At 45.1% G+C, this 279,690-nt stretch overlaps 3 protein-coding genes across 10 annotated transcripts; 1 reads left to right on the top strand and 2 right to left on the bottom strand.

Moving 5' to 3' along the window:
* Positions 1-1,917: 1,917 nt before the first annotated feature.
* Positions 1,918-13,241, bottom strand: LOC122926684. Of its 3 annotated transcripts, none has more exons than XM_044278146.1 (5): positions 13,112-13,241; positions 9,395-9,565; positions 5,136-5,297; positions 3,481-3,608; positions 1,918-2,436 (listed from the first exon to the last, which is right to left on the bottom strand). In XM_044278146.1, the coding sequence occupies exons 1-5, from the start codon at positions 13,205-13,207 to the stop codon at positions 2,028-2,030; spliced, it is 966 nt and encodes a 321-aa protein (XP_044134081.1). In that variant the 5' UTR covers positions 13,208-13,241; the 3' UTR covers positions 1,918-2,027. The 3 variants fall into 3 exon arrangements, with proteins under 3 accessions (XP_044134081.1, XP_044134080.1, XP_044134079.1); XM_044278145.1 differs by having other exon boundaries at positions 9,365-9,565; XM_044278144.1 differs by having other exon boundaries at positions 9,356-9,565.
* A 45,223-nt stretch (positions 13,242-58,464) lies between these two features.
* Positions 58,465-154,309, top strand: LOC122928607 (protein kinase C and casein kinase substrate in neurons protein 1-like). 3 transcript variants are annotated; one of them, XM_044281603.1, is made up of 11 exons: positions 58,513-58,565; positions 70,027-70,063; positions 115,357-115,508; positions 117,308-117,464; positions 118,355-118,590; positions 125,228-125,383; positions 128,504-128,679; positions 138,094-138,214; positions 147,216-147,310; positions 150,271-150,365; positions 153,652-154,309. In XM_044281603.1, exons 3-11 carry the CDS (start codon positions 115,449-115,451, stop codon positions 153,765-153,767), a joined length of 1,212 nt encoding a protein of 403 aa, XP_044137538.1. In that variant the 5' UTR covers positions 58,513-58,565; positions 70,027-70,063; positions 115,357-115,448; the 3' UTR covers positions 153,768-154,309. The 3 variants fall into 3 exon arrangements, with proteins under 3 accessions (XP_044137540.1, XP_044137538.1, XP_044137541.1); XM_044281605.1 differs by lacking the exon at positions 70,027-70,063 and having other exon boundaries at positions 58,465-58,565; XM_044281606.1 differs by lacking the exons at positions 58,513-58,565; positions 70,027-70,063 and adding an exon at positions 90,657-90,702.
* Positions 154,310-157,627: 3,318 nt separating this feature from the next.
* On the bottom strand, positions 157,628-208,759 carry MED25 (mediator complex subunit 25). 4 transcript variants are annotated; one of them, XM_044281609.1, is made up of 20 exons: positions 208,594-208,759; positions 205,614-205,760; positions 205,315-205,360; positions 205,107-205,231; positions 202,169-202,267; positions 201,655-201,775; positions 201,343-201,502; positions 195,508-195,623; positions 194,671-194,767; positions 179,913-180,145; positions 178,258-178,395; positions 178,096-178,178; positions 177,323-177,380; positions 176,698-176,805; positions 176,395-176,571; positions 166,553-166,660; positions 166,382-166,465; positions 165,600-165,782; positions 161,238-161,445; positions 157,628-158,211 (listed from the first exon to the last, which is right to left on the bottom strand). In XM_044281609.1, the coding sequence occupies exons 2-20, from the start codon at positions 205,736-205,738 to the stop codon at positions 158,105-158,107; spliced, it is 2,376 nt and encodes a 791-aa protein (XP_044137544.1). In that variant the 5' UTR covers positions 205,739-205,760; positions 208,594-208,759; the 3' UTR covers positions 157,628-158,104. The 4 variants fall into 4 exon arrangements, with proteins under 4 accessions (XP_044137544.1, XP_044137543.1, XP_044137545.1 ...); XM_044281608.1 differs by having other exon boundaries at positions 178,096-178,181; positions 208,550-208,759; XM_044281610.1 differs by having other exon boundaries at positions 166,421-166,465; positions 178,096-178,181; positions 208,594-208,758.
* Between the last annotated feature and the right edge of the window lie 70,931 nt (positions 208,760-279,690).

Below are 279,690 nucleotides of genomic sequence, written 5' to 3' on the forward strand. Positions count from 1 at the left end.
TCGGGTTCAGAACTGAACTCGGACACAACCCAATCTGAACTAATTCACTATGCACAATTCAGTGCAGGGAAAGGGGGAGCATTGGAGCGTAAAATGCTCAGATGCTCCACTCATTCTGTTCTGGGCTGTGGTCACATGATCATGTCCATGCAGCTCTTTTTCATTTCCTATGATCTCATGTCAGTGGGGGTGTCAAAGCAGCAACTGGGGCAGTGATAGGGGAGTGTCTATGTAACTAGCTGGGTGGGAGGAGCTATAAATAAACTGGGTGTTCTTAGGGGCAATGATAGGGGAGTGTCTATGTAACTAGCTGGGTGGGAGGAGGTATAAGGAGCTATGGGTGTTGTTAGGAGCGATGCAGGAGCTTTGGCAGAGAAAGCAGAAGGGCATTGTGGGTGGCTCAGCGGTTAGCACTGGTGCCTTGCAGCACCAGTTGAATTCTTGTGCATTGGTTCAAACCAAGGACAACATCTGCTTGGAGTTTGTGGGTTTCCTCCGGGTACTCCAGCTTTCTCCCACACTCCAAAGACATGCTGATAGAGAACTTGGGCTGTGAGCTCCATTGCCAGCAAGCAATAATAATGTCTGTAAAGTGCTGCGGAATATGTCAGCGCTATATAAGTGAGTAAAATAAATAATCTTGGGTTTGATAGGATATAGCAACAGGAAATGCCACATACAGGATGTTAACCTGAGTCACAGGACAGTAGAGTCAGGGGAGATGTACATGAGATTATCTGTTAACTCTTATAATCCTTGAAACCCCTTTTTAAACTGTGTTTATGTTCTGGGTATATGTCTTACTGTCTGAAACTAAGTGAGGGTCCCCAGCTTGGAAGCCTTTAACGCTTTTAGGACCAGGCGATTTTTCTTTTTCATTTTTGTTTTTTACTCCCAGTCTTCCCAGAGCCCTAACTTTTTTATTTTTTTCCATTCACATAGAGCATGTTTTTTTTCTGGACAAGTTGTACTTTTCAATAGCACCAATTTATGGTTTCATACAATTTAGTCGGAAGCAGTAAAAAAATTCTAATGGGGTGTAATTATAAAAAAATCTACACAATTTTGCCATAGTTTTATAGTTTTTTTTACAGCGTTCAAAGGTGGAAAAAATTACCTGCTAGTTTAATTTTCCGGGTCAGTACGATTACAACAATACCAGAGGCAGGGGCTCCATAGGAACTAATGTATTACAGAGGCCGCCGTACACACACTCTGGCCCCCCAATCCTCGCTAGGGAAGCGCGCACTCAGTTTTTGACCTCCCAGATACCATGATCACATTTGACCATAGCATCTGAGGGTTTAAATATATGCAATCAACTTTATTTTTGATCGCATACATTAGTCCCAGATGCCTGCTGTTTAAAACCGGCCAACGTAATTTTACGGTGGAACACCAGGAAGGAGTTAATATTTGTCAGAGCAGAATTACACTGCATAGAAAAGCTCTCACTTATTTACGTCAGTGGGTGGTGTATAATATTACATTTTCATATGCCAGACGCTTCCCTTTTAACAGCTGATTACTAGGACTTCCAGGATCGGGGCACTTTTTAATTGACTTTCCACCGGGGGAATCTTCCTTAAAGAGGACCAGTCGCCTCTCCTGACGTGGCTGGTTTAGTAAATAACTGTATTCTCCATGTAATAATGATTCTGGAGCATAGTTTCTTATTCTATGTTGTTCTGTTCCTTAGTTATTGCTGCTAGAAGTTCATAATTGAATCCTACCAGTTGTGGGAGGGGGTCCCTCTACAGTCTCACATTGGCAGCGGTGATTGGACAGTGCAGGGACACACGCCCCCACTGGTGACACCAAGTTGCAGATTTATTAACAATCATCAGACATGTCATGAGTGGAGAGGGAAAGCAATCGTGTTTTGCATAAAATACTGTACAAACAAGATAGTTCTTTGTAAGTTACACTTTATTTGTTGGGTTACAATTCTTCTCCTGTAAAACTACAAACTGTTAAATTATTATTTTACTCGTGATGGCAGATCATTTCTTGTCTCCCAGCTGGTGTCACAGTGTAACTGGTCTCTCGCTCCCGTAGGTCTCATATTCTGTTTCATACATTTTAGGAACAGACATGATCTCTGGCAATGGTCCCTGTCTTGGTTTGGTCCAGGGGCATTCCAGAGGGAAGTAAACATCTTGGGACCTCTTGGCATCCAGTGGCCATTGGTAACTCTCCTGTACTAAGGTTTTAAAGCCTCTGTGTGGAACAGATTTTGCACGTGGTGGTATCCTTGGCAATTTAGTGGCAGTGGGGAACTGAAGGGTGTCCCGCATTGGAGGTGGTCGTCGGAGTGTTGGTTGACTCTCCTTTGGTAGGGGGTTTTCTTTCAAGCCATGTCCCCAGGCCTTAGGGTAATCCTCAGCCTGCCAATACGTCAAAATATCTTTTTTTGGATATCCTTCAAGTTCTTTCCTGGGTTGGAAGTAAGAAACCAATATAAATACTACTATAAAGAAGAACTGTACACCGGTTTTGATAAATCTCTCCCATTATGTATACATTAGATTCTGACACATTTACCATAAAAGAGTGAAATAAGAATGTGTTAGTGAATGAACACCCAGTCTGCCTACAGCACAATTTGACTTCTCCTAGGAAAAATGGTCATAGATAGTGAGATGTCTCTATAATACCTGTCCTGAGCCTCCTGCCATGTTGGCACTGCCAATAACACAGTGGGAGACCAATGACTAATGGCTATGTGCATCTCTGGTAACCGATCAAGTGTTTTCGATCGGCTGGAAAGTTTGATGATTGTCTCAGTATGAATGGAACTAGAGCCCAGGTCCGGACCGGCCAGAGACCTTACAGGGAAATTTCCCATGAGCCGATGACCAGGGGGCCGCCTGAACCCTCCTCACTGCCCCTGGCTAGGTAAATAATGACCTGATGATCTCAGCATTTATTAATGTTGGTAGTATCAGGTACTTATGCACTGAACTCAGGACGGTCATACAGTTGAGTACTATGGCGAGGGTGGCAGTATTTTGTGCTGCACTGTGATATTCGGTTCTGCTACAGCGGTATTTTGTGCTGATATCCGCCTGCTTCTGTTATTCCTGCCTATTTGTGTTGCTCCTTCTGTCAGTTTGGATCCGCCTACAACATGGGGCCACTTTTATTTTTATTTTTTTCCAGGGCCACTTTAAGTTCCTGGCTGCCCCTGCTGGAGTGATCACTTTTTGAAATAGGTTGTACATGTATACAATTGGAACAGATTGGGCAAATCATTCACATTGCACCAAAGCTTGTCCCCACCCTCATGATGCGAGGGGGTTTACCATAACTTGCTCAACAAAGAGAAGTCATAGTGAACAGTCCCTTTAAGTTAATATGTACCTGTCAGACTTTTGTTAAAGGACAGGTACCATAGGATATAGGTATCATGTGTAGTAAAATAGAAGTGTAGATAAGAAAACCCTGGTTTTTAGTACCAATTATGCTTGTTTTACTTACGCTGTAAACGCTCGGAAATCCCGAGCTGTAGTGGACGCATATATATCATTCAAGCTCAAGACCCCCTTGTCTCTTATGTAGAAAGGTTCTCCGGCTAGCGTCCTGTTTTCTGTAGTTGCTACTATAGCCTAAAAGGAGACACATCGACATCAGAAATAGTTTTTAGAAATACAGTATATTCAGATACTAGATACAAATAGGAGCTGAAGAAAATGTAGTGGAGGCAGCTCAGGGAGGGTTTCATACTCAATAGACAGATGGAGATCAGTGTCAATTTATTATTGGTATTAATCTTCTCAATTTTTAGAACTGATCATTCTTGTACATAATGTACAGTAGTGATTAGACGGTGTGGCTTTTTAGCCCTTAGAATTTCATTACGATTTTACTTACTGATGAGCTTGAGATTTTCAGGGGGTTGTCCACTCCATTACAAGTGATGAGTCCATCCTCAGGATAGGCATCACTGTCTGATTGATGGGAATCTAACACCTTGCACTCCTACAGAGGACATGTAACGCCCCAGAGGTGCATTACCACTTCTGCACCTTGCTACTATCTCATATGGTTAACCGCGTGTCATCCCATGTATTAATTTCCAGGTCCTGCATAATGTGCATTTCCTGTTTTGCAATTGTTTGTGTTTACGTGCAATATGCCTGGTTCACCAGCAGGTGGCAGCATACACGGCAGAGCTATCTCACAGAGAATGGAGCTTTCTTTTCCATTCTATCCCCCCTCTCCTCCTGTGGTATGGTGGGCGTGTCGCAGAGAGGGAGGAGTGTAGTTAGAGTCAGTTCAGCTTACCTCCGTCTAGGGGAAGATCTAGAGTACTCCATGCTAGGGGAAGGCAGCAGGAGGATGTCCCTCCCTGTTGGACGAGCCCTGTCTGAAACAGCTGGGGCACCTTAAGGTCAGCTGGACATGGAGGCAGAAGCCTGAAGCCTCAGAAACCAGGAGTAAACTTTTCCCTGGACAAAGCTAGAGACAGACCAGATTACAAAGTGAAGTACAGCATACAAAAGAAGCTGAGTTCTATAGCCAGCCTGTTAGCACAGCAGAGCCAGAGAGGAACAGATGTAGCAGAGAGGAGTTTGCCTGCCACAGTTAATGCCAAAGCCTGCTGGAAACCAAGACAAAACCTGTAAAAGTAAAGCTGTTATCAACTTCATCACAAGGTCTGGACTCTATTTATTTCTTCATTCCCTACTACTACTACCCCTTTTTCTGATTCGGACGACAACGCCTGGGTTCCAGCGTATCCAGGTAGGAGCACCGTGACACGTGTACCAACATTAAGGGACATTTAGGCCACCCTACACCACTCTGGCATTCCTACACCTGGGTACCAACTACCATATAACTAAAAGGGGCCCTTTGCCCTTGTTGCGTCATTGGCGTCACGAAAAACATTTGCTTTAAGGGACCCATGGCCGTTGACTTGTGCGGCGCAGACAGAGCTGTGTAGTTCCAGCTGATCAGCACGGGTGTGAGTTGTTGGACTGCTGCTAATTGAGGATAGGGCATTCGCTTGTAAAGGTGTGGACAACCCCTTTAACGGAAACCTGTACTTTCACATCTATCTACAGTACAACTCACTATATACAATATATACTGTACATGAAGAATGTTGTATATACAGTAGTAATACTAACCTGGGATGGCCCTCTATTTATGTGATTTTCCAAGGAGAAGGGTTGCAGACCTGCATGGAAGTTGGTGGTGGTGGGCTGAGCTGGACGTCCCTTGAATTCTGCTTTCATCTCACTGCTCTGGTTTCCTGGATCTAGTGGAGTCCTCCATGCTCTTAGTTTCAACTGTAAAGGATATTGTAAATGTAATATCTTTGATATCAATATGATATATTGGAGGAACAAGAGTATAGAGCAAGCCCTTTACAGTCATACACTACAGAGCTCAACCCAAAAAGCCTCCTAAACCATGGTCCACAGAAACCAAACCTTGGTGCCCACATGTCTAGATTGACCTTTTAGCCTATTTCAGACACATATATGCTTTCTTCCAGCAAAAAAAATCATAGACTTCCTCAAACCTCATCTATCCAAGCTGCTCTAGTTGCTTTTTGTAGAACTAGTGTAGAATACAGTCAGGTCCATAAATATTGGGACATCGACACAATTGTAACATTTTTGGCTCTATACACCACCACAATGGATTTGAAATTAAATGAACATGATGTGCTTTAATTGCAGACTGTCAGCTTTAATTTTAGCGTATTTACATCCAAATCAGGTGAACGGTGTAGGAATTACAACAGTTTGCATATGTGCCTCCCACTTGTTAAGGGACCAAAAGTAGTGGGACATAATAATCATAAATCAAACTTTCACTTTTCAATACTTGGTTGCAAATCCTTTGCAGTCAATTACAGCCTGAAGTCTGGAACGCATAGACATCAACAGACGCTGGGTTTCATCCCTGGGGATGCTCTGCCAGGCCTCTACTGCAACTGTCTTCAGTTCCTGCTTGTTCTTGGGGCATAATCCCTTCAGTTTTGTCTTCAGCAAGTGAAATGCATGCTCAATCGGATTCAGGTCAGGTGATTGACTTGGCTATTGCATAACATCCCACTTCTTTCCCTTAAAAAACTCTTTGGTTGCTTTTTCAGTATCCTTTGGGTCATTGTCCATCTGCACTGTGAAGCGCCGTCCAATGAGTTCTGAAGCATTTGACTGAATATGAGCAGATAATATTACCTGAAACACTTCAGAATTCATCCTGCTGCTTTTGTCAGCAGTCACATCATCAATAAATACAATACCAGTTCCATTGGCAGCCATACATGCCCACGCCATGACACTACCACCACCATGCTTCACTGATGAGGTGGTATGCTTAGGATCATGAGCAGCTCCTTTCCTTCTCCATACTCTTCTCTTCCCATCACTCTGGTACAAGTTGATCTTGGTCTCATCTGTCCATAGGATGTTGTTCCTTTTTTAGATGTCGTTTGACAAACTCTAATCTAGCCTTCCTGTTTTTGAGACTCACCACTGGTTTACATCTTGTGGTGAACCCTCTGTATTCACTCTGGTGAAGTCTTCTCTTGATTGTTGACTTTGACACACTAACACCTACCTACTGGAGAGTGTTCTTGATCTAGCCAACTTTTGTGAAGAGCGTTTTCTTCACCAGGGGAAGAATTCTTCGGTCATCCACCACAGTTGTTTTCCGTGGGCTTCCGGGTCTTTTGGTGTTGCTGAGCTCACCGGTGTGTTCCTTCTTTTTAAGAATGTTCCAAACAGTTGTTTTGGCCACGCCTAATGTTTTTGCTATCTCTCTGATGGGTTTGTTTTGTTTTTTCAGCCTAATGATGGTTTGCTTCACTGATAGTGACAGCTCTTTGGATCTCATCTTGAGAGTTGACAGCAACAGATTCCAAGTGCAAATAGCACACTTGAAATGAACTCTGGACCTTTTTATCTGCTCATTGTAATTGGGATAATGTAAAGGGGGAATATTAATCACCAATATTATGCGAATATCAATAATTAATATTCCTAAATAGGAGGAATCGTCTAGTGAAGACTCCGCCTATTTATGCCTTTATATAATAATAACACAATATCTTCGCTATGCTTTACACTAATCACTATACTAGCTGCATGCGCCTTACTAACTCGCTACCGCTAACAAGTACACGCTACACAAAGGGTACAAATATAACGGTATTTATTAAAACCTAATACACTAAGCACGCAATGCTGACAACACAACACTAAATATACAGTACTCAACTACACTACACGTTCCCAAATTCCACCCACAAACTAACTATACAATACACACATACAAGTAATATTAACAATAACCCACCCGTCTGCACTGTCCCTACGGGGTACACCGAGGGTTAACAGTGGTCTTACAGGGGTGTAAGCCGACCACAAACACAAAGGATTAACAATGCGGTGGTGATATCAGAACTGTACAGCAATGCAGGGGATAAATAGCCTGCAAGTGTACAGTGAGGGGGGGGGGGGGGTGGCAGGGTTTAAGCAGGGGTTACCACCAGGGGTTAATGGATTAGGGACATCAGGGGCACAGAATCAGGGCCACCAGGGTCCTGGCAGGGAAGGGGTTAAACAGTAGGGTTAATCAGGGGTAACAAGGGGCAGCATGGGGTCTGGGATACAAAGGGTTAGGATAGTGGTAGGGAAATAAGGGGGGTGAATATGGTTGGCACTGCAAGGGAGGTACAATGCCATGCCAGCGTATACTCAGCCATCTCCAGGGCCAAATGGGCCTCTCTTCCTTCAGGCAGCAGTCCTCATGTGTCTCTGGTTCTAGTCTGGTTGCAAGAGACCTGTTCCTTTGTCCTGGACTGATATATAAGTCACTCTCACCCCCCCCCCCCCCTTTCTCCCATCCAAGGTGTAGGGAAATGACATCATCTTGTGCGTGTAACGGAATGCATGCACTCAGATTGCAGCAGACAACTGGCTGGCCCCCTGAGGCTCACAGCACCACACGCCCAGCCATGTCACAAACACAAGGTGGGGCCGCATAGTAAATAGGCTGATAAACCTCAAATCAATTGATCCTTTCAAGTCACCAGCCACCTGGAGACATATCCACCCCCTGCAGAAACTCGCTGAACGCTGGGGAAATTTAAGTATATATATATATATATATATATATATATGTATATAGATACTTGGGGCGCATCTATATACATATATATACTCATTAGAAACCTGGGGGCATACATGGGCAGTTATAGGCCCATATATATATATATATATATATATATACACACACACCTGGGGGAGAGCCATGGCAGATACACATATATGTCCTCCTGATAATATATATACACATATACAAGGGGATATATATATGTTATAAGGGGCCACAGCCATATATATATTATAAGGGGCACGGTCTAAAGGAGGCACATATTTCCCACAGGGGCCACCATGGGCAGACGTGCGCAGATGCTGGGCACATCTGCGCACATCGTCCCATGATGCTGTGGTTAATGTATGCACATATATACCATACATGCCCGCACGTGTTTGCAGGCATGCATGGATATATATGCATACGTCTCAACCCTTCCTCAACAGATAATGAGGGAATAACACACACCTGGCCATGGAACAGCTGAGAAGCCAATTGTCCCATTACTTTTGGTCCCTTAACAAGTGGGAGGCACATATGCAAACTGTTGTAATTCCTACACTGTTCACCTGATTTGGATGTAAATACCCTCAAATTAAAGCTGACAGGCTGCAGTTAAAGCACATCTTGTTTGTTTCATTTCAAATGAATTGTGGTGGTGTATAGAGCCAAAAATGTTACAATTGTGTCGATGTCCCAATATTTATGGACCTGACTGTATATTATATTTATGACCTTCCTCATCTTTAAGGGTAGGTTCACACCACTGTTTAACTGATCTGGCAGGCTGTTCTGGCAGAGAACAGCCTACCAGAGTTCACTGGATGCATTTTAGCCAGATACTGCCATTCATCGCTGGACCCCTTTGACTATAATGGGATCCAGCGGGGATCCGGCAGTGAAGGCTGCATCCTCTTCAAAGTTTACCTGCACACCGTCTCGTGTGTAGTGGCAGTCCAATGTAATTATACTTGCTCGTCCCATGCATTATGAGTAATATTAATAAGTAATGAATATTACTTTACTGCACAAGCCCTTTAAGTACAACTCAGCTCCAATTGTTTTCAAGTATCTCTCTCCACAGGTGTCTAAGGGTTGTGTCCAATATTGTTGCTCAGCTCCATTAAAAGGAATGTGATTAACCTGTAATACTACATACAACCTGTGCATGGGTGTGGCACTATTTTTGGATACCTCTTTGGATACAAACGTAGCACATGGTTAAATGACTAACCCTTCTCACTTTATCCCATAAATCCTTATTATAATGAACCTTCCAATGAGGTGGAGGAAGAGGGTGACTGGGCTGTGGTAGGACACCCGCGCAGTATTTCCGGTTATGAGTGCTTCCAGTGGTTGTCTCAAATGTATTTATTAGTTCATCATATGCTGTGGCTTCACTTAGTTCCCTCAGTGTTGCTGGAAGAGGCTCTGAGATGGTAGACTGGAAAGAGATGCAAAAGAAATTTCAGCCATCATAATTAGGGATGAGCGAATCGACCTCGGATGAAACATCCAAAGTCGATTCGCATAAAACTTTGTTCTAATACTTCGTTCTAGCTCCTGCTCCTTACAGTATTAAGGTCCATTCACACGTCCGTAGAACGGGTCCGCATCCATTCCGCAACTTGTGGAACAGGTGCTTACCCATTCATTCTCTCATTCACATCCGCATTTCCGGAGCGTGCCCCCGGAAAAAAAATTGAACATGTCCTATTCTTGTCTCCAATTGCAGACAAGAATAGGCAGTTCCATGGGGGTGCTGGGCCGGGTGTATTGCGGATGCACAATACACTACGGACGTGTGAATGGACCCTTAGAAAAAAGTCTTATGCAAATTGACTTTTGATGTTTCATTCGAAGTCGATTCGCTCATCCCTAATAATAATATATAGAAAAAGACAATGTATGGTTACTGTCAAACTCTGCCTGTACTGGTGGCCCTCAGCTGTGTGAAGGACCCTTCTCTTTTCCTGCTCCCCATAGACATAGCAGCAGCGAGCAGGAAGAGATATGGGACACGGCACGTGCGCACTGTGTGCTCCTTCCCTTCACACAGCTGATCAGTGAGGGTGACGGGTGTCAGACCCCCGCCAATCTGATATTGATGACCTATCATGAGAATAGGTCATCATATTAATAGCCCGGAGAACTCCTTTAACTAATGTGCTGGCAGACTAACATGGCCGCACATTTGACGCAGCAATAATATTGTGCATGCGCCTTAACTGCCGGTATCAGCACATGTCCAAATGACAGGTCTAGTGAAACGAATCAGCGATTGTGGACACACCACTAAAATTCTTTTAGCAGTGCATGCATATTCGTTGATGCCGATTCGTTTAAATATCTTAACGCATGAGCCGATACTCACAGCAATGGTGCGTGCATGAGACTGCGCTAAATGTGTGGCCATATTAACCTGCTGGCAGAGAGTGCGTCCTGAGCTGGGACGGGATACTTCTTAAAATGTAAATTTGTTTGGATGAACTAATCAATTCACTGATTCCTAGTGCAAATCTTTCCCTTAGGCCCCTTTCACACGGGCGAGTTTTCCGTGCGGGTGCGATGCGTGAGTTGAACGCATTGCACCCGCACTGAATCCTGACCCATTCATTTCTATGGGGCTGTGCACACGAGCGGTGATTTTCACGCATCACTTATGCATTGCGTGAAAATCGCAGCATGCTCCTCTTTGTGCGTTTTTCACGTAACGCAGGCCCTATAGAAATGAATGGGGATGCGTGAAAATCGCATGCATCCGCAAGCAAGTGCGGATGCGGTGCGATTTTCACGCATGGGTTCTAGGTGACAGTCTATTCACTGTATTATTTTCCCTTATAACATGGTTATAAGGGAAAATAATAGCATTCTGACTACAGAATGCTTAGGATAATAGTGCTGGAAGGGTTAAAAATAATAAAAAAGTTAACTCACCTTCTCCTCTTGTTCGCGTAGAGGCCGGTCTGTTCTTTAGCTGTGGCTGAAGGACCTTTGATGACGTCAGATCACATGCTCCATCACCATGGTGATGGACCATGTGATTGGAGCATGTGATCTGACATCACCTCAGGTCATTCAGTCCACAGCTAAAGAACAGACCGGGATCTACGCTAACAAGAGGAGAAGGTGAGTTAACTTTTTTATTATTTTAACCCTTCCAGCACTATTATACTAAGCATTCTGTAGTCAGAATGCTATTATTTTCCCTTATAACCATGTTATAAGGGAAAATAATACAATCTTCAGAACATCAATCCCAAGCCCGAACTTCTGTGAAGAAGTTTGGGTCTGGGTACCAAACATGCGTGATTTTTCTCACGCGAGTGCAAAACGCATGACAATGTTTTGCACTCGCGCTGAAAAATCGCGCATTTTCCCGCAACGCACCCGCCTCTTATCCGGGCAAAAAACATGACGCCCGTGTGAAAGGGGCCTTATACCTCTTCTCTGTGTAATTTCCACCTCTGGTTTTGGCTCCCAATCACTGATGGAAATGACTGATCAAACACTGAGGCCTGGTTCACACTTCAGTGTTTGGTCAATGATTTGTGAGCCAAACCCATAGTGAAGCCTCAGAGATAAGGGAAAGATCTGCACCTGTTCTGTGGTTTTGACCCGCACCTGGTTTTGGCTCACAAATCACTGATGGAAATCACTGACCAAACACTGAAGTGTGAACAAGAAATAGAGAAATAGACCAGAAGTGACCCTATTACAGAACAAGGTAGGTACCCACACAAAAATTTGTGACAAAGTAAAGGGCCAGTTAATCAAATGACTCGGTACAAGCTCCCGAGTATATCCAGCAACTAAAGAAAAATGTATAAAAGTATATACATTTTTATTATAACACGATTCAAAAATATATATGCCATTAAAAAGGGGAAGGAAAGTGACAGAAAGAACGCCATCCTGGTGCTGCACGCACTATTACTAAAAAGAGTAATAGACGTATCTCGATAAAGTATAATTGCAGCACATATAAACGGTAATAAATAAAGAGCCTCTGCAATAATAACCACAATGCCTCAAGGATACTGGCAGATGGATATACAAATGCTGGGGTAAGTATTAAAGGGGTTCTGCAGTTTGTTTAAACTGATGATCTATCCTCTAGATAGATCATCAGCATCTGATTGGCGGGGGTCCGACACCCGGTACCCCCGCCGATCAGCTGTTTGAGAAGGCAGTGGCACTCCAGCAGCGCCGCGGCCTTCTCACTGTTTACCGCCGGCCCAGTGATGTCACAATTAGTATCAACTGGCCTGGCCGGGGCTAAGCTTCATTCAAGTGAACAGAGCTTAGCCGCACCCAGGCCAGTTGATACTAGTCGTGACGTCACTGGGCCTGCAGTAAACAGTAAGAAGGCAGAGGCGCTGCTAGAGCGGCTGCCTTCTCAAACAGCTGATTGGCGGGGGGGTCCCGGGTGTCGGACCCCCGCCAATCAGAAGCTGATGATCTATCCAAACTGCAGAACCCCTTTAAATATGAATCGGGTAAAAAAAAAGTGACCTGGAACCAGCAAAGCCAGAAGAGAGACTCACCTAAGGCAGGTAGTGTGCAAAGACAACCAGGATGGCACTACCCTGACGCGCGTTTTCGGTGTGCCTTCGTCCGGGGGTCAAGTGTGAACAAGGCCTGACTGTGAAGCTGTCCTTATGTAAAACTATCCCCTGATCCATCCTCCACTGCAATAAAATTGGGAGCAATGGAAATAATTTTACATGGGGACAATAGGTCCCAGTTTTGGATCTACAATATTATCACTTTGGTGCTCTCTGCAAAATCGGAAGCTTGTCTGATAAAGGCCCTGCGGTTTCAAAACTGGTCACAACACATTCACATTGCTAACAATGTTGCCACATCTATGGTCTGCTCAGCAGGTAAATTACAACCACAGCACATAAATCTCATGGTCAAACACATAAGATACTTCCATCAACCCTTACATAACCCCGGCTTCTTATCTAGGACGTACTCACGTTACCTTGATATTTGCAGGTGGGAATGACACTGGAGGCTTGTAATCATGGCCAACGCCAGTACTTGTGAGATGCCAGTCCTGCCTCCTCTCTACCCCCATTATTGTACAATGTAGCACTAGCTGATGTGCAGCCGGCAGAGCTCCTGTATAGAGCCTGTGGAATGTTGTGTTTCCCTGTTGTCATGGAGACAGAACACACCTCTTTGATGTAAGCACAGAATGTAACAGAGAAACTGGAGACCTGCAGCTAATGACAACGATGGTGATAGTAGTACATTGCACCTGTGACTCTCTTGTATCATTAAAAATTCAGCTCCCATCCTCCTGAATGAGGAGTGGTCTTCAATCAGAGGTTCATGATAGTAGCTGCCCTGAGTAATGAGCAGCCTCATACTAAAGCCTCATTCACACAGCGCCAAAAACATGGAAACTGCCTCCCATGGTTTTCAATGGGGGTTACACTGCCGCTTCATGCAGCCATGGATTATTTCTGTGAACTTTGCTGGACCATGCCAAAAAAAAGACATGTCCATTCCAGCAGACACTACTGGAAACCATGGCGAGTGTTCAAGCACATCAGCCACATTGAATGGGGCTATAGCTGTGGGTGGAGCCGACATATGAAAAATGCACGGCGGAAATCTTGAGTTTCTGCTGCGACTTTTCCTACAATAAGAAAAAGCAATCTGGTTATAGATATGGTAGTGTGCCATGACCTAAATGATCAAATGCTATAGTATGCTTCATCAAAGCAAGCAAATGGCATGGTTTTAGGAGCCAATGTACCATGACATGTCCTGCTCCCTCTGCTTGTGACACGTGACCATGAGGTGCCATTAGGCACTTCTAGCAATATGGTTGTTTTCCGTAACAGATAGACCCAGAGTAAAGGACCATGGTCACATGGCCATTTTGTCAACAGACTATAATGGACCCGCTCCCTTTCCTAGCTTAGAGCTGTACTACACAAGGCGACCAGACGATTGTCAGGAGCGAAGGGTTCCTTCCCGACAATCACCTGTTCGTTAGTGGAAGAGATCACTAAGGCCATCGCTCGTCCCCATACGGAACCATTGTTTGCCGGCAGCAGATCGTGATTAGACAGTATGATCTGCTGCCGGCAAGCAATGATTTTTAAACTTGAAAGATCGCGATCAGGATTGCTCATTCATCGGGTAATTGGAGGCAGTATTACACAGGCAAATCATCGCTAACTAAGAATACTTGTCAGCGATGATCTGCCCGCCAATCGACTGGTATAATGTAGCCTTATTAATACTGGTACCATTATTAGATAGACGTTACTTAAATCATTGACAAGGAAAACAGGAGTACATTCTTAAATGAACTTCACTGTTAAACCAGGCACCATGGGGGGAATTTATCATTTACCCCCCATGTAAGAAAGTCATAAACTTCTTGTTTGCAATTTTTAAAACACCATTGCACCTAAATCTGGGGGAAAGTGGCATTTCTATGCCGCTCGCCACTTTCCCCAAATGGGGGTATGGTAAGTGTTGAGGAAGGGTTGAGACGCATGCATATATATATATATATATATATATATATATATATATATACACATATATGCATGCAAACACGTGCATGCATGTATAATATATATATGCATGCATTAATCTCTTTATAGGAGGATGTGCGCAGATGTGCCCAGCATCTGCGCGCATCTGCCCTTAGTGGCCCACAGGGGCTCATGGTGGCCCATGTGGGATATATGTGTGGTGCCCCTTATAATATATACAGGGCTGTGCCCCCTTATAATATATATGTGCCCCTTTATAATATGAGATCCCCCTTATAATAATAAGATACATGCCCCCATATCCATAGGCCCCAATATCTGCAACCAGGTGCATCAGTGTGAATGTGCCCCAAGCATTCACACTGATACAATCTGGTTGATTGCATGAGAATGACCGGACAAAGGTCCGGTCATCCTGATGACTACAAAGGACTCAGGTTCAACAGAATCTGAGTCCTTTGTTCTAATTATCTCCAGCGCCGTTGGAGATAATTATGCATGATAGAAGAAGGGGAGAAGCCTCCCCTCCTTCTATTATGCGCATTCCGGCAGCAAAATTAACATCTCGCTGTCCCGAATACTAGAGGCTACAGACGGGAGATCAAAGGCATCTCCCGCCTGTTAGCCCATAGCACGTCCCCGGTGTGCGGGCCGGCGCAGTGACGTCATATCACTGCGTCGGCCCACGTGGATGATGGGCGGGCGCGCGCTCGCGCCCCCCTGGTGGGCGGCGTGGGAGTGCGGGCCGCCGGGGATAAATATCCAAGTAGTTAGGGTCAGGGCCCCCACCTTGAGGAGAGCTAGTCCTGCGCTCCGGAAGAAGAGAGTCGGGACCCCTCCCCCACCTTGAAGCAGAGCGCGTCCTGCGCTCCGGACCGGACCCCCCCACCCTGATAGGAGATTAGGAGAGCGCGATCGGCGCTCAGTGCAGCCAGGCCCCCCCTCCAGCGAAGACCCCTACCGGACCCCCCCTCCTGAAGGAGAGCGCTTCCTGCGCTCAGGAGGAAAGAGCTGTGCCGTCCCCCACCTGGAGCCCCTGGAGCGCAACAAAACCTTGAGTATCTCCCCCTGTATACCCTGTTCCCCCTCTGGTCTTCCATACCCGTACTCCCCTGAACCAAACACCTATTCCCCTGGGTAACCCCTGACCCCCCACCACATAACCCTTCTCCTGCACCCCTGATCCCCTGGTTAACCCTTGTGACCCCCTACTGCTATCCCCTTGTTAACCCCTGATGGACCCTGGTCCTTGTGTGTACTTTAAACCACTGTGCACCCTGGCCCCTGATAACCCTTGCTTACCCTTGCCCCTGAAAACATTCTGATTAACCCTGGTCCCTGATTAACCCTTACATTGTGGTATCCCTGATTCCCCTAATACACCCTGGTCCCTGATTAACCCTGTTGTGCTCACCCCTAGATACCTCACCCCTATTACTGTTTGTGGTCTGCTTACACCCCTGTAAGACCACCGTTAACCCTCGTCGTACCCCATAGGGATAGTATAGAACCAGGTGGGTGGGCTGTTAATATACTTGTATGTGTGAATTGTATAGATAGTTTATGGGTGGAATTTGGGAACGTGTAGTGTAGTTTAGGATTGTATATTTGTAGTGCTGTGTATTTACTGTATATTTTGTGCGTCAGGTGTTAATAAATACCGTAATATTTGTACCCTTTGTGTAGCGTGTACTTGTTAGCGGTAGTGAGTCAGTTAGGCGCATGCAGTTAGCGTAGTGATTAGTGTAAAGTATAGCGAAAGTATTGTTATTGTTATATAAAGTTATAAATAGGCGGAGTCATCACTAGACGATGCCTCCTATTTATGAATATTAATTATAAATATCTGCATAAATATTGGTGATTAATATTCCCCCTTTACAGTAAGGAAGGTGGTAGGGCCAGTGAGCCCGGCACATTTATCTTCATTTATGCCAGTTTTTTTGGTGTAAATGAAGACATATCTATAGCAGTTCCGAGCTGCTGTACATTTCTGTTTAGGCCCAAGGACTCCAAGAGGATAACGCTAATTTATGATGAGACCTTACTACCCTAGTCCCAGCCAGGGTCTGAAAGATCACCAAATGGGGCCAGGGCACAGGATCGGAGCGATGGGGAGCAGGCAAGTACGATTCTTTCATTAGGTCAAACTTGCTATAGAGCCTAACTAAAAAACAAGCACATCCTGGAAAACCCTATTAAGTCTACTGTCAACTTAAATTTTATGTTCTGTTTTAACCATTGTTTTCCCAATTATGTGTAATTAACCTTACATTTGTCAGTGTTAATCCTCATCTGCCACTTATCTGCCCAAGCCTCCAATCTATCCAGATCCCTCTGTAGCAGTATACTGTCCTCATCAGTGTTAATTACTTTACACAGTTTAGTGTCATCTGCAAAACCTGATACTTTACTATGCAAGCCTTCTACAAGATCATTAATAAATATATTAAAGAATATAGGGTCCAATACTGACCCCCTAAAACAGTGAACGGTTCTGAGTTTGTAATAATTAGCTATCATGGAGTTTCCTAAAATTCATTTTGGTTTCGATTCTATTCATTAGGCCATCATATTCAATTCGGTCTGAATAAGTTCAAATTAAAAGTGGCTCAATATCCCTGAAAAGTCATGTACGACACGCTGGGGTCTCCTAGGACTGGATTCAAACCCTTCCCAGCTCTTGAACGCCAAGACAGCATTAGTAAGTTCAGAGTGACAGCAGCATATGGCACACTGACTTTCAAGTTATTTTCCTTGACTTAGTGTGAAATGACCTCTCTGACCCTACACGAGCTGTATTCTGTGTTTTAAGATCTATTTCCTCTAATAGACGTGCCTTCAGGTGTACAAACATGGCAGATCCTGGCTTGGATCTTATATCGCGCCTATGGTATGTCCACTAACTTCATGTCCCTCATGATTGGAGTTGAGGCAAGGCATTACGGACAAGCCTGCAGGGACAGGGACATCTGATGCTCGTTCTTCATCTTCTCATCTTCCATGTATTCTGATAAGTAAAATAGTGGATGCCATTTTGATCAATTCGTTGTGAGATGAAACTCAAAAACTTTCGATATGTTGGAAACAGAAGTTGCTAAACTAATTTGATTCCTTTAGAATAGTTTTGTTCATCCCTATTAATAACCACCCCGTTTTCTATCACTGAGCCAGTTACTTACCCACCTGCACACATTTCCCCTAGTCCAGGCATTCTCATTTTATGTACTAACTTTTTATGTACTAAAATCAAGATATATGACATCCAGTGACTCGCACCAGGCCACTCCAGAACTTACTGTCATCTGACCAGTTTCAATGGGAGGTATCTGTTCCTCATAAACCTATGTTCATATGGTGTCAGACACTGTCAGATACTCCATGATAGCATCTCTTTTGACCCATTCTTCAATATTGGTACCACATTTGGTACTATGCAGTTGGTAATTAGAGAGTAATTAAAGTCTATGGACACCTTTAGGGGCATTTCTTATTATTGCATTCCACTTATTTTGGAATAAAATGTATTTTTAAATTTGTCTTTATTAAAAATGTTTGTCTTTTACAGCATCTGCAGCCTGCTGCTTCTCCTTCTCAGTGAAATCCATCTGCAGTCTTTATCTCTGAACTCCTGACAACTTATAAACACTCAGACTAGAGTTAGACAAAAGTGTCAATTCCTGCACCACATTAATCATCCAGTCTGAGCCACTGTGATAAATGTGGTGCAGACATAGACAGCCTGTCTAAGCTCAGGCCATTTATAGGATTAGTAAGTATATTACACATTTGTACAACATTTTATTTATACCTAGGAACCCCCCTGGAAATAGAATGTTGGATCCATTAGAGTCTTGTACTGCATAGAAAAGCACACTAGGTGGCACTATGTCCCATGAGAATGAACGTCAGTGTTGTAATGAAAATATTTTGGCAAAGAATCAAGGCAACGCTTTAATAACCGCTGATCCAAAAACTTCACAATTTGCTAATGTAGACGTGTGTACAGTTAAATTAGGCGTAAACTTCCACCCTGATTCACCTAATTTCTTCTGAAACATGTAAGTTTCTATTGCTGAACATGGTTGTATAAATCAGTTCTAACAGTTTATAAACTTATCTGTGTAGTTTAAAGGGAGTCTGTCATCACAGTTTCACCTTTTTAACCCTTCCCATAGCTTTCTAGCAGCATTACAGTTGATAAAAACGTTACCTTTATAAGCAATCGTGGACTTATAAAACTGGCAAAAATCATCTTAGTAGGATATGCAAATGAGGGCTCGCAAGGCCCAGGGGCGGCGTCAACCTCGTAGGTGCCCAGGCAGCTCTGCCTTATCATCGCTTCCCCCCGCCTAGTCTTTCCCTCTGCCCGCCCATCCTCTTACTTCTACTGTCGCCGAGATCCCGCACCTGCGCGCTGAGTCCGTCGTCCGGCGCATGCGCACTGCGATGTCCATTCCTGGTACGGCATCACAGTAATTAATGCGTTTGCGCCGGCTAACTCTGCCGTTAGCTGGCGCATGCGCATTAAAAACTTTGATGCTTATAAAGGTAATGTTTTTATCAACTGTAATGCTATAAATAAAAAAAATAGAAGCTCTTTGTGTAACATCCCAGAGTGGGGTTACTAAACGCCCGACTTACTGCATTTGCGCACATTTTTGATCAAATGTGTGTCGGGCCACCAGGCGTCAAGGTGGCTTCTGCAGATGGGTCCCTAACACTACCAGAACTGCCTCTCCTGGGCTTGACCTAAGCCTACAATGTTCAGGGCGGTGTAGGAACCAGCTATATTTATACTCTGCTCAGAAGCCCCAGGCAGATAGGCGGGAAGTGCTCCATCTAAAAGCAGCTACCCTCATTATATACTACAAGAAAATTTAGACAAGCCCATTATAGTCGCAGGTGCACATCCATAAAGCTAGCATGCAGGAAGCAAACAAAAAAAAGGTATGAAGCACAACATCTCACATATATGACCTGTTACATGTGCGCTTGGCAGCTGAAGGCATCTGTGTTGGTCTCATGTTCATAAGTGCCTGCATTGCTGAGAAAAATTACGTTTTCTGAAGAGCCGAGAAAAGGAACAGTGCTTAACAGGAGTGGGCTCCTTCTGCCCTCTGCATTTACTATAACTTTCACCAGAAAGTGGCGTAAGTTGTAGTTAAAGTCTTCGCCAGCCTATAACTGGCATAGGCTTCAGTATACGCAGCATGGCAAGGCAGAGATGCGCCTAATTTATTAAGAGCATCTGCCCCTTAATAAATTAGGCACATCTCACCCCAGCGCAGGGAGATCAAGACTGGCGTAAGGGCATGCCAGTTTTGATAAATCTCCACCATTGTCCCCGGTTTAACAGTGAATATCATGGTGATAGATTTCCTTTATGTATAAGCTTATTAGTTTCACTTAATAATTATCACTAAAAGTGAAATGTCCTAAGGCTGCTGCCACACGTTGCGGCTGTGCTGCATTTTGGATGTTACAAAAAAAATCACATCAAGAAACTTGGTGAGTTGTGAGGAAGGAGATACCACAACCCGGAAGTGCGGCCTAAAAGAGACAGATTTGGCAGTAGTATGCTATGTGGAGAGATAGCCTTGGTGATTACTGCAGATACAGCTATCTTCTCTGAGGACACCAGAGACAGAGAGTTGACCGCCAGGAAGTTGAGAGCCATGCAAGCCAGAGGGAAATTGAGATGTTGCCTCTTAGGTTAGGTAGGTTGCGTATTCACTTTTATGGGGCTTAGCAGCACCTAGGCCACGTGACCGATGAAAGTGTTGTCACTGGACCTAGGAAAAGCTGAGAGAAGGCTGCAGGGCTACTGCGAGTGCTGCTGCCTCTTGAACAGCTGATCTGCGGTGATCCCAGGTATCAGACCCCCACCAACCTTCCTGAACATGGCAATCATACAGCATATATGTCCCATACACAACAAACATACCAAAACTTATACATTAATAGAAATAAAAAACATAAAAAATGAGAGTGGAGGTAAACCAATGGCATGGCCTGTTTATTAACTCATAAATAACCAAATAAACATAACATATTTTAGAGCCTAGTCATAAACTCAGACTCAAACCATAATAATAATAATAACTTCAGAGTCCATCCCATAAACAGGATGACCTATGTAAAACCAGCCACCAGGCCCCAGCCACTTCAGCCAAGCCGCAGGGGCCCCACCCTACCAACAGCCATAGCCTGAACGGGTTCAGAATATCACAACCGATATCAGAAAGGTGAGTACCATCGTGAAAATACAGGCCAGCCTCTCCACTCTCTAAATCAACATGACGAAAGGAAAGTGGCGGCATAAAACGAGACATAACCCGATTCATCTGCACTTTCCAACACCACGTAGAGATAATTTCAGAAAAATTAGACGGGTGGTAAGTCGCTTATCGTTCTTTTCATCTTAAAAACGAAGTCCATAGTGCCGCCACACCCGATATCATTTCCTCCTAAATGGATAATAATAATGTTAGGGTTAGGAAAAAACATCATGAAAGTGTAGAACCAGATCAATCAAACATGCCCAACGGAGATCATGATTCGATTAAACACTTTCCTAACACAGCCCTGAACTGAAACTGACAAGGGGGAGAGATCCTCATGAACCAGAAAAAAGGAAACATTACCGTGGGGGCCGGATAGCTAAATAGCGTAAAACTCCCACAACGGGGCAAATAGCCCAATATGAACATAACAACCTATACCACACTGGTCCGTCTTAGACTTCTTAATAAAAATAGATAAAACAAAACCATGCGCGCCAACATGCTGCAGGGCTAGATTAGAAATATAGGGTTTAGAATGTGGTAACAGTTTACCAATACGCAATGCTCCAAAAAATAGTAAAACAAAAGCTGTAGAAAATAATGACGCCTCAAAATAAGAAAAACAAACCAGCTGTGTAACTTTACATAATCTTACCAATAACTCAGGAGATATAGGACAACGCTCATCAGACAAATGACCTATAGATTTGCAACCTTTCTAAAGGTGCCTTATTAACCACCTCAGCCCCCCTAGCTTAAACACCCTTAATGACCAGACCACTTTTTACAATTCTGCACTACACTACTTTCACCGTTTATTGCTCGGTCATGCAACTTACCACCCAAATGAATTTTGCCTCCTTTTCTTCTCACTAATAGAGCTTTCATTTGGTGGTATTTCATTGCTGCTGACATTTTTATATTTTTTGTTATTAATCGAAATGTAACAAAATTTTTGCAAAAAAATGAAATTTTTCACTTTCAGTTGTAAAATCTTTCAAAAAAACGACATCCATATATAAATTTTTCGCTAAATTTATTAATAAGTTTGATAAAAAAAAATGTTTGGGTAAAAAAAAATGGTTTGGGTAAAAGTTATAGCGTTTACAAACTATGGTACAAAAATGTGAATTTCCGCTTTTTGAAGCAGCTCTGACTTTCTGAGCACCTGTCATGTTTCCTGTGGTTCTACAATGCCCAGACAGTAGAAAACCCCCACAAATGACCCCATTTCGGAAAGTAGACACCCTAAGGTATTCGCTGATGGGCATAGTGAGTTCACTATGCCCATCATGAAATACCTTGGGGTGTCTTCTTTCCAAAATGGGGTCACTTGTGGGGTAGTTATACTGCCCTGGCATTTTAGGGGCCCAAATGCGTGCAAAGTAGTTTGAAATCAAAATGTGTAAAAAATGCCCTGTTAAATCCGAAAGGTGCTCTTTGGAATGTGGGCCCCGTTGCCTACCTAGGCTGCAAAAAAGTGTCACACATGTGGTATCGCCATACTCAGAAGAAGTAGGGCAATGTGTTTTGGGGTGTCATTTTACATATACCCATGCTGGGTGAGAGAAACATCTCGGCAAAAGACAACTTTTCCCATTTTTTTTATACAAAGTTGGCATTTGACCAAGATATTTATCTCACCCAGCATGGGTATATGTAAAATGACACCCCAAAACACATTCCCCAACTTCTCCTGAGTACAGCGATACCACATGTGTGACAATTTTTTGCAGCCTAGATGCGCAAAGGGGCCCAAATTCCTTTTAGGAGGGCATTTTTAGACATTTGGATCCCAGACTTCTTCTCAGGCTTTAGGGCCCCTAAAAAGCCAGGGCAGTATAAATACCCCACATGTGACCCCATTTTGAAAAGAAGACACCCCAAGGTATTCAATGAGGGGCATGGCGAGTTCATAGACATTTTTTTTTTTTTGGCACAAGTTAGCGGAAATTGATTTTTTTTGTTTTTTCTCACAAAGTCTCACTTTCCGCTAACTTGAGACCAAAATTTCAATCTTTCATGGACTCAATATGCCCCTCAGCGAATACCTTGGGGTGTCTTCTCTCCAAAATGGGGTCATTTGTGGGGTGTTTGTACTGCCCTGGCATTTGAGGGTCTCCGCAATCATTACATGTATGGCCAGCATTAGGAGTTTCTGCTATTCTCCTTATATTGAGCATACGGGTAATGAGATGTTTTTTTTCCGTTTAGCCTCTGGGCTGAAAGAAAAAATGAACGGCACAGATTTCTTCATTTGCATCGATCAATGTGGATGAGAAAATCTCTGCCCAAAAAAAAAGGAGGGGAAAGGCGTCTGCCAGGACATAGGAGCTCCGCCCAACATCCATACCCACTTAGCTCGTATGCCCTGGCAAACCCGATTTCTCCATTCACATCATTCGATGTGGATGAATAAATCATTGCCGGGATTTTATTTTTTTTTATATACAAAGTGTTTGCCAAAGCATATGAACGCCGCCACCTCCTCAGCTCATATGCCTCGGCAAACGTATCTTTTACTGCAGAGGAGAAATCTCGTCTTGCAGCGCCGCATACACCGACTTTTGTGTAATCTGACAGCAGCGCAATGCTTCTGTCAGAATGCACATCAGTGCTGAAGCTAGTCGATCGGTTGGTCCACCTGGAAGGTAAAAAAAAAAAAGAAAAAACCAGGCCGCAACGCAATAAATTTATTAACTTTATAATAACATTTGAACAGAACATATCAACTTTATTTAACTTTTTGAACAGAACGTTAACTTTTTTGCTTACTGGTGATTTTTATTTTATTTTTTATTTTTTACCTTTATAGGACAAACCTCTCCTTCCCCATGGGACAATGTGCAAAGCGCAAATCGCCCAAAGATGTGGCGAAGTACATTATGCACTTTGTCCCAGGTGAAAGGAGAGGTTTGCAGCAGCTCTGTGTGAATGGGCCCTAATAGCCCTGTGTGCCTGTCCTGTGAGATGTGATCCCTATGCTAAGTGTACCTGTGTGTGGTACTTCCGGAAACACTCCCCTAAGCATAGGGCAGGGTGGTCAGGGCAGTCAGGACAGAAATAGCGGGTGTCACTCCTTATTCAATTAATTCTCCACAGTCCCTTTAGAGATCCTCGGGATATAAATTCAAAATACTTACTTGGTCACTGAGACCAAAAAAAATCCCTTTAGGGGTCCCTATTAGCAGTTAAAATATAACTTTTATTATCAATGGTAAGGACTCACAACATAAATTGAAAAAAGAACAAAGAAATTTAAAACTCTCAGTTGTAAAGAGGTATGAGGTACAGTTGGATAGACCAGGTTGCCTACTTTTTGCAACCTTTTATTACTATGTCTGTTTTATGTAGCTAGATAGAATGATGTCTATTTAATCATAGCATGGAGGCTGTTTATGTGCAGCAAACAGACCTTGAGATGCACTTGGAATTTATTTTATCACTTGTGCTGTGGGCTTGATTTTATTTGTTAATTTTTTTTTTTTTTCGAGTGCCCTGCAGAGAGCCTTTATTTCAGGCCTCCCTGACATAATTGTTGTTGAACTGTAAATGTTCCAGTGTATCCCCTGTTTGCCTAGTTGGTAACAATACTTCTACTGAACGGATAAGCTACAATGTTGCCCCTATTTTTGTCATAAGGGTCAATGTAGCCGTATTCCTGCATTCATTCAGTTCTTTGGCGTTCCTCTCCCTGCTATGCAGGATGTCTGCCACTAGAGGTTGCTTATCACACGTGTCACTACCTCACTAGACCTCGCTATGTTTCCCTAACATCTCGGTATCACTACACTAGATGTCCTCTCAATACAAACTGCCTAAAAACAGGATCGCATTCTCTACACCCCTCCCGACATGTTTCGCCGCTGTTGCGGCTTCGTCAGGGGATGCGGGGTATATGTCCTTATTCCACTCCTGCTACAGACACAACATCTTTTTCAGGGTGACGGTTGGGTTGAGGTACCAGCAACGACATTAGGGAAATGTCGCTCGTGTGGACGGCTCACTACACTGGTGGATGGGGCCACGGAACCAGGAGGTTCTCGATGATCTCTTCCTGAAATTTGAGGAAGGATCCTGTTCTCCCAGCCTTACTGTAGAGAACAAAACTATTGTATGCAGCCAATTGAATTAAATATACAGACACCTTCTTATACCAGCGTCTGGTGCGTCGGGAAACTAAATACGGAGCCAACATCTGGTCATTGAAGTCCACCCTCCCATGAGGAAATTATAGTTGTGGACACAGAGGGGCTTTTCAATGACACTGGTTGCTCGTTCAATTTGTATTGTCATGTCTGCGTGAATGGAGGAGAGCATGTAAACGTCACGCTTGTCTCTCCATTTCACCGCGAGCAGTTCTTCATTACACAAGGCAGCCCTCTCCCCCCTTGCAAGACGGGTGGTAACGAGCCGTTTGGGGAAGCCCCTGCCACTAGGTCACGCGGTGCCACAGCAGCCAATCTGTTCTAGGAACAAATGCCTGAAGATGGGCACACTTGTGTAGAAATTGTCCACATAAAGATGGTACCCCTTTTCAAATAACGATGACACCAAGTCCCAGACTCTCTTCCCACTGCTCCCCAGGTAGTCAGGGCAACCGAGCAGCTCCAGGGTCTGATCTTTACCCTCATAGATCCGAAATTTTTGGGTATAGCCTGCGGTCCTTTCACAGAGCTTATACAATTTGACCCCATACCGGGCGCGCTTGCTTGGGATGTATTGTTTGAAGCCAAGGCGCCCGGTAAAATGTATAAGGGACTCGTCTACGCAGATGTTTTGCTCAGGGGTATACAAATCTGCAAATTTGTTGTTGAAGTGTTCTATGAGGGGCCGAATTTTGTGGAGCTGTTCAAAAGCTGGGTGGCCTCTGGGACGGGAGGTGGTGTTGTCGCTAAAGTGCAGGAAACGCAGGATGGCCTCAAATCGTGCCCTGGACAGGGCAGCAGAGAACATGGGCATGTGATGAATTGGGTTTGTGGACCAATATGACCGCAATTCATGCTTTTTGGTTAGACCCATGTTGAGGAGAAGGCCCAGAAAATGTTTTAATTCGGAAACTTGGACAGGTTTCCACCGGAAAGGCTGGGCATAATAGCTTCCCGGGTTGGCGGCTATAAATTGAGTGGCATACCGATTTGTTTCTGCCACGACTCTGTCCAAGAGCTCCGCAGTCAAGAACAGCTCAAAAAATCCCAGGGCCGAACCGATCTGAGCTGTCTCAACCCGAACTCCAGACTGGGCGGTGAAAGGGGGAACTAATGGTGCGGCTGAAGTTGGGGACTGCCAATCAGGGTTTGCCAGCACCTCAGGGACTCTAGGGGGTCTACGGGCCTGTCTGTGCGGTGGCTGCGACGGGGTAACTAATGCACGTGCCACCGTACCAGCTTCAACTGCCCCTCTGGTGCTCGCCACTTTACCATGTTGTACGGCAGTGCTGGTACTAGGTCCAGGGTGGGCTGCGCTGCTGGTGTATGCCTCACCGCGTAATCCGACAGCGCCAGCCCCACTCTGCTGCCCTTGAAGCGGATCCTGCGCAACCTGTGGTGTAGCAACACGGGGCCGGGTATGCCTGGTGCTATCAGGGACCTCAACCTCCTCGTCCGAACTTTGGGTCAGACTGCCACTGCTTTCTACAGGTTCATATTCTGACCCGCTGGATTCGTCAGATGAGGGTTCCCATTCCTCATCCGACTGGGTCAGAATCCTGTAGGCCTCTTCAGAAGAATACCCCCTGTTTGACATTTGGGCAACTAAATTTAGGGGTATTCCCTGAGACTACCCAAGAAAAAAAGCAAGCCTGTCTTACAAATGGGAGGCTAGCGAAGTACCGGAGGCCGCTGCGATTGATAAAACATTTTTTTATCATCGCAGCGCTTGGAAGGTGATTGTGCAGTGATCAAAAAAATAAAAAATGTTATCACTGCGGCGGGGCGGGCGTGGGTGAACGCACGTGTGGGCGACCGATCAGGCCTGATCGGGCAAACACTGCGTTTTGGGTGGAGGGCGAGCTAAGGTGACACTAATACTATTATAGATCTGACTGTGATCAGTTTTGATCACTTACAGATACTATAAAAGTACAAATGCTGATTAGCGATACGCTAATCAGCGAATCAGTGACTGCGGTGCGGTGGGCTGGACGCTAACTGATCCCTAAACTACCTAACCAAGGGGCCTAAACTATCCTAAAACCTATCAGTCAATACCAGTGGGGAAAAAAAGTGACAGTTTACACTGATCACTTTTTTCCCTTTCACTAGGTGATTGACAGGGGCGATCAAGGGGTTAATTGGGGTGATGGAGGGTGATCTGGGGGCTAAGTGAACTGTTTGGTGTACTCACTGTGAACTGTGCTCCTCTGCGGAGACCAACCGACGAAAAGGACCAGCAGAGGAGCACAGCAGCCATTTAACACCTTATATTTATAAATATAAGGTGTTAAATGGCCTGTGATTTATTTTTTTTTTTAAATCATCAGCCTGCCAGCGATGATCATTGGCTGGCAGGCTGATGATGCAACCCCCCCTCGAACTTTTGCCGGACCACAATGCGCATGCGTGGGCCGGCTGTGAGCGTCATCTCGCGTCTTGCGAGATGACGCATCCCTGCGTGACTCTGCCTGAGACTGCCGCCTCCGGACCGCGATCCTGCGTTAGGCGGTCCGGAGGCGGTTAAGAAGTAATTTTGAAAAAACAAAACACCAGCTAAAATTCTACAAAAAGAACTATATGCCAATTTCTGTCTAAACAGCTCCAAACAGAAAGCCAATGCCTTCGATTTATTAGATACCAAAAAAGAAAATGACAAACCAGAAGCAAAGTGATACCAGCGCAACCAAGCTGATAAATAGCTTTTTCATGTTGCCGTAGCCACTGAGTAACTCAACAAATCCAACGCTAAGACCAAATTAGACCCCAAAGGTGCTCTAGGCAAGGAGTCCCTAAAACATCGGCCGAGGGCACCAAATTCCGAAAGCGATCCATCTGAAAACGTAACAAATAATCATTAATTTTGTTATCAATACCCGGGATGTGCACAGCTTTAAGCCAGATATTTAACTTCAACCAGAGCAAAACTAAAAGAACGTAAAAGCTTCATCCCCAAAGGACATTTAGATGACAAGCAATTAACCTCAAACATTACGCCCTTATTATCCATGTGCAAACAGATACGCTTACCTCTAAAATTTTGACTCCAAAGCACTAATGCTACCACAACTGGAAATAAATCTAACAAAACCAAATTAGACAATACAGCAATCTCAACCCATGATTCATGCAATGAAGCAGCACACCAATGACCTTCCCAAAAAGAGCCAAAACCCGAACTACCTGATGCATTCATGAATAGGTTCAATTGTATCGAGTCAATAAAATGATCCTGCCACAAAGACCTCCCATTAAATTCCTGCAAAATACGTAACTACACTAACAGATCATCCTTGCATAGATACATGTAAACAAGGATTGCGCAATCCCGCAATACCACTAGATAGCTGCCTACAGAAAACTCGCCCCATAGGCATGATTCTGCAACAAAATGCTAACAGACCTAACAACAATTGAACTTCTCTAACAGTAACACTATACCGCAATAAAAATTTCCTAATTAACAAAACTGCTTTTTTTTTTAAATTCTTCCGATGAACGAAACTCATCAACACATGAATCATTAACTATCCCTAAATATTCAACACAACTAGAAGGAAACACCATCTTCTCAGAAGCCAAAGGAACACCAAACTCTGAACAAACACCAGAAAATTCAAAGACAGCAGCTCCTGACAAACACTTGAGTCAGCTGGACCCACAAATAAAAAATAATCCAGATAATGCACAATGCCTCCTTTCATGGAGCGCACTGCAACAGCTCATTCAATAAACGTGGGAAAAGCCTCAAAATAAAAACACGAAATAGAACACCCCATGGGTAAACATTTATCAAAAAAAAAAAAAAAAAAAAAAAAACACCCTCAAAACAAAACCCTAATGAAGTAAAAGCAGATGGGTGAATTGGAAGGAGCCAAAATGCAGACTAAATATTAGCCTTAGCCATTAGGGCCCCTTTACCAAAAGCTTTAATAACAGAAACCGCCATATCAAACGTGGAATAACAGACATGCGACAAGGATTTATCAATCTCATCATTCAGAGATTTCCCAAACGGATAAGACAAATGATATATAATCTGAAAAGAGTTAGCCTCCTTCTTTGGTACTACCCCAAGAGGAGACAAACGAAAATCCTCAAAAGGCGGCACCAAAAAAGGACCAGATATCCTGCCAGCATCAATTTCTTTTTGTATTTTTTAATCGAACCACTTCCGGGAAACTCAGCACAGAAGGTAAATTACTCACCATTGTACAGCCCTGTCCCGAAAATGGAGGCAGAATGAAACCTTCAAAATATCTAGCAGTTAATAAACCAGCTATCTGCTGATTTGGAAACTTGCTTAACCATCCCAGCATTTTCACTAAGTTTACCGGCGCCCAAGCTTTTGGAAAGAAACTCCTTCACCGTCGGTTGAGACAGCAAATTCGGCTTTCTAAAACATCTAGAAAGAGGTTGACTCCCGCTGCAAAATGCACATTCGTGCTTATACTTACAACTCGCAGGCCATTTACACTGCGATTCATTGTAAGCAAAGCAAAGACCACGTTTAACAAACCCCCAAGCAGGGGAAGACTGCTGGGTTACTGCCGGTGATTTCTGGGGAAGCAAAAGATTCAGCCACAGGCCAACATCTTTGTACCCTAATTTAACTGAGAATAAACTGCCAATTTCTGACGAAAATTCTTATCATACTGAAACCATCCAAACCTGCCACAATGTCCACATGCTAAAATAAACCTGAGCATTTCTCAGGATATTTCTCAACAAGAACGCTGGCAAAGATACAAAATGCCTGAAGCCAATTATTAAAAGATTGAGGTACAGGACGGCGCCTATCCTCCTTATGATCTCTCTTCCCTACGATCCAATTTGGAAACAAATTCCTTGGACGCAGGCAAGAGAGATAAAATATCCACATATTCTGAGTTCCATATTTTCTTTTTAACTGATGTATAAATATGAATACCAAGAGGAGAGATAGAACAAGTCAGAACTTCCTTAAAACAACTCTCAGCAAGACCTCTAGACCTGTCAATTACGGGCAAACCTCACGGAACCACTAATGGCTCCACAACGGTGACCGAATCACACCCCCTTACCCCTCAGCTGCAAGCTAAGCAGAAGGCACATCAGTAGTGACAGGGTAACATAATGCAGACTGGGGGGGGATGCCAGAGGAGAAGACATTTCTCCGGAATCTTCTCCCCACTGAACATGGAGCTCAAGGACCAGGGACGCCGCTGCACCTCCGTCTACATGAATCACCGGACCGCCGACATCAAAGCAGGCTCCAGCTCAGACAAGGTGGACGACAACTTGATCCGCAGAAGCCATTCCCGGATCCAGGACAGGGCACCATCTTCAGAAGCACAGCTGGTGAGCTCCTCCATAAGAGCATCCATCTTCTAGGTTGTCACACAGATCCAGGCTCCACAGGTACATCAGTGTCAAATCGCACCATCTGGCACTGTGTTAGCCAAAGTGAAAGATGACCAAGGAGAAAACCATTGTTGGAACCAAATCATAAAAAACAAAGACTAGAATTTGTCAAAATGCATATTGACAAGCCACAAAGATTCTGGGAGAATATCTTTTAGACAGATGAGACTAAGCTGGAGCTTTTTGGAAGTCATATCAGCTCTATCAGCTGATTATGTTTGGCACAGGGTATCTTCAACCTGTGCAGGGTACAATGAATTCTCAAAACTATCAAGGCATTCTGGAGCGAAATGTGCTGCCCAGTGTCAGAAAGTATGGTCTCTGTTGCAGTCATGGGTGCTCTAACGAATAATGACCCAAATCACACAGCTAAAAACATCCAAGAACGGCTAAGAGCAAAGCATTGGACTAATCTGACGTGGTCTTCTATGAGCCCTGATCTACATCCTATTAAACATCTGTGGAAGGAGCTGAAACATGCAGTCTGTAGGAGGCACTCATCTAAGGGTGCATTTACATCACCGTTTAGCTTTCCATTTGAATCCGTCAGAAGAAGAGAGAGAGAAAAAAATGGATGCTGTTGCATCAGTTGTCATCTGTTAGAGCGATTTACGTCTAAGATCCGTTTTTTAGACGGAAACAAAAGTACTGCATGCAGGACTTTTTTTCCCGTCAAAAAAAATGGATCTCAGATGGAAATGGCTCAAACGGATGACAACTGATGCAACAGGATCTGTGAATGCACCCTTACCTGAGGCAGCTGAAGTATTTTGATCACGAGGAGTGGGCCAGAATAACTGTGGACTAGTGCAGAAGTCTTATTGAGATTGCTTGATTGCAGTGGTTGCCTCAAAATGTTGTTCAACAAAATATTAAAGGGGTTGTCTCACTTCAGAAAATTTGCATTTATCATGTAGTGAAATTGAATACAAGCCACTTAATTATGTATTGTTATCATCCATATTGCTTCCTTTGCTGCAGGATTCATTTTTCCATTACATTTTACACTTTGACCACCTTGTTATCCAGCAGCACACTATAGGGAAAAGCGCCAGCCTATGTGCACTCCTGCTTTCTCCTATAGTGTGCAAGCATGACCACCACTGCTGGATTGCAGGGTGGTCATAACCATGGAAAAAAGCAGTGTATCATGTGATGGAAAAAGAATCCAGCTAGCAAAGGAAGCAATATGGATAATACCTATACATTAGTAAGTGGCTTATATTAACTTTCTCTACATGATAAATCCCACTTGCTGAAGTGACACTACCCTTTTAAAGGGTACCATCATTTCTGTCCATACCAGTTTTATAAATGATTCTGCTGAACACCAATTCAACCCCTAAGCTTGTTGCCCGATGTAAAAACCAGTAAGAGTGCTTTGTTTAGCTATGCCTTTTCTTCCGCCATCCTAGGGGCGCCACACATACCAGTTAAGACCAAAATGATCCTTCTGTATGGATTGAGCCTCTCACACATGTCTCATGATCAAGGTTTAATATGTCGGAAAACATAAACCAAGGCATTACGATCTATCTTGGCTTAGGGACCAGGATATTAAAGGCCGACTTGTAGCCGTGATACGCTTGGTTTTGGTCACTAATTTGCATCTGAGTGTAAGGCCTCATGCACACGACCGTAGTTAGTGTCCACATCCGAGCCGCAAAAAACTTCAATGGGGCTGCAAAAGATGTGGACAGCACTCCGTGTGCTGTCCGCATCCGTTGCTCCGTCCCGAGGCCCCGCAAAAAAAATATAACATGTCCTATTCTTGTGCGTTTTGCGGACAAGAATAGGCATGTCTACAATGGGCCGGACCGCATAAAATGGCACGGTCGTGTGCATGTAGCCTTAGGCTACTTTCACACCTTTGTTTAGGTGCGGATCCATCTGGCATCTGCACAGACGGATCTGCACCTATAATGCAAACACTGGTATCCGATCAGAACGGATCCGTTTGCATTACTCTGTAAAAAAAAAAATCTAAGTCTAACTGTAAGTCAAATGGATCCATCCGGACTTACATTGAAAGGCAATGGGGGACGGATCCGTTTACAATTGCACCATATTTTGCCAGTGACAAACTGATCTGTCCCCATTGACTTACATTGTAAGTCAGGATGGGTCCGTTTGGCTCCGCATTGCCAAGCGGACACCAAAACGCTGCAAGCAGCATTTTGGTGTCCGCCTCCAGAGCGGAATGGAGGCGAAACTGAGCCAAACTGATGCATTCTGAGCAGATCCTTATCCATTCAGAATGCATTGGGGGTAAACTGATCCGTTTGGGGCCGCTTGTAAGAGCCTTGAAATGGATCTCACAGGCGGACCCAGAAACGCCAGTGTGAAAGTAGCCTTAGGTGTGTCCAGCTTAGGGCACAACTTCTTTTCAGATATAGTTGCAGTGCAGTCTGATCATTAGGTGGTGCTGATGCACCAAGATGAAGAGACTGCTGCTGCTGTAGAGGAGAGGTGTCAGGATCACCAGCTCAGAAGATTATTCTCTGGCCTATTAGAAAGGTACATGATGTAAATTGTAGTGAAGGTAGTCTTTTGACCAGTGGCTGTATTTGTGTGTTATCCACTCCCTCCTGGTCCTCAGCTGTGGCCTGCGACCAACGACACTCTGACTCTCCAACTGACACACTGACATCGAGGCTTCCAAAGATATGAACAGAGAAACCGACTTCCTGTCCACACATAAATCCTCCACCACCAAATGATCCCACATCATGGGATATATGAAAAGGGTACTGAGAACTTTATTGGGAATGCTCATTTCTACAACATGTGGCTTACCGTTTGGTCTGGGTGTGTTATCTTTGGCCCTACGGTACAAGGTGTGTTTAGGAATAGCATTTATGTCAATTTCAGAGTGTGGTACTATAAAGGTGGCAGGAGTAAGCCTGGCGATGGTGCACAGTCCTGTGACATTCTCGGATAACCATTTGTACACTTTGTGTCCACAAACTAAGTATATGTCTTCTGGAACTGCCACTGCTGTGCTATTGAATAATTGGGTAATTTATTTGGCTAATTGTATCCTTTTCACCAGCTTATATTCTTTTAACTGACCTTTGGTGTTGTTAGCTAATATACCTGTTATAAGGTCCTGTACAGTACGGCAGTTACAGGGTAGGTATTTTCCGTTCACCGCATCTACACCAATACACTGCACGTGGCTGTTTTTGAGTCATTGCAACCTGAGTGTATGTGTGGACTAAATGTCATACCTTTGGTTTGTACTTGGAGACAATAACAGTGTGTCCAGCTAGGAAAACATGTGACATTAGCCCAGTGTCCCTCTTGCAGGGGGTAGAGCTATAATCTATCGAGGGTCCTGATCTGTTTATCATGAGCTATGGGGCATCTGCCCACCCTGCGACAGGCAAGGACACGATTTAACTCGGTATATGCTAATGAGAAAGATAGTAGAGTTTGGTCAATCAGTTCAGAAAGGTCCAGGGGTATTGCAACATAAGGCATACTGGCTGAGCTCACGGATCTGTGGGTACAGATCCAACAATCTCTCAGAGTTTCAGTCTCATTCGACCCCTGGACAAGAATTTTATGGTGCTGTATCAGTGAATTGTCCCATTCATCAACACTGCAGATATGCCTATAGTCTAAGTCATGATAAGTAGGTGGCTTATTGTTCCAGGGTCGTCGAGACAGCCTTTACTCTTTTACAATGTGAGGCGTGGATCCAGGTAGGTCTCCCTTGGAGTTTCACAGAGGTCGGGGTAGTCAGCAACACCTGGTAAGGCCCCTCGTATCGTGGTTCGAGGGTGTTTCTGACGTGTTTCTTGACCACCACCCACTCTCCAGGTTTGAGAGTGTGGCTTCCCTCTAGGGAGTCAGGATCTGGAATGGAAGAGAAAACTTGTGCACGTATGTTAGACCAGTGTTTCCCAACCAGCGTGCCTCCAGCTGTTGCAAAACTACAACTCCCAGCATGCCTGGACAGCCTTTGGCTGTGCAGGCATGCTGGGAGTTGTAGTTTTGCAACAGCTGGAGGCACGCTGGTTGGGAAACACTGTGTTAGACAATTGTTTGCTCAAGGCTATCACATATTTTGCAACAGATTCATAATGCATTTGCAATTGCTGTGGGAAGTACTGCCCCATCCTAGGCCCTGTCCCAAACAAAATTTCGTGTGGAGGCCTAGGGGTGTGTCTAACTGAAAATAGTACTATTGGCAGGCATTGTACCCAACTGAGCCCTGTCTCCCTAGTCATTTTCAGCATCTTGGACTTCAGTACCCCGTTCAGTCTTTCGCCTTTGTCGCTGTAGGGAGTGTGATAGGCTAAGTGTGACCCTACCATCTTCCAGACTTCTTGGGTTAAGCTAGCAGTGAATGCTGGGCCTTGATCACTTTCAATGACCTCAGGTACTCCGAACCTACAGTTTCCTGCATTAGTTTCTTAGCAGTTGTTGTGGCTGTCTGATTTCGGACGGGGTAGGCTTCTGGCCACCCAGAGAACAAGTCTATCAATACTAGCACATATTGAAACCCTTGGCACATTGGCATTTGGATGTGGTCAATTTGAATCCATTGGAACAGGTACTGGGCTTTGGGGAGACATTTGGTTGGTGTAGGCTCAGTTCTTTCCGGGTTGCACTGCGCACAGATGAGGCAAGACTGAATATGGCTCACCAGGACAGGGGTTATCCCTGGGGCCACCCATGTTTTGTCAATTAGTTCTTTCATGATGGTCTTAGATTGGTGGGTGGGCCCATGAGCTATTGAAGCTATCAGAGGATAGAGAGCTTTGGGCAGACATACTCTCTTTTCTTGGGTCCACAGTCCAGATTCTTTCTTTTCTTGGGCTAACTCTTTCAGCCAATCCAATTTTCTTGTGGCGTGGCCTGCTTCTGTAACTAGACTAGCAGGTCCCAGGAGAGCTATTTTGGTTTCTGTGTTGGGTCTGTTGTGGACTCTGTTGCCATCAAGACTTGTTAAGTCCGTTCTTCTTCCTCTTTCACTGCTGCTTGATCAGCTAGGGCATTTCTTCTGGCTTCAGGGGTGTCAGCTTGAGTATGAGCCTCTACCTTAATCACTGACACTTGGGTGGGCAAGAGTACTGCTGCCATTAGAGCCACTACTGCTGAAGCATTCTTGATTGGAGTTCCTGCGGCCGTGATGTAATCCCGGGCCTTCCATATTACTCCAAAGTCATGAACTACTCCAGAGGCATATCTAGAGTCAGTGTAAATGTTGGCAGTCTTTTGCCGTGAGGCTTCAATGAGGGCAATGAGTTCAGCCTCCTGTGCCGACTGGACTGTGCGCAATTGTTTTGGACACAGCACCTCATGCTCACTAGTGACTGCCATGCCTGTATGGAACTTCCCCTTGTCATCAGCGTACCTTGAGCTGTCCACAAAGAGAGTCCAGTGTGGATTCAGTAATGGAGTGTCCTGAATTGATGGTGGCGTTTCTACTTCACCCTAAATTGAGTCAGAGGAACCCCATAGTTCTTGTTCTTGAAGATCCTCTTCAGCCTGTAGATCAATAAAATCTTCAGATTCTCCAGTATACCCCTTGGAAGAGGGAGAAGAGCAGCAGGATTGAGGATGTGACATCTTTGAATAGTGACATTATCAGGTAGGAGCAGACTACCTTGCAACCGTAGGTGACGTTGATTAGTCAGATGCCTAGGTTGTGTTTGTTGGAGAATGGCAGAAATGTCATGTGGTGCTAGGATAGTGAGGGGGTGGCCAAGTACCATATCAGAAGCGGTGTCCAGCAGGGCACTGGCTGCATGTACAGCTCTGACACAGGAAGGGGCTGCCCTGGCTACTGGGTCCAGTCTCTTTGTATGGTAGGACTTTGGGGTCCTTCAGGATCACAGTGACTGGTGGGACATTGAGGCGTTCGATATCCTGGGGTCCTTTGGCCCAGAGAGTATCGGGGATGAGGTGCAAAATGGTTTGCAGCGAATCCCCTTGCTCATATGAATCAGTGCAGAATTTTATTGTCAGACATCTGGCAGCCGTGGGTGTCACATAATTTGAGCGAAAACCACAAAGAACGAGAAGCGAGACAGTTTCTTATCAGAAAGAGGATCTTAAAGTTAGAACAGCAGAAGCTTACATTTCTGAGAAGAGAAAAGGTGGGGATCAACTGATCCCTCACAGCTGCACATAGCTGTCCTGCAATGTGGTGGAATGATCTGCTAATTTTGCTTTTGCCCATTTCTGTAGTTGCTCCATAAAGTATTCCACAGACTCATGATCCCAGGGGTCAAAGTTCTGACCCCTCATCTCAGGGATGGGAATGTGGTCCATTATCAGTGAGGAGTATTCACCGGTCTTATTCTCCACTATACTTTGCAAATCAGACCACGTACATCCATATGCTTGGTGCACTTGAGACAATTTCCTGTAAAATGGCATTGGGTGAGTATCAGGATCAGGCAGCAAGTTCACTATAGTGAACAACTGTTGTGGAGTAAAAGACACATATTTGGGCAGGCCATGGGGATGTGTTAGTGCCAGGGCTTCCCTAAGGGTTTCATAATTGCCCCTCTCTAGATCTTGCAGGTTTCTTTGCAATGCAGTAATCTGAGACTGGAGGGCGGTGTTTGGGTTCTGTGCAGCAGGACTACCCTTGTTCCATGGTGCCAATTGGGGAAGGGTGGGAGTCCTTGTGCCCGACACAGATTCTACCACCTCATCAGACTGCGTTTGATCGGGCTCTTCTCTCTGACCTCCCACCATTATGGGTGTGGGGGTCATGATCTGACAGGGAGTCATAAAAGTGCCATCCGAGTTTATCATCGGGTACAGCGTAGAGATCACCGGGACACTAGGGGTGACCGGGGGATCCGGGCCAAAAGGAGATTAAAAGGTCCAGCCATGGGCGTTGGCTGTGGAAAAGATAGCTCCGTAGCAGGGACTGATGAGACATGCTGGGGAACAACAGAGCTGTGGTTATGTGGGCGTAAAGCACCCCAGGCTAGGCACGTATTACTGGAGGTGGAATTCTGTTGACCGCACACTTTACAAGTCTAGCCTTTTTCCGGTCTGACGGCGCCATTTTATAGGGTGGTGGCTGCTCTCGCCCAGTTAATATATCGGGCTTACAGTAGTATCTCCGGCTTCTTTCATCATAATTTAGTTCTCCCCCCGTATTTTCAAATTCCATACTACAGTCCAACCACACACGGACGGTATCTATTAACTTTTTTTTCAGTCTCCAACTTCCCTCTTTTCTCATTCAACAACGTCTGCCACGTAACAGGGCAGTGTGCCACCTTTTGTTATGCTTAAACATTTAACATGGCGTTTGCCTCTCCGGTCCGCCACGTACTGTTCGGGTGAACAGTAGCCCTTCGGGACACTATCCTCATTTCCCATCTTCTGGATCCTTCACCTTGTTCTGGACGACACAGAAACCCGATATAACACGTTCAGCCTAATGTCCCACACACTCTGGGTAGACACTGGCTGGTCTCCTCCCTTCTGTCGTCTCTCGGTCACAACACCTGGGGTGACCGACTGACACAGGCACTTTAGAAGACCTCTGCGTTTCCGTTACAAAGGGTCGCACATTAAAAACAATAAACCACAATACATCAAGGAAAAACCCTTGCGTACAGTCCCATCGTCTCTCGCACCTCTGTATAGAGTAATCACTGGACGTGAAGACCTTTGAGTCCCGTTCAGCACACTCTGGGCTACCACAGACCGCTCTCCCTCCTTCTGTGATCGTCCCCTTTTTGGAGATTTGAGTCAGGCGCCGGGCTGAACTCCGATACAGGCTAATAGGAGAACTCTGTGTTTCAGTCAGTGATACTTGTGAACAGGGTCTTCACAACTTATAGGTACAATACAGTACATCAAGACTTTAAAAAACATATGTGGTTCCTGTGACGTAACTCAATACCGGAAAACAAAAACGCTAGTGTGAAAGTACCCTTAATCAGCATGATCAATGGTTTAATAGCTTTGATCATGCTGACAGATGCTTTTTAAGCTAAGTGTTTTTGCATTGAGGGACTGTAGCCACCAAAAGCATATTGACTATATAATTTGTTTTATGCAACCGCCACGATTATTGTACCCGAGACTGCATATGTACAGTAAAGTTTTAAGCTGTGCTGCAAAACTGAACCACATGCCTCTGACTGTCAGTTATTTCCACACCAACCCGCAACCTTCAATCTTACATGAGGAGCACTTATCACTGGCACATTGTTTTTTTGCAGGCCCTGTCCATGGAGCTGGACTGACTAACGTTGTCCATATATTTTCAATAGCTGTCGTGCGTATGGGCAGTTATTCTTCCAGACTTCTCCATATACAGACGCGTTTAAGTGTTTTCATTGTGGAGAGGGGAATATGCAGCTTTCAGCCCCTCTTATCTTCTTTACGAACAAATGTTGGGGCATGTTGGGAGAGAATTGGAAGAATTTTCCGCCAATGTGCTTGCCCATTTTAAGGACCCACCGGACATTTTTCTTTTCCATTCATTAAAATATAGCCCAACCATACCCTTCAACACTACCCACAATAAGCCTAATATTGTTAAACAGGAAGTTTATCTGCAAAGTTTGGCTCCCTACACCTTGCTTAGTCTGAAACCTCCTTTAAGAAATCAGACTCTCACCCAACTCCATACATAAATAATCTGTGTGGAGATCCAAAAGTCATCAAAGAGGGTCTATGAGGCAGCCGAGCCTTGTGCTGGGTGGGGCGCAATTTATTCTTAGCTCAACCAGCTGTCGTCTGGAATGCAGTTACTGTAGGAACAAGACTTCGTAAAGCCAGGACCATGCCAGAGTCACACACACAGTATCAACCTGGGCTCCCATCAAGTGCTGTCCCTTAATAACAGCAGTGAACACACAGTGGATATAACTGCAGATTTGCCCTGGATTTCACCTTCTCGATTACAAAGGGTGAAATCTGCAAAATGCAGTGGATTTAAAATCAGGTTCAATTATGTGCATACTCCACTGTGGAAAAAAAATATCTCATCCACTTTGCTGCTGAGAAGATGCTAAGACTGTAAGCTCCACGGTGAAAATTCTGTAGTGTCCACCATATGTGGCTGCACCCTATCTGTTTGCAGTTCTTGTGCTCTTGTGGAGACCAGGCCTGTCACCCACCATTTTTGCAGAACCTCTGGTGACACAAATGGATGATCCACATTTCTCCTAGCAAGATGGTCACCATTTCACAAGAACCTTATAAATGTAAGATAGAAGAGAGGTAAAAACAAAAGCATTGTATCTCATAAATTCCCATTTCTTCGAGTAACATTACTTGGCTACTAAACACTTTCAGAAATGTATAAAGCGGCTGTGGGATTAGTCTACTGACCAAAACCTTACCCCAGGCTATCCAGCTGCCGAAACCCCCAGCAACTAGTTGTAATCTGTGGGGGAACCCAACAGCATGTTTTCAATTTCCCTACAGTGCCACCTCAGGAGAGATCCAGCATTACAAAGCTCCTGTTAAAATCAATGGCTATCTGTGTAGTACAGGTTTCTGGGTCCTCCAGGGTGGGAGACGCTCTTTGTAGCTGCTCTCGAATCTGGTTAATAGACAAAAGTCTTGGTCAGAGAGGCTGAGATCTTTTATTTTTAGAAGGGTCCACTGACAACAAGCTTATCATAAGCTATCCTGCCGCTAAAATCCACAGCAACTAGTTCTAATTTCTGGAGGAACCCAACGGCATTGGTTCAATTTCCCTGCAGTGTCGGGAGAAATTAAGTATTGCAGTGTTCCCACTAAAATTAATGGGCTAGCTATGTAATACACTTGGCGAGTTCTCCGAGGTGGGAGACACTCTTTGTAGCTGCTCTCCGATCTGGATAATAGATGAGGGTCTTGATCGGAGAACTCCTCTATAATAATTCCCTAAGAGGGTAATAGAAAGTGTGTATTCTAAACCAGACTACCACTTTAACGCCACATAAGCTGGCAGCACATGTTGGCATTGTGCTGGCATTCCAGCTGTGCTTCACTCAATACCACAACAGCTGCAGAGAGCGCTGCTCCTGTCAGTGATACAGCACAGTTCTCTCAACTGTTTCTACTTGGAGACTAGTCAGTTACTCATGCGGCTCCACGTGATCCTGCCACAGCAGCAAAGTCATGATGTGCCAGTATCTGGATAATGCTTTGAATAGTTTATAGACCGAGGAGGGGAGCAATGCTGAGTTCCCTGTTCACGCCCTTCTCAGCAACAAATGGTCCCTGGAATGATCAGGTCAGTGCCAACTTTTTTGTATGAGGGATTATGCCACCTACACACTTATTAATGTCATTTTCCTCCCTAAAGGGGGCATGTAGCCTACTATCTGCTAGATACAACCCCCAGCATTCATCAGTGAGTGAGAAGAAGACACAGATGCCTATGCTTGCTGTATATGAGAGGTTTACCAGAACGACTAACAGAGCAAAACCAATACTTGTATTCTGAACAGGTAGCTGTAGCCCCGGGGTTGGAGATGATGTGTAAAGTCTCCTGTCATGTCTGTGTTAGTAAATGTTTGCATTTCCCATGAAATAACAATTCTGGAGCATCGTTTCTTAGAACTCTCTGTTCTGCGATTCTTCTGCTACTCCTCTTGGAAATGTATGAATACATTGGCCATTGCCTTTTTTTTTTTTTTTTTTTGCAAAAAAGGTGTGTACCCCACACTGTCTTAAACATAGGGCCAGAGTCAGTATGGACATGCCCCTCTAAGCGGGAGGAGTGGTAATACCCAATTATTAATTATTCATACATTTCCAGGAGGCATAACAGAGGAGTGGCACTACCATTGTTATTTTAGGGAGAATTAGAGCATTTACTAAAACAGACATGTCAGGAAAGCTCTGTGGCCATCTTGAAAGTTATAGCTCTTAAAAAAAAATTAAAAATGATAGCTTCAAAAGGGAGTATTCAACTGATTTGCAGATGCCATGTACGGTCAGTAGGGTCATACCATCATAGTGCTGTATCTTTACTAGCAATGAAAAGAAATTTGCCTAGAAATATGTGTAGTTAATTGTCTTAATTCATACACTTGTAGGAGACCCAGCACGGGAATTTCATATGGTATCGGGATGGAAAGAAGATTGGACAAGAAAGCATTGACCACTCATTTTATACACTGTACGTTATGTGGCATAGTCTCTGCCAGAACAGCCTGCCCGAGCTCTGGATCCAGAACTGCCGGGTGTTACCGCAATGCCCATCAGCCCAATTGACTCTAATGAGGTCTGGCAGAGATCCGGCCGTTAGCTGGCAAATATGGGGGGATTCAGCCAGACAAAAAACGATGCCATGCTGGATCCAGAGAGCTCCGGCAGGCTGCTCTTTGCCGGAACAGCCTGTCGGAGCTATCCCGCGAGTGTGAAACTAGCCTTAGAGTAAAAGTCCCCAACTTTTTGTATGTTGTGAGCCACATTTAACTTTCAGTGATCCCGGGAGCTATAGGCAATTCAAAAACAGAGGAGGAAATTTGGAATATGGAGAAACAAAACCATGAAATTGTCACTTGGGTAAACTAATGGCAGCCATAGCTGTGAAGGGGTTGCCACTCATCTTTCCTGAGACCTTGAATGGATCTTACACTCCCCCTCTCTTGTTATTTTTTCTGCAGAACAATTAGTCATTATGTACATTTTATCATTGTATTAATGCACCAGAAGGATTAGGATGATTGTTCTATTCAATTACAGATTTACCTTCAAGTAAGAAATGTTTTTTGGGTTTATTTTATAACCGTGCTATGGGAATTGTAATATTACTGCAGCTGCTGCACGTCCACGACCGTCTGTCTCTGGCCTGTACTATAGGATTGCGCACAAGCAGAATGGAGTTAATACTAAGACCTCTGAGAGTTGCTGCTCAGACATTACATAAGCAGTGCTGTTTGTGCACGTAGCTAAGTGGCTGCCCATCGATTTCTAGAACCATTTCTATGTATAATGGCTGCAGTTATATCAAGAGTACAGTAGAAGATAATGACTTTTATAAGCTGACACATGCACCCACAAACACTGATATGTAATTATCACCAATCCCATGGCCATATTCCAAATAGCTTTTCAAGAACAAGCACATAAAAGGTATCAGACTTGGGTCCAGGTTATTTGGATCAGAGAGAATTATCTAGACTGGCTGTAACTGTAGCAAAGAATGTTTCCAGCAAACAGATATATTGAAAAATAGCCATCCAAGTAATACTGGAAATGGCAAAGCTATTGCAAAGCCTGGATAAGTAACAACTACTACCAGCAGCAACACCTGGTGGTACAGGGTGTTGAAAGGGTCATTGATAATATCTGTGGTGGAATGGGTTCATGTTGCCATCCATAGTGGAGTGAAGCTGGCCACTAGGCCTCATGCACACGACCGTTGTTTTTGTCCGCATCCGAGCCGCAGTTTTGGCGGCTCTGATGCGGACCCATTCACATCAATGGGGCCGCAAAAGATGCAGACAGCACTCTGTGTGCTGTCCGCATCCGTTGCTCCGTTCCGTGGCCCCGCAAAAAAAATATAGCATGTCCTATTCTTGTCCGTTTTGCGGACAAGAATAGGCATTTCTACAATGGGCCTTCCGTTCTGCAAATTGCTGAAAGGCACACGGACGGCTTCCGTGTTTTGCGGATCCGCAATTTGCAGACCGCAAAAAACGGAACTGTCATGTGCATGTAGCCTTAGATGAATGTCGGTCGAACCTATCGATATCAGACAGGCTGGTCAACCATGTAATGTGTATGGGACTCTCCAGACTCTCCTACGACTGCCGATGTCAGGAGAAAGAAGAGTTGGTCATGTTGAGTTTCAACATGACAGATCCTTTTTTCCTTGGGTAGATAAGCCAGCACCAGAGGGGTTTGGCAGTGCATTGCCTATCTCTTCCCACAGAGAACACATTCATGCTCAGCCAAGCTGAGCATGCATGTGTGTGAGGAGTCAGGAGACTTTAGAACTGATGACCTATCCACCCAACACCTCCACCGATCAGCTGTTTGAGAAGGCACAGATGCTTGCAGTAGCGCCGCGTTCCCTTTCGTCCTAACCAGCAGCATAAGCGGGGGGGTATTTGCCCCTGTGAAGCTGGTCAGGACAGGCGGAATTTTTAATGAACCAAAAATTTCTGCCTAAGTATCCTAATTAGTAATTAATTAATTAATTAAGCCCCTACCCCATATAACCCGGCCCCTAACTGGACGGGGTTGCTTTTTTTATTGTCCTGTGGACTCCAGGACAGGCTAGACTCCTTACTGGAGTCTCCCATTATTATTTGTAGCGTTATAATATTGTTATATTATAATGTTTTAATTCTGCCTTGTGTCCTGCCCTCTCCTGCCTTGGTGGGAGCGTGCCTCCCGTGGATTACTTCGGGGCCCATCTACGATTCCAGTCACATTGCATGCTTCTTACCTCGCTGTGGCGCATAAGCAGTCGCTTCCGCGCTCCTCCGGCGTCTCGCGAGAACCGGAAGTGCGTAATTGACGTCACTTCCGGTCCCCGGCTCCGTCCTCCAGTGCTGTGTTCAGCGCTTCCTCTGTATAAAGTCTTCTTAGGTCCGTGCCCTCAGGTGGGCTGGGGTACCTAACTGGGGGAAATAGAAAGGTTATATTATTTTATTAAAGTTGCGATTTTAACTTTGGAGATCCACCCCCAGGGTGGGGGAGTGACTATAGCTCCTCCCCCTTGCACTATTTAAGGCACCTGTGTGAGGCAGGTCAGTGTTGCTCTCAGTTTTCTGAGCTCAACTGACTTCTGCTGTTTGGCTACTCCTCCGCTCAGGAAGTTCCTTGAAGTCACCTTGCTTTCTTTCTAAGATGGCATCGCCACCTCATGGTAAGGTACTGCTCTCTTTTTTGTACCATTTTGGGTCCAAATTCTTATCCTGTTGTCTGTTTCTTAGGCAAATCCACTCACAAGCAGAAACATCTCGCTTGCTCCAGCTGCAGCACCCCATTGCTGGATTCGTACGAATTCCACCGATGCCCATGCTGCCGACCCAGACCAACGGACCCAGAACCAACGGTGGTGGAGATGTTTTCCTGGATGAAGCAGTTCATGGATACGTCCATTGCCGAGATTAAGGGAGCAGTCTCTAACAAGAGGCCCAGACAGGCTTCTCCTGGTCCTGTACCCATGTCTGAAGACGTCATCTCCATTGAGGATAATTCTTCCTCTGAGGAAGAGAGTTCGGCCTTCCTCTTTCCGGCCGAAAAAACTCAAAGACTGTTACGCTCCATCAGGTCGAGGGACCATGATGTTGAGCAAGGGGAAGCTCCACAGCCCACCTCTAGGGGGCCAAGGGCCTTTAAAGTGGACGAGTCTTTAAAGAAATGAATGGCAACCGAGTGGAAACACCCGGAGAAGGGTCCAGTATTAACAAAGAGATTTAAACTAATGTTCCCTCTACAGGATGCGGATTCTTTAGTTTGGGTTCCACCTCCAAAGGTGGATATGGCCATATCGAAGCTCTCCAAAAGAACTCTAGTCCCCTCAGACGACGGCAGCAACCTAAAGGACCCCCTAGACAGACGAGCAGAGTGCGCGCTTAGACGCAACTACTCGGCTGCCTCCGCCTCTGCCTCCGCCTCGGTTGCTATAGCGTGCTCTGAAGTGTCAGAGTTTATCCGTGCGCGCACTCTCAGAATCCAATCAGACTTGGATTCTGGGGTTGCCCGGGACGACATCCTGGACCAATTTAAGACTCTCCTACTGGGGATTGATTTCTTATCAGATTCCTCCCAACAACAATTAAAATTAGCTGCCAAATCTATGGCGCTTTCTTCAGCCAGCCGGCGCCCACTCTGGTTAAAACCATGGGCGGCGGACAACACGTCCAAGTTTAACCTTTGCTCCCTTCCCCATGAACCGGGTAGATTGTTCGGTTCTGAATTAGATTCTCTCATGGAGAACTTAGCGGACAAGAAAGGTAAATCCCTCCCCCAGCAGTCCTTTCGGGGTCGAGGAAGAGGTAGAGGAGGAGGAAGATTTCAGGGGGGAGATAGAACCCAGAGGCGTTCTGAAGGTAGTAAGAGAGGTAGGGGTCACGGTCGTGGAAACCGCAGGGCTGATCTATGACTCTCTACAGCCCGTCAATTCCCCTTCCCCACCCCCCGGTGTTCCAGAGGAAGGACCAGTTTTCAGTCCCCCAGTCTGTGGACGTTTGAGTTTATTCAAAAGTTTTTGGATGCAAAAAATTCCAGACCCTTGGGTGCTACAGGTGATAGCATCAGGGTACAAAATAGATTTAATTTCCCTTCCTCGGGACAAGTTCATCCTAACAAGGACTTTAGCACCCGACAAACAATTAATCCTGGAAGACTCGTGTAGCGGACCGTTCAGCACACAACTCCGTTCAGACGATATCCTCCTTTCCATGCACAGGCAGCTACTGCAAGCACCAGTCTGCCGAACTGCAAACTACACGAATCCTGGAAACCGCGGAACAGGAAAAGCATACAATCGGCTTACACTCCTGGCAATCAGCATACAATCCAATTCCCCCAAGAACGAGACGACACTTCGTTTTGAGGTCAAGCAGAGCTCTTTAATGGGTTATTTTCCAGCCTTTTATGCAGGTCTCCTAGCAAGGGACACTCCCCCTGGGGCCCTTGTAAAAGGCTGTGACAGTTTATATTTTAGCCAATCACATGCATTTACAGTATTGAACCTTCCCAGCATTTGTACACAAAACCCCCTTCCCTCTGTCTGTAACACAATCAACAAAATACAATGAGCATTGTCTGTGACGCAATTAACTAACACAGAGACGCAATCCACAAAATACAATTGCCAAACGTAATGGGCTAACTTAATCACTCACAGGCAGAAAACACACATTTTTCCCCCAAACACAGAAAATGCCCCAAAACCCCACATATCCCCATAATTTATACATTCATGGATAGCTCTGATCTGGGTGAACAACATATCCAAAAATCACCCAGATCTGAGCAGGGGTTCCCGAATTCCATGGAAGTCACATTTGGCCGGCCGCAAGCATGGCTTTCCTGCCCAAAACAGTTCCACAGATTTAAGCTGTGCGGCCGGTCTATCTTCTCCTTCAAAGTTAGTGTGGGCCATAATCCTGGGGCAGGAGGCGGGCAAACAGCCCGCTCCAAAACACCGTGGCGAAGTGGCTTTCGCCACATATCTTCCCATTCGGGGGGAGACTAACCAGGTAGCTGACCTTCTGTCGGTCAGTGCCTGAGTTAGTCGAGTCACCCACCCACAGTAAATTACAATCAATAAGGCAGCCCCCCCACAATAATATACAATCTGCAGTGCAGTCCCCCCCCAACACTTGGTTACTGCACCCGGGGAATTTTGTAGCTTGTTTCGGTCCCATGGCTTCAACATGGCTGTGTTGGGCACTGGTCTCTTGGCTTTGTGGGTCGCTGAGTGAGCAGAGACCGGCGGTACTCTGCCCTGGTGCCAGCGCTTCAGCTGGGGGGACCTGCAGGTAGACAAGCCTGGGACAAGGGGACAAAGAAGGGCAGAGGCCAACTGTGCTCTGCCCAGTTGCCAGCACTTCCGCTGGAGCAATCGGGGTATAGTCCTGCCCGGTGACAAAGGGAAAGTTAGGGCAGAGGCCAGCGGCGCTCTGCCCAGATGCCAGCTCTTCTGCTGGGAGGGGGTCAGAGGAAGCTAACGGCTCCTCTACTGACCTCAGTACCTCGGTAGGGGTCAGCTGTGGAGGGTAGGGATGGCTTACCTCCTCCTCCTGGTACTCACACTGCCGCTGGAGATCTGGGCCGACTGCCCAGCATCCCTGTAGGGCTGGTAGAGAGACTTCGGTCCCATCTCCCCTTGCCTGCTGGGAGTCCTCCCAGGACCAGTCTATGAGGTCCGCGACCTCCGGTACTTCTGGTCCCTGTTGGGGGAGAGGACCGACTGTCTCTTCTCCCATGAATACACACTGGCGCTGGGGAGTCAGGACGGCACCTTCAGCTCCCTGGGACTCACTTGGCTGCTGGGGAGAGAGACCAACTATCTCTGCTCCCTGCAGGACACACTGCCGCTGGGGAGGAAGGACGATACCTTCAGCTCCCTGTGGATCACTTGGCTGCTGGGGAGAGAGACCAACTATCTCTGCTCCCTGCAGGACACACTGCCGCTGGGGAGGAAGGACGATACCTTCAGCTCCCTGTGGATCACTTGGCTGCTGGGGAGAGAGACCAACTATCTCTGCTCCCTGCAGGACACACTGCCGCTGGGGAGGAAGGACGATACCTTCAGCTCCCTGTGGATCACTTGGCTGCTGGGGAGAGAGACCAACTATCTCTGCTCCCTGCAGGACACACTGCCGCTGGGGAGGAAGGACGGCACCTTCAGCTCCCTGTGGATCACTTGGCTGCTGGGGAGAGAGACCAACTATCTCTGCTCCCTGCAGGACACACTGCCGCTGGGGAGGAAGGACGGCACCTTCAGCTCCCTGTGGATCACTTGGCTGCTGTGGAGAGGGACCAACTGTCTTCTCTCCTAAGGGTACACACTGCCGCTGGGGAGGAAGGCCAGCACCTTCAGCTCCCTGTGGATCACTTGGCTGCTGTGGAGAGGGACCAACTGTCTTCTCTCCTAAGGGTACACACTGCCGCTGGAGAGAGAGACCGGTTGTCTCTGCTCCCAATACAATACTCGGCTGTTGGGGAGGTAGGACGGCACCTTCATCTCCCTGTAACTCACACTGCCGCTGGGAAGCAAGGACGGCATCTTCAGCTCCCGGGAACTTGCTTGGCTGCTGGGGTATCTCCCCCCTGTCTACCGCTGCCATGGCCTGCAGGTACTCTCTGATCCTCCACTTCACGATCTGCACGAGGCCCTCCGCAGGGTTGGGTCCCAAGAGAGACAGCACCCAATTAACCTCTCTATCAAACTCCTCCTGAGTGTAGCAGGGCTCCATGCTTGCTCTGCTGATTTAGGTTCCTTTGTAGATAGGGGCGCTGTACGGGTACTAGCGTTGCCCTCAGTTTGTAATCCAGGAACTGGTGTTGCCTTGTAGCTGTCCTTCTGGGCCGTGAGAATGATCCCGTTGCTTGCCACCAATTGTAGCGGACCGTTCAGCACACAACTCCGTTCAGACGATATCCTCCTTTCCATGCACAGGCAGCTACTGCAAGCACCAGTCTGCCGAACTGCAAACTACACGAATCCTGGAAACCGCGGAACAGGAAAAGCATACAATCGGCTTACACTCCTGGCAATCAGCATACAATCCAATTCCCCCAAGAACGAGACGACACTTCGTTTTGAGGTCAAGCAGAGCTCTTTAATGGGTTATTTTCCAGCCTTTTATGCAGGTCTCCTAGCAAGGGACACTCCCCCTGGGGCCCTTGTAAAAGGCTGTGACAGTTTATATTTTAGCCAATCACATGCATTTACAGTATTGAACCTTCCCAGCATTTGTACACAAAACCCCCTTCCCTCTGTCTGTAACACAATCAACAAAATACAATGAGCATTGTCTGTGACGCAATTAACTAACACAGAGACGCAATCCACAAAATACAATTGCCAAACGTAATGGGCTAACTTAATCACTCACAGGCAGAAAACACACATTTTTCCCCCAAACACAGAAAATGCCCCAAAACCCCACATATCCCCATAATTTATACATTCATGGATAGCTCTGATCTGGGTGAACAACATATCCAAAAATCACCCAGATCTGAGCAGGGGTTCCCGAATTCCATGGAAGTCACATTTGGCCGGCCGCAAGCATGGCTTTCCTGCCCAAAACAGTTCCACAGATTTAAGCTGTGCGGCCGGTCTATCTTCTCCTTCAAAGTTAGTGTGGGCCATAATCCTGGGGCAGGAGGCGGGCAAACAGCCCGCTCCAAAACACCTGTGGCGAAGTGGCTTTCGCCACAACTCGGTTCTCCAGTATATACGGAAAGGAGCATTAGAGGAGGTTCCTCCTCGCGAATGGCGACAGGGGGTTTATTCTCCCATCTTTCTGGTACCAAAACCATCAGGAGACTGACGGATGATCATCGATTTATGTTACTTAAATCGTTTCATCAGGAAGAAGTGTTTCCGGATGGAAACCATTCGCTCAGTATTAAACATCCTGAACCCAGGAGATATGATGGTAACTATAGACCTGAAGGATGCTTACCTTCATGTTCCCATCTACCCAGCACACAGAAAATATCTCAGAGTTGCTGTGGCCTTGCAGAGGGTAGTGAAGCACTACCAGTTTGCTGTATTGCCCTTCGGCATATCCTCAGCTCCGCACACTTTCACAAAGGTAGTGGCTCCTGTGGTTGCCCATTTAAGACTTCTTGGGCTAGAGGTCGTACCGTACTTGGACGATTGGCTTTTAAAAGCCGAAACGTAGATGTCCTGCAGAGTCAGCTTCATCAAGCTCTCCAGATTCTCCAGGGTTTGGGTTGGCTGATAAATTGGGACAAGTCGCACTTAGTCCCGTCAACCACGAGAACGTTCTTGGGGTTTGTGATCGATTCACAACTCATGACCCTATACCTGTCCCCACAGAGGAGGGACAGAGTAATAAAAGCCGCACATTCTCTTATACCACCCAGACGAGTCTCCATAAGGGTTCTTATGAGGATGTTAGGCCACATGTCAGCATCTGCAAAGGCAGTTCCTTGGGCCTTATGGCACTTACGCCCACTTCAGGAGGAGGTCTTAGCAGCTTGGAGTCGCAAGCCCAAAGACCTAGACAGAATGCACTCCCTGTCGGCAGAAGTCCGTTCTTCGCTCAAGTGGTGGAAGAACCTAAAAGATGGGAGGTCTCTGGTTCACGTTGACCACTGACGCTTCACTGCTGGGCTGGGGTGCCCATCTGGAGGACAACCCAGTACGAGGTACTTGGAATCCCCAGGAAAAAAATCCTCTCATCCAACTGGAGAGAGCTGAGAGCGGTCAAACTAGCCCTCCTTTATTTTGCTCCTCTCATCCGCAGTCAGGCGGTGAGAGTCCGGACAGACAACACAACTGTGGTCGCTTACCTGAACAGACAGGGAGGGACGAAATCCCAAACCCTCCTGAGGGAGGTGGGTTCTATTCTCTCTTGGGCAGAGATCAACCTATCCCACCTAATGGCAGTCCATATCAAAGGGGATCTCAATGTGGTGGCAGATCGCCTGAGTCGGCGCCTACCGGTTCCAGGAGAATGGTCCATGAACAAGAGTATCTTCTCCATGATTGTCCCGCGGTGGGGTACCCCGGAAATCGACCTGATGGCTACCCGATTGAACGCCAAGGTGAGCAAGTTCTGTTCCCTTTACAGGGAGGACAACCCGGTAGCAATAGACGCCCTGTCCATAACTTGGAGGTTCAGGCTGGCATATATCTTCCCTCCAATTTCCATGATACCGAGGGTGTTGATGAAGATCAAGCAAGACCAGACCTCGGTGATTGCCATCATGCCATTCCGGAAGAGGTCTTGGTTCACCCAGCTCATGCAGATGAGTCAGGGCAATTATTGGAGACTTCCCCTAATACAGGACCTTGTGTATCAGGACACAGGTCCCTGTCTAGATCTGAGGAGGCTCAATCTGACAGCCTGGAGATTGACAGGTGTCTTCTAGAAGCTAGAGGGTTATCTGTGGAGGTCCTGAGAACAATTTCTCACTCCAGAGCGGAATCTACAAGCAAAAAGTATTCTAGAATCTACAGAATATTCCTACAATGGTGTAATGACAGAGAGGTAGTTGCCTCAGACCCTCCTCTCTCCGCTATTCTACAATTCCTCCAGGATGGTCTAGACAAGGGTCTAAGCCCATCTACACTCAGAGCTCACGTCTCTGCCTTATCGGCATGCCTTAGCAGACCGATTTCTCAGGACCACCTAATCAAGAGGTTCCTGAAGGGAGCCGAGAGGCTTAAACCCAGAATCCTGAGACCAATCCCGCAGTGGAATTTAACAGTGGTTCTAAAAGGGTTATGTGTTCCCCCTTTTGAGCCTTTGAATGAGGTAGACTTGAGGTTCTTATCTCTAAAGATCACCTTCTTACGGGCTATCACATCAGCTAAGAGAGTTGGGGAACTTCAGGCTATGGGGGCTTCCGAGCCCTATTTAAAATTCCTTCAGGACAAGGTCCTGTTAAGGTTTTTGCCAACCTTTTTGCCAAAGGTTCCTACTTTTTCCAATATCAATCAGACGATATGTCTGCCCACTTTTTTTACCGGCTGCGTCTTCTCCCGAGGAAGAAAAGCTCCGTACATTGGACATCTCAATAGGTGTATTTGGACAGAACAAGCGATTTTGGAAGATCGGAAAACCTCCTTCTGACCTATTCAGGGAAGAACAGGGGTCTGAAGGCCTCCAAACCCACTCTGAGCAGGTGGATTAAAGAAGCAATCCGTCTGGCTTTTCTGTCCCAAGACTTGACGCCTCCTTCCTTTGTCTCCGCCTATTCTACCAGGGCTGTATCCACCTCTTATGCTGAAAAGAAACTGATCCCCTTAGATCAGATTTGTGCAGCCGCTTCTTGGAGTTCTCTGAACACCTTCATCTCACATTATCGTCTAGAGCAGTTATGGCGAACCTTTTACAGACCGAGTGCCCAAACTGCAACCCAAAACACACTTATTTATCTCAAAGTGCCAACACGCACTTTAACCTGAATGCCAATATAGTATATCTTCCATGTACTTTATCATGTAGCTGTAATAGCCTGCCTACATTCAGTGCGCTGCCGGAAAAGTCTAAGGCATACTGGTACACCATACCAGGGAGCGGGTGCCCACAGAGAGGGCTCTGAGTGCCACCTCTGGCACCCGTGCCATAGGTTCGCCACCACTGGTCTAGAGGCTAGACGAGCGGAGGGAATGGCCTTTGGACAATCCGTTTTAAGTGCCGCCCTCTCCTAAGAGGGGAGTAGGGAGCCCTCCCAATTTGGGTGAGGTTTCTTGCTACTTCCCCACCTGTGCTGCTGGTTAGGACGAAAGGGAAGCGTCAATTTTGACGTAAATTTGTTTTCCCTTAGTCCTAACAGCAGCACACAAATTTCCCTCCCCTTGTGCGATTTATTATCAGTTACTTGTTATAAAGCAACCCCGTCCAGTTAGGGGCCGGGTTATATGGGGTAGGGGCTTAATTAATTAATTACTAATTAGGATACTTAGGCAGAAATTTTTGGTTCATTAAAAATTCCGCCTGTCCTGACCCCCGCTTGTGCTGCTGTTAGACTAAGGGAAAACAAATTTACGTCAAAATTGACGCTTCTTCTCTGTGCTTTTCCTAGGCCAGTGACGACACGTTCATTGGTCACATAGCCTAGGCACTGCTCAGCCCCATAGAAGTGAATGATGCTGAGCGAGATACCATGCACAGCCGCTATACTATGTACAGTGCTGTGCTTGGTAAGCACAAAGAAGGCTGCGGCGCTCACACAGTTGATCTGTGGGGGTCCTGAGTGTCAAACCCCCACCGATCAGATACTGGTGACCTATACTGTGCATACGTAATCAGTTCTAAAATCTTGCGAAACCCTTTTAAGGCAACGAAGGGTTACTTTTACCATCACGTCATCACTTTTGTTGTAGGATAGTAAAGAGGCTAATATGAGCATCCCTGGTGGTCTAGGGCCCTGAAAGGGTTAATGCTGCATAACTGGTATCCAGTGGGTTTCTCAGCTTTCCTTGTTCCTCCACTGACCCTTGACAAGAAGTTTCTTCTTCCTTTTCTGCACTGATCATAAAGATCATGGCAGGAAAGGGTTAGGGAGGACTGTGCTGCAGCGACTTTCTCTTTGATGAAGAAGTGCATCCAATGAACATTATGGTGGCCATATACATTTAAAGGGGCTCTCCAGTGTGAGCAATGGGTATCACGTAAACAAGAATATCCCCCTTCACTGATAGTTTACCACAATGTATCAGTGCGCATCAAGGTATCAGTCTCAGATCCAGGTTATTTGGATCCCAGAGAATTATCAAGACTGGATACAGTTGTGGCAAAGAATGCTTCCATTCACTGACAGCAAACAGATATTGAAAAGAGGAATTGAAACATAAAAACATAAAGTATTAGAAAGTTGCAGAACTTTCAACAGATGATGATTATAGTGTATGGACATAAAAATACTAACCCCTTTGAAGGGTAATATCAAGCCTTATGTAATCTGTCTCCTGGCAGTTGCATCCTTGTGACCCTATTCACAGAGGTAGAAAGGCACAGCTCAAGGGTATGGTCAGAATATGCTAAACAAAGTCTGAAAAGTGAAAAAAGTTACTTGGAAGAATTCTCTTTTTGGATTCATGTAACATTAAAACTAAAGCTGCCAACTGCACACAGAGAGCGAGATGTACACGTCAAAGGGAGTGCCTGGAAGAGAGAGCGTCCAGCGGAGCGGCTGCGAGCAGTGCTCAGCACAATTCTTCAGGCTCAGGTTTTAGAATATCCCCATTATTTACTATTATTTAGTACATATTTAGTATGGGCTCAGTTTTACTTTGTGTTCTTGATACATTTTAATTCACCCAGTGAAAACCAGAGGTACTACTTGGGGTGGGAGGTTCAAGCTGTTCTAGAATAGGATGATCTACCCCTTATGAGAGGGATGTCAGTAAGGCCTCTTGCACATGACCGTATATGTATTTTGCGGTCCGTCAAAAAATCGATCTGCAAAAAAATACAGATGACATCCGTGTGCATTCCGTATTTTGCGGAACAGAACAGCTGGCCCCTTAGGCCTCTTGCAAACGAACATATTTTCTTTCCGTGTCCGTTCTGTTTTTTTTGCGGCCCATATGAAGAACCATTCACCTCAATGGGTCCGCAGAAAAAACAGAAGTTACTGCGTGTGTATTCCGTTTCCATATGTCCGTTCTTCAAAAATATCAAACATGTTCTATTATTGTCTGCATTCTGGACATAGATAGAACTATGTTCTATTAGAGCCAGCTGTTCCGTTTTCATCAGTATTTTTTCAATACCGTTTTCATCAGTATTTTTTGCGGACCGCAAAATACATACGGTCGTGCGCAAGAGGCATAATAGAACACTCCTATCCTCGTCCGTAATGCGGACAATAATAGCACATGTTGTATTTTTTGGCGGAACGGAAATACGGACATACGGAAACGGAATACACACGGAGTACCTTCTGTTTTTTTGGCGAACCCATTAAAATAATTGGTTCCGTATACGGTCTGCAAAAAAAACAAGCAAGAGGCCTAAAAGGTAAGGCTACTTTCACACTAGCGTTGTTTTAATCCGGCGTTCAATTCCGACACCGGAACTGCCCGCCGGATCCGGAAAAACGTGTGAAAACTGATTACATTTGAATCCTGATCAGGCTTTCGATCACAATGAAAAAATGCATTGGAAAAAACGGATCCGCCATTTATGGACTTTGACTTTTTTTTCACATTTTTCGGGTTTAACATGCAAAAGCCGGATCCGTTTTGACTGAACACACGGCGCCGGATCCGGCGTTAATGCAAGTCAATGGGAAAAAAGACTGATCAGGCGTTCAGTCAAAGTGTTCAGGCTTTTTGGCCGGAGGTAAAAATACTGCATGCTACGTTTTTCTGAAAAGACTGAACTGAAGACATCCTGATGCATCCTGAAGGACTGACTCTCCATTCAGAATGCATTAGGATAAAACTGATCAGTTCTTTTCCGGATTTGAGCCCCTAGGACGGAACTCAGCGCCGGAAAAGAAAAACGCTAGTGTGAAAGTACCCTAAGTCTTCAGTCACCCTCCAATTGATCATCAATTTTTTTATATTTTTTTTTACTATTAGTGGTTGTATTTTATAACCATTCTGTACAGTAATCGAGATGAGACATCCATTCACTGGCTTGGCGAGCTTGTACCTATACTCAACAGCCACAGCGAACAACAGGAGTTGCAGTGTAAGGCCACATGCACACAAACATATTTTGTTTCCGTGTCTGTTTCGTTTTTTTTGCGGACAGGATGCGGACCCATTCATTTCACACCGTGTGCTGTCTGCATCAGTATGTCCGTTATGTTGCCCCGCAAAATAAAATATAGAATCTGTCCTATTCTTGTCCATTTTGCGTACAAGGATAGGCATTGTTACAATGGATTGGCAAAAAAAAATTGATGACCACAAAACACATACATTCGTGTGCATGTAGCCTAAAGCATAGGGGAGGGACGCAACAGGAACTTGAGCTTCTAGGAGCAAGCTCCATAAACAACCAACACTGAATGGCAGGTTAACCTCACCCAAAGACATTGGACGGATCCTCTGACAATGAGCGTCCCTCTGTAGAATCTCCCAGCTGAACTCTATGATGGAACCCTGCAGCAAGTGCTCAGTTTCCCTATAGCGCCACCACAGGGGAAAAGACACATTACACGGTTGTAAGTGAAATGAAATGAAAGGAAACCTGTCACCTGTACTAGGCTACTCTCACTGAGAGCAGCAAAGTGTAGTGAAAGGCCCACTGATGTCAGCAGTCTGTCATTAGTACTGACCTGCTGAGCCCCGCAGCGAGATGAATCTGATGAGGGTTGCTGTCCCCACACTGCTCCACCTCCAGAGGATAACTGACAGGTTTATTTCCAGTTGTGCATAGGAAAGAAACCTGTCAGTCACTATCCAGTGGGGACAGCTGACATCACTGGGCTCGTCTCCCTCTCAGCGCTGGTTCGCACTGCGGGGCTCAGAAGGTCAGCACTGGCACACCGCTCAATGCTAAGCTGTGACAGAGTAAAACCTCATAGTAGTTTACCACTTGGAACCGAACCCGAGTTCGAGAAATGTTTTTTTACAGTGTAAATCAATTTCTGAAGTTATTATGCGAAGTCTCGCATAATAACTTCGGCTCATCTGAGCCAATACATTCTAATACTGTACGGACCGCTCGCTACGTATAGTATTGAAACAAAGTTTTATGCAAATCGACTTTGGATGTTTCATCCGAAGTCGATTCGCTCATCCATAGTGGCAACTCCCTAGTGGCAACAAATGCCACAAGGGGGCCCACTGAGATTTATCGCCCAGCTAGTTACATAGACACTCCCCTATCACTGTCCTGCCCATAGACAGAAGATTACGGGAAATAAGAGCCGCATGGACATGGTCATGTGACCGTAGCCCAGAATGCAAGATAGGAGCAATAAAGATAAAAGGAATAAATTACAAAATTACAGCTACCTTCATAAACAGTTATTTTAAAGGATGTTGATGCAAACTGGAAAACCCCTTTAGGCCTCTTTCACATGAGTGTGTCTGGATAAGGTCCGGATGCGTTGCGGCAAACTCGCACGAGTAGGTACGCAATTGCAGTCAGTTTTGACTGCGATTGCGTTCCGTTGTTTAGTTTTTATCGCGCGGGGGCAATGCGTTTTGCACGCGCGTGATAAAAAACTGACTGTGGTACCCAGACCCAAACTTTTTCACTGAAGTTCAGGTTTGGGTTCAAGGTTGTGTAGATTGTATTATTTTCCCTTATAACATGGTTATAAGGGAAAATAATAGCATTCTGAATACAGAATGTTAAGTAAAATAGCGCTAGAGGGGTTAAGAAATAAAAAATAATTTAACTCACCTTAATCCACTTGTTCGCGCAGCCGGCATCTCTTCTGTCTTCATCTGTGAGGAATAGGAACTTTGAGGACGTCACTGCGTTCATCACATGGTCCATCACATGATCCATCACTTTAAGGCCCCTTTCACACGGGCGAATTTTCCGCGCGGGTGCAATGCGTGAAGTGAACGCATTGCACCCGCACTGAATCTGGACCCATTCATTTCTATAGGGCTGTGCACATGAGCGGTGATTTTCATGCATCACTTGTGCATTGTGTGAAAATCGCAGCATGTTCTATATTGTGCGTTTTTCACGCAACGCAGGCCCCATAGAAGTGAATGGGGCTGCATGAAAATCGCAAGCAAGTGCGGATGCGGTGCGATTTTCACGCACGGTTGCTAGGATACGTTCGGGATGGAGACCCGATCATTATTATTTTCCCTTATAACATGGTTATAAGTACAATAGCGCTGGAGGGGTTAAAAAAATAGAAAAATAATTTAACTCACCTTAATCCACTTAATCACCACTCATGTGCACAGCCCCGGCTTCTCTTCTGTCTACTTTTTTGCTGTGTAGAGGAAAAGGACTTTTGATGACGTCACTGCGATCATCACATGGTTCGTCACATGATCCATCACCATGGTAAAAGATCATGTGATGGACCATGTGATGAGCGCTGTGACGTCATCAAAGGTCCTATTCCTCAAAGAACAAGACAGAAGAGATGACGGCTGAGCGAACAAGTGGATTAAGGTGAGTTAAATTATTTTTACATTTTTTTTTAACCCCTCCAGCCCTATTGTACTATACAGTCTATATTAAGAATGCTATTTTTTCCCTTATAGCCATGTTATAAGGGGAAATAATACAATCTACACAACCTTGAACCCAAACCTGAACTTCTGTGAAGAAGTTCGGGTCTGGCTACCACATTCAGTTTTTTATCACGCGCGAGCAAAACGCATTGCACCCGCGCGATAAAAACTGTACAACGGAACGCAATCGCAGTCAAACCTGACTGCAATTAGGTACCTACTCGCGTGGGTTTGCCGCAACGCATCCGAACCTTATCCGGACCTAATCCGGACACGCTCGTGTGAAAGAGGCCTAAGGGTACAATACTAGAGCAGCATACACAGTAGTGGCAAATGGATCTCATTCACATACTTCGAAAAATCCCCTTGTCAATATATGTTATAGATTTCATCTTCAGATTAACCCCTTTCAATGCAAAGGGTGTAATCCACTGCAAAGTTTTCACACCAAAATATGTCCCATGTGGACGTTCAATTACTATTACAGTACCACCAGGAAAGGTCCATCATGACAACATTATTCATTAACAAAAAGCAGCGCTCGTTACCCCTTGTACCCAGTCTCCTATCACATCCCAGTCAGCAAGAAGAATCAGAAGAGCTGGTTTACTGCACGTTCCAGCGTCTTCTGAAATTCTGCCCCCCCCCCCCCTTCTGACACTGTCTAAGGTTACCCCTCCTACTCCCATCCAAGCCTCCTCCTCTCCTGGCCATCTCTAGCCCTAGCGAGCTGGCAGGGAACAAGTCATCATCTGCAAGGGAAAGTCAGGGAGCAGGACTGCAGGCAGACACTCCTCTGGTAAGTCCGCTCTCCTCACTTCTATTCTATACCTCCCATTATGTGGAGATGAGCCCTCGTTACAGTTTACACTCATGTCGGGGGCAGACCACTTAGTGAATTCTCATTAGGTCCTGGGCAACTCGAAGATATGGAAATAATCTGGGAAGAGCACAAAAGCAGAAGTGGGGAAGTGCACTGGAAGAATTATAGCAGCACAAGCTGTATGGGGGCGGTGAACTGTCCCTGTCTGCACCCAGAAATAGCATATAGGAGGTTGTGGTCTTACAGGTTTGCTCATTTATAGTGGCGACCTATTCCAAGGCGCAGTACACCGAATGTGATCACAACAATAGCTGTCAGTGGAGCTTACGCTCTAGTATAGCACAGATGTGAACCCACACGATCTAGGGGTAAGGCTACATGCACACGAACGTTGTTAGTTTCTGTGTCCGTTCCGTTTTTCTTTGCGGATAGGATGCAGACCAATTCATTTCAATGGGACCTCAAAAAATGCGGACAGCACACTGTGTGCTGTCCGCATCAGTATGTCCGTTCTGTAGCCCAGCAAACAAAATAGAACATGTCCTATTCTTGTGCGTTTTAGGCATTGTTACAATGAATCCACAAAAAAAACGGATGACATGCGGATGTCACCTGTTTTTTTTTGCGGATCCGCAATTTGCGGACCGCAAAACACATTCAGTCGTGTGCATGTAGCCTAAATCTGAGTATGGGTAGGATACATTAGTAACTATTGATAGACAAACCCAATATCCCAGGTACCTTGTCACCCACAAGTAATGGATAGTATTATAGTCAACACATTTCTAATCTGGAGATTCAATTCCTTTTCATTTTCAGTATCACTGCTTTATGTCATGTATATACTTAAAGGAAATTACACAATACCCAACCAGCCAGCAGCTTATATATACGGAAGTGGGCAAAAATCCAATAGAACTAATAAATTATTCATTTATATTCCTGCTCACTCTGGGCTTAGGAGTCCAGTGGGCGGGTCCACTGACTGAATGACAGCTATCTCTGCATGCACACTTATACAGGACAGACTGTCAATCATCCAGTAGGACCGCCCAGAATGAACGGGAATATCAATGAATAGTTTATAAGTTCTGCTGGATCTCTTCCCAGAAAGCCATATATCAATCGCTCTATAACATGAGGCTGAGCAGATCAGACGCCTTGTACAATAGCTCTTATAGATTGTAAGCTCTTGCGGGCAGGGTCCTCTACCCCTCTGTACCAGACTGTTAATAGTTTCTTATTTATTGTATTTTTATATTTGTGTAACCCCATCTGGATGTAAAGCGCTATGGAATAATGGTGCTTTAAAATTAATACTAATCATAATAATAGCTCAGTTTCCCTTTAAAAAGCAAAACACCTATAAACTATGGGTAGGAGATCTAATTTTCTGCAGCATGTTGTTAGCCACTCTGCAGAAGACTGGCTGCTGTTTATGGCAGCCTGTTCTGTCTGAACTGGGGTCTATGGCCCAGGCTATAGTAAAACACTGACAGTAAGGTGGACGGAATCAGTGATGGCCAGTTCGCAGTGTTCCCCGACGAACCCATGCGATCTGCCATCTTCACTCTTCATCGGGCTGTTCTCGGAACTGCCTGCTCCCGGTGACCGCATGTGTTTCAGAGCGGCTCGCGGCGCAGGCACAGGTAAAGACTTACCTCTGCATCGCCGGACTTGGGAGTAAAGATGGCAGATCACACGTGTTCGTCGGCGAACACTGCGAACTGGCCATCACTGGAGGGAATGTTTGCTATAGGAGTACACCTTATATAGTTATACTAGCAGAAGGACCTGGCTTCGCACAGGTATATTTAATCTATTTCACTTAATGTTTGTGTGTGTCGTTAAAAGATATTGACAGCATCCCCCTTAACAGTGACCTCCATAGTGACCGCCCCTTTAACAGTGACCTCCACAGTGCCCGCCTTACAGTGACCTTCAAAGTGCCCGCCCCTTTAACAGTAACCTCCACAGTGCCCTCCCCCTTACCAGTAACCTGCACAGTGAACACCCCCTTAACAGTGACCTCCACAGTGACCGCCCCTTTAACAGTGACCTCCACAGTGACCACCCCTTTAACAGTGACCTCCACATTGCCCGCCCCTTTAACAGTGACCCTCCACAGTGCCTGTCCCTTTAACAGTGACCTCCACAGCAGCTTCCCCTTCAATAGTGGCCCTTGCCCTTTTAACAGTGAACTCCACAGTGCCCTCCCCTTTAGCAGTGACCTCCACAGCGGCCTGCCTCTTTAATAGTGGACCCTGCCCCATTAACAGTGACCTCCACAGCAGCTGCACCTTTAATTGTGGCCCCTGACAACTTAACAGTGACCTCCACAGCGCCCTGCCCCTTTAAGACTAGGGCTACATGAGGACATGTGTCACGTGACATTTTGTCGTACCAATGTCATGCAACAATTTTTATAATGATAGGCTATGGTGTCGCACGGCTACATGCAGTGACTGCGACACGACAGTCGCAAACAATCCATCCAAGATGGATGCATGTAGCAGTGAAGTTGTGCCCTATGTGTCGTGTGACTTATTGTCGTCCTGTAGCCCTAGCCTAAAGCCGACCTACAATAGTGAAGAAAAATGGCTGGGTTGTTATGCAAACCTGTAGTGAAACTGTGTGTATGTGGAGACTAAGGGCCTGCGAGCTTCTGTTGGCTGATAAGGGACATGTGACCGTGTGTATGGCAGTTGGCATATAAATAGAAAGACTTGCATGCTTGTATTGGCTAGTGGAGGTCATTTTTTGAGAATATCTCAGGAACGGTACGTCCTAGATAGCTGAGACTCCCACAAGATTTCTTTCCAGGTAGCAAGGGATGTGTATACCAAGTTTCGTTGAAATCGATGGTTGCGTTTTTGAGTGATCACGGAACATACACACATACGTCCTTCTTTACATACATATATATATATATATATATATATATAAAACTTGCTTCATTCAGATCATTGTAAAGAAGATGGCTTATATTCACCATCTTCTGAATCTCTGTGGATGACGTTACACAATGGCAATTTGAGACCACGTCCACAGAGGGCAAAAAGGCTGCGGATTTTGTCTGAATTTGCGAATGGAAAATCTGCAGCCGAATAAGTATCAAATCTCATCCACACACTGGAAATTTACCAAGTAGAAATCGGTGCAAATTCTTAAATCCAAAGTATGTCCTGCATATGTTGCCCACTTCAGTGTAGAGGGGTGACATCTGCTGCAGAACCACGATAGGGTGGTGTCACAGCTTTTTGTGGCAATTTTTAATGGCATTTTTCTGAATTGAAGGCTATGGAGGCTTTTTTTTTTATTGTATTTTACTCATTTTGCAAAAAAAAAAAATTCAACTGGGCTACAGATCAAGCCAACAGAGTAAGGCCCCTTTTACACGAGCGAGTTTTCCAAGCGGGTGCAATGTGTGACGTGAAGACATAGCACCCGCACTGAATCCTGACCCATTCATTTCAATGGGTCTGTGTACATAAGCGTTTTTTTCATGCATCAGTTCTGCATTGCGTGAAAAACACAGCATGTTCTATAGGCCTCATGCACACTACCGTGGTGTGTTTTGCAGTCCGCAAATTGCGGATCCGCAAAACACGGATGGTGTCCGGCACGGACAGCCATTGATATAACTGCCTACTCTTGTCCGCAAAACTGGACAAGAATAGGACAGGTGATATTTTTTTTCGGGGCCACGGAGTGCTGTCTGCATCTGCGGACCCATTAAAGTGAAGGGGTCCGTATCCAAGCCGCAAAAACTGTGGCTCGGATGCGGACCAAAACAACAGTTATGTGCATGAGGCCCTATTCTGTATTTTTCACGCAGCCCTGGCCCCATAGAAGTGAATGGGGCTTCAGTGAAAAGCGCATTGCATCCGGAAGCAAGTGCGGGTGCGATGCGTTTTTCACTGATGGTTGCTAAGAGATGTTGTTTGTAAACCTTCTGTTTTTTATCAAGCGCGTGAAAAACGCATCAAAACACATTGCACTTGTGTGGAAAAAACTGAACGCAATTGCAGACAAAACTGACTGAACTTGCTTGCAAAGTGGTGCGAGTTTTCCTGAACACACCCCGAACGCATCCGGACCTAATCCGTCACGCTCGTGTGAAAGAGGACTAAGGGGTGCTGGGTATACATCAGTGTAAGGCCTCATGCACACGACCGTTTTTTTTTAAGGTCCGCAAAAACGGGGTCCGTAGGTCCGTGATCCGTGACCGTTTTTTTGTCCGTGGGTCTTCCTTGTTTTTTGGAGGATCCACGGACATGAAAAATGAAAAAAAAATCTAAGTCAAGTTTGCCATTGAAATGATAGGAAAAAACGGACACGGATGACAATCTTGTGTGCATCTGTGATTTTTCACGGACCCATTGACTTGAAGGGGTCCGTGAACCGTTGGCCGTGAAAAAAATAGGACAGGTCATATTTTTTTTGCCAGGAAACACGGATCACGGATGCGGCTGCCAAATGGTGCTTTTTCTGATTTTTCCACGGACCCATTGAAAGTCAATAGGTCCGCGAAAAAAAACGGAAAACGGCACAACGGCCACGGATGCACACAATGGTCGTGTGCATGAGGCCTTATATAAAGAGGACGAAGGGCCCATTCACACCAACGTATTTTCAGTCTGCATCCGTTCTGCAAATTTTGCGGTTCAAATGCAGCCCATTCATTTCAATGGGGCCTCAAAAGATGCTGACCGCGCACCACATGTTGTCTGCATCCGTATGTCCATTCTGCGGCCCTGCAAAAATGATAGAACTTGTCCGATTCTTGAAGAAAAGAATAGGCATTTCTAACATAGGAAGGAATATGCAGGACTGAAAAATGTAGAACGCACACGCCATAAAAAGCTATGTGTGTAACACCACCCGTAGGGCTCATGTACACAACCGCACCGTGTTTTTTACGGTCAGCAAAACACGGATGCTGCCCGTGTGCGAACAGAACGGATCACCCATAATAGAAATGCCTATTCTTGTCCGCAAAACCGACAAGAATAAGAGATGTTCTTTTTTTGGCAGCCCCACGGAATGGAGCTAGAGATGCGGACACGTGGGGGGGGGAGGGTTGCCGTCCTGTTTTTTTTGTTTGTTTTTTCACTGTAGTGTAAGGTGTTATATACTGTAGTTGTAAATTAAATTGATATGTTTGATGAACCATTCATGAGGCAGCCTAATATGATTGAGATTTGTACATTTACCACCAATCCTCTTTTCTACCATTTGTGCATTTTTTTTATTATACTCGTGGCCCTGTGTTGTTGGTCATAGCAACCAATTTAATTTCCAAATTATGGAGAAAAAATGTGAGCAAAAATCTCATTGGTTGTCATAGGCTACACAAGGGTCTTCTTTTATCAAAGCTGTCTAGAGTACGGGCTCATTCAGATGGCCGTAGGTGTTTTGCGGTCCGCAAATTGCGGCTCTGCAAAACACCTATACCGGTCAAGTGCATTCTGCAGGGCCACCACAATATGTATATTCTTTTCCTTGATTGTGGGGCACTGAAATGGATCTACGGACGTGGACAGCACACAGTGTGCTTTCAGCATCTTTTGTGGCCCTATTGAAATGAATGGGTCACAAAGTTGCGGAACGGATGCGGACCTATGGCTGTCTGAATGAGCCCTAAGGCTGTCTTTGTTGCCCAGAGCAACCAATCAGAATTCAGCTTTCATGTTTCCAGAGCTGTTTAAGAACTGAAAGCTGAGTTCTGATTGGTTGCTATGATAAACGAGGGCATTTCTTTCTATCTACAATCCTCCTGGTGTTTCTCATAGTCCGACACCTCGTGATATGAAGTCATCACAAGTGTCACACATATGTGAGTGGCAGCAGGTATCAAAACTTTTAGATTAGGAGAGTCTGCTCATTTTTTGCCCTGTTGATAGTGAAGGGTTAAGCTGTTTTCACCCACTGGAAACTAGGCCTTTCATGCCCGTGGGCTCTTGGCAGATATGGGAATTCCATGTGCAGTAGTTGTCCTGTCACACAGTTAGCATTTTAGTCGGTGTACAGTAAGTCAGACAAAGGGCTGTATTCTCCTGAGTCCAAATATGAAAAAAAAGTGTCTGTGAACAGTTAATAAAAGACATAAACAGGGCGCGACGCTTCATTTTGAAAAAACCCTCCAAGTAAATTAATGGAGTTAGAAGGCTAAACTTTACCAGAATCCCCTGAAGAGCTTACTGTATGGGAATTGCCGGATCTTCGGATATTCCAGGGCCAGTTTGTGCCTAAGCAAGTGAATGGAGGCAATGTCTGGGTACACGCCAAAAAGGGATTTTCTCGTTTTATGTAAATGAAACATAACCACTGTATAAATGAAAAGTTCTGATATTCACTTTGGCCCGGATTGACTAGACAGGGGGTCTTTCAATGCACCAAAATGATCACAGTTTCTTTCCTGTCTAACGACGTAAGCCAACTTTTAGCTGTCTGAATTCTCTTCAGATACAGACGTGGACAAAATTGTTGGTACCCTTTGGTCAATGAAAGAAAAAGTCACAATGGTCACAGAAATAACTTTAATCTGACAAAAGTAATAATAAATTAAAATTCTATAAATGTTAACCAATGAAAGTCAGACATTGTTTTTCAACCATGCTTCAACAGAATTATGTAAAAAAATAAACTCATGAAACAGGCATGGACAAAAATGATGGTACCCCTAACTTAATATTTTGTTGCGCAACCTTTTGAGGCAATCACTGCAATCAAACGCTTCCTGTAACTGTCAATGAGACATCTGCACCTCTCAGCAGGTATTTTGGCCCACTCCTCATGAGCAAACTGCTCCAGTTGTGTCCAGTTTGAAGGGTGCCTTTTCCAGACTGCATGTTTCAGCTCCTTCCAAAGATGCTCAATAGGATTGAGGTCAGGGCTCATAGAAGGCCACTTTAGAATAGTCCAATTTTTTCCTCTTAGCCATTCTTGGGTGTTTTTAGCGGTGTGTTTTGGGTCATTGTCCTGTTGCAAGACCCATGACCTGCGACTGAGACCAAGCTTTCTGACACTGGCTAGTACATTTCTCTCTAGAATTCCTTGATAGTCTTGAGATTTCATTGTACCCTGCACAGATTCAAGACACCCTGTGCCAGACGCAGCAAAGCAGCCCCAGAACATAACAGAGCCTCCTCCATGTTTCACAGTAGGGACAGTGTTCTTTTCTTGATATGCTTCATTTTTTCGTCTGTGAACATACAGCTGATGTGCCTTGGCAAAAACTTCGATTTTTGTCTCATCTGTCCACAGGACATTCTCCCAGAAGCTTTGTGGCTTGTCAACATGTAGTTTGGCATATTCCAGTCTTGCTTTTTTATGATTCGTTTTCAACAATGGTGTCCTCCTTGGTCGTCTCCCATGTAGTCCACTTTGGCTCAAACAACGACGGATGGTGCGATCTGACACTGATGTTCCTTGAGCATGAAGTTCACCTTGAATCTCTTTAGAAGTCTTTCTAGGCTCTTTTGTTACCATTCGGATTATCCGTCTCTTAGATTTGTCATCAATTTTCCTCCTGCGGCCACGTCCAGGGAGGTTGGCTACAGTCCCATGGATCTTAAACTTATGAATAATATGTGCAACTGTACTCACAGGAACATCTAGTTGCTTGGAGATGGTCTTATAGCCTTTACCTTTAACATGCTTGTCTATAATTTTCTTTCTGATCTCTTGAGACAGCTCTTTCCTTTGCTTCCTCTGGTCCATGTCGAGTGTGGTACACACCATATCACCAAACAACACAGTGATTACCTGGAGCCATATATATAGGCCCAATGGCTGATTACAAGGTTGTAGACACCTGTGATGCTAATTAGTGGACACACCTTGAATTAACATGTCCCTTTGGTCACATTATGTTCTGTGTTTTCTAGGGGTACCATCATTTTTGTCCATGCCTGTTTCATGAGTTTATTTTTTTACATAATTCTGTTGAAGCATGGTTGAAAAACAATGTCTGACTTTCATTGGTTAACATTTATAGAATTTTAATTTATTATTACTTTTGTCAGATTAAAGTTATTTCTGTGACCATTGTGACTTTTTCTTTCATTGACCAAAGGGTACCAACAATTTTGTCCACGTCTGTATATGCCAGAAATTCTGGTCTCTTGCACACATATTTTTTGCCACTTTTTGAAATTTAGTTGGAAATGCGGACATGGTTAGCTATGTTAGGCTACTTTCACACTAGCGTTTTTACTGGATCCAGCAGGGTTCAGCAAAAACGCTTCCGTTACTGATAATACAACCATCTGCATCCGTTATGACCAGATCCGGTTGTATTATCTGTAACATAGCCAAGACGGATCCGTCATAAACTCCATTGAAAGTCAATGGGGGATGGATCGGTTTTCTATTGTGTCAGATTGTGTCAGAGAAAACAGATCCGTCCCCATTGACTTGCATTGTGGGTCATGAAGGATCCACTTTCTGCTATGAGAATGAAACAGAATGCATTTTGGAGCATTCCGTTCTGTTCAGTTACGTTTTGTCCCCATTGACAATGAATGGGGACAAAACGTTTTTTTTCCCCAGTATTGGGAACCTATGAAGGATCTCAATTCCGGAAAATATTAACGTTAGTGTGAAAGTATCCTTAATTAGGCCGAATGCACACGGCTGTGTTCTGCGGCCGAGAGCGGACCGTGGAAACCCGGCCGGGATTCCTCCTGACAGCTTGAGCGCACGGCGTCATTGGTTGCTATGACGCCGTGCGCTCCCTGCTGCCGCCGCAATACAGTAATATACTGGTATGATCTATATGGTATGATCTATACCAGTGTATTACTGTACTGTGGCGGCAGCAGGGAGCGCACGGCGTCATAGCAACCAATGACACCGTGCGCTCATGTTGTCAGGAGGAATCCCGACCGGGTTTCCACGGTCCGCTCTCGGCCGCGGAACACGGCCGTGTACATGAGGCCTTAGACTCACTTCAGATTTATGACTGGGAGTTGTTTTTTTTAAAAATCACCCTAAAAAAGCTCCAAAGTCACTTCAGTAGGGAGGGGGTGCAGAAAACTGGAGTAGCATTTCTAGACAAAAGTGTTAGGTTTAGACCCCATGACACAACCATATTCTTTTGCAGCCCACAAATTGCAGATCCGCAAAATACAAATGCGGTCCGTGTGCTGTTCACATTTTATGTGCAGGCCTATTGAGGCACGTTTGCCTGGTGTTTGAGACTTCGGTCTTAATAAAGGCCCATAGCTGGTGGAGGATCTGCCGAAGTTGTGAAGAGCCACTGGCTTCTCCATAACTTCAGTGCATCCACCACTGCTTAGAAATGCAAGACCGCTTCCGAGTGTAGAAAATGGTGAATGAGACAAGCCTGCCCGCCCGTCCCCTTCCCCACCCACTTCACACGCACCAGGGGCGTAACTAGAAGTGCCTGGGCCCCACAGTCCCCTGCCAAATTTTTTATATACTATTTTTACCCCCACCTGTCCTTTTTATTTTTGTTAAAAATCTTTTTAATTTATATGCAAATTATCTTCCTAACATGCCCAAAGGGCTGTCCCTCCGGCCATTTGTGCCCAGCTGCGTCCATTATCGCCAAGCCCAGCGCCATCCCGCTATTAATTATTCACTGCTGTCCTCGTCTTTTTTTTTCCCTAAGTGTGCCTGTAGTCTCGCGCATGCACCGATGTTACTCACGTGCGGGCCCGTGCGGTGTCCTGGCAGCAGCCTCAAGTAATCACGCATGCGCCAGAAAGCGGAGAAAGCCGCATGGGCCCGGACGTGAGTAACATCAGCGCATGCACGAGACTACGGCGCACTTAGAAGAAAAAAAAGACGAGGACAGCAATGAATAATTAACAGCGGGGCGGTGGTGGGCTTGGCGATAATGGGCGCGGCTGGGCACAAACGGCCAGAGGGACAACCTCTTGGTCACGTTAGGAAGGTAATTTGTATATAAATAAAAAAGATTAAACTTGACTGTCAGGCGCCGGGCCCCTTGTCAGCCCGGGCCCTGAAGCAGCCGCTTCCCCTGCTTCCCTGGCAGTTACGCCACTGACACGCACAAAATACACCTAAAAAAAAGTGCATTACAACTATCTAATCTTCTTTGCTGAGAAGTGGATATAATTAAATCCAGTCTAGATATTTCTCTCTAAGGCCTCTTGCACACGAACTTGTGTCCCCCGTGGCAGTATTGTAGCCCGCATACGGCGGGTCTGCAATACACGGGACACCGGCCGTGTGCATGCCGCATCACGGATGCGGACCCATACACTTGAATGAGTGCTCAAATCCGGAGATGCGGTGCAGAACGGAAGCACTATGGAGTGCTTTTGTGGGGTTCCGTTCCGTGCTTCCATTCCGCAAAAAGATAGAACTTGTCCTATCTTTTTGCGAAACGGATGGATCGCGAACCTCATTCCAGTGAATGGGGTCGCGATCCGCATGCGGCTGGCCCACGGTCAGTGTCAATGCGTTGCGGACCACAATTTTCTGTCTACAGCACGGGTAGCACATGTTTGTGTGCAAGAGGCCTTAGGCTCATGCACACCGGATGCTGTCTGTATCCATATGTCCGTCCGTTCCGCAGCCCAGCAAAAAAGATAGAACATGTCCTATACCTGTCCATTTTGCATACAAGAATAGACATTGTTAAAAGGGGTCCCCCCAAAAAACGAATGCAACATGTCCGTCACATGGACATCATCCGTATTTTTTGCCGATCCACGTCTTGTGGACTGCAAAATTACATATGGTCATGTGAATGCACCCTGAGCTAAACAGACTGGCCTCCAGACTGATACATTGTAACAAACCACCAGTGAGATTTGTGCAGCTGCTAATATGTTTTGCTCACATAGCAGGGGTGTAGCTGTAGGTGAAGCAGCTGTTTTGGGGCCCATACTCAGAAGGTGCCCACCCAGAAGGGCCCCATCAACAATATTATATACAGAGACACTGGAGGACATGGACGGAGCAGCTGCCAGGCCTCATCTAAGAGAGCGAATTTTTAGTTACGCCACTGTCACACAGCATTGTCTATACTGGACAGAACTGTAGTCTTTTCAGCCTTTGGATGTACAAAAAGTGTTATTCACTGACAGCAAACTAATATCGTAAAAATGATGAGCAAGTGAAACGTACACACACAGTTACAACATATTTGTGCCAGCTAGCATAAAGTGTGCTAAATATTGTTACAAATCATTGCATACAACAAAATTGCACAATGTTTTAAATTTTTTATGCTACGCTTACCATAATGTGGAAAAGCAGGAGTGGTCATGATGGAGAGGTTGGTGTTTCTTTTTATGAAAACACACGGTGTCAGGAGGGGGGGCAGCCAATGGCAGGCGGGGACGAGCCTCCCTTGTACCGCTTGGGAGGCTCATCCCCAGCACCGCCTGCCATTGGCTGCTCCCCCCTAACACCGGATATTTTCATCTGTGTACAGGCAGAAGCAGCAGCTGTGGTCGGGGACCAGGAGCGGCGTAAGTACATTCCCTCTGAGGGGGGGGGGGGGGGGGGGGTTGTTGTAGATACTGGATAACCCCTTTAAGTAGTAAACACAGAAAATTGTGCACCTTTTGGTGCCAATTTACTCCCAAATGCCCCAACTACATTAAGAGGTGCGCACCTTTTCATAAATTTGGCTACATCCACTGTAACAATCTTTTTTTAAGACTGGAACCTAAAATTGCCATTCATAGTATATTAGAAAGGGGCCACAATATATTAGAAAGCTGCAGAATTCATTATTAAAGGTAATGTGTCGTCAGAAAATTATTACAATTATTATTTAAATTAGGTTTTATTTTAAACATATTTTTTAAGAATTTTGGGTAATTATTTTAAAATTTCCGTGTCACTAACTACTTAAAAAAACTGCAAAATAAAAATAAAATTAAAAATTCTGCAGTTTTTGTACTGGCCAATAAGCACAACTTCTTGGTCTGTACAGATCACTTTACTGTAGTTTTCTGCTTATCCTTACAGGCAGGATTACAATGACAGATAATATATACATATATATATATATATATATATATATATATATATATACAGTACAGACCAAAAGTTTGGACACATCTTCTCATTCAAAGAGTTCTCTTTATTTTCATGACTATGAAAATTGTAGATTCACACTGAAGGCATCAAAACTATGAATTAACACATGTGGAATTATATACGTACATAACAAAAAAGTGAAACAACTGAAAATATGTCATATTCTAGGTTCTTCAAAGTAGTCACCTTTTGCTTTGATTACTGCTTTGCACACTCTTGGCATTCTCTTTGAGCTTCAAGAGGTAGTCACCTGAAATGGTCTTCCAACAGTCCTGAAGGAGTTCCCAGAGATGCTTAGCACTTGTTGGCCCTTTTGCCTTCACTCTGCGGTCCAGCTCACCCCAAACCATCTCGATTGGGTTCAGGTCCGGTGACTGTGGAGGCCAGGTCATCTGGCGCAGCACCCCATCACTCTCCTTCATGGTCAAATAGCCCTTACACAGCCTGGAGGTGTGTTTGTGGTCATTGTCCTGTTGAAAAATAAATGATGGTCCAACTAAACGCAAACCGGATGGAATAGCATGCCGCTGCAAGATGCTGTGGTAGCCATGCTGGTTCAGTATGGCTTCAATTTTGAATAAATCCCCAACAGTGTCACCAGCAAAACACCCCCACACCATCACACCTCCTCCTCCATGCTTCACGGTGGGAACCAGGCATGCAGAGTCCATCCGTTCACCTTTTCTGCATCGCACAAAGACACGGTGGTTGGAACCAAAGATCTCAAATTTGGACTCATCAGACCAAAGCACAGATTTCCACTGGTCTAATGTCCATTCCTTGTGTTTTTTAGCCCAATCAAGTCTCTTCTGCTTGTTGCCTGTCCTTAGCAGTGGTTTCCTAGCAGATATTCTACCATGAAGGCCTGATTCACACAGTCTCCTCTTAACAGTTGTTCTAGAGATGTGTCTGCTGCTATAACTCTGTGTGGCATTGACCTGGTCTCTAATCTGAGCTGCTGTTAACCTGCGATTTCTGAGGCTGGTGACTCGGATGAACTTATTCTCCGCAGCAGAGGTGACTCTTGGTCTTCCTTTCCTGGGGCGGTCCGCATGTGAGCCAGTTTCTTTGTAGCGCTTGATGGTTTTTGTGACTGCACTTGGGAACACTTTCAAAGTTTTCCCAATTTTTCGGACTGACTGACCTTCCTTTCTTAAAGTAATGATGGCCACTGGTTTTTCTTTACTTAGCTGCTTTTTTCTTGCCATAATACAAATTCTAACAGTCTATTCAGTAGGACTATCAGCTGTGTATCCACCTGACTTCTCCACAACGCAATTTATAAGGCAAGAAATCCCACTTATTAAACCTGACAGGGCACACCTGTGAAGTGAAAACCATTTCAGGTGACTACATCTTGAAGCTCATCAAGAGAATGCCAAGAGTGTGCAAAGCAGTAATCAAAGCAAAAGGTGGCTACATTGAAGAACCTAGAATATGACATATTTTCAGTTGTTTCACTTTTTTGTTATGTACGTATATAATTCCACATGTGTTAATTCATAGTTTTGATGCCTTCAGTGTGAATCTACAATTTTCATAGTCATGAAAATAAAGAGAACTCTTTGAATGAGAAGGTGTGTCCAAACTTTTGGTCTGTACTGTATATATATATATATATATATATATATCTATAACACAGGACCCACTATTCACAATAGGTGATATCACAGCTTATCTACTCCCTCCTGACCTTTGCACAGGTCACAGACCATGCCTACAAAACTCTCCCAAAGAAGTCAATGATGTCCTCTCCTGTGTGTTGTGTCCATGATAGCTGCTGTAATTCATACCATAACAGCTCAGGCAAGAGGACACCCCCAATAATCATTTTCAAGAAAAAGATAATTAAAAATCTGCAATTGAAAAATAAAGACAGATTAGAAAAAAGGATATGTGTTGCTATCTGGTTTTAACTGGCAGAAAAAAATTATTTTTAAACCAGACAACCCCTTTAAGGGGTCACCTGTAGCTGGGGCACTTATGGATGCCACTGAGGATGGTGTACACTTTTTTGGGAGCATTTGTGCTTACTGGGAAATTGGCAGCCAAAATGCAGTCTTCTTGTCAAGATTGTGTTTACTCTCATTTTATAGTCGCCACTAGGCGGCACCATACACACAGGGGAGAAGGGGGCTACTTGCCATCATCCATGGGCCCTATATAGTCTGGCAATGGTAGTCAATACAATGTGTTCCAGACAGCCAGTGATGAGAAAACTGCTACAATATGCAGTCTAGTGGAGAGGCCACTGCTTGGATATGGCTCCAGGCAACGTAGCCTAAGGCATGTCATTATAAAGATATCACGAGGAGAGCTCTCTGACTCTATTTGAATAGCTCTGATGAAGTGTCTCAGAGATACAGTACCCAGTGCACGGACGTAACCCTGCGCGTGTTCTGTCTATATTATAACCAGGAAAACAATGTGATTTCTGTACAGTCAATACAAGATAACTTGTCTGGATTCTTTTCAAAAGACCTTCAGCTCATTTCGAGCCCCCCCCCCCCCCCCTCCTAAAGCATATTAAAAACCAGGAACCCTTAGGCTAGACTCCTGGCTTTGTGTAGAGGAAAAAGTCGATTTTATTGGGAAAAGCCATTCTTTTCACACCTCCTCGGCTGCTGGGCTGCAGTGGGTTTCAGGAGATGTGGCAGAATTTTGATTCTCCATCTACCTCTCTACTCGGCTCCTCTCACTTTGTGACCCCAAGAACACACGAAAAGATAGAGCCGAAGACCTATTATAGTCATAAAACGTGCTGGTTGATTTTTCGGTATTTCTGCACAGCTGTGAGAATAAATGGGATGATGGATGAAGTGCTGGAGGTGGGGTTAATGGAAAAAATAGGCTTGGGAAAAGTTAGCAAATTATGACAAAGAGCAGTTAACATCATGAAAAGGAAAATCTGAAAAAGCTACTTAGACACTTACATTATGTTCTGATATCTGGAAAGTATCCTTCAAGATTTCAGCCTTAGGTTCTAAGCACTACACGCAACTGCAACAACAGCGGTCCGCAAGAGGTCGATTTAAGATTAGATAAGTGTTTTGTGACGCTAGTTGCAATGAAGCAACAACGGGACGGAGTCCCTTTAACCACTTCATATCCGCCTATAGGATATAAACGTTCTATGGGTGGATGTTTATCTCTGAATGGACGTTCTGGAACATCAGTGACAGCAGGCCACCCCAGAGACAAGGCAGGGATCATTCCTGGGTGTCCCTGGCTTCTAAATCGCTGCATACACAGCGCTCACCAATTAAGTAATTTAAATAAATAAATAAAACAGACATATTTGGTATTGCCGCATCCGTAACGACTGGCTCTATAAATATATCACATGATCCACCCTGTCCGATAAACACCATAAAAAAAATAAAAAAAAGTGTAAAAAAAAAGCCATTTTTACCATTGTTACCTTAAATCACAAAAAGTGTAACTCCAAGTGATCAAAAAGGCGTATGTCCCACAAAATGGTACTAATAAAACCGTCACGTCATCCCGAAAAAAATGAGCCCCTACATAAGAAAGTCGCTAAAAAAAACCAAAAAAAAACTATAGCTCTCAGAACATGGAGACATTAAAACATCATTTTTTGGTTTCAAAAATGCTATTATTGTGTTAAAGTGAAATAAATAAAAAAAGTATACATATTAGGTATCGCCGCATCCATAACAACCAGCTCTATAAAAATATCACATGAACTAACCCCTCAGGTGAAAACCGTAAAAAATAGAAAAATAAAAACAGTGCCAAAAAAAGCAATTTTTTGTCACCTTATATCACAAAAATTGCAAAATCAAGCGATCAAAAAGGCGTATGCCCCTAAATCATACCAATCAAACAGTCACCTTATCCTGCAAAAAATTAGACCTAAGACAATTGGTAAAAAAAAATAAAAAAATATGACTCAGACAATGGAGACACTAAAATATGTTTTTGTTTTCTTCAAAACTGCTATTATTGTGTTAAAGTAAAATAAATAAAAAAGTAGACATATTAGGTATCGCTGCATCCGTAAAAACCAGCTCTATAAAAATATTACATGACCTAACCCTTCAGGTGAAAACCATTAAAAAAAAAAACGGTGGCAAATTTTTTTTTTGTCACCTATCATCACATAAAGTGCAACATCAAGTGATCAAAAATAGTGTATGCCCCCCCAAATAGTAGAAATCGAACCGTCACCTCATCCTGCAAAAAATAAGACCCTAATTAGGACAATCAGTCAAAAAATTAAAAAGCTATGGATCTCAAACTATGGAGACACTAAGGCTCCTTGCAGATGAGTGTGTCCAAAAATCGTGCGAGTAGGTACGCAATTACAGTCAGTTTTGACTGCGATTGCGTTCCGATGTTCAGTTTTTATCGCGCGGGTGCAATATGTTTTGCACACGCGTGATAAAGATCTGACTGTGGTACCCAGACCCGAACCCGGACTTCTTCACTATAGTTTGGGTTTGGGATCGATGTTCTGTATATTTTATTATTTTCCATTATAACATGGTTATAATGGAAAATAATAGCATTCTTTAATTCAGAATGCTAAGTAAAAGGTCCATTGTGGGGTTAAAAATAAAAAAAATGTGCGCAGCCAGGCTTGTCTTCTTTCTTCTTCTTGCAGGACCTGGCTGGAAAAGGACCTTCGGTGATGTCATCGCACTCACCACGTGGTAAGGGCAGTGACGTCAATGTCCTTTTCCAGCCAGGTCCTGCAAGAAGAAGAAAGAAGACTAGCCTGGCTGCGCGATCAAGTGGATGAGGTGAGTAACTTTTTTTATTTTTAACCCCACAATGGACCCTTTACTTAGCATTCTGAATTAAAGAATGCAATTTTTTTCCATTATAACCATGTTATAATGGAAAATAATAAAGTAAATGGGGTCCCGGGTAAGGCCTCTTTCACACTACCGTTTTTTTTTTCGGTTTTGCGGTCCGTTTTTTGCGTTCCGTATACGGTCCGTATACGGAACCATTCATTTCAATGGTTCCGCAAAAAAAACTGAATGTGTTCCGTATGCATTCCGTTTCCGTATTTCCGTTCCATTGAAAGATAGAACATGTCCTATTATTGCCCGCAAATTACGGTCCGCGGCTCCATTCAAGTCAATGGGTCCGCAAAAAAAACGGAACACATACGGAAATGCATCCGTATGTCTTCCGTTTCCGTTCCGTTTTTTCTGAACCATCTATTGAAAATGTTATGCCCAGCCCAATTTTTTCTATGTAATTACTGTATACTGTATATGCCATACGGAAAAACGGAACGGAACAACGGAACGGAAACAGAACCACAATGTGAACAACGGACCGCAAAACACTAAAATGGACATACTGTAGTGTGAAAGAGGCCTCACTCATCCCTCGTCTCCTTAGCAACCATGCGTGAAAATCGCATTGCATCCGCACTTGCTTGCGGATGCTTGCGATTTTCACGCATCCTTATTCATTTCTATGGGGCCTGCGTTGTGTGAAAAATGCAGAATATAGAACATGCTGCGATTTTCACACAACGCACAAGTGATGCGTGAAAATCACCGCTCATCTGAACAACCCCATTGAAGTGAATGGGTCCGGATTCAGTGCGGGTGCAATGCGTTCACCTCACGCGTTGCACCCGCACGGAATTCTTGCCCGTGTGAAATGGACCTAAAACATAATTATTATTTTTTTATGCTATTATTGTGCAAAACTTAAATAAATAAGAAAAAGTATACATATTAGGTATTGCCACATCCGTAACGATCTGCTCTATAAAAATCTCACATGACCTAACCCCTCAGGTGAACGCTGTAAAAATAAACAAATAAAAACTGTGCTAAAACAACCAATTTTTTGGTCACCTTGCCCCATAAAGTGAAATAATGAATGATCAAAAAATCATATGTACCCATAAATGGTACCAATAAAAACGTCAACACTTCCGGCAAAAAACGAGCCCCTGCACCAGACGATCAGCAGAAGTACTTAACTACTTGGTCTATAAAATAGCACATGATCTACCCCGTCAGATGAATGTTGTAAAAAATAAAAACAGTGCCAACCTTTCCTCACGAAAAATGTAATATAGAGCAATTAAAAATTATATGTATGCCAAAATAGTACCAATAAAACTGGCACCTTATCCCCTAGTTTCCAAAATGGGGTCACTTTTTGGGAGTTTCTACTTCAAGGGTGCATCAGGGGGGCTTCAAATGGGACATGGCATCTAAAAACCAGTTCAGGTAAATCTGCCTTCCAAAAACATATGGCGCTCCTTTTCTTCTGCGTCCTGCCATGTGCCCTTACATCAGTTTACGTCCACATGTGTGGTGTTTCTGTAAACCGCAGAATCAGGGTAATAAATGTTGAGTTTTGTTTGGCTGTTAACCCTCGATGTGTTAAAGAAAAAAATGGATTAAAATGGAAAATCTGCCAAAAAATTAGTTTGTTGTCATTTATAGGTGGTTTCTATTATGTAAGTCCAACAAATTGATTTCAGACCTGAACTGGTCCTTAAAAAGTGGGTTTTGGAAATTATCTTAATTTTAGGAATTGCTTCTACAATTCTAAGCCTTCTAACGTCCTAAAAAAAACTAAATAACATTTCCAAAATTATGCCAAGATAAAGTAGACATATGGGGAATGTTAAGTAATAAATATTTTATGAGGTATCACTTTCTGTTTTAAAAGCAGAGAAATTGAAATTTAGAAAATTGCAAATTTTTTACAATTTTTGCTAAATTTGGGATTATTTTAAAAAGAAAGGGGAAATATATTGACTCAAATTTTCCACTGTCATGAAATACAATCACGAGAAAACTATCTCAGAATGGCTTGGATAAGTAAAAGTGTTCAAGTTATTACCACATAACTTGACACATGTCAGATTTGCAAAATTAAGCTCTGTTAGGAAGGGGGAAATGGCCTGGATGTGAAGTGGTTAAGAAATGGTGTTGGTACCCAGGTGTAGGAATGGCAGAGTGATACAGGGTGGCCTATAATGTCCCTTAATGTTTTGTGCACGTGTCATGGTGCTCCTACCTGGATACGCTGGAACCCCAGGCGTTGGCTCTAAAGCAGACAAATACGGTGAAAAATTGAGGTATTTGAAAAAAATATTTGAGTCCAGACTTTGTGATGAAGTTCAATGGCAGCTTTAATTTGCATAAGCGTGACTTCAAACGGTTTACAGACTTTATCTTGGTTACAGAAGAAATCCTAGCAGTCGTGTCTTGTATAATCGTGATGTTTTATTACAGCAAATAAAAAATGTCCTATAGCCAGGACGCGTTTCGGCATACATGCCTTTATCAACAAGTAAAGGTATACTCAAATAAACAGGTATATATAGAGAGATAATACCGCCCATCATGACGTCACCCACCCGGAAAAGGGGTGGGAGGGGGGGCCAAAGTATCACAAAATTAACCAATGTTAAATAATATATCAGAAGCAAACAGAGTACATGTCTCAAAATATATTTCAAAATATCTCCATTAAACATAGCAGACCATATTTTCAGGTGTGTGTGATCCCTCAATGGATAATAGATGTCTGAAAAAAATAATAAAATATATGAATAAATCACATGTCAAATACGCATGATCTCATAATCCCTGTTGAGGCCCCTCGGATGCAGAGTGTCCAAAATATGAATCCAATACGCCTCTCTACGTAATAACAGTTTCTTCATGTCTCCACCTCTCCTCGGTCTTTTAACCTGTTCCAATACCTGGATCCTAAGCTGGGCTATGCCATGTTTGCACTTATTATAATGGAACGGAATGGGTAATATTACCTTTTCCGTTCCATTTTGATCAGTGCAAACATGGCATAGCCCAGCTTACTCTGTTTGTTTGCTTCTGATATATTATTTAACATTGGTTAATTTTGTGATACTTTGGCCCCCCCTCCCACCCCTTTTCCGGGTGGGTGACGTCATGATGGGCGGTATTATCTCTCTATATATACCTGTTTATTTGAGTATACCTTTACTTGTTGATAAAGGCATGTATGCCGAAACGCGTCCTGGCTATAGGACGTTTTTGATTTGATGTAATAAAACATCACGATTATACAAGACACGACTGCTAGGATTTTTTCTGGATTTTAAGTGGGGATTGCTTCCTATCCCGTGTGGCGTGCACTGAGTGAGTGCCGGCTGATTCCTTTTATCTTGGTTCCAGCAAGCTTTAGCATTAACTCTGGCAGGCAAACAATCTCAACCCTGCTACATCGGTTTCTCTTTGGCTCTGCTGTACTAACAGACTTAAATGGAATCTCTGCTTCTGCAGGATGCTGCAACTTTTCTCTGTAGTCTGACTCTGGATTATGCCAGGGAATAGGTTAGAATCCTGGCAGCTCCAACATGGAGTCTCAACCAGAAAACACCAGAACTCCCTACCTCCTTCTGGTAGCAAACAGGACTGGCCCACTTCTGACCAAGAAAGGTGGGGAGAATGGAATGGTGAGTTCCATTATCTCTAAGTGTAGCTCTGCCATAGTTGCTGCCCCCTGCTGGAGAACCAGGCACATTACATGAACAATTACATAACATTATTATAAGTGCACAGTGTCTAAGGACCTGGAAATAAATGCATAAGATAACATTATATTAGCATTCACAGATAGAAGCAGGGCGTAGGAGTGGTAATGCCACTCGGGGGTGTTACACAACCATCCAAAATGGTTTGAGAGATGCATATTGTTAAGACATCTTGTGCTATATCCCTGCTTTTAGTGCATCAGTATTGAGGTCAAATCTCTTGAGTTACTGGTTTCTCTAGAACAGAGATATAGGCAGGAATGTCTTCAAACTGCACCACCCAGATGGCCAGTTCAGTGAGTAGGCTGAAGGACTCCCTAGTTGTTCACATCTCATTGTACTAAATGTTCGGCATATGCACCAGAAAAGCTCCAGATGTACAAACTGAATGTGCCCATATGCCCCCACGTATCCAGCATATTCCAAAAGAGAATCTTTTGGGTATACCTTTGTCTGGTATACATCTGCTGTGCTTTCCTATACAGAGAGACGCTGTAAAAAACATACATCACACGTTTACTTTTACAATCAAGGCCAGAGTCATGGGTCGGCCTATACAGTGGCATACCTGAAATCCAACCCAAAGTGATCTTGTCATAAGGAGGCCTCCATATACTGTAGAGCAGGCATGCTCAACCTGCGGCCCTCCAGCTGTTGTAAAACGACAACTCCCACAATGCCCTGCTGTAGGCTGATAGCTGTAGGCTGTTCGGGCATGCTGGGAGTTGTAGTCTTGCAACAGCTGGAGGGCCGCAGGTTGAGCATACCTGCTGTAGAGTGTCAGTAGACCCCAATAATAAAAAAATTCAGCAGATCATTGGATTCTAACAATATTAGTACTTTAATGGGGTTGTCCAGTGGGGCGGAAGTTTTTGTAAAGTGCCCAGAATGGTGTGACAAAATCAAAGAGTCAATATTCAAAAGATCACTTTGGGTTGGATTTCCCAATGAAAGTGCATTTGCCTTTAATTTATATAAAGCCTCATTCACACAGTCAGTGTTTGGTCAGTGATTGTGAACCAAAACCAGATGCGGGTCAAAAATACAGAACAGGAACAAATCTGTCCATTATACCTTATCTATGTGGAGGCTCCACTCCTGGTTTTGTCTCAAAATCACTAATAGAAATTATTGACCAAATCCTGACAATGTAAATCAGGCATAAAGCATGTATTACGACTGGCAGATTGTTCGTAGTAACGCTCGTTAGCGATGATCTGGCAGTGTAATACTGCCCCTGATTAGCCGATGAACGAGCAAGCGCTCGTTCATCGGGCAATCCAAGTCCTTCAACAGGTTTAAAAATCATTGTTTCCCTGCGGCAGATCGTTGTGTGTAATCATGATCTGCTGCCGGCAAACAGTGATTCAGTATGGGGACAAGCGATGGCATAACTATCGCTCCTCTCTATACCGAGGAGATCGCCGCATGTAATAGCTCTAACGTGTATGTGTATTTAACAGGGAGAGGGGGGAAAGCTGCTACCAGACACTTCTGGTGATGGCTTACCTCCACGAACATGTCACCCAAACCTTCTCTCCCCTGACATCATCTATCGGGGGACAGGCAGGAGCTCCCTACGCACATTAGCTGAGAACGGCAGGTGCAAGCGATGACACAGTAATGTGTATGGGGCTTTAAAGTAGCACTCCCACAAAAAAGCCTGATAAAAAATTCTGTTCACATATGTGAAAAAAGGAAGACGGCTAAAAACGCCATGAAAACATGTGACATGAAAATACATGCGTTTTTATTGGTCTTTTTTTATCAGCAAAAAATGGAAAACCAAATTCATGTGTGAAGGAGCCCTAACACAGTTTTACACTATCCTCAATATCCTTCTCATCCTATAGATCACACATAGGGCTCATTCAAACTGCTATGTACTAAGTTAACAAAGTGGAATTCAATCAAAATTTCAGAAAAATGATTCACCACGAATGAAATAAATCAATCTTTCCTGAAATGGCGGTAAAAAAAAACAACAAAAAAAAACATACTCATCTTATCCATTTAATTGCGGAGAGACCATCTTGATTGAAGAAAACTCGCCAATTCTCTGGCGTGCTAACATGTAACCTCGCCACCCATTTTCTTTAATCAAGATGGTCGCAGCGGTTTCTCCCCAATCAAATGGATGAGGTAAGTGTATAACTTACCTCGCTTAACCCCCTGATAGGCTGTATGTTACTCTCAGATTCTGCGATCAGCATTGAACACGGCATCTGAGGGGTTAAATGACGTTCCCCGCCATTGCGCCCGCTCCATACAATGGAATGTGATTCGTTATGAAGCAATTCGTAATGAATTAAATTTCTTGTAGAGGTTTGGCGAAGCAGCCGAATCGAATTTTTGGAAACTTCGCTCCTCATCACTATTCAGGATCATAAGCCATGATTTATCAGTCCGTGAGAAGTGGTGCATATTTTTGGATGTTTTTTTTTTATCAATCTCCTACTGCACGCTCACTAAGGGCCCATGCACATAGTTGTATGATGGCTCTGTATTGTGCAGGGCTTTCATAGATGACTACTGTACCTCCCTATCTGACCAATTTCCATACATTTGGACCCTGATGGGGCCTGCGTGGCAGAGATATGTAGCAGTGTGGAGACATACATAAATAGGTCAACTGCCCTTTGTGGCAAGCTTGATGGTGCAGTTGTTATGGGCAGGTCATCTGAGGCTAGCAAGTAATAAAGACATGCCATTCCATATGTGATGTAATATAGATTTACTGTACTCTGCCCTTCTCTCCAGGGCTTGGGGTTTTCATGCTGAATTTCATATTTAACCAGAGATCTCCCTCTAGTAATTCTAGGCCACATAAAAGTTTTGATTTCATAATTTGCCATAATTGCTTTTAATTGCACGATACGCCAAATAAACTCAATCAAAATGTGCAGCAATCCAATGCCCTAATGACCTACTAGTGCAAGAATCCTGACATTTTCTTCACAACCACAATAACTTAAATATTTTTGAATGGCCAAGGGGTTGTTAGAGATGGTTCCAGAAACAGTCACTTTTCTTCAGGAACTGCATCTGGTAGCACACCTCCGATATTTGCATACATTTCAAGGTTGAATAACAGAGGAATTGCACAATGCAGAATTATAAGAATTGTAGTTGGTAACTATTAACCCATCCATACAGGGAGACAGGTCCACTTTAACCATAGATGGCTTAGTGATCGGCTACAAGATAATCGATCTTACAATACTTTATGTTTTTTGTGACTCTTTTGAGTGTTTTATTTTAAGCTAAAACTAGTATAGGAGCTTCTTCTTTTAGCATCTATTCCCTACTATAGCTAAGAAAAAGGGAGCGGGATGAAGGTCCAAGATAAAAAAAGATGACTGCTTTGTTAGGCCTCATGCACATGACCGTATGTATTTTGCGGTCAGTAAAAAATGTATCTGCAAAAAATACGGATGACGTCCGTGTGCATTCCGTATTTTGCGGAACAGAACAGCTGGCCCCCAATAGAACAGTACTATCCTTGTCCGTAATGTGGACAATAATAGGACATGTTCTATTTTTTATGGAATGGAAATACGGATGTACGGAAACGGAATGCATGCGCAATACCTTAATTTTTTTTTGCGGACCCATTGAAATGAATGGTCCCGCAAAAAAACGGAACAGACTTGGAAAGAAAATACGTTCGTGTACATGAGCCCTTACAGAAGCAGAGACACACCCCTTTAAAAGTGGCACTATACTTTAAATAAGCTTTTGATATGTTACAGGTCTGATCTCTAGAACGAGGGGAGAGAAGCATGAGCTTAGCACGCTCTCTCTCCTTGCTGTGCGAGACGGGCCCCATAGACTTTCTGTAGAGCCTGTCTCGCTTCCCGTCCAGCAGTGAGAGAGAATGCGCTCTCCCCTCATTCTAGAGATCGTGGGGGTCACAAAGCTAAGACCCCCACCAACATAAACTATAGGGGTCTTTTATCGAATTGGTGTAAGGTGGGACCTTTCATTTTTGACAGCTCCTTTGGAAAATGAAGGGTGGAATCTGATTGGTTGCTATAGGCAACTAAGCCAGTTCTACTTTACACCAACTTGATAAATCTCCCCCTATGCGCCAATAAAATATAAAACGTTTAATGAAAGTACAGTGCTACTGCGTCAACCCAGCCACAGGGGTGTAGTGGTTGAGTGAGTGAGCGTACTAGTGATGAGGTGCCGAGTATAGTAGTAGTACTCACAGTTCAGTTGTCCCCTGGGGCCGGTGTGAAGTGGATGGGAAGACAGCACGAAATCCTCCCGGGCATTCTCTATTGCAGGGAACACCAGCCAGATGGTGGTTGAGGTGCCCTTGATCGTAATGGGTGTTTAAGGTGCTTTGGTGGCTGGGCCCCTGTGTTCGTGACGCCAGCATCGTAAGGTGCAATCAAGAGATGGAGCAGAAGAATGAGGAACTTTACTTGTCAGATGCAGTAAAGCATCCAATATCATCACTTTGTCTTGCATACAGATGACATAAAGTGCAAAGTGCAAAGCTGCAAATCCAAATTAGCAGGCTCCTTATGGTGAATTGTAGGGGTTAACTCCAGTTCACTTTAGTAAAGGTGATGTTCTTACTTGTACTTACTTCCTGATCTTGCTTTTATCTCTCAACCTTTCAGTAGTAGTTCAGATCCTCTGTAAATAAGTATTCTGACAGATGGCCTTTCTGTCCTTGGTTATGGTGGGGCAGATTGAAGCTTATAATCTCTCCACCTGATGCAAAGGTGACTAAAAACCTGATAAACGGCAATTATCTTCCTTCGCCTATATTCTTTAGTTCAATGATCCAACAACCCCAGGGCAATCTCCCTCCATTTGATATCCCGGAAGGGTAATCTACAGTGTAGGACAGACATCCTCAAACTGCGGCCCTCCAGCTGTTGTAAAACTACAACTCCCACAATGCCCTGCTGTAGGCTGATACCTGAAGGCTGTTCGGGCATGCTGGGCGTTGTAGTTTTGCAACAGCTGGAGGGCTGCAGTTTGAGGATGCCTGGTGTAGGATCATACAGTCCCAATCTTGGACTCAATGGTTGAGGCAAATTAGTTCCCCTGTCTCCTCTCCTTCCTTCTAACTCCTCCACTCAACTACACTCCTTATCTCTATCTCGCTTCCTGTGTCTGCACTATATAAGTGGTGTGATAGAGACCTCTAGTGGTGAAAGTATGTAGTGCATGATACCAGCCTGTAATATGGATTCAGCAGCATAGAAAAAGAAATAGTGCAAAATAACATCATAATACACACCAATTAGGAGTGGACTATACACACATATGGGGACACTACACTACTTTAAGGTTGCGGTCCAGACAGATGCCACACTTTGGTTCTCCTGGCCGGGCACTCCAGTTCTCCCAGTTGGGCTCCCAGCTGCAGCAGTGACATCACATTGACAACATGCTGCAGTCACTTACTGGACTCTTAGGTGAACCAGAGAGGCAATGTAGGATCTGTCAAGAAATGATTTAGTCTATATTCCAGGTGGATCGCATGTGTTGTCCAGTTTTTTCCTGAAACTAGACAACCACCTTAAGCTTCTGGGCCCCTATCTAAATGCTCTAGATAAAAGTCCAGTAACCTACACCTTGTATAGTGAAGCCGCTCCACCTGTCACTAGCAGAACATGTGTAGGCAGTCAATGGTATTCACTCAGTAACATGTGTTCTGCTCCATGTATTAATAGATATTTCTAGTCTACTCAGGATTGTATGCTTGGTCTGACTACATACCAGGGCCCCGCTTTATCCTCCTGTGCAGTAGGATATACATAGCATGCTACTATGTGGTTTTCACTGCGCCTCTCAGTTTACACTACAACCACCAGTACATGAATAGAACTGAGAGAGATGGAGTAAGGAGTGAAAGAGAAGAAGGCTAGGGTAAAGAGAGCGAAGGAGGGTGCCAGTGAAAATGTCTTCAAATACTAATTGCCTAAAGTGGAAATCCAATAAGGTATATAAACTTTTGCAACTCCAGACCACCAAAAGAGAAAAGTGAAGTAACTTTGAAAATAGCCTTGACTATACAAACCTAAGCATTTTGGTGACTACAGCTCCGAGGCAGATTTATGTGATTATATAGCAACATACTACAAACAATCCATGTGTAGTCTGTTACTACTCTACTACTGAAAATACGGGTGGACAGCACTCCTTGGTAATACTGTTTCGGGTGCTCGTCTCCAGGAGGGGAGGTAAAAAGCCCCTAGTAAAGCAACTCATAGGTATCAAGAAAATAAAAAAATGGAGACAGCACGTCCAAAAGGTGCAAAAGGTGGAATTTATTCAAGATGCAACGTTTCGGCTGTGTGTTAGCCTTTTTCAAGCATGCATATACATGTATATGCATGCTTGAAAAAGGCTAACACTCAGCCGAAACGTTGCATCTGGAATAAATTCCACCTTTTGCACCTTTTGGACATGCTGTCTCCATTTTATTTTTATTTTTCTTGATACCTATGAACTACTCTACTACTGTCTGTAGGTTGGCCGTCATCTCCTGTGTTACCCAATGATTTCAATGCCCTTTCTTGAGGGCCAGAAAGCATTTTTACAGAACATTTACTAATACTGCCTTAAAATAAGACTTAAAATTTTGGTTGATTTTTTGGCACATTTACCCCATGCCCCTTTTCTGTTAAATTACAACCTTTCCATCAAACTCCACCCCCTTCTTGACGAATTGCTAAAAGGTTAGAAAAGTACCCAAAACATCTTAATAAATGTGGTACACAGTGTGTTGAGCACTGGCATATGCAGGACCTCGTCATTGGGAAATTCTCTTACATTTCAATTTTTGCACAAAAAGTTAATTATGGAATAAAAAAAATGGTGGCCCAGGTATATACATAAAAATCAGAGTGCATCCCCAGACATAACTGGAATCTCCTAGACCCCAGTGAAAACTCTGTAATAGGGCCCTCCACCTACTATGTGCCATTTATAATAATGTGGACTCCTCCAGGTCTATGGCCCAGGTGTGACCACTGCACCACTTGGTGTACTAGGCCCCCTGCACACAATCAGGATTGCGTGCGGATTTTCCGCGCGGATTTGCGTGCGGAAAATCCGCACCATAGGTCATGTACATTGTATTCTATGAGAATTTGAAATTCTCAATGCACACGATGCAGATTTTTTCCGCGCGGATTTTAAAATCCGCGACATGTCAATAATTTTTTTTTTTCCTGACCGGATTTTCTTCATTCACTTAGTGAAATCCGCATGCGGAAAATCCGCACCGAATCCGCACCAAATCTGCACGCAAATACGCAAATTGACCGCACAGATTTGCCTGCGAACACCTGCGGATTTCAGTGCGGATTCTCCGCACATGAATCCTGAACGTGTGCATGTAGCCCTACAATGAAAATGAAACTCTGTTCTGCCATTTGTAACCCTTCACACTGTTTTCTTTGGGGAAGTTCCTCCTTTCATGTTTGCTAATGTTGCAACTTGACTTTAACCAACTTGAACTTAACCCTTTTCCACAAGTGACTTGTAACAACCACATGGGCTTCCATTATGGTTTCCAAACCTTTGCTTAGGTGGTTAAGACAAAGCATAACTTTCTATATAATTTAGTTCTGTCTTCAATAATAATATAAGCAAAGGGTTGATATGTTTAACCCTTCTTCAGTAATGATGAAAAGGGAAGAAGTCTGATGACTGCAGGTTGTCAGGGCATGATGGGAGTTATAGTTTTGCAACAGCTGGAGAGCCACAGGTTGGTATAGATAGGTCTACTGTATTGTAAGAATCACTGTAGTAAAATAAAAGTAAAATAAAAGCTGTGATTGGCTGATATTGGCAACAAGTAGTTTGTCTTTTAGACAGCACATGCACAGAGATAAGAGGCTCAGGGGAGTTGTATAATCCTACAGACTCCATACAAACGGGCACTCCCTAAACAGGTTCACATTGAATAGCTGTTGGCCAAACGATCAGCTTCTTCCCGGGTCCCCCATACACGATCAGCACGGCAAAATGTGTATGAGGAGAAACCTCTGGCAGAGACTTCTGGTGGTGGCTTATCTCCCAGGAGAACAAAAGGATTAGGCGAAAATATTAATTTCATCTGATTCTTCTCTCCCCCAACATCATCTGTCAGGGAAGAGCCGGGAGCTTCCCATACACATTAATCTGTTGCCCGAAACTGCAGAGAATGGTAGATGTGGCTATGAGTACAGTACAGTGCAGTACAGTGGAAACCCCAAGAAATAGCCACATTTTTGAAATTACACCTTCAAGAAATTCAGCTTGGGGTGGGGTGATGGTTTTAATCCCGTGGGCGTTTTATAGAATTTATTAGTATTGGACCATGAAAATGAAAAAATGTTTTTTATTCTAATAGTACTTTGCTTCAGCCCCAATTTTGTTTTTATTTTTGAAGGGTTAAAAAGGAGAAAAAGCATCAAACAATTTCTCCTGAGTACAGAAATACCCTATATGTGGTCATGTAGGGAAACGCAGCACTCAGAAGGGAAGCAGCCGCATCTCAATTGTGTAATTTTGTGCAAATGGAATTTGCTAAAATATTTTTGGTGTGAGGGGTTGTTTTTTGCAGTTTTTATTGGTACCAATTTTTGGTACCTTAGACTTTTTGATTACTTTTTATATAAAAATTTGGGAGGTGAGCAAAAAAATGATGTTCTGTGAGTGTTTTATTTTATTTTATGGTGCTACTCATGTAGTATATATGATAATTCTTCCGGTTGATACGGATATGGCGGTACCAAATTTTTATAGGTTTATTTCATGTTTTACTACTTTTTCAGCATAAAATTGTTTTTTATTAAAAATACATTTTTACTTTGCATCGCCATATCTAAGACTCATAACTTTTCACTTTAATGTAGCTCTATTAAGGGGCTTTTTTTTTTTTTTTTTTTTTTTTTTTTTTTTTTTTTATACAGGATGGCCTGTAGTTTTTATTGGTACCATTTTAGGACACGTGACTTTTTGATTGCTTTTTATCAAATTTTTTGGGTGAGGGAAGGTGACAAAAACAGCAATTCCTTAAGTGTTTATGTTTGTTAATGGCGTTCACCTTGCTGGAGAAGTAATATGATCCTTTTATAGATCAGATTGTTTTGGATACTGTGGTAACAATTATGACAACATCTGTTGCAGTGTATTGTACAGTCAGTGTTACACTGACATTTGACCTGATCAAACCCTGCCTCATGCAGGGCCTGGCAGGCTTCCGTATATATCAGGCCTTGAGGCTTTTTTAAGTCCTCCGGCTCCCATGTTAACTGTCAGGACCCTGCGATCGCAAGGAGAGACGAGATTGCTTTCTCTCTAAACCCCCTAGATGAAGCAGTCGCTAAAGACCACAGCATCTAAGGAGGTTAAATCGCACTAGCACCTATTTCGGCCATTGTAGCACAGTATCCTCTGTATGTTATTATTTATCTATGTCCGTGATCGCTAACATGTGCCTCTCCAGCTGTTGCAACACTGTCTTGCAGCACGACCTAAAACCCAGGGCATGATGAAAACTACCCTTTTGTAACAGCTGGAAAACAACATATTGGAGATCACTGGCATATATAACATCCTTATCATATTATGGAGATATAATACAAATACATTCATTCAGTACTGAGAAAGCTGGAAGACAACCCGTGATGGAGTTGTGAAGGCATTTTGGGTGCTATCCAGCTTTCTTTGAAACAAAAAGAGAATTTTGGTTGCCCATTGAGTCTAAGAAATCAGAATATTGCACACACAATGCACTGGAAGAACTTCTTTCCTCTAGGATACACATGTGTAACAGATTTCTGTGGTCATAGTTTAGGCAGGATGGTGGCAGTATTAGAACAGAACAGTGGAGGATTGCGGTAGTACTTGGCCCCCTTCCATAGTTACTGAAAGCTCCCACCCATGGGATATCACACGAACTGGAGAAGTGTCAGAACAGCTAAAACAGCTCTATCTATACTTTTCAGAAGTTTCCATGATCATCTGCCAGCTTGCCCTGCTCCCTTTAACTCTATTCATCCTTTTCTCTGTGTGCTATACTGATCTGTAAGGGACCTGCATAAATAACAATTCCTTTATGTCTTCTTATTGTAACAATGCCTAGGTAGAAGAGTAAGGGGGGCTGCAGTAAATGTATATCTGCTTGATGCTTCCCTGTCAGCTATTGCTCTATTTGCAGAATACAGGCTTTTATGCAGACAGTAGGCCTAACTTGTACCTTAAAGGGATTCTGTCACCTCCCCTAAGCCAAAAAACGATTTTAAAGCAGCCATGAAGCACAGCTTACCTGGATTAGGCTGTGCTCTTTTATCTTGCAATCCGTCCAGTAGTTTCTGTAAAAAATGTATGGATCCCGAAATTATATAGAGGGATCCGCATGGGATTATAATCATCCCATTAGCTTGTATTAGTTTGTGGCGGGAAAATTTCCCGCCTAAAAGTGTGTTAGGTGAGCTAAAAATAGCTGGTTACTGGGGGTCTGGGGCAGATGTCAATCATTGGGTCAGTAAGTGACCTATGAAGTAGTGTTGCTGGGCAGAGTGGCCTGAGATGCCCAGCAACAGTGGGTCATTGGTGGGACAGTTTCAAGGCCCCCCATAGTTAGGGCTATATAGTTGCGGTAGCGGTCAGTGTTAGGCTGTCATTTCATCAGCATCTGGAGGAGGTGCTGCCCCCGCCCGCCCTTCCCTGTTGAAAGTTTGTTTTCATTGTCACGGCTGCTTTATTAGAAGGAGGGTGTAAAGTCGCTCACTGTAATGGTGAGCGGACGAGTTAAGTCTGAAGTTTAGGCCGAGCTTATGGCTGGTCTAATTATTGTTTATGAAGTTATTGGTATATATTGATACAGTTTAATTTTGGATTAAGCTAATCTTTAATAAAGCTGGCCGTGGCCTAATTTATTCCACCAAAAATATTTGTGTCCACGTGTTTTATTACTTATTTATAGAGTTGAAGATGTGTAAGTAATGTTATGGTACATTCATATGATTTATAATCCCATGACTTTTATTCATATGCAAATGTGTCCTGAAGGTGCCCAGAGTGGCGTTTTGTTCTTCTTAGAGAGCCCAGTACCGCCCCTCTTACAGTGCCCAGCCCGCCTTCCTTGCACTGTCTAACCGCCCCCAGCCTGCCACAGCCTCTCCTCCCTCTCCTCCCCCTCCCTCACGCCGAACGAACCTTCGCACAGGCGCAGTACCCACTGAGGGCTGCGCCTGTGCGATCAGCAGGAGACTGAGGGCAGGAGCTTCATCCTCGTCACTGGGCATGCGCCGAGCCCAGTGACGTCCGATGCTCACTCTTCCCTCAGTCAGCAGGGAAGAGCAAGCATCGGACGTCACTGGGCTCTGCGAAAATTAGAAAATACAAGGAAGGCGGGCTGGGCACTGTAAGAGGGGCGGTACTGGGCTCTCTAAGATGAACAAAACGCCCCTCTGGGCACCTTCAGGACTCATTTACATATCAATAAAAGTCGTTTTTTGCAGTAACTGCTGGACGGATTGCAAGATCAAAGAGCACAGCCTAATCCAGGTAAGCTGTGCTGCATGGCTGCTTTAAAATCGTTTTTTGGCTTAGGGGAGGTGACAGAATCCCTTTAATGCCATGATTCTGCAGCGAAATGAGCATTTGCCCTAGATTTCACCCTATGCATTGCAAAGGGTAAATTCCACAATGAAAATGCTGAAGATTTCAAAATTCACCTCACACGTCAATTGACAAGTGGAAAATTTCTGCAACGTGTAGATGAGATTTTTAGGGTCTCACCTACTTAGCTGTTCATACTATATATTATATGGTAGATTTTCCAAATACAAATCCATGCAGAAAGTCTGCCTAAAGATGTGTTTTAACCTAGTGTTGCGCAGCAACTCACAGGGGGAGGTATAAGGGTGGAGAGAATGGGAATGATATCTGCGGCAATGAGGGTGGTTGTAGTTCTCGCGGTTGATAATTCCTGCTCCATAACATGATAGCATTAACCCTTTAGCAGTGAACCATAGCATCATAGCATGAACCCTTTAGAACAGGCATGCTCAACCTGCGGCCCTCCAGCTGTTGCAGAACTGCAACTCCCATCATTCCCGGACAGCCTACAGCTATCAGCCTACTGAAGGGCATGGTGGGAGTTGCAGTTTTACAACAGCTGGAGGGCCACAGGTTGAGCATCCCTGCTTTAGAAGAACTAGATTGTGGTAACCTACCAGTTACCTGAGGACTTCCATGCTAAAGTGCTCAGGAGTTCCACCTTCAGCCTACCTCTTCGAACACCTGTGGTGCCATGACCTGCTCCTTCCTTTGCAAAAATAGATGACCTCTCTGATACATATTATCTACAATACATGCATTTGGGCTTTGGTGCCAGAAAATACAAAATCACCTGTTGTTAACGAGAACCTGCCACCCTTTTTTCAGAATCTTTTCCCACAAAACCATGAATCAATCTGTTCAGCTCTTTTTGCCGGTTGACAACCAATATTGCCTTTGTTACAGCTCAACCTGGGCACCATTTCTGTTCTGACTCCGTTTACCAGCCACTTTTTAGAGACTGTCACCATGCAGTGAGACATTCTGACTCCATATTGTAGAATAACAAGGTGGATGTGGCATTCAGGTCTCTAGGAAAGCCTGGAGACAATCCCTGAAGGAGCTGACTATAACTGTATACCTAAACTACAGAGCAATGCCGCCTGCAGAAACGAGCACAATCTATAGGGAGTAAAAGATCATTTACATAGAGTAGTGTTGGAACTTCTAACATTTACATAGGAGGTAAACATATTGTTAGGGCTGGAATTGTTTGTGTGAGTGAAGGCTGAAGCCCAGGATAGGCTCCAAAACATCACAAGATGTCTGCAGAATGTCAAATATGACAGCGGTAATACAGGAGGAGTACATCTTGCCTCATAGGGAAGCCCTTGAAGTAATATACCAGGAAATTGCTTAAAGGGGTTTTCTGGACCTGGACCTAATAGTCTCTGTGAGCATAAGGCAATTTCAGCAGTACTTACCTTTCTGATACTCTCCCAGACAGGATCACAGACCACCCATGGGATCACATGTCTGCCAAATGTCTGAGGCCTTTCCTCTGAGGTTGCAACCGGATGTGATCCTCTTTCTTCCTGTTCAGATACATATGGCTGACAGTAACATAAAAATAAAAAAGTAAGCCATGCTCGCCATCAGCAATCCCTCACCACTGCCATGCTGAACCTCTCACTGTATGATTCAGCAGTGGGAAGTGGCCAGGGGCGGACTGGGAACTTAAAATGGCCCTGGAGAAAATATTAAAATTGGCCCGGTTTTGTAGTCGGTCCAAATTGATGGAAGGCAGGGCCAGCAATACCATATTGTGGCACATTATACTGTACCAGCCCAACAGGGCCAAATACCACAGTCCATCACAAGATGCTGCACAAAATACATCCCCAAAAACTTCCACTGGCCGGCCGTGAGGAGGCCCACCGGGGAATTTCCCTTTAAGGTCTATGGCCAATCTGCCCCTTGAAGTGGCATTGGAGAGAAGAAGGGGACAAAGCAGCAGTGGAGGGGCAGTGGTGGAGGATCAGTGGGGGTAAATAGTGCTTATTTTTTATTTTTAAACCACAGAGAGCCATGTATAAAGGTAAAAACAGCTAGATAATCCATTTAAATAATATGATATTGAGGGTTTGCGAAAACCTTTAAATAGACTATATGTTACATCATAAAGAAATTTATTTCCCTGTAGAAAAAATATTTTTTATTTGCATGGCGCCAAAACTGTTATCATTTTGTAGGGAAAGATGACATTTTCCTGTAAATGTGACTTCTCTGTGTATGAATCCTTAGTTAAATATTTGCTTTATGTCTTTCTGTAAAGGCAACAACTTCATCCCAAGGGCAACACATAGGAAAAATGGGTGTACACATCACCATCCTATAAAAACTTCATACATTGTGTTACATACATAGTAATACATGTATTGTGATACATACGTAGTAATACGTGTACTGTGAATGATACATACATAGTGATACATACATTGTGTTACATACATAGTAATACACGTACTTCGAAATATACGCAGTGTCATGTATGCACCATACTAGCACATGACATGAGTACGACTACAAGGGGTTGATCACTTGCTCTATCTCCACTCAGTCTTTCACTCACCTTCCACTTCAGGCTACAAACTGAGCATAAATTACAACCCAAACACAGTCCACACACCCCAAACACAGTCCACACACCCCAAACACACGCTGCCTCTACCCATTGTTAGGGTTACTGAGATGGTGACCCATTAGCACACAAGTACACACGGACACACAGTTTTCAGTAAAACAATATATTGATTTCCTCTCTAGGGTTAATAAGTGCAGACATATATTCATTTTTATATTTATGTCAATTAGCGAGTGAAGTATGAAGTTCAGGAAAGGCTTAAAAACAAATCACGATTAACATCACAGAATGTCTGCAGAATGTCAGATATGACAGCTCTAATAGAGGAAGAGTACATCTTGCCTCATAGTGAAGCTCTAGATTTGGATCCCCTTAAAGTAATATACCAGAGAATTGCTTGATTAGTTATTTGGGGCACCAGGGGCTGGCCATAGTGCTAGGAGAACTGCTAGCGGAATGTTCCCTGTGCTGTCTGTACTGCCCCCTCCCCATGTATCTTGTTCAGCCCTATGTTCTCGCAGCAGCACTGACGGCTCAGTGACTCGGTGCTTGCGTTGTGAATCTGATGAGCGCTGCTCCCTAAACTCACCAGATTAACTGCGCAAGCGCTGAGTCACTGAGCCTCTGCATTGCGGCGAGAACACAAGGCTGGAGGACATGTCCCGTCCTGTCACTCAAAGGGGAGGGGGGGAGTTCAGAGAGTGCAGGGGGCGTTACACTAGTGGTGCTCCTAGCGCTATAGCCAGCACCCTGGTGCTTCAAATACCTATATTACGTAAATGTAAAAATGAATATACATTATGTCTGCACTTATTAACCCTAGCGAGAAAATAAATATATTGTTTTACTCAGCATGATCAACCCTATCAGGCGTGATGCCTGGTTTAATAGAGCTGATCATGCTGATGGAGGCTCTTTAAAGTTTTAATACAGTACTTACAAAAATATAAAAAGAGACAAAATGACATTCAACTGTAAAAACAGTGGAGACCCAGCACTTACAAGTTTTTTGCACTTTGAGGGTAGGCTAAACGAATGGATTCGAGCTAAGTGTTGTCTACCCTCAGAAAATGTTGTATGAATGCCGATTTGTGGTTTCAAACATTTGATAACTTCATTCTTTGGTTGAGGTTTCAAAATCTTCCAGTAATTTATTAGTCAAAAGTGTGGGTTTTTAGTGGACAATAGGTAATGGGGGGGTCTGAGATATTAAAGGGGTTTTCCGGGATGTTGACCCCCACTGATCTCATATTGATGACCTATCAACACACACATATACTCACTGACAAACATACACATACTCACTGACAAACACACAGACACTTACTGACCGACAGACATCCTCCCTCACTGACATACACACACAGACACTCAATGACAGACACATACTCACTGACAAACACACAGACACTTACTGACCGACAGACATCCTCCCTCACTGACATACACACACATATACTCACTGACTAACATACACATACTCACTGACAAACACACAGACACTTACTGACCGACAGACATCCTCCCTCACTGACATACACACACAGACACTCAATGACAGACACATACTCACTGACAAACACACAGACACTTACTGACCGACAGACATCCTCCCTCACTGACATACACACACATATACTCACTGACTAACATACACATACTCACTGACAAACACACAGACACTTACTGACCGACAGACATCCTCCCTCACTGACATACACACACAGACACTCAATGACAGACACACATACATTTACTGACAGAAAGACAGACATACACTCACTCATAAATACACAGGCAGACACTCAGTCAAACACTTAAACACTCACCTCCCTGGGGTCCAGTGTGGTGCAGCTTCTCAGTCCTCCAGCGCGCCGTTTAGTATGCCGGGGCCGGAATGACGTCATATTCCGGCATCACAGAGGGCGCACGAAGGAGGAGTGGGGAAGTGGGGAGCTGCTAGCACCTGCCATCAGGGTAAGCAGATGCCTGCTCTGCCATATTTAAGAAGGACCTCCACCTCTTGGCCCCCCTGTAACGGCGCTGGGGGCGGCTCAAGAGACGCTCGCCCAGGGCTGCAACCCCAGTCAGGGGGAGCCCACCAGGGCGCCCCCAGCAGGCCAGCACCCTAGGCGAACGCCTAGTTCACCTATATGGTTGCACCGGCCCTGCTTCCACAGTGAAGGGACCAGCGTCTCCCTGAGACCTAGCAGCAACACACGCACAAAAGAGAAAACAGGTGGACTTGGCTTGACACGAGTGGGAAGTAAAAGTGACTTACTAGTCATAGGTAATGTATTTGTTCTAAAATCCCTCTTTGGGATACAAAAATATTTGGTGAGCTGGAACTTGTGACATCAATGAGGCATAAGGCAGATATTTCCTAGTTTTTACCTATATTGATGGTCTGGCATTGATTTTTATTAGTCATGTGTTTTTGCAGAGGGCACCTCCACCCAGGGCCCTTTAAGAGGAAAAAAGTACTTGTTTTCGTGATGCCAGTTGCAGTGAAGCAACAAGAGCACAGGGCCACTTTTACTGATACTATGGAGGATACCCAGGTGTAGGAATGCCAGAGTGGTTTTGGGTGGCATAAATGTCCCTTAACCACCTCCGGACCGCCTAACGCAGATGTGCGGTCTGGAGGTGGCGGCCCTGCGCAGAGTCACGCATATATGCGTCATCTCGCGAGGGCCGGGATTTCCTGTGAACGCGCGCACGCTCACAGGAACGGAAGGTAAGCGAGTGGATCTCCAGCCTGCCAGCGGCGATCGCTCGCTGGCAGGCTGGAGATCTGAATTTTTTAACCCCTAACAGGTATATTAGACGCTGTTTTCATAACAGCGTCTAATATACCTCCTACCTGGTCCTCTGGTGGTCCCTTTTGTTAGGATCGACCACCAGAGGACTCAGGTAGGTCAGTACAGTGGCACCAAACACCACACTACACTACACCCCCCCCCCCCGTCACTTAAACCCCTGATCACCCATGATCACCCCATATAAACTCCCTGATCACCCCCCGTCATTGATCACCGCCCTGTCATTGATCACCCCCCTGTCAGGCTCCGTTCAGACGTCCGTATGATTTTTACGGATCCACGGATACATGGATCGGATCCGCAAAACGCATACGGACGTCTAAATGGAGCCTTACAGGGGGGTGATCAAAGACAGGCGGGTGATCACCCATATACACTCCCTGATCACCCCCTGTCATTGATCACCCCCCTGTCATTGATCACCCCCCTGTAAGGCTCCATTCAGATGCCCGCATGATTTTTACGGATCCATGGATACATGGATCGGATCCGCAAAACACATGCGGACGTCTGAATGGAGCCTTACAGGGGGTGATCAATGACAGGCGGGTGATCACCCATATACACTCCCTGATCACCCCCCTGTCATTGATCACCCCCCTGTAAGGCTCCATTCAGACGTCCGCATGTGTTTTGTGGATCCGATCCATGTATCCATGGATCCGTAAAAAATCATGCGGATGTCTGAATGGAGCCTTACAGGGGGGGTGATCAGTGACAGGGGGGTGATCACCCTGATCACCCCCTGTCATTGATAACCCCCCTGTAAGGCTCCATTCAGACGTCCGCATGTGTTTTGTGGATCCGATCCATGTATCCATGGATCCGTAAAAAATCATGCGGATGTCTGAATGGAGCCTTACAGGGGGGGTGATCAGTGACAGGGGGGTGTTCACCCTGATCACCCCCTGTCATTGATAACCCCCCTGTAAGGCTCCATTCAGATGTCCGCATGTGTTTTGTGGGTCCGATCCATGTATCCATGTATCCGTAAAAAATCATGCGGATGTCTGAATGGAGCCTTACAGGGGGGGTGATCAGTGACAGGGGGGTGATCACCCTGATCACCCCCTGTCATTGATAACCCCCCTGTAAGGCTCCATTCAGACGTCCGCATGTGTTTTGTGGATCCGATCCATGTATCCATGGATCCGTAAAAAATCATGCGGATGTCTGAATGGAGCCTTACAGGGGGGGTGATCAGTGACAGGGGGGTGATCACCCTGATCACCCCCTGTCATTGATAACCCCCCTGTAAGGCTCCATTCAGACGTCCGCATGTGTTTTGTGGATCCGATCCATGTATCCATGGATACGTAAAAAATCATGCGGATGTCTGAATGGAGCCTTACAGGGGGGGTGATCAGTGACAGGGGGGTGATCACCCTGATCACCCTGATCACCCCCTGTCATTGATAACCCCCCTGTAAGGCTCCATTCAGACGTCCGCATGTGTTTTGTGGATCCGATCCATGTATCCATGGATCCGTAAAAAATCATGCGGATGTCTGAATGGAGCCTTACAGGGGGGGTGATCAGTGACAGGGGGGTGATCACCCTGATCACCCCCTGTCATTGATATCCCCCCTGTAAGGCTCCATTCAGACGTCCGCATGTGTTTTGTGGATCCGATCCATGTATCCATGGATCCGTAAAAAATCATGCGGATGTCTGAATGGAGCCTTACAGGGGGGGTGATCAGTGACAGGGGGGTGATCACCCTGATCACCCCCTGTCATTGATAACCCCCCTGTAAGGCTCCATTCAGACGTCCGCATGTGTTTTGCGGATCCGATCCATGGATCCGTAAAAATTATACGGACGTCTAAATGGAGCCTTACCAGGGGGGTGATCAATGACAGGGGGGTGATCCGGGAGTCTATATGGGTGATTACCCCCCTGTCATTGATCACCCCCCTGTCATTGATCACCCCCCTGTCATTGATCACCCCCCCTGTAAGGCTCCATTCAGACATTTTTTTTGGCACAAGTTAGCGGAAATTTTTTGTTTGTTTTTGTTTTTTCTTACTAAGTCTCATATTCTACTAACTTGTGTCAAAAAATAAAATCTCACATGAACTCACCATACCCCTCACGGAATCCAAATGCGTAAACATTTTTAGACATTTATATTCCAGACTTCTTCTCACGCTTTAGGGCCCCTAAAAAGCCAGGGCAGTATAAATACCCCACATGTGACCCCATTTCGGAAAGAAGACACCCCAAGGTATTCGCTCAGGGGCATATTGAGTCCATGAAAGATTGAAATTTTTGTCCTAAGTTAGCGGAAAGTGAGACTTTGTGAGAAAAAAACCCCAAAAATCAATTTCCGCTAACTTATGCAAAAAATAAAAAAATTCTAGGAACTCGCCAGGCCCCTCATTCAATACATTGGGGTGTCTTCTTTCCAAAGTGGGGTCACATGTGGGGTATTTATACTGCCCTGGCTTTTTAGGGGCCCGAAAGTGTGAGAAGAAGTCTGGGATCCAAATGTCAAAAAATGCCCTCCTAAAAGGAATTTGGGCCCCTTTGCGCATCTAGGCTGCAAAAAAGTGTCACACATCTGGTATCGCCGTACTCAGGAGAAGTTAGGGAATGTGTTTTGGGGTGTCATTTTACATATACCCATGCTGGGTGAGAAAAATATCTTGGTCAAATGCCAACTTTGTATAAAAAAATGGGAAAAGTTGTCTTTTGCCAAGATATTTCTCTCATCCAGCATGGGTATATGTAAAATTACACCCCAAAACACATTCCCCAACTTCTCCTGAGTACGGCGATACCAGATGTGTCACACTTTTTTGCTGCCAAGGTGGGCAAAGGGGCACATATTCCAAAGTGCACCTTTCGGATTTCACAGGCCATTTTTTACAGATTTTGATTGCAAGGTACTTCTTACACATTTGGGCCCCTAAATTGCCAGGGCAGTATAACTACGCCACAAGTGACCCCATTTTGGAAAGAAGACACCCCAAGGTATTCCGTGAGGGGCATGGCGAGTTCCTAGAATTTTTTATTTTTTGTCACAAGTTAGCGGAAAATGATGATTTTTCATTTTTTTTCTTTTTTCCTTACAAAGTCTCATATTCCACTAACTTGCGACAAAAAATAAAAGATTCTAGGAACTCGCCATGCCCCTCACGTAATACCTTGGGGTGTCTTCTTTCCAAAATGGGGTCACTTGTGGCGTAGTTATACTGCCCTGGCAATTTAGGGGCCCAAATGTGTGAGAAGAACTTTGCAATCAAAATGTGTAAAAAATGACCGGTGAAATCCAAAAGGTGCACTTTGGAATATGTGCCCCTTTGCCCACCTTGGCAGCAAAAAAGTGTCACACATCTGGTATCGCCGTACTCAGGAGAAGTTGGGGAATGTGTTTTGGGGTGTCATTTTACATATACCCATGCTGGGTGAGAAAAATATCTTGGTCAAATGCCAACTTTGTATAAAAAAATGGGAAAAGTTGTCTTTTGCCAAGATATTTCTCTCACCCAGCATGGGTATATGTAAAATGACACCCCAAAACACATTCCCCAACTTCTCCTGAGTACGACGATACCAGATGTGTCACACTTTTTTGCTGCCAAGGTGGGCAAAGGGGCACATATTCCAAAGTGCACCTTTCAGATTTTGCAGGCCATTTTTTACACATTTTGATTGCAAGGTACTTCTCACACATTTGGGCCCCTAAATTGCCAGGGCAGTATAACTACGCCACAAGTGATCCCATTTTGGAAAGAAGACACCCCAAGGTATTCCGTGAGGGGCATGGCGAGTTCCTAGAATTTTTTATTTTTTGTCGCAAGTTAGTGGAATATGAGACTTTGTAAGGAAAAAAGAGAAAAAAAAAAATCATCATTTTCCGCTAACTTGTGACAAAAAATAAAAAATTCTAGGAACTCGCCATGCCCCTCACGGAATACCTTGGGGTGTCTTCTTTCCAAAATGGGGTCACTTGTGGCGTAGTTATACTGCCCTGGCAATTTAGGGGCCCAAATGTGTGAGAAGAACTTTGCAATCAAAATGTGTAAAAAATGACCAGTGAAATCCAAAAGGTGCACTTTGGAATATGTGCCCCTTTGCCCACCTTGGCAGCAAAAAAGTGTGACACATCTGGTATCGTCGTACTCAGGAGAAGTTGGGGAATGTGTTTTGGGGTGTCATTTTACATATACCCATGCTGGATGAGAGAAATATCTTGGCAAAAGACAACTTTTCCCATTTTTTTATACAAAGTTGGCATTTGACCAAGATATTTTTCTCACCCAGCATGGGTATATGTAAAATGACACCCCAAAACACATTCCCCAACTTCTCCTGAGTACGGCGATACCAGATGTGTGACACTTTTTTGCTGCAAAGGTGGGCAAAGGGGCACATATTCCAAAGTGCACCTTTTGGATTTCACCGGTCATTTTTTACACATTTTGATTGCAAAGTTCTTCTCACACATTTGGGCCCCTAAATTGCCAGGGCAGTATAACTACGCCACAAGTGACCCCATTTTGGAAAGAAGACACCCCATGGTATTCCGTGAGGGGCATGGCGAGTTCCTAGAATTTTTTATTTTTTGTCGCAAGTTAGTGGAATATGAGACTTTGTAAGAAAAAAATAAAAATAAAAATCATCATCATTTTCCGCTAACTTGTGACAAAAAATAAAAAGTTCGATGAACTCACTATGCCCATCAGCGAATACCTTAGGGTGTCTACTTTCCGAAATGGGGTCATTTGTGGGGGTTTTCTACTGTTTGGGCATTGTAGAACCTCAGGAAACATGACAGGTGCTCAGAAAGTCAGAGCTGTTTCAAAAAGCGGAAATTCACATTTTTGTACCATAGTTTGTAAATGCTATAACTTTTACCCAAACCATTTTTTTTTTTGCCCAAACATTTTTTTTTTATCAAAGACATGTAGAACAATAAATTTGGCGAAAAATTTATATATGGATGTCGTTTTTTTTTTGCAAAATTTTACAGCTGAAAGTGAAAAATGTCATTTTTTTGCAAAAAAATCGTTACATTTTGATTAATAACAAAAAAAGTAAAAATGTCAGCATCAATAAAATACCACCAAATGAAAGCTCCATTAGTGAGAAGAAAAGGAGGTAAAATTCATTTGGGTGGTAAGTTGCATGACCGAGCGATAAACGGTGAAAGGAGTGTAGTGCCGAAGTGTAAAAAGTGCTCTGGTCATGAAGGGGGTTTCACCTAGCGGGGCTGAAGTGGTTAATGTTGGTGCACGTGTCACGGTGCTCCTACCTGGATACGCTGGAACCCAAAGCGTTGGCTCCAAAGCAATGAAAAGGGGGTTGTTAATGAAGGGGATGGAGAAATAAATTGAGTCCAGACCTTGTAATGAAGTTGACAGCTTTACTTTGCATAAAAGTTTCTCCAAACAGACTCAGGCTTTGTCTTAGTTCCAAACTGTGGCAGGCAAACTCCTCTCTGCTACATCTGTTGCTCTCTGGCTCTGCTGTGCTGACAAGCTGGCTATATAACTCAGCTTTAGCTGTAGGATGCAACTTCTTTCTGTAGTCTGACTCTAAACTGGTTACATTTTCATCAAACAGGAGCATTAAATAATCTGCATCATTGCCTAAAAAACACTTCATTACATAACAATTAATACCACAGACTCTGTGCCTTCACTTAATTGGCAATTTCCAAATATGACATCATCTCACTAAATGTTTTTGTAGCACTAATACATTTCCCTTTAAAGGGCTCCTTATTACCCTAACATTAAATTGACCACCAGGTGTTCCACTGCTGGGCCCCACTAGCAGTCAGCAAATAATATGTGCTCAAACCTGGCAGTGTTGATGCTCTTTATAGCCTTCTTCTTTCTGGCTTATAGATAAGGAGGAATGTCACACGTACATCACAGCTATTGCATGGATCACCATGAGTCTGCCATTGATTGACACTTCTGATCGCAGCCATCTAACACCTTAGATGCCATGTTCAGTAGAGACCACGACAACTAAGGTGTTTGACAGGAGTGGGCTTCATAACATAATTGTGGGGAACCAATGCATTGGTATGGCACCCAGGGGCATAACAAAGGCCAGTGACGTACCTTCATAGAGGCAGATGACGTGACTGCTATGGGACCCAGGGGGTAAGGGGGCCTAGCACAGAACTTCTCTTCCTGGCTTGAAAACACAGCATTTTAACGTAGCTGCCACTAGGGGGAGCTCAATGAATTATGATTATTACAGCTTCCATTGTAGTTGTATTAATTCCTATTCACTGAGCTCCCTCTTGTGGTGGCTGCAAGCAGCCATGTAGCTTTGTACTAGAATAGAAGCAGCAGATTTATCAATGTATTTATGACAGTTTTCTGGTGTAAATACATTGAGAGATATGGTGCTCAGAATGTGTGCCATATATTTAAAGCATTATTCCACTTTTTCCTACATAAAAATCTGATAAAGTGGCTGTGTACAGATGGGAGAAACTTCAAGAAGGCAAACCATCACTATCCAATACCATCATCATCTGTCCAACACCATCCCTACAGTGAATCATTGTGGTGGCAGCATCATGATCTGGGGGTGTTTTTCAGTGGCGGGGACAGGTTGACTGGGAGTCAGGGTTGAAAGAAAACTGAATAGAGCAAGGTACAGAGATATCCCTAATAAAAACCTGGTTCAGAGTGCTCTGGACCTAAGACTGGGCCGAAGGTTTACCTTCCAACAAGACAATGACCCTAAGCACACATAAAACACATGAGTGGCTTAGGGACAACTCTGTGAATGTCCTCAGGTGGCCAAGCCAGACTCATGACTTAAACCCAATGGAACATCTCTGGGGAGAACTGAAAATGGTTGTCCACCGATGGTCACCATCCAAAAATCTGAGTTTGCGAGCGTCTGCAGAGAAGAACGGCATAAAATCCACAAATCCAAGTGTGCAAACCTTGTGGCATCATACAGAAGAAGACTGGAGGCTATAATCTCTGCCAAAGGTGTTTCAACTAAGTCCTGTGTAAAGGATCTGAATACTTATGCCGATGCAAGGTTTTAGTATTTCCTTTTCAATAATTAAAAAAAAAATTCTAACAATTTGTTTTCACTTTCTCATTATGGAGTACTGAGTGCAGAATGATAGCGGACGAACTTTATTTTATTTTAGCACGTCTGCAGCAGCATAACAAAATGTGAAAAAAGTGGAAGGGTCTGAAGACTTTCCAAATGCATCTTATATACATGGGGCTTTTCATTTACAAAAAATCTATTTAGTTTACCATTTCTGGCCAACTCAGCATAATGGTTCCAGACTGACGGAGTTTTGGGTCTTGTTTTTACATTGTTCACTGTTCTCCAAAAATGACATAACCTTATTCTGCTGTTCAGTAGACACTTTGTTTATATAGTTTTTTCATTGTTTTACTACATTTAAAAAAATAGAAACCTTTGGAAAAAATATCTTTGTGTCACCAGTTCAGCCATTTTTTTTTCCCATTACATCATTTATTGTATGAGATAAATACTTTTATAATTTGAGTTTAGACATTTTTGCACTTTGCAATACCAATTATGGTTATTATTTTGCCTATTTACTTTTATATGTAAAATTGGAAAAGGGAGGTGATTAGAATTTTTTTATCTTTGTGTTTTTTAAATTTTAAAAACATATTCTTTTACTTTACTTTTTTGCCCCCTTAGGGAACTTGAGCCTGTGATGATCACTTATAACATAGACAGCAATAGTATACTATTATAATCTATCAGAATTTTCTGCACTAATCATGGGAATGGCAGTGAGGTGCGCCCCAATAAATGGATTGGCAGGTCAAGTATGCACACTGCAATATAATTCAGCTGCTGGAGATAGCCAAGTACAGCTGGCAGTTTCATAGAGAATGTCTGAAGTGTCAAGGTCCGCCTATGGGATCCAGTGGACAGGGAATAAGTGGATTTCATGGCACAAGCCCTTTAACCTCATTGGTCAGTGTGATTCAAACAAGCAAGACTGGTTCTATTCTGTTCAGGATGCATCAGTTCAGTCTCTCTTACATTTTTTGGCCGGAGAAAATACCACAGCATGCTGCAGTTTTCTCTCCGGCCAAAAATCCGGCATTCATTTCCATTGAAATGCATAATGCAAGTGTTCCGGCAAAATGGATCTGATTTCGCGGTCTGCGCATGCGCAGACCTTTAAAAATGAGAAAGAACTAAATACCGGATCTGTTTTTTCAGATGAAACCGGAAAGACGGATTTAGTATTGCAATGCATTTGTGAGACCGATCCGGATCCATCTCACAAATGCGTCCGGATTGCCGGATCTGGCAGGCAGTTTCGGCGACGGAACTGCCTGCCGGAATCCTCTGCCTCAAGTGTGAAAGTACCCTAAGTGATGTGTTTTATCGCAGAGCAGATGTGAGAGGAATGTGTTGTCCTGTGGATGACTATGCCTCTGACCAACTCCAGTCTTCTTTATGCCTCGGTGCACATTGTACAGATATTTCAGAGCAGCCACTGTAAAAGAATATGCCGTACACTCGACATTGTGCACACCAGAGTAGCATTCCATGAATTCTCTCCGAGTAAAGATTAACTTAGTTATAGATGAACACATTCCTGTACAGCTCAGTTTTCTTCCGGACAGCAGTCTTTCCTCTGTAATCATTCAATTAAATGTGTAGTGTCAATGCGCAGACGCAGACTCACGTGGGCAACCGCTTCAGAAAACATTACCCTGCATCTGTGTCAGTCACGGGATCAGGAGCGCTTGCGCATTGACTAGCTGAAGCCAAGAACACTACATCGGGGATCTTGGGCGGATTGGCCATAGACCCTACAGGAAAATTTCCTGGTGGGTTGATGCTAAGGGGGCCACTTAATCCCTCCTCTTGGCCGTCAGCAAGGTACAGAAAAACCTAATGCCCTCTGCATTAACTAATGTAGGAGCATCAGGCACTTATGTGCCAATGGCTGCAGGTGCCCTCTCGAACTCAATGATATTACCATCCTCAGGACGATGATACAGCTTCGAACTGTGGGGCAGGTGGCAGTGTTTTGTCCTGCATTGTGGTATTTGGTTTCCCAGAGGAGGAATTTTGTGCTGCACTATGGTATTTGGTTCTGCTGATGCAGTATTAAGTGCCGCACTGTGCCATTTGTTTCTGCTGGGGCGGTATTTTGTCCTGCACTACGGTATTGCAGGCCCCATCTACTTATGTTGTCCCGCCTTATATGCATTTGACCTGCCGACAACATGAGGCCACTTTTCGTTTTTTCCCAGGGCCACCTTAAGTTCCGTGTCCACCTCTGATGGGGATCATTGCGCAGGTACGGGAAACAACGGCGCATGCACAAAATCTCAGGGTGGAATCGCACCTGAAAAAATCCAAAAGGCCATCAATCTAATGCGAAGGGACAGAAAGGGGCCACGGTGAGCTTGGACTTCAAGCGTGAAAGCCACTGCCAACTTGACTTCAAGAACCTAATACATATTTACTGCAAAGGCAGGGGCGTCGTTAGGTCATAAAATTCGGGGCTTGAGCCCCGGATGTTTTGTCCAGTGCCCTGAATGTTATGCTGGCCTGGTAGCAGTTTTTATTTATTTATTTGGCTATTCCAGGGCCCTTTAATATTGATTGGACCTGGGCAACCCACCACAGATCATCCCCCACCCTCCTTGTACTTGTTCCTCTGATCCGCTACTTGCGGGCTGCGCGGGCATGAGTTCAGTAACTTTGTTGCGCAATCCCGTCCTGCGGCACGTAATCCTGCAAGACCCGCCGTAGGAGTTCACGGGTCTCGCGGGATCACGCGCTGCAGGACGGGATTGCGCACCAAAGTGACTGAACTCATGCCCACGCAGCCTGCAAGTAGTGGATCAGCAGAACAATACAAGGGGACTGGGGGGGATGATCTGTGGGGTTGCCCAAGGTCCACTCCCATCTATATTAAAGGGCCCAAGCAAAGATTTCTGCAGTGGTGAGGAAATGAAACATAACAGATATTGGAAAGTTAGGCTCCTTTCACACCTGCGTTCAGGTGTCCGCTCGTGAGCTCCGTTTGAAGGGGCTCACGAGCGGACCTGAACGTAGCCATCTGGCCCTAATGCATTCTCAGTGGAGGCGGATCCACTGAGAATGCATCCGCCTGCCAGCGCTCAGCCTCCGCTCCGCTCAGTGAGCGGACACCTGAACGCTGCAAGCAGCGTTCGGGTGTCCGCCTGGCCGTGCGGAGGCGAGAGGATCCGTTCCGACTTATAATGGAAGTCAATGGGGACGGATCCGCTTGAAGATGACACCATATGGCTCAATCTTCAAGCGGATCCGTCCCCCATTGACTTTCAATGTAAAAGTCTGAACGAATCCGCTCAGGCTACTTTCACACTTAGAAAAATTTTCTAAGTTCTAATGCAGACGGATCCGTTCTGAACGGAGCCACCGTCTGCATTAATATGAGCGGATCTGTTCAGAACGGATCCGATAGAACGCAGGTGTGAAAGTAGCCTTACCGAATGATGTATTATATAATGTCTGCAGTACTGTACTTCATTTGCGTAAACCAGAACATCCCCTTTAAGCATGCCTTTAATGTTCAATTTCAACACAGTGGGCTTGTGCCCCGGATGTTTTCAGACCCCAGCAACGCCCCTGTGCAGGGGAATAAAAGTTATTTTACTGTGATCATGCGCCTCGGACATCTTACAAAAGAACATAATTAGAAACCTGATATCAACACCTTTAAGGTACTGATGGCGGTTTATGGTCCATTTTGGTGCTGACAGTTTCCCTTTAAATGTCTTTATAGTAATTCTGGGGCGTATATATTTGGGGTGTAGATTTAGCAGTTGCACCCATGTGCAACCCATCGATGGATACCCATTACAGAATACAAGTGGCAATCTAATGATTGCTTATTATCGTCACCTAGGGTGACTTAAAAAAAATTAAATTAAAAATATAAAAAGATGACTCTATACCCAATAGAGATGGGTGTGTCTGAAATAGCCGAACCCACCAAGGAGTGTACTCGTACCATGTAGTGTACATGAACAGCTTACACAGATTTTACTGTAGAGGCCCAACAACAGATACTAAGTATGTGGAATCCTGCAGAACAGGTCATAGGGAAAACATCTGCCAAGGCAATTAGTTGCAGACCACAGGCTTTATGACTATTATTTTTGTGTGGAAAATAAGTAAGCAGCCAACGTTCTACCTGCCAACATAAAGCAAATTGTTAAAGTGACACGGTTGGGTGTGCTGTATTGGCAGGTTGGGAATTCTGCATACAGCCAGGAGATTTTCTGTTCCAGGAATCTGCCACTTGATGCTGGAAATTATCCCAGATCCAGGATTCATGAGCCTCTTGTTACCAATCAAAAGCATAGCCTGGATATGCAGCTTCCCAGAAGTTCACAGACCTTAGATGCGGAATCAAAGATACCGGTAAAAGTGGCTGTCACCTGTCCATAGACCAAAGGATCTTCTCTGCGATCTTCACATCAAACACCAAAACATGCCACATCAGGCCTCGTGCACACGAGAGCATTTTTGGTCCACATCCGATCTGCATTTTTTGTGGATCAGATGTGGACATGTTCATTTCAATGGGGCCACAAAAAAAAAGACACAGTGTGCTGTCCGCATCCATTTGTCCGTTCTGCCACCCCGCAAAAAAGATTGTCCATTTTGCGGAAAATAATAGGCATTTTTAAAATAGGGCAGGATGCGGAGAATGTGAAAATGCAGAACACACACAGTTAGTATCTGTGTTTTGCAGATCCACAATTTGCAGACCGCAAAATGGATAAAGTAGTTTGCTTGAGGCCTAAAGGGGTTCTGCAGTTTGTTTTAACTGATGGTCTATCCTCTGGAGCTAGATTGGTGTCCGCCTGGCCGTGCGGAGCCATACGGATCCGTCCTGACTTACAATGCAAGTCAATGGGGACGGATCCATTTGACGTTGACACAATATGGTGCAATTGCAAACGGATTTGTCCCCCATTGACTTTCAATGTAAAGTCAGGAGTCCCTATTAATATACCATTGGATCGGAGTTTTCTCCAATCCGATGGTATATTTTAACTTGAAGCATCCTCATCACCATGGGAACGCCTCTATGTTAGAATATACCATCGGATTTGAGTTAGATCGTGAAAACTCAGATCCGACAGTATATTCTAACACAGAGGCGTTCCCATGGTGATGAGGACGCTTCAAGTTAGAATATACTAAGAACTGTTCACATGACTGCCCCCTTCTGCCTGGCAGCACCCGATCTCTTACAGGGGGCTGTGATCAGCACAATTAACCCCTCAGGTGCTGCATGTTTTTCTCGGCCTCCGTTACGTTTCTTTTTTTGCGGATAGGATGGGGACCCATTCATTTCAATGGATCAGCAAAAAAATGCTGATAGTTTATCCGTTTGTGTTCCGCGTCCGCTGTCCGTGTTTCCCTTCAGCAAAAAAAAAATAGTGCATGTCCTACTTTTTTCACAATTGCGGATAAGGATAGGCATTTATTACAAGGGATCTGTGAAAAAAAACGGATCCTCCCCAAAAAACGGATGCCGCATCCATTTTTTTTAGTGGACGCACAATTTGCGGACGCAAAAAACAACTGTCGTGTGCATGAGGCCTAAGGCTACATGCACACGACCGTATGTTTTTTGCGGTCCACAAATTGCGGATCTGCAAAAAAAAAACTGATGACATCCGTATGCCATCCTTTTTTTTGCGGATCCATTGTAACAAATAAAATGCCTAAAATGGACAAGAATAGGACAAGTTATATATTTTTTTGCGGGGCTACAGAACTCCGCATTTTTTGTGGAACCATTGAAATTAATGGGTCTGCTTCGTATCTGCAAAAAAAAAAAAACTGAACGGACACGGAAACAAAATACGTTTGTGTGCATGAGGCCTAAATCAATTGTGCATGATAAAAACAATAAAAAATCTCTTTGTAGTCCATAGGCAACCAGAAGCTGGAGAACCACGAGATCTAGCTCGGCGTCAGAAAACATGGTACTCACGCGAGATACGGGATTACTAAGGAAAAGTTTAGAAACCACAGTAAAGTGCAGGCCAGAAGCAGGGCTGCAAGGCTGGATGGAGGCCTGGCATGACTGGGGCTTGGAGGGAGAGGATTCGGGGTTACAAAGGGTTAAGGAGGAAGGATAGTGACGTAAGGGATGGAGGTGTGGCTAAGGGGTTAAAAGGGTTAGCAGGGGCGGGAAAAGGGGCCATTTTGTGAGGACAGCAGTGTGGCAGCAGCCCCCTCCCACCCACCCAATTTTTGTTGTTATTTTTGGCTGCTATTTGCCTGGGATTAGGTTGGGGTCCTCGAGTGTCGCTTAGTGTTGGGGTTAGGCCGGGGAGTTGCGAGTGGATTACAGATGGTCCGGCAGTGATTGGAGGGTAAGCTTTGTCATAGCGGCCTGGGGCGGTGGGGGGTCCTTGGAGTTGGTGGTTATGGTGGCTCTGGCGTGGTGGGGAGGGAGCCAAAGGAGGCTCTGGACTCCCCAGGTACTGGTTTAAGGTGTGATATGGCGGGTAGCGGCCCCTTGGTTACCGGTTCCTGCCTCTGAGCTGGCGTTCATCGGCTAGAGGTAATTTAACTGAGGGCGAGGCCAGTTATCCGTCATTTATGGGGCTTCAAGGACCCTCCCCGTGTTGGCATTCATGGGTTCTTGGTAAGGTTTTAGGGCGGGGCCTTCAGGTGGGAAGGCCAAGGGTTAAGTTATGTATTTATGATATTTATTTGTATTTATGTTATTAATAAAAGGCTGCTGTGGCCATATAATTCACTTGCTGAGTCTGTCATTATTGGGAGGGGGAGTGGAGTTTAAGAGGTAAGCGACTCGACAATACGCCGGTCAAGATGGCCACCGTCTATTAAATATTAAGAGCGCATGCGTCTGCCCATAGAGTTCTTGAGCTGTGATTCCATGTGGTGTATTTGCTACAATGTCCTTGCCACCTACTATATGTGAGTGAAACAACCTGGGACTTAAAAACCCGAAACTGTAATCATGTTTTATTTGTTTTTGTTTTTTATAATCATGCTCTTATGTTACACGTGAGTGACGCTAGTATTTATGTATCCTGTATGGCACATGTTATCACAGCTTGATAACGGCTCCATTGAGTAGAGCTGAAACGTTGCTGCTAGATGGGTTAAAGGGAGTCTGTCAGCAGATTTACCCCTTTTTAACAGTTGCCATTATGCTGTAGCCGCAAAACAGATGATTAACACGGTACCTTGATACGCTTTGGTGGACTTTTAAATCTGCCAAAAACGAACTTTGATGAGGGCTCGCAAGTGCCCAGGGCGGAGTCCACCGTGTTGGAGCCCAGGCAGCTCTGCCTCTTCGGCTCTTATCCCCGCCCAGCCTCCTCCTCTGCTCGCCTATCTGTTGTCTCTCCCCCTCAGCGAGATCCCGCGCCGATGCGATAACTTCCTTGGCCGGGGCATGCGCACTGCAATGCCCATTGCTGACACGGCATCGCAGTAGCTTATGCGCATGCCCCGACCAAGGAAGTCATCGCGTCGGCGCGGGATCTCGCTGAGGGGGAGAGACAACAGATAGGCGAGCAGAGGAGGAGGCTGGGCGGGGATAAGAGCCGAAGAGGCAGAGCTGCCTGGGCTCCAACACGGTGGACTCCGCCCTGGGCACTTGCGAGCCCTCATCAAAGTTCGTTTTTGGCAGATTTAAAAGTCCACCAAAGCGTATCAAGGTACTGTGTTAATCGTCTGTTTTGCGGCTACAGCATAATGGCAACTGTTAAAAAGGGGTAAATCTGCTGACAGACTCCCTTTAATAAACCATCCACTTTTTTTCACGTTACGCTGGAGTGCTGCCTTTTTTCTACTACTAGATATTAGATAGACAGACAGATAGACAGACATGTAATAATTAGCTGTATTTGGCGGTAGAATTCCACCCGGCTTTGATGGCTTCATTGATTCATGCTTGGATCCGGACAGCAGATGTGCACAGAAATACAGAGGGAACATATGTATTTGTTTTAGGCTTTCATCTGCATAGTCTAATATGTATCTGGCTGGTCAGCCTCGGGATGTGACACTGCCATCATGTGCTTCACTAGAAGCATGTCTGCTGCATGTGTACAATCTCCCCTCTGTTCCGCCAGCCATTCTCTCCCATCATCTGCACATTTCCTGAACTTAGAACAAGAGGTCACTTTTTTGGTTGTCCTCTTGTGTGAGTCCTAGTATCCGGCCTTCAGAAGACAAACACTAAGGGCTCATTCACAGGGCAGATTTTCTGATTCCTGTATAGATTTCCGAACAGTGTCAAGAAGGAACATGTCCCTTCTAGTCACGGGTTCCAATGCAAAAAACACCGGAAACTTTGGTAGGTTAAAACTGCGGGTAAATGCAAAATGGTGGCAGAAACCCAAGGGTCAGCCTTGGATTTCTCTCACGGATTCCCCTGCAGAATAGTCTAGAGGACAAATCTGCCATGTGGACATAAGATCCCCTATAACAGCGCTGATGTAGGCCAACTTGGCCAAGACTCTCGCTTTCTGTAGCGGTCTTGATATCCCCTGCACTGCTGGAGGATGCACCAGATTTATGACGAGGCATAGGCCTCCTCATAAATTAGGCACATCTACCCACAGTCCATGCACCTGAACAGAAATCTATGACCGCTCGCAGCTGCCGTAGGTTTCTGGCTTCATATGCATCAGAAAACTGCTGTACATGAAGATAAATTGGTCTCACCTGTTGGCCACGCCCCTTTATAATCCCTTTAAAAAAGTGGAGAGGGCGGTGCAAAAGAGGCACTTGCGACTTTTTTCTTCTTCAAAAAGTCGCATTTAAAAAAATCGCAAACACACAGCTTGTGACTTTCTAAAGTCACTTTTCTGGTGCAAGGGAGATGAAAAATCTTGCATCTATACTGAGATTAGTTGCTATGGAGGGCCAGCAATCAGTGTATCCCTGGCAACCAGTCTGCCTCAAGCTCCTCTAGTTGAAAGCATTGAGACACTGGGGGGGGGGGGCACTTATCAAAACTGGTGTAAAGGAAAGCTCTCTTAGTTGCCCTTAACAGCCAATCAGCTTCCACATTTTTTTTCCAGAGCTCCTTTGAAAATTAAAGGTGGAATCTGATTGGTTGCTATGGACAACTAAACCAGCTTTCCATTACACCAGTTTGGATGAATCTCCCCGTATATCTATACAGGGCTAGGTGGTAAAGGACGTCTGCTGCTTTTGTAATGTGGTGTACGGCATTTAAAAATGTCTAACCAAATACAGTCCAGGGTTTTATTGAATATAATCCGGAGAGTGAAATTCCGGAGAAAAAATATTTGTCTTTAATAAATTTAGGAAATCCATCCAACGGCTTCTACTGTGACACAGGAATTTGGGGCGTTTTTTTTTTTTAAATGGATACTTGGAAGATCAACTTTCCACAAACTGTGATATATAACAGACTTAGAAAACCACTTGAGAAGAAGCAGCTTGGATAGGCCAGGCAGGATATTTCTGCTTAGCTGGGCTTAGACCAGGCTTGTTGGAAGGGCGGGTGATATACAATAAGGGTCCATTCACACGATTCATTTCTATGGGGCCACACTATGTGCTGTCCGGATCCGCATTTCTAGATCCGCACTTCCGGGTCCGCAATTCTGTTCCCGAAAAAAAAAATAGAACATGTCCTATTCCTGCCCGCAATTGTGGACAAGATTAGGCGTTTTCTATTATAGTGGCGGCGATGTGCGGTCCGCAAAATGCGGAACGCACATTGCCGGTGTCCGTGTTTTGCGGATCCTCGGATCCGCAAAACACATACGGATGTGTGAATGGACCCTAAAGGGGTTGTCTCAGGGTAGACATTGACAACATAATGCATTGATTCACTATCAATATCTTATTGGTGGAGGTCTGAACGCCTTGATCCCCCGCTCATTTCCTCAGTGAAGTTGGTTCTTCTGTTGGCTCTGTTTAGCTTTTTCCATTGGCCACATTGCTGGCCTTTGATATTAATGGTCCAACCATGCAGGCTCCTTCAAAAACTTGCGAAGAGCAAACCGGAGACAAAGTGTCACTACCATTTGTTCTATCAGTCAGAAGGGAAAGGCAGTCAAACCTCCACCAATTGGACATTGGTGGTATAAGCTGGAGAAGCAGCACTGATGTCTCTACTGAGTCTTCACATATAAATCCTGGGAATCTAAAGGGGTTTGCATGATTTTTATATTGCTAGCCTATCCTCAGTACAGGCCATCAATATCTGATTGTCGGGAGTCCCACACCCGGCACCCCCACCTATCAGCTGTTTCCGAGTAGCTCTAGTGGTGGAAATAGGTTCCAAATGTGGTTATTGCAGCACTGCTCCCAGTCCAGTGAATGATATCACTAGAAAAATCCTGGAAAACCCCTTTAAGTAATTATGTAGTCCTCTTCTATTAACATTCTGTTCAGCCATTTCTGAGCCATAGTCTGTATGGGTATGAAATGTTTGGTGATGAGCACCCATATATTCTGCGAACCAGCTTATATTGAAATGTAAATCTATACTCTTATGCTGATATATGATCCATTTTCCTGCTTGCTCTCATGTGTGTCAGTTTTCACTGTAGTTCCATAATTCTAGTCAAAATGTACAGCACTGAGATCCCAGAAGGCTGGTAGAGTTGTGCCCCTAGGGAGTTAATGATTTTCCATAACTACAGACAAAAACAAAGAATGGCTGTCAATATTGAGATGAAAAACAAAGACTGAAAATTTACAATGCAGGAATTGTGGGACCTCGATTCCTTAGCAGTGGTTGGTACTCCATCTTTGAGATCTAGAGCTACAAATCCCATCTATAGACAGGAATAAAATGATACAATTCTGACTGCTACAGCCACCACTAGAGGGAGCTCAGTAGCTCATAAAACATTATTATATTGATATAATACAGCAGTGTGCAGTAAGAACCTACTAGTGACCACTATTTCAAGGGGTTTAATTCAAAATGTATTGACTGCCGGAATGTGTTTACAATAAAGAAAACAAGACACTCAAGCAGCTCCGTTCCATCACCAATGGTCCTATTCCCGCAGCTCTAGGTACCGAGTGGATTAGAAGTGTGACATCCCATTGACTGGCTTCAGCGGTGTATTCTGCCACAGATGTACGTTAGAGAAGTCTCTGACTGGTTGTGCGTGGTAATCTCTGTACAAGCAATGGTAGACAGCTGAACTCACTAATATCCCTAGGTCGTGGTACCAGTTGCATGTGAAGCTCCAGTGAGGAGGATACAATGGAAATGCTTTGGTAATTTATTGAGTTTACCTTGAGCAAAGAGATATAAAGGACATTAGAGGATATTAGAGGTCAAAACGAAATGCTCTCACCAGCTCTGAGTCTGCTGCAGGAAAGAAAGACACAGGACCAGAACAAACAGGATATGATGTCACCGAAAGGGAGGAGTAGACAGAGAGCAAAGGCAATGGGATTTACATAATACATTCAGGAAACCTATAACAAGAAAGAACACAGGGTGGCAGCATTACATAACACGGTAATGATATGATAACACAAATACAGTAATTTATCTTAAATGGAAGAAATGATTGGTGGGATAGCACAGCGGTGTGTCCCATAATGCACATTCTAACAGATTGCAGAACAGGAAGCAGAAAAATAGTTCCTTTCTTCCAGATAACTAATACAGAAAAAGCAAGTCTTTACATATAAAAGCCAAAAAGAGCTACTGGAAGCTGTGCATCACTATCTATGGTGAGGACAGGAGCCTCTTCAGGTTCTTGTACAGTACATACATTACATAGTGAAGCTGTGAGATATAATTGAACTGTCTTCAACTTGTGCTTAAATGAGCAGCTCATTCTGGCACAACTAGAGGGCAGTACGGAAGTAGAACCACACTGTATTGTACTGTAGAGAAGCTCCACTAGACAGCCAATCAATGAATGCACTTCAGTTAATACAGGTGTTATGATGGTGAAATGTCCATGCTCATTGGCTGGATCTTCTAGCCAGTCATTAATGTTGCAGATCTGGATCGTCTGTGGCATTGTATGTTGAATTTTATTTCAAGTTATAATGATTGAACAATGTAATTTGGAATTGTAATTTGGAGGACTACTGCCTGGTCCTGTTCCTCAGAAACCTGATGTTTGGAGGTCTTCAGAGGCTTATGTAACTTTTGTTGAGGACTTATCTTAAAATTATTTTTTAAAGGCTGAAAACAAATTATATCCCCTCTGAAGTGAAGTGATGCACCTTTCCTGAAGGTTCTCCAGTGAAGCTACAGCTAAGAAGAGAACACAATCATGTCAGTGATATACAGTGAAGTTGCAGTTGATGAACCAACCAATGATAGCTTCTGGATGGTAAGTGTAAATTCTTTCATCACCAGCCTTCCCTCTGTGTTTTTTTATACTTTTCAACAAGACTTTTTTTAAATAAAAATAAAACTATTCATCAAAGCATTTGAAAGTAAAATCCTCATGAAATATTTATATGTCAGCATGTACAAGTACCTTTCATTACCTAAAGCAGTGTTCCTCAACTCCAGTCCTCAGGGCCCACCAACCGGTCATGTTTTGAGGATTTCCTTAGTATTCAGCAGGTGATATAATTTGTGTCAATGCATCAGGATTTACCACAGGTATTCATTCTGTGGGGTATTCTCAAAACATGACCAGAAGGTGAGCCCTGAGGACTAGAGTTGAGGAACACTGACCTAAAGGCTTTGTGAATTTCTGTAACCATTTTACAAAAAGTCTTTGCAATATTCTACCCTTTTGTGTCTACTGGTGCTACACAGATCTATCTCCAAGGTTACAAACTAAAGACAAATCTTGTGTCGTCTCATCCTGCCACCTCAGACTACAAAGGGTATATTTGTAGTCTGTAACCACAGAAACACTTAGCGCTGCATAGCCACTTTCCAGTTACGAGTTAGTCACTCATAAATGACAGGTTTGGAATAAAGTCCCTTTACAAGGGTCGATGCATAGGCATTTATAGGGAACAAACTGAATGTTACTGATACTTGCCTGACCGTCTGTGGAGATGAGAATAGCATTCAGCAATTATCTCCTCAGTATGAGGACAATCGAGTACTACTGCTATTAGTTATCTCTATACACATTCATTGTTTCTGATCAGCAGATCACTGTTTACACAGTACAATCTTCTCCTCAGAAATTAAGATTTTTTTTTGTGCCGTATCAATGATGATTTCCCATAAGGAACCATTATTTGCTTGTTCATAGGGTGATCGGTGGTACATTTACACTGGGCAATGTAAAAGGGCCTTTATTGATGCAGGGCACCAGATAAATTTGACTCCTACCAGTGTCCACTGGGTTAGGTTGAGCGCATGGTATTCATAAATAAACATGTTATACGGTTGTCAAGCTGTAGGTTGGCGATAGGGGCTAACTGTGACGGTGCTGCACAAAGGCCAACATACAAATGGAGCCAGCCCTCAGTGATGGAATAGATATTCACCTGTATGTTCAGGCAATGTTTAAAGGCTATGTACACCTTTGGGGGCATTTTTTAATTTTTTATTATTGCATTGTCTTCATTTAGAACTAAAAATATATTTTTAATTGGTTATTATTAAAAATATAGCATCATTTTTTCTGTAAAGAGCTGACATGCTCTAGTCGCACCCTGTGGATTTTCTGTCGTTTCCGTCAGACCAGGAGCAGACAGGCTCCTTATCTCTGCTCTCTGACCTTATAAACACTCATTATAGCTCAGTTCTTATCTTATTGATAAGAATGTGGCTTAAATAAGTATTTATAACCTCTTAGTAGTTTAGAGATAAGGTTTATTAGATGACGGCACAAAGTGAAAGAACAAGTCACACGGCTAAAAAAAAACAGCTCAATATTTTTAATAAAGGCCAATTAAAAAAAAAGATTTTTAGCCAAAAATTAGTAACATACAATAAAAAATTGCCTCTACGTAGCCATTAAAATTAATTGAAGATTTTCCCCTCAATGTTCACATGATCTGATTGCCAAGTGACAATATTTTACATCATGAATCAGAAAACTGAAACAGTCAATCAGCCTTTTTACCTTTCAGTTTACAAATATAATAAAATACAATATTTTTTAAGTAATTACTCACAAAATCAAAATAACACTTTCACTGATTCTATGTATCAAAGCCAAACAATTACAGCAGCACCGTAAAGCGGATGGAAGATGGGTATCGGCTGTGTGATGATATTATAGCATGTTTCCAAGACAGAGCCAAGATAGAGAAGCAGTATTCACTACAGATGGAAGAATGGGTACGCAAATGGAAACCAATAGTGGACACCAGTGAGTATTATAAATGTTACAGTCACTGAATTCAAGTATATAATTTTTTTTGTTAGATGCAAAGAACATGAGCTAATGAGACTGAAAGAATCCCCAGCAGGAGAAACCCTTACAGAATAGAATAATGACAGGAGTTACTGCTAACCATACGTAAACTAAAACCCCAGCACTAACAACGAGTCTTTCATCCTGTCGTTATAGCACCCGCTTTTAGTGATATTGAGATGACTAAATTGATAACATTCAACCTGCACAGCACTGCTGAAAAGAGATGCCAATATAGAGATATTCATCTGACAGGGTTCCCTCTAGTGGCCAATATGAAAACTAATATTTCATATTTTTGTTATTCAGCAAATGCACAAGTTACTTTTTTAGGCTGTAGCAAGAAATCTAACTTCTCACATGAAATCCAAACAAAGGGAGAACATGTTGTCACTTAAAGGGGTTGTCTCACTTCAGCCAATGGCATTTATCATGTAGAGAAAGTTAGTACAATAATGTATTGTGACTGTCCATATTGCCTCCTTTGCTGGCTTGATTCATTTTTCCATTACATTATACACTTCTCATTACCATAGTTATGACCACCCTGCAATATAACAGTGGTGGCCGTGCTGTACACTGTAAGAAAAGGAGCCGACCTCTCTGGTGCACTTAATTGCACATAGGCTGGCAATTTTTCCTATGGTATGCAAGCATGACCACCACTGCTGGATTGGAGGGTGGTCGTGTCCATGAGAAGTATAATGTGATGGAAAAATGAATCAAGCCAGCAAAGGAGACAATATGGACAATCACAATACATTAGTAAGTGCCTTGTATTAACGTTCTCTACATGATAAATACCATTTGCTGAAATGAGACAACCCCTTTAAATTTAACCATAGGTCCCATGTATGGCTCCCTCTTACGTGCCTGGCAGTCCTTCATGACAGCTACTGAGCGGCTCAGCGAGTTACATGTACAGATCCAGAAGACCCTGATGACAGATGACACTGATAAAATCCGCAACTGGCAAAAGGAGACGTATCACCGCAAGATCTTTGGTGGATTCAAGGAATCCTGTGAGATTGAAAATGGTTTTTACAAAGCGCAAAAGCCATGGGCTAAAAAATTCAAAAAGGTAATTGAATATGAACTATTGTTATTTATCATATATGGAATGAAAACTCAGGGACACCTCACAATTCTTACAATCTCCATGTCTGGACTTGTCCAGAGATTCCTCCAATGGAGTCCAATCCTGGATCAAAACTGAGGCCCACAACAGGGCCTATGAAGTTCTGCAGCAGACAACCACATTTGATGCCAATAGGTGAAACACACTACTAACCCTATCAATGATATGACCTCGGTGTAATGGTAACCAGAGAGTTTATGGCATAACTAAAGGCAGTCATGTACTGCATCCTTCAAAAGTGGTCCCACATGACACTTTAATGGAAATATTTGGCAATAATGATAGGGGCGATGCCGTAAATTTGGCATTTGCCCCTCATGGTGTCACTGAGATATGTTTTTTTGTGCTGGCTTGTGTTCTCCCCCCCTTCCTTGTTCTTTTCTCTACAGGTCTCCTCAGGTAAAGTTGGCCGGTAACAGGACAGCATTTGATTGGTTAAAGGTGTTGCTGACCAGTTGCTGGCATTGAGCTATTTTTAACAGTGGAAGTAGATTGGAGGAAGGTCATTTTCAGTGGGAATTTCAAGTATTTATGGAGGTCACTCACCGGCTGAAGAGCTGTCAGCGCTTGAAGAATCAAGGAGAAGAAAATGCCATCCTCTGCGTGTCAAGCAGCGGTTCCAGCGGTGGCACCGGAGTGAGAGAAGGGCCCCAGCGGTGTAGAAGTGGCCGGTGAAAGAAGAAGCGGCGGAGAATTCCTACTGGAAGAAGGAAGACATCGCTGGCGTTAGAAGGTGGCAGCGGGATAGAGCGGCGTCCTGGTCCCCGAACGGCAGAGCTTCAGCAGCGAGGAGAAGAGGAGGCCATGGAAGAGCTGCTCAGCCAGCTTCTCAAAAGAGCTGATACCTGCGGTGGGGAGGAGTGACTGCGCAGATGCCTGGCTGAAGCAGCGCCGGAGAGGGAAGAGGCGGGGCCTGCAGCTCAAGTCGCGGTGGAGGAAGAGGCAAGCAGCGGCATCCTGGAAGAAGAGCAGCGCAGAGGGTGGAGTGCAGCACAGGAAGCGTCTGCAGCGGTGAGCCGAAAGTGAGGGTTTAAGGCGGGCCACGTCATCAAGTGGTGATGGTGCGCATTTCTGGAAGAAAGAAGACACCTAGGATGGCTTACTCTCCGTCAAGGGACCAGAGCTGTGGAGTAAGTGGGCGCCGATGGTCCCCTCCCAGGCAGGTGGTCTCGCAGCCTGTTATTGAGGGGATAGCCAGGCTGCCTACTCAAGACTTGACAGATCAGGAGCTGGGTGAGAATTCATGTAGGCAAGCATTTCTGCCTACGAACATTAGTGCTTCTTTTTTTGCAAGGTTTGGCAAAGTTTTTTTCTTTTTCTTTTCAAGTATCTTTTTATTAATTTTGACATCATGAGAAACAAACAATAATACATTGTTCAAATAAAGTGTTTAACATTAAATACAGCTATTCATCACACTTCCAAGGTAACATGGTATAGATCACAACTTGAAGGCCTAGCTAAGAAGATGCAATTGTCTGGCTAGTCTATGAGACCTGTATGATGGACTTAGTGGAAATACAACATTGAGATTTGGTAAAAAAACAAACCTAGTTAAACAAAGGTGTGAATAAAGTAAATCAATGAACACGGAATGAGGGGGGGGGGGGGGGAGGACATAGGGGAAAGAGTACAACTTCTGATATGGTAGTATGTGAGATGTTGTAGGTATCAAGTGTTATGGGTTCTTTCGGTAGGAGATCCAATCTTCCCAGATCTTGGAAAAAGTTTTTTCTGACCTAATCAAAGGTGCTGCCTCTGGTTCTGGTTCACCATCTGCAGTTTGGGCTGACCGATACTCATCGACGGCTGATGGGGGTTTAGCCTGTTTCAGTATGATAAAACATTTTGGCAAAAATTAGTGGTGCATCCTTCATTAATATGGGGTAGTAAGGATGTGGGCTTATGGTTAAGTTTAATGCTCCCTCAGAGATCTGGCGGAGTGATTAAACAGCAAAGCAGTCAGTCTCAAAATATTATGAAGAAGGGGTTATGTTTTGCTTTTAATGAGTCAGCATGTAAGTGGTTAAATTCTTGTAAATGTAAACATGAGTGTTCCGTTTGCTCTGGTCCGCACCCTATGTTTCCCTGTTTCAAAAGGGTGTCTAGACCCCAGTGATGTTGGAAAACATGGCTCCTTGGTTAGACATTTACCCAAATTGGGAGAAAGTAGATCTAATTCTTAATGGTTTTAAACTTGGTTTCTTTGTCCCTAAATTAAAAGGTCCTGGGTGTGTTTGGATTGAGAATTTGAGTTCAGTTAAATTCAATGAGTTGTTCGGGTTAAAATCGAGAAAGCGGTATTAGCGGGCAGAGTGGCTAGCCCCTTTCGTCATCTGTCATTTCAGGATTTCTGATTATCACCTTTGGGATTAGTGCCCCCACAAAAAAGCACTTAATGAATTTAGGTTAATTCATCATTTATCGTTCCCTGAAAAACAGTCGCTGAATGATAAATTGAATTGAAAGAACTTTGTTCAGTTTCTTATAGTTCCTTTGATGATGCAATTAGTTTGCTTAATTATTTTGGTCAGGGTTGTTTAGTTGCCAAGGCAGATATTAAAGCGGCTTTTCGTTTGTTGCTGGTCTGTCCAGACCGTTTTAATTAATTGGGATTTCAGTTTGATGGAATTGTTTGCCAATGGGGTTTTTCTTTATCTTGTTCTTATTTTGAGTCGTTTTCATCTTTTGTTCATTGGGTTACTATGTTTTCAGTTGAAGTTGGTGGTTTGTTACTTTATTTAGATGATTTCCTGAATCAGATATTTGTTTATCATTGTTGAATTGATTTGTTGAAGTCTGTAAGTTTTTTGGTATCCCTTTGGCGGAAGAGAAGACGGTTTTTCCATGTTGTGTAATTGAATTTTTAGGGATAACCATTGATACTATGTCAATAGAATTTTGGCTTCCAGTAGAGAAAGTGCAGAAGATGTTGGAGCTTATCAGAAATGTTGTCAGTCAAGAAAACTACGTTGAGGGAATTGCAGAGTTTATTAGGTTTATTTGTTTTTGCTTCTAAAGTAATTCCCATTGGTAGAGTTTTTTTTAGAAGACTTTATATGGCGACCAGGGGAGTTAAATCTCCAGGTGCTTATATTAGGCTCGCTAAATCATAAAAGGATGATTTAAGGGTTTCTGAAGCATTTTTAATTCATTTTAATGGAGCTAGTATTTGGCAGCGAGAGTTTGTGGATTCTGGGGCATTGGGTCTTGTGACCTATGCTTCGGGTTCATGGGGATATGGTGTGTTCTTTCAAGGTCAGTGGTCTGCTGAGCCGTGGCATGAATCTTGGAGGTTAGCTCGCATTACTAAAAATGTAGTTCTGCTTGAGTTATTTCCGTTGGTTGTATTATTGGTAGTATGGGGTCAGGTGCTTGCAAATAAGATAGTTTTAGTGCATACGGATAATAAAGGTGTGTTATTTGCTGTTAACTGCTTATCGTCCAATAATAATGAGGTGCAGATGTTACTTCGTTTTTTGGTTCGTTGCTGTTTGCTTAAGAATATATCGCTTAAAGTGAACCTATCACCAGTTTTATGGTGTCCTAACTGAGGGCAACATAAATAAGTGACTGATTCTTTTAGCAAGTTGCTGGGTCACTTTCTTTAATTGACCCAGTCAATCTGCCAACATCTTGTATTGAAAAGCTCCAGCTGATAATTATGAGTCATGAATATTCATGAGCTCTTGACTCCCCCCGCCCACCTGCTGCTGAATGACAGTTTGTTTCCATATGAATCAGCAGCAGGTGGGCAGGGGAGTGGCTATAGCTCTGTATTAAATATACGCTGGACTCAATGACATCACGCTGGACTCAATTGTGTGTATATTATGAGGTAACCATCTGTCACACCAGTAAGTGAATACATCTAAGGTACTTTTTAGTAGTTAATTATTGTATATAATTCGTTAGATTATAATCAAATATCCACAGGTTCCCTTTAAGGCTACATATATCCTAAGTAGAGCTAACTCAATAGCTGATGCATTTTCTCGCTCACAGTGGGAGAAATTCTATGCCTTGGTTCCAAATGCGGAAAAAGAAGGAATCCTGTGTCCACCCTACCTGTGGAGTCTAATTTGGCATTAATGTGTGAGCAGATCCAAAATTCTTTGGCACCTAATTTACTTAGAGCGGGTATACAGTTTCTTGGAATAAATGGTCTTCATTTTGCAGATCTAATAATGTTAATGTTTTTGATGGTAATTTGGGTTTGATTATTGATTTTATTTGTAGCTTAGTAAGAGCAGGTTTGGGGTGTGCTGTAGTTCAAAAGACTTTAGCAGGGGTTTGGTTCTTTTTTAATTTAGCTGGCATTCCTCCTGTCAATAAGTAATTTGTAGTTAAACTATTTTTTAAAGGTTTTAGGAGGGCTAGTGTTGCTCCGGATGTTCATAGGCCGTTACTGTAGAGCTATTATCTAGGTTGGTATGTGCTTTGCATCATTGTTCTTCTTCCCTTTATGAGTTTAATTTGTTTAGTTCTGCATTTATTGTTGCATTTTCTGGGGTGTTAAGGGTTAGTGAGCTTGTTGCTCCCAATGTTCGTTCATGTTCATCTTTGTTGTTGTCGGATATTCAGTTATTGCCTTCTGGTGTTATAGTTTCCATTAGAAAGTCTAAGACAGATCAGTTAAGGAAGGGTTCAGTTATTACACTGTATCAGCTTATCGGTTAAGATATTTGCCCAGTTTTGGCTGTCAAGGAATTGGCCGCCAGTTTCAGTTTTTTTTTATTTTTTTTAATTCATGCTGATGGCTCTTCGCTGTCCAGATTTCAGTTCAATGCTGTTTTAAAAAAATGTTTATCCTTTCTGGGCCTGGAGGGTGAACCTTATTCTTCTCATTCCTTTCGTATTGGTGCTGCTACTGAAGCGTCTAGGATGGGCTTGTATAAGGCTTTAATCAAGAGATTGTGACAGATACACGTTGTATATCAGGCCTGATTTGGTGTTACTGTAATTTAATTCTCTTTCAGGTTCTGGGCAGATCAATGTTTGGATCTTCGGTCATTCCTTTGTTTTTTGGGCAGATAAGAGAGCGTCAGTCCGTAATTATGCTCGCCAATTGTTTTTTTATATTCCCTCTGTTTCTGTTTATTGGTTAGGGTTTAGGGGATTGCGTTGGAATCAAGTGGTTCTTATTCTCAAGGGTGAATTTCAGTCTCGTATTCCTCCCCAAGTAGTTATCTTTCACGTGGGAGGTAATGATTTGGGGAAGGTAAATACTTTAGATTTATTAGCAGACATAAAAAAGTATCTGGCCCACATTACTAAATTGTTGCCAGGAGTTATTTTGGTTTTCTCCAAAATTATTCCTTGTTTCGTTTGGAATAGCCCACATTTGCAGTTTCTAGACAGAATTAGGAAACGGATCAACAGGGTATTGGAAAAGGTTTTGCCGTCATTGATTGGGTGGTCGTTTAGGCATTTGGAGCTGGATGGTTCTGTGTTGATCCTTTATCGGGATGATTTGGTATATTTATCTGAAATTGGGTTAGATATTTTTAATCTGAGCTTGCTTTCAGTTGTTGAAAGGGCAGCAGTTTTGTTGGGGGGTGCCAAGTGCGGCTAATGCCACACTTGGCTGTTGGGGGTTAGTTGCCCGGCCTTCTCAATGAACTCATGAGTAATTCTTAATGGACGTTTAATTAATTTATGAGAATTTTTAATGAATTAATATTTAATGGATTGGTTTTAATTTGGTTACCCCCTTTAATAAAGACTGCGGCCATTTTAAATCGATATATGTGTATATGTTTTATTTATTAACTGGTTATATGTATGTTTATGTTAAGTTGTGGAATGTGGCACCAGGATAGGGGCGACGCCAGAAATTTGGCGTTTGTCCCTCATGGTGTCACTGAGACACTTTTGTTTGTGCTGGCTTGTGTTCTCCCCCCCCCCCCTTCCTTTCTTGTTCTTTTCCGTACATGTCTCCTCAGGTAAAGTTGGCCGGTAATAGGACAGCGTTTGATTGGTCAAAGGTGTTGCGGACCAGTTGCTGGGCATTGAGCTATTTTTAACCGTGGAAGTGGATTGGAGGAAGGTCATTTTCTACGGGAATTTCAAGTATTTATAGAGGTCACTCACCAGCTGAAGCACTGTCAGCGCTTGAAGAATCAAGGAGAAGAAAGTGCTCTGCCCGCCCTCCCTGGTTTTTAGTCGTGGTCTTGTTAAATGGGGGGGGGGGGGGTTAGTCGCCTAGCCTTCCTGGGTGAATTCATGAGTAATTCTTAATGGACATTTAATTAATTTATGGGAATTTTTTATGAATTAATAATTAATGGATTGGTTTTAACTTGGTTACCCCCGTTTAATAAAAAATGCGGTCATTTTAATCCATATATGTGTATGTGTTTTATTTATTAACTGGTTATATGTATGTTTATGGTTAAGTTGTCGAATGTGGCACCATGACTAGTTCCTGAGAGTTATTTAATGAATACACATATTCTCTTCAATTAGTTGGATGTGGACATTCTATCACCAGACAAGCATCAGTAATCACCACAACCATTTCTCCAAACTGTTGATGCCCTCATGGAGACCACTTCAGTCTTTGTAACTCTCTTCACAGCTTGAGAAAGCTAAATCAGCTTATCACAAAGCCTGCAAGAAGGAACATTTAGCAAGTGTCAGAGAAAACAATGGAAAGATCAATCCAGAACTCTCTTTAGAAAAGCAGAAGAAACTCACAGAAGATCGTGAAAAATTTAACCAGGATAAAGCAAAGGTGAGGTGAACCTAGACATAGGGAACCCAAGCACTATGGGCCAGATTTATCATTACACTTACATCTTACTCCACTTTTACATATGTCCAAAGTCACTTTTGGCTAATTCAGATTTATTAATGGTCCTTTAATACTGTGATAAATGTGGTTTAACTGTAGCAGTTTATACTTCAGTCAGCAGCTTTACAAAAGTCGCACATATTTACGAAAAAGTCGCATGTTCTATAAAAAAAGTCGCATAAGATAAGCATGGTCCTCACTGGAGTGAAATTGCGCAATTTTTTGCAACTTTTTAAATTGTCGCAATAGTAAATCTGTCTAGAGATTCATTTACATAAGAAAGCACGCCCACTTTCAGAAAACTTACGAGCATAGTGCAGAGCCAATACAAGTTGCAAATTTTTGTGCAGTTTTAGCGATTGCACAAAAATTTGCGACTTTTTCACTCCATTATTTTGACTTGAGCTAATGATAAATCTGGCCCTATATGTACAAGCAGCGCTTCAACTTTAACTGGAATAATTAGGTCTTCCCTTCATAAAGGATTTATAAATAAATTGAATTTGTAGACTCTGGGGGAGATTTATCAAACTGGTGTAAAATAAAACTGGCTTAGTTGCCAATAGCAACCAATCAGATTCCTCCTTACATTTTTCAGAGCTCCTCTAATAAATAAAAGGTAGAATCTGATTGGTTGCTATGGGCAACTAAGCCAGTTTTATTTTACACCCGTTTTGATAAATCTTGTATGTCTTTTGGAATCTATAATTTGTCAGGCAAGATCATACAATTATAAAACTGGAGGCCATGATCTGCATATATATTAGTTCTAGTTACCTAAAAACCATTTGTGTTCATTTCTGAGTGATGGCCAATTCAATATTTGTACAAAGAAGTAGATATGGAAGGTCAGTTTTGCTGTACAAGAGACTTTCTTTCGATCCAACACAGACATTAAATGTTCTTTACTCAAAGACAATCCCTTTCACAGTTTTGAGCCGCCATTGTGCTCAGTGGATGGTTGCAGGTAAGACTCCTGGCATCCCTAGCGAACATCTGATTTTCTTCGGGGAAGCCATGGCTAGCTAGGTATTTCCTCTGCAGTGGCTTTAGGGTAAGTGTTATATTACATGGCAGCCATTCAGATAGATAGCTGTCCATGTGATACATAAATGGCTCAAATCAGCTAGAGATGGTGTTCTGGTTCACAGATGGGAGATCTGACCAGGGGACCCCGGGCTATGATGTACATATGCTCTAATAGGGCACCACGAGAGAATAACTTTCAGAAATTAAGCCAACAATGGGAAAGATCTCATTCATCATTTTAGGTAGATTATCCTTCTCCGGGGACAAAGAAATCAGTGGTACTACTAGCGTGCTGTATACAGGGATGACAGCCAGAGAATGAAGCTTTCCTTCCAGAGAGTGTCTTCACATCCTTGTCATTTGCCACCTCTGAGTCTAGGAAAGCCATCCAGAAAAGGGTCTCCACAAGAGCAGTCCACTGCTCTGTCTAGATCTAGGAAAGTTCAGACAGAGAGGGCCTGCACACCCCATGTAGAAAAGGTCAATGAGTAGTCCTTGCTGACCAGGGGATAGGAGTCATAACAGGCTGGGGATTGTGCATCCTGAAAGAAAGAGGTTTTATTGGGTCAGAGGATGAAAGCAGTGCTACTGTCTGTGATCACTGGAATTGTGATGGTCTTTAGATTCCGATTACTGCAGTAGACTGCAATAGTACCAAATCAGTCTGTTGTCATAGCCATGTATCTAATCTCCTAGCCAAAGCATAATGCAGGGGTGGACAACCAGCGGCTCCTCGCACCTTCACTTGCAGCTCTCAGAGGAGCGCACTCTCCTCTACATATACTGCTCGCAAAGGAGCGGGCCAGGGATGTCGCAGGTATCAAAATATTAGCAGCACACTGCCACCAATGAGAATGCAGAGGGGAAGAGGAGGGGAGGGGCTGTGGCCACTGCCACCAATGAAGGTAACTCATTCATTTATTAAAATACAGGAGGCGGGTTCTGGCTGCAGAATAATATAGCCCGCACCCGACCTCTCATCCGCTAAGATCCGCGGCAGTTAACCCCTTAGGTGCCGCACCTGAGGGGTTAACTGCGGGGATCGCAGCGCAGTCATAGAGGCCAGGTGTCGGCTATGTGATTCTGCCGGCACCCGCCTCCTGTATCTGTATTAAAGGTTAATTGTCAATAGGAGTGCGCAGTGCACCCCCCCCCCCCCCCCCTTAATACGTGGAGGCCCGTGCTCTGACCTGACGCTGTGCACGTCAGGTCACTGTGGAGATGGCGACACAGTCCTCAGAGCAACGGCAGCAGAGGTAGGATAAGCCTCCTACACAGTTTTATTTTATTAAAGTACTGATCATGGGGGTCTTATCTGACATGGGGGTAGTATGAGCTCAGATAAGACCACCAAATCCTCATCAGACCCACAAAATAAGCCTCCCCAGTGCTCACATAAGACACTAAAAATCAGACACCCCATGCTCACATCTCCCCTATGTCAAATCACCCCCTACACATGATCTCAGAATGGGGGGGTCATCTGAGCATGGGGCGGTGATCTGAGCATAGGGCATGGGGTGTCATCTGAGCAATCTTGAAACACATTGTGAAAAACAAAGATTGCCAGAAGTCTCACTAAAGCTGTCTACATTACAGGTAGGAAAGGTGGTTTAAATGCACTTTTAAATGTTTGATAACTCAATTGCAGTAATACTGTTGTGTGCACACATATTTGTGTAAACGTATAGCTTGTGGCTCCTGGCATTCATACGTTTTTTTTTTCTGGCTCTTTGTGTCTGAAAGGTTGGCCACCCCTGGCATAATGGCTTATTGGCATTCCTCTTGCACACACTCACGCAGGGCACCTGTCCCACCAGAACTTACTTAACTATATCCCTCAGTCTGACCCAGGACTACTAGGGAATCTGTATATAGCTTTTGCATCAGGTAATTCATTTCCTCACACAGAAATAATTACACCATGTGACAAAAAACAAAGACTGGGAAACTTCATAGGCTATATAAATTACAGTAGAAGTTGTGCATTAGGAGCACCATGCAATAAGCCATTTCATGTATCAATTGCAGGTAAAGCAAAAATATGAGAAATCCTTACAAGAACTCAATAAATATAATCCCAAATACATGGAAGAAATGGAAACAGTGTTCGACCAAAGCCAGCAACAGGAACAGAAGAAAATTCTCTTTGTCAAACAGGCCCTTCACGCTATACACAAACACCTTGATATCACCAATAATGAGAGGTAAGTGACCCGGAAGATCTCTGCCTAAACTAGGGTTGCCACTATTCTTGCCAGGATACACTGGCTGCATAATATGGGGTGTGACCTTGGGGGGCATGCCTTTGTATTAAGACCATGTAATTATCTAATTATATAGTTAAAGAGTTAATATCAGCTTCCTTGGTGTCAGAAAGTGGAGGGGTTATTGCATCCATGATGTCTTAGGAAAGAAAAGGGGTTAATGTTCAACGGTCCGATTCAGTGTCTGGGGTGACCCATTGCCCCTTGGGAGGTTTCTACGAAATCTGTTCCTCTTATAGAGCAAGTAACTGTGACGCCAGCTGCGGTTAAGCAGCGGAAGCACAATGCTCCCTTTGTAGATGGTAATGTTGGTACCCAGAGTGGTGCAGGGTGGCCTACAATCTCTGTAGATGTTATGTAAATATGTCATGGTGTTCCTACGTGATGTGGTCCGAAGCAGTGCAAAAAGGGTAGTTGAACTTGGTGATGAGTAAGTAGAAGAAATGGAGTCCAGACTTTATAGTAACATTGAACAGTTGCTTTTACTTAGCATAAATTGGCAATCCAAACAGCTTCTAAACAATATATTGGTCTTCAGCAGGTATTGGCTTAACTTTGGCAGGCAAAAACTTATCTAAAACAATCTCAGCCCTCCTATGCGGTAGCTCTCTCAGCTCTACTATGCTTGGCTGGATAAATAGGAAACTCTTCCTCTTCTGCTGGAACTTAAGTTAGCTGTAGTCTGTAGTCTGTCTCTTACTTATAATCCTAGGAACTTCTTGTCCTGGAAGTGAGTACCTCAAGCTTTGGCTCAGCTTGGCTGACGGCAATGGAAGCCCAGGAGGGGACAAGCAACCATGTAGACTTCAGTGCTCTGCTAGCCAGCACACAACCTCTCCCTAAGGAAGGTGGACTAGACATGACCTGTCCCCAAGGAGGGGAAGGCTAAACTGCCACTAACTTCTCCCTAACACAGAACTTCTCCCTCGCTAGAGAGGGCTGGAAGGAACCAGAAGGTTCCTCTCCAGAGAAACCATCTCTGCCAATTGCTGCCGCCATTTGCTGGTGGTCCAGGTAATTGCATGAACACAACAGTTTTAGGAATAAATATGCACATTATTAGGCAATACATTAGATGTTATACATTAGCACATAGGAAACGGTAGCAAGATGCCAAAAAGAAGTGGTAATGGCACTTTGGGACATTACAAATGCCAAAATCCCCAGAGCAATGAAAGGTTTAATTATGCATCCCTGATGATCTAGGCCAGTAAGGGATAAATTATTTTGCTGGCACCAACTTCATAGCATCAGTTAGCGGGCAGTGTGGTCAATTACTGTCTCAGTGGCGACCTCAACCTTAAAGGGGTTGTCTCACTTCGGCAAATAGCATTTATTATGTAGAGAAAGTTAATACAAGCCACTTAATAATGTATTGTGATTATCCATATTGCTTCCTTTGCTTGCTGGATTCATTTCCATTATATACTGCTCATTTCCATGGTTATGACCACCGTGCCAGTATGTACCTTGTATTAACTTTCTCTACATAATAAATGCCATTAGCTTAAGTGAGACAACCCCTTTAACAATAGGTTTAAAAAATCTGATTAATAGTGCAAGATGTAATGAGAATGTCGAGACACAACTAATGTCAAGCTGCTTTTCCTGATTTAGTCATTTATGATCTAAACTACAGTTTTAGATATAGAAACATAGAATGTGTCGGCAGATAAGAACCATTTGGCCCATCTAGTCTGTCCAATATACTGAATACTATGAATAGCCCCTGGCCCTATCTTATATGAAGGATGGCCTTATGCCTATCCCATGCATGCTTAAACTCCTCCACTGTATTTGCAGCTACCACTTCTGCAGGAAGGCTATTCCATGCATCCACTACTCTCTCAGTAAAGTAATACTTCCTGATATTACTTTTAAACCTTTGCCCCCCTAATTTAAAACTATGTCCTCTTGTAGCAGTTTTTCTTCTTATAAATATTCTCTCCTCTTTTACCTTGTTGATTCCCTTTATGTATTTAAAAGTTTCTATCATATCCCCTCTGTCTCGTCTTTCTTCCAAGCTATACATGTTGAGGTCCTTTAATCTTTCCCGGTAAGTTTTATCCTGCAATCCATGTACTAGTTTAGTAGCTCTTCTCTGAACTCTCTCCAAAGTATCAATATCCTTCTGGAGATATGGTCTCCAGTACTGAGCACAATACTCCAAATGAGGTCTCACTAGTGCTCTGTAGAGCGGCATGAGCGCCTCCCTTTTTCTACTGGTAATGCCTCTCCCTATACACCCAAGCATTCTGCTAGCATTTCCTGCTGCTCTATGACATTGTCTGCCTACCTCTAAGTCTTCTGAAATAATGACCCCTAAATCCCTTTCCTCAGATACTGAGGTTAGGACTTGACCGGCATATATTGTCGAGTCGCGTCGCTTACCTCTTAAACTCCACTCTCCCTCCCAATAATGACAGACTCAGCAAGTGGATTATATGGCCACAGCAGCCTTTTATTAATAACATAAATACAAATAAATACATAACTTAACCCTTGGCCTTCCCACCTGAAGGCCCCGCCCTAAAACCTTACCAAGAACCCATGAATGCCAACACGGGGAGGTTCCTTGGAGCCCCATAAATGACGGATAACTGGCCTCGCCCTCAGTTAAATTACCTCTAGCCGATAAACGCCAGCTCAGAGGCAGGAACTGGTAACCAAGGGCAACCAACTTGGGCCGCTACCTGCCATATCACACCTTAAACCAGTACCTGGGGAGTCCAGAGCCTCCTTTGGCTCCCTCGCCACCACGCCAGAGCCACCATAACCACCAACTCCAAGGACCTCCCACCGCCCACGACTCAAGAAGGTGAACACCTCACCTACTTGTGTCCCGCCACACCCGCAGCGCTAATTCAATGCCGTCCTGCAAATCGGAACACCAGAGATCAATCCCCACCCCGTTCAAGTGCACCCCATCGCTCCTCCAAAACGCCCCCCACACCGGACTCCAGCTCCCTATGCCGAACAACAATGCCACCGTTACATGCCACAAACCTACCAACTGCCCTGTTAACCTTGATTCGCGCCTTATTCAGCCACTCCACAGACCTCGCCTCTCTCCAATGCTGACGCGGCACCATATCCGACCAAACCATCACCAGTCGCGGATATTGGGCCCACAAACGTAGCAAGTCAAACTTAATGTCCCCCGCTAACTCCCTGAAGGGGCGCACCCCCAAATCATTCCCCCCGACATGTAACACCAAAACACCAGGAGGCCTATCCAACTGTGCAAATCTGTAAAACTCAGGAAAAACCCGACTCCACAGCATCCCTCGCATCCCAATCCAACGAATCACCGCCACCTCTCTCGAAATTGACAACGGCCTCCCGTCCGGCCTGACTGCTGCTCGCACCGCTCCCCAGAACACGTAGGAGTGCCCCATAATCCAAACCAAGCACGGTGGAACACCTATAAGAGACAAAGAAAATGTCAACCAAACACTGCCATCTGCCCCCAGCCCCCCCTTCCCTGCAAGTTCCTCATAACCATGCGGGCCTCACATATGACCGAAATCGAATAGACTCCCAACGGCCAATACGCCGAATAACATCATCGCGCAACCCCGTCCTGGCAACCTCCATGGCTGCCCCGATCCGAAAAGAATGTCCCCCATACAAAGAGGGATCCTTACCCAAGCCCAACAAGCATGATCGCAGAACTGCTATAAACTGGAAACGATAAAGATAAGACCCATCTCCATGAACTAATAAAGGGCCCGCTCCCCCTGTCCCACCCCGTCCCCAAAACTCCCTGAGGCATCGAACCGGGCACGTGACCGAACCCTCTACTTGGAACAACACCACCCGACAACCCCGACCCAGCTGGACCGTTTTTGACCGTCTAATGCAGAATTCCAATCGGTCATCAAATAATTCCATATCCTGCCCACAAAGGCCCCCAGCCCGCCCCTTACTTGGACTAACCAACTCCCCGATCCTCAAGGACCCAAAAAAGGCAAGTGAAAAAGCCAACTTAAACAGCCCAACCTCCCCTTCTGAAATACAAACCCCTTCCAACTGACCCAACAGATCCACCAACAAAGTAAAAGAAATCGGACGGCGACTATCCACCTTGGATGCACGCCTCCTCCAAACCCGTAAAGCTTGCGCAACCCAAAAAGACTTCGACACATCAACCACCCCCCGGCTCCGACAACCAAAGGCCACACCCGCCATAAACTTAACCACCCTGGAATACGACCACCTCTCCTCCCTACAGTGCCCCACCCAAAGCAACATCAACGCGCTATCCTCCAACCCACAACCCTGCAACCGCCGCCTCCAGGCCTCCCACAGGGCCCACGCCCGTTCATACGCCACCCAGGTTCCTGCCGCCAAAGAACCCCTCACCAGATCCTCAACCGACCTAATGGCAGATTCCACATTTCCGGAGGAAAGCTGGTCCCCTCCGTCTCCGCCTCCGGTGCCAATGCGTGAAAACGATCCCACTGGAAACGAGACAAAGCATCCGCAATTGAGCTACTAACCCCCGGTACATGAGACGCCACCACCCACGCGTTTAAGGATAGGCAACCCAACGTTAAATACTGAAGCAACCGCACAACCGGTGGCGACGAAGCTGAATTGCGATTAATGGTCTCAACCACCCCCATATTATAGCAATGAAAACATACCTTCCGATCCCGAAAGATTCCACCCCAAATGGACACCGCCACCACAATGGGGAAAAGTTCCAGTAACACCAAGTTTGTCAACAAGCCCTCCTCCTTCCATACTTCCGGCCATTCCCCCACACACCAATGGCCCCCCAGATATGCCCCAAAACCCCGGCTCCCAGCCACATCCGTAAACAAATCCAAATCCGCTGCCGACACTCCGTCCACCATCCACAAGGACCGCCCATTGTACGTCTCCAAAAAAGACGCCCACACCGTCAAGTCATCCTGCAACTCACGGGTAACAAAATGGTGGGGAGACCGCACTCCCGCCGTTGCCCTAGCCAATTTTCTACAAAAAATTCGCCCCATGGGCATTATGCAACACGCAAAATTGAGCTTGCCCAATAGGGACTGCAACTCGCGGAGCCGCATTTTCTGTTTTCCGCAAGCCACAGACACCTCCCGCCGCAAATCCAGGCAACCTGCATTCCATAGCCACCGTGTCAATGACTATCCCCAAAAAACTCAAGCGCGTTGTCGGGCCCTCCGTCTTTTCAGATGCCAAAGGAACACCGAAAAGGCGAGACATGGCTTCAAAAGAATGCAACATCACCGAGCAGCCATTAGAACATGGCGGCCCGATAAACAAAAAATCATCCAAATAATGAATGATAGAACCCCAACCTGACCGCTCGCGTACCACCCACTCCAAAAAAGTACTGAACTTTTCAAAATAAGCGCACGAAACCGAACAACCCATCGTCAAACACTGGTGAACAAAATACCCCCCATCCCAGAAACACCCCAACAAGTGCTGACACTCCGGGTGCACCGGCAAAAGACAAAATGCCGCCTCAATATCAACCTTGGCCAACAGCGCCCCCTGCTCATACAACCAGATCCAACAAACCGCCTCATCAAACGACGTATATACAACCGAACACAATTCTGGCGCGATCCCATCGTTAACCGAGTTCCCTTTTGGGAAAGAAAGGTGATGTATAAGGCGGAATTTATTCTGCTCCCTCTTAGATACGACCCCCAACGGAGACACCCGCAAATCCTGCATCGGCAATTCCCGAAAGGGCCCTGCCATGCGACCTAACTCCACCTCTTTCCGCAGTTGCTCAGTCACCACTCCGAAGTTTAGTCGCAGAACGCAATTTTTTTTCCCCCCGACCCCTTCAACATACGGAATCCGAAAACCCTCCTGAAAACCAGCAAGCAAAAATTCTGCCGCCTCCACATCAGGGTATTCATTTAGAAAACGCTCCATCTCGGTTACCCGTATTGGCGTCCGCCCCTTTTCCAGCCGCATCACCCCCACTCTTACCCCTGCACCCCCGCTGCGATCCGTGGTTTCCCCCGCAAAAGGAACACTCGTGCTTGAACTTGCACTTGTCCCCGTACTTGCATCCCCCCTCATTGAACGAAAAACAGAGTCCCTTAACTGAGGCCGCCGAGCGCTCCGATTGCCCCAAACCCCCGGCGCCCCCCGGAAAGGGCTGCCCAGCCCTGGCCGGAGTCATGACCCGCATCCACAGGCCAATGTCTTTATGGTCCCAGCGCATACTAGGCCGGACCGCCTTCCACTGCCTGAACTGCTCGTCATACCTCAACCACCCCAAACCCCGATATACTCGGTATGCCTCGCCTATTGCATCCAGATAACAGAAAAGTGCTGAACAATTGTCTGGCGCTTTCTCCTCGATAACACTGGCCAAGATCACAAAAGCCTGTAACCAGTTTGAAAAGGTCAGCGGAATCAAACGAGAATGCCGCTTATCCTCTTCCTCCTTTTTCCTATCATCCCGCCTATCCCGGTCCGAATTAAATCGCTCCAGTGGAAGCAGCGAAAATATATCCACGTATATCCACCCTTTCCAAATTCTTTCCCTAACCTCATGCTTCAAGTGCGCCCCCAGCGGCCCCTCAAAGCACACATAAACCTCCCCTTTCGCTGCGTCATCTAAACGCGGCCCCTCACCATCCTTCTCCTTTGCCCCGTCCCTTCCTTTATCGCCCTCCTTATCCGCCACTCGCTGGTGCGCCGCTCCAACCCCACCTCCAACTCCTGAACTGACCTCCCCAGCACCTGCCCCACCAAGACCCCCAGTCGCACTCGCACCCAGCAATCCTGGACGTTGCACCCCCCATGCCGTCAAAGGGGACCCCGCCACCATCCCCGTACCTACCAACCCCGTCACCAAATCACGCAACCCCAACAACAACTCCCCCAACCCACTGGCAACGGACACTCCGGAGACTCCCACCACCCCCGAGGCTCCCCCACTATTAGCAACCACTAAAGAGGAATCCCCGCTTATCTCACTTGCGCGGACGCTGTGACTCCACCAGCCGGAACGTGAGGCACCGAAACTTGACTGGCGACGAACTCCCGTCCAGACGCCCACATCTGTTCTGTAACATCTCCTCTGGAATCTGCAGACCCTGCAGCCTGCAATCCTGCAGCTGCGCCACTAGATGTCTCCCTTACAGCACTTGTAGATCCCAAGGCCTGCAGTACCTCAGCCTCGCCACCACATGTCACCCTTGTCCTGCTTGGAGCTCCAAGAGCCTGCAGATCAGCAGCTCTGCCACCAGATGTCGCCCTTCCTTCATCATCGAGAGTCGACCTGAAGCCAGCGCTGCACTGCTCCGGTAAGGAAACCAGCTCAGGGCCACACACAGGACCCCGCCAACCAGCAGATGCAGTCCGCCTTCCTCTCACACGCCGGGCAGAGAGACCGGGGCCCGATCCCCCTGCCGAACCAGCTCCGGATCCCACGCTGCCTGCATCAGAGGAGAGGGGGAGGTCCCGCACCCCCCTCCTAGGGTCCCGCCGTACCACAGGATTCCTCCCAGCACGCGACTGCCTGGAAGAACTGGTACTCACCGCAGCGCGTGCTGGAGGGGCCACAGAGGGGCTCCTTAACCGGCGCCGGACCCTCTCTTCTGGACTTAGGCGTGCCGGAGGCCTTGTCCTCCGCGGCTGGCTGGAAGGGAGAGCTGAAGCAGCAGCCTCCCCAGACCCCGGGAGCAGACCTTGAACGGTAGCCTGCAGCCATCCAGATCCCCTGCCGCACGGAGCTGTGCCAGGAGCGCTTCCACCTCGGACACCGTGGGACAGGAACCACCAAAAGAGGTACTGCAGCAGCTCAGACATGGGCTGCTGCCACACTGCCATCCTCACAAAATGGCCCCTTTTCCCACCCCTGCTAACCCTTTTAACCCCTCCATCCCTTCCGTCACTATCCTTCCTCCTTAACCCTTTGTAACCCCGAATCCTCTCCCTCCAAGCCCCAGTCATGCCAGGCCTCCATCCAGCCTTGCAGCCCTGATTCCAGCCTGCACTGTATCACTGTTTTTATTTTCTGCTCTTGGGTTTTTACGCCCCAGGTGCTTTATCTTGTACTTATCAACATTACATTTTAGTTGCCAGATTTTTGACCATTCCTCTAGTTTTCCTAAATCCTTTTCCATTTGGTGTATCCCTCCAGGAACATCAACCCTGTTACAAATCTTTGTGTCATCAGCAAAAAGACGCACCTTACTATCGAGGCCTTCTGCAATTTCACTGATAAATATATTAAACAATATGGGTCCCAGAACAGATCCCTGAGGTACCCCCCTGGTAACAAGACCATAGTCTGAATATACTCCATTGACTACAACCCTCTGTTGCCTGTCCCTCAGCCACTGCCTAATCAATTCAACAATATGGGAGTCCAAGCTCAAAGACTGCAATTTATTGATAAGCCTTCTATGTGGGACAGTATCAAAAGCCTTACTAAAGTCTAGATAAGCGATGTCTACTGCACCTCCACCATTTATCATTTTAGTCACCCAATCAAAAAAATCTATAAGATTAGTTTGACATGATCTCCCTGAAGTAAACCCATGCTGTTTTTCATCTGTCAATCCATGGGATTTTAGATGTTCCACAATCCTCTCAAGTATGGTTTCCATTAATTTCCCCACTATTGATGTCAGTCTTACTGGCCTATAGTTGCCCGCTTCCTCCCTACTAACTTTCTTGTGAATGGGCACAACATTTTCTAATTTCCAATCTTTTGGGACGACTCCTATTACCAGTGATTGGTTAAATAAATCTTTTAATCTGTTATGGATACAGCATTTCACTTGGGTTGTCAGCTTGGACATGCCTAGCAACCAGTCTGCTTCAGGTCTTCTGATTGAAGCTGAAATGGCAATGAGCTGATGGCATAAAAGGGGTACAGAGTTTTTAATCAGGGGTGCTTGTTTTTTAATTAGAGGGATCACTTGAAGCTCCTTGGCCCCAGTGTAACATCTGTTACAGCCTCCCATCTATGATGTTCCATTTATACTTGTGTGGCCTTTAAGTCACCTGAAGCACCAAGGTCCAGATGTGACTGCTATATCTGTATATCTTACAGCTACACCTCTGTCTATCATATTAGATAATTGGGCAACATTTGGAATTACTAACCATTATAAGAACATACTCACCAGTCACCAATATTGAAAGTACCACATTTGGGTAAAAAAGCCTGCTGCCAGGAACGTCCGGGAATATCCCCAATATCACTATGCCAACTTTTGGGCAGACTTTGCATTAAGCTTTTCCTTTTTGTGATCTAGTTGGGTCTGACTGCAAGTATTTTAGAAAACTCTTGACACAGATTGTACATGTGGAGATTGCATTAATAACCTTTTTCTTTTTTTGCTATATATGTAGTATAATGATAGTATATGGCGACCTAAACCAGGCCATTTTGAATGTCAGTGACCAGGATGATTTGAAGTGGTGGAGGAATAAACATGGCCCTGGGATGTTCATGAATTGGCCCCAACTGGAGGTGAGATGGAATTTGAGTTCATATTTGTTTTTAAGTGTAAAAATTTAACCAGGGTCACTGAAAATGTAGTCTTATCTGAGGGCAGAATGTCACAGGGCAGGAGAAGCTGAGAAGATTGATATATACGGTAGTTATAGTGGGAAAAGATTCAGTATAAATTCCTGATCACTCAGTCCAGTGGGCGGTCCTATTCAGCATGAAGAGTCACTCAGGGAAGGCCGTCAATCATTGAATAGGACTGCCCACAGTTAACAAGTATTTACACCAATAGATTACAAGCAGTGTTCAGTGGATTGAAGTCCACAATGTGGACTTCGATATGAATTTCAGGATACATTCGATACAAAACCGAATTTCCTTGTGCTTCGTGATAGCGAATTGATTTTACCTGAAATAGTGTAAAAAAAAAAACATACTTACCTCGTCCATTTGCTCACGACGGGCCAGCCGCCTCTATCTTGCTTGAAGACCTGACATGAAATCCCAAGAGCGTAGATGTATGACATCACCACTCCGGCAGGTACAAGATTTTGCGCCAGATCTTCAAGCAAGATGGTGGCGGACGGCGCGAGCAAATGTATGAGATAATAGTAATGGAGGTAAGTATGATTTTTTTATAAATTTTTTATTCAATTTTACACTGTTATTTATATCAGATGCCGCAATTGTGTATGAACTCGGCATCTGAGGGGTACAATGAGGGGGGCCGTGCAATTACCACTCCCTGTCATTGCACCCACTACTTCTAAAGACATGCGCTTCGTGACAAAGTAATTTGTCGCAAAGCTAATTTTTTTGTAAAATTCGGCAAAGAAGCTGAATCAAGTTTTTGAATAATTTGCCCATCTCTAAAACAAGTTTTACAGATTCTTTTTGAATCTTTTTTCCAAAAAACTACAGTATACAGTACAGACCAAAACTTTGGACACACCTTCTCATTCAAAGAGTTTTTTTTATTTTCATGACTATGAAAATTGTAGATTCACACTGAAGGCATCAAAACTATGAATTAACACATGTGGAATTATATACATAACAAAAAAGTGTGAAACAAGTGAAAATATGTCATATTCTAGGTTCTTCACAGAAGCCAGCTTTTGCTTTGATTACTGCTTTGCACACTCTTGGCATTCTCTTGATGAGCTTCAAGAGGTAGTCACCTGAAATGGTCTTCCAACAGTCTTGAAGGAGTTCCCAGAGATGCTTAGCACTTGTTGGCCCTTTTGCCTTCACTCTGCGGTCCAACTCACCCCAAACCATCTCAATTGGGTTCAGATCCAGTGACTGTGGAGGCCAGGTCATCTGGCGCAGCACCCCATCACTCTCCTTCATGGTCAAATAGCCCTTACACAGCCTGGAGGTGTGTTTGGGGTCATTGTCCTATTGAAAAATAAATGATGGTCCAACTAAACGCAAACTGGATGGAATAGCATGCCGCTGCAAGATGCTGTGGTAGCCATGCTGGTTCAGTATGCCTTCAATTTTGAATAAATCCCCAACAGTTTCACCAGCAAAGCACCCCCACACCATTACACCTCCTCCTCCATGGTTCACGGTGGGAACCAGGCATGTAGAGTCCATCCGTTCACCTTTTCTGCGTTGCACAAAGACACGGTGGTTGGAACCAAAGATCTAAAATTTGGACTCATCAGACCAAAGCACAGATTTCCACTGGTCTAATGTCCATTCCTTGTGTTCTTTAGCCCAAACAAGTCTCTTCTGCTTGTTGCCTGTCCTTAGCAGTGATTTCCTAGCAGATATTCTACCATGAAGGCCTGATTCACACAGTCTCCTCTTAACAGTTGTTCTAGAGATGTGTCTGCTGCTAGAACTCTGTGTGGCATTGACCTGGTCTCTAATCTGAGCTGCTGTTAACCTGCGATTTCTGAGGCTGGTGACTCAGATGAACTTATCCTCCGCAGCAGAGGTGACTCTTGGTCTTCCTTTCCTAGGGCGGTCCACATGTGAGCCAGTTTCTTTGTAGCGCTTGATGGGTTTTGTGACTGCACTTGGGGACACTTTCAAAGTTTTCCCAATTTTTCGGATTGACTGACCTTCATTTCTTAAAGTAATGATGGCCACTCGTTTTTCTTTACTTAGCTGCTTTTTTCTTTCCATAATACAAATTCTAACAGTCTATTCAGTAGGACTATCAGCTGTGTATCCACCTGACTTCTCCACAACACAACTGATGGTCCCAACCCCATTTATAAGGCAAGAAATCCCACTTATTAAACCTGACAGGGCACACCTGTGAAGTGAAAACCATTTCAGGTGACTATCTCTTGAAGCTTATCAAGAGAATGCCAAGAGTGTGCAAAGCAGTAATCAAAGCAAAAGGTGGCTACTTTGAAGAACCTAGAATATGACATATTTTCAGTTGTTTCACACTTTTTTGTTATGTATATAATTCCACATGTGTTAATTCATAGTTTTGATGCATTCAGTGTGAATCTACAATTTTCATAGTCATGAAAATAAAGAAAACTCTTTGAATGAGAAGGTGTGTCCAAACTTTTGGTCTGTACTGTATATCAATCTGCTCAGCTCCTCCTGCCCTATCACATGCTGCTGACTGATTCTTAATCAAAAGTACAGGATCAAATAATCACTGCTAACACAGCAAGGTTCTGAGATAAGTGCTAACATACAGTATATGGTAATCAATTAGTTTAGCAATTTGTGCATGCCGTACCAAAGAAGCAGTTGTACAGTCCTCCGCTGTCTGTAAAACAATGTAATATATCCATGAATTCCGGAAGGAGATTATATAGGTTATCATTGTAATTTTCCTCATTTAATATTTGCCATCAGATGCTGCCAATATGCTCATATCTGAATTCTAGCTGTAGACAGATACCACTTGATCTTTATCATCCATTATGGTTTTCCAGTGTGTCTGTAAAAAATATTATCTGTCCATGATTTTTGATAAGTTGTCCAAATGAAAAAAAAAAATCTGGTTGACAGCCTTGGTTTAAGGAGCATTTCCTTGCACTAACACCTAAAAAAAACAGTAGCAAAAGTGCTATAAAACAATATGTATTTACAATGCAGTTTTACTGCTGTTTTTGCTGACGTGGCAATGGTGCTACTTCTTGGTAGACTATCACCTCTACGTCTTTCCTGTGGTAACAAGGTTTCTTTGTTTTAAACCGTCTGAAAATTAAGAAGAGTTCAATGATGATATCATAAAGACAGGAAGTAGCTAGCTAGACAGAACTGCAAGAAAGGTAACAAAAGATTTGGCAGTTTTGTTGAACCCCTCACAGACATGCACACCTATGGAAAACCACTTTGAAGAAAGTGACAATATTTTGTGTGACCCATAGCAGTTACCACCTCCTGTTCACTCTACAACAGGAAAGTAAATGAACCTTCAGCAAAGTATGTTGTTTTTGTTAGAGCAGGGGTCGTTCGGGGGGCCATACAAAATTCTCAACTTAAAAATTTGAGTGCTATATTTGGTCAAACTTATAATTGACTTAGGGGTAAGTTACAGAAATTGCGCTTTAATAAAAAAAAATCCAGAGCACTGTATTCTTGCAGCACAAATTGGCACTATGTATATTACATATAGTAGAGGCGCCATTTTGGCCAAATACAGCAGTCTAATTTTTAAGTTGAGAATGTTATATACAGACGTGGACAAAATTGTTGGTACCCTTTGGTCAATGAAAGAAAAAGTCACAATGGTCACAGAAATAACTTTAATCTGACAAAAGTAATAATAAATTAAAATTCTATAAATGTTAACCAATGAAAGTCAGACATTGTTTTTCAACCATGCTTCAACAGAATTATGTAAAAAAATAAACTCATGAAACAGGCATGGACAAAAATGATGGTACCCCTAACTTAATATTTTGTTGCGCAACCTTTTGAGGCAATCACTGCAATCAAACGCTTCCTGTAACTGTCAATGAGACATCTGCACCTCTCAGCAGGTATTTTGGCCCACTCCTCATGAGCAAACTGCTCCAGTTGTGTCCGGTTTGAAGGGTGCCTTTTCCAGACTGCATGTTTCAGCTCCTTCCAAAGATGCTCAATAGGATTGAGGTCAGGGCTCATAGAAGGCCACTTTAGAATAGTCCAATTTTTTCCTCTTAGCCATTCTTGGGTGTTTTTAGCGGTGTGTTTTGGGTCATTGTCCTGTTGCAAGACCCATGACCTGCGACTGAGACCAAGCTTTCTGACACTGGCTAGTACATTTCTCTCTAGAATTCCTTGATAGTCTTGAGATTTCATTGTACCCTGCACAGATTCAAGACACCCTGTGCCAGACGCAGCAAAGCAGCCCCAGAACATAACAGAGCCTCCTCCATGTTTCACAGTAGGGACAGTGTTCTTTTCTTGATATGCTTCATTTTTTCGTCTGTGAACATACAGCTGATGTGCCTTGGCAAAAACTTCGATTTTTGTCTCATCTGTCCACAGGACATTCTCCCAGAAGCTTTGTGGCTTGTCAACATGTAGTTTGGCATATTCCAGTCTTGCTTTTTTATGATTCGTTTTCAACAATGGTGTCCTCCTTGGTCGTCTCCCATGTAGTCCACTTTGGCTCAAACAACGACGGATGGTGCGATCTGACACTGATGTTCCTTGAGCATGAAGTTCACCTTGAATCTCTTTAGAAGTCTTTCTAGGCTCTTTTGTTACCATTCGGATTATCCGTCTCTTAGATTTGTCATCAATTTTCCTCCTGCGGCCACGTCCAGGGAGGTTGGCTACAGTCCCATGGATCTTAAACTTATGAATAATATGTGCAACTGTACTCACAGGAACATCTAGTTGCTTGGAGATGGTCTTATAGCCTTTACCTTTAACATGCTTGTCTATAATTTTCTTTCTGATCTCTTGAGACAGCTCTTTCCTTTGCTTCCTCTGGTCCATGTCGAGTGTGGTACACACCATATCACCAAACAACACAGTGATTACCTGGAGCCATATATATAGGCCCAATGGCTGATTACAAGGTTGTAGACACCTGTGATGCTAATTAGTGGACACACCTTGAATTAACATGTCCCTTTGGTCACATTATGTTCTGTGTTTTCTAGGGGTACCATCATTTTTGTCCATGCCTGTTTCATGAGTTTATTTTTTTACATAATTCTGTTGAAGCATGGTTGAAAAACAATGTCTGACTTTCATTGGTTAACATTTATAGAATTTTAATTTATTATTACTTTTGTCAGATTAAAGTTATTTCTGTGACCATTGTGACTTTTTCTTTCATTGACCAAAGGGTACCAACAATTTTGTCCACGTCTGTATTTAGTTCTTTATTTGGCATTAATGGCAGCCAAGCTCATCCCAGGGGGGTTCAGAGAGAGGTTCACCCAGCTTCCACTCTCCATGCCTCTGCCTTCGCAAATACATAAGCCTCAGGTCACACCCCCATCAGACCCCTCCAGCCTCAGATCAGACCCTTTCTATCCTCCATTAGCCTCAGATCATCCCCCATCAGCCTCAGATCAGACCCCCATCAGACCCTCCCCAGCCTTTATTAGCCTCAGATCAGCCTCCCATCAGACTCCCCAGCCTACATCAGCCTCAGATCAGACCCCCCAGCCTCCGATAAGACCCCCATCCAGGGACGTCTTTACCAAGGGGCAAAAGGGGCAGCTGCCCCGGGCCCAGTTGCTCCTGGGGGGCCCAAGGCAGCTGCCTCTTGAGCCCTGCTAGCCACTGCCCTGGGTGTCAGGCTGTCAGCTACACAGGGGGTGTTGCCATGCCTGCCGGCACTGAATTCAGGCATTGTACTGTGTTAGAGCTGTGATCTAGGACCTTAGATGACATCATCACCATGTGACCAGTAACCTAGCAATATTACTGGTCACATGGCTATGAGGTCACCACAGGTCCTACCAGGAGTGTTGCAGGAGAAGTTTTCCTTAACTGTGGAGCCTTTTTTTGTGAAGATTACATCAGAAAAAGGTGACAGGGGCTGTTATGCTAATATACTGTAAACTACTGCATAGTGGGGTGCTGTATACTGTGGGGGGCTGTATACTGTGGGGGGGCTGTATACTGTGGGGGGGCTGTATACTGTGGGGGGGCTGTATACTGTGGGGGGCCTGTATACTGTGTGGGACTGTATACTGTGGGGCGCCTGTATACTGTGGGGGGTTGTATACTGTGGGGGCCTGTATACTGGGGGGGGCCTGTATAGTGTGGGGGCGCTGTATACTATGTGGGGGGCTGTATAGTTGGGGGGGCTGTATAGTGTGGGGGGGCTGTATACTGTATGGGGGGCTGTATACTGTATGGGGGGCTGTATACTGTATGGGGGGCTGTATACTGTGGGGGCCTGTATACTGTGGGGGGGCTGTTGTGACAACCACCCGCCAATCCAGTCGTACTAAGCCACAGTTGCCATACAGGTCTCCACTAGAGACTTCTGGAGGCAAATCCACTGTGAGCACAGAAGACGTTTAAGATTGGTTGGTGGGCCCAGACAGGATGCAATCACGATTGTATGTACAATCGGTAAAAATAAAATTACTAATTTCACGCTGGAAATCAAATTAATTTGCTGCCACCACTCTTCGTATTGAATCGGGGCAAAGAGACCCCGGCTAGCTAATCCTAAAGGGACGAAACGGTTATTTGCAACCTAGCTAGTAAATTAACAATTTATAAAAATAAAACAATTTGGTAGTATGTCTTCTGAGGACAGAGTTCTTAGCATAGATCAGGTCATCAAGTAACAAGGGCAAAACTGGAACGATGAAATCGTTAGTTTTTATTCTAAAACTATACACAAAAATATATATATTAAAGCTGCCAGTTGAACAGATTGGTTGAATAGAATTAGGTAAGAGGTGGAAGGGAATAGAATGTCTGTAAGTTCAGAATTACCATGGTAGTGTCCAGTAATAGGCAAAGTCTTTGAAAGGAATAAGCCAAGATGGCGGGGTGCGCCCGTGTCCAGCGGGCGGTCGTGATGTTAGTCAACGTCAGATGGTAGAAGAAGGACGCAGGACCTGAGTGTGTCACTGTTTTTACCCCCTCTGAAGCGGGGAGTGGTTATGACACGTTCACGTCCAGCCTTGGGTAATTGGAACAGGGGCAGTCCTTTGCCCCATAAGGAGAAAATCTGGCAGAATCTTTGCTTTGCCCATTTCTCCATATCCCGTAAGTCCAATCAAGAAATATAGTTGATATTAATAATCAGTACAATTTTACGCATCATCTGATAACAAATACGACTAAAAGATAATACAGGGTGCCTGAGAACCTTTATATCTCAGAGCGGGAATCTCTGATTTGCCCGCGGGTTTCCTAGAAGGTGGGTTAGAAGAACCAAAACCATCTCTGAAAAGATGGTTCCTTTCACATTTCCATAACCCATGAAATATTAGGAAAATATGGGAAAAATATGAAGCTTATGGATTGAAGGGGACTTTCAGGTAATCTTCCTTCCTGTACCAACCAGCTGTGTGATAAGGATCTGTCCTTTTCTTCTGAAGTTCGCTGCCCAGGCTAAAGGTGTGAGACCCCTGCTGGTATTGGAGACACTATGGCTGCAGAAAGACCAGGTTTATGAGGTTCTGTCATAAGAGAACTAGATTGATGGCTACTCAACTTGGCATGGACAGGAAAGGTTTGTCACAAGGTGGTGATAATGGCACCTCTGCTCTGTGAATTACTCCTTTAGTCAAAAGAGAAGATTCTTAGTGAAGGCTCTTTTGTCTTTGTGATTGCGAAATAAGATAGGATAGGGGCTATCCATAGTATTTAGTATATTGGGCAGACTAGATGGACCAAATGGTTCTTATCTGCCGACACATTCTATGTTTCTATATTTCTATGTTGATATGGCGCATTTGCGATTTCCTAGTATCGCTGTGGATCGCAAAGCGTCACAGCTGTATACTGTGGGAGGCCTGTATACTGTGGGGGGGGGGCCCTTATAGTGTGGGGGGCCTGTATAGTGTGGGGGGTCTGTATACTGTGGGTGCTGTATAGTGTGGAGTGCTATACTGCTGTACTGTATAGTGTGGGGGGCTGTATCGGGTATAGTTTGGGGTGCTGTATACGGTGAGGTGCTAAACTTCTCTACTGTATACTGTGGGGTGCCGTATACTGTGGGCTGCTATACTGCTCTACTATATACTGTGGGGTACTGTATAGTGTGTGGTGCTATACTGCTTACTGTGTGGTGCTGTATACTATAGGGTGCTATACTGCATACTGTGGGGTGCTGGGGTGCACTGTAACACTAGGGTGAGCCGAGCCCCGGTCTCCTTCCTGCAGAGCGATGCCCACTTCCAGTCTGAGCCCAGAGCACTGATCCTGAGCCGCTGGAGTCTTCAGAACTGGAAGTATTTACAGTCAATCACTGTACTCTACCAGATGTGTGGATTTTTTGTGTGTGTGTTGTGGTGGATGGCGTGATTGCCTGCTAAGGTGTGGGAAGGCGGGATCCAGGGGGCCCAAGTAAATTTTTGCTCAGGGTCCAATCAATATTAAAGACGACCCTGCCCCCATCAGCTCCCCCCAGCCTCTATAAGCCTCAATAAGCCCCACCCCGAGCCTCTAATCAGACCCCCCAGCCTGCACTATCTTCAGATTAGACCCCAGTGAGACCTCAGACCAGACGTTTAAAAAAATAAACTTAACACTCCAGCTCCAGAAGGCACTGCCACTTGGCAGAATCACTCCCCCTCCCCGGTCTTCTTCCCTCCGTGCTGTACTGTGACCTAACAGCGCACGGTGTCAGATCATAGTGCGCACCTACGTGCACTACGTCCTGTCGCTGTACATGTCAGGACACAGATTGGGAAGAAGACCAGGGAAGTTGAGTGCAGCCAGCGTAGCATTGTTCTCACCTTCCCGTCCCTTCCATAATGGAAGTGGTCATTAGCATTTGCACTATATGCTCTGGCAGTGGGGCAGGGATTCGGGGTCCACATGAAATGATCCCACGGGCAGGAGGTTCCCCACCCCTGCTTTAGAGGAATGTGTTGATTTCACTTTCAATCTTCATCTGCAGGAGTGGAATCCGGATACTGAACAACAGATAGTAAAAAAGAAGAAAGTGAAAGAGGAAAAAGTGAAGTTATATAGTGTGACGCCCACCGAAAGCAGGTGAGATTATATACGCTGCAAAAAATGAATCCTGAAATATTATATTTGTCTGAACATGCCACTGTGCTCTATACACACTACCAAATATTCATAAAACACAGCTATTTAAAAACGGATTTTCTATAAATAGGGGCTAATAAGTTAACATCCACCACAATTTCCTAATATATCTTTGAAGGATGGAACTGAGAATGTATGTCAACCTCAGTGAGCTGGAGAAAATATTTAGAAAAAGAGCAAACAGCAGAAGGCGCTATACAGATAGATTTCAGTAAATAAAAGCGGCTATGCAACATTTTTAATTGCGTCCAATTCAGATCCAGATGTTGCATTGAAAAATGTTGAATATTTTTCCTGCGAAAACCCCTTTAATATGAAAGTTTATTTATGAACATGCACAAAAATATAAATTAGTCTCTGGACATTGGATAACCTAAGTCTGGAGGAAGGCACCATTCACGAATCTATAGACACATATTTATGAATCTATAGCAGTCAGTCACTGACTGAGCCAATGCTCCGGACTCATAAACCCACAGTGGGCAGAGAGTAAAAAAAATACATATCAAACTATACAGTATCTTTTCCCTGAAAACTATATATTGCTCTGTGCAGCATCTTCTGCATTATTACATACTGACCACTGTTCAAAGGGACAAAAGGAACAAATTACATTGCCTCATTTAAGCTTGGGATCCAATGGGACATTAAACGCGATACACGTTGCATGTCGCATTGAGACTCGCCAGTTGCCACAACCACTGTCAGAGGTGGCAACTGGTAAGTTGTTACACTCTGTTCACTTCCATTGTGCAGTGATTACATTAGGCTAGTATCGCAACGCTACGATCTTTGGCTGTGTGACGTGTGTCATGGGCAAAGTACCTTTGTAGTTGTCGCGGGTACAAAGCAAAAGGCTTTATATGAAAGACATTTCAAAGGCAGTTGATCCTCGAGGTGGACATGTATAACACCTCAAAAAGAGTTTGATCGGTTATTTAATTATATTGTGCAATCAGTAAAACAAGGTACAAGCATCTATGCAAAAATAAATTATTTATTATACAATAATTTATATACAATCAATAACAACAAATATAAAACCAATGATAGTTAGTAAAAATGTCGTACCCAAAATCAGCCATTAGATGGTGCTAACACAAATCTACCAGCCCTCTATCTGACAACATGGGAATTTATGCAATTTTGCTTACAATTATGAGAAATATACCATCAATTGATTATGCATACAAATTCAATAAAGAAAATGACAGACACGAGCCCTTGCTCTGCCAAAACTATGACTAATCTTGATAGTATTGCAATAAAGCTTATAAATTATCATCTTGATATCAGACTAGGGAATATAAAGATTCCCAACAGAGAAGTTTTCTTGTGGTATCAGTATTAGATCTTTTATTAAGTTATATGCATCGTAACTGAACAGCGCCAACATTAATGTAGCACCTAAACACTATATCCACACAATGGGGATTTTGGCTAGATATCATGCGAATCAATTTATCAACACTATGCAACATAAAATCATACATTAGCCGAGAAGGTAGGTAATAGGCAGAGTCTAGGGGAAGTCAGCTCTCAAGAGTTTTTCTGATAATTGGGATTTTCTTCCCGGCCTCTTTTCTTTGTTCCTTTGGGATCCTTTTTTTTCTACCTCCTCTGTGTGGGTTATTATCCACAGACTTATCAGTTAGACACACCTTCCTCCTAGTTTGGAACTTCCCAATCACTGTCGAATAGGCGTGTACATGTGATAAGGGTGTTGATGTCACTACATCACCCAGAATGCACTTCTGCTCCTGTTGTAATGTCACCTACTCATACTTAGCTGGTACTGTTGTATAAGCTATTAGCATCATACTATAAAGAGTTAACTACGCAAGTCTGACTTCATCTTGCATTCTATATATTTGACATCTAGAACCTAAATCAAAGCTAGAGGTATTCATTCTGACACTTCTTACCAATTAAGGACAGACTTCTAATTGCCCCTTTGAATGTTTCTCACACTCCTAAATTTATGTCATAGATAATACAATGATGAGCTTGTTCTCTCACAGAGATATCTGTGCCTCCTCTGCTATACCAATGGTTAATTGATTGTGAGTAAAAACACCACATATTTACAGATACTCATTAACAAAGTCCATACCCAAACTGTCCTTATCATATAATAGGAATATATGCGCTCCTAAGAATATATATACGATAGCAAATACATATATGTCCTTAATAAGTCGTAACAATATAAAACAATACATACGTCTTATTGAATAAATGGAGAGGAAAAATATGAAAAAGAGGGCGTCACTCACCACTGCTGAAATGAAATGTAGTTCTTTATTTTTCATGAATAAAAACGACAGTCCGGAGCATATCAGCAAGATGCACGGACATAAAATTGGCGACGGCCAGTTCGCGTGAATTCACGCTTCGTCTGGCCTCTGACCTCACTGCGCTGGTGCCACCCTACTCTTTTCTATCCTTATGTCATCAACATATGTCTTATTGATTTTCTTATACAAAACTAAGGTTGATTATAAGCGTATATAGAGATCACAGATTTTCTGCCTCATTAATAAATACCAAACTGTAGAGGTAATTAGCACCAGCTGCGTCTAGAGAGCACCCTTATCTCCTGTAATAAATCCATAAGGAGACAAGAGGGACTCTTTTCAGACTGGTACATTCCTGAGAAGAAATCTTTTTAACAGTGACCTTTCCATGAACCTCTCTTGGCCATCTTTAAAATACATACATATACAATATGGCCTCCTATAGGTATATATAATCAAATCCACTATAACTAGGATATTTAGATAAATGTTTTATACACTTATGAAAAATTACAACATAGCACAAAAGGCGAGCACCTTTTCCTGGAGGACCCATCACGTCCAGAGAGGCTTCCTTTTTAAGTCCTTTTATCTGTTTTACAGTATGAATAAACCACCAGTAAATGTCCCTGGAGTGCGGGTACGAGCCGTCTATGATTATTCTGGACAGGAGTCTGATGAGCTCAGTTTTAAAGCAGGTAAGGACTTTTCACCTTATAACTTAAAGGGGTTGGTCACTTTCTGGGTACTTGTGACCAATGTGTTTGTAAGATAACTATATAACACTTACTAATATAGTATTCGTTGATATTCTGTGCCATTTGATATATTTCATAAGCCATGTCCCCATGTTGGGAAAATCATCTGTGCCACCCACAATGAGGTTCTGTCCATAAGATGGTCGCTGATGGCGGGTCATGTGACCAGACACATCGGTCAGCCTTCTCCATTCTCATACATTGCACCTGCACTAAACTCCCAACAGCAGATGGCAGGTGCGATGTATCTGAATGGAGGAGGCAGTGTGTTGTGTCTAGAGTTATTTTTGCCTGGTCCCATGACCCTCAAACAGCAGCCATTTTATGGACAAGACCGCCTTGTGGACAGCACAAAAAACTTGGCCAAATAGGGGACATACCTTATGAAATATAGAAAATAGCATAGAATATCAACAAAGAGTATATTTGAAAGCGCCATATAGTAATCTTACAAACACACTGGTTTATTGTGGCCAACCCCTTTAAAATGATATCCATACTGTATTGTCTTAACCACTTCCTATAAAAGCATCTGAATCCCCATCTGCCAGACACTTAAAGCCCCGACCCTGATCTGCCCAGGAGCACCCACCAAACTGAAAAATGCCCAATCTTAGAGTCACCATGTGGAACTATTTTTATAGGCAATCCGGCTAAAAGCTGGACGGTTGGGAGGTGTGAAAGTAAAAGATTGGGTCACAGTGGGCTAGATACTAATGTATCTGAGGTCTGGTGTCCTGTCCGTATTTTATTTAGCTAAAAACCCAAAAAGGTAAAGAGGTAAAAAGAATGGACTATTGACCTTGATATGGTCATATAAGCAAGTCCTACAGGACAAGGATACACGCAACATTTGTAATAGGTAGATATTTACAATTCCTAGATGACTTCTAATTTCTTGTTATATTTCATTAACACAGAAAAGGATAACATTATTTACTATTTTGGCTGCTCCTAATTTTTGGTGTAAATTGTTTTTCCACATTTTTGGAGCAACTTCAGACATGTTTATGAAGCAAGAAATCCAAAAAGAATCTTCCAGTGTGGCTCGCCAACAAAAGAGGTGTAGCTTTGTAAGGGAATCAGTCATCAGTTTTATGGTCTCCTAACGAAGGGCAACATAAACTAGTGATCCCCTTAACAAAATGCTGGGTCACGTTAATTGACCCAGCCATTTTTCTAAAATCTTGTGTTAAACAGCTCCAGCGCATGCCAAAAGAGTCCTCATATTCATGAGCTCACGACTCCTCGCCCACCTGCCTCTGATTGACAGTTTTTTTTTCCATATTAATCAACAGCATGTGGAAGGGGAGAGCCAGGAGCTCATGCATATAGGGACTCGTTAGGCATGCACTGGAGCTGATTTTAGCAAAATGGCTGGTTCAATTAAGGCTAGCTTCACATGTGCACACTTCACATCTTCCGAGAACAGCCTGCCGGAATGAACCGGATCTGGCGCTGCCGGATGCGAATGGGATGTGTGTCGGCCCTATTAAAGTATAATGGGGTCCGGCGGACATTCTGTTCGCATCCGTCTGACAGTCGGAGAAACCGCCAGACACAAACCGCTGCGTCCTGTGGTTTGTGTCGGGACGATCCTCCACTTGCCTGCCAGAACAGGCTACCGAAACACTACTACCGCGGATGTGAAAGTAGCCTAAACAAACAAAGTGACCCATTTTGCTAAGAGGACCTGTCACTAGTTAATGTTGCCCTTAGTTAGGACACCATAAAACTGGTGAGTGATGCCCTTTAAGAAGCAACTGTCACAAAATTCTATCTCAAAGAAAGCCAACCAATAGTCGGTATGAAGTTAGACAACAGTGTCTAGTCATGTCCACATTGATCATCCTCTCTGAGCCACTGTGATAAATATCTCTAGGCTGCTTGTCTACGTTTACATGATCTACATTTTAGACAGGATTTCTCCCACTTCTTGTCACTCATCTAGTACTAGCCAGTCCATATGCGGTCTGAGAGGAGTACTTGTTGTAGTACCTGCAGGTCTAGTGTCCTGCTGGAATTAGAGTCAACTATGATTCACCTATTGGTCACCTTGTAGTCCAAGAGGGACCACACTGAGTGAACAGATCCTTAACATTTATATAAAATCTTGGACGCAATTTACGGTGGTTAGACACAGCTGCTTATCCCAGAAAGGGAAAAAGGCACAAAACGTACTAAAATGGTAAATACATGCAGTAATTTATTGATGATTTATTGGTGATCTGAACATACTAAAAAACCTAGACTATTTTATATCAGTGTGCCTGGATTTCTAATTTGATGATGTCCCTTTGGGTTTTTAAGTGCAACAAAGTGGCTTAAAAACATAAAAGAAGTGATACTCGCCTCCACCCTCTACTTCTAGCTTGACAAACAGAAAACGCTTTGAAATGTCCTCTCAACTAATCACTGGCCGCACCATTGCCCCACGTCTGCAAGTGATCAACTGGGCAATTTAAGGCATTTACCTGCATGTTGAGACAGGAGCCAGACCTGAGCAGCTTTAGCAACAATAGCGTGGGAACGATGGAGGTATTGCTTAGTTTACATTTTTAAAGAGCCACTGTACTTTCCCATAATGTCATTTTAAATAGAGAATGGTGTAATTAGCAAATTTCTAAATCTCTAAAAGGGAATCTGTCACCCCAATTTTGGCTCATTATCTACAGTAATACATGAGTAGTAGTGCAAATAAGGAGTCCAGATCAAATTTTTTTATTTTCCTACTTACTCCCGTTCCCTCACTATCAGCGCTCAGAGCTGTGTTAAAATACAAGTCCTCTCCATTATGTTACAACAGCAATCTGGACTGTGTTTAAGTGCAGCTTTGAGAGCTGACAGAAGGGGAACCAGAGGGTGATATATCCCTCCTTATCTGTGAGCTCCAGCGCTAAAAAAACAAAAAAAAAACAGTGGGAAGTAAGAGAAAGGACGTCACAACAGTACAGTGCTAGCACAATGCCATAGAAGGGAGACACGCCCCCTTGCTTCTGAGTGAAATGCATCAAGCTGTGCAGCTGAAACAGAATAATATGACTTCAAAAAAACATTAGGGAAACCTAAAAATAACTGTTTCTTCAGTTATGATTGTACAAAGACACACAGCCCTTATGCAAACTTATTTTGAAAACTCAGGTATGCTTTAAACCACCCTAACCCAGCTACCAGTTTAAACTTGCACAATTAAGTACAACACATCTAACTAAACTGTCATAACCAGGTGACGAACTGACAAAGATTGAAGATGAGGACGAACAAGGCTGGTGTAAAGGAGTGACTGATCATGGTCAAGTGGGCCTCTATCCTGCCAACTATGTTGAAGTTATTACCGGATAGTGGCTGAAAAGAATCAGGAATTCAGTATTTGGTATATGACAATCAGCTCTACAGGAATTGTACTTATTTGTTCCGATCCTGGGCTGAGGTTAGCAAGTGACTGGAGCGTGAAAGTTTTTGGGCTATTACTGATTAAAGAAGACAAGTTTGGATAATTATAAAGTTTCCTTAAAATGCTGTTACCCAAAATTTGTCCTTCCTAGGGGATTACCACTGCCTGGGTATTATTAGCACCAGTCTGTCAAGCATTTGTCTGTTTCTTTTATATCAGCAATATGATGTCTGAACTGTAAAACTGCACACAGATTTCAGGAAATGTCCTGTTTGGACCATCATCATACCCAGTGTGATTCACAGTCCCATGGATGCTGCAGTGTAATGTTGTGTGTTGCCTTTTGAAGCATAAGTCTTTATGGAGAAATTAGGCTGTATGCCTTATGCCCCCCCCCCCCCCTTCCTCCTCCTGAAGGAATGTTATGTTTTTATTTTGTTTTTTAAATAAACGCTAATGCAATGGAAAAACAATAAACCACACCGAATTGAACAAATTGTCTGTGTTTACATCAACAAGTATGATCTGTAACTTACAGAAATATTCAAACATGTTAAAAAAAAAAAATAGCCCACCAAAATACATAAGGGAGATTTATCAAAAGAAGTGTGAAAGAAAATGGGCTTCCACCAGATTCCACCTTTAATTTATCAGAGCTCCTTTGGAAAATGAAAGGTGAAATCTGATTGGTTGCTATGGGCAACTAAGCCAGTTTTCCTTTACGCCAGTTTTCATAAATCTCCCCCATAATTCTCACATGTAGATCAAACTTGAGGTTTACAATCCCAATCAAAATCCAAAGGCAAGACATGCAGATTTTGTGGCAAATTTGTTCATGGTGTAAAATGTGTTCTTAAAGGGAACCTGTCACCAGGATTTTGTGTATAGAGCTGAGGACATGGGTTGCTAGATGGTCGCTAGCACATCCACAATACCCAGTCCCCATAGCTCTGGGTGCTTTTATTGTGTAAAAAAAACTATTTGATACATATGCAAATTAACCTGAGATGAGTCCTGTCCCTGACATCTCACATACAGGACTCATCTCAGGTTAATTTGCATATGTACCAAATCTGTTTTTTTACACAATAAAAGCACACAGAGCTATGGAGACTGGGTATTGCGGATGTGCTAGCGACCATCTAGCAACCCATGTCCTCAGCTCTATACACAAAATCCCGGTGACAGGTTCCCTTTAAGGACAGATTTTTTAAAAAAAATATTGATTTGAAATCCGTGCAAGTCTCATCTTCCGGTGCGGTTTCTGCACAACTGATCAGCCACACTGAGTTGTGTGTTAAAGAGGACCTTTCATCAGTTTAGCCAGAGTCCAATTCTGGTCTTACCTTATAGGACGGCCCCTACTGATGCCATGCCCGCTCTTGGCCCTGTTGATTTCAGCGCCTTATATTATAATGAGCCGAATCTGTTATATTAGGTGGAGACTCACAGTGGGGGCGGTTCTCTTCTCCCTGGCTGTGAGCGCATCCAATCAGAGTGCACCGCATCCAATCAGAGTGCACCACTCTTAGCCAGGGAGGAGCTCATTCTCCCTGGCTAAGAGCGGTGCGCTCTGAATGGATGCGCTCACAGCCAGGGAGAACCGCCCCCCAGCTAAACTGCGAGTCTCCGCCTAGTATAACAGAGATGGCTCATTATAATATAAGGCGCCAAAATCAACAGTGCCAAGAGCAGACGAACAGGGGGAGGTGGGGGGGACTTTGGAAAAAATAAAATAAAAAAGTGCCATGGCATCAGTGGGGGCCGCCCTATGAGGTAAGACTATAATTAGACTATGGCTAAACTGATGAAAGGTCCTCTTTAAGCAAAACTTCCATTAAAGGGGTTGTCCCATCACAGACAATGGGGGGCATATCGCTAGGATATGCCCCCATTGTCTGATAGGGACCCGCACCTATGCCTAGAACGGAGCGGGGAAAATGGTGGCTGGAGGACCCCGAGTTTCCCACCGCCAAGCACTCTCCCCATACAAATGAATGGGAGCATTCCGTTCTCTGTGTAAATGTGGGTCCCGCTCCTATCAGACAAGGGCGCATATCCTAGCGACATGCCCCCATTTGTCTGTGATAGGACAACTTCTTTAAAGTCAATGGAGGGAAAGTCGAGCATGACTTGCAATACAAAATTCGTCATGTCTGGATGTTTGCAACTGGCGCAGTTGCTGTGTGTTGCATTGCAACACCACTGGGAGAAAATACATGAAATGTTGCCGTGTACGGGTTGTCCAAGTTAATAAAAAATTGGGACGGTCCCTGTAAATGGTTGAAAATAGCAAAATAAGTGATACTCACCTTTTTTTCTCAATACTCACCATCTGCATCTTTCTGCTCTGTGCTCTGCTGCTGTTTGTTTTTCCTGGCTGCAGTAGTGACGTTCCACGCGCACAAGTCACCGCTGCAGCCAATTGCTGGTCTCAGTAGTGACACTGTGTATACTGCTGAGGCCAGTGATGCAACTTTGTGCACAAAACATCACTGCTGCAGCCTAGAACAGTGTTTCCCAACCAGTGTGCCTCCAGCTGTTGCAAAACTACAACTCCCAGCATGCCTGGACAGCCTTTGGCAGTCCAGGCATGCTGGGAATTGTAGTTTTGCAACAGCTGGAGGCACACTGGTTGGGAAACACTGGCCTAGAAGATGATGGCAGCTGCAGAAGGAATGAAGCGCAGCACTGGAAGAAGGGGGGAAAAAAGCGGAGTATAGATTTGTTTATGTTAGACCATTTACAGGGGCTGCCCGGGTTCGTATTTAACTCAGATAACCCCTTTAATGAACCAAATTATTGACATTGTTTGTTCAGTGGGGGTGCAACCCCTGCCGATCTTCAAAACAAAGGACCATGGAGCCACCCTTGTTCCAGGTAGTGTTTTGTAGAGGTGCAGCTGTGTCTGGTACTGCAGTTCAGAATCATTTACTGGGGCTTGTACCCCCCCACCATCAAGGTTTAAAACCTGGATATGTTGTTTTGAGTATTCATTTATTATACTGCTGCTTAAAATATGTTTGGACTGATGGCTGCTACTGGAAACAGCGGCAGGACATCTCCATTAATCTGTCCTAGACTTTAGATAGCTAACAGTGTGCATGATTCTGTATATACAGAAGAGGGGAAAGCTGCCAGACACCGGGGGCCACGTTAATTAATCTACAGTATAAGAAAGAATGTCCGATCTTTGTTGTCCATGACAGACATTGGGGGAGCGACCGCCATATCTAGATTGTAACTGTGTAATTTATATGGCCTGCCTGACTGTAACCTAAAAAACATTATAAAAACAAAAGAACACACAAACCATATATATTCTAAAATAATTATTTAATTACTTTACTATCAAGCCCATGATTGTGTCTAATGACATGAGGAAACCAAAAATACTACTTGTTATGAGATGTTTTTATTCACAGAGTTATAAAAATGGGTTAAATAACCTTCATCTGCAAAAAACTGCATATTGCATGTACATCCATGGCAAAATGGAATTGTAATAGGACAAAAATAGAACCTGGCTGAGTGCTGCCCCACAGTGGAGGGAGATGGGAGTGCACACAGAATCTGTACAGGAGAATCCTAAGTGTTAGGCCTCATGCACACAAACGTATTTTGTTTCAGTTAGTTTTTTTTTTTTTTTGCGGATAGGATGCAGATCCATTCATTTCAATGGGTCCGCAAAAAATGCGGACAGCACACCGTGTGCTATCCGCATGCCTGTTCCGTAGCCCCGCAAAAAAAATATAACATGTCCTATTCTTGTCCGTTTTAGGCATTGTTACAATGGATCCGCAAAAAAAAAAAACACAAAAAAAAAACACAAAAAAAAAAACGGATGGCATAACATCATACTTTTTTTTTTTTGCGGACTGCAAAACACATACGGTCGTGTGCCTGTAGCCTCCTGCCGGAGGAATCAGCCAGATTGTGGAAGTGATGTAGTAGAAGAATGCCAAAGTTTCTCTAGTAGTATTAAAGGTAAGTTCACATGTGTTCCGAAATCCGGCAGCCTGATCCGTCTGCCGTATAATGTCGTTCACTGCCAGACTCCGTTAACTATAATGAAATCTGGAGGTAATCCGGCCACTTTATGGCATAAATATCAGGTTTCGGCCCAAGAATTGCCGTTACAGGCAGCAGCTTTTGTCTGGCGGACAGCCGGCATTTGTGCAGGAATGCTGCCAGATCTCCTAACGCTAGTGGGAACATAGCATGATTGAAGTTGACCGAGGGAGTGATTCATAGTTCAAAACAGATGTAATCCCAACTTCTATTTTCAGATAAGGTCCATTAAAATATCCTCTTCCATGACACTTTGCGCCTGCACTTGTTGTAATCCTGGTTGAGGGACGGGTCCCCGAGGCCCTGCATTCATCATGACACCTGCAATTGCAAATCAGAAACATTAACAGAAGGAATATCATGTTAAAGGGGTTATCTGGCAAATTATATGGATGACCTATGCTCAGGATAGGCCATCAATATCAGATCGGGGGGGTTCGACACCCGGGACCCCTGCCGGTCAGCTGTTAGAAGACCCTGGCGCTGCGGCCTCTTCCTAGCCTATGTGACGTCACATGGCCCAGCTACATAGAAATGAATAGGGCTGAGCTGCAATACCCAGCATAGCCGCCATACTATGTACGGGTGATGTGCTTGATAAGTTGCTTGGAATCCGCGGCGCTCACCAGAGGCTCCCGAAAGCAGCTGAACGCAGGGGATGCCGGGACTGGGACCCTTGCTGTTGTGATAATGATAACCTAATCTGTGGATAGGTTATCTTTATCTTTTCCTGGATAACCCCTTTTAAAGTAAAATTTCAACATGTGGCCTATAATCTATATAATGTCATCTGTAAACCACAGATTAGAATGGATTAGGCCATGCTCACGTAGAGTGAAATCTCTTTGAGACAACCATCCAAAATTGCACATAAAATGTTTTATGGGGGTTGTTCTCACAAGCAAAAATTAATGCAGAACAGTGTTAAATGTGTTTACTTGTGTAGTTACGTGCTGACTGACGTGTGCCCTTAAAGGGTTATTCCTATCTGGGCATTTGTGGCAATATCCAAGGACTGGAGAGGTGCCCGCATATGCATGTCTCTCTCAATTCACTACTGTTGGAGTTCTGAAAGCAGCTGAGTTATTTTTTCGGAACTCCCACAGCAATGAAGAGAGACAGCAAGGCTTGCCTATGCACCTCTCCCAATCTCTGGGGTCTGCACCTATTGGAGATTTATGGCATATACTGTGGATAGGCCCTTCATGTCCAGATGACAATACTCCTTTAACAAACGCTGTGTATTTCTAAGCATTATAGAAGACAGTGCTGTTTCAAGCCCTCAAGGGGGACTTCATTACCGGAGTGTTTACCCTCCCTTACTAGGCCTATTTTTCAGTTTTAGCAATGGGCCTATCTAACTCTAAATAATTACTTAATTTCTGAGCCAACTTACATGCATTTGATATTATTTTTCACAGAACACATTAGACGGTTACAAAAGATTTCAAGACAAAAGCTTTCTAAAACAATTACCGTATGTTTGCTCTGTGAAAATGTACGCTATTCGTTTAATTTATCTACTAGCTTGGCTGACCACAAGACTAGAGTGCATTTTGGCAGTCCATTTTTCCATACTGCCAGTACAGATGTTGTACAGTGTCAAAATATTAGAAACTCCCTCAAAGTGACTTTTTTATGTTAACCCCCAAGGTATTCATTTCAGCTTTTAGTTAGTAGTAGTCTGCTATACTATTGCTAAAGCAAGTAACTATAGAAATAACTTTTTAAATTTTTTTCATTTCATTTTACTTAAAAAAAATTTTTTTTTTACTTTTTTCATTTTTTTTATTTAATGGAAAAACATGGAACACAGGAGGTAACAAGAGCTGGTATGCACCAGTATCTAACCAATAGAACAAGGCGGCGGCAAACAATGTATCCCTGGACCACGTGTGTGTAAAAAAAGCTGAATACACAACACCGTTTTCCCCTTCCCCGATTTGAGAGGGGACTATGAGAAAACGGTGACAGCTGTGTCCACACTAATTCAAGGAATGTGGAGCACCAGGGGTAACAGTAAGGAGTGTATACTGGTACCCAAACCGCACAACAAAATAAGGTATCAGCAATGGTATTATACTGGCACCTTATATACTGATAGCAAACATATAATGCAAACAGTTATTTCAGAGCATAAACAAAAAGCACAACGACACACAAAAAAACAACAAAGAACATATAATGATATGGGTGTAAAAAAAAAAAAACTCTGTAACAGAGCATACACAGTTACACCCAAATCAAAAGGTGCACGGCGGCACCACTGGAAAACCAGGTGTCCTACCCTACAGGTGGTGGATACCCCGGACACCTCCGTTTTGATGTTTCTGATCAGGGTGGTCCACTTCGACGGTTGAGAGTGAGCACAATGTAGAGGGATCACAGGAAGATGTTCCTTGCTATCCCTAGTTGACCCTCAGGACCCTACGATAACCCTTTGGTCTAACCACGGGGTATCCCACTAGTTGGGACCCCGTCCGGAACCTAACCCTGGAATTGCGATCCCTGTTTGGCCCTGAGAAGATCCCAACATGCACGTTTTTGAGGCAAAGAATAACAATCCTCTCATCAGGGGAGTATATATAAAATGGGACAGAAGATGTAATTTGCTTGCTGGAGATTATATAAATCACCAGCAAATGCAGAAGCCACCAGGTGCGGTAATTCCCAGGTGGAGTAGAGTGCACAGATAGGTGCACATCATACAGGGAAAAGGAAAGGGGAGCAGATGGAAGAGCCCCTCCCTTCTTACGGTACGCAGGTTGGGGCCGTAGGCATTGATGTTTCCTGTTACCTTATACTGGTGGCATATCTTTAGGATATACCACCAATGTCATATATTGTAGGTGCGGGTCCCACCTATTTCTAGAACAGGGACCCCAAAGTGAGAGAGTGTGGAGTGGAAGTTAAAAAAATTAAAAAGTTATGGCCCTCAGCATTTGGTCATACAAAAATGAATGTTGTTATCAATAAAACATGTTTTGTGCAAAAATGGTGCCTTGCTCCTGTGCTGCATTAAATTAGGGGTGCGGCAGTGCTCCTAGGAAGAAGCGATGGAAATGGTAAGCTTGGCAGTTTGCTCTGGCTCCAGCCTGCTTTGCTCCCCTGTGCTACATTCAATCAGAGATGGATCACCAGTGGAAATTAGGAAGAAAAAAGAAATTAAAAGCTTGGCAGCTGCCTCCCCTCCTCCAGTCGACCCTGCTGTGACATGCGACTTTTCATTTTATATGGGACAGGAGTAGGAAACAAAAAGAACAAAAAAAAAAAAGTGCATGTGGTCTTTACAAAGAGGGTCCTTGTAAAGAAACTCTGCTGGCTTTACAGGTTTTGTTTCGACATACCTGGCATGGGTGCCCGTTGTGCCATTTGACTGCCCCACTGCTGTGCTGGGGCCTGATGCATAAGAGACTGCCCTGAGATCTGCAACTGTGGCTGGCCAGGGGCCTGGTGTGGCATCTGTTGCCCCAGTGCTTGGTGAGGAAGCATGCCTTGCGTTGCCTGCTGCAAGTGATGCAAGGGCTGCTGTGCTTGAGGAACTGTAGACTGCGGCTGTAGGAAAATATAAAACATTTGTTAACATCTTGGACCTGACACTACAAATTTGATCCAAAGATATTCCGTTATAGCTATACCTTTAAGGATTAAAACAAACATTGCAGCCCTGTAGCTATTGTGGTGCCAAATCAGAGCTCGAGGAATCGAATCAGGCGCAAAGTGGATTACAAAGTTGGGTACATTCAGTACTCTGTTAAAAAAGACATCACTTGGTCCACGAGAATCCCTTTTTAGTTCATGAGCAGAGATGTGTGATGTCAAACTTGGAGAAGGCTCCCCTCTCCTGAGAAGGTCAGGCTAGCGCAGGTTATGCTGAGCCGCCATCTGGCACACAAGGTGTCTGACGCCCTCTGGTGACATCACTCACATCTGGTCTCCATCAGCCACATGCACTCATTTAGTTATTGGAATAGAAATCATTTCCACTCTGACGCTACAGTTTTTAAGAAAGGATTAGCTTCAGATTGACAAGTGACGATAAGCATTGGCAGAAGTGGCAGCGTAGGCCTGAGAGCGGCCACTCGAAAATCTAATGCATGTATCAGATACTTTATACAGCCCTCCCTGGCAATTAGAGTTTCTGCAGTTCTCTGTTAATAAAGCTTAAAGGGAGTGTGTCATCGGAAAATGACCCATTGTTTAAAATCAAGTTTTTAAGTTAAACATATTCTTTTCAAATGTTTTGGTAATTTTTTTTTATTTTTTACATTTCCCATCTCTATCTAAAAAGCCCTAAAATCATGCCGTTTTCACAAGGCCTAAAACGCCAAGACTTCCTGTTCTTTGACAAAAGCCACACGTTCTTTAGACATAATAAACTGGAGACTTTGTACGTTCAGACCGGCTGTCTCTAGACCTGCCCCAGATCCATCACAGTGGCTCAGGCGTGATAATAAATGTGGTGCAGGGACAGACGCTTTTTCTGATTCTATACAAACTATTGGTTGGCTTACTTGGAGATAGAATTTTACGTCAGAGTAGTAGTGCAAAATGGTGCATCTTAGCCCTTGCCTGTTTGCCCGAAAGCCCACCCCCTTGTCAAGCATGTTAGAAAAAAGTGTAGAAATCCTACATGCGCCAAACTGCGCCACATCTTTTGGTAGGTTTTAGGCGCAGACTCATTAGTAAATCTGGGCCATTGACTTCTATGCAAGATTTTCCTATGCATGCTCAGTGTGACCTGTAAGCAGATCAGGAGGGAGTAGATAAGCTATTGTGAATGGTGGATCCTGTGTTATCTATTCAGAGGCGATCGCTCTCATTCTAATCCTGCCTATGATAATGAGAGGACTACTGAAGAGTTACTAAGTCGTCACATATTATTAGGTCAATGCGAAAAGTGCATGATACAAGTATTTTAAAAATATTAAATAGAAAAATCACCAGTCTTAATAAATGACCTCAAAAGTCTCCAATCAAAGGAATTCTCTATAATCTAAACAGCCTGGACTTGGAGACAAACGAAAGTGTGACATCATCAGAAAAGAACACAACCAAGGAATAAGGAGCTCAGCAAAGGAATAAGGACAAACTACTGCAACATCCCCTGAATACAGAGTACAGCCGAGGAATAAGACAACTACTACTGCAACATCCTAATAGGACACAGCATAGGAATAAAGACAAACACTGGTGATGTCATAATAGGACACAGCATAGGAATAAAAACAAACACTGGTGATGTCATTATGATCGGACACAGCATAAGGCCTCATGCACACGACAGTGTGCAGTCCGCAAAATACAGATACTGTCCGTGTTGCATCTGCATTTTTTGCAGACCTATTGACTTCATTGGGTACATGATTTGCATTTTGCGGTACAGGGCATGTTCTATCTTCTTGCAAAACAGACATATGGATGCGGAAAGCACACAGATCAGCCATGTCCATTGCGCAAAAAAGGCAGAATATGTCCACAAAATGAGGATCATGTACCAACTGAAGTCAATAGGTCCATAAAAAAAATGCAGACGGTACACAGACTCCTCCATATTTTGTAGATCTTCGATTTGCAAACCTCAAAACAGATGCGGTCGCGTTCCTGAGGCATTAGGACTCTATTGTTAACCAGGGTTTCTTTGTAGTGATGTCACAGTAAACCACAGGAGAAAATGTATCAAAACTGGTGTAAATGAAATCTGGCTAAAATGCACACAACAACCAATCAGATTCCACCTTTCATTTTTCGGAGCTCTTTTGGAAAATGAAAGATGGGATCCGGTTGCTATGGGCAACTAAGCCAGTTTTCCGTTACACCAGTTTTGATAAATCTGAAAAACAGTTTTGATATTATTGTGACACCATCATAATGGAACGCAGTCACCAAGTTTTAGCTGGGTCCTAATTTGGCACTGGTCGGCCATAACTAAAGTCTGCTTTATTTGCTGTTTGAATGATCAGGACTATGACTGTTCACCTCTATACACTTTACATTATATTGGTGGGGCATATCCGGTAGTTGTGCTGCTGACCGGCAAACGTTTTTTTTGTGCGCCTAAGAAATCCGCTGACAAACGAGCATTCCTACAAATGTCTGTTTCTAATCATCAGCCTGTGTAAGAGGCTCCTTAAGGAGTGAAGACATTCCCCATATAATAACAATTCTGGAGCATCTATTCTTATGGCTCTATGATGTGCCATTCCTTTATTATTTCTACTAGAAGTTATGTATGAATTGCCATTAGCCTTCAGTAAGGGTGCAGAGGGGAGGTAACCAGTGGGGGGGGGGGGGGGGGGGGGGTGTACCTGCACAGACTCGCTCTATCCAATCAGTGCTGACATTGTCAGTCTGTGCAGGGATACACCCCCCCTTCCCTCTGTACCCTTACTGCAGACTGCTAGCAATTCAGTCATAACGTCTAGTAGAAATAATAAAGGAACAGCACAACATAGAGCCATAAGAATAGATGTTCCAGAATTGTTATTACATGGAGAATGCATGAAGCTATTGAAACAGGAATGTTAGGAGAGGGGACAGGTCCTCTTTAAGTGTGTCCGAGATGTCCAACAAAGGAACTAAAATGCTTTACATGACAACACAACACTTAAAAGGGGCTGTTTCACTTTCGCAAGTGCCAATACAAGGCAGTTACTAATGTATTATGAGTGTCCATATTGCATCCTTTGCTGGCTTGATTCATTTTTCCATCACATTATACCCTGCTCGTTTCCATAGTTCCGACCACCCTGTAATCCAGCAGTGGTGGTCGTGCTTGCACACTATAGGAAAAGTGCCGGCCTGTCTTGTGGCTGGGACCGTGGGAGCTCACATAGGCAGGTGCTTTTTAGTATAGTATTTAATGCACGTCTCGGCGGCCATAGGCCCCCATCTGTGCACGCTATCAGCATCATCTCTACCTCCAGCGGCACATTGCCTGACGAAGGCCAGATACGGCACAATTGCACAATTTTTGCCGCAATCCATTGCAAATACAATCAATGAAAGAAACCTTCTGCTGTGATTTATTTTAATTCAAGCACGACCACCACTGCTGATGGATTGCAGGGTGGTTGTAACCATGCAAACTCTCTGTTTAATGTGATGGAAAAATGACTCTACATGATGAAGGCCACTTGCTGAAGTGAGACAACCCCTTTAAGCTTACAGACCAGTGGTGTCCCCAATCTCATGGATCCAGCTCCCCCAATAAGTCTTGGGATGTCACTTTTAGATGATGTGAAGTTCACTTAAAGGTGTTATGAACTTTGTTTTAACTGATGATCTATCCTCTGGATAGATCATCAGCATCTGATCGGCGGAGGTCTGATACACGGGAACCCCGCCGACCAGCTGTTTGAGAAGGCTGGAGCCCCGCTGCCTTCTAAACTGTTTCCCGCTGGCCCAGTGACGTCACGACTAGTATCAACTAGCGTGGCTAAGCTCTGTTCACTTGAATGGAGCTTAGCCCCGCCCACGCTAGTTGATACTAGTCGTGACATCACTGGGCCAGCGTTAAACAGCGAGAAGGCTGCGGCGCTGCTGGAGCGCCGCTGCCTTCTCAAACAGCTGATCGGCGGGGGTCCCGGTTGTCGGTCCCCCACCGATCAGATGCTGATGATCTATCCAGAGGATAAATCATCAGTTAAAACAAAGTGCAGAGCCCCTTTAAGTTAAAAGCAACAAACCAGATGACATAGGATACTTACAGGCTGCTGACTGAGCAGTAGGTTTCGGAGTTGGGGGTTGGCACCAGGGTTTTGAGGTCTCAGCATGGTTCCTGCCTGGGGGTTCTGAGGTTGACCAGGGGCTTGCACCGTAGCTTGTGTTGCCTGCTGAGGCGCCTGGTTGGGACCCTGTGGTGCCTGTTGTTGCTGCATTCTGATTTGTAACTGTAAGGGATGATTGAAGGTCAGTGAAGTCTCACTTCTAGTAAAGTGTAAGAATTGTGCAAGGACAGTGAATAGCACCTAAAGAGATGGTCCAGGTTTGTGGCATGTTAAAATAGCTGCTTGCTGTAATGGTATTCGGCACTCAATACACTGACTTTTTGAGGGGCTTGTGGTCGGCTGGTGCCTATGGACAGTAGCCAACTAAATAAGCAGAGATGTAGTGCAAAGAACTTGTAGCAAACAGGACGGTGAGCATATTACATAGGTTTTTGCCCTCACCCCACTATACCTTGGTCCAGTAAAGCTCCAGTAATGTTTCCTTCATAGTGACTGGTCCAGTTGAATGAAGTTACACCACTACAGATAAAATGTCATTACAGCCTACCCAAAACACTGGACGAACTTAGAGGGAATTTTAGACACTAGATTTTTCAATAGGTTCCCCTGAGTTGTTTTAAATTGCTGGGCAGACCCTTTACATTCTCTACCATTGCTGTGCATATGTCACCAGACAGAATGTAAGCTGTACGACTGTGGCTAAATACATATGCAGGTTAATACACATGGACGTGGTGTGTGAGATTACTGTGGAAGCTCACCAGATTCTGGGATCTCTGCTGTTCATCCATCATAGTTACCTGGTTCACTGATGTCATGCCTTGTGTTACCTGCTGCCCGGACATCTACAAGATGGTGCAGATAACATTAATTGTTATTCATAAGAAATAAAGTAGCACACACACAATAAGAGGCTCTAGTGAATGATTTACTTGCTGTGGGACGGTCTGTGTCACCGGCAGAGATCCGGGTTTATTGGACAAGAAGGCCTGAGGGTTGGGCTGGACAGACCCAGCGCCCATAGACTGACCTGCCCCCATCTAAAAGAGCAAAAAGTGAAATAAATCAGCAGGTTACATAGCGAATACTCAGACAAGATGCTGTTTGAGAATAGGTTGTGATCAGATCGACTTGGTTTATTAAAGGGGTTGTCCGGGTTCAGAACTGAACCCGGACATACCCTTATTTTCACCCCGGCAGTCCCCCTGAGCCTAGCATCGGAGCATCTCATGCTCCGATGCGCTCCCGTGCCCTGCGCTAAACCGCGCAGGGCACGGGCTCTTTTGTTTTCAATAACACACTGCCGGGCGGTAACTTCCGCCTGGCAGTGTGTTCAGTGACGTCACTGGCTCTGAGGGGTGGGCTTTAGCTCTGCCCTAGCCGTTTTACTGGCTAGGGCAGAGCTAATTCCCGCCGATCAGTGCCGGTGACGTCACCGGGGTTCCTGTCAGCCCCATGGAGAGCCCCGGGTACGTCACCGGAACTCCTAAAAATGCCTTTGCCCTGCGCTAATTTGCTCCGATGCTCCTGTCAGGGGGGCTGCCAGGGTGAAAAACGAGATTTTTGTATAACTTACCAGTAAAATCTCTTTCTCGCTCTTCCTTGGGGGACACAGGAACTCTTGGGTATAGCTTATCTCCATAGGAGGCGTGACACTAAGTAAAAGACTGTTAAGCCCCTCCTCCAGCAGCTATACCCTCAGCCTGGAGAGAGAGATTTCCAGTTATGTGCCCAAGTAGTGCAAGACAAAGGCAAGGAGTAACCAAACCAATACCAACAAGTCAGAAAAAAACACCCGAAGGCCAACAAAAAAAACAATGGGCGGGCGCTGTGTCCCCCAAGGAAGAGCGAGAAAGAGATTTTACTGGTAAGTTATACAAAAATCTCGTTTTCTCGCCCAATTCCTTGGGGGACACAGGAACTCTTGGGACGTTCAAAAGCAGTCCACAAACAGGGAGGGACCACAATCAAAAGCGAACCAGGCACCGTAAACATTAAGGCACCGCCGCCTGCAAGACCAAGCGGCCCAAAGCAGCATCCGCCGAGGCATAAGTGTTCACCCTGTAAAACTTGGTGAACGTGTGCAAAGAAGACCAGGTGGCCGCCTTGCACAGTTGTTCAGCCGAGGCACGATTACGCTGAGCCCAGGAAGCCCCGACCGCTCTGGTAGAATGAGCGGTAACACCAAAGGGCGGATCCCTGCCCCGAGCACGGTAAGCCTCAACGATAGCCATCTTGAGGAAGCGGGCAACAACCACCTTAGACGCCGCCAGCCCCCTGCGCGGACCCTCCGGAATCACAAACAGAGAATCCGAGCGTCGAAAGGGTCTGGTCACATCCAGGTAGATCCTGAGAGCCCGAACAACATCCAGACGGTGAAGCTCCCGCTCCCGGGGATGCGACGGGGACGGACACAGAGAAGGAAGGACAATATCCTCATTCAGGTGAAAGGCGGACACCACCTTCGGAAGAAATTCCGGAACAGGGCGGAGAACCACCTTGTCCTGGTGAAAAACCAAGAAGGGCTCCACGCAAGAAAGAGCCGCCAACTCAGACACACGCCGAAGAGACGTGATGGCGACGAGAAAGAAAACTTTGCAAGACAACAAGCGAGGGGAAACCTTGCGCAGAGGCTCGAAAGGGGAAGATTGGAGAGCCGCCAACACAACGTTAAGATCCCAAGCAGGAACAGGAGGGCGATAGGGGGGAGCACAGTGAGCAACCCCCTGAAGAAAGGTCCTAACCGGACCGAGCGGAGCCAGTGGACGCTGAAAAAGGACCGAAAGAGCCGAAATCTGACCCTTCAGGGTACTGAGACCCAAGCCCAGAACCAGACCAGATTGCAAAAAGGATAAAACCGTAGGAAGGGAAAACCTCAGAGGGGGAGTCCCCAAGGCCTCACAGAAAGCCAAATAGGCCCGCCAGGTACGATAATAAATCCTGGCCGAGGCCGGTTTTCGTGCACGAATCATGGTACGGACCACGTCAGCCGAAAACCCCCGCCGCGTCAGGACCGCGGTTTCAATAGCCACGCCGTCAAACGTAGCGACCCTAAATGCTGGTGGAAGATCGGCCCCTGAGAGAGGAGGTCTTCTCTGAGAGGCAGAGGCAAGGGAGCGTCTGCCAGAAGCAACATAAGGTCGGCGTACCACGGACGACGCGGCCAGTCCGGGGCGATTAGGATTGCTGGCGTGCCCTCCGCCGCAATCTTCCGAAGGACACGCGGAAGAAGAGGCAGGGGCGGAAACACGTAGAGGAGCGAAAACTCCGTCCAGGGGAGGACGAGCGCGTCCGCGCCGTAAGCGTCCGGATCTTTGGCCCTGGCCACGTAGATGGGAAGTTTGTAGTTGAATCTGGAGGCCATGAGATCCACGTCCGGACGACCCCAACGGAGACAAAGAGACTCGAAGACGTCGGGGTGCAGAGACCACTCCCCCGGGTCGATAGTCGTCCGACTGAGGAAATCCGCCGCCCAATTGTCCACCCCCGGAATGTAAATGGCCGAAAGGGCCGGAACATGAACCTCCGCCCAGCGAAGGATCAGAGACACCTCCCTCATCGCCGCCGCGCTGCGAGTGCCCCCCTGGTGATTTATGTACGCCACAGCCGTGGCATTGTCCGACTGGACCCGAACAGGGCGACCCCGAAGCAACGAAGTCCAGTGTCGGAGCGAGAAGAGGATGGCCCTCAGCTCCAGAACATTGATCGGCAGTCTGGACTCAGACGGAGACCAAGTGCCCTGGACGGACCGAGGAGGAAACACTCCCCCCCCAACCCCGCAGACTGGCATCGGTGGTAATCACCAGCCAAGTCATTGGCAGGAAAGACTTCCCCTGAAGAGGGGTCCGCAGCCACCAGAGGAGAGAGGAACGAACCTGGGGGGAAAGGGGAAAATGCCGATCCAGACTCTCCTGGGACTTGTCCCAAGCGGATAGAATGGCCGTCTGAAAGGTGCGGGAGTGGTACTGTGCGTAAGGAATCGCCTCGAAGCAGGACACCATCTGACCCAGGACCCGCATGCTGAACCGGAAAGAAGGACGGCGGTGGGACAGAAGGCTCTGAACCGACCGATGGAGGAGCAGACGCTTTTCCAACGGAAGTCGAACCACCGCTGAATCGGTATCCAGCAGCATCCCCAGAAAGACCAATTGCCGGGAAGGAACAAGAGAGGATTTGGGTAGGTTGATAACCCAACCGAACCGGCGCAAGGTCTGCAGCGAGAGATCCACGCTGGCTGAAGTCAGTGACAGAGAAGGCGCCTTGATTAGGAGGTCGTCTAGATATGGAAGCAGAAAAACTCCCCTGGAACGAAGTAAGGCGAGTACCGGGGCCAGGACCTTCGTGAAAACACGAGGGGCCGTCGCCAGCCCGAAGGGAAGGGCAACGAACTGGTAGTGTTCGGACCCCACTGCAAAACGCAGAAGGCACTGATGACACCGTGCGATTGGAATGTGAAGGTAGGCGTCTTGGATGTCGATGGAGGCCAGGAACTCCCCCTGTTCCAGAGAGGCCACCACCGACCTGAGAGACTCCATCCGGAAACGCTGAAGACGAAGGAAGCGGTTCAGCCGTTTTAGATCCAGAATGGGTCGCACCGAACCCTCCTTCTTGGGGACCACAAAAAGGTTCGAATAGAACCCCTCGAACCTGTCTCCCATAGGAACCGGGGTGATGACTCCTTTTGTCTAGAAGAGTCTGAACGGCAGCAAAGAAATCGGCCGCCCCTCGGGAATCCCGGGGAACCCGAGAGCGAAAGAACCGAACTGGGGGAAGGGACGCAAGCTCGAGTTTGTACCCGGAAGACACAACCTCGAGAGCCCAGGCGTCGGAGACGTGCGCCTGCCAGAAGTCCCTGAACAGGAGGAGACGTCCCCCCACCCGGGTGGGTGGGGGCGCACCTTCAGGCGGGGGCCTGCTTGGTCGCGGGAGCGCGAGCAGGTTGAGATTTGCGCCAGGAGGGCTGGGTCCGAAAAAAGGGTTCCTTACGCCTGTCCTGGACAGGGTTAGCGGACGGACCAGAGGCGGAGCGAGGAGCGGAAGCCCTACGAGAAGACCTGAAACGGGAGAAGGTGGGACGACCACGAGTGGAGCTCCTAGCCTTGGATTGGGGAAGATGGGTACTCTTCCCCCCCGTGGCTTCAGAGATGATTTCATCCAAACGGGTTCCGAACAAACGAGCACCAGAGAAAGGAAGGCTAGTAAGAGATCGCTTTGACGCGGCGTCCGCCGACCAAACCTTTAACCAAAGCTCCCTCCTAGCCGACACGGCCAGAGCAGACGAACGGGCAATAAGAGCCCCTGCATCCAGGGATGCTTCACATACAAATTTTCCAGCCTGAACGATAAGTTGAGCCAGGGCACGGAGGTCTTGAATAGGGACGTCGGATTCAAGCTCCAGATCCAGCTGAGACGCCCATTCTGAAACCGCTTTACCCGCCCAAGCGGAGGCAAAGACTGGCCTAAGCGCGGATCCGGAGGCCGAAAAGATACCCTTTGTAAGGGCCTCTATACGGCGATCTTCAGTGGATTGTAAGGAAGAACCATCTGCGACGGGAATAGCCGTGCTCTTGGACAAACGGGCCACAGGGGGGTCGACCTTAGGAGGAGACGCCCAGTTTGTGATGCAATCCGCCGGAAACGGATAACAAACATCTAACTTTTTTGGCGGGGTAAACCGTGCATCAGGACGGGCCCAGGCCTTAGAAACCACTGACGAAAAGTCAGCATGGAGGGGAAAAACCGCAGAAGCCTGCTTCTGGCGAAAAAAGGAAACACTGGTTTTCTCAGGATCAGGAGGATCATCGCGAATTTTAAAGGTATCACGGATACTGTTTATAAGGTGGCCCACAGCGGAAGCCAGCTTTGAAGGCAGCGCCGAATCCATATCCCAATCGGAATCAACCAGCTCCCCTTCAGAGGGCAAATCCTGCAAGGAGGAAGGGCCCGACTGAGAACGCACCCTTGGGGGGGATACCGAAGCATCCGAGGATGACCGGTGATCCGCCCTAGACCGCTTCTGGGATTGGCGGGCTCTGGAGGAATCGCCTGCAGAGAGAGACTCAGACGGGTCGGCCAGGACAGCGGACCCGGAGGGCCCAGCAGGGGAATCATCCGGCTGCGACAAGGGCAACACATCTGCAAGTCGGCCCACAACGCTAGTGAGACTAACCACAGCCTGGGAGAGGGATCTAGCCCAGTCAGGGGGATCCAAGAGGCCAGGGGGTGACACAACAGATGGCGGACCCTGCGATGAGTCTTTGCAAAGCGAGCAATGCGGGTCAGACTGCCCTTGAGGAAAGGGCGCCTTACATGCGGTGCAGGTATGATACCAAGGTCCCACCGGCACTAAGGGGTCAGACATGTTGGTAGGAGCAATAGAAAAAAGGCCAGGGGGCTACAGTGAGGAAGGGTCAACAGTCCTACCAGGTCACAGAGGAAGCTGAACGGCAGCGGCAGCAGCAGAAGAACGGTGGTGGCAACCAGAGCAACGGTCCGTCCTGCAGTGAGCTCCCAGAAGCACGCAGGCACGAGAGTGGGCGGGACTAAAGAGGCGCGGGAGAAAGGCGTCCGGCCCCTGAATGAAGACCAAGCCAGACGCTGGGCCGGTCCGAAACTCCGCCCCCCACCGAAAACATTATCGCGCGCGCGATTCAAATCCCGCGCCTAACCATTACAGGTCTCCCCAAAGGCCCCCGCCGCAGCGGAAGCGAGGTAGGAAGCCGAAAGAGGAGGACCGGGTGTCGGCGTCCTGCAATGCAACGGCACAGCGGTCGCATACCCGGCCGCCCTCAAACAAGCCTCCCCCATGAGCGCCGCTCAGCTCTCCTGGGACTTGTCCCAGACGGTACAAACAGGGCGCCAGGCCGCCGCCGAATCGCGCCAACACAACGTTACGCAACGAGGCCATCAGTAAAGGGGAGCCTTGAACCGGAGAGGAGAGGGAGGAGAGGGAAGGGAGGGAGGGGGAGCGGAACGGCTGCACTAGCCACCTCACCTGCGACGTCTTCACCCTCTAGTCCATCCAGCTGGGACGCCCCTTCAGCCACTGGCACAAGAGTGACAGTAGCTGGAGAGGGGCTTGCAGGTGGGCGACCCAGTGCTGGCGGGATGCAGGGGAGCATGAGCTGCCCTGGTCCTCCTTTTCTTCTGTGGGGGAGGCAGCAGGGCGGATAACCGGCCCTGGTGCAGCTCAACCCCGGGAAAACAGAGAAGTCTACTGCGACTCTGTTGTCCCTGTGAAAAAATCCAAGTGAAAAAAGTAAAATAAAAAATTAAAAACTCTAAAATCTTCACAAGACAACTCTGCAGTGCAGAGAGTGTCTTGCCTCCTTGACACTAAGCAAAAAACTGGAAGTCTCTCTCTCCAGGCTGAGGGTATAGCTGCTGGAGGAGAGGCTTAACAGTCTTTTACTTAGTGTCACGCCTCCTATGGAGATAAGCTATACCCAAGAGTTCCTGTGTCCCCCAAGGAATTGGGCGAGAAATGGAGGGATGTCCGGGTTCAGCTCTGAACCCGGACAACCCCTTTAAGTGATATCATTATTTAGCGCACCTTACTCAGTGGCCAGCCAATAGGTAAGAGGAGAAACTTTAAAGGGAACATGTCACCTGGATTTTGTGTATATAGCTGAGGCCATGGGTTGCTAGATGACAGCTAGCACATCCGCAATACCCAGTCCCCATTGCTCTGTGTGCTTTTATTGAGTAAAAAAAACAAGTTGATACAGATGCAAATTAACCTGAGATGAGTCCTGTCCCTGACTCATCTCACATACAGGACACATCTCAGGTTAATTTGCATATGTATCAAATCGTTTTTTTTGGGGACTGGGTATTGCGGATGTGCTAGCGGCCATCTTGCAACCCATGTCCTCTGCTCTATACACAAAATCCCGGTGACAGGTTCCCTTTAAGGCACGTTTGAATATCCAACAGGCTATTCCGGTTGCCTGTTCTGGAACAAATTCCAGCTGTTAGCTGCACAAAAACTGTTGCATGCAACGTTTTTTGTCCAGCCGAAACCTGGTATTTATGCCAGAACATGCCACCGGATTACCACTGGACCCCATTATAGTCAATGGGGATCAGGCGGTGAACTGTAGAATCTTAAAATGACAGATCTGGCAAAATATAGCAGGCTAATCTCTGCTGGAACAGCCTGCCGGATCCGCTGCCGCAGATGGGACGTGCTCTAAATCTGAGCACAGGATTGCAAGATAATTAGAATTTCACAGGGTTAGAAGCAGAAGACTGAAGTTTATCAGCTTATAGTCGATATTTTGCATAACTTGTCAAAGAAAATTGGCCCAGTTGCCCATAACAACCAACAAGAGTCCACCTTTTATTTTCAAAATTTTCAGAAAACTTTAAGGTGGAATCTAAGGGTTGCAAAGGGCAAATAAGACATATTTCCTTTGCATTAGGCTACATGCACATGACCGTATGCGTTTTGTGGTCCGCAAAAAATAAATAAAAAAAAACAACGGATGACATCCGTTTTTTTTTTTTTGCGGATCCCTTGTAACAACGCCTAAAACGGACAAGAATAAGACACGTTCTATTTTTTATTTTTTTGCGGGGCTACGGAACGGACATACTGATGCGGACAGCACATGGTGTGCTGTTAAAAAAAAATTGCGGACCCATTAAAATGAATAGGTCTGCATCCTAACTGCAAAGAAAACGGAACGGAGACGGAAACAAACAACGTTCGTGTGCACGTAGCTTTAGTTTTCATGCACTACCCCCAATATGTTGACATTTTGGAGGTTCTCAACCCCTGCAGGTACATTTTATAAACCTACATATGTCCAATAATCCATAATATTTGATAACCTGTCAGACAAAGAAATAAATTAAAAAAAGATCTTCAAATGAATCATTTTGTTCCAGCATACAGGGAGTGCAGAATTATTAGGCAAATGAGTATTTTGACCACATCATCCTCTTTATGCATGTTGTCTTACTCCAAGCTGTATAGGCTCGAAAGCCTACTACCAATTAAGCATATTAGGTGATGTGCAGCTCTGTAATGAGAAGGGGTGTGGTCTAATGACATCAACACCCTATATCAGGTGTGCATAATTATTAGGCAACTTCCTTTCCTTTGGCAAAATGGGTCAAAAGAAGGACTTGACATGCTCAGAAAAGTCAAAAATAGTGAGATATCTTGCAGAGGGATGCAGCACTCTTAAAATTGCAAAGCTTCTGAAGCGTGATCATCGAACAATCAAGCGTTTCATTCAAAATAGTCAACAGGGTCGCAAGAAGCGTGTGGAAAAACCAAGGCGCAAAATAACTGCCCATGAACTGAGAAAAGTCAAGCGTGCAGCTGCCAAGATGCCACTTGCCACCAGTTTGGCCATATTTCAGAGCTGCAACATCACTGGAGTGCCCAAAAGCACAAGGTGTGCAATACTCAGAGACATGGCCAAGGTAAGAAAGGCTGAATGACGACCACCACTGAACAAGACACACAAGCTGAAACGTCAAGACTGGGTCAAGAAATATCTCAAGACTGATTTTTCTAAGGTTCTATGGACTGATGAAATGAGAGTGAGTCTTGATGGGCCAGATGGATGGGCCCGTGGCTGGATTGGTAAAGGGCAGAGAGCTCCAGTCCGACTCAGACGCCAGCAAGGTGGAGGTGGAGTACTGGTTTGGGCTGGTATCATCAAAGATGAGCTTGTGGGGCCTTTTCGGGTGGAGGATGGAGTCAAGCTCAATTCCCAGTCCTACTGCCAGTTTCTGGAAGACACCTTCTTCAAGCAGTGGTACAGTAAGAAGTCTGCATCCTTCAAGAAAAACATGATTTTCATGCAGGACAATGCTCCATCACACGCGTCCAAGTACTCCACAGCGTGGCTGGCAAGAAAGGGTATAAAAGAAGAAAATCTAATGACATGGCCTCCTTGTTCACCTGATCTGAACCCCATTGAGAACCTGTGGTCCATCATCAAATGTGAGATTTACAAGGAGGGAAAACAGTACACCTCTCTGAACAGTGTCTGGGAGGCTGTGGTTGCTGCTGCACGCAATGTTGATGGTGAACAGATCAAAACACTGACAGAATCCATGGATGGCAGGCTTTTGAGTGTCCTTGCAAAGAAAGGTGGCTATATTGGTCACTGATTTGTTTTTGAATGTCAGAAACGTATATTTGTGAATGTTGAGATGTTATATTGGTTTCACTGGTAAAAATAAATAATTGAAATGGGTATATATTTGTTTTTTGTTAAGTTGCCTAATAATTATGCACAGTAATAGTCACCTGCACACACAGATATCCCCCTAAAATAGCTAAAACTAAAAACAAACTAAAAACTACTTCCAAGAATATTCAGCTTTGATATTAATGAGTTTTTTGGGTTCATTGAGAATATGGTTGTTGTTCAATAATAAAATTAATCCTCAAAAATACAACTTTAATAATTCTGCTCTCCCTGTATATATTACCGAATGTTCTCCTGTACAGCAGGGACTTTCAGCCATACTGAAAGGCTTCTATGGGGATCCAAATCAGCTCAGTTGAACAGTGGCAAGTTTGGATATTGCACCCGTATAATGGACACTAAAATGCGTCTGCAACATGGAATCCTGAAGGTGACACAGTCATAAGACTATGGCTCTGTCTGGATAACCCAGAGGATGACTCTACCTTCCTGATACTATACAGCACATTTGAAGCCTGTGCTGGTTACACTTAGTGCAAGTGACAGGGAAAGTAAGGGTCAGAAGGTAACAGGATTCAGATGCAGTAAAAGTCCCTTCTTACATTTCGGTTCTGCAGCTGCACTTGTTTGTGATTGGTGATCACTTGTCGGATACCGTTGACAAAGCCGCTCTGATCGTATGGAATCAAACCCATAAAGATCTTTTTCTTGGAGGAGTACAACAGCATAAGAACCCTGACTTCACATGGGGTGGTGTGAGGAAAATGTACACAACCGGCCTAAAACAGGGACAAAAAGAAGAAATAATGAAACTGCAATGCCAAAGATTACGAGTCTGTGCTTCAAGTTGTTGAGATGAGAAACTCTAAGACACGTATAAGGCTAATAATATGATGTATACTTACAAAACCGTTCCCCATGATACGGTAGAGACCCTTAAGAGATTCCAGGTCCTTGTTGGTGAAGTGGAATTGCACCATGCGAGAGTTCCTGAATAATGGTCCTAATGTTGTCTGCAATAAGATAACTGCAGTTCTTTACTGCTCTCTATACATTAGGTCAAAGCAGCCATAGGTGATGACAAACAGATTATGGCTTCGGATATGACCAGACATTGGGGCTATATAGCCTGGACACCATATATTTCCATTAGGGTTTACTGTCTTAAATGGAATCTCTCAGCCGTTCTGACCCTTTACAACTGCTCGCATTGCTATGTAGGCATAACTGGGGTGACCACTTTTAAATGCCCCCAGTATTGCAATCACTATGGAGGGAGTGCCTACCTGTTCAGGGCCCTCACATCTCAGCAGTGAACATTTCCCCAGGCGATGGCTGTAGGGCTGTAGCACCCAATCTAGAGAGGCCAGAGGGGCCTGGAGGAATGTTCAGTGCAGAGAGCTAGTAGGCTTTTCCAGTCATGGCCATTACAATAGGTATGTTCACACTATATATATCTATACACACATATTATATTATTATTTTTTTCTACATGAATGCGCATAAAATACCTTAGAGAGGATTACATACCAATAACTGTTGAGGGATCAGCTGCATGATTAACTTCTGAGGCCACTGATCAGTTTTCCTGGAATAAAAAAATTATAATTGACTTAATTCTTGATGAATTGCAGTTCACATCTCAATAATGAATACACACATTTGACACAATTACATAAGAATATGTAAATATGCCATGCAACAGAAGTTGTCACTACAACGCCCCCTTCATTGACATCACTTTCTGCTATGCCTCCCTTTGCAAGCACTCTGTACATAAGGGCTCATTCACACAGCCATTGTTCGGTCGTACCCGATTGGAGGCCGCAATTTGCTGTCCCCAATGCACGGGCACCATACGTGCGGCTGCCACAATGGGTCCGTGATCCGTCCACACCATAAAAAAATAGAACATGTTTCTATTTTTTTGCAGTGCGGAGGTACGGACATCAAACCCACGGAAAAACTCCGTAGTGCTTCCGTGGGGCTCTGTGCCTCCGTTCCGCACTGCGGACCCACTCAAGTGATTGGGTCCGCATTCAGGATGCGGGGTACACATGGCTGGTGTCTGCATATTGCTGACCCTCTGTTTGCGGGCCGCAATACGGGCACGGAAGACCAATGGCCATGTGAGTGAGCCCTAAAACTGCTAATACAGATATTTCTCTTCTCGAATTCAGCCACTTCCCCCTGTTAGTCTATGACAAATCTTTATTTCCACCGAGTGAAGGCCGAGAGAGGGACTAGTAGCTGAATGAGCACGAAGCTCCAGCAGGCAGATGTCAGTCCGTTTAGACACTTACAGATTTTCTCCAGGGTTGACATACACTTGGCATGGAAGGGAACGTGTCAGCTTGGCATTTGTGTCCACAGATGGAGGTTTAGGCTTCTATATGAAAAACAGATAATACACTTATACCGAGACCATTCAATACAAAGAAAAGAGGTCACCGGACATAACTCACCTCTTGCCACTCAAGCACACCACTCCAGGCCAGCATTTTGTTGGCGACAGACTGCTGTGTATTGGGCAGCTGTGGTGCCCCAATCTGAGGCGCAGTCGATTGTTGAGCTGGTACACCAGGCGGTGCTCCTGTACCAGGCTGTCAGGACACAAAAATCTGAATTATTTGACCTGATAACATACATTGGTGCCATGTATAAACAGAATACTTTCATCTCTCTCAAACAGTTCAGGCCTTAGAATTACCTCTTATTCTGTCAAATTTTTTATGGAAAGTTTAATAGTTTTATCTTTTTTCTAGAGTGAATAACCAATACGTTACTCATAACAGGGGTTGTCATTGATTTTGTTCTATAGCATTGAAAAAAACACCTGATAGATATGCAGTCATAATAGGGGAACGGGGCACACATGAACACAGAAATCCCACAAGATAAAAAGGTGTACACATTCCTTTTCTCTGACAATAGTAAACCATATGATCACAGCATTTAACCAGGAGTTGTGAGTTAGTCTGGGTCATTAAAGGGGTTGTCTCTCACTTCAGCAAATGGCATTTATCATGTAGAGAAAGTTAATACAAGGCATTTACTAATGTATTTTGACTGTCCATACCGATTTCTTTGCTGGCTTGATTCATTTGTTCACTTCAATATACACTACTTCTTTCCATGGTTATGACCACCCTGCAATCCAGCAGTGGTGGCCGTGTTGCACAGTATAGGAAATGGCGCCAGAGAGGCTATGGCTTTTCCTTTAGTCTGCAAACATGGCCACCGCTGATGAATTGCAGTGTGGTTGTAACCCCTGGATATGAGCAGTGTATAATGTGATGGAAAAAACGAATCCAGCCAGCAAAAGAGGCAATATGGAGAATCACATTGCATTAGTAAGTGGCTTGTATTAACTTTGTCTACTTGATAAATGCCATTTGCTGAAGTGAGACAACCCCTTTAAATCTACAGCCAGCTTAATACTTATTGAAGCCATTAGGGGGAAATGAAGGAAAATTATATTGTCAATCTCCTTAGAGGGTGGCTAACATTTCCATACACTTTATTAAAACTTAAATGTAAATGCCATAAAATGTATTTTTCTAATCTACTTTATTTTTTACCGTTTTCCCCGTGAAACAGGCCTGAAGCTCAGGTGCCAATTGCGCTTTAGAATCCGTACTCCCATACAGCTCTGTGTATGCGAATATGGACTCTCCTGTGGACGCATTAAGCATTGTACAGGCCAGAGCATCGCTGGAATGAGCGAGCACAGGGAAGGAGCTCGCATAAGACATTGCTCCTCTGCTAAATCCGGACATAGCCCATCTATGCCAGGCTTTAGGAGAGCATCACTTGTCCAGGCAGGAACAGCAATGCTCTGGCCTGTGGAGCGTTCAGTATCGCCGCAGGATAGTCTGTACTCCCATACACACATCTGTAAGAAAGTACAGATTCTGAAGCGCAACAGGCACCTGAAGTTCAGGTGCCTATTTCGCTGGGGAAACTTTAAAAATTCTAAAAGATATTTGAAAATTTAATTTTATAGCATTTACAAAAAGTTTAAATAAAGTATATAGAAAGATTTAGACACACTTTAAGATTTTCAGAATGAGCAGTGGAGTCAAGCAAACCGAAAGGTGTCTGAAATGCAGGACAATACCATAGTCTGTGGGACAGGTGGTTGTGGAGCCGTCTGTTGGGTCATCATTCCCTGAGTCGGTCCAGGACCTGTGGTTACAGTGGAAACTAAACTTGGCTGAGGAGAAGACGCTAATAAAGCAGCAGTAGAGGTAACCATCTTGGATGCTTGCCCTTGAGGCATTGTGGGAGCCGGTGGTTGGTTGAATGGTGGGCCAACAGTCGATGCAGACGGCAAGGCTCCAAGTCCAGGAACTGAAAGAAAAAAATGCAATAAAGACACACTGAAAAGAACCAGAACTAAGGAAAAAGTAAACTGGTATTACCAAAATGCATTAAGAAAACGCCCCAGAAACGGAAGTATACCTCCTAACAGTCACGTTGAAATTGGAAAAACCCTCCCAAAAATGTCACATTTTTATTGTAGATATTTAATGTGTGTCTGCAGGAGACACTATTGCATTCTATCCCATTAGTGCCATAATAAATGTTAGCCTTAAGGGCCAATAAAATTTTCCCCCTTTGTGTCCTAGCAGTCATACCTTAAATTTTTTCTTAAATTTTTTTTTTGTAGTTTTTTTTAGGAACCATTTTGGAGGTGTATAGTGTAGTAAAAAATGTTTATTTTTAGGGGGAAAGATTTTTTTTAAAAATAGCAATTTACATTATTTTGTTGAATGTTTTTACGCGTTCACTGTGTGGTAAAAACGTGTTTTTACTTGCACTTTCAGCTGTATTGCCTGCATCCCAATTTCTAACAGCGATATCTTCCCCTGTACTGAACAGATTGCTGTCATTCTAGTATTGTCTGAGAGCGTGAAATGCCCGCTTTAAAAAAATACAACGTACCAAACCAGAGATATGGGCAGTTAAAGCAGCCCCCCCCCCCCCCCCCCTCCCTGTCAGTCTGTAGGAGAATGAGGAAGCAGCTGCAGAGCTGACAGGCTGCAGGAGGGAAGAAAAATAGTATAAATATATAGAAATGTGACATCATCATCATTGTAGTGACCCAGATAATAAAATTATATTATTTTACCTGCGATTATTCCCGACTTGATTTCTAACAGTGATTTCTCCTGTTTGGCTGAGAGTGAGACCAATGCGGTCATTTTGGTCTTGTTTGAAAGCAGGGTGTATTTGATTTAAATCAAAATGATTTAAATCACAATTTAAATCACTAGTAAGTAAAGCTTGATTTAAATCCTAGTTTTCTACATAAAGACTAATTCTTGCTGGTATAACTTATAATATGCAAGTAGATGAAGATTTTTAGAATAACAACTTTTCATATTAGTTTGATTAGGTTGATTCTGCATTCATAGGTTTGTAGAAGTTAGGATTAAGGTATTTTTCTCAACTCTGTTCATGTTATAACATTTTTGCTGTGAAGAAGAGGCATGTGATCTCTGCTGAGTCAAATTCAGTTTTGAGAACTGCAAAAGTAAACCAAGCATCTGTGATAATATCTTGTAGGCATGACATTGTGAATGAATTAATGGAATTTATTTACCCAAAAAATTACACCTAAAGAAATATAGAATGTGTCGGCAGATAATGTCATATATCTCTTATATATGAAAGAATCTTCATATAAAAGAGAGGATAAAAAATAAATATAAAAATTATATTATCCTTCAGGCGGACATAATAAAATGCCTCCAAGTTCTTTTTATCAAGTATCTTAATTTGATTTGTGCAAGCAGTGAGACAAAGGAGCAATTGTATATGCAAAAATATATAATCTTTTATTATAAAAACCAAGAATATAAAACAATACAACTGCAAAACAAATGATGAAGTTACAAAGTAACACCCAAAATGTACCACACGGTGGTGTTGACACACCCCTATCTGATCAGCACAGTATGATTTAATGATTTATGATGACCAGTGTCATACCTTTAACCAGGGGTGGCCAACCTTACAGACACAAAGAGACAAAAAAAAAAAAAAAAGTATGACTACCAGGAGCCACAAGCTATACATTTAAACATGAGTCACCATATTTTTTGCCCTACAAGATGCACCTTGGTCTAAACAAAGAAAAATAAGAGAAAAAAAGATTTTTCATCTGATCTGAGGTCTGATAAAAAAATATTTTTTTCTTATTTTTCATTACCATAGAAAAAAAGAAAATATATATTTTTCATCAGACCTCAGATCAGACTCCTAAATCAGATCCCCAATCCTCATCTGACCTAAAATGAGATCCTTAAACTTCATCAGACCTCCAAATCAGACCCCCAAAATAGGAACCCCAATGCTTGGATCGAACAACACAAATCAGACTCCCAGTGTCAGACCCTCAGTGCTCAGATCTCCCCCAATGCACAGATCCCCCCATGCTTAGATCTCCCCCCTTCTCAGATCTGACCCCCATGCTCAGACCTGACCCCCATGCTCAGATCAGACCCCCCCATGCTCAGATCAGACCCCCCCATGCTCAGATCAGACCCCCCCATGCTCAGATCAGACCCCCCCATGCTCAGATCAGACCCCCCCATGCTCAGATCAGACCCCCCCATGCTCAGATCAGACCCCCCCATGCTCAGATCAGACCCCCCCATGCTCAGATCAGACCCCCCCATGCTCAGATCAGACCCCCCCATGCTCAGATCAGACCCCCCCATGCTCAGATCAGACCCCCCCATGCTCAGATCAGACCCCCCCATGCTCAGATCAGACGCCCCCCATGCTCAGATCAGACCCCCCCATGCTCAGATCAGACCCCCCCATGCTCAGATCAGACCCCCCCATGCTCAGATCAGACCCCCCATGCTCAGATCAGACCCCCCATGCTCAGATCAGACCCCCCATGCTCAGATCAGACCCCCCATGCTCAGATCAGACCCCCCATGCTCAGATCAGACCCCCCATGCTCAGATCAGACCCCCCATGCTCAGATCAGACCCCCATGCTCAAATCAGACCCCCATGCTCAAATCAGACCCCCATTGCTCAGATCAGGACCCCCCATGCTCAAATCAGAACCTCCCATGCTTAGATCTTAGATCTATAATTTAAAAAACTCTCTTCCCTCTCCTGATCAGACACTGGGCTACTGCTCGTGCACCTGCTACTCTGCAGGTCTGAAACGCTCTCCACTGTGACCTGATGAACACAACGTCAGGTCGTAGTGCGTGTCTCCACGTACTACATTCTTACACTATGTGCCTCAGGACATAGTGGAGAGTGAGCTGGACCTGCAAACTATCAACAGTGCCCGATTAGGAAAAGAGATCTGAGCACGGAGTGGAGAGTGAGCTGGCCTGACTGCTTCCCGGCTCCACAGCTAGAGCCGCACTTGAAGAAGCAAAGAGCCGCATGCGGCTCAAGAGCCACAGGTTGGCCACCCCTGCCTTTAACAAACGGACTCATATACCAAGAGAAACTTAGGATCTTCTGTTATCAAACAGGCTACAACAATAAAACACGGATTTACAGGAAAATAACGGTTATCCCTTGACTCTGTTTTCCTATGACCAATAAAAAATATATGATATTAATATGATAAAATATTCAGCTCGGCAATCAGACTAAGGAAAATAACTTTCCATGGGTTTAGTCCTCTTTTAAAATAATGTCAGATCTTCCATTAACAATATGCATGTTTGCTAAGAGAATAATCAGCATTATGGAGGCACCTAAGACTATATATTCCCACAGTATGGGAACTCTTGGCTATATACCGAGATAAATATCTTATTAATATCATGAGTAGTAAACAAAATATACGTTACCGGGTCAAAGGTAGACAGAGTTCAGATGGGACCAGTTCTGAAGAACTTTCCTAGTAATCCAAAAAGATTAATCCAAGTTTCTTCCGATAATGTTTTTCTTTTTGATTGAATGAATGGATCAATGGATATATGGATCTTTTTTCCTCTCTCTCTAGTTCCCCCTTGCTACCCCGCACACGAGTAATTATTCCCCCCCTTATCTAAGAATCATCCCCTTTAGGTTAGGGATTCCCAATCAGGTAAGGTGGGTGTACTTGCATGCTAATAACACCATGATGTCATATCAACTCCTAATATGGTAAAGAACAAATAATGAAATAATATAATATTGTCCATCTGCCTCCAGATGGCACTGCGGTATTGTAAATGAACATCACAACTTTAAGCATTAAAATTAAATATCTAATAATATGTTCTCATGACCTTCTTGACCTATCTATATAAAGCATTGAGGAAGGTCTTTCCCTGACACTTTTAATTTCCTATATCCCGGACTTGTTGGAGTTGACTGTCTTCTCCTATCTTTTTGAAATATAGGTTGACTTGATGAAAATTTTATATAGCGGCTTTGATGCTTGGCATCGGAACTTGTACATTTCACTTATCTACATCCATGAATAACTATTGTTTTGAAATGGCATTTACTCTTCCCAGAAATCCAATTAACATAAACTTACTTGTTTCTATACCTTCTAAATGGTAAATACATAGTATGACATATATATAAATCGATACATTGTTACACATAGATAATACATTATATGAACTATTGATTAACATATGTTGTAAACTAAATATATCATGCAGAGATATATATAATATAATTATGAATATATAAATTGAACTTCATATAGCAGGTGTGCCTCAAGGATATGAGACCTTATCAAGTAACCTTGTTCCCTCCAGACAGATATGTCTTAGGGAGTTGACTTACTCCTTACAGATGGTCCCATATCTTTAGCAATAACTTTTAAACACAATGTCCGTTTATGTTCCCAATTATTTTTTTTTATAAATTGAACTTGCCATGAACTCATGCCATGAACTCATCTTGGCTTCCTCAGCCACATAATAGAACTTTTGGTTCAGGCTGATTTTATTCTTGAAGGCAATGAGATGAGCATACATTTTGATCATAATGTCATTAGATAATATTGTATACGTATGAAAATGCACAACAATAAGAACCATTTGGCCCATCTAGTCTGCCCAATATACTGAATACTATGAATAGCCCCTGGCCCTATCTTATATGAAAGATAGCCTTATGCATATCCCATGCATGCTTAAACTCCTTCACTGTATTTGCAGCTACCACTTCTGCAGGAAGGCTATTCCATGCATCCACTACTCTCTCAGTAAAGTAATACTTCCTGATATTACTTTTAAACCTTTGCCCCTGTAATTTAAAACTATGTCCTCTTGTAGCAGTTTTTCTTCTTTTAAATATTCTTTCCTCTTTTACCTTGTTGATTCCCTTTATGTATTTAAAAGTTTCTATCATATGCCCTCTGTCTTGTCTTTCTTCCAAGCTATACATGTTAAAGGGATTCTGTCACCAGGTTTCACCCCCTCCAGATAAAAATATGGTTATGTTCAGGGAGCTTTAACCATTCCTAATGTGGTCTTATAAATGTAATCTGTAGGCTCATTTTGCTAAAAATACGCTATTACTAACCTGTCAGTCATAAAAATAAAGTGCCCAAGAGGATGTCAATAGCTCCAAGCTGCTGCCCTCACCTGCTGCCGTTCGTGCCCAGCTCCGCCTCATAATCTTCTGTGACGCCTCCAGCTCTTCCTCTGTAACATGCTGTGAAAACCCCCCTCCTCCCTCTGTAACATGGCTTTGAAAGCCTCCTGCTCTCCCTCCCTCCCCCCGCTGCTCTAACATTGCGATGTTACAGAGGAAGGAGGGGGGAGGGAGAGCAGGAGTCTTTCAAAGCGATGTTACAGAGGGAAGAGGGGGGAGGGGGGCTTTCACAGCATGTTACAGAGGAAGAGCTGGAGGCGTCACAGAAGATTATGAGGCGGAGCTGGGCACGAACGGCAGCAGGTGAGGGCAGCAGCTTGGAGCTATTGACATCCTCTTGGGCACTTTATTTTTATGACTGACAGGTTAGTAATAGCGTATTTTTAGCAAAATGAGCCTACAGATTACATTTATAAGACCACATTAGGAATGGTTAAAGCTCCCTGAACATAACCATATTTTAATCTGATGGGGGTGAAACCTGGTGACAGAATCCCTTTAAGGTCCTTTAATCTTTCCTGGTAAGTTTTATCCTGCAATCCATGTACCAGTTTAGTAGCTCTTCTCTGAACTCTCTCCAAAGTATCAATATCCTTCTGGAGATATGGTTCTCCAGTACTGCGCACAATACTCCAAATGAGGTCTCACTAGTGCTCTGTAGAGCAGCATGAGCACCTCCCTCTTTCTAGTGGTAATGCCTCTCCCTATACACCCAAGCAATCTATTTTTTCTTTCTTTAAAATCTTTGTTTATTAAGGCAAGAGTAAGGCAAAATTATACAGGGTAAACATTCAAGTCGGCGTACAATACAGCACATCTATATATCATCTTCCCTGACATTGTTATTTCCCTGTACAACATCTACCTGACATATCTTGAAAGGCAATAATAACCATAAAAGACATACAGACAAACAAACACACAAACATACATAACCTGGATCACATATAGGTGAGTAAAGCAGTGTCACTGCATCTGGTAGGGTGAAGTCAGATGAGCAATGTTACTAAGACAAATAGATTTAAGGCCGGATTATCATTATAAATGGGCTATTAGCTAGAACTATCAAGAGACCATAGCAGTTGAAGAGGTCTAGGACTAGGTGACAGTGCAAAGAAAGCAAGCAAGTAATTTTAAGGCAATTTAAGGTGCGGGAGCCAACCTATTAGAAACACACCAAGCAAACCAGGGAGCCCATTGTTTGAGATACCTATCATGAGTGAAAGTTTCCCAGCTGGATAATTCCTCAAATCTGCATATTTCTCTAACTCTGTCTATCCACTCCCCTCTAGTCAGAGATTCTGTCGAGAGCCATTGACGCGGGACAATAATTTTTGCTGCTGCCATTAGGTGTGGAACCAACGAAAATTTGGAAAGAGGGTAATCTCTAGTTGGTAGGTTCAGGAGAACTATCTTGGGAGATAAGGGAGAGCCTATAGAGCAGATAGATTGTATGTCCTTTGACACAGTTTCCCAGAACTTGATGATTTCTGAGCATGTCCACCATACGTGGTAATTTGTGCCCACATCTCTGTGGCATCTGTAGCAACATGGGGAGGCGGCGGGGTCCATTTTGTGCAAAATAGCGGGGGCCCGGTACCATTGGCTTACTAGCTTATAAAAGAGTTCTCCTGAATTAGGACACATCTAGAATAGCTATGAGAATGACAGAGAATCTTCTCTCTGTCTGATGCCACAAGGGGGACTCCCATATCCTTTTCCCACCAAGAAATAAAAAAGGGTGTGTTCTCAGAGTTAGTCTCCAGGGTTTTGTTGTATATTAATGGAAGTACTTTCTTCGCTGGGGAGCCAGATGTCAAAAGAACATCATACCAGGAGGGGAGATAACTAGGGTGCGTCAGGTCCAAATATCGTTTGCAGAAAAAACTAAAATGGGCATAATGTAGTGTGGACCAGTTATCTAACTGGTATGACACCAGAAGATCACCTTCTTGTGGTACACATCTGTCTTTCAATATGTTACCAGTAGTGTAGTTTCCTAGTCTCGACCACAAGTTGTATGTATTTGAGTATCCATTTAGCAGATAGTATGGTAGGAGTTTAATCAGCATGAAAGGTGAAGGGTGAGATTGGAGATCAAATAGACACGACAACTTCTGCCATGCAGAAAGGACCCCCTTGGTAGAAGGGTGAGGAGTTTGTGAAGACCCAACGATGATACTGAGTGAGTGATGTGGTGGCCGTCTTAACCTTCCATAAGTTAGCTACTTCAGCTGGGGTGAGAACCTGTCGTGCTATTTGACAGTCTAATTTGTGATTATTGGGGTTTAATATTTCTGAGTGTAGCCGAAGAAAGGAAGACAAATAGTATTTAAAATCTGGCATACCGATTCCGCCTTTGTGTTTCTGGCGGATCAGCATATCATGGGATATTCGAGGTTTGGTTCGTTTCCAGATAAAGGAAGAGAGGGTTTTGCGCAGAGCTGTGAAGAAGTGGTCGGGTACATACACCTGAAACGTCTGTATTGTATAAAGGATTTTAGGGAGAATATAAGTCTTAATCATGTGAACCCTGCCCAGCCAGGACATGAAGGGGATACGCAAGTCATCTAATTGTTTTTTAACCTCTTTCAGGATAGGGGTATAGTTGAGGTCACAAAGTTGCGAAGGCTTTGAGGAAAAATGTATTCCCAAGTATCGAATATGTGTAGTAGCCCATTGAAACAGGTAGTTAGCGGCTAAGTTTGAAACAGTACGTTGTGGGAGATTAATGGCCAGAGCATTACATTTAGCAAAGTTTATTTTAAAATTGGACAAGTCCCCGAATGTCTCCAGCAGGCCAAGTAGAGCTGGAAAGGCTTCAGCAGGCTTCGACAGTAGCAGGAGCATGTAGTCTGCAAATGCCGCCACTTTATGTGGTACCGGTCCTACTTGTATTCCTGCCACTGTCTCGTCCTGTCGTATTGCCTGAATCAGTGTCTCCAGGCATAAAATGAAAAGCGAGGGGGATAATGGGCAGCCTTGCAGAGTCCCATTAGTTATAGGGAATGAGGGGGACAATATCCCATTTACACGTACTCTTGCATGGGGGGGAGGAGTACAGGGAGAGCACAGCAGAAATGAAGGTCTGGGGAAAGCCGAACCTTTTCAGGGCGGCCTGCATAAAACCCCAATCCACTCTGTCAAATGCTTTTTCAGCATCCGTACTGAGCAGAGCGAGAGGGATTCAGAGCATAATCGATTGCCTGCAAAACACGGAATGTACTATCCCTGCACTCCCTACCCCCCACAAAGCCTGTTTGCTCCGGAGACACCAACCCAGGCAACAGCGGGGCCACCCTATGAGCCAGGATTTTTGCCCATAACTTCAATTCTGCGTTGAGCAGCGAAATCGGTCTATAGCTCGCTGGAGAATCCGGGTTCTTACCAGGTTTAGGTATGACGACTATATAAGCTTTCAAATTTTGTTTCGCTGGGAGGGCACCTGAAAGCAATGAGTTAAAATACTTAACTAGATAGGGGCCTATGGTGGGGAAGAATTTCTTATAGTAATTTACAGGTAACCTGTCAGGGCCTGGGCAATTGCCCTTGGGGACAGGGGATAAAATTTTGCTAACTTCTTCCAAAGTGATTTGTGCAACTAGGGAGGTTTTGGCTTCCTCAAGCACAACTGTTAAATCAAGGCCATCCAGAAAGGTTTCAATTGATTGGGATCTGAGAGTAAACTCTCCTTCTTGGCATCCTGGTCTAATGTTATAGAGGGATTGGTAGTATCTAGCAAAGATACCTGCAATGCCTGAGGAAGAGGTATGTTTTTTGCCCTCTGCGTCTACCATCTGACTGATTAAGGAGCGTTGAATCTGGTTTTTTTTTTAACCAGAACTGACATGAGCTTGTTGCCCTTATCACCATGGGCGTAGTGTCTGTGCCGGAGGCGTAAGTAGGCTTGTGCTGCTTTCACGTTTAGAACAGATTTTAACTCATCCCTCAACTCAGTCAGCTTGTTGAGAATTTCAGAGGTCAAAGAACGTTTGTGGGTTGCTTCTAATTCCGAAATTTTAGTAAGTAGTGAGGTGACTTGCTCTTGTCGCTTCTTTTTAAGATATGAGCCTAGTGAGATAATTTCGCCTCGTTTTATGTGCCTCCCAAACTGAAGCTGGGGAGACGTCGGGAGTTTCGTTCATCTGAAAATAATTAGATAATTTCTCACTTAAAGTTGTGACCTGTGAAGTGAATTCTAAAATCGTGGGATTCAACCGCCAGGTCCACTCAAACCCCTCCATTTCTGGAATAGTGACAGCACACACCATAGGAGCGTAGTGTGGTCAGAAACCGTGATCCCAAGTATGTCTGATCTACGTAAATTGATAAGTGATCTCCTAGGCAAAAATATATAGTCCAATCTATGATAGGACTTGTGAGGGACCGAATAGAAAGTGTAATCTTTAGTATCTCCATGAGTAGATCTCCACACATCACACATCCCCATATCAAGCAATTGCTTATTTCATTTCCTCAGCAATGAAGATGGAACAGCTGATCTTCCTGCCGAGGAGTCTAGAGCCAGGTTCAGGGTGAGATTAATATTGCCTCCCATTATTAAAAGACCTGATGAGATTAGCGAAATGATGGTAATAAAATATATCTCCCCTCCGGATCCAATATAATAGATGTCATAACAAAAGGTAGATTTTTATGTATACCTATACTGACTCCTCTGGAGGCTTTATCAAAGCAGGCATGATACCAAGCGGAGTATCCTGATTTATTCACACTGGGGATGCGCCCTTTCTTAAAATGAGTCTCCTGAAGTAGCAGGATGTCTGCCGACTCCCTCCTCAAAAACGGCCTAATTTGGCTCCTTTTGACAGGGTGGTTGCAGCCCTTAACATTAAGGGAGGCTATTGTTAAATTCACTGGGGCCATATTAATCTCTCAGTAGGTAGACCGCTTACCAGTGACATGCTCATCTCCAAGGTGATCCAGAACTGAGGCAGATAAACAAAAGAGAAAAAATAAGCCTGATCCGCCCATACTCTCCACATAGAAGCCTGCTTATGTTAGTTATAGGGAGAGTTCTCCTCTATGGTGTGAATATAAAGCGCTTAGATAAGGCACTTAGAACTAATCCAACCTCACTAAGTTAGTCCAGGTCTTATGGGAATATGGGGAATAATGGAGTAGTGGGGAAGAGAGACCTGAATGTTTCCCTACTAGGTGACTAGCCATGGAAAAAAAAAAAAAAAAACATTGAGATGTTAAAGGCTAGGTAACCCATATTGACCTGCTCGATATAAACCTTGTCACGGGTGAACAAGAAAGCTAGTCAAACAGGGTTCAATGACAGTAAGTATATGAAGAGATCTAATATGGACAGTATTACAAGTACATCTGTCCAAGGAAAACCTATACTATGTGGCAGGGAATATTAAGGCTAACAGTACATTAGAAAAACTAAGAGTCCAACCAGGTAAGATAGAATCCTGGAACTTTAGAACTTATAGAGGAAGATGGATGCAAGACACCTCTGTCCACCTCTCAGTCGTTGGAGTCTGGCTGGAAAGAGCGCTGTGTTTTGTGGGACCTTTGCGGGTCGGGTACAAGGGAGACCAGAAGCCACGAAGGAAGCTTTATCGGAGTTAGGCCCAGGGGTTCCCATACTTGTTCCAGATCACTCGGGGTTCGGATGGTATACCTCTTATTCCTTGCGGTGATCAGGAGGCCGAATGGGAACAACCAGCAGTAGTTGATCCCAGCTTCTCTCAGTGCCGCAGTCAAGGGTTTCATCACCCTTCTCTTTTGTAACGTGGTGGGCGAGATGTCCTGAAACACTTGGACTTCTGCGCCTCCAATAAAGATATCAGGTAAGTCCCGCACTTTTTTCAGTAAGACCTCCGTGTCTCTATAACTTAGAAGTCCACAAATGATATCTCTCGGGTTCTCCGAGGGTAAGGGCTTGGACCTGAGGGATCGGTGGACTCGTTCCACTATTATGGAAGTGGCTCGATCAGCTCCCACCAAGAAAGTAAAGAGTTCTTTCATAGCACCGACCAAGTTTTCGGGAGCCTCCGGAAAGCCCCTTATCCGTAACTTTTTCCTACGGCTCCTATTTTCTTGGTCTTCTATCATTGTGATGGAGTCGTTAAGAGCCGTCTGACATGAGGACAAGGATTGTCTGACCGCAGCATTGATAGGGTTTCAACCCTGTCACCAATATGTCAGATGTCAGCTTTAATGTGGGAAAGATCAGCAGCTAACGGGGCTAAGGCCTTGCTCAGGGCTCTATCTAGATAAGCAGCAGTCAGGGGAGATTCAACATTCGCCCCGGTAGAGACAATAGTATATTCGTCATCTACGTCTGAGCCATCTAGTCGGCCTCCGGGTCTCGTGGCTTCGCGCCAGCTTAGGCTACTTTCACACTAGCGTTCATGGGTCCGTTCGTGAGCTCCGTTTGAAGGAGCTCACGAGCGGACCCAAACGCCTCCGTCCAGCCCTGATGCAGTCTGAATGGAGCGGATCCGCTCAGACTGCATCAGTCTGGCGGCGTTCAGCCTCCGCTCCGCTCGCCTCCGCACGGACAGGCGGACAGCTGAACGCTGCTTGCAGCGTACAGCTGTCCGCCTGGCCGTGCGGAGGCGAGCGGATCCGTTCAGACTTACAATGTAAGTCAATGGGAACAGATCCGCTTGAAGATGTCACCCTATGGCTCAATCTTCAAGCGGATCCGTCCCCCATTGACTTTACATTGAAAGTCTGAACGGATCCACTCAGGCTGCTTTCACACTTAGAATTTTTTCTAAGTTATTAATGCAGACGGATCCGTACTGAACGGAGCCTCCGTCTGCATTAATATGATCGGATCCGTTCAGAACGGATCCGATCAAGCGCAAGTGTGAAAGTAGCCTTAGGATGCACTGTATCAGCGCGAGGCCTCGGTTTATTCAGGAATTTTTCCATGGATTTGTCCTGTTTAGCGTTTTTACTCACGCTGGACATCGCCGCTACTAGTTCTTTTGGTTGTATCTTCACCATAGCAGGTAGAACGAGCTGATAACAGGCTTATGGCGAGCTTGGTGACGGGAGCTCTATTCAGATGCAACCGCCATGAAACGAGGTCAGGCTCCGCCCCCCACCCAAGCATTCTGCTAGCATTTCCTGCTGCTCTATGACATTGTCTGCCTACCTTTAAGTTTTCTGAAATAATGACCCCTAAATCCCTTACCTCAGATACTGAGGTTAGGACTGTATCACCGATTTTATATTCTGCTCTTGGGTTTTTACGCCCCAGGTGAATTATCTTGCACTTATCAACATTACATTTTAGTTGCCAGACTTTTGACCATTCCTCTAGTTTTCCTAAATCCTTTTCCATTTGGTGCATCCCTCCAGGAACATCAACCCTGTTACAAATCTTTGTGTCATCAGCAAAAAGACGCACCTTACCATCGAGGCCTTCTGCAATTTCGCTGATAAAGATATTAAACAATATGGGTCCCAGAACAGATCCCTGAGGTACCCCACTGGTAACAAGACCATAGTCTGAATATACTCCATTGACTACAACCCTCTGTTGTCTGTCCCTCAGCCACTGCCTAATCCATTCAACAATATGGGTGTCCACGTACAGCCTTATTCTACATATTAAAAAAACTAATCTTTATTTCATGATGCAATAACCTTTGGATGGTAATATATTTTCCTCAAAAAGTATTTTATATAAAAAAAAAATCGGATTTTAATAAAAATACATTTTTATCCACCCTTGTTTGAAAGCCTGGAATGCCAGCTTTTAAACAAGACCAGTTGCATGTTTCTCCATTCAAGAAATAGCAACATCGAAAGCAGCCCTCCCCGCTCCACTTTCTGCCCGAGCTGGACTCAAGCAAAACAGTGGTGGTTAAATGGGTTTTCCAGGCTTTTAATACTGATGACCTATCCTGAGGATAGGTCATCGATATCAGATCTGCAGGGGTTCGACACCCGGAACCCCCGCCAATCAGCTGTATAACGAGAAGGCATGCGCCATGCCATCTCCTGTCTCTCTTCCTGCTTGCTTCTGCTATGCTTATTACAAGCAGGAAAAGAGACAGGAGTCGGTGAGTGCCTTCTCTTCATTCAGCTGTTCGGCGGGGGTGCCTGGTGCCGGACCCCCACCGATCTGATATTGATAACCTATAGGTCAACAATAATAAAAGCCTAGAAAACCCCTTTAAGATGACACCCCCCCCCCAAAAAAAAAAAATAATAACATTAACTAAAGAATGAACAGAACACTGCAGATTAGCGAAAATTTCGGAGCTTCTCTTCTGCCATCCAAGATGGTCACACCGCTTTCCAGACTACACTGCTTTTCAGACTGGTGAGCAGTGGTGGCCAAGCAGGAAGTGTCATATGGACTACTGATGAACACTGTGCATCAAAAGTAGTCTGAGAAGTGGTGCGGCATCCTGGATGGCAGAAAAGGAGACCAGGAATTGGCAGATCTGCAGCTGAAAATATAAAAAGGAGGTCCTCAGGTAAGTGTTCTGGTCATTACCCAGTTAATGTGAATTTTTTTTCTTGGTCTGGAGGATCACTTTAAATGAGAAATACACTCAAAATGTGTGTCTGAAATGCATTTCAGAAAATCATGAAAAGATGATACTGGTAATATCTGTGATCTTGGATCACCACTGATGAGAGATTAAGACTCTTTGGCACTGCTCATAGATTTCTGTTAAAGGAAACCCGTCACCGGTATTTTGTGTATAGACCTGAAGACATGGGTTGCTAGATGGCTGCTAGCACATCTGCAATACCCAGTCCCCATAGCTCTGTGTGCTTTTATTGTTTAAAAAAAAACGATTTGATACATATGCAAATTAACCTTAGATGAGTCCTGTCCCTGAGATGAGTCCAGCGTGAAGGAGCCCAGCACCGCCCCGCATCCTCCGAATCTCCTCCTTGCCCTTTACACAATAAATACACACAGAGCTATGGGGACTGGGTATTGCGGATGTGCTAGCGGCCATCTAACAACCCATGTCCCCAGCTCTATACACAAAATCCCGGTGACAGGTTCCCTTTAAAGAAAATGTCACAAAACATTCTCAGGAAAGGCTCAAAGTTCCGTAAAGTAAATCAATGTGCAGTGCCAAAGGGGTTTAAGCGATCTGATCTGTCTTTGAGAAGTGTCCTTTTATTCTGGAAATCAGTGATGGGAGATGACCGAAATATTGAAGACACAGACTTCACCAATGAGTTACGTGTATCTATAACACATTAGACAATCATTTTGTAAACTGTACAGTCATGCACGTCAAGGGAAGAAGAGCAGCAAGAAATACTTACACCGATTCTGGTTATTGCTCTTCTGCATCTCGGCAGCTTTAACTGCAGACTGGGCCGCGAGCTGTGCGGGTGTCAGGTTGTTTGTTTGAGAAGGATGCTGAAAAACATAAGATCATCACGTGTGAGAGGCTGAGACACTGGATTAGTAGCAGAGCTGGAGCGTAGCTATCACAATGTACGAGCAGTGTATAATGTGATGGAAAAATTAATCCAGCCAGCAAAGGAAGAAATATGGACAATCACAATACATTAGTAAGAGTTTTTTGGAGAAGGGTTTTGTGGCAGTTTTACGGCAGGTTTTTCAGCCAAAACAAGAAGTGGATCCAGCAGGAAGGAGACATGTTCCCTTCCTTTATATTTCCCATTCCTTTCAAATCCACTTCTGGCTTTGGCTCAAAACCTCCTCTATGTGAATAAGTGGCAGTTGGAATGCACCTCAGAGTTTTTGCCTTCCTCTGAATCAACACTGTAGCATTATAGGTTGGACTTGACGAACCTCTGCCTTTTCCATATAACTAGGTAAGGTAAGAGGTAACTATTTGCTGACAGTCTTGTGAGCTACATCATCAATTCTGGTTTTAGCATAAAAGTTATTCTTTGCATTATAAAAAGCTATATAATTTTCCAATATACTGTCTGTATGAATTCTTCACGTTACAAGAAATATTTTGAACTCTTTCAAGCCTCAATTCTGGAGCAGGGAATATGATCAAACAAGTCAGCCTCTTAAAAAAATGAGGCACATTGCTACAAATTAAACGCATAACAACTAAGAAACATACAAAATATATAAATAAATGATAACATACGCTTACGACACCACATTTATGAGCATACCATGTATGGAGCCTGGACTTGTGGAAGCTGGTGAGGAGGGGCACTGGGAAGCTGGGAGGGCACCACAGGGAACTGTGGCTGGGGAAGAGGCTGTTTTGATGGAATGGCTCCCCCTACTGTAAAGGAAACACAAGATGTAACTACTGTATCATCAGTGCACAGAGACTATGGGAAACATGCAGACATACACACAGCCAGGGTCGGCTCCAGGTTCATGTGGGCCCTTGGGCGATAAATCTCAGTGGGCACCCTTGAGGCATTTTTTTTTACATTTACATGTCCTGCTGTGGCTCCCACACCGTATAATGACCCCAGTGGCCCCCATACAGTATAAAAAGCACTAGTGGCCCTTCACACATTATAATGACCCCCAGTGCCCCATACAGTATAATAAGCACTAGTGGCCCTTCACACATTATAATGACCCCCAGTGCCCCCCCCCCCCCCACAGTATAATTAACACCACAATGGCCAGTCATTCAGAATAATGACCCCCAGTGGCTGCTACACTGGGTGTTATACTGTATGGAGGGGGCACTTGGGGTCATTATATTGAATGGGGGCTCTGGGAATTATACTAAATGGGGGGGCACTGGGGGTCATTATACTGTGTAAGGGGCCGTCAGAGTGTAATGTCCCCCCAGTGGCTTCCTCACATACCTATCATGCTATATGCTGGAGCACAGGGGAGCCGGCGGTCCTGTCATTCACTAACCGCAGCTCCCTGCGCTCCTTCTCTCCTCAGACCCGCTGCAGCAGTGAGACACACGTGAGGATGTCACCCGTGGGCCGGGCCGGGCCTGGAGGAGAGAAGGAGCTGTGCAGTGATGTAGCTAGAACTGACTGGGCCCCAGAGCAAATTTTAGTACGCCCTCCACCCCTTCACCCCCCAGTGGGTTCAAATCACGTTTTTCCTATCGGTTTGATGTATAGAAATGTGCAGCACCCAGTGCAGAGTCCAGTAAAAGATACATGCGTTAACGTATATATATTTTTTTACAATGGAACTATATGGTAAACGGACACCACTGTACGGCATCAGTCTGAGGCATCTGTTAACGCATACATTTTTGGTATACATTAAACTGATGGCAAAAATGTGAGGTGAACCCATCCCTAGTGCCAGAATAAGCACTAGTACACAGCGGAGCAGAGAGGGGAGGCCGCCAGGTACTGACAGAGCGCACAACCTGGGTCTGGTGGTCAGGGGTGAGGACTGTGTTTCCCAAGGATCATTTCTCTATTGGGAAATACAGGGCACAGTATAGTACACTAGAATCTATATACAAGTTTCCCCGAAAATAAGACCTATTTTGCAGCCCTACTCCAAAAATAAGCCCTAGATAAATTTTATATTTATGGATTCAGCAGCTCTCCCAGCTGATCGGAGGCGGGCAGGAGTTACGATACAGCAGCGCAGGCCGACGCAAAATTATGCCAGCAGCCGCCCTTCCATCTACGGTACCATCCGGGTACATCGTGGACGGCTTCTCTACCCTTTACTGCCGCCAGCCCGCATGTTCTAACACCCCTACCGTAGCTGAATGAGGCAGCAGGAGGATGTCCTTCTCCTCTCTGCTGCCTGGACCTGGATGTGCTGATTGGTGGTGAGCGCGTCCTGCTCCCTCCCCCCTCCCCCACCTCCACCAATCAGCACCCTGTCATCTCCTGCGCCGGATCTCCCTGGTAACGTACCGTACACATTGCTGCCTAGGGGTTCAGGTCAGTGTACGTACGGTACCAGAAAGAAGTGTGGCATTGCCTGCCAGAGTACTGTACCGGTATCGTATCATACTGTAGCACTGTGCCACCCACTGTGATTCTACAGTATTTTAATAAATCTAGATTATTTGCTCAAGCATTAATGTGTGATTGTTGTTCATGGAGCCAAAATAAGCCCTACCCCGATAATAAGCCTAACTCTTTTTTAGATGAAAAAAATAATATAAGACCCTGTATTATTTTCAGAGAAACACGGTATAAAAATATTAGCCCTACCCTGAAATAATAATACAATTAGGGGGTCAGTTATAGAAATACACCTATATTAATTAGGCGTATTTCTGATACTGATTGTGGCGCAAAGGTCCTTAGCACTGCAATCTGCAACTTTTCCCCCACTCATGCCAGGTCTAAAAAAGGTAGTGTGGGCAGGGAAGGAGATACAGTTATTGGATACCACCGCCATACAGTCACCGGATAACACCTCTATACAGTGACCGGATAACACCGCCATACAGGGACTGGATAGCACCACCATACAGTACCGGATAAAAGGGTATAATAGGGAATAGTATAGGGAATGACTAGGGGCACGGTATGGTAAGAGGGCACAATGCAGGGTATAGGGGACACACTCACATGACCCTGAGACGTTAGAAGGTCCTTATGGTGAATGCGGTTTAGACACCACCATAATGAGAGGCACGGGAGTGAGACAGGGTCCCAGGGCCCTGGATGGACAACAGGGGTGGACACAGCAAGTAGGTGGAAGGGGCTCTGAGGGGGATTCATACAAGAAGTAGTGGCAAGAGCTCTGTGCATGGCAGCAATACGAGATAGGAGGGTGGAACAGTTGCTCTGGTTACATGAGGGAGGAAAGGAGACAGAAGGGGCTCCATGAGGATGAGAAAGGACAGGATATGGGGGGTACAGGTGTCAAGGAGGCAAACTGCTTAAATGAGGCAGGCATCGAGCAGCAGCTTGAAGAGTTGCCTAACACCCCCCCCCCCCCCCCCCCCTCCTGTCCCACACAAAAGACAGTCACAGTGCAGCAGACTCACTCACAGACTGTCTTCACACTTCTGCTCCAGCCGCTGGGGTCTCTCTCCTCCTCAGACAGCACGTCCTGTGTATAGGGGGGTGTGTCTAAAGCTGGTAAGACAACATGTCTTCTCTGCTGGAGTGAAGAGGGGTTGTGTCTGAAGCTCTGTAGCACAGGAGCTTGTAAGGAGGACAGCAGCAGCCGGCCTCATGTGACTATCAGAGGGCCCACCAGAGGATGCTCCCTTGCTCCAGTCTGAAGCTGCGTAAGTGAAAGTACTGCAGCTCCCTGCGCTCCAGCAATGAGCGCTTTTATCTGTATTGATGGAAGCGCTCATAGCAGCACAGTGGGCCCCCCAGGAGCAGTAGGCCCCGGCACTTGCCCGGGTACTGATGCCGACACTGCACACAGCTATACGGTCCACAACAGTAGATATTCACTGCTTTTCAGAAATGTTCTGAAGACTATCCCCCTTAAAAAGGAGGTTCCACTAAAGCAACTTTAATGGGAGTCTACTAGCAGTCTGACCAAAACTCTCCTGAGATCATGCTGGGGACAGCGGCAAAAACATGCCTTTCTAGCTTTTATTATCAGTAATAGTGTGAATATGAAATGTTATAGTGCCTATAGTGAACAGTGAAGCTCCACCTGCACTTAAAGAACACAATCTGGCAGAATAAAACTTCATATTCAAACTTCCTAAAAATACAAGTTTTACAAAAGGTATGTTTATCCAGCTCTCCCGGACCCAGACCTAGCATTGTGAGGCTAAGTTCACAAGGCAAAATCAGCGGCAGAAAAATCTGTAGTAGATTACTAGCAGAAAACAGGTAGTTTTTCTTAGCAGATTTCTAATTTTGTGGATGTTTTAGATGCGTTTTTAGAAGAGTATTTGGTTGAGGTTTCTCTGCTTCCCCATTGCCTTCTATGAAATACACAATCAAATCTGCTTCCAAGAAGTAATGGGTCAATCAGTGATTGAAAAAAAAATAAACTATAATTTTACATTGTGTGCCCAAGGTGGAGTTTTTAACATTAAAGGGGTTATCCAAAGTCTCCAACAGCCCCCCCATGTGCCGGGCCCCTCACAAGTAATATACTTACCCCGCTTCCGGTCCCCGCACCACCACTGCTGCTGCTTCTCCCTGTACACGGGGGAGCAGCCAATAGCAGGCGGGGACGAGCCTCCCTAGCATCTTGGGTGACGCCTGCCATTGGCTGCTTCCCCCTCCTGACACCGGATGTTTTCATCCGTGTACAGGGAGAAGCAGCAGCGGGGACCATTGTAAGTATATCACCTTTAAAGGCAATGGGAAAACTATTGATCAGAATTGGTTGTGGGTTTAGCAGGTTAAAACGTCACGTTTTCCACTGCTGAATCAGTGGCAAATTTTAGCCATGTGAGTATACCCTCAGCAGTTTTGCATGGTCAAAACTGATGGCAGACTCCTTATCAAAGGAACCTGACACCTTCATAATGCCCCCACCCACCAATATCGCCCACAGTACCTAAAGCTCAAGTCATCCTGTCCCCAATGCTGTTATTTGATCTGATGGCCAAGTTTGCGCAAAAACAACTTTATTGCCCCTGGCCCTACTCGGTGTATGTAAATGAAGCAGCTTGAAGTTGATCTTCAAGTCAAGCTTACCAAGACTCCTTCACTTTTGACAGACAGATTTTCTTCTTTCCTTCGGGAGCGATGCACCCGATATCTCGATTGCGCTCTCCTGTATAATATTCTGCATCTGTGCAGTGTGCCCCACTGTAGTGTATTGGGCTTCTGAGGCTCACTGCGCAGGCGTAGACTCCCTAAAGTGATAGTGGGCTCAGCTTGCATGTCATTTTGAGGGGTTAATCAGGAAAAGGTATTTATGACATCCTCAGGATAGGTCATCAGTATCAGATCTACAGGGGTGTAACACCTGGGACCCCCGCTGATCAGCTGTGAGAAGAGGCCTTGAGCACCGAAGTTTCTTACTAGGCTAGTGTCATCTGTACATCGGTCACATGGTCTAGGTGTGACTAGCCACATTTAAGTCAATGGGGCTAAGCTGCAATACCAAGTGCTGCCACTATACAATGTACGGTGCTCTCTTTGGAAAGTTGTCGGAAGCCTGTGCTGCTCAACAGAACTCCAGTGAGTGCAGCAGCTCCCTGAAAAAGCTGAACGGCGGGGATGTCGGGACTTGGGCCCTCGCTGATCTGGTAATGATGACCTATCACCTACCCCTTTAATGGGGTATACCATTAATTCTTTCACTGCCAAGGAAATAAGCAGCACATCAGGACTTCTCACATGGCCAGCAGTTGGCCACTGAGGCAGTTTTCAGTGGCCAGCGATATCTCACCAATGAGCACTTCCATTGTAGACGCACTCATTAGTGCAGGACAGGATGTCCAGAGTGGGGAATATGGCACTGCCAGCGCTGCGATTACACACTGCACCCTGGTCCTCTTCACCCTGGGCTAGCACTGCCCTATGTCCTGAAAGCATACAGGGTTTTAAAGTCTGATCTAAGGCCTGTATGAGTTTGGGAGCGGATTTGGGGCCCATCTGAGGTGAAGCTCAGGGGCGGTGAGTGTGACACACGTGTATTGTATCATATTTGAAATGCATGTGTCACGTCATTTTAAAGCTCAGTATCTTTCCACTTAAGTAGTGAGAATGCAAATGTTTACTGGTATATGGATCAGTGAGATATTAAGTCTCTTCAGTTCTGGTGAATATGTGAAGATTTGTGCACCCAGACATAGCATAAGTTCCAAACATGAAGTGTGCACATCCTGAAGTTATATCTTTAGAAAGCACTGTGTGTCTTGGGCTCTGCTCAGGTCAGAAATGCACCAGGCCTAAAAGCAAATTCACATGAAGGACCCCATAAGTCAAAAACATGAAAATCCCCATATATCAGAAAAGTGAGCATCTCCTGATCCTCACTGGGCAAGATAAGACCGCCACAGTGGATATACCGCAAATGTCTAAGGTGAGAAAACTGCTTTAATGGCAATTACCTGGTACAATTTTTGGTAGGTACTGTCTCTCTCCACAAAGATGAGCCATACAACTAACCTGGAAGGACCATTCCTCGAATAAGTATCATGTGGCGAGGGTCCTGGCTGTAGTCCTTGGGCTGTGGCTCCATCATACTACCCACTGGCATGGCTTTCTCAAAAAGCGTCCTCAGGGCTGGCAGCTTCCGAGGAGAAATAATGGAGAAATGGATTCCCCTCTGGCAAGATAATCAAACTGCATGAGAAATTTGACTGGCAATATCCTTTAAATAAAGGTTAGCAAATTGACATATTTTTCTAAACGTATAGATCCTTTTTGTAGCTACAGCAATCCAAACATAGAAAATATAAGCTATCAAACAGCATCTACCTCCCCAATCTTCTGGACCAGGTTCTCCGTTGTGTACCCAGAGTAGGTTGTGCTCTCTACAGCAGGAAGCAAGTATGGCGGAGAGTTGCAAATTAGGATGCAAACTTTGTGCGTCTGCCCACTACGAGAGACAAATGACGAGTATTATTACCAAAGCACAAGATCCTTGTCATGTAACAAGCAAGGGAAAAACGGGGACAGGTTTCTATGATCACGCGTGATCTGCTGCTCTGTTCTGTCCCCTGTAGATGACATGTGGCTACTGCCATACAGTAATCCATCTCTCATGCATTTTCACTGCCCTGATGTGTCCTGCCGTAAGAGACCAGTCTGAATTCTGCAAGCAATATGGGAACCAAATGCAGGGCCAGGACATTCAAAGCAGCTTTATCGATGATCCAGCTTCTAATACTACCAGCAATATGAAATGAATAGCTGACCATGTCATCTGTTTATTACCCGAGTAAAGGTTCCAAAACAACTGGTTGACTTTAGTCACTCATAAGGCACTTACATCTGTTCCCTCATCTTCTTGAAGTCGTCGAACAGTTGCAGGGCAGTGCTGAGTCCTTCAGCGATGAGGCTACAGCTCTCCCCTCCACCTCCCATAAACCTGCACAGAATTAATGACAGAAGATTGTAACATTAGGGTCCTTAGATTGGTTTTCACGCCAGCGCCTAACAGCTCCATCAAGGAACAGCCTGCCGGAGCTCTCTGTATCTGGCATTGCCAGAAGCTACCCAAATGCCCGCGGGTCCCATTGACTATAATGGGAACGGCAGAGATCCTGTTGCAACCTGGCAAATACGCTGAGAATCGACTGAACTAAAACGGATACGTGCTAAGGCTCCTTTCACACTAGCGTTCGCTGGTCCGCTCGTGAGCTCCGTTTGAAGGAGCTCACGAGCGGACCCGAACGCTTCCGTCCAGCCCTGATGCAGTCTGAATGGAGCGGATCCGCTCAGACTGCATCAGTCTGGCGGCGTTCAGCCTCCGCTCCGCTCGCCTCCGCACGGACAGGCGGACAGCTGAACGCTGCTTGCAGCGTTCGGGTGTCCGCCTGGCCGTGCGGAGGCGTGCGGATCCGTCCAGACTTACAATGTAAGTCAATGGGGACGGATCCGTTTGAAGATGCCACAATATGGCTCAATCTTCAAGCGGATCCGTCCCCCATTGACTTTACATTGAAAGTCTGGACGGATCCGTCCCAGGCTATTTTCACACTTAGCTTTTTTTAGCTAATATAATGCAGACGGATCCGTTCTGAACGGAGCCTCCGTCTGCATTATTACGATCGGATCCGTTCAGAACGGATCCGATCGAACGCTAGTGTGAAAGTAGCCTAACACTCAAACGCTAGTGTGAAACTAGCCTTAGCATTAAACATGACCAGAGATCCTGCTGTGCTGGGGGATTACAGTGATATCATAAGCAGGCCGATGATTAGCCTACTTTAGGCCCTAATGACCATTTCTTTAAATTTTTTATTGTTGCATTCCAAGAGGCATTTTTTTTTTTTAAATATACAGCACCATTTATTAATTTCCCTTTCCATAACAGTCATTTTGCTATATGGGATGTATGGGTTATAGCTGTTGGGGTGGTGTGTGGTGACATTCTTTCATTAAAACTTTTTTTTTTCCGAGGAACATTTAACTTTACAAGTTTTATTTATTGCTGATTTCTCCTGTAACTGGAGCTGACATAGTAGCCCTAGTTACAGAGGGGAGTACAGCCCCTAGAGAAGTTGTATAGGGCTGTACAACCTCACTGCAGAGCTCATCTGGGCCTGATAAGACCCAACAGCTCATACAGACTCCCACCAATCACATGACCACTGGGACCGGAGCAGGAAGCAGCATCACCACTTCCTGATCTTTATAAACAGTGCTTGCTGGGCGCTGTGTAAAGAGTGATGATGGTGGTGAAAACATGTCCCAGCTTTCTCCATTAACATGCACGTTTTAAAATATCGCTGTAGAGATGAAGGATGACTTGCTGAATGTATATAGTCAACAGGCGGTCAGGAAAGGGTTAAAGCGATACTAGGTTATATAGCTTCTTTATGTTTTACTACTTGCACAATAAAAAGCATTTTACTTTGTGCCACTTTGTAGAATGCATAAAACTTTTTAAGGGCTCTTTCACATCTGCGTTCTTGTCTTCCGGCATAGAGTTCCGTCGTCGGGGCTCTATGCCGGAAGAATACTGATCAGTTTTATCCTAATGCATTCTGAATGGAGTGAAATCCGTTCAGGATGTCTTCAGTTCCGGAACGGAACGTTTTTTGGCCGGAGAAAATACCGCAGCATGCTGCGCTTTTTGCTCCGGCCAAAAATCCTGAAGACTTGCCGCAAGGCAGGATCCGGAATTAATGCCCATTGAAAGGCATTGATCTGGACTTAAGCTAAACGTCGTTTCGGCGCATTGCCGGATCCGACATTTAGCTTTTTCTCAATGGTTACTATGGCTGCCGGGACGCTAAAGTCCTGGCAGCCATGGTAAAGTGTAGCGGGGAGAGGGGGAGCAGCATACTTACCATCCGTGCGGCTCCCGGGGCGCTCCAGAGTGACGTCAGGGTGCCCCAAGCACATGGATCACGTGATCGCATGGCACGTCATCCATGCGCATGGGGCGCTCTGACGTCACTCTGGAGCGCCCCGGCAGCCGCGTGGACTGTAAGTATAGCGCTTCCCGCTCCTACTATGGCAACCAGGACTTTAATAGCGTCCTGGGTGCCATAGTAACACTGAAAGCATTTCGAAGACGTATCCGTCTTCAAATGCTTTCAGTACACTTGCGTTTTTCCGGATCCGGCGTATAATTTCGGCAAGTGGAGTACACGCCGGATCTGGAGAACGCAAGTGTGAAAGAGGCCTAACACATTTTATTCAGTACAAAAAAGCAGCAATTCTGGCACTGCTGTTGTAGTTCTGTTATTTTGGGATTATTATTTTTTTTGCACTGTTCACAATGTGTGATACATAACATGCTCATTTAATAATATAGGTCAGTACAGATGCTGCAATATCAATTACGTGTAGTTTTTTTTCACAACATTTCAATGAACTTATTTTTTTTTTCCTTTCAACAATATTCATTAGTCCTGCAAGGACACTTGAACATGCAATCATTGTATCGCTTACATAATACAGGGTACTACGTATGTTGGCATGGCCTAATAGGGGTATGTCAATGGCAGACATGGGGACCTCTGACTGCCATGGGAATCAAACACCACCTCATGATTGCATTGAAGGGATGCTGATGGGTTACAGAGGGAACTGGCATGGGACACCCATAAAAGGGGGTACTGGTAGCCACTGAAGTGTTAATCTGCTGTATATCGAGAATTTAAAAATAACTATTCATATAAATTCAGAAATAAAATAAAATTAAGAAACAAATACATATATTTAGAAATAAAAATAAATAAATAAAAAACTCTTACACGATGCTGTCCAGCCACTGAACAAATTCATAAGCACTGCTGGTGGGAGCGTGACACTGGACATAGGACTCCGGGGCACAGTCCACAGTGTTGAAGACCACAAGACTATACTGTGTGCCGCCATACTGAAACACAAGACATTACCAGTCAGCATGTGGATATCAGTATAATGACCAGTGACTATTTACAGCTAACATGTGTAACTCACATCTCCTCCAAAGTCAGTTTCTGCTGGAGGGCCACCGTTAAAATATCTGGAGAAAAATAATATAATTAATTATATGGTAATGTTTAGAATATGCTGTTCACCCGACAGAACAGCCTGCCGGAGGTCCGTGCCTCTAGTGTGAAAGTAGCCTAACACAGGGACTTGGGGACCACCATGAAGATTCCATTGATCATGCATTGATCCCCTATCCTGTGGATGGCTGATTGGATGCAGTAACTTTTTGCCTCATGTGAGGTGCTGTAGTAGATTTCCTTTAATACACACAAGACATAACTTACTCTATTGCTGGAAGAAGATAATGTTTCCTCAAAGACTCAAAGTAAGGTCCCAAATTAGCTGTTCCTTCTATGACAAAGACAACGTCAGATACTATGCCTCCATTTCCCTGGGTAGATGCGTCCATTGCTCGAACTGTTCTCTATGATCTGCAGGAGACAAATATCAGGACTGGTTAATGGCTCCATTGTATGCATGCTGCAACATAGCAATAAACTAATGTCTACCCTTCAAGAGGCGGTTTTCTTTCACACAAAAAATAGAGGACCTTGCAGTAAAACGCTGGCAAAAACTTCTGGTAGGTCCCAGCAGCAGAAACACTAATTGTCCCAGCAATAACATCTCCTATTGGCCAAAAACATCCCCAAAAATGTAGGCACTAACAGCAGGGTCTTGGTGTACCGACTACCTGATTTCTGGGATTTGTGCACGGCCATGTTGATGGTCAGGGGGTCTTTGTTCAGGGAATGGGGGGGGGAATAGGGATCGACCGATATTGATTTTTTAGAGCTGATACCGATAATCTGTGAACTTGTAAATCTTTAATTTATACTTAATTTTTATTTACTAACTTTTAGCCCCCTTAGGGACTAGAACCCTTGTCCTATTCACCCTGATAGATCTATATCAGGGTGAATAGGACTTCACACTCTCCCTGCTGCTCTGTGCATACAGCAGCAGGTAGCTAACTATGGCAGCCAGGGCTTCAGTAGCGTCCTGGCTGCCACGGTAACCGATTGGAGCCCAGGGCTTACACTGCTGGGGCTCCGATCAGAACTGCCACTGAGGAGAGGAGAGAGGATCCTGTGGCCACTCCCACCAATAATTAATACTGGAGGGCTCGCAATGCACCATCAATGTTTTTAATACCGGGGGGGTGCACTGCGCCACCAATGAAGATTACTATCTCATTAATTCATATACAGGAGGCGTGAGCTGGCTGCAGAATCACATAGCCGGCTCCCGACCTCTATGACAAGTAGCTGCGATCCGCAGCACTTAACCCCTCAGGTGCGGCACCTGAGGGGTTAATTACCGCAGATCGCAGCTACTTGTCATAGAGGTCGGGAGCCGGCTATGTGATTCTGCAGCCAGCTCACGTCTCCTGTTGAATTTGAATAAATGAGAGTTATCTTCATTGGTGGCGCAGTGGCCACAGCCCCTCCCCTCCTCTTGTCCTCCCTCCTCTCATTGGTGGCAGCAGCACAGGGGGGAGGGAGACACTGCTTCCTTCTCCCTGTGCTGCTGAGGCAACACTGAGAGCAGTGTTCTCGATTCATTATCGGAATATTGACAAAATAGATGCTGATACCGACGGCTTTCAAAATCCTGAATATAGGCCGATAATATTGGTAAAACCGATAATCAGTCGATTCCTAGGAGATGCCACAGGGGAGACGTAGTGTTACATGGCGTATGATCAAATGAAAGGTCAGCAAAGTAAACCGTGGACAGGTCAGGTCCACCAGGGCGACTGTCACTTATCAGCTCGTCACTCTAGCTTACAGAGGGGGCCAAAGCAAGGAACCCCCACCCCTCTTTGGAAGGCTACATTCACACTTGGGTTGTTGTTTTCCTATATTGAGATTTGGCAGAGGATTTCAATACCGGAACAAAAATGTTTCCGTTTAGTCCTCATGCATTCTGAATGGAAATACATCTGTTCAGGATGCATCAGGTTGTCTTCCGTTCTGGCAGCATTCTGTTTTGTGAGCGGGCACACAATCTCTGCAACGCCAAAAAATGGATCCGTCACTGGAAACAATGTAAGTCAATAGTGTCGGATCCGTACTGCGCTGGCGCTCCGCTCCGTCCCCATTATAGTCAATGGGGACGGAGTGGCGGTACGGCGAAATAGCAGAAGGACGGATCCGACAGGGTGGACAGCCTGAAAGTACCCTTAATCAGCTTTAGGCTAGGGCTACACAACGACATGCACAGCTCAGCAGACAGTATCACACAGGATAGTATTAGATACACGGCTCAGCAGACAGTATCACACAGGATAGTATTAGATACACGGCTCAGCAGACAGTATCACACAGGATAGGATTAGATACACGGCTCAGCAGACAGTATCACACAGGATAGGATTAGATACACGGCTCAGCAGACAGTATCACACAGGATAGGATTAGATACACGGCTCAGCAGACAGTATAACACAGGATAGGATTAGATACACGGCTCAGCAGACAGTATAACACAGGATAGGATTAGATACACGGCTCAGCAGACAGTATCACACAGGATAGGATTAGATACACGGCTCAGCAGACAGTATCACACAGGATAGGATTAGATACACGGCTCAGCAGACAGTGGGGCAGGGTACTGTAGATGTCACTGTTATAGTGGATATTGTTGATATCTTTTAACTACACACACACAAACATTAAAGGGGTTCTGCACTTTGTTTTAACTGACGATCTATCTTCTGGATAGATCATCAGCATCTGATCGGCAGGGGTCCCGGGTGTTGGACCCCCGCCGATCAGAAGCTGATGATCTATAGATCATCAGTTAAAACAAAGTGCAGGACCTCTTTAAAATAAAATAGATGTTCAGCTAATATATATATATATATTATATATACATACATACACACACACTGATAGAAAGCGATCAGATCCGCCGGGTGTAGCAAACTGTCAGTACTGCATATGTACATTTTGTCAGTCTTTAAATGTAAAGATGTCAGAGTCACTGACAGCAAACAGAGATTTTGAACTGGATCAAGCTTTACTCATAGAAAATCCTACAGAACACTGTGACCTCCTGGAGCTACAGCAGTGCACCCAGAACACCTTACATATCTGCCCCGAATCACAGCAAGCAATGCAGGCAAATAAAGCCATCCAGTCCTGCTGAATGGGTAAGGCACGCTGGGCACTGTAGTTCTCCAGCAGCCGGCCAGACGTTACAGTTGGTCCTGTACCTTTCTAGAGCACACCCCGTTCCATACACGTCTCCCACAAATACCTCGACTCTGCCAGGAGCTGTTTTCCTGGGCGGAGGGTGTGTGCCCCCTCTACCCGGGCACGAGGTCCAGCAGATGCTGTGCCCCAGTCTTCGTCCCGGAAGCTCCCTCTCTCCACACCAGTTCACTACCAGCGACACGCCGGCGCAGGGCGGCTAGAGGAGCACCGTTTTGTATACAGGATAAGGCTTACACCTCTGGGATGGATTAGTGCTGTCTGGCTCACGGCACTCTGACAGAACTCACACCTTACGAGGCAGTAGGCGCAGCACTGGCTGTATCTTTGGTGCCACCTAGAGGCTTGTAATGACATGACACCAACAATAGAACTTCCATCACTTTCAGTTCTGTATAGCTGGAATATGATCCAAGTTTTTAGATGTATTGCAAGTTATAAAAGTAACGTAAGATTAGCCTAATATATAAAAACAATGCAATGGAGTTTGTGATTCTGTACCATGGGTCTAACAATTGTTAGAATACTCCAGTTCCCCATCTCATACCTCTGAACGTTTGAAAAGAAGGAAGAGAGACACTATTGCACACTGTGCCACATTTTTTCCCAACTAGGCTACGTCTCTAACTCCGCCCAAAGCATAACTAAACACCTAATCCCACCCATTCCCTTAAATGCCCTCACATAGTAATTATTCCCCCTTTATGCCACCACACTGTAGTTATGCCAGCATTGTGCCTCCTTCACAGATTATGCCCAGATATGTGCCCCCTCACAGTAGTTATACCTTGATATGTGCCCCATTCACAGTAGCGATGTCCAGATATGTGCCCTCTCACAGTAGTTACGGACAGTTATGTGACCCCTGACAGTAATATGCCCAGCTGTGCCCCCTCACAGTAATATGCCCAGTGAAGTGCCCCCTGACAGTAATATGCCAGCTGTGCCCCCTGACAGTAATATGCTGCCCAGCTGTGCCCCCTCACAGTAATATACCCAGTGTGCCAGCATGAGGGCCCTTTCACACCTGCGTTATAGTCTTCCGGCATAGAGTTCCGTCGTCGGGGCTCTATGCCGGAAGAATACTGATCAGGATTATCCTAATGCATTCTGAATGGACAGTCCGTCCTTCAGGATGCATCAGGATGTCTTCCGTTCCGGAACGGAACGTTTTTTGGCCGCAGCAAATAGCGCAGCATGCTGCGCTTTTTGCTCCGGCCAAAAATCCGGAACACTTGCCGCAAGGCCGGATCCGGAATGAATGCCCATTGAAAGGCATTGATCCGGATCCGGCCTTAAGCTAAACGTCGTTTCGGCGCATTGCCGGATGCGACGTTTAGCTTTTTCTCAATGGTTACCATGGCTGCCGGGACGCTAAAGTCCTGGCAGCCATGGTAAACTGTAGTGGGGAGCGGGGAGCAGCATACTTACCATCCGTGCGGCTCCCGGGGCGCTCCAGAGTGACGTCAGGGCGCCCCATGCGCATGGATGACGTGATCGCATGGATCACATGATCCATGCGCATGGGGCACTCTGACGTCATTCTGGAGCGCCCCGGGAGCCGCACGGATGGTAAGTATGCTGCTCCCCCGCTCCCCACTACTACTATGGCAACCAGGACTTTAATAGCGTCCTGGGTGCCATAGTAACACTGAAAGCATTTTGAAGACGGATCCGTCTTCAAATGCTTTCAGTACACTTGCGTTTTTCCGGATCCGGCGTGTAATTCTGGCAAGCGGAGTACACGCCGGATCCGGACAACGCAAGTGTGAAAGAGGCCTAAGCCAGGCAAAGCCAGAGTTAACAAACCTGGCCCAGCCCTCTCTGGAGCTCAGGAAGTGGGCTGGCTCCACCCCCCTGGTTCCAGAAGATTCCAGTCAGAGTAACTGTAGAGAAGGAGGAAGAAGAAGCTGTGTCCATGTTGTCCTCTTGCATCTACTCAAGCTCCAACCCCTGATGCCTTGCAGTGGCATCTCTAGCGTTCACATTTATTTATTTTATTTTGGGCGAGGGGGGGGGGGCACACTGGGGGCCAGGACAAAAGTAGGGGGGGGGGCAGCTATAACAACGATACATTTACACAAGTATGCTTAGAAATATTGCGATACTTTACCCAATACCTAAAACCGCAACAGGGAAGAAAAGTCCTGCTGTCTGTGTTTAAAAAACAACAACAATCACTCAGATTTCAACATGTCCTAGCTGCCTGTGGATGACACTTTTATAGGGAGGGGGATCTGTGGATGACATATACCGTATATGGCATCTTATGCTATATGTGTCATCCACAGATCCACCCCATGACAGTGTCATCCCCATTTCCCCCTCCATGACAGTGTCATCCACAGATCCCCCTCCCTATCATAGTGTCATCCACAGATCCCCCTCCCTATAACAGTGTCATCCACAGATCCCCCTCCCTATAACAGTGTCATCCACAGATCCCCCTCCCTATAACAGTGTCATCCACAGATCCCCCTCCCTATAACAGTGTCATCCACAGATCCCCCTCCCTATAACAGTGTCATCCACAGATCCCCCTCCCTATAACAGTGTCATCCACAGATCCCCCTCCCTATAACAGTGTCATCCACAGATCCCCCTCCCTATAACAGTGTCATCCACAGATCCCCCTCCCTATAACAGTGTCATCCACAGATCCCCCTCCCTATAACAGTGTCATCCACAGATCTCCCTCTCTATAACAGTGTCCTCCACAGATCTCCCTCCCCGCCTCTCACAGGAGTGTACATTTGACATTTCTAAAGTGTAATCCATATCCTGCAGTAACTTTAACTTTAAAATCAGGATTAAGCGGCCGCTCATCTCTACTAGTACCTTAACCTTATGCAGTACGCATACCTGCAGGGTATTGCGATAGTGAGGTCACGGTTACTAAGGCAAACAAGGGTTGCTCTTGGTTACTCACAGTTTATGGGAGACCCTGGGCAGGCGTACAGCAGTGATGGAGAGGCTGGCACAGGAGACCTCTGGGGCACTCGCGGTGTATAGGGACCAGGCCTGATGTTGGGTGAGGTGCCCTGGATGTTGCAGGTGTTTAGTGTGCCGGGGCAAGGTCCCTTTAAGATTCGTGACGCCAGTGCCTGTAACGGTGGCACACCGATTTATAGTAGTAATAAGTGAGGAACACGATGTTGTGGTGAACCAAACTTCCTTTACTGGAAACAGTTAACTTTATACAGACTGGGTTCAGTTCCACATGGCAGCAGCAGTTATAAGCAGGCTTACACAATAATGGCAGGTACAATGTTCTTTGCAAGATACTAAAACACTTACAGACCAGGCTGCACTTTTCCTCAGAAATCCTGTGCACTATTCCTCAGAACTCCTGGCTGTCTCAATCCCAATGCCCGTATGCCCTAATGCTGGCTTTATCCTTGGTCACCAAAAACTTCCTCAGGTATATATTTATCCTTGCTTTTACTAAGATCCTTCTGCCCTTCCGCTCCTCTCAGGTTGGCTGGAAAACACTTCTGCTCTGCTCTCAGGTTTCTCAGGAGGCAACTCTTCCCCTGGTGACAATCTTCTGAGCTAACTCTGGCTCAATATCCTCAGGCAGGCTGGACTGCATCCACTAGCCTCCTGGTGGCAACTAGAGGCCTGGGCTGTCTAGCTGCATGTCAGGAGGAGGCCCTCAGCTTGTCTCTGGCTAAGGTGAACTCTCACTTCTGTCTCCACAGACTCCTGACTACACAGACTGACACCTCCCTGTCTGGGCCTGACTATATGTATTAGCGGTTCCATAGCTCCCTCTAGTGTCTGGGAGGATGAACTATACCCTAATAGGCCTGCTACACATATCACAGGGAAAATACACATAAATACATATAAAAATACATTAAAATGGACTGTTAAATACAATGCCACTGTTCCACAGGAGGTGGAGAACCACGTGGCCCAATTGACCCTTGTGTAGTGCCCTCATTTACCCAGTGGGACACTACACTTACACCACTCGGCTAGCTACAGCCTACAGGCACTGTCTGTTAGTTGTTACCCAGCGAGCTCTGATTTCTGCAGGTCAGAGGATACGGATTACAGTTTAGAAGAAATGTACACTCCTGTGAGCGGTCCAGTGGCGGATCCAGAGCCTGGTCTCGGGAGGGGCACTTCCAGATTATTTTCTGTCCGCCGCCACAAAACAATAGTGCTTATAGAACAGACTACACAGTGTAGCAGTATACTGTATATTGTGTGGCACAGCGTGGCGGTATACTGTATATTGTGTGGCACAGTGTAGAGGTATACTGTATATTGTGTGGCACAGCGTGGCGGTATACTGTATATTGTGTGGCACAGTGTAGAGGTATACTGTATATTGTGTGGCACAGTGTAGAGGTATACTGTACATTGTGTGGCACAGTGTAGAGGTATACTGTACATTGTGGGGCACAGTATAGAGGTATACTGTACATTGTGTGGCACAGTGTAGAGGTATACTGTACATTGTGTGGCACAGTGTAGAGGTATACTGTATATTGTGTGGCACAGTGTAGAGGTATACTGTATATTGTGGGGCACAGTGTAGAGGTATACTGTATATTGTGTGGCAGCACAGTGTAGAGGTATACTGTATATTGTGTGGCACAGTGTAGAGGTATACTGTATATTGTGTGGCAGCACAGTGTAGTGGTATACTGTACATTGTGTGGCACAGTGTAGAGGTATACTGTACATTGTGGGGCACAGTATAGAGGTATACTGTACATTGTGTGGCACAGTGTAGAGGTATACTGTACATTGTATGGCACAGTGTAGAGGTATAATGTACATTGTGTGGCACAGTGTAGAGGTATACTGTATATTGTGTGGCAGCACAGTGTAGAGGTATACTGTATATTGTGTGGCAGCACAGTGTAGAGGTATACTGTATATTGTGTGGCAGCACAGTGTAGAGGTATACTGTATATTGTGTGGCACAGCGTGGCGGTATACTGTATATTGTGTGGCACAGTGTAGTGGTATACTGTACATTGTGTGGCACAGTGTAGAGGTATACTGTACATTGTGGGGCACAGTATAGAGGTATACTGTACATTGTGTGGCACAGTGTAGAGGTATACTGTACATTGTATGGCACAGTGTAGAGGTATAATGTACATTGTGTGGCACAGTGTAGAGGTATACTTTATATTGTGTGGCACAGTAGAGAAGTATACTTTATATTGTGTGGCACAGTGTAGTGGTATACTGTACACTGTGTGGCACAGTGTAGCGGTATACTGTATATTGTGTGGCACAGTGTAGCAGGTATACTGTATATTGTGTGGCACAGTGTAGAGGTATTCTGTATATTGTGTGGCACAGTGTAGAGGTATACTGTATATTGTGTGGCACAGTGTAGAGGTATACTGTATATTGTGTGGCACAGTGTATCCTATATGTGTATAACAAACTTATTCCACATGAAAACTTACAATTACCGGTACTTGGCTTGGCCCTTGGGGATCTCGGACACCACTTCAACAATTGGCTGAGGGGCTAGGTGGAGCTGATGTTGTGCTTTATCCTAATGAGAAAGATTTCATAATAAGGATTTGGAGAAGGGGCAGAGGGATAGCAGAGCAGGGAGAGGCTGGTGCTGCTACTAGGGGGTCATACCATGGGGGAGTAATAAAGCCCACCATAATGCCCCCCCCCCCCCCGTAGAAATAATTCAGTATAAAATACCCCTATATAGTGCTCCCAGTAAATGCCCCCATATTGCTCCTCTCCCCCTTCCTCCTAGTGCCCCCCATAATGTACCAGTATAAAATGCCCCATATATCGTGCCCCAGTAGATACCCTCAGTGTCCCCCATAATTTGCAAGTATAAAATACCCCTTAGTGCCCCCGTAGATGACTCCATAGTACTCCTCTCCCCCCTTCCCCATAGTACCCCTCTCCCCCCTTCCCCATAGTACCCACCATAATGTGTCCCAGTATAAAATGCTACTGTACAGAGCCCCCCATATAAAATACCCCTTCTTTGTGGCCTCAGTAGATGCCCCTATAGTGCCCACCAATAATGTGGCAGTAATAAGTGCCCCCAATAATGTGGCAGTAATAAGAGCCCCCAATAACATGCCGGTAACAAGAGCCCCCCATCACGTGCCAGTAACAAGAGCCCCATCACGTGCCAATAATAAGCCCCCATCATGTGCCAGTAATAAGCCCCCTCATCATGTGCCAGTAATAAGACCCCCCCATCATGTGCCAGTAATAAGCCCCCCCATCATGTGCCAGTAATAATCCCCCCCATCATGTGCCAGTGGGGGGCACAGCGTGATGTAGGGGGGGCTGTGGCCCCCTCTGGCCCCCCCTTGGCGACGCCACTGATGCCTTGGCCACCTCTGTCACCTCCACGAGCTCCAGGAGATACAAGCAAACAAGATCTAAAGGAGGATGATTTGCATGGCTACAGAGAGAGAGACAGTGTAAGCTGTGTAACAGGATGGGCTTCCCAGGATACAGCGAAGTCACAAACAAGGAAAACAACAGAATTTTACTTAAACGTGGTAATGAACACAACCACAAATGCTGGGAACATACAATAAATTTACAAACACCCAGCCCGAAGGTTGAGACCCTAGTGCTGCACAGCGTGGCGCCCTCCGATGGATGCAGGAGGAAAGCGTGGTAATTTACCTATTGGCGAGCACAACTAAACTGCCACACCTTACCTGTTTTTACCCTAAAAAAAACAAGAATAACTGTATGGGTGTGTGGTGTGGGCTAGCCTGCGGTGCAGCACAACAGCTTACAATCTTACAAAGCTCTACAGAATTCCCCCTCCGATAACTGGTGTTGTAGCACGTGCCTGAGTATTCCTCCTGAGCAAAACATCAGCCTGGCTTGAATTTGTGAGAAGTTTATCAGCTGTCTCTTTAAGTTATGGAGTTCTTGCAATAGACAGACCCTAAGGCCTCTTTCACACGGGCGTCACGTGGCTCCGGAGGCGTCCCGGGTGCAATGCGGCAAACCCGTGCGAGTAGGTACCCAATTGCAGTCAGTTTTGACTGTGTTTGCGTTCCGTTGTTTAGTTTTTATTGCGCGGGTGCAATGTGTTTTGCACGCATGTAATAAAAAACTGAATGTGGTACCCAGATCCGAACTTCTTCACAGAAGTTCAGGTTTGGGTTCAAGGTTGTGTAGATTGTATTATTTTCCCTTATAACATGGTGCTGGATCATGTGATGGACCATGTGATGAGTGCAGTGACGTCACCACAGGTCCTTTTCCTCACAGATGAAGACAGAAGAGATGCCGGCTGCGCGAACAAGTGGATTAAGGTGAGTTAAATTATTATTATTTTTTTTTTTTTTAACCCCTCCAGCCCTATTGTACTGTGCATTCTGTATTCAGAATGCTGTTATTTTCCCTTATAACCATGTTATAAAGGAAAATAATAATGATCGGGTCCCCATCCCGATCGTCTCCTAGCAACCGTGCGTGAAAATCGCACCGCATCCGCACTTGCTTGCGGATGCTTGCGATTTTCATGCAGCCCCATTCATTTCTATGGGGCCTGCGTTATGTGAAAAACGCACAAATGGGAGCATGCTGCGATTTTCATACAACGCACAAGTGATGCGTGAAAATCACCGCTCATTTGCACAGCCCCATAGAAATGAATGGGTCCGGATTCAGTGCGGGTGCAATGCGTTCACCTCACGTATTGCACCCGCGCGGAAATCTTGCCCGTGTGAAAGGGGCCTAAGGGTATTTTCACACTTGCGGCAGAGGATTCCGGTATGACAAATGCACTGAAATTCCGGATCCGTCTCTCCGGTGTCATCTGGAAAAACAGGTCTGGCATTTATTTTTTTCAGACCGCAATGCCGGATCCGTTTTGCTGGAACACTCGGGGCCAAATTCGGCATTAATGCATGTCAATGGGAAAAAATGCTGGGTCCAGCATTCCGGCATGTGTTCCGGAATTTTGGACGGAGATAAAACCGCAGCATGCTGCTGTATCATCTCCGTCCTGAAAAGTCAAAAAGACTGAACTGAAAACATCCTGATGCATCCTGAACGGATTGCTCTCCATTCAGAATGCATTAGGATAAAACTGTTCTTTCCCGGTATTGAGCCCCTAGGACGGAACTCAGTGCCGGAAAAGAATAACGCTAGTGTGAAAGTACCCTAACTAACTAACTACAGGCCTGGTCTCAGTCTCTAGACGCCAACACTGTAAGGAGGTGTGTGCACGATCTTACCGACCCAGGTCTTCTCTGCATCCGCTAGTGACTCTGAACAGAACAAATGTCTCTCCAACAAGCATGCAGCCCCGCAGTGTATGTTTCCTTGCTCCTCAACTTTCATCAGCGTTCCTGGAAGCAATCCTCCTTCCTCTGCACAGGATCAGGGTCTTGGGCACGATTAGCTTCACTTAGCTGCCGCTCTGGTCACTGAGGTATGATCCCACACCTGGATGCCGTCGGATCCTCTGCTGACAAAGTTCCTCAGTCTCAGCTCCCTCTAAGATGGCTGCTCCCTTTCTCTTCCTTTCAAGGCTCTGTATGTAACTCCATCTCTCATGAATAGGGAAATATGCAGTCTCTAGCTGTGTTTAGAAAACAGCGGCATCTTGTGGCCAAACAGCAAAATGTCAGTCCAGATCATTTAATTTAATCTACACAGTATTCAGACAAGGAGAGCTGTTTCCCCATCTCACAACACCAAAGTAGCCCAACTTGTTTACCTATAATAACAATCTCTGCCCCTCCCCTAGCTCTGCAAAGGGAGTGAATAGAAGTGCTGCCCTGAGTGAAATGTCTGCCTTCTGGGAGACTCAGCAGTATGTTGTATGTGTAGGACTACAAGTCCCACTGCTGATACACACAGGATCTTCCAACCTACCTGTTCTTGTGCAATGCTCTGCAGAACTCCTCTGTCAGCTCCTGTGTCCAGCAATGTCTCCTCACTGTTTGCAGCTACTCAGTAAAGCCTTCAGCCCTGAGTCTGTGCAGTTGAAGGGGTTAAGAATCCAGGGAGAGAGCAGACACTAAAAAGATGGCAGTGCAGGGGGGGGCGTGGCCATTACAGTGACGTCTGGTGTACAGCCTTATATCTGATCTCTCAGGCTTGTGCATGAAACATAATCAGAGCAGGGAGAGAAGCTGGCATCACAGGTCATGTGACCCTCAGTGAAATCTGAGAAAGCAGCAACTGGAGATAAAGTAAGTGAATTGTAAAGCCCTTACATTTGCCTGGTTAGAAACATACAAAGAACAAAAAAATAACTCAGACAACCCCTTTAAGGCTATCCAGACACTGCTGCTGCAGAGGGACAACAAGTTAAGACACCCCAGAATAGTGCACACCACATCCACTGTTGCCAGAGCACAGCTATTAGTCAGTGATCCCTATAGCAGATATTCTAGCCAGAGTAATCTGATGACCAATGCGCTACTCATCTGCTTAGCTTATACTGGGACTTCTAGAAGAACTTTGCATTGTACCACCACTGCTGGATGTACTACAACTTCAATCCTTCATACAGTAAAGAGGGACTCTTGTTAAGTTTAATCTTTCCTGGTCTCTGACTTTCCTAACACACCATTCTGCCATTGCATTTTTATCACATGCCCTGCCTAGCACCAAAATTGACATTAACACCAGGGGCACCCCCGAACCACTATCAGGCAGGGAGCCCACAGCTGAAGGGAGTGCCCTGGGGGAACACAGAAGTGCCCCTCCTTCATTGCAATGGCCTGAGGGAGTACATTGGGACATCATCAGAGCCACTACTACTCCCATCCTTTGCACCGGCTCCTGAGAGGCTAGCTGCACATGCTGGCACTGAGCGCTGAGCTACTGATGTTTTTGGGGGTGGTTGGCCTCATGATGTCATGACCTGACTGTCCCACCCTGTAAAGTCAATGACTAATTCACTTCAGCCGCTACATTCTACATGTCTAAGCCACCGCTAATCGATGATTACAGTTGGAAACTTTGCCCTCTAAAACTGTTGTAAGGGGTTAAAAAACAAAACAGAAACAGCGCCACTCATATCCATGGCTGTGTCTGGTATAGCAGTGAATGTTTAAGGGGGATAAGCTTTATTGCTCTTTTGGTAACGTTCAATCACTGTTCTTATTTCTGTTCTGCTCCATTATAGGAACAGAACCATGAAAATAATAAGCTTTTCCATTCAATGAGAGAAACTTACGGCTCCCAATGGATTTTGACAGAATTTGTGACGAAGTCCCTTAACGGAGCCTTCGATGCAGGTGTGAACATAGCTGTAGGCCGTGTTAACATGGCAAAATACGCATCGGAAGAATCAAATTTGTATTCGCCATTAAATCCGCAGCAGAAATCCAAAGCAGACCCTTGGTTTTCTGCTGCAATTTGTGGTTTGTGAAGTCACGGATCTGACCGTGGATAAGTCCCATTTAATGGGGGTAATTAACATGTGTTCACCTGCTGCAACTTTCACACAGAAACCACACATGTTCCTTCTTGATACAGAACAGACTTCAAATCCATGTGGTAAAAATCGGCAGTCATGTGAACAGAAAAGAAGATTTCCATTGGAAACAGTGGCGGTTTCACATATGGTTGTATCTCCTCTGTGTGCGTTGTGTCTGACACTGAGCAGTAGGTGGCAGCAGAGGACAGCATCAGGAAAAACAGGACAAACGCTGCCGACACTGCATGGCCTCCGCTATATGGTTGGTGTGCTGAGTGTATGCTGCACTGTAAATGATGAGGAGGACACGGTGCTCACTATAGTGTTGAACTCCCACCCATTTAACATTGATGGCTTACTGTACACTACATCATCAATTTTCAGTTTTTCGTCCCTCCAAAAATTAATAAAAAGGTCATATGGTAACAATAAAAGTTACAGTTCAACCCACAAAAAACAAGCTCTCAAATAACTGAAAAAATAAAAAAGTTATAGGTGCCAGAATATGTTCCACCCTTTAACTGCTACCAGCTGCAGCAAAGATGACATGCCCCTGAGCTTAGGACATGCCCCTAAACTGCCAGCTTGAAATAAATCCAGCAGAGCAATTGTAGCAATGAATGAGGAGATCTCTGGACCCATGTGAGGTACAGCGCTGGTTCTAGCTTTGTTAGAAAGAGACTGTCATGTCCTAGATGATGTCGGATTTTCATTTTTTACATTATTTATGGGAGAACCCCTTTAAGGAATGGAAGAGAATATCTGTCAGTTCTGGTCATGTGACCAGACGATATTATAAGGTAATTTTTTATGGCAAGAATAACTCTGCATGTCCATGTCAAAACTAAGAAGATCTTGACAGATCAACGGGATCCACTGGATTCTGTGCAGATCGGTTTTGGGATGGATCTGGTACTGCAATGTGGCTTCTGACCAAATTAAAAAGACCACACTTAAAGAGAAACTTTCCAAATTATTTTTTTTGTTTAAATACCTTTACTTGCGGAATACTGCCACCCTGCCTGATTTTTTTCAAATATCGCTCCTACTCCCTGCTGTACCCACCTGTACATATGTGGGGAGTACCTAGTGGTACTGTGTACCCTGTTGTTATAGGCCCACATCAGTTCAGGTAGGTACTCAGGCCACCAAGCCTTTTGGTTGTCTTCCAGAGTCCGCAGCATCTGGAGCAAGGTGCGGTTGAAGCGCTCGCACTCCCCGTTTCCCTGGGGGTAATATGGGGTGGTGCTGGAACGTTCAATCCCATACAGGTGGTACAACTCATTCATTAGAGTACCCTAAAAACATGCCCCCTGGTCCAAATGTATCCTCTGTGGACACCCGAACACCTGTATAAAGTGTTTGCAGACCGCTTCAGGGGCCGACTCTGCCATCTGGTCTATGTTGGGTACAGCCACCGCATACTTTGTGAAATGATCTGTCATGACTAAACAGTATGAGTGTCCCGAGGTAGAGTACCCAATCTGTACATAATCAATCATAAGGAGCTCTAGGGGCGCTGAGGTCCGGATGGCCCGGATAGGAGCTCGCTGTTGAGTACTCTTATTCAACCCGCAGGGCCGACACTTAAGACATGCCTCGGTCACCATGTCTGGCAGATCTGGACAGTATACCAGTCGTTGGAGCCACTTAAACGTTTTTTCGCTCCCGAAATTGGCACCTCTCTCATGGGCTTCCCGGGCAGCCTCCGGTCCCATTGACATGGGGATGACAATCTGTCGCCGGTACTGCAACTCTGATTGCAAGTATAAGATCCGACACAGGAGGCCCTAGGTAACAGTCAGCTTATCCCACTGCCTCAACAACTTTTGGTCCTCTGTAGTCAGATGGGCCCGCTCTTCTGGCCGAGGCCAGATCTTGGTCCGGACCCATTCTTTCACTTTCCACAGGTCCGGCCAGCTATTCTGGACTCTCTCCCAATCAGTCAATGTCTTTCCCAACACTATGGACATCCTCGGACGCCACCCCACTTGAATGTGCCATTTCCTGGAGTAATCGACCAAGGTCAGAAGTTTCAGTGTCCTCTAGCTCTTCATCTGCACTCTGAGTCGACAACCCTACAGGGACTCGGAAGAGTGCATCGGCGTTGCCGTTCTTCCTACCTGACCGGAACTTGATGCTGTAATGGTACTTAGAAAGGCGAGCCAACCACCTCTGCTCAAGCGAACCGAACTTGGCATTCTCCAGATGTGCTAATGGGTTGTTGTCCGTCATCACGGTCACCTCTGCACCTGTCAGATACTCCGCGAACCTTTCAGTCATGGCTCACACCAGTGCCAGTAGTTTCAGTTTAAAGGAGCTATAGTTGTCAGGGTTGCTCTCTGACTCCCCCAGAGACCGGCTGCCATAGGCAATGACCTATCACGTCCATCCTGGATTTGGGATAACACAGCCCCCAGACCATGTAGACTTCCGTCAGTCTACAACAGGAATGGGGTGTCGAACCGCGCACAAGCCTGAATCGGCGCACTTTCACTACTTCAAAGGCCTCTTGGTCCCCATTTGATGGGACCATTCTTTGGGCCCCCGCAGTGCCCCTTAATAACTTGTTTAAGTTCCCTGATTGGTGCAGCATCACCGGTGGGGATTTCGTGCTCGATTGCGGAAGCACACCCAAAGTCCTCATCATGTCTTCTAGCAACTTCTGTTGCCCTGGAGTCAGGGTCTTGCAGTCCACCCGCATCTGGGCCATGATCACTGAACCGTTCCACTCCACTTTTGGGGTCTCCCTTTGATGGACGTCTACAGTGTAGGTCCAGGCTGATCTCCTATCCGGCTGTAGCTTGAACCCCTTTCATCGAAGGATGTCCCCTTCAGAAACATAAACTTTGAACAGCAAGGTATTCACAGGAAGGGTTAACTCGCAGTCTTCAACATTGAGACAGCGTACGGGCACACATCCATCCTTCACAATAGCGAGGGCCCGGGCTACCAGTGGGCGAGTCTGCGTTTCCTCTTGGTAAGCGGGCTCGATCAGGACCTCCAGTCCATTCAACTGTCATCCAGCCCCCACCGGCAGCATCAATATTTGTTCTTGTTGAGGTGGGATCTTCACCGGGGTCCTCCGTGGCACCTTCGAGTGTCCAATGGGCTGACCGGACATGTTGCTCTTTTTCAGACTACAACTTCTCACCATCTGCTGCAAAACCTTCTGGGTTGGTCGGTGAATGGTGGCCCGTTGCCAATACTTCAGCCCTTCTTTGGCATAGGGTTGATGGTCTAGGTCTCTCAGCACATTTATACCTAGTGTCACACCCATTCCTTTCCGGGACGAATGGTCCACCAGCATGACCGTCTTGCCGATGTCTTGCCCAAACAGTCCAACCCCATCCAGACTATCCCTCGGACGTCCATCTCTCTGTTGTTCGCAGCCGTCAGCCTGATGACTCTTTCGTCTTCTGGCTCCATCATATGTCCAAAGTGTCTTTCGAAGAACTCAAGAGGCATAAGGGTGCACTCTGACCCTGTATCAACTAGGCAGAGTACCTTTTGACCTTCCAACTCAGCTTCCATAACGGGGCTGCTGGCATGCAGATCGTGTTCCTCACGCATAGGGCTTAGTTTCTGGTGTACCACCACAGGACTCCCAGCTACTGCGGCGGTCCGAAGTTTAATGTCGGCTCGGACTTCATCTGTTTGGGGCACTCTCTGGCCACATGGCCGTACTGTCGACAAGCCCAGCAGAGGGGCCCTCTTTTGATGTGTCCCCGCACCTGAGTTATCCTGGGTGGAGTGGCGCGGGGTGCTGGGGTCATTTCCGTAGGTCGGAGAGATTCTGCCTTCATCTGGGACACTTCCAGCCAAAGTTCTCTCAATTATGTCCGCAGGGCCTGGACCACATCCCGACCGGTCCCCTGTAGCATGGGTGCTACTCACTACTCTCGCCGCCACAGGCATGTGCTCTTCCTCTCTCTCCACGGCAGCTAGGTAGACGCTGTAGAATGTCATGTCGGCCAGGTCATTTCTTGCAATTTGTCCTGTAAGAACTTGTTGAATAGCCCCACTATGAACTGGTCTCTTAGTAGCTGCTCCACCTCCCGAAAGGCTCCCATGGCCTCTGGGTCTCGCTGCTGTATTTCATTTAGTGTCTCCTGTAGGGCATTGCAGTACTGCATCAGGGTCTCGCCCTCTCGCTGTAGTCGGTTGAAGAAGTGGCTCCTCAACTGCACTACTTTAGCACGCCCCCCCGGGCTCTCTCCAGCAGGGAGAATATTTTCTCTAGGGCGTCTCTCTCGGATTCAGGTCTTACCATCACTGTCCATCTGACGTCACCCTCTAGAGCTCCCAATGCAACTTCTTCCCACAGCTCGGGGTCACGTTACACATTCTAACCGCACTTCACACCCTTTCAGTCCAGTCATGCAACGTCATGTTTTTACCGTCAAATTTTGGCAGGTGACGCAATAAGGTCCCCACAGGGATGTACACTACTGGGGCGGGTATGGCAGGTGCAAGCTGGCCTTGCACTGGCACACCCTGAGCTGGGTCTTGGACCGGTGCCATTGGCGCCGGAGAAGGTCTCCCGCCGCGTTCCCGTCCATAACAGTCGCTGTATCCTGCCTACTACGCCAAGATTTAAGAATGTACCGGGGTGAGCTCCCCAGCATACAGCGAAGTCACGAACAAGGAAAGCAACTTTGACACGAGCTTTAGAAAAAACTGAATTTTACTAACATGTGATAATACACACAACCACAAATGCTGAGAACATAAAATAAGTTTACGTACACCCAGCCCAAAGGCTGAGACCTCTGTGTTGCATAGCACGCCTGCCCCTGTTGGATGCCAGCGAAAATTTCACGGTAATTTACTTACTGGTGGGCACAACTAAAACTGCCGTACCAATTATTACCCTGAAACAAACACGAACAATTGGTTGGGTGCTTAGTACGGGCTGGCCTGTGGTGAAACACAGCAGTTCACAATCTTACCATGCTCTATATTATTCCCCCTCCCATAACCCCCTCCCATAACTAGTCCGGTAGCATGGGCCTGATTTTTTCTCCTAAGCAAAACGCTGAACTGGATAGAGTTTGTGGGGGTATTTATCAGCTCTCAAATGTGCAATGTCCCTTTTAGTAATGGATTCCTTGTAGTACAGTAGCAACACTTTAGGCCTGACACAAAGCAGAGACCCTAACTAGCTAACTACAAGCCTCGTCTAAGTCTCTAGGCGCCAAACTGCAGTAAGATGCATGCACAATCTTACCGACCCGGGTCTGCTCTTTAGCCACTGATGTCTCTGAACCAAACAACCAGTCTCTCACGCAAACATGAGGTCCCACAGGGTATGCAGCTTGTTCCTTAGCTCTTGTCAGCCTTCCTGGAAACAGTTCTCCTTTCCCTGGACAGGATCTAGATTTTGTACAATGATCAGCTTCACTCAGCTGCAGTCACTGAGGGGGTCCTCTTTCTCCTGGATCCATTAGCTTCTCTGCTCACTAAATGCTGCTCAGCTCTCAGCACCTAAGGTGGCTGCAGATCCTTCTCTATGCACTGAAAACCACACCTCTCATGAATATGGAAATGTATATGCAGTCAGTCAGCTGTGCCTACTGACTGCATCATCTTGTGGCCAAACAGCAGAACGTCAGTCCAGAACATTTAATTTAATCCACACACAGTGTTCAAACAAGCTGTTTCTCAATCTCACACCTGTACCAGATGTGTATTGTGATGTCATCTAACAGCCTATACTATATGTGCATTGTGATGTCATCTAACAGCCTATACTAGATGTGTATTGTGATGTCATCTAACAGCCTATACTAGATGTGTATTGTGATGTCATCCAGCAGCCTACACCAGATATGTGTATTGTGATGTCATCCAGCAGCCTGCACCAAATATGTGTATTGTGATGTCATCCAGCAGCCTACACCAGATATATGCATTGTGATGTTAACCAGCAGCCTGCACCAAATATGTGTATTGTGATGTCATCCAGCAACCTTCATCAGCCATGTATTATCAGTGCTCCAGAAAAAAAAAAAGTTACCTAGGAACTATTGGCTGTTAAACTGAAAAATTTAGGAGCAAAATAAAATTTTTAGTCGCCAAATTTAAATACATACATAATTATGATATAAAAAATTGCCTCATTCACACATCAGTGATTTTGGTCAGTGATTTCCATCAGTGATTGTGAGCCAAAACCAGGATTGGAGCCTCCACAGATAAGATAAGATAAGATAAATATAATGGAACGATCTGCACCTGTTCTGTGTTTAAAGCCGCACCTAGTTTTGGCTCAAAATCACTGATGGAAATCACTGACCAAACATTGACTGTGTGAATGAGCCATTACTGTGTGCAGTGTCCCGCATCTCTCTCCTCCTTCTCATTCCATTTGGTCCTCTTACAGATGAACTTTAAAACTTGAACTTTCATCACTGATGAAAACTATTTACATAGTTCAAAATTTACGATTAATTGGTCCCAATAAACAGTCAAAATAACTGACTGTCAAAATGTCAGCGTCATTTGGCCATCCTGTGTAATGAGGCATCCTCTTTCTTTTAGATCCAAACACCCCCTTATAAGGGCTCAGGATTAAATGGCTCAAGTGAAGGGCCTTCTGAGCTAATTTGGATTAGATCATCCAGTGTAGAAATATGAATTGATTGCATACTTTTGATTTCATTCTGTTTTGGGCAGATAAACCTTCGTTCACATGGGATTGAGTTCTACTTTTCAATAGTACCATCCTGGGGTATATATCATTTATTAATCAACTTTTATTAAAGCAGTTCTATGGGCTTTTAATACTGATGGCCTATCATGCTTGCTGCTGGTATGTCTATGGCAAAGCAGCAGCGCTCATGAAGAGATACGGGAGGTGGCACTTGCACACTGCGCACTCCGTCTCCTCATACAGCTGATCGGCGGGGGTGCCGGGTATCAGACTCCCGCCGATCTGATATTGATGACCTATCCTGAAGATAGGTCATCAATATTAAAAGCCTAGAGAACCCCTTTTAACTCTTTCATTGGGGAATAAAAAACTAAAAACCTTTCCACGCCTACCATAACCTATCTGAACTTCCAGCACCGATGAGGGTCGCATAGCATTATATTGATTTATGATGCTATGTAACCCTTACAGTTCTGGAATGTATTAGATGACACTGACATAATGCTGTCAGTGTTATCCAATACATTCCAGAACTGTAAGGGTTGCATAGCATCATAAATCAATACAATGCTATGCGACCCAGGCAGTGCTGGGAGGTCAGGACAGGTGTTCTCCCTGACACGGGCTACAAGTCCAATACGTGGACCTTGTTCATGTGAAAGGGACCTAAAAGGGAATATATAATGAAGGGAAAGTAACCCATTGTTTATTGTTTCCTTATGTGTCCTCCTGCACTGTGTCCAACCATTTGTCTGTGTAAACAGTGCCTCCTTCTTCTCGTGTCTTTGTCCTTGGTTCAGCCCTTCTGTGTTCCCTGTGGTGCTTTAGTGCTTTATGGTATCTGCTTCACAGCAGCCTGCTGCATGATCTTCGGTGAGGGCCTGTCTCCTGTGATCCTGCCTCCGCGTTGTCTGCATTGAAGGTAGAAATTAGGGATGAGCGAATTGACTTTGGATGAAACATCCAAAGTCAATTTGCATAAAACTTCGTTCTAATACTGTACGGAGCAGGAGATCCGTACAGTATTAGAATGTAGTGGCTCAGATGAGCCGAAATTATTGCTTCGCGAAGTCTCGTGAGACGTTGCGCAATAACTTCATAAATGAATTTGTACTGTAAAAAAAATTTTTCCTGAACTTGGGTTCGGTTCCAAGTGGTAAAAATTAATTTATTAAGTTATTGCGTGAAGTCTTGCGAGACTTCGTGAAGCAATAACTTTGGCTCATCGGAGCCAATACATTCTAATACTGTATGAGCTCCTGCTCCGTACAGTATTAGAATGAAGTTTTATGCGAATCGACTTCGGATGTTTTGTCCAAAGTTGGTTCGCTCATCCCTAATTGTGATGTCACCCAGCTGTGAGCCGTGTACTCCCAGGATACAGCGAAGTCACAAACGAGGAAAGCAACTGAACTGGCACTTAAAACGTGAATTCCTTGTTAAGGGCAGTCAACAACACTTGTGGCCTGACACAAACAGCAACCTAACTGACTACAGGCCTTGTCTCAATCTTAGGTGCCAAAACTTCATGAGATAGGTGCACGATTAGTCTTACCGACCTGGGTCTGCTTTGTGTAAGCTGGTGACTGTAGATGGAACAAGGGTTTCTCCAACAAGCGTGCAGTAGCGCGCTGTCTGTGGCTTTACTCCTCAGCTTCCATCTGAGTTCCTGGCAGCAGTTCCCCTTCCGCTGGACAAGATCAGGGAAATGGACACGATCAGCTCCCCTTGGCTGCAGCTCTGATCCCTAGAAGATGCTCTCACTCTTGGATGTTGATGGATTCTCATCACACACAGCTTCTGGATGCCTCTTCCAAGCTCACCCTAAGATGGCTGCCGCTGCTGCTTTCCTCCCCAGGTTTTGTAACTCCCCACCCCCTGATAGTTTTCAACATCACATGAATATAGAAGTGCAGTCCTTTTAGTTATGCTTAGGAAACAGCAGCCTCTTGTGGCCAAACAGCAGAATGACAGACCAAATCATTTAACTTCATTTACATGAATACAATGTTCACAAAATGAGTGCTGTTTTCCCATCTCACACAGCAGCCTACACCAGATATATGCATTGTGATGTCATCCAGCAGCCTGCACTAGATATGTGTATTGTGATGTCATCCAGTAGCTTGCACCAGGAGTCTCTATTGTGATATCATCCAGCAGTCTACACCAGAAATGTCTATTGTGGTGTCACACAGCAGCTTAGCTTGCACCAGATACGTCTGTTGTGATGTCATCCATCAGTTTGTACCATATACAGTATGTGAACTGTGATGTCATCAAGCAGCCTACACCAGACATGTGCATTGTGATGTCATACAGCAGTCTGTAGCAGATATCTATGTATTGTGATGTCATCCAGCAGCCTGTACCAGATGTGTATTGTGATGTCATCCAGCAGCCTGTACCAGATATGTTTATTGTGATGTCATCCAGCAGCACAGGCGTAACTATAGCCATAGCAGCCATAGCATTTGCTGTGTGGCCCAGAGGTTGAGGGGGCCCAGTCAGGCGCAAAAGCATTATACTTATGTCTCTTTTTTCAGGTACTATGTTACATGATGTAAGTCATATGGGATTTCTTTGAATTCTATAAAACCTCTCTTTTAGCAGTTACATGGTAATAATTTACTGACTGTGTAGCTTATTTTTTTTGGGAGTAGTATTACAGTATGGCCACATCTTATAATTTAACCTTTATATTGTTATCACTAGCGTAATATGCCTATGTTTGTTCCCAACATGATTCCATTACTCCAGCTTTGTGTGTATTTGAACAACTTTGGTTGTAAATTTGCAGATATACAGTACAGACCAACTATAGAGCAAAAAATATATTTATTGCCAATTTTCCATAACATGCACATTGGGGCACATTTGCTAAGGGACTTTCGACTGTTTTAGACGTAAAGGGAGTCGCAAGTCCCCTTTTCTGTCTGGCTGTGCAACAATATTTTGCCGCTTACGGTTTTGTGACGTTTCTGACAGGGGCGTGTCAGGGGCCGTGCCTGGGTTGAACCCCAGCCCCGGCAAATTTACTTCCATTTGCGCCTGGAACTAGGTGCAAATTTTGGTTAATAACTATGCCAGCCAGGGGCTGGCGTAGCTTTTACTCCAGGGTCATGGACTGCCACAGTTGCGCCTAATTTATGATGAGGCGCATGCACTCACATGTAACGGGGCCCGGCGCTGTCACTGTATTTCATGTCGGGCCCCCATCAGAGCACTCATCACAGCAGTGTTCCATCCACTCGGTCCGGCATCTATCAGGCCCCAGCACTGCTCTACTAGTAGTATTCACAAACTAAGCGGGTAGGCGGAGCCTGACTAACATCAGCCAGGCCCCGCCCACCAACGTCATACGTGAATACTACTAGTAGGGCAGCGATGGGGCTTGATAGATGCTGGACCAAGTGGATGGAGCGCTCTGATGGGGCCCAGTATGAAGTACAGTGAACATTACTGGGGGCACTATAGGGATATTATTGGGGATAGTGGAAGGACATTACTCGGGGCACAATAGGGATACTACTGGGGGCACTATAGGGATAATTTTTGGGATAGTGGAATGACATTACTGGGGGCAGTATAGGGACATTACTATGGGCGCTATAGGGACATTACTGGGGGTAGTGGGGGATGAACATTACTGGGGGCACTATAGGGTTTTACCTGGGTGCAATGGAAGGAAATTACTGGCGGCAGTTTAGAGACATTGCAGAGGGTAGTGGGGGGATATTACTGGGGGGCACTATAGCGACATTATTATTTACCAGAGACACAATAGGGGACATTAATATTACTGGAGGCATAATAGGAGATATAATTTCTGGGTGCACTGTGGGAGCATTATTATTATTATTGGGGCACCACAGTGGTTCTTTTTATTACCAGTGTCACTAAGAGTGCATTTTTAATACTTAGTCACTATGGAGCACTATATGGGCATTATTATTATTGGGGAACATAGCAGGCACTATAGCAGCCTTTTACTGGGGAATTTTGGGGGCATTACTATTACTGAAGGCACTGTCAGGGGCATGGGGACTTTGATAGCTGGTGTACATTCTGGGTGGATGCTGATGGATTGCTGGTGTACATGCTGGTGCGTATATTGCTGGACACAGAAGGTGATGGTGATGGACGGTTTGGGAGTGAGTTAGGCTACTTTCACATTAGCGTTTTCAATTCCACTATTGGGATCCATCATAGGAGCTCAATAGCGGAAGAAAACTCTTCAGTTTTGTCCCCATTTATTGTCAATGGGGACAAAACTGAACTGAACGAAACGGAATGCACCAAAATGCATTCCGTTCCATTTGGTTGCGTCCCCATCGGAACAGCGTTTTTCTGTCCGTGATGTGGTGCTGAGCAAGACGGATCCGTCCTGACACACAATGTAAGTCAATGGGGACAGAGAAAACGGATCCGTCCCGCATTGACTTTCAATGGTGTTCATGACGGATCTGTCATGGCTATAGAAGACATAATACAAGCAGATCCGTTAATGATGGATGTATGCGGTTGTATTATTGTAATGGAAGCGTTTTTGCAGCTCTATGACGGATCCGCAATAAAGCTAATGCAATACATCCAGGGTGGGCCCTTTAATTTCCCATCCTGCATAAGCTACCAGCTGACTTGAGCAGCCAATGGCTGTTGGGGTTTTGGAAGGGCAGGGGAGGAGCACTGTGGAGAAGGAGGTGATCCGCCATTATTGTGCCATCAGCACAGTCAGAAGCACAGCCAGCAGGTAAGATCTCGCGGCTGCGCCGTAACGGTATTCAGTCGGCGCAGGCGCACTGAGAGGTGGCCGATCGCTCGGCCGCTCTATCCTCAATGCGCCTGCGCCGATGACGTCACATCTACACCAGGCGCATTAAGGATGGAGCGGCCGAGTGAGCGGCCGCCTCTCAGTGCGCCTGCGCCGATTGAAGACAGGTACGGCGCAGGTGCGAGATTTTGAATGCAAACAGGGCCAGCAGAGAACGATCCCGTTCCCTGGCCCTGTCAATCAACATGAGGAGGGGGCGTCTTTAGGATCGGAGGATGCGGCTGCTACCAGCAAGTAGCCGCCCTACTTGCTGGTAGCAAGGTAATTTGCATATTTTAAAAGCACGTTTTTAACACAATCTACTGGACCAAAATGATTAATTAGATCACAGTATAGGGATTATAAGTAAACAAAAAAAAAAAAAACGGTTTAGTGGGGTGACAGAAGCCCTTTTATGCTCACCCCAGGTCCTGTTCAGCAAAGGAGACAGAAGGAGATGCCGGGCTACGCGAACAAGTAGACTAAGGTGAGTTAAATAATTGTATTTATTTTTTAACCCCTCCAGCCCTATTGTACTATGCATTCTGTATTCAGAATGCTATTATTTTCCCTTATAACCATGTTATAAAGGAAAATAATAATGATCGGGTCTCCATCCCGATCGTCTCCTAGCAACCGTGCGTGAAAATCGCACCGCATCCGCACTTGCTTGCGGATGCTTGCGATTTTCACGCAACCCTATTCATTTCCATGGGGCCTGCGTTACGTGAAAAACGCACAAAATAGAGCATGCTGCGATTTTCACGCAACGCATAAGTGATGCGTGAAAATCACCGCTCATGTGAGCAGCCCCATAGAAATGAATGGGTCTGCATTCAGTGCGGGTGCAATGCGTTGAACTCACGCATCACATCCGCGCGGAATACTCGCCCATTCAAGTCAATAGGTCCGTGAAAAAACCGCGGAGGCACACAAGATTGTCATCCGCGTCCGCACGTCCGTGTCCGTTTTTTTCCTATCATTTGCATGGCAAAATTGACTTAGACTTTTTTTTACTTTCCTTCATGTCTGGTGATCCTCCAAAAATAAAGGAAGACACACGGAAACAAAAACGGAAACGAATCACGGAACAACGGAACCCCATTTTGCGGAACGGAACACAACAACGGTCGTGTGCATGAGGCCTAAGGGCTCATGCCCACGGCCGTAGTTATGGTCCGCATCCGAGCCGCAGTTTTTGCAGCTCAGATGCGGACCCATTCACTTCAATGAGGCCGCAAAAGATGTGGACAGCATCCGTAGCTCCGTTCCGCAGCCCCGTAAAAAAATATAGCATGTCCTATTCTTGTCCGTTTTGCAGGCAAGAATAGGCATGTCTACAATGGGCCGCCTGTTCCGTTCTGCAAATTGCGGAAGGCACACGGGCGGCTTCCGTTTTTTGCGGATCCGCGGTTTGCGGACCGCAAAAAATGGTACGGTCGTGTGCATGTAGCCTAAGGGCTCATTCCCACGGCTGTTGCCCCGCATACGGCGGGCCCACAATACACAGGGCACCGGCCGTGTGCATTCCACATCACAGATGCGGACCCATTCACTTGAATGGGTCCGCAAATCCAGAGATGCGGAGCAGAACGGAAGCACTACTGAGTGCTTCCATGGTGTTCCGTGCTTCCGTTTTGCGGTGTGGACTGTCGGATGAGAATCGCGGACCCCATTCAAGTGAATGGGTCTGCGATCTGCATGCAGCTGCCCCACGGTCGTGCCTGTGCATTGCGGACTGCAATTTGCGGTACACAGCATGGGCACTGAGCGCTTATGCTCGTGGGCATGAGCCCTAAGGGACATCAAAACAGGTTGTTTATATTTTATAAATTGGGGGCATAATTTAATTTGTAGGGGTCGGGGAGTCCACACGTGGTGTAGATGCTGCGGGTTTGTCTACTGATCAGCGGCAGTGTACTACAATGCATTTAAACATATTATGGGGAGGGGGGGCCCTATCCAACGTTTGCCCTGGGGCCCATAGAACTCTAATTAAGCCACTGGGCACATGTTACATTTTCCCAGGTTATTTTTCTCATGGATTCTCACATAATAAGCCCCTGGCAGGCTGTACAGTATGCATCCATAAGATGGGCTGTGCACACGAGGCCTAAGGACATGTTCACGTGCCACTTCAAGGTGAGGCAAGGAGTCACTGGAATAGAACACCACTTGTTACTGGCAACATTTTTTTTTTTTTTTACTTCCTTGAGAACGCAGTGTAGTTGTTAATAAGTTAGGCACCATGTACTTGTTGACCTCTTCCTGACTCAATGGAAGGTTGCCTTTTTGGACTCCTTGTGATAAAAAATTTGGTAAACCGTGCTTTTCAATACATTTAGACCAGCCAAACACCTGACAAGACATTTTCATGCCGTATGCTTGGTTAATGATGGCCTATGGGCACGTTGGCACATATGGCAAGAAGTACTCTTGGTTATCCTTCAGTGTGAAAAATAAAAATGCTGGACAAATGTAGAATTACATGGCAGCCATTTAGATGAATGGCCAACTATGTAGTATTTGGATGGCCTGAGCCCAATCATAAATTTGAGGAGGATCCCAAGAGGGATTGTCTATGACGTCTGTAGGCCCTAAGGCTACTTGCATACAATCATGGGGGGGGGGGGAAATGGCGATAAAAAAAAACACACCGTTTTTCATGGCCATTCTGCATTTGTGTGTGGATCTATTTTAATGGACGTTTTGCATCTGTGATAAAAAACTGAAGAATTAAAAAAATATATATATTTTTTTTAGCATTCCTGCCTTCGGTACACCCCACAGTTCCCTCGGTATACCCCACAGTGCCCCCAGTATCTATAATGATCCCTCTGTAATGATCCCAGGGTCTATAATGCCCTCCATAGTAGCCCAAGTATATATATATGTACCCCCACAGTTCCACCCTTTATATAAAATCTCCCCAATAGTGCCCCCCTGTATATGAAATGCCTCCAGTAGTGCAACCAGTCTAAATTAGTCACTAATTTTGCAGGGTGCTAAAAAAAAAATCAATACTTCATTCACTTGAACACGCTGACGCTCTGCACTGGAAGTACTCTGCCAGCGTTATGACGTCACATATGACGTTGGCAGTGTTAGGTCCTAGTGCAGAGTGAGTGTCAGCTTGTTCAAGTGGATGAGGTAAATATACACTCACCTAAAGAATTATTAGGAACACCTGTTCTATTTCTCATTAATGCGATTATCTAGTCAACCAATCACATGGCAGTTTCTTCAATGCATGTAGGGTTGTGGTCCTGGTCAAGACAATCTCCTGACAAACATCCAAACTGAATGTCAGAATGGGAAAGAAAGGTGGGCTACAACAGCAGAAGACCCCACCGGGTACCACTCATCTCCACTACAAATAGGAAAAAGAGGCTACAATTTCCACTTGCTCACCAGAATTGGACTGTTGAAGACTGGAAAAATGTTGCCTGGTCTGATGAGTCTCGATTTCTGTTGAGACATTCAAATGGTAGAGTCCGAATTTGGCGTAAACAGAATGAGAACATGTATCCATCATGCCTTGTTACCACTGTGCAGGCTGGTGGTGGTGTAATGGTGTGGGGGATGTTTTCTGGGCATACTTTAGGCCCCTTAGTGCCAATTGGCCATCGTTTAAATGCCACGGGCTACCTGAGCATTGTTTCTGACCATGTCCATCCCTTCATGACCACCATGTACCCATCCTCTGATGGCTTCTTCCAGCAGGATAATGCACCATGTCACAAAGCTCGAATCATTTCAAATTAGTTTCTTGAACATGACAATGAGTTCACTGTACTAAAATGGCCCCCACAGTCACCAGATCTCAACCCAATAGACAGTGGCGTACCGCCAATATAGGCAGGGTACGCCACTGCTATGGGGCCCGTGGCACAGGGGGGCCCGGAGCGCACGGAAGGCCCCACCCCCTTCAACTGCACTCACTGCAGGCTCAGCTTGGGGCAGAGGCGGTCCGGCTCCCAGCGCCGCCAATAACACCCAGTCCGCCCCCCCCCCTCCCGAGTTCTCACTGGCTCCGCCTCCCAGCGCTTCCTAGTACTCAGCCTGGCCGCGCGCTCCCTCGGCTCGTGCGCCTGCACAGCTTCACACAATGGGCCAATCAGCATTAGGAGTGTGCAAAGATCCTGCTGCTGATTTGCCCAGTGTTTCGCTGGCAGGCAGCAGGTGCGCACCCAGAGTGGAAGAAGTTGAGAGTGACTTGTGCTGCCCACCTCACCAGTGTCACCAGCCAGTCCGGACCTGAGCCACTGCCAGCCCGCCCACACAGTAAGACTGCCCCAGCCCCTAGTCACTATCTTTCCAACCCCAACCCGGATCATTAATCTTCACTGGCGTAATTATAAATGACTGGGCCCCACAGGAATTTTTTTGAACGGGCCCCTCCAGTTGTCTGTCACCTCTGAATGGCAGAGACCCTTGACTTCTTCCCTAATACAGTCCAATTATCGTGCAATAGACAGTGTTAAAATATAATATTACAGTATACATATACTTCCATGATTTGTCTATTGGACAATAATTGGACTGTATTAGGGAAGAAGTCAAGGGTCTCTGCCAGACAACTGGGGGGCCCATTCAAAAATTTGCTGTGGGGCCCGTTCAAAAATGTTCTGTGGGGCCTAGTCATTTTTAATTACGCCAGTGTCCCTAACGTATTCAGTAGGTCATGTATACATTTCTTTATTGGCAAATGGGGGTGTGGAAGGGGAGGAGCCAGGTAAGGAGGTGGGATGGGCCAGGGTAGTGGGCGGGATTAGGGAGCCTAATTCAGATTCTTGCTATGGGGCCCAATGATTTCTATGTACGCCCCTGCCAATAGAGCATCTTTGGGATGTGGTGGAACGGGAGCTTCGTGCCCTGTATGTGCATGCCTCAAATCTCCATCAACGGCAAGATGCTATCCTATCAATATTTCTAAAGAATGCTATCAGCACCTTGTTGAATCAATGCCACGTAGAATTAAGCCAGTTCTGAAGGCAAAAGGGGGTCCAACACCGTATTAGTATGGTGTTCCTAATAATTCTTTAGGTGAGTGTATATATATATATATATATATATATATATATATACATTTTTTTAAATTATTATTTATTTATTTTTTAACTCCTGAAAGGCATTTTAACCCATCTTTAGGCCGAATGCACACGGCCGTGAGCGGTCCGTGGTAACATGGGCTGGATTCCTGAAACACTGCCGTGTGCATTCGGCCTTAATGTTCGTTAGACTGTTGCACTCCCGTCTACACGGCCATTAAAAACAGGTCCATTGATTTCAATATGATCCGTCTGGCAGTGAAAACGGCCAAAAAATAGGACATGTCCTATTTTTTGACGGCTGGTATTCACTGGCCATTAAAATGAGCACCAGAGATGTGAAGCTAAGTCTGTAGTACCTTACACCTGTGTGGAGCTCCTCTGCTTTATTGTTTTAAGACTGCAGCACTCCTTCTTGGGATGCAAATCAACATAGGGAGGTCATAAAAAGCCACATACAAAGTATTCATTTATCACATACGTAAACAGTATATAATAACACCCATATATAAAAAATCCTAGATGGAAATCAGGTGCGACCATACAAATGATAAAGCATTGTTGATCTTGGAGTCCAGCTCTCTCAACAGCGCATGCGCCCAGCCCCATCTGCACAGACATAGAAAAAAGAGAGCGTCAATCCTCAATCTGCAGTTTTAATACATCTGCTGTCTCTTCCATAATAAACCACATGGCAGTATAGTTTATGCAGATTTTCCACATGAAAGAGCTACAGGGAGAGGAATTCTGGAACATTTATTCGTATGATTCTATGTTGTGCCATACCTTTTATTATTTCTACTAGAAGTTCTGACTAAATTGCTATTAGCCTTCGGTAAGGGTACAGAGGGGAGGTAACTAGTTGGGGGGGGGAGTGTACCTGCACAGTCTGACAATGGCAGCACTGATTGGATAGAGCGAGTCTGCAGGTACACCCCCCCCCAACTAGTTACCTCCGCTCTGTTCCCTTACTGAAGGCTAATAGCAATTCATACATAACTTCTAGTACAGGCATCCTCAAACTGCGGCCCTCCAGCTGTTGCAAAACTACAACTCCCAGCATGCCCGAACAGCCTACAGGTATCAGCCTACAGCAGGGCATTGTGGGAGTTGTAGTTTTACAACAGCTGGAGGGCCGCAGTTTGAGGGTGCCTGTTCTAGTAGAAATAATAAAGGAATGGCACAACATAGAGCCATAAGAATAGATGCTCCAGAATTGTTATTACATGGGAAATGCATGAAGCTATTAAAACAGGCATGTTATGAGCGGTGACAGGTCCTCTTTAAGCTGCACTAAATTCTTCTTTAGTCTAGTTACTATACTTTAGGACTGTCCTGGTATCCTTGGATGGGGTGCTGTCGACTGTTATTCCCCTTCTGACGCTCAGTAAAACTTATATTCTATTATATGCTCTGGCATTTTAGGGGCTCTAAAGCGTGAGAAGAAGTCTGGAATCCAAATGCCTAAAAATGCCCTCCTAAAAGGTACTCATTGGAATTTGAGCCCCTTTGCGCACGTAGGCTGCAAAAAAGTGTCACACATGTGGTATTGCCGTACTCAGGAGAAGTAGGGCAATGTGTTTTGGGGTGTATTTTTACATATACCCATGCAAGGTGAGAGAAATATCTCTCTAAAATGACAACTTTGTATTAAAAAAATGGGAAAAGTTGTCTTTTAGAGAGATATTTATGTCACCCAGCATGGGTATATGTAAAAAGACACCCCAAAACACATTGCCCTACTTCTCCTGAGTACGGCAATACCACACGTGTGACACTTTTGTGCAGCCAAGATGCGCAAAGGGGCCCAAATTCCAATGAGTACTTTTAGGATTTCACAGGGCATTTTTACGCATTTGGATTCCAAACTACGTCTCACACTTTAGGGCCCCTAAAATGCCAGGGCAGTATAAATACCCCACATGTGACCCCATTTTGGAAAGAAGACACCCCAAGGTATTCCGTGAGGGGTATGTTTAGTTCATTTAATATTTTATTTTTTGTCACAAGTTAGTGTAATATGAGACTTTAATTTTCTCATTTTTTTTTTTCTTACAATCATATTCCGCTAACTTGTGACAAAAAATAAAAACTTCCATGAACTCACTATGCCCATCAGCGAATACTTTAGGATGTCTACTTTCCGAAATGGGTTCATTTGTGGGGTGTTTCTACTGTCTGGGCATTGTAGAACCTCAGGAAACATGACAGGTGCTCAGAAAGTCAGAGCCGCTTTAAAATGCGGAAATTCACATTTTTGTACCATAGTTTGTAAACGCTATAACTTTTGCACAAACCAATAAATATACACTTATTGCATTTTTTGTATCAAAGACATGTAGAACAATAAATTTAGAGAAAAATCTATATAGAAATGTAGTTTTATTTGAAAAATTTTACAACTGAAAGAGGAAATTTTCATTGTTTTGCAAAAATTTCGGTCAGTTTTGATTAATAACAGAAAAGTAAAAATGTCAGCAGCAATGAAATACCACCAAATGAAAGCTCTATTAGTGAGAAGAAAAGGAGGTAAAATTCATTTGGGTGGTAAGTTGTATGACCGAGCAATAAACCGTGAAAGTAGTGTAGTGCAGAATTGTAAAAAGTGGTCTGGTCATTAAGGGGGTTTAAGCTAGGGGAGCTGAGGTGGTTAAAGAGGATCTGTCACCTGCTGAAACTTGTAGGCCTCTTCCACATGAGACCATGATTGTGTCAGGGTCTGTTAAGTAAAAAACTGATCAGTTTTCATGCAATCAGTATTGTCTTCAGTTTTTTCACCAGGACTGCATCCATTTTAGGCTGCCTTCACGCGCAACTAATTTTGTTGCAGAATTTTCTGCAGTTCCATTCATTCGAATGAGGTGGCAAGCCCATGGACTTCTCTAAGACCCATTCAGGTGAATGGAAAAGATTTTCAGTCGCGGCACTGAAGGAACCATTACATCAATTTGTCACATACATGACTAAAGACCTTCTAGCAAGAAACAGCGAAAAACAAATTGCATCCGGATACCTTCCGTTTTTCATGCAGACCCATTCATTTCAAACAGGCAAGGACTGTGTGAAACATAGACAATATAGAACACGGTGCAGTATAACTGAGTCCTTCTGTGCTATGAGGGCTCCTCTGTTCTCAAAATATTTTTAAAATGTTCACCCCAAAAAATAGTTGCCTTCAAAATTGTCACGGTCCCTCAGGTGACTGATGTCAGGAGATCAAGGAGACTGGCTGAGCGTGGAGGAATCTAGCAGCCTCCTTGATTTCTCTTGATTCAGTATTGATAGGGTTAATGACCACTTTCCTTTTCTCAGCTGTTTCTCAGTGGTCATCACTTCTACTCTTTATAGTCTGACCCCAGCATTCTGACTATGCGGTAGAAAGCTTTCATTTGGGTTTGGCTGAGCTGGCGTGAGGTCGTCTCTGGTGTTCCTGCTCGTCCATCTCTACATAAGTTAAGTGTCGCGTTTGTTTGTGTTTGTTATATTCCCTGTTGTTTGTATCTGGGCCTGAGACAGAGATTTCCTTTTATCCATCTTGGGAGGAATGGGTTGTCTCTGGTCCTAACCTTATTCCAGGGCTTTATAGGGAATAAAGGGCCTAGGTATCCTGCATATGAATATACCTACCTTCAAGGTCTATTCATATTGATAGGTAGTTAGGGCCCGGATCAGGGTTGTTTAGGAGGTGTCCTGTTCCTTCGCTAGTTTCCAGGCCCTGTTCCCCTTCCTTCCTGTGTTCAGTGTTGAAGTTTTCCCCCATACCGATTGTGACATTATCTACCACCCATAAAAATCACAATTTCGTTCAGATAAGTGCAGCTATGGATCCTATGTCTGCACTGGTCGAACATCTGCAGGGACTGTCATTGGAGGTAGCTAACCTCCACAAGACAGTCTTACGGATTCGGAGACCACAGGCGGCTGGTTCTGATGGTGGGTACCAGGCCTGGCCTAAACCTAAGATTGCCCTCCCGGACAGATTTTCTGGGGGTAGTGACGATTTAATTCGGCTCAGGGAATCGTGTAAGTTGTACTTTAAGCTGAGTCCATACTCTTCTGGTGATGAATGTCAATGTGTGGGTATGATCATTTCTTTGCTTAAAGGGGTTGTCCAAGTTATATTTATTGATGAGCTATCCTCAGGATAGGTCAACAATATCAGATCGGCGGGGGTCCGACACCTGGCACCCCCACCGATCAGATGTTTGAAGAGAAGGTGCGCGCCGTGCCAGAGTTGCCTCCTCTTCACTGTTTACCTTCTAGCTGTTGCATCTGCAGCAGTGAGCAGGTGCAATTACACCCAAGCCGTCCTAGTCATTTCAATGGTACGGATCGCTGTATAGGAGCAATCTGTACCATTGAAATGAATGGGACAGCTTGGGTGTAATTGCACCTGCTCACCGCTGCAGATGCAACGGCTAGAAGGTAAACAGTGAAGAGGAGGCAGCGCTGGCACGGTGCGCGCCTTCTCTTTAAACAGCTGATCGGCGTGGGTGCCGGATGTCGGACCCCCGCCGATCTGATATTGATGACCTATCCTGAGGATAGGTTATCAATAAATATAACTTGGACAACCCCTATAAGGATGATGCATAGTCTTGGGCTTTTTCTCTGCCGACTGGATCTCCGTCCCTCCAGTCGGTAGATACATTTTTTAGAGCCTTGGGTCTTATTTATGATGACCCAGATCGGAACTCTTATGCTGAGACCAAGTTACGTGGTTCACAGCAGGGAGAGCTCTCCGCAGAAATCTATTGGTCTGAATTTAGGAGAAGGGTTACAGATACGGAGTGGAATGATCCTGCTCTCTGTAGCCAGTTCTGTCAGGGTCTATCTAAGAGTCTGCAGGCCTTTCATGAAAAACCTGAGTCATTGGAAGCAGCTATGTCCTTTGCTGAATGTCTGGATATACGCCTGAGGGGAAGATCTAAGGGTCCTCACCCTCAGGACGTACTGTCAAATAAGGTGGTAGCTTCCTTTGACACTTATGGTAAAGAGACACCTCTGGTTGCGCCTTGTGAGGAGCCTATGCAGTTGGGGAGAGCTACTCCTGGGACTGCTGGTAAGAGCTCTGGTCATATGAAGGGAGTCTGTTTTTGTTGTGGAAAAAAGGGACATTCAGCGTCAAGGTGTAAACAAAAACAAGAAGCTTACTACCTAAATTACTATTGGTGGTGTGGATGGGGAGCAAGAAAACTTTTATCATTTACTGTTAGTACCCGATTTCTCCTGTCAGCCAAGGTGGTGCTAGAGTGCAAAACTGTGGAAATCAAGGTATTTATCGACAATGGTGCTGGGGTTAACCTGATTGATGGATAGTTTGTTTGTATTAATGGGTTGACTACTAGTGCACTAGAGAAAAGCATTTATGTCTTTGCTATTGATTCTGCACCTCTTACCCAAAAATGCCTGTCGCAGGTTGTAAATGACATCCATTTAAGAGTGGGTGATTTCCATCAGGAATCAATCTCATGTTATGTGTTGGAGGGTCTGCCTGCTCCAATGGTTTTGAGCTTACCATGGTTACTCAAACATACCCTACCATCGACTAGCAAGCCAGACAGATTCTAGATTGGAGTGATTTTTGCATGGACAACTTAATGCGTCTTTCTCTGTGGTCACCACAAAAACTGTACCCTCGTTCATTTCCGAATTTTCTGATGTGTTTTCTGAGAGTGGTAACCAGGAGTTACCCCCGCATCGGGAGTATGATTGTCTCGTCAATCTTATTCCTGGAGCTAAACTGCCCAAATCTCGGTTGTATAATCTTTCGGAGCCCAAAAGAAAGGCTATGCTAGAGTATATCACCGAGAGCTTGGCGAAAGGTTGTATTAGACCATCCAAATCCCCAGTGGCTGCTGGGTTTTTCTTAGTAAAAAAAAAAAGAAGGATAGTACCATTAGACCATGTCTGGACTTCCGTGAGCTCAAACGTATTTCCGTCCGTGATCCTTACCCCCTTCCTTTGATTCCGTATTTGTTTAATCAAATTGTCGGTGCCAAGGTGTTCTCTAAATTGGATCTGAGAGGGGCATATATTTGGTAAAGATTAAAGAGGGGGACGAATGGAAGACGGCCTTTAATACTCCTGTAGGTCATTTTGAGAAACTGGTCATGCCTTTTACGTTAACCAATGCTCCAGCGGTTTTTCAACACTTTGTCAATGACATCTTTCATCATCTGGTGGGGAGATTTGTTGTTGTATATCTGGATGACATACTAATTTATTCTCCAGACACGGAGACTCATCAGGATCATGTGATACAGGTGTTACAGATCCTAAGAGAGAATAAATTGTATGCGAAGATGGAAAAATGTGTTTTTGCTGTTCAGTAAGTGCAATTCCTGGGTTACCTGCTCTCATCCTCAGGTTTTCGTATGGATCCCGAGAAAGTCCTTGCTGTGTTGGACTGGGATCGACCCGAAAATCGGAAAGCACTTATGCGGTTTTGGGGATTTACCAACTACTACCGTAAATTTATCTTGAACTATTCAACTGTGATTAAACCTTTAATAGACATGACTAGGAAGGGGGTTGATTTCTTAGTTTGGTCTGAGGCAGCATTACAAGCCTTTTCTGCCTTGAACTAATGTTTTACTTCAGCCCCTATTCTGTTGCAACTGGACGTGTCTCAGCCATTCAGTGTAGAGGTTGACGCATCCGAGATAGGGGTGGGAGCAGTTTTGTTGCAAGGTCCTTCACCTAGTAAATGGCGCCAGTGTGCTTTTTTGTCTAAAAAACTCTCGACTGCTTAAAAGAAATTATAACATGGGTAATAGTTGGCTTTTGAAGAATGGCGCTATTGGTTGGAAGGAGCAATTCATCCTATTACGGTAATTACTGATCACAAAAATATGGCTTACCTTGAGTCGGCCAAACGACTGAATCCGAAGCAGGTCAGATGGTTGCTGTTTTTCACCAGATTTTACTTCATTGTCACCTACCGCCCTGGGGTTAAGGACGTCAAGGCGGATGCTTTGTCGCAAGGCTTTCCTGGGGGGGGGGGGGGGGTGATTCTAAAGATCCTAGTCCTATTTTGTCTGAAGGGGTAGTCATATCTGCCCTATATCCTGATCTTGAGGGCAAATGGTAGGAGGCCCAAGAGGATGCACCGCACTCTTGTCCTCCAGGGAAATTGTTTGTTCCTTTAGACTTGTGTCACAAGGTATGTGAGGAACATCACTGTACTGTCTTGGCTGGACACCCTGGGAGTAGATCCACTGTCGATCTCATCTTGCAGCGATTTTGGTGGCTGGGGATGCGTAAGTGTGTTGAGGACTATGTGTCAGCCTGTTGTACCTGTGCTCGTGCTAAGGTGACATATACTCGCCTTCTGGATCTCTTCTTCCGTTACCCATCCCGTCCAGACCTTGGACACATTTGTCCATGGACTTTATCACAGATTTACCAAATTCTTTGGAAAAAAAAGGTGGTAGTTGATCGGTTTAGCAAAATGGCGCATTTTATAGCATTGCCTGCTCTACCTAATGCCAAAACTCTTGCACAGGTGTTTATTAATAACATCGTGAAACTACATGGCATTCCCTCTGATGTGGTGTCTGATCGGGGGACTCAGTTTGTTTCCAGATTCTGGAAAGCTTTCTGTACTCGTTGCGTACAATTGTCCTTTTCTTCGGCTTTTCATCCTGAGTCGAACGGACAGACGGAGCGCACCAATCAGAATCTGGAGACTTACTTGAGATGTTTTGTTTTAGAGAACCAGGAGGAGTGGTCTTCATTCTTGTCATTAACTGAGTTTGCCATCAGGGCTGGCCTTAGGTGTTCAGGCGCCCTGTGCGAGCTAATCTTGTGGCGCCCCCCCCCCCCCCCTCGGTTCACAGGGTGAACAGACACTGGGTATGATTAAGGGTCAGGGGACTGGCTATAGGTGACACTGGGTATGATTAAGGGGGACAGGGTCTAATTGAGGGGGCAGGGGACTGGGTAAGGGTGACACTGGGTATGATTAAGGGACAGGGTATTGGCTTTGGTTGACACTGGGTATGATTAAGGGGGACGGGACTGGGTAAAGGTGACAGGGTATGATTAAGGGGGGCATGAGACTGGCTATGGGTGACACTGGGTATGATTAAGGCCCTTAATCATACCCAGTGTCACCCAGAGCCAGTCCCCTGCCTCCCTTAATCATACCCTGTCACCTTTACCCAGTCCCCTGCCCATGATTAAGGGAGGCAGGGGACTGGCTCTGAGTGACACGGTATGATTAAGGGCCTTAATCATACCCAGTGTCACCCATAGCCATTCTCATGCCCACCTTAATCATACCCTGTCACCTTTACCCAGTCCACTGCCCCCCTTAATCCTACCAAGTGTCAACCAAAGCCAGTCCCCCTGCCCCTTAATCATACCCAGTGTCACCCTTATCCAGTCCCCTGCTCCCTTAATCATACCCAGTGTCACCCTTATCCAGTCCCCTGCCCCCCTTAATTAGACCCTGCCCCCATTTAAAGAAAGATATTTGGTAAAAAAAACAACAACAACAAAAAACCCAATAAGAACAGGCACTCACTATTTGAAGTCTTCTGCTCACTCCCTGTCTGCAGAGCACCGGCCGCCGCCCTCACACTTTGAGCGTATCCTTCCGCGGCTGTCTGTGAAGGCGCAGCACTTGGACTCTGCGCCTGTGCCCCTAAGCTTCTCCTTCACACTCCGGAACCTGACCTGGCAGCTGCAGCAGCTCAGCTCGCCAGGCTCGCCTCACACAATCTCGGGCCAGCCTGCTGTAAGAGGCCAACTGCGAGCTGTCTCGGCCGCTGGGCGCCCCTGTTGCCATGGCACTTTGTGCAGCCGCACAGCTCACACACCCCAAAGGCCGGACGTGTTTGCCATTAATAACCGTAGACAGGAGTCCACTGATAAGTCGCTGGTTTTTGGGGCATATGGATTCCATCTGCAGTTTGGCACATTTTGTGGTTCTCAAGCTTCTGGTATTCCTGAGGAGGAACGATTTTCCTCTTCTTTGTCTTCGATTTGGCAGAAAATTCTAAATAACCTGAAAAAGATGGGCAACAGGTATAAGCGTGTGGCTGACAGGAGATGTATGAATGGTCCTGAGAGTGGGTGATTCTGTGTGGCTGTCCACAAGAAACATTGAACTTAAAGTACCTTCTTGGAAGTTGGGCCCAAGATTTATTGGTCCCTATAAGATCACTGCCATTGTTAACCCTGTAGCCTTCCGTCTTGAACTTCCTCAGGCTTTGAAAATTCATAATGTATTTTATAAGTCATTGTTGAAGAAATGTGTCTAACCTGTTGAGCCGTCCTCCGGTAATTTAGAATTTCAAATCATCAGGATTGTGGATTCCCGAGTTCTCCGTAGATCCCTCCAGTATCTCGTCCACTGGAAGGGTTACGGACCAGAGGAGAGGATGTGGGTTCCAGTGGCCGATGTTAATGAGAATCGTCATGTGAAGGCTTTTCACAGAGCCCATCCTGATAAGGTCGGTCCTGGATGCCCGGAGGTCACCCGTAGAAGGTCCCGGTCACGGTCCCTCAGGTGACTGATTTTAGGAGATCAAAGAGACTGGCTGAGCATGGAGGAATCTATCAGCCTCCTTGATTTCTCTTGATTCAGTATTGATAGGGTTAATGACCATTTCCTTTTTCTCAGCTGTTTCTCAGTGGTCATCCCTTCTACCCTTTAAAGTCTGACCCCAGCCTTCTGACTATGCGGTAGATAGCTTTCATTTGGGTTTAGCTGAGCTGGTGTGAGGTAGTCTCTGGTATTCCTGCTCGTCCATCTCTACATAAGTTAAGTGTCGCGTTTGTTTGTGTTTGTTATATTCCCTGTTGTTTGTATCTGGGCCTGAGACAGAGAATTCCTTTCGTCCATCTTGGGAGGAATGGGTTGTCACTGGTCCTAACCTTATTCCAGGACATTATAGTGAATAAAGGGCCTAGGTATCCTGCATATGAATATTCCTACCTTCAAGGTCTATTCGTATTGATAGGTAGTTATGGCCCGGATCAGGATTGTTTAGGAGGTGTCCTGTTCCTTCCCTAGTTTCCAGGCCCAGTTACTGTTCCCCTTCCCTCCTGTGTTCAGTGTGGTAGTTTTCCCCCCATACTGATCGTGACAAAAATCATATACACACACACTGAGGGCTCTTCAGCTATGAGGGCTCCTCTGTTCTCGAAATATCTTTAAATGGAGGAATACTAGTGAGTGCTTCCATAATGGAAGTGCTCACTAGTTTGCAGGAGGGGTGAGAGAAGCGTTGTGAGCACTGGACAGTGCTTACCCCTCCACATTGTCTGTTAGTGCCATGATGCCTCTATACTAGGACTCTCTTCTATTAATTATCGTGTATGTCATTGGTGACGGTATATATGTAGACACTGTAATGCTGGGATGGTGTTTGTGCTCCTTATCCCCCTTGTTTTATGGTATTTATTATCCATTGATTTTTGTAACTAATAAAGTATACTATTTTCCATTACTTCATTAGTTATCTTGTTTCTTTTCTGTATTCAAAAGCTTGTCTAGTTATATACAATGCTGGGAAGTCTGTTTATATAGTCGCACCATTGCAGTGTATATTTATTTGGCTACTGACACCCATGGTTGTTTTTTATTTTTTTGTTTTTTTATTGGGGGGTCTAGAGGTCTAATGGGTTTTTGATTGAGGGTCTGGAGGTCTAATGTCTGATTGGGGGACTAGAGGTCTGACTGGGGGTATGGAGGTCTAATGGGGGTCAGATATGGGGGTCTGGAGGTCTAATGGGGGTCAGATATGGGGGTCTGGAGGTCTAATGGGGGTCTGATTGGGGGTCTGGAGGTCCAATGGGGGTCTGATTGGGGGTCTGGAGGTATGACTGGGGGGTCTAGAGGTCTAATGGGGTCTGATTGGGGGTCTGGAGGTGTGACTTGGGGGTCTAGAAGTCTAATGGGGTCTGGAGGTCTGACTGGGGGGTCTGGAGGTCTAGTGGGGGTCTGGAGGTCTAATGGGGGTCTGGAGGTCTGATATGGAGGTCTGATCTGAGGTCTGATATGTGGGTCTGGAGGCCTAATGGGGGTCTTATATGGGTGTCTTATCTGAGGTCTGATATTGGGTCGAGGTCTTACATGGTGGTCTAATGGGGGCCTGATCTGAGGTTTAAAACTCGGGTCTTTTATGGGGTCTGACATAGAGGTATAAAGGGGGTTTGGTCTGAGATTGGGGGATCTCATTTAGGGCTTTATATGGGGGTCTGATCTGAAAGGAAGTTTTTTTTTTATTACTAGCGCACAATATATAGGGGTGTTTTTGTACATATGTGTGGTAGCAGTATTTTCAGGGGGACAGTACTTTCTGCAGGAAAGAATTGGGGAGCACAGTGGACACAGTATTGGGGGTGGCAGGATGGGGTGTTGAGAAGGTGAAGAGGATGATGGAAAAGTAGGAAAGTAAGATGTCTGTTTGTTAAACTTTGCAAAGACGAGGCACAGCTGAAAGAAGTCACCATGGTGGTCTGGTCTAACAGGAGAAGAAGAGGAAAGAGAATATCTACATCAGAGAAGAGAAGTCACTGGATATAAGAGGTACATATGTGACGCTGTATGACCCTGTATGTTCTTTAGCGCTGTATGTAATATGTCTGTGAAGGTTCTCATTTATCCAGGTCATGGTATATCTGTAAAGAATAAATCAAGGCAAATGGACTTACTGTAGATTTCTAGGAAACGTTTCACTCGTTCTTCCAGCGAGCTTTCTCAATTCTGAGGCTGTATGTATTGTTTTCCAAGAATGTCTTTAACCAGCTCCCAAACGCCTAACGCAGGGATGCGTCCTGCGGGCGGCCGGGTTATTCCTCCTGGACGCATCGGCGCGTCATCTCGCGAGACGCGAGATTTCCTGTGAATGCGCGTTCACAAGAGCGCGAGGTAAACGAGTTGATCTACAGACTGCCAGCGGAGATCATTCGCTGCCAGGCTGCAGATGCGATTTTTTTAACCCTAAAAAGGTACAGTCATGTGAAAAAATTAGGACACCCTTTGAAAGCATGTGGTTTTTTGTAACATTTTTAATAAAAGGTTATTTCATCTCCGTTTCAACAATACAGAGAGATTAAAGTAATCCAACTAAACAAAGAAAACTGAAGAAAAGTCTTTTCAAGATCTTCTGTAAATGTCATTCTACAAAAATGCCTATTCTAACTGAGGAAAAAGATAGGACACCCTCACATGTATTCCCTCTTAAATTGGCTCAGATCTCACACAGGTATATCACACCAGGTGCACATAATTAGTAGATCGTTACTCTGCATGTTGAATGAGGCTTGCCCTATTTAAACCTCAGACATTTAGTTTGGTGTGCTCCTGACTGTTAAAGTGAGAGTGAGCACCATGGTGAGAGCAAAAGAGCTGTCAGAGGACTTCAGAAAAAAGATTGTAGCAGCCTATGAGTCTGGGAAGGGATTTAAAAAGATCTCAAAAGATTTTGAAATCAGCCATTCCACTGTCCGGAAGATAGTCTACAAGTGGAGGGCTTTCAAAACAACTGCCAACATGCCCAGGACTGGTCGCCCCAGCAAGTTCACCCCAAGAGCAGACCGCAAGATGCTAAAAGAGGTCTCCAAAAACCCTAAAGTGTCATCTCGAGAACTACAGCAGGCTCTGGCTACTGTTGATGTAGAAGTACATGCCTCTACAATCAGAAAGAGACTGTACAAGTTTAACTTGCATGGGAGGTGTGCAAGGAGGAAACCTTTGCTTTCCAAGAGAAACATCGAGGCCAGACTGACATTTGCCAGAGATAAAGTTGACAAAGACCAGGACTTCTGGAATAATGTTCTTTGGACAGATGAGTCCAAAATTGAATTATTTGGACACAACAGCAGAGGACATGTTTGGCGTAAACCAAACACAGCATTCCAAGAAAAGAACCTCATACCAACTGTGAAGCATGGAGGTGGAAGTGTCATGGTTTGGGGCTGCTTCGCTGCAGCAGGACCTGGTCAGCTCACCATCATAGAATCCACGATGAATTCTACTGTGTATCAGAAGGTGCTTGAAGAACATGTGAGACCATCAGTTAGAAAATTAAAGCTGAAGCGGAACTGGACCATGCAACATGACAATGACCCAAAACATACTAGTAAATCAACCAAAGATTGGCTGAAAAAGAAGAAATGGAGAGTCCTGGAATGGCCAAGTCAAAGTCCAGATTTGAATCCCATTGAGATGCTGTGAGTGACTTGAAAAGGGCTGTACGTGCAAGAAACCCCTCAAACATCTCACAGCTGAAAAAGTTCTGCATTGAGGAGTGGGGTAAAATTTCCTCAGACGAAGACTGGTAGATGGCTACAAGAACCGTCTCACTGCAGTTATTTCAGCCAAAGGAGGTAACACTCGCTATTAGGGGCAAGGGTGTCCTATCTTTTTCCTCAGTTAGAATAGGCATTTTTGTAGAATGACATTTACAGAAGATCTTGAAAAGACTTTTCTTCAGTTTTCTTTGTTTAGTTGGATTACTTTAATCTCTCTGTATTGTTGAAATGGAGATGAAATAACCTTTTATTAAAAATGTTACAAAAAACCACATGCTTTCAAAGGGTGTCCTAATTTTTTCACATGACTGTATATTAGATGCAGTTTTGTTAACAGCGTCTAATATACCTGCTACCTGGTCCTCTGGTGGTCCCTTTTGCTTGGATCGACCACCAGAGGACACAGGCAGCTCTGTAAGTAGCACCAATCACCACACTACACTACACCCCCCTGTCACTTATTAACCCCTTATTAACCCCTGATCACCCCATATAGACTCCCTGATCACCCCCCTGTCATTGATCACCCCCCTGTAAGGCTCCATTCAGACATCCGTATGTGTTTTACCGATCCGCGGATCCACAAAACACAGACACCGCGGATCCGCAAAACAAGGGCACCGGCAATGTGCTTTCCGCATTTTGCGGATCCGCACATTGCCAGAACTATATAGAAAATGCCTTTTCTTGTCCGCAATTGCGGACAAGAATAGGACATGTTCTATAGGCTCTACAAAAAACGCAGTGTTCGCCCGATCAGACCTGATCTTGTGCGCACACTTGCGTTCAGTCGGCCCCACCACAGTGACAGAAATAATTTTTTTCTGGTCACTGCAAAAACACTGTAAAATCGCTGCAGCATTATAAAGATCACTTTTGAGGGGCATGGCGAGTTCATAGAAGATTTTTTTTTTGCCACAAGTTAGCGGAATTTTATTTTTTTTTTCTTACAAAGTCTCATATTCCACTAACTTGTGACAAAAAATAAAATCTCACATGAACTCACCATACCCCTCATGGAATCCAAATGCGTAAAGATTTTTAGACATTTATATTCCAGACTTCTTCTCATGCTTTAGGGCCCCTAAAATGCCAGGGCAGTATAAATACCCCACATGTGACCCCATTTTGGAAAGAAGACACCCCAAGGTATTTCGTGAGGGGCATGGCGAGTTCATGTAAAATTTTATATTTTTTGTCACAAGTTAGTGGAATATGAGACTTTGTAAGAGAAAAAAAATAATTTAAAATCATTTTCCGCTAACTTGTGCCCAAAAAAAATATTCTAGGAACTCGCCATGCCCCTCACGAAATACCTTGGGGTGTCTTCTTTCCAAAATGGGGTCACATGTGGGGTATTTATACTGCCCTGGCATTTTAGGGGCCCTAAAGCGTGAGAAGAATTCTGGAATCCAAATGCCTAAAAATGCCCTTCTAAAAGGTACTCATTGGAATTTGGGCCCCTTTGCGCACCTAGGCTGCAAAAAAGTGTCACACATGTGGTATCGCCGTACTCAGGAGAAGTAGGGAAATGTGTTTTGGGGTGTATTTTTACATATACCCATGCTGGGTGAGAGAAAAATATTTCTGTAAAATGACAACTTTGTATAAAAAAATGGGAAAAGTTGTCTTTTACAGAGATATTTATCTCACCCAGAATGGGTATATGTAAAAATACACCCCAAAACACATTGCCCTACTTCTCCTGAATACAGCGATACCGCATGTGTGACACTTTTTTGCAGCCTAGGTGCGTAAAGGGGCCGAAAGTCCAAGGCTTTACAGGGTTTCTCACAATTTAGCCCCACCCAAAATGCCAGAACAGTAAACACACCCCACAAATGACCCCATTTTGGAAAGTAGACACCCCAAGGTATTCACTGAGAGGCATAGTGAGTCCGTGGGAGATTCTTTTTGCCAGAAGTTAGCAGAAATGGAAACTTTATTATTTATTTTTTTTCCTCAGAAAGTGTCATACAAAAATTAAATCATACATGAACTCACCATGCCCCTCCGTGACTACTTTGGGGTGTCTTCTTTCTAAAATAGGGTCATTTGGGGGGTATTAATACTATCCTGGAATTCTAGCACCTCAAGAAACATGACAGGTGCTCAGAAAGTCAGAGCTGCTTCAAAATGTGGAAATTCAAATTTTTGCACCACAGTTTGTAAACGCTATAACTTTTGCGCAAACCGATAAATATACACTTATTGGATTTTTTTTAGCACAATAAATTCTGACACAAACTTGTATAGAAATGTAATTATGTTGGAACAATTTTACCAGAAAAAGTGAAAATTTTGATTAATATCTGTTCGCGAAATATCTTTAAAATGCTGGCTTCAAGATCATATACACACACATTTGGGATAAATCTCAGGAAAAGACAATAACTAATGATTTATCTATTTTTATGTAAGTTAGTGACATTTTTATATACATATCTTTATGTTCATTGATTGAAGGAAGTGGCAAAATCAGTTTTCTATTCATAGTGGCACTGTATTGGTTTTAATTCTATTTTTATTTGTGGTCGGATCAGCTATCAGAAAGGTGAACCTAACCTATCTAACCCCATCTACAACAAGCAGTGAAGTTATACCATAACTGCTGTGGTAGGGCAGCCTAAAGGGGCCAAAAAGAGCAGACCTTAGTTTCGAGTAAATATATACATACCGTTATGACATCCGATTTTGAACGGAAAAGATCTTTCACGATGAAGGTGCGGAATATACCGTATATATCACAGTGACTTCCATCTACCTTACCTCTTTGTCATGTGCACCGCCACATCGTTCTTGGAGATGGTCAATGCTGATGCGATTGAAAGAGTGTCCAGTAACCAGGAACTATTTACTCCTATGTTGACTAACATATGACCATATAATGAGAAGGTCTGAATCCTGAGAGCTGCACACTGAAACAAACAATGGTGAATCTGTTGGAAGGGCCTAGAAGAACTCCAACCATCCGCCAAGGTCCCTGATCAGGCACCAACTGTTCCTGGTGGCAAAATACTTCACCTCTACTTATTCCCCAGGCCATACTTTCTATTAAGGGTCCAAAAGTCAGAACATGGCGTATGCCGTCTTACTGTAGTAGTAGATTAAGTGAAATGTGTGAACTCACCAGGCCTGGGGAACCATCCACAGGAATACATGGCTATTTCAATTAACGAGCTAATGTTGCCTGTAATAAGGACAGAACGTACACATAATACCTGCAGTTGTGACAGAAAATAAGCTTAAGGTCGTGATAAACTATGTATGCTGCGCCTGTAGTCGTGATAGGACTTGTTGTGTCTAAAGACATGACAGACTTCGCAAACTGTGCCTTCTTACTGTACTTCCTACTGGAAGACGGACCGATACCCAGGACTTAGGCCGGACACCAACACCCAAGTTTGTAGATGAACGGCCCAAGTTTGTAGATCAAGTAAGCATGCCTGGGAAAAGATGATGTCCGCAAAGGCAGGCTTGGGATGACTGGTTATAAAGAAAACAATGAATACCCAACAACCTAGAAAATAAAAGTCAGGGAAAACAATAACGTGAGTAAGGCTTTAATGGCACAAGCCACGCGTGCGAGCCACCACAAGAAAATTGTATTGCGAGCCACAATTGTATTGCGGGTCTGAAGGCAGAAAAAGACATGGAACCTACTTGTTATTATATATATTCAGGCCCAGACAGGGAGGGGTCAGTCTGTGTAGTCAGGAGTCTGTGGAGAGACAGAAGTGAGAGGGCACCAGCCAGAGACAAGCTGAGGGCCTCCTCCTGACATGCAGCTAGACAGCCCAGGCTTCTAGTTGCCACCAGGAGGCTAGTGAAGGATTCCAGCCTGCCTGAAGTTCCTGAGCCTCAGTTAGCTCAGATTCACCCCAAGAGAAGAGTTTACCTCCTGGGAGAAACCTGCAGTTCCCACAGAGCAAAGAGCAGAGCAGAAGAGTATTGCAGCCAGACAAGTAAGCTGAAGGGCAGAAGGATTATTAACCTAAAGCAAGGGATATATACCTGAAGAAGTTTGTTACCAAGGATAAAGCCAGCATTAGGGCATACGGGCCTTGGGATTGAGACAGCCAGGAGTTCTGAGGAATAGTGCACAGGATTTCTAAGGAACAGTGCAGCATGGTCTGTAAGTGTTGTTTTTAACCTCTGAGGATCTTGCAAAGAACATTACCTGCCATTGATGTAAAAGCCTGCTATTGATTGCTTCTGCAAAGTGGAACTGAACTCAAACTGTATAAAGTTGAACTGTTTCCAGTAAAGAAAGTTTGGTTCATCATAACATTGAGTTCCTCACTTATTACTCCTATAAATTGGTGTGCCACCGTTACAGGCACTGGCGTCATGAAGGGACCTTGCCCTAGGCACATTAAACACCTGCAACATCCAGGGCACCTCGTCCACCATCAGGCCTGGTCCCTAAATACAGAGTGTGCCCCAGAGGAGCCCTGTGCCAGCCTCTCCATCACTGCTGTACGCCTGCCCAGGGTTTTCCTACAAACTGTGAGTAACCCTCGTTTATCCATTAACTGTGACCTCACATCGCAATACCCTGCAGGTCTGCGTACTGCATATTTTGTACCCCTAACGAACAACATGAAGAACGGTCATCGGGCCCCCGAAGCCATGAGGCCCCCCGAAGCCAAGAGACTGACCTGGATGACCTTAGAGTGACGATTAAAACGTGAGCCAGACCTAATAGAAAATGCATAGACATTAGTGATCCGAACCACGTGCATAAACGAAACATTAAACCAACCGCGAACCTTGATATTGAAACAGATGGGAGAAAAAACAAGAGCCAGAGGCATTGCAGTTGGCTAAGAAGACCCTTGTCGTGACAAATGAATGAACAACTGTGAAAACATAGTAGGAACTTACTCCTGTAGGCCCACTGACCGCTAGGGAGCTATTTGGTTAACTGGGGCGGGAGAGAAATCTGAGTGAATGCGAACCAGAAGTAAAGGAGACCAGTTTGAGTGAATGCAAACCAGGACTAAAGTACACCACAAAAAACATAAAGCAGCCGTATGAATGCAATCAGAAAGTTAGCAGAGTATAAATGTAATGCAACAGCGGACGCATGAACGCAGCTCTGGTAGTGAATGGCGTATAGGACAAAATGTAAATGCAGACACCCGGACATAGCTTTGAAGGTAACAATCCTAACCACGATCATTTGACCATTAGCGCCCAACCCCCTTCGCCCCAGAGCGCTACAAGTCACGGACCGTGTAACCAAATTCGATCCTACTGTGAATGCCAGCACTTGCCTGGCACCTTCTGCCATTGCCCAGGCGCAAACAAACCTCCACATGATGCTGCAGGAGTTTTTTTTTGCTTTTGTTCGACCATTGATCCACATTTACCATCACTTAAACCCAGCATGCGTAGCTTGAGCCAACTGCAGACACGCGCCCCGCATGTAAACCAGGTATCAGAAAACCATGCCCACTCTAAGCCCATGCTACCCCAATAACTGTATGCAATGGCCCCACCAGGCCTCTGAATAGTCGGACGAACAATACAAACAACCATGGTTCGACCATTAGCGCCCAAACTCTGCTTCGTCCCAGAGCAAACAACTCCGATCCTACCATGAATACCAGCGCCCTCCTGAGACATTCTGCCGTCACCCAGCCATAAGGAGCCTCCACACCATGCTGCTGTATCCTAGAGCTGACCCAGAGGTAGTGAAATCAGCTGAATCAGCGTCAGCCTGGGCCCACAGGTGCCTATAAATAGCCTAGTAATCAGCCAGCCTGGGCCCACAGGTGCCTATAAATAGCCTAGTTATTAGCCAGCCTGGGCCCACAGGTGCATGTAATTAGCCTTGTAATCAGCCTCCCCTCCCACAAATGCAGCAATATATTTGCTTAATACAATGCCCTTTATTGTTTTTATTTGTATTTCTAAGGACTGATCATGGATGACGTGTAGTAGTTTTTGGCTGACAGAACCTCCCTATGAACTTTCAGCACCTTTGATGGCTTTTTCAAATGGATTCTGTAAGAGCGGTATTTGTAACTTGAAAAAACACTCCGTCCAAGCATACACTTCTCATTCACCTGTGATGTTCATTGTGGCGAAACCAACCTCGCCACTGGGTTTTGGAGGGGCCTGGCTACTAGCCTCTTGCCCCAGGATTATGGGCCCTCTCATCAGCCAGGCCTCTGTTGTTCACAAAGGACTTGGACTAACTTGAACCCCCTGGTCTAATTCGTGCCATTTTGGGATGTTAAATGTCTATGTGTATTGAAAAGGGTGGGACATTGTATACATTGAGTAGCGAGGTCTGTTCCATTGTCTCTCTATGTGTATTGGCGATGTCCTTTGTCCTGAGAGATAATTGAATTACTTCTCAGTTGTCTCCAGGACAGAGGATATTGTGTATTCGCCTGCCTGTGATGATTGCATCAACCCAGTGTGAGGTAATTCTATCACGGGCAGAGGGGAGGATTTTGTGTGGGAGTGTCTGAGTGTTTTGTACGTGGTTATTGGTTGTTTTTACAAATCCCTGTGGGTGGTAACCTTGTTGGAAGATGTGTATAAAATGCTTGTGTGTTAAAATAAAGAGGGTGCTTTATACCTTGATGAAGTTTTGGCTCATGTTTGGGGAATGCGATAACTACACTCTTGGGGATTGCTATATCACAATACTCCCCTGAGTATAAGCTCTTGTAAGAGCTTGTTCATGGTTCCTGCTCTCTGGATGTAGGAGAGGTTCACCCACTGGAAGCTGAAGCCCGGTCTTGGGTCCAGTGTGGGTGGAGGATGGTGAGACCCCAACCAAGCTGCGGCGGTTTGTGGGGTCTGCAGTGCGTACGGTGTCAAGTGGAGTGCTTGGAGTCCTCGGAAAGCACTAGGAGCATCTATCGACGGAGGTACCCGGTCGGGGTGCTAGGAGATCCGTTACATTTGGTGGCAGCAGTGGGATGGCGTCCTAGTGTGAGGAGAAGCAGCTCGGAGACACCGTTCGTGGAGTATATTGAGGGCAACGCTAGTATCCGTACAGCGCCCCTGGCTACAGCAGGATGGAATCGGCTAGTCTTCAAACAGCATTCCACTACGATGAGGAAGACCTGGATGGCCGGGATGCATTAAGGAAAGACATCTGGTGCCAGGCCCTGGGTAATGTACAATACCAGCGAGGTGAGAGTCTCCCCAGTGTAGAGCAGCGATTGCAGAAGCAAGTGGCCCTGTGGATGCCCTTCCTGGGAGAGCAGCCCCTGGAGGAATGGGTGAAGGAACTAGAGCACCGGGTATGGCAGGAGCTATGTTTGGAGGAGGCCTACCTGGCGCTCTGGTGGTATATGGCACAGTATATACCCTGGACAGCTGAGCATGACAAGCCAGAGGGAGAGGAGTTTTATGGTCCTGGCTTGTTATGGGAGTCCTCTGCAGAGCCTGACTTCAGGAGCCCTGCACAGTCCAGACTTCAGAACATCTTCTACGGGAGGGAGGCTAGGTAGGATTGGGATGATCCCCACGAGGTAGAGAAAGACCTGGCTCACCTAGCAACCCTGGAGTGGGAACTGGAGCAGGACTACAGAGATCTCTTCCACTCCATTGAGAGGGCTCAGCGAGAGAGCAGAGTGTCAGACCCAGGTCCAGAGCCCTTCAGCTGGGAGGATATTGTGGAGGTTTACTGGGAAGACCCGACTGAAGTATCCTCTGCTTCAGTACCAGCTACACAGGTAGGGGACCTCATAGACTGGTCCTGGGGGGAACCCCATATGGTAGGTGGAGATGGGACCGAGGTCTCTCCGCCGGCCCTACAGAGATGCTGGGCAGTCGGCCCAGATCCCCATCGGCAGCCAGAGTTTCAGGGAGTAGGGACAGTTGGTCCTGCTCCCCAGCGGCAGTGTACTTTGAAGGGAGAGGAGACAACCAGTCTCTCTCCCCAACCACAGGGGGACAGCACCCCTAACTCCAATGATGCAGATGGGACCGCAGTCTCTGCACCAGGCCTACAGGGATGCTGGACGGCCGGTACAGAGTTTCCACCGACCCCGCAGGAATGCCAGGAGGAGGAGGTAAGCGATCCTTCCTCTCCACAGCTGATCCGCAACAAGGTCGTGGGGGTAGGATTCCCTGACCCCATCCCAGCGGAAGAGCTGGCATCTGGGAAGAGCGCAGTTGGCCTCTGTCCTCCTCTATCCTCTTCTCCAGAGGTTGACTCCACACAGGCTTCCCCAGCGGAAGAGCTGGCATCGGGGCAGAACACAGTTGGCCTCTGCCCTCCCCTATCCCCTTCTCCAGAGCCGGACTTCCCACAGGCTACCCCAGCGGAAGAGCTGGCATCGGGGCAGAGCGCAATCGGCCTCTGCCCACCAAGTACCTACAGCTCCAAGCTAGAGAGCAACAAGGAAGCAAGGAGTAGCAGATGCCCCCTCAACAGCTGGGGACATACAGAACAGAGCCAGGCCCCAAAATTCAACAGGTCCAGTATTGGGTTGTGGTTGGACTGCCAGACTAACTCAGGTACTGACCGTGAGGTCAGGTATCTGGTTAGTCTTCCCTGGGAGGGGGAGATGTGTGACGAAACCAACCTCGCCACTGGGTTTTTGGCTACTAGCCTCTTGCCCCAGGATTATGGGCCCTCTCATCAGCCAGGCCTCCGTTGTTCACAAAGGACTTGGACTAACTTGAACCCCTGGTCTAATTTGTGCCATTTTGGGATGTTAAATGTCTATGTGTATTGAAAAGGGTGGGACATTGTATACGTTGAGTAGCGAGGTCTGTTCCATTGTCTCTCTATGTGTATTGGCGATGTCCTTTGTCCTGAGAGATAATTGAATTACTTCTCAGTTGTCTCCAGGACAGAGGATATTGTGTATTCGCCTGCCTGTGATGATTGCATCAACCAGTGTGAGGTAATTCTATCACGGGCAGAGGGGAGGATTTTGTGTGGGAGTGTATTGTACGTGGTTATTGGTTGTTTTTACAAAACCCTGTGGGTGGTAACCTTGTTGGAAGATGTGTATAAAATGCTTGTGTGTTAAAATAAAGAGGGTGCTTTATACCTTCATGAAGTTTTGGCTCATATTTGGGGAATGCGATAACTACACTCTTGGGGATTGCTATATCACAATACTCCCCTGAGTATAAGCTCTTGTAAGAGCTTGTTCATGGTTCCTGCTCTCTGGATGTAGGAGAGGTTCACCCACTGGAAGCTGAAGCCCGGTCTTGGGTCCAGTGTGGGTGGAGGCCGGTGAGACCCCAACCAAGCTGCGGCGGTTCGTGGGGTCTGCAGTGCGTACGGTGTCAAGTGGAGTGCTTGGAGTCCTCGGAAAGCACTAGGAGCATCTATCAACGGAGGTACCCGGTCGGGGTGCTAGGAGATCCGTTACATTCATAAATGTCAAGGTGCACCAAGGGGTTAAAGTGGTCTTCTGGTTCCAGAGTACTGATAGCCTATGCTCAGCATAGGCTATCAGTATCAAATTGGTGGGGGTCCAACGTTCAGTACCCCCCGTCAACCAGTTTGAATGGGTTACATCGCTTGTTGAAGCTGTAATTACCCTGCACCACCAGAAAACCCCCTTTAATACAAGGTGTAAAGGGACTTTGCATCACACACTGATACAAAGATCCCCAAATATAGTACCCCTGTGTCATGCACTGCCCCCTTATGCCCTGCTCTAGGCATAACATAGTGAATACGTCTTGGCTGCCGTGTTAGCACTGCAGGGCAGGGCCACTCCTGACTAGCTGAGCCTTTGCAGGCTAACCCTGCAATATTGTACATGTTATCTAGATTCTTAGAATGCAAAAGTCAATTGATTGCCTGTCTTCTCCCTTGTAATGGCATGATAAACGAAAGTACTATTTATAAAGCTGCAGCACACTGGGCCTGGCAGCTGACACCATCATAGTAAGATATGATGACCGTCTTATTCCAGTAAGAACAGCAAGAACCATAACTGGCGCCTGTAAGAAGTGCTTTTATAGGCACAACCACTGGGAGGATTGTACAGACAAATGATGATGTAAAGCCGATTAGACAGACCTCCTGGCTCCAGCAGGATTGATTTTCTATATTATTTAGAATAATAGTTCACACACCAGTATGGGTCACTAATAGGGCTTTTCCCACTGTTTTATGGCCCATTAATCAATATTATGGGTCATATGATATTGATCAGTGGTGGTCTGACTGACAGGAACCCTACAGATTTAAATGGGTCTGTTATTGTCTAATTTGTGGGGAAACGAGACAAAACGCACCATCTCTCCCTATGGAGATAAACGATGGGCTCGCTGTTAAGCCTCATGCACACGACCATTGTGTGTTTTGCGGTCCGCAAATTGCGGATCCGCAAAACACGGATGGCGTCCGTGTGCGTTCCGCAAATTGCGGAACGGCACGGACAGCCATTAATATAACTACCTATTCTTGTACACAAAACGGACAAAAATAGGTCAGGTTATATTTTTGGGGCGGACCACGGAACAGAGTAACGGATGCGGACCAAAACAACGGTCATGTGCATGAGGCCTTACATGTGACATTGTGACGTCTTTTGCCCAAGGGATTATAGACCCAATCAGTTAAAAGGTCCCTGATGAGACTGCAACCCCTATAGTTATGGCAACTATACACTCACCTAAATAATTATTAGGAACACCTGTTCTATTTCTCATTAATGCGATTATCTAGTCAACCAATCAAATGGCAGTTGCTTCAATGCATGTAGGGTTGTGGCCCTGGTCAAGACAATCTCCTGAACTCCAAACTGAATGTCAGAATGGGAAGGAAAGCTGGGCTACAACAGCAGAAGACCCCACCGGGTACCACTCATCTCCACTCACCAGAATTGGACTGTTGAAGACTGGAAAAATGTTGCCTGGTCTGATGAGTCTCGATTTCTGTTGAGATATTCAAATGGTAGAGTCCGAATTTGGCATAAACAGAATGAGAACATGTATCTATCATGCCTTGCTACCACTGTGCAGGCTGGTGGTGGTGTAATGGTGTGGGGGATGTTTTCTGGGCACACTTTAGGCCCCTTAGTGCCAATTTGCCATCGTTTAAATGCCACGGGTTACCTGAGCATTGTTTCTGACCATGTCCATCCCTTCATGACCACCATGTACCCATCCTCTGATGGCTACTTCCAGCAGGATAATGCACCATGTCACAAAGCTCGAATAATTTCAAATTCGTTTCTTGAACATGACAATGAGTTCACTGTAGTAAAATGGCCCCCACAGTCACCAGATCTCAACCCAATAGAGCATCTTTGGGATGTGGTGGAACGGGAGCTTCGTGTCCTGGATGTGCAGCCCTCAAATCTCCATCAACTGCAAGATGCTATCCTATCAATATGGGCCAACATTTCTAAAGAATGCTATCAGCACCTTGTTGAATCAATGCCACGTAGAATTAAGGCAGTTCTGAAGGCAAAAGGGCGTCCAACACCGTATTAGTATGGTGTTCCTAATAATTCTTTAGGTGAGTGTATAATAAGCTATAATAAACCTGACCAGGTTATCCAGTAGGCACTTACAAAAGATTGTTTCTTGTTGGTTGGTTACTGGGTGCCAGTACTTGTTGCACAGCTCCACTGACCTCATATTTGATTACCTTGTACCAATCGTTGCCCATTAAACACTACAGTCGTGGCCAAACGTTTTGAGACTGACACAAATATTAGTTTTCACAGTTGCAGTGTTGGCCCTTTTTTTTCAGGACCTCTGCAATTCGACTGGGCATGCTCTCAATCAACTTCTTGGCCAATTCCTGACTGATAGCAACCCATTCCTTCATAATCACTTCTTGGAGTTTGTCAGAATTAGTGGGTTTTTGTTTGTACACCCGCCTCTTGAGGATTGACCACAAGTACTCAATGGGATTAAGATCTGGAGGGTTTCCAGGCCATGGACCCAAAATGTCAACGTTTTGGTCCCCGAGCCATTTAGTTATCACTTTTGCCTTATGGCATGGTGCTCCATCGTGCTGGAAAATGCATTGTTCTTCACTAAACTGTTGTTGGATTGTTGGAAGAAGTTGCTGTTGGAGGGTGTTTTGGTACCATTCTTTATTCATGGCTGTGTTTTGGGACAAAATTGTGAGTGAGCCCACTCCCTTGGATGAGAAGCAACCCCACACATGAATGGTCTCAGGATGCTTTACTGTTGGCATGACACAGGACTGATGGTAGCGCTCACCTTTTCTTCTCCGGACAAGCCTTTTTCCTGATGCCCCAAACAATCGGAAAGAGGCTTCATCGGAGAATATGACTTTGCCCCAGTCCTCAGCAGTCACCATATTTTCTGCAGAAGATCAATCTGTCCCTGATGTTTTTTTGGGAGAGAAGTGGCTTCTTTGCTGCCCTTCTTGACACCAGGCCATCTTCCAAAAGTTTTCGCCTCACTGTGCGTGCAGATGCGCTCACATCTGCCTGCTGCCATTCCTGAGCAAGCTCTGCACTGGTGGCACTCCGATCCTGCAGCTGAATCCTCTTTAGGAGACGATCCTGTGGCTTGCTGGACTTTCTTGGGCGCCCTGAAGCCTTCTTAACAAGAATTGAACCTCTTTCCTTGAAGTTCTTGATGATCCTATAAATTGTTGATTGAGGTGCAATCTTAGTAGCCACAATATCCTTGCCTGTGAAGCCATTTTTATGCAACGCAATGATGGCTGCACGCGTTTCTTTGCAGGTCACCATGGATAACAATGAAAGAACAATGATTTCAAACATCACCCTCCTTTTAACAGGTCAAGTCTGCCATTTTAACCCAATCAGCCTGACATAATGATCTCCAGCCTTGTGCTCGTCAACATTCTCACCTGAGTTAACAAGACGATTACTGAAATGATCTCAGCAGGTCCTTTAATGACAGCAATGAAATGCAGTGGAAAGTTTTTTTGGGATTAAGTTAATTTTCATGGCAAAGAAGGACTATGCAATTCACCTGATCACTCTTCATAACATTCTGGAGTATATGCAAATTGCTATTATAAAAACTTAAGCAGCAACTTTTCCAATTTCCAATATTTATGTAATTCTCAAAACTTTTGGCCACGACTGTACATTATATAGCAGGCATCAGCAACCACCAGCACTCCAGTTGTTCTGAAACTACCAGGATCCTCCTTACACGTCTATAGGAGTTACAAGAACAATTAAGTGTGCATGCTGGGAGTTGTAGTTTTTCAGCAGCTGGAGTGCCAAAGGTTGGGGAACCGTGTCATATCATGGTTGTCATACGAAGAGCAGAAAACCCAGAATGGATGGAAACCTGCCACAGCCTTCTAAAGCAGTTTTCTTCAACTCCGATCATGTTTTCAGGATTTCCTTAGTATTGAGCAGATAATATAATTCATGTCCATGCATCAGGACTTACCACAGGTATTCATTCTGTGGGATGTTCTCAAATCATGACCGGCAGGTAGGCTCTGAGGACTAGATAAAATTAGAAGTTATACCTTTAAAAAGTTTCAGCATGTGGAATCTGTTGGGCCAGTGGTACCAAAAAGATCAGCAAGAAGCAGAATGGCTCACCAGTAGAGTTGAGCGAACACCTGGATGTTCGGGTTCGAGAAGTTCGGCCGAACATCCCGGAAATGTTCGGGTTCGGGATCCGAACCCGATCCGAACTTCGTCCCGAACCCGAACCCCATTGAAGTCAATGGGGACCCGAACTTTTCGGCACTAAAACGGCTGTAAAACAGCCCAGGAAAGGGCTAGAGGGCTGCAAAAGGCAGCAACATGTAGGTAAATCCCCTGCAAACAAATGTGGATAGGGAAATTAATTAAAATAAAAATTAAATAAATAAAAATTAACCAAAATCAATTGGAGAGAGGTTCCATAGCAGAGAATCTGGCTTCCCGTCACCCACCACTGGAACAGTCCATTCTCAGATATTTAGGCCCCGGCACCCAGGCAGAGGAGAGAGGTCCCGTAACAGACAATCTGGCTTCATGTCAGCAGAGAATCAGGCTTCACGTCACCCACCACTGTAAGAGTCCATTTTCATAAATTTAGGCCCAGCACCCAGGCAGAGGAGAGAGGTCCCGTAACAGACAATCTGGCTTCATGTCAGCAGAGAATCAGTCTTCATATCATAGCAGAGAATCTGGCTTCCCGTTACCCACCACTGGAACAGTCCATTCTCAGATATTTAGGCCCCGGCACCCAGGCAGAGGAGAGAGGTCCCGTAACAGACAATCTGGCTTCATGTCAGCAGAGAATCAGTCTTCATATCATAGCAGAGAATCAGGCTTCACGTCAGCCACCACTGCAACAGTCCATTGTCATAAATTCAGGCCCAGCACCCAGGCAGAGGAGAGAGGTCCCGTAACAGACAATCTGGCTTCATGTCAGCAGAGAATCAGTCTGCATGTCATAGCAGAGAATGAGGCTTCACGTCACCCACCACTGCAACAGTCCATTTTCATAAATTTAGGCCCAGCACCCAGGCAGAGGAGAGAGGTCCCGTAACAGAGGATCTGGCTTCATGTCACCAGAGAATCAGTCTGCATGTCATAGCAGAGAATCAGGCTTCACGTCACCCACCACTGCAACAGTCCATTTTCATAAATTTAGGCCCAGCACCCAGGCAGAGGAGAGAGGTCCCGTAACAGAGGATCTGGCTTCATGTCACCAGAGAATCAGTCTGCATGTCATAGCAGAGAATCAGGCTTCACGTCAGCCACCACTGCAACAATCCATTGGCATATATTTAGGCCTAGCACACAGGCAGAGGAGAGAGGTCCCGTAACAGACAATCTGGCTTCATGTCAGCAGAGAATCAGTCTTCATATCATAGCAGAGAATCAGGCTTCACGTCAGCCACCAATGCAACAGTCCATTGTCAGATATTTAGGCCCAGCACCCAGGCAGAGGAGAGAGGTCCCGTAACAGAGGATCTGGCTTCATGTCAGCAGAGAATCAGTCTTCATGTCATAGCAGAGAATCAGGCTTCACGTCACCCACCACTGTAAGAGTCCATTTTCATAAATTTAGGCCCAGCACCCAGGCAGAGGAGAGAGGTCCCGTAACAGACGATCTGGCTTCATGTCAGCAGAGAATCAGTCTGCATGTCATAGCAGAGAATGAGGCTTCACGTCACCCACCACTGCAACAGTCCATTTTCATAAATTTAGGCCCAGCACCCAGGCAGAGGAGAGAGGTCCCGTAACAGAGGATCTGGCTTCATGTCACCAGAGAATCAGTCTGCATGTCATAGCAGAGAATCAGGCTTCACGTCACCCACCACTGCAACAGTCCATTTTCATAAATTTAGGCCCAGCACCCAGGCAGAGGAGAGAGGTCCCGTAACAGAGGATCTGGCTTCATGTCACCAGAGAATCAGTCTGCATGTCATAGCAGAGAATCAGGCTTCACGTCAGCCACCACTGCAACAATCCATTGGCATATATTTAGGCCTAGCACACAGGCAGAGGAGAGAGGTCCCGTAACAGACAATCTGGCTTCATGTCAGCAGAGAATCAGTCTTCATATCATAGCAGAGAATCAGGCTTCACGTCAGCCACCAATGCAACAGTCCATTGTCAGATATTTAGGCCCAGCACCCAGGCAGAGGAGAGAGGTCCCGTAACAGACAATCTGGCTTCATGTCAGCAGAGAATCAGTCTGCATGTCATAGCAGAGAATGAGGCTTCACGTCACCCACCACTGCAACAGTCCATTTTCATAAATTTAGGCCCAGCACCCAGGCAGAGGAGAGAGGTCCCGTAACAGAGGATCTGGCTTCATGTCAGCAGAGAATCAGTCTGCATGTCATAGCAGAGAATGAGGCTTCACGTCAGCCACCACTGCAACAATCCATTGGCATATATTTAGGCCTAGCACACAGGCAGAGGAGAGGTTCATTCAACTTTGGGTAGCCTTGCAATATAATGGTAAAATGAAAATAAAAATAGGATTGAATGAGGAAGTGCCCTGGAGTCCAATAATATATGGTTATGGGGAGGTAGTTAATGTCTAATCTGGACAAGGGACGGACAGGTCCTGTGGGATCCATGCCTGGTTCATTTTTATGAACGTCAGCTTGTCCACATTGGCTGTAGACAGGCGGCTGCGTTTGTCTGTAATGACGCCCCCTGCCGTGCTGAATACACGTTCAGACAAAACGCTGGCTGCCGGGCAGGCCAGCACCTCCAAGGCATAAAAGGCTAGCTCTGGCCACGTGGACAATTTAGAGACCCAGAAGTTGAATGGGGCCGAACCATCAGTCAGTACGTGGAGGGGTGTGCACACGTACTGTTCCACCATGTTAGTGAAATGTTGCCTCCTGCTAACACGTTGCGTATCAGGTGGTGGTGCAGTTAGCTGTGGCGTGTTGACAAAAGTTTTCCACATCTCTGCCATGCTAACCCTGCCCTCAGAGGAGCTGGCCGTGACACAGCTGCCTTGGCGACCTCTTGCTCCTCCTCTGCCTTGGCCTTGGGCTTCCACTTGTTCCCCTGTGACATTTGGGAATGCTCTCAGTAGCGCGTCTACCAACGTGCGCTTGTACTCGCGCATCTTCCTATCACGCTCCAGTGCAGGAAGTAAGGTGGGCACATTGTCTTTGTAGCGTGGATCCAGCAGGGTGGCAACCCAGTAGTCCGCACAGGTTAAAATGTGGGCAACTCTGCTGTCGTTGCGCAGGCACTGCAGCATGTAGTCGCTCATGTGTGCCAGGCTGCCCAGGGGTAAGGACAAGCTGTCCTCTGTGGGAGGCGTATCGTCATCGTCCTGCCTTTCCCCCCAGCCACGCACCAGTGATGGACCCGAGCTGCGTTGGGTGCCACCCCGCTGTGACCATGCTTCATCCTCATCCTCCTCCACCTCCTCCTCATCCTCGTCCTCCTCGTCCTCCAGTAGTGGGCCCTGGCTGGCCACATTTGTACCTGGCCTCTGCTGTTGCCAAAAACCTCCCTCTGAGTCACTTCGAAGAGACTGGCCTGAAAGTGCTAAAAATGACCCCTCTTCCTCCTCCTCCTCCTCCTCCTCCTGGGCCACCTCCTCTTCCATCATCGCCCTAAGTGTTTTCTCAAGGAGACATAGAAGTGGTATTGTAACGCTGATAACGGTGTCATCGCCACTGGCCATGTTGGTGGAGTACTCGAAACAGCGCAACAGGGCACACAGGTCTCGCATGGAGGCCCAGTCATTGGTGGTGAAGTGGTGCTGTTCTGTAGTGCGACTGACCCGTGCGTGCTGCAGCTGAAACTCCACTATGGCCTGCTGCTGCTCGCACAGTCTGTCCAGCATGTGCAAGGTGGAGTTCCACCTGGTGGGCACGTCGCATATGAGGCGGTGAGCGGGAAGGCCGAAGTTACGCTGTAGCGCAGACAGGCGAGCAGCGGCAGGATGTGAACGCCGGAAGCGCGAACAGACGGCCCGCACTTTATGCAGCAGCTCTGACATGTCGGGGTAGTTGTGAATGAACTTCTGCACCACCAAATTCAGCACATGCGCCAAGCAAGGGATGTGCGTCAAATTGGCTAGTCCCAGAGCTGCAACGAGATTTCGCCCATTATCACACACCACCAGGCCGGGCTTGAGGCTCACCGGCAGCAACCACTCGTCGGTCTGTTGTTCAATACCCCGCCACAACTCCTGTGCGGTGTGGGGCCTGTCCCCCAAACATATGAGTTTCAGAATGGCCTGCTGACGTTTACCCCGGGCTGTGCTGAAGTTGGTGGTGAAGGTGTGTGGCTGACTGGATGAGCAGGTGGAAGAAGAGGAGGAGGAAGCCGAGAAGGAGGAGGTGGCAACAGGAGGCAAAGAATGTTGCCCTGCGATCCTTGGCGGCGGAAGGACGTGCGCCAAACAGCTCTCCGCCTGGGGCCCAGCTGCCACTACATTTACCCAGTGTGCAGTTAGGGAGATATAGCGTCCCTGGCCGTGCTTACTGGTCCACGTATCTGTGGTTAGGTGGACCTTGCTACAGATGGCGTTGCGCAGTGCACACTTGATTTTATCGGATACTTGGTTGTGCAGGGAAGGCACGGCTCTCTTGGAGAAGTAGTGCCGGCTGGGAACAACATACTGTGGGACAGCAAGCGACATGAGCTGTTTGAAGCTGTCTGTGTCCACCAGCCTAAATGACAGCATTTCATAGGCCAGTAGTTTAGAAATGCTGGCATTCAGGGCCAGGGATCGAGGGTGGCTAGGTGGGAATTTACGCTTTCTATCAAATGTTTGTGAGATGGAGAGCTGAACGCTGGCGTGTGACATGGTTGAGACGCTTGGTGACGGAGGTGGTGGTGGTGGTGTTGGTGGTACATCCCCTGTTTGCTGGGCGGCAGGTGCCAACGTTCCTCCAGAGGCGGAGGAAGAGGCCGAGGCGGCAGCAGCAGAATAGGCCGAGGCGGCAGCAGCAGAAGAGGTAGCAGGGGGAGCCTGAGTGACTTCCTTGGTTTTAAGGTGTTTACTCCACTGCAGTTCATGCTTTGCATGCAGGTGCCTGGTCATGCAGGTTGTGCTCAGGTTCAGAACGTTAATGCCTCGCTTCAGGCTCTGATGGCACAGCGTGCAAACCACTCGGGTCTTGTCGTCAGCACATTGTTTGAAGAAGTGCCATGCCAGGGAACTCCTTGAAGCTGCCTTTGGGGTGCTCGGTCCCAGATGGCGGCGGTCAGTAGCAGGCGGAGTCTCTTGGCGGCGGGTGTTCTGCTTTTGCCCACTGCTCCCTCTTTTGCTACGCTGTTGGCTCGGTCTCACCACTGCCTCTTCCTCCGAACTGTGAAAGTCAGTGGCACGACCTTCATTCCATGTGGGGTCTAGGACCTCATCGTCCCCTGCATCGTCTTCCACCCAGTCTTGATCCCTGACCTCCTGTTCAGTCTGCACACTGCAGAAAGACGCAGCAGTTGGCACCTGTGTTTCGTCATCATCAGAGACATGCTGAGGTGGTATTCCCATGTCCTCATCATCAGGAAACATAAGTGGTTGTGCGTCAGTGCATTCTATGTCTTTCACCGCTGGGGAAGGGCTAGGTGGATGCCCTTGGGAAACCCTGCCAGCGGAGTCTTCAAACAGCATAAGAGACTGCTGCATAACTTGAGGCTGAGACAGTTTCCCTGGTATGCATGGGGGTGATGTGACAGACTGATGGGGTTGGTTTTCAGGCGCCATCTGTGCGCTTTCTGCAGAAGACTGGGTGGGAGATAATGTGAACGTGCTGGATCCACTGTCGGCCACCCAATTGACTAATGCCTGTACCTGCTCAGGCCTTACCATCCTTAGAACGGCATTGGGCCCCACCATATATCGCTGTAAATTCTGGCGGCTACTGGGACCTGAGGTAGTTGGTACACTAGGACGTGTGGATGTGGCAGAACGGCCACGTCCTCTCCCAGCACCAGAGGGTCCACTAACACCACCACGACCATGTCCACGTCCGCGTCCCTTACTAGATGTTTTTCTCATTGTTATGGTTCACCACAACAACAAATATATTATTTGGCCCAATGTATTGTATTCAAATTCAGCGGGATATAAATTTGAGGCCTAGTATTTAGGCGCTGGGTGACCGGTATGGATTTAGTGACAGAATTAGACTTGGAAATGCACAGAAGCGTGTGTGTGAAGTTATTCTGAATGACCCTATGTGCACCTTGAATATTATATACCCTTTTTGGGATAGATTTCAAATAGCTCTGATATAGCAGGAACCACTAAATTATGAAATTGCTAAATTGGGAATTGTATTTCAACCCAGAACAAAAAATGTGCTTTGACGGACACTAAATATCTTGCCCAGCAACAACAGTACAGCGGTAACGAGAGATTTAGCAGGATATAAATTTGAGGCCTAGTATTTAGGCGCTGGGTGACAGGTATGGGTTTAGTGACAGAATTAGACTTGGAAATACACAGTAGAGGGTGTGTGTGAAGTTATTCTGAATGACCCTATGTGCACCTTGAATATTATATACCCTTTTTGGGATAGATTTCAAATAGCTCTGATATAGCAGGAACCACTAAATTATGAAATTGCTAAATTGGGAATTGTATTTCAACCCAGAACAAAAAATGTGCTTTGACGGACACTAAATATCTTTCCAAGCAACAACAGTACAGCGGTAACGAGAGATTTAGCAGGATATAAATTTGAGGCCTAGTATTTAGGCGCTGGGTGACAGGTATGGGTTTAGTGACAGAATTAGACTTGGAAATACACAGTAGCGGGTGTGTGTGAAGTTATTCTGAATGACCCAATGTGCACCTTGAATATTATATACCCTTTTAGGGATAGATTTCAAATAGCTCTGATATAGCAGAAACCACTAAATTATGAAATTGCTAAATTGGGAATTGTATTTCAACCCAGAACAAAAAATGTGCTTTGACGGACACTAAATAACTTTCCCAGCTACAACAGGACAGCGGTAACGAGAGATTTAGCAGGATATAAATTTGAGGCCTAGTATTTAGGCGCTGGGTGACAGGTATGGGTTTAGTGACAGAATTAGACTTGGAAATACACAGTAGCGGGTGTGTGTGAAGTTATTCTGAATGACCCAATGTGCACCTTGAATATTATATACCCTTTTAGGGATAGATTTCAAATAGCTCTGATATAGCAGAAACCACTAAATTATGAAATTGCTAAATTGGGAATTGTATTTCAACCCAGAACAAAAAATGTGCTTTGACGGACACTAAATAACTTTCCCAGCTACAACAGGACAGCGGTAACGAGAGATTTAGCAGGATATAAATTTGAGGCCTAGTATTTAGGCGCTGGGTGACAGGTATGGGTTTAGTGACAGAATTAGACTTGGAAATACACAGTAGCGGGTGTGTGTGAAGTTATTCTGAATGACCCAATGTGCACCTTGAATATTATATACCCTTTTAGGGATAGATTTCAAATAGCTCTGATATAGCAGAAACCACTAAATTATGAAATTGCTAAATTGGGAATTGTATTTCAACCCAGAACAAAAAATGTGCTTTGACGGACACTAAATAACTTTCCCAGCTACAACAGGACAGCGGTAACGAGAGATTTAGCAGGATATAAATTTGAGGCCTAGTATTTAGGCGCTGGGTGACAGGTATGGGTTTAGTGACAGAATTAGACTTGGAAATACACAGTAGCGGGTGTGTGTGAAGTTATTCTGAATGACCCAATGTGCACCTTGAATATTATATACCCTTTTAGGGATAGATTTCAAATAGCTCTGATATAGCAGAAACCACTAAATTATGAAATTGCTAAATTGGGAATTGTACTTCAACCCAGAACAAAAAATGTGCTTTGACGGACACTAAATAACTTTCCCAGCTACAACAGGACAGCGGTAACGAGAGATTTAGCAGGATATAAATTTGAGGCCTAGTATTTAGGCGCTGGGTGACAGGTATGGGTTTAGTGACAGAATTAGACTTGGAAATACACAGTAGCGGGTGTGTGTGAAGTTATTCTGAATGACCCAATGTGCACCTTGAATATTATATACCCTTTTAGGGATAGATTTCAAATAGCTCTGATATAGCAGAAACCACTAAATTATGAAATTGCTAAATTGGGAATTGTATTTCAACCCAGAACAAAAAATGTGCTTTGACGGACACTAAATAACTTTCCCAGCTACAACAGGACAGCGGTAACGAGAGATTTAGCAGGATATAAATTTGAGGCCTAGTATTTAGGCGCTGGGTGACAGGTATGGGTTTAGTGACAGAATTAGACTTGGAAATACACAGTAGCGGGTGTGTGTGAAGTTATTCTGAATGACCCAATGTGCACCTTGAATATTATATACCCTTTTAGGGATAGATTTCAAATAGCTCTGATATAGCAGAAACCACTAAATTATGAAATTGCTAAATTGGGAATTGTATTTCAACCCAGAACAAAAAATGTGCTTTGACGGACACTAAATAACTTTCCCAGCTACAACAGGACAGCGGTAACGAGAGATTTAGCAGGATATAAATTTGAGGCCTAGTATTTAGGCGCTGGGTGACAGGTATGGGTTTAGTGACAGAATTAGACTTGGAAATACACAGTAGCGGGTGTGTGTGAAGTTATTCTGAATGACCCAATGTGCACCTTGAATATTATATACCCTTTTAGGGATAGATTTCAAATAGCTCTGATATAGCAGAAACCACTAAATTATGAAATTGCTAAATTGGGAATTGTACTTCAACCCAGAACAAAAAATGTGCTTTGACGGACACTAAATAACTTTCCCAGCTACAACAGGACAGCGGTAACGAGAGATTTAGCAGGATATAAATTTGAGGCCTAGTATTTAGGCGCTGGGTGACAGGTATGGGTTTAGTGACAGAATTAGACTTGGAAATACACAGTAGCGGGTGTGTGTGAAGTTATTCTGAATGACCCAATGTGCACCTTGAATATTATATACCCTTTTAGGGATAGATTTCAAATAGCTCTGATATAGCAGAAACCACTAAATTATGAAATTGCTAAATTGGGAATTGTACTTCAACCCAGAACAAAAAATGTGCTTTGACGGACACTAAATAACTTTCCCAGCTACAACAGGACAGCGGTAACGAGAGATTTAGCAGGATATAAATTTGAGGCCTAGTATTTAGGCGCTGGGTGACAGGTATGGGTTTAGTGACAGAATTAGACTTGAAAATACACAGTAGCGGGTGTGTGTGAAGTTATTCTGAATGACCCAATGTGCACCTTGAATATTATATACCCTTTTAGGGATAGATTTCAAATAGCTCTGATATAGCAGAAACCACTAAATTATGAAATTGCTAAATTGGGAATTGTACTTCAACCCAGAACAAAAAATGTGCTTTGACGGACACTAAATAACTTTCCCAGCTACAACAGGACAGCGGTAACGAGAGATTTAGCGGGATATAAATTTGAGGCCTAGTATTTAGGCGCTGGGTGACCGGTATGGATTTAGTGACAGAATTAGACTGGGATATGGCCAAAAAATAACCACACTATTGCTGGTTAAATGCACTTGGTGACGGGCGCAGCTTGCCCCTGATGTAGTATATGGCCAAAAAATGAACAGACTATTGCTGGTTAAATGCACTTGGTGTCACAGCTTGACCAACCACACTACTGAGGGTTAAATGCACTTGGTGACGGGCGCAGCTTGCCCCTGATGTAGTATATGGCCAAAAAATAAACAGACTATTGCTGGTTAAATGCACTTGGTGTGACAGCTTCACCCTGATGTAGGCTTTAGCCAGAAAACAACCACACCATTGAGGGTTAAATGCACTTGGTGACAGGCGCAGCTTGCCCCTGATTTTGTATATGGCCAAAAAATGAACAGACTATTGCTGGTTAAATGCACTTGGTGTGACAGCTTCACCCTGATGTAGGCTTTAGCCAAAAAACAACCACACCATTGAGGGTTAAATGCACTTGGTGACAGGCGCAGCTTGCCCCTGATTTTGTATATGGCCAAAAAATGAACAGACTATTGCTGGTTAAATGCACTTGGTGTGACAGCTTCACCCTGATGTAGGCTTTAGCCAAAAAACAACCACACCATTGAGGGTTAAATGCACTTGGTGACAGGCGCAGCTTGCCCCTGATTTTGTATATGGCCAAAAAATGAACAGACTATTGCTGGTTAAATGCACTTGGTGTGACAGCTTCACCCTGATGTAGGCTTTAGCCAAAAAACAACCACACCATTGAGGGTTAAATGCACTTGGTGACAGGCGCAGCTTGCCCCTGATTTTGTATATGGCCAAAAAATGAACAGACTATTGCTGGTTAAATGCACTTGGTGTGACAGCTTCACCCTGATGTAGGCTTTAGCCAAAAAACAACCACACCATTGAGGGTTAAATGCACTTGGTCGCAGCTTGTGCTGGCGCACCACAAGACACAAAATGGCCGCCGATCACCCCAGAAAAATGTGACTGACAAACGGTCTGGGCAGCCTAAAAACAGTGAGCAATTGAGGATCAGCAGCTCAATGATCCACAGCTGCAGATCGATCAGTTAATCAAGTCCTTTGGAGGAGTTAATCTGCCTAATCTCGCCCTACTGTCGCAGCCGCAACCTCTCCCTACGCTAATCAGAGCAGAGTGACGGGCGGCGCTATGTGACTCCAGCTTAAATAGAGGCTGGGTCACATGGTGCTCTGGCCAATCACAGCCATGCCAATAGTAGGCATGGCTGTGATGGCCTCTTGGGGCAAGTAGTATGACGCTTGTTGATTGGCTGCTTTGCAGCCTTTCAAAAAGCGCCAAGAAAGCGTCACAAAAGCGCCAAGAAAGCGACGAACACCGAACCCGAACCCGGACTTTTACGAAAATGTCCGGGTTCGGGTCCGTGTCACGGACACCCCAAAATTCGGTACGAACCCGAACTATACAGTTCGAGTTCGCTCATCCCTACTCACCAGCAGTAGACATCACTGGGATAGTCCACTGCTTATGGCTCTCTCGGGTCAACTCACCTGGACGGATTGCTAATATGCCAACAAGACTTCCAATAGGCAATAAGTGCAGAAATGAATAAATCCCAAGAACATACCAATTGCTACTTGTTCACACTGTATTGCTTGTATTCCCCAGACTGTAACATGAAGACATTTGTTCATAGTGAGAACTGCTTTCTAGAACAAAGTTCAGCAGAGTAAATAAGTCAACAGACCTAGAAAGAATCCACGTCAATCCAGCTAGCAAATATTGTTATATCCAAGGTTACCAAAGTTTGTGGCTTTGATTTCTTTGGCACGTACGTTCCAAGACTTTTTTGTTATTATACATTGTAGAAGATCTTATGGACTGTTGGGACATGGTTGTACCTCAGCTCTGCTGTAACTAGATGAATGTGTGTTAGCCTGGCCATACACTTTAGATAAACGTGAGCCAAGCGCTAGTTCGACTGACAGCTAGACCCCTGAACCCCATATACATGCATGCTCAGTTTGGCCAAGCATACATCTGATCTCAGGGGGGCTGGCTGCAGCTTATCTCCATTGAAATCAAACCGATTGGGCATGGTGAATTCCAACACATTAGATGACCTGCAGGTTTTGGCAAAATTAATCTAGTGTTTATAACAAACTTTAGCTTATTTGACCCTTACAAGATAGGGAGCATTTTTATACACAGTTTCCAATTTAGGCTATAGCTTTGTTACTATTGGAAGGTACTATTGGGCATCTGTAATCATAGCTCTTTGATTGCAGAGACTGCATCATAGTATAAAGGCCCCCATACACATAAGTGTATTGTCGGACGACCACGCAGAGAACAGTCTAATTGTGTAGGGAGCTTAGGACTCTCCCGACCAGATGAAGTCGGGGGAGAAAAGGTTTGGGCAAAGTGAATATTTTTGCCCTATCCTTTCTTCTCCCGGGAGATTGGCCGCCATTAGAGGTGTCTGGTAGCAGCTCTCTCCGCTGTCCCCATTGAATACACATCCACGTTTGGCCAACCAAAACATGCAGGTATATGGGGGGAGCCAGGGGAGAGCTGGGAGAGATGGCCGTGGAGCAAACGATTATTCAGATGACAGCTATTGAATGTGTGTGGCCGCCTTTAGCCTAGGCCAGGCATCCTCAAACTGCGGCCCTCCAGCTGTTGTAAAACTACAACTACAACAATGCCCTGCTGTAGGCTGATACCTGTAGGCTGTTCGGGCATGCTGGGAGTTGTAGTTTTGCAACAGCTGGAGGGCCACAATTTGAGGATGCCTGGCCTAGGCAGTGGAGACCTGATACCCAGGCAGCTCTTACTTTGTATAAGGCCTCTTTCACACAAACGTATTGGTTCCGTTCCATGCATTGGGGAACGAAATTTGCGGTCACCAATGCACGGGCAACGGCCGGGACGGCTCCAGACCCATTCAACTTGAATGGGTCCGTGATCTGTCCATTCCGCAAAAAGATAGAACAAGTTGTGTTCCGTTCCGTACCGCATCTCTGGATTTGTGGACCCATTCACTGGGTCCGCATTCCGCATCCATGATGCGGAATGCACATGGCCGGTGCCCCGTGTGTTGAGGAACTGCAGTATGTGGCCCGCAATATGGCCACGGGAGCACAACGGCCGTGTGAAAGAGGCCTAAAGATGTTCAGTTTAAAACGTCCTATTTATACAAATGTGACCTCGATCTACATCTGTCATTCAGCGGTCTTTAATAGGGGGGGGACAGACTTCTGTCACAAACTGCTTGATGGATGCCTAATGAAGTTGATAAATATCTTTAAAGGATTTTACTTCTGATGACCTATCCTCAGACTGAACTGCGAGCTGGCTGATATTGACGTGCATACCGGGTAGCTGGTGAAATAATGGAAAAGAGGAACAATATGTATAAGGGATAAATAGCAAAATGACACGAATGTCCGTGATGTGAGACCGGGGAGCCATAGCACACGGGCGGATTCCTACAGGGATGCGGGGATCTGCCGCCCTGTGGGTAAAAGGTGTGAGCTGGCGCATGCTCACAAGAGGAGTAGTAGTTTGATAAAGAGCACGTTACGTTACGTGACACGGAGGTAGAGGACATGTGTGATACTGGGACATGCGCAGAGGCACAGCCGAAACACTGGAGAGGCACGCTGTTACAGCCATCTTGCAGTTCACTGATCCATTTTAAACAAGCGTCATGTAAGACGTTCTTTTTTGTATGGAGGATATTTTAATCCACATTATGCAAATACTTGTGATTGGTATTGAGATAATAGGTATTGATTGGTGGAGGCTTCGGTACACCCCTTTTCTTGTATGTATTTAAATCTGTTAATGTGTGACATACAATATGGCTCGATATAAGCTCCCATTGCTTGTGTTATATGTAAACTGGAATAAAACTTGCAGAAAGGAGAAGATGCTGGTTACAACTTCATTTATTCTCTATCCTCAGGATGTGTCATCAGTAACTGATTTGTGGGGGTCCGACCCCCAGGACCCCCGCCGATCAGCTGTTTGAGCTGTGAGCGCTGCGGCCTCCTCTCAGCTTTCCCTAGGCCAATGATGACATGTTCATCAGTCCCGTGGCCTAGACGCAGCTCAGCCCCATTGAAGTGTATGGGGCTGAGTGCGATACCAAGCACAGCTGCTATACAATGTACTGTGCATGGTAAGCACAGAGAAGGCCGCAGGGCTCATAGGAGTGCCAGTGCCTTCTCAAACAGCTGATCGGCAGGGGTTCTGTGTGTCAGACCCCCTCCGATCAGTAGTAAAATCCCGGAAAGCCCCTTTAAGAATAACAATTTTTATTTATTTTTTTAAATCTACATAAACAAGAAGTATGTTCATGATGGAAGTATTCATGTAAGATGAAACCAAACTCTGTTGTCATTGATGACTGGAGAATTGCTGAGGTAAGAGCCATGCTGGGCGGCACAGCAACCAAAGCGAACCATACACATTAGATGAATTATCGTCTGAACCCACAAGTTTTGATGGGACTGGCAAACCATCTAATGCATATGGAGGCCCCCTGACATTTGTTGTTGGGGGGAGGTTGTTGTATTTCACACTGCCTGTTCCCATCTGGCAGCAGCTTCCTTCCCAGTCAGAAGACATTAAAGCTATGCCCAGGGGCGCAGCCAAAGGCTCATGGGCCATGGTGCAAGAGTTCAGCTTGGGCCCCCCTTCCCTCGGTGCTTTGTGGCCAGGAGCAGGGAAGCACATAGCCTTTGCCCGAGACAAAAATTTAAATGGCACCCCAACCCTCCCCCGCCAAATTCTTGACCTAACCCCTTCCCTTCAGCCAAAGGTATAACTTGATCTGCATGCACTTTCTATAATACCGGTGTCTTCTTATGTGGCACTTTGGGCCCCATCAGGCTCCTGGGCCCGGTAGTGACTGCCTTGCTGCTCTGGTGTCAAAACTGACCAAGGACAACATCTGTATGTTCTACCAAGATTCAGGAGGACTCCCCTGCATAATGGAAATGGGACGGATCCGTTATGCAGGCCATAGACTTCTATTATGATGGAATGAATAACAGAATGCCTCTAAAGGCATTCTGTTATGCATTCCGTCATAGAATTGCATTATGGATTCCATTACCACGGACCATAACGCAATTCACCTTTTACCAGTAAGCTAAGCGTGAACAAATTTCAAAATATGAAATTCGCTCATCTCTACATATAATAAAAGGTTGAACAGCTTGCTATGAAATTGATCCTAGCATCCGTGTCGGAGACTGCGAAACTAGATTGTCAGCCTCTTTGGGATCATGGACTGATGTAAATCGAGAGAATCTTTGTACAGCATTTGGAATATGTTGGCGCTATGTATGTAATATAAGTAAGGAACATGGCTTCAGCACTGGGATCACATGCTTTGGTAAGACAGGTTCAACCTTTGGATCGCTGATCATAATTGGTTTCTGTGAACATCTTTTGTACATGCTGGTTATAATTTTTTTTTGCTCTTACATATCTTGTGACCTATAAAAACTATGAAAGGTGTTATCGATAACCTTTACAATGAACCATGAACATGATATGTTGTAATGACAGTGCAGTTTACATAGTTTCTAGTGTTGAGCGAGCATGCGATGCTCGGCACATTTAAATCTAATTTAGCCTCTATTTCTATGCAGAAGATCGCTGTACAGTGAGGGAATCCCTCAGTGAAAGTTCACTGCTTAGGAGTCCCTGCTCTGACTCCATATATGTCTATGTCCATATATGGAGTCAGTGCTTGGGGACACCCCAGTGTATTTAAATCTAATTTAGCCTGTATTTCAGAAAAGTTTCTGGCGGGATTCGAACTTACGACTTTTTGCATTAGAGACAAGGCACTTAACCACTCAGTCTACTGAATAGACTGTTAGAATTTGTATTATGGCAAGAAAAAAGCAGCTAAGTAAAGAAAAACAAGTGGCCATCATTACTTTAAGAAATGAAGGTCAGTCAGTCCGAAAAATTGGGAAAACTTTTAAAGTGTCCCCAAGTGCAGTCACAAAAACCATCAAGCGCTATAAAGAAACTGGCTCACATGCAGACCGCCCCAGGAAGGGAAGACCAAGAGTCACCTCTGCTGCGGAGGATAAGTTCATCCGAGTCACCATCCTCAGAAATCGCAGATTAACAGCAGCTCAGATTAGAGACCAGGTCAATGCCACACAGAGTTCTAGCAGCAGACACATCTCTAGAACAACTGTTAAGAGGAGACTGTGAATCAGGCCTTCATGGTAGAATATCTGCTAGGAAACCACTGCTAAGAAGAGACTTGTTTGGGCTAAAGAACACAAGGAATGGACATTAGACCAGTGGAAATCTGTGCTTTGGTCTGATGAGTCCAAATTTGAGATCTTTGGTTCCAACCACCGCGTCTTTGTGCGACGCAGAAAAGGTGAACGGATGGACTCTACATGCCTGGTTCCCACCGTGAAGCATGGAGGAGGAGGTGTGATGGTGTGGGGGTGCTTTGCTGGTGACACTGTTGGGGATTTATTCAAAATTGAAGGCATACTGAACCACCATGGCTACCACAGCATCTTGCAGCGGCATGCTATTCCATCCGGTTTGCGTTTAGTTGGACCATCATTTATTTTTCAACAGGACAATGACCCCAAACACACCTCCAGGCTGTGTAAGGGCTATTTGACCATGAAGGAGAGTGATGGGGTGGTGCGCCAGATGACCTGGCCTCCACAGTCACCGGACCTGAACCCAATCGAGATGATTTGGGGTGAGCTGGACCGCAGAGTGAAGGCAAAATGGCCAACAAGTGCTAAGCATCTCTGGGAACTCCTTCAAGACTGTTGGATAACCATTTCAGGTGACTACCTCTTGAAGCTCATCAAGAGAATGCCAAGAGTGTGCAAAGCAGTAATCAAAGCAAAAGGTGGCTACTTTGAAGAACCTAGAATATAACATATTTTCAGTTGTTTCACACTTTTTTGTTATGTATATAATTCCACATGTGTTAATTCATAGTTTCGATGCCTTCAGTGTGAATCTACAATTTTCATAGTTATGAAAATAAAGAAAACTCTTTGAATGAGAAGGTGTGTCCAAACTTTTGGTCTGTACTGTATAACCAGGCAAAACTGGGTGGGGGCCACATAAGGTACATAACTGTGATGGGGCACTAAAAGGGGCATAACTTTGTTTGGGGGCCATCTAAGAGGTCATAATTTATGAGGGGGGCATCACTATGTTTGGGGGGCCACCTAAAAGGGGCATCACTGTGTGGAGGCACTGGAGAGGGCAACACTGTGGGGGCATAGCTTTGTGGGAAGGCGTCTAAAAGGTGTATAACTCTGTGGGGGACCGCTTAAGGGGGCCATCTAGGGGGCATAACTCGGTGGGGAGCTGGGCATAGCTCTGTGAGGAGGGCCACCAAAGGGTGCATAATTATTATTATTAGGCAGGCATCAATGTTGGGGGCATCTAAAGGGGCATAATCTATGAGGGGGGCATCACTGTGTGTGGGGCTACTTAAAAGGGGCATCGTTCTTTGTGGGGAAAACTTAAGGGGCAGCACTGTGTGGGGGATACTTAAGGGACATCACTTTGTGAGGGGAGCATTTAAGGGTACATCATACTGTGTGAGGGGGGCATGTAAAGAACATCACTTTGTTCTGGGGGCTTTTAAGTGGGGCTCATTCTGTGGCAGGGGCAGCTAAGGGATCATCCTACTGTGAGTGGGCACTTAGGGTATTCATACTCTGTGGGGAGGAACTAGGGAGGCATCACGATGTGTCAGGGGCACTAAGGAGCATCATTATGTGTGGGGGCACCAAGGGATCACCCTGCTGTGAGGGTGCACTTAGGGGTATCATGCTCTGTGGAGCACTAAAGGGATATCATACAGTCTGTGGGGCATTAAAGGGTCATCCTTACTGTTTGGTCGGCAGAAAGGAGATTAGGTGGGCTTGAAGGTGTGGATTATTGTAAAAAGAAAAAAAAAATGCCAATGGTGTTGTCCCTCCTTAAATATTTTGTTTTGTAGCTCGGACCTTCATCCTACAGCAGACTCAGGTATGTGCACCTTTACAAAAAGTACTTTA

The sequence above is a fragment of the Bufo gargarizans genome, chromosome 2, assembly GCF_014858855.1.
Source record: "Bufo gargarizans isolate SCDJY-AF-19 chromosome 2, ASM1485885v1, whole genome shotgun sequence".
Taxonomy (NCBI): Eukaryota; Metazoa; Chordata; class Amphibia; order Anura; family Bufonidae; genus Bufo; species Bufo gargarizans.

What these genes read in the sequence shown, in the direction of transcription:
- LOC122926684 (XM_044278144.1), bottom strand. Translation starts at nt 13,207, where the DNA reads ATGGGGGTAGAGAGGAGGCAGGACTGGCATCTCACAAGTACTGGCGTT. An exon ending in TCCCACCTGCAAATATCAAG is followed by an intron (nt 9,566 to 13,111) that starts GTAACGTGAGTA and finishes ATCTCTTTCCAG; the next exon opens with TCTACCATCTCAGAGCCTCT. An exon ending in GATTTCCGAGCGTTTACAGC is followed by an intron (nt 2,437 to 3,480) that starts GTAAGTAAAACA and finishes CTTCCAACCCAG; the next exon opens with GAAAGAACTTGAAGGATATC.
- MED25 (XM_044281608.1), bottom strand. Translation starts at nt 205,738, where the DNA reads ATGGACGCATCTACCCAGGGAAATGGAGGCATAGTATCTGACGTTGTC. An exon ending in GTATCATGGGGAACGGTTTT is followed by an intron (nt 176,572 to 176,697) that starts GTAAGTATACAT and finishes TCCCTGTTTTAG; the next exon opens with GCCGGTTGTGTACATTTTCC. An exon ending in AGCAGAGATCCCAGAATCTG is followed by an intron (nt 165,783 to 166,381) that starts GTGAGCTTCCAC and finishes CATCCCTTACAG; the next exon opens with TTACAAATCAGAATGCAGCA.
- LOC122928607 (XM_044281605.1), top strand. Translation starts at nt 115,449, where the DNA reads ATGTCAGTGATATACAGTGAAGTTGCAGTTGATGAACCAACCAATGAT. An exon ending in GGGCTAAAAAATTCAAAAAG is followed by an intron (nt 118,591 to 125,227) that starts GTAATTGAATAT and finishes CTCTCTTCACAG; the next exon opens with CTTGAGAAAGCTAAATCAGC. An exon ending in GATATCACCAATAATGAGAG is followed by an intron (nt 128,680 to 138,093) that starts GTAAGTGACCCG and finishes CTATATATGTAG; the next exon opens with TATAATGATAGTATATGGCG.